Source organism: Cryptomeria japonica, chromosome 1, assembly GCF_030272615.1.
Source record: "Cryptomeria japonica chromosome 1, Sugi_1.0, whole genome shotgun sequence".
NCBI classification, from domain to species: Eukaryota; Viridiplantae; Streptophyta; class Pinopsida; order Cupressales; family Cupressaceae; genus Cryptomeria; species Cryptomeria japonica.
In genome coordinates, this window is record NC_081405.1 from 633953729 (window position 1) to 634242086 (window position 288358).

Sequence of the window (288358 nt, forward strand, 5' to 3'; positions counted from 1 at the left end):
TTTCTTATTTATTTATTTTTCAATTACAACAATAATATCATGAAATTTATTAGGTAGGCCCTTGAAAACATATTTTACAATCTTATAATCATATTTCTTCACCACTTGATCTAATCTGATTAACCACTTTAATAATTTGATTCCAAAATTGATCTACAAAATTTCAATCTTTCATTTGTAAATTTTTTAAATTTTTTTTGAAGCACCGCAATTTGGTTACTTTCATACTAGTGGTTCCTTAAGTAGGCTATTTTAAAAAATTTACATTCTTCCTTCAACCTAATTATCGTTACAACTTAAAAAAGTTGACTCATCCACGATTTCTTAAATTATATATATATAAAACTAATCTTTAAATTTTCTAACCTTGTTTTTTACCAAATGCCAAACATCTTGAAAATGAAACAATATCTTCATTTTAATTGCCCAACACCCATAATTATTACTTATACCATGCCTATATTTTCAACAAATTAGATTGGCATATCTTCAACATATGCAACATTTTCTTTTGGCTGTGATCTTTTACTATTTGCAAACAGAGGCCCCAACACATCAAATGTTGTCTATTTTACTTTCAGCAGCTTCAATTTCATTCTTTTTATGATTTCTACAACCTCTTCTCTTTTACTTTTCAGCAAACTCTTATCTTCTCCAAATCATTTCTTCTCTGATGTACAGATCATCAATAATTTTCTGTGAACTGCATGGTATTTTGATGAAAAGATGGTTGAAACACGACAAAGAAATTCAATTCATGAAACTCTTTTATGAGATGGTGCAACATGGTCAAAATTTTAATCATATAACTTGCTTTTCATAATTACATCTCTTATTACCTCAATAAAAACTTGTCATTAAGAGTGAGATCCATTTGATCCTAGCCGTTGGCTACCTAGTACAAGAGCTTATTTTGAGCTTGATTGGCATCTCATGAATAATTATAATGCAAAAGATAAAAGTGAACATAGTGGGAAGGACTGTGAAATAGTTTATCTTGAAGATGTACTTCTAGATAAATCCACTATTCTTGATATAAGCATAAGCATCATTTTTTATAGTGTAAATTTTGTTAGTTGACTTCTGCATCTTGTACCAAGATCTTTCATCATTATTATTATGATTAGAGACTTTGTTGTAGTCACATGGATGAGAATAAACAATGACATCTAGTGGCCATATCAGAAGATTTGAAAAAAGATAAAATATCTTAGAAGTCAATATCAACTAATACATTCAAATTGTGACATAATGTATGGACAGTCAGATGACTGTCAAATTTGAATAAAAATTTAAAATTTGATTATGAAGTCAATTTTATTAATGTTTGAAAAATATTTATTATAAAAAATTAAATATTTTGCATTTATTTGAAAGGTTTTGGATATAATATTTTAATGTTGTATTAAATCAAAAGGTAAAGGAAAAAATGGTTACATAAAAAAGATAGCTAAATTTTTTTCTACTTATTTAAAAGTCCTATCATTATAAAGGATTCTTCCTTTTTGGCATTTTGCACATTATATAAATTTGTCAAATTAAATTAAATAAACGTACACAAAGGAAACAACCACTTCGTAATATAATCTACAACACAAATAATTGGACTCACCATCAATTTGGACTAGTATTTAATCAGGTAGACATGGAGAACATCCTTTAATTTGCAACCAAACATGCCACACAAAAGTCACAAGGTCACTAACTCAACCACAAGGACTAGGTTTAGTGAGAAAGTCAAGTGAGTCCATGTCATTCTTCACATCTATCTATTGGTCAAACACTTCTATATTCTACACACTCGAAGTGGAGCATCAAATCCAACAATCGAGATCAAAGTTGAAGAAACATATAATGATCAATGAGAAGATGCAATTTAACAAGTCACATATACATCCTACAATTGCATTATTATCATAATCAACTCAATATAACCTTTAATCCAATCACATAAACATTTAAACAAGGCAAGAGTTAACACATAGGTGGACATTACGTTGCAGCTATTGATCCATTAACTATAGATGAAAGGTCTGACTTTTTTGTGTTTGATTAGTATTGTGTAGCTAACAGATCTAAGCTCTAAGTTTTTATCAGAGGATCAACTTTTTTACGTTTGCTTGAGATTATGTAGCTAGTAGATCTAGGTTCTAAATCTTTATCAAAGGATCAACTTTTTTGTGTTTGCTTGAGATTGTGTAGCTAATAGATCTAGGCTCGAAATCTTTATCAGCTAGCATTGTTAAACACAATTGCAGTATCCCTTTCACATATTTGATCTCTACATTCCACGTGCACATGTTTGATTTCTTATTGTGTTCACTTCGAAAAATACCTCGATTTGAGATCAAAAAAGATATAAATTTCTTGTCATCCTTTCCGTGAATATCCAACTGTCAAAAATAATTGTAGATTTGAAGTCTTTTGATTTAACTCCTTAGTTGTAACTGTCTTAGAATCTATTTTTCGCTGTTTTCTAAAAACTTGGGCCTAATAGCTTTTTGAATGGGAATTGTTTGACTTATCACTTGTCCATTATGAGTAGGATTTAGAATTTGCATGGCTTGTTTGACTAATCACTTATCCATTATGTGAGAAGTTGAACTTCCCTCTCCCGATACCTACAGTAAGATTCAGAATTTGCATGTTCCACAACATTTTTGTTAATAGTTCAATTATTTTATTTTTGCTCCTCTAAATTTCCATTATGGATCTTGAAAAAGATATGTCCTTTCATCTTTTGTAATTCTCACTCATTATGCTCATATGCCATTTTCGGCTTCCATTGTTTTTTGAGTTGTCCCTCACTGACATGCAGTATTTTTAAGAACACATTTCACAGACTAATAAGATCATAATTCTGATACTACTGAAATGAGCCTTAAATTGAAGACACACAACATAATAGACCCAGAGCTACTCTAACTATATATTTTCTTTTTTCTAGTCACATGCATACGAACAAATCTAATAGACTCATTGGGCTTGTTTAAGATACAAACCTGATCCTTATGTTGTTTTTGAGTGCAGTGCAGGCTGCATATCTAGAATTTGATGATTAATTACGTCTTCAAGATGTCCAGATTTGTGCTTGTAGGTTGTCCTCTCCAGCACCTTTCAGCGTCCTCTTCCTGGGAGGAATAGTGAATGTTTATTCTCAATTTTCAGAAGTGTTTCTTTTCTCCTTGCAGCGCTTTCTATACTTCCTCAACCTCTATGATCCACAACCATGGGCAATTCATCCCTTAAATAGCAGCAATTAACTGATATGTTCATCCCTCAACTGAAGAGCTTAAGTGACCAGAACCGAAGGACACACTTATTCCACTGACAGACTCAGCTACCTTATTCCAACTGAAAGACACAACGAGCTACAGCGCTGCTTATCTTAATTCAGCTACTCCTATGCTGTCAGAACACCCAGGAAATGGCTATCCAATGTATAAGTTATGGTGTGTGAGGATAATTTATGTACAGCGCTGCTTATCTTAATTCAGCTACTCCTATGCTGTCAGAACACCCAGGAAATGGCTATCCAATGTATAAGTTATGGTGTGTGAGGATAATTTATGTATTGGTACATCTTAGGAGTTGCATAGCCATCTCTGAACACCCACACCTTATTCCATCATTCCACTTTCCTAACTGAAAGTGCTTACAGTCCTGTCTAACTGCTGAAAGTAACCAAGCTGAAAGTAACTAAGCTGAAAATACTCGGTGCAACAAATTAGAAAGGGGACATTACATTCAACTTTTTAATTTGTTACGAACAATAAATTGTTACTGGAAATTCATTCATGTAGAAGAAAAATCATGGACAGAATGGAAATACAGTTCTGAGGAAGCCAATTTGAAGAGTTTGGATCCCAGTTTATAGGGGACTTGTTTAATAAAATACATGACTTATAAAGCTCTTTGCAGTCAGATTATGTAGCCTACATGATATGAGAGATTTTCATTCGACATAAAGTAAAAGTTCAGCAGCTAAGATTTACAATGGATTATGAACCTCAGCGTGATGAACAAGGCCCACAGAGACCCCGATACAATCCTTTTTTTAAACTCTGTTATCAGAATCAGTAAAAACAAGATTCATAATACTCACAAAACCTAAAATAGATTTCCATGATTCCAATTAAATTAACATCATTCTACAAAAATGTATCTACATCCTTTGTAAAAGCAATAACCAAACTCCCATTCTCCATCAGCAAAGCAGGGATAATCAAATTTAATACAAGGCCAAATGCCCATTGTCAACATACAGGCCAATTGGATGCTTAATCAAAAGTTCTCCACGTATTATAAACACCCTACCATAGTAACATAGTATAGAAATTCAGATATACATATTCTTTCTTCCACATTCTTATAATTTTCAATGTATATCTTATTTGCCTCTTCTAGTCATTTCAGTGAATAATCTATTATGTTATTAACTGGTATACTATTTTGATATATTATATTTATCACCATTTGATTGTCTTTTGGAGCCATTCTATTTAACCATTTTTTCCCCTCTTGCCCTGCAGTTTGATTTTTGTCCTTGCATCACCTCTTCTTTAAGGTTGATTCTACAATCCAACCCATCACTCTCCTATTCCTAATAATGGATCACTGAATTGATCCAAAATACCGATTTAAAGACATACACAATCAAAACTAAAATGTTAAATGCCCATTATCATTATACAGCACAAACAGTTAATAGTATCTTACAAAACCTAAAAACCTGTGAAATGTGAATTGTACCCAAGATTCTAAATTCATTAATGCCATTGATCCCAAGCATGGTAGATCTGCTATTATGAATGCCCTCACTTTATAAATACAATAGCAAATTTGACATTGTCTGCAGAGTGGGAGACAAATAAAACTTGAGAAAAAATCTCACCGAAGAACTCCATGGCTACAATTAAACAGTGTTAGGCCCTTGCAGTGCTCTTAATTTTATTCAAATATACACAAAGTATACATCATCACAAGAATGTAAACCACAACATTTTTTCTCTGTCACAATAAATTAAATTGAATCAGAGAGCCATGGGTGTCCCATAAAGAAATGGTCTACCAGTTGGGGCAAGTGCTGCCTCATATTTGCCATTGCAGTCATGCAGGCAATTCTCTGCATGGTGAAATGCTTTCTTAAAGACACCAAAGCCAAACAGCAGTCCAATCAGAATCACAATAAGAACAAGCAAGATACACACCTTGCAGAGAGAACCACAACACATATTTGCAGAGTATAAGTCTTTTCTTTCAACCCCTGTTCTGTATTCTTCACAAAACACAACCCTGATCAGAAAACCACGACTCCTCTGGCCTTTAAAAACTAGATTTCTGCTTGTGGGTGTCGCTCATTCCTCTGTCATAACGGTCAGATTGGACAAATATGCATCCAAGATGCTGATACACCTTGAAAAATCCGAAATTCAATCTGGAGGGACTGTTGTACAATTGGTAGGCATAAAAAGTAGTATATATAAATATCAGGGAACATTTTAGGCTATAATGGAGGTGCCTTTTCATGCGGCAAAAACAAAAGTTGGAGTTAATCTCCCTTGTAATTCGGCTTGCAACGGCTAAATTCGCTGGCTTACTTGTATAACGACTCCCCTACATAAAAGGAGGAAAATTTTAGATTTATTGGTTTAGGTGTAAAGCTTGGCGACTGTGGGGTTGATGTTCATGTCATTACGGGAATCATTTGGCACTCTCTTTTTGAATGGTATTTAGGGGAAAGGACCCAGTAGTCGTGCACCCTAACTTCGCGCTTCTCAAAATCCTACTTGGAAATTTCAAATCACTCCGATTTTTTTACAACAACTTACTTGGCAAGTCCCTTGTTAATAACTAAGGTTTCAGGGCCACGTCATCAAATATGATGCCACATCAGCATGCTTTTTGTCAAGGTGTCCAAAACAGCCCCCCAAAAAAGTGAGACCAATAGGCATGCAAAAGAGACCCCAATAGTTGTGCAGCTGACATGGCATCACCTGATTGGTTACTTTTTACAATATTAGTACATTTCTTAACAACTATTGGTACATTTCCTAACAACTGTTGGTACATTTCCTAACAAAAATTGATATTTTTTGTTTCAAACAATAGGTTTTATTTGTTCAATTTTTGGAACAAAAGGTATCAACAACCCTCACAACAATTGGTACATGCTCAACTACTGGGTCCTTTCCCCTAGGATTTTTTTAATAAATTTTTAATTGGAAAGTGTCATTTGTATATTTAATTATATAAATAACGTATAATGATAGTGTTATAGAGACATCAAGGTAGGTCATGACTGTGAACATAGACAAAATTAAAATACAGTTAATATATATATAAATAAATAAGCTATCCCCATTAACGATAACATTTATCTTTAAAAAAATAAAAATAAAAAATAAATAAAATTATTAAATAATTTATAATTAATTGTGAATGTAAATAATATAGGATATGAGGATCTTTCTTGGGCAATAGATCGAATGGGGGTTATAAATAGCATGATCTGGATTGATGAACATAGTACAATTAGCTTGAAGTTTGCATTCTGATGACACATTTTGCAACTGGGTGTCTTTGTTACCCAGAGATATTGTATGAGCAATGTGAAAGATTGTTTAAGTGTAGGATGAAAGGGATCAAGAATTCCATTAAAATGATTATCAAGGCAAGCTTTAGTGGAGAAAATCATATTCATTATAACCAAATATACAATGTGTTCTTCACTCCCATTGTGCAAACTATGGGCTTGCAAGAGAAAGGATTCAACGTTGGTAATGATTTGGTGGTAGATCATAAGTGGCCAGTGGTGGCAAGTGAAATATTCAAAAGTGATGTGGATGTTCTCACCGGTGCACTGGCTGCATATTTTGGACTTGGTGCTCGAGAGGAGGAGGTAGTGAAATTTGTATGGGATGCATTTAGAACCGGTGTTAAGAACAAAGATTTCTCTGGAATCAATCGTGTCATGAGTGAACACCCGTCTGTGTTCCCTAGAAGCAGTGCTAGTAGAATCCTTGATCTAGGTCTGAGAATGGCCTTATTTTGTAATCATTTTCCATAAGATGGAGTTGCTCAACATCATGCTTGAGTGACACTGGGGTGTGATTTCCTTAAAAAAAAAGGTGACAAACTAGGAGCCCATTCACGGTGTGGAGTGGATGCACGATTTTATCAATATAGTTTGTGAAGAACAAGAGGTTGACTAGTAAAAGAAAATAATATATATGATACTTTCTAAATATCTTCTAGTTATATGTGTTTTGATATAAGCCTTAGGGACTTATACAAAATCCAGAATATTTGGAACTAGGCTAGTATTTTATAGGGCAACACTAATTGGTATTTTGTAAAAAATGAGACCATCCATGTAATTTTGTTTTGATCAATATAATGTTGGCAACACTAGTTGACATTTTGTAAAAGATAGGACCATCGATGTAATTTTGTTTTGATCAATATAATATTAACAACACCATGTTGTAGCTTGCCCATAAAAAAAAATCTTTGACAAAACTAAAAGAATTTTTAAATAGTATCGAAAAAAAAAGACTTTACATAAATTTGGCTCTTCAAGATATTATAAAAAATGAATTTTTGAGCTTGCAATTAAATTCCACTTCCGCAGTCTGACAAATATCAAAGAGAAAATAATGATATTTGTTGGAGCGATTAAGGTGTTTCACCTAGTAAGTTCTTCACATAGGTCCTAATTACACATGTTACTTAAGTTTTGTTGGAAATCCAAGTTTGTAAGGTTGTCATTGATGTCAAACTTGGTTGTCTAGATGAAGTCTTGTCTGGATATGATCTTGTATTGTTTCAGGTTTCTTTGTTCAATATTTTGGTGTCAGTTGTAGCAAGCTTAATATGCAGAAAAGTGCTCTTAATGTATGTAGGAAACAATATTTAATGTTCCATTGGTTGAAGGATTTGCATTCCTTCGAGTGGTAAGGATTATGTATTATGGATGTTGCATCAATTGGTCTTTTGGTTCGTGGATTGCATAAGTTAGTTGTTATTGTTCTCTAACAGTAAGGGTGTCTATCAAACTTGTCCAAAAGGTGCTTGGTGGCCTCGAGATATGTTGAATTGTATGTTGCGATTTAGTGGACATGGTTATGTGGCTTGTGCAATATTTTTCAGTATGATTCTCTAGTGGTGTTTCTGTTTTGCAAGTGAGTTATGTTGATTTATGCTTTGTATATTTAGTTGTGTTATAGTTCAATGTGTCCAGTTGGATTATCTTGTTTGGATCATGCTTTTTGGTTTGAATATGCATTGGAGGATGAATTAGAATGTTGTAATGGGTCTCATCATGGTCTGTGGAGATCCACATGAGATAATTTGTATTGGAAGATGTCTTTTGGCCAACTAATTGCTAAATTTTATTATTGATCTACATGTTACATTTGGTAGCATCTTTGGAGGTTGTGTTGGCATATGTGGATCGATGGATTTGACTTGGAAGGATGTATTATGATGTCTTTGGGTCCCCTCTTTCTCTTGGAGTGGACCACTTTGAGTATTTTTGGTCCAGGTGGCTTATTTTGTGCAATAATATTTATTTCAGTTGTAGTCGACCCTCAATTAGGTTTTTGATGATCTATCTTATATTTAAGGAGTATAGATGTATGAGTTGAGGTGTGTGGTGTATGGGATAGAGTGTGGATTGATGAGAAGCGAATGTGAATGATATGCAAGCAAAATTGAGATTGTAGATGTGCAGAAGTCAATTTGTGAAGAGTTTTGAAGGTGATACTTACTGTTAGATTGTGCGTTGAGACAGTGGTGGTTTTCAAAGATGTTTGTCATGATGTTGGTCACTTGATACAAATATTCAAGGAAAATTTCATGACAAGGAGGTCCTTCTAATATTAGTTATGCTATTTCCTTTGTTGTTGATTGATAGTGTATCCTTTGACAACACCTTGTATCTTGCCCTAAAGCAGTGTGCCTCAATTGTGCAAATCCATGTATCTTTCCCTATGATAGTGTGTCTTAGTCTTGCAGGTCCATCAGGTGCAATTTGTTTACTTGGTAGTAAGCCTAAAATATTATAATCATATTATTCATATTGTGAGTTTGATTCTCACTGTGGTTTTTCCCTGTTTGGATTTTCCACATAAATTTGGTGTTCATGTGTTGATGGTTGATTTTTTCTCAGTAGTATTTTAGAATGGTTAAATGTTGTTTATAATTGATCTATTTTGAAGATGCGGACCAATTCACCCCCTATTTGTCCATGCTTATATATATATATATATATATATATATATATATATATATATATATATATATATATATATATATATATATATATATATATATATATATATATATATATATATATATAGTGGTTTGGGAGTTAGCTTGTATGTGTTGTGGACATTGCACTTCTATCTTTTCAGGTCCCTGGTGTCACGATAGATGTTTTTGGTAAGTGCAGTATGTTGGCGATTTGGTTGCTTGTCAAGGTTGGTTTGAAAAATGCTTTGTGTTTCTTTGCATTGTTGTTTATGCTCGTGTGTCTTTATGGATGTTCTTATATTGTTTATGTAGTGTCTCAATTCAAATTTTAAATGATGAAATCTATCAAAAGTATGTTTGATAATGTTCTATCCCATGACAATGTTTTTTGGCCTTTTAGGTATAAAGAACCTTGTATTCATTTGGTTGCACCAACTTGTTTTGGCATGACATTGTGAAAAAAAGTGTATGGAAATTTTGTTGGATGTTCAATGAACATTTGTATGTGATTTGCATGACAATGGTTGATCTTTTTGGTACTGTATATTGTCTAGAGTTGGTTCTTAGGGTGATTTGTGGTTGTCGGACAATCATGGCATATTATCTTGATTGCACTATGCATTTGGGGGTCTACACCATCATTGGAGGTTGTGATTAGTTGTCTTTGGGCCTTTCTATGCCTTGATGTGAGCCGCATTGTGTAAATTCATCTAAAAGTTATGTTTTTGGGTTGACTGGTAAAGTGCTACACATTTCGTCTACACATTACCCTATTTTTGACTTAGGAAGATATGTGCTAGTATGTCTGATGTCTGGGGCTGCATAGAAAGATGCCATAATTTATTTTAGGTCCACTCAATCTTCTGGTTTAGACCACTTTCATTGCAAATATGTCTTTACACTGACTTGTTGAGGTCATTTCTTGTATCCTGTACTGGTCGACCTAATTTGATGTTTTCTTTGCTTGTAGAGGATACATATAGAAGACCAAATCAACTGCAAGTGTGTGGAATTATGAGATGGGATGCATGATGTAGTAAATGTGTGTGGTGGAAGGTTTTGGAGCTAAATTGGTTTTTGGTTGCTTGAAGTAGAGATTTAAGAGAAACAATATTCTAAGCAGATTGTTGGAGGCTGTGATTTGAGGGCTTATTCATTGTAATTCATTTTATCATGTACCTTGATCTAAAATAGTGAATCTCTTTAACATGTCCTGATATCTTTCTCTACAGTAGTGAATCTTTGCAACAAGTCATTTCGGGAGTAGTGTGCTTCCTTAGGCAATGAGCCTTAAAAGAAAAATTATGATCTTGTTCATATATTGTGAGATTTCTCACCATATTTTTTCCCTTGATAGGATTTTCCACATAAATCTGGTGTTCTCTTGTTATTTGGTGGTCATTGTCTTACCTTTCATTAATGTTGATATGATCAAGGGTTTTGAATTTGAATTGTGTTGAAGGGTTTAAATTTTGAGGATATTGATTCACCCTCCACCCTCTTAGTATCTAGGTGTGTTTAACAATTGGTATTAGAGCCAAATTCATCAGAAGTAGCTTGACCACTTGAGGAAGGTTCAAGATGACATAAGATGAATCTCATGATCTTTTATGGAACAATCTACACTTTTTGGAAAGTAAGAATGGAAGTATATTTGACCTCTTTAGGGTTCGGAGTTTGGAACTCTATCAAGGATGGTTATATTGCTTTTTCTACTCCTTGAATAGATCTGATCGAGATTAGGTTATATGAAAACAATGGAAAAGCAAGAAATGTTTTCTTGAGTGGGTTAGTAGATTCACAACTTGTGAATTTGATGCACTATCATACTGCTAAGGATATTTGGGAAAAAACTTAAACAACATTTATGAATGAGATGATAATGTAAAGCAAATCAAGATGCAAAACTTCAAGTGCAAATTTGAGAATTTAAGGATGTTAGAGGATGAATATTTTGTATGCTCCGGGTGGATGAAGTGGTAAATGACATTAGAGGTATTGGTGGAGGATTAAAAGAATATGAGGTTGTGAAAAAAGTACTTAGATCTCTTTTTAAATATTATATTCATAAGGTATTTGTTATTAAAGAAAGTAAGGACTTGGATAAATATGCAATGGATCAACTATATTTTTCTCCCAATACCTTTGAGATGAGAGAGTTTGACAAAGATGCTCCAAAGAAGGAAGAAACATTCAAACTCAATAAGAAGGTAGAAGATGAAGTAACTGATTAGTATGATGGATTTGATGAAGTAGAAGCCAACTTTGTGAGAAGATTGAAGAAGGGCACTGGCAAGTACAAAGTTAAGTTACCTTTAAAATATTTTAATTGTGGAAGAGTTGGTCATTTTCCCTTTAAGTGTACCTTTAGAGAATTAGAAGGTATCAATTAAAGAGAGAAGTTCAAACGAAGTCTTTATTCCAAGGAGAGTAGTTGTTCTTCAATAGATGAGGACCATGATGATTCAAATGATGAAACCATCTTCATGGCCTTGAAAGTTGGTGACAAAAAAGGTGATATTGAAAAATGTAAGAAGTATGATACCTTGCAGGCTAACAAAGATGAGAAAAATTTAATGATAGTATGGACTATCTTCCATACAAAAGAAGAGGCAAATGCTTATGTGATTGACAGTGGATGTTATCATCACATAACTGGTGACATAGGGAAGTTCATTAGCCTTATTGAGTGGAATGGAGGATTAGTCAAGTTTGGTGATGAAGGCTCTGCACAAATTTGTGGAAAGAGTGCTACAACAATTAATGGAAAGAACAAGAAAGAGGATGTTCTTTATGTTAATGGGTCGAAACACAATCTTCTCAGTGTTAGTCAGATGTGCAACAAAGGATATAATATTACATTTCATGACAAAGATTGTGAGATTAGAAAGGGTAACTCTGGAAGACTGGTTGTAGAAGGAACTAAAACTGATGGCAATGTTTATCACCTAAAGGAGGCTAAGGAAAAATGTGTGTGATGGCACAAACCATTGAATATTGTCTATGGCACAAGAGGATGAGTCACATTAACTTTGACAACATGGTGAAGATTAGCTCTACATATGCAGTAAGAGGCATGCCGAGGATCCTCAAGCCTACAAACATTTTATGCAAAGGATGTCAAATGAGGAAGTAAACAAGGACAAGCTTCAAGAACAAATAGTACTATTCTACAAAACCTTTGGAGTTGATACATACTGACTTGTACAAACCTACAAGGACAAAGAGTCACAATGGTGAAAGGTATTATATGTTTCTTATTGATGATTATTCTAGAATGATTTGGGTTACATTTAAAACAAAAAAATTAGAATCTCTAGATATATTTAAAGCTTTCAAATTTGATGTTGAGGATGAAGTGGATGCTAAGATCTGATAGAGGAGGTGAATTCACTTCAAATGAGTTTGAAAAGTTTTGTGAAGATGATGGAATTAGGAGACATCTATTGGCTCCTAGAATCCCTCAGTAGAATGGGGTAGTAGAAAGAAAGAATAGAATAGTCCAAGAGATGATAAGAATAATGTTAAAGGAAGCTGATTTGCTAGATATGCATTGGAAAGAAGCAGTTCATATTGTTGTCTACATTCTTGATAGAGTGCAATTGAGGGTGAATGACTCTAAGACCCCTTATGAGCTATGGCATGGAAGTCTTGCTAGGTACTTCTAATTTTTTGGTAACAAATGTTACATCGAGAGAGATGAAGAAGACTTGGTAAAGTTTGAATCAAGATGTCATGAAGGGATCTTCCTTGGTTACTCAACTAGAAGTGAGGCTTATAGATGCTACAACAATAGACTAAAGAGGGTGGTTGAAATAACAAATGTTAAATTTGATGAAGATTTCAGTAAAATCACATAAGAATCTGATGATTGTAGATTAGAAGAACCTCCTTGCATAAAAGAAGAAGCATAGATAGAAGAAAAGGAACAAATATTAGAGAAGGGACCTAAAACTCCAATTAAGTATGTCCAAAAGAATCATTCAAAGGTCAGATTATTGGTGACAAGAATGAAAGTGTGTAGACTAGGAGAAGGCTTGCAAAAGAAAGTGAGCAAGTGAATTTTTGTCTCTTATCAAATATAGATCCCGAGACCTTTGTTGGTGCCGTTAAGGATGGTTGCAAGCAATGTAAGAAGAGCTTAATCAGATCAAGAGGATAATCAGACACGATTATGAGTCCCTAGACTTGTAGATAAGAATGTCATAGAAACAAAGTGAGTGTTCTGAAACAAACTAAATAAAGAAGGAGAAGTGACAAGAAACAAAACAAGGTTAGTTTGCAAAGGCTATTCATAAGTGGAAGGAATTAATCTTGAAGAAGATTTTTTCTCTAGCGGCTAAGATGGAGGCAATCAAAATGTTTCTTGCTTTTGTTGCTTACAATAACTTCAAGGTTTATCAAATGGATCATGTCAAATCAACTTTCTTGAATGGTGATTTAAACGAAGAAGTCTACATTGAGTAGCCTAATGGGTTTCAATTATTAGAGGGTTTGGACATGGTTTGTAGACTCAAAAAGGCTTTATTAGGTCTCAAGAAAGCTCATAGGGCTTGGCATGCAAGTTTGGACAAGTACTTACTTCAACAAGGTTTCAAGAAAGGTATTGGAGATACCAATCTTTATATTAAAGTTGAAGGAAGAAAATTTCTTGATAGTTGTATATGTTGAAGACATCATCTTTGGTTGAGATGATAGTGTGTGTAAGAAGCTTGCCAAAGAGATGCGAAAATAATTTGAGATGGTTATGATTGGTGAGTAATATTTCTTCCTTGGACTTAAAATTGCTCAGCTAAATGATGGTATCTTTATTTCTCGAGCTAATTATATCAAATAGATGTTGAAGAAGATTGTCATGGAGGATTCCAAAATAGTGAGCACTCCCATGGGTATTTTTTGTCATTTGAGCAAGGATGACAAGTCACCTTAGACTAATAAAATTATTTATAGATCTATGATTGGAGGACCATATTATTTTACTACTTATAGACCCAATATTATGCATGCAATATGTTTGCTTTCAAGATATTAATCCAACCCTAAACAAAATCATAAAAGGATATCAAAATGATATTTAGATATTTTAAAGGCACTCTGGATTATGGTCTATGGTATAGAAGGAATGATGACTTATGTTTGAATGCATATAGTGATTTTGATTGGGCTAGTTGTGTGGATGATAGGAGAAGTACCAGTGGTAGTGCACTTTTCCTAGGAAATAGATTGGTCCTTGGTTTAGTAACAAGCGGGACCCAATGTCCTTATCAATAGCAGAAGCTGAGTATATTGTAGCAGTGTCTTGTTGCACCCAAGTATTATGGATGAAGTAAACATTGAAGGATATCAAGGTAGTACATGATGAACCTATACTTATCTTTGTGATAATACAAATGCTAAAAATGTTTCAAAGAATCCGATGATGCATTCAAGGACCAAGCATATTTCTATCCAATATCACTTTCTGAGAGATAAGTTTGTAGAGCAAGAAGTCAAATTGGAATATGTTCACACAAAAGATCAGATTGCAAATATTCTTACAAAGGCACTTTCAAAGGATACATTTGGGTATCTCAAGCAGAAGCTAGGGGTTATCATCCCTCCTCTTTCTAACTAGATGCATAAGATGACACATCTATCTAGGGGGGGAAATTCAAGGTATATCCTTTTATCCTAGATTGATGTAGGCTACATCTCAGGGGTAGTAAGCAGTTGATTGGTTGTTGTTGACTGGGGGAGCATGCATGATAGTTTTGGAAGAGAGTGTTGATAGGTAACAAAGACCATCACCCTTTGTATTTGATGTCAAAGAGGAAGAGAGTGCAAATGATTGCCATATCAGTTGGGAGAGAGTGTATATGAGTCTTGAGGAGAGAGTACAAATGGTTGTTCTATTAGATGAGTGTTGCCATCAACGACAAAGAGGGCGACTGTTGAAGATTGTTGTGTTGTAATTGACGTCTCATGAGGTGTTGTCATTGATGTCAACCCTCAATATTGTGTTGTCGTTGTTGTCTCATGTGTAGTTGTGTGTTGAGATGTTGTCAAGATATGACGAAGTTCATGGTTGGATGCCAACCCTCAGTTTGGTGTCGATGTCTATACTGAGTATGTTGTTGTGTCATGATGCTTATGATAATGATGATGTGTTATGTAGAAGAATAGTGATGGTCTTGAATTTCATGATTGATGATATAATATTAAGGTGAGGATTAGAAGTATTAAGATGAGGATTAGAAGTATTGAGATGAGGATTAGAAGTATTCGGATAAGGATTAGAAGCATTAAGATAAGTATTAGAAGTATTAAGATGAGGATTAGAAGCACTATGATGAAGTGGATTTGATGTTGATAATTGTGTGCATGGTATAAGTTGTTGTCACTCTTGAGTGAGCAAATAGTGGCACACGAACATTTTGGTCTATGCAAGGTGGTGATGTGTGTGAAAATGTAGGAAAGTATGTTTTAAAAACTATCTAGGAGAGTGCTTCGCATTCCTTTGCACTTATAGATATGGTCTTGCGGTTTGGAAGCTATGTTGTGGATGTTGAAATCCTATCTTTTCAAGTCCTTGGTGTTCTAATAGATGTTTTTTGTAAATGCAGTATGTTGGTAGATTGGTTATCAATACTGGTTTGAAAAATGCTCCATGCTCTCCGCATTGTTGTTTCTTCTCTAGTGGCTTGGTGGACATGCTTATATTGTTTGTGTTGTGTCTCAATTTAGTTTTCAAATGATGAAACGTACTACAAGTGTGTTTGACAATGTTCTATCTCCTGATTGTGTTTTCTGGCCTTCTAGGTATAAAAAACTTTGTATCTCTTTGGTTGTGCCAACTTGTTTTGGCATGGAAGTGTGAAATAAGCGCATGGAAATGTTGTTCAATATCAAGGAACATCTCTATGTGGCTTGCATGACGATGGCTGATCTTTTTAGTGTTGCATATTTCCTAGAGTTGGTTCCTATGGTGAATTGTGGTTGTTCGACAATTAGGGCCTATTCTCTTGCTTGCACTATGCATTTGGGGGTCTGCACCAACATTGGAGGTTGTGATGAGTTGTATTTGGGCCCTACTATGTCTTGATGTGAGCTGTATTGTGTAAATTCATTTGAAAATTGTGTTTTTGGGCTGACTCCTAAAGTGCAACACGTTTCGTCTACATGTTACCTTGTTTATGGCTTAGGAGGATATGCACCAATATTTCTAATGTTTTGGGCTACATAGAAAGATGTAATATAAGTTTTTTTAAGGTTCATCAATCTCTTGGTTTGGACCACTTTCACCTCAAATATGTCTTGAGGCCGTCTTGTTGAGGTCATTGCTTGTATCTTGTTCTAGCCAACCTAATTTGATGTTTTCTTTATATTGATCAAAATATTGTTTCTAGATCAAAATATATTGATTCTCTCTCTCTCTCTCTCTCTCTCTATATATATATATATATATATATGATGCTCTGCAAAAAGGATTAGAAAATCTGTTTGATGGCAACACACACAAGAGCACAAGAAACAAACGTTAGTGTTAGCAACAAAAGATTATCCTAAACAAGCATATCAAGAGAGATATTAAGCATGAAATAGAAAGCATATAAACATAGAATAAAATAGCTAATCAAGATGCTCATAGTTGCTCCTCCCTTGTTCCTCTCCTCTCCAAGTCCCAAATGAGTGTAGCTCTCAGCAGCTTTTTGCACTATGGATGCTTATGGAGGATTGAGATTTAATATTAAGCTTCAAATATGAAATGAAAAGCTAAATACTATGCTATTGATGCTAAAATGATTGATTTTACCAAAAAGACAAGATTTTAGTTATGCTATGCTAAATGCTCTCTAAAAATGTCTATAGCCTAAATGCATACAAGTTTTCAGGATCTGGATTATGAAGGAATGGGCTCTATTTATAGGAAAAATGGAGCAATGGATGGCCAGGATTGAAAGGTTTAATCAAGGGTCAAGCTTGAAAGTTGGGGATCCATGTGCACAATTTGCACCAATGAAATGGTGACAAGTGTCAACATAAGATTGGGTTGAGAGAAGAGGTTGGAGGCGTTAAATGCCTGAGGAGACCTCATGGTTATCTAGAAGGTAAGGGTCAAGCCTAAATTAGGATTACCCACTGGATTAGGAGTTAATGCAAGGATAAACCTTTGTGCAAATGATTAAGAGATAATCATGGTCAAAGCATTAAAGGCTTGATGAGACCCTTGGGTTGGGTAGAGGTTGAGTCAAAACAAATGTTTTAACCATGTAGGAGGGTTTGGGTTAACCATTAATGGTTTTTGAAGACTTTGTGGATTAAGTGGTTGAAGGTTGGAAGCTTTCAAAGGTTATCCAAGACTTTGAGACATTTAGTGGTTGAAGGTTGGAAGCCTTTAATGGTTATCAAAGACTTTTAGGCTTTGAGAAGTGACTCCATTTTGCTTAGGAATGTGACAATAATTAGGGGATGGATTAGGCTAATTAGGAAGAGGTTAGAAGAATCTAGAAGGGGATTAGATTTTGCAAGTGGATTTGGTGGGTGAGGGAAAATAGGATTTTATTTAAAATAAAAATTCATTTATTTCAATAAATGTGTGCAAGTTGTATTTGGATAAATATTCAAATAAATATTAATTTATTTAAATGAGAAAAAGGAAGATAAAGCATTAAAATGCTTGAAGACTTTGAGGGGAACCATTAAAGGCTTGAAGACTTTAAGGAAAACCATTAAAGTCTTAAGAAGACTATAGAAGGAAGCCATCAAGTTTGAATACTTTAAGGGAAACCATTAAAGGTTTCAAGTGGGTGAGGATAAATAGGATTTTAAATAAATAATTTATTTAAAATAGTTGTGCAACTTGCTTTTGTAGGAAAATACAAGTGGGTGGAGGATAAAGGTGATTTTAAATAAATAATTTATTTAAAATAATTGTGCAACTTGCTTTTGTAGGAAAATACAAGTGGGTGGAGGATAAAGGTGATTTAAATAAATGATTTATTTATTTAAATGTGAGAGGTGGGATTTTGGGGGATTTAAATAAATATTAATTTATTTAAATGTGAGAGGTGGGATTTTGGGGGATTTAAATAAATATTAATTTATTTAAATGTGAGAGAAGATTTAATTAAACAAATATGATTTATTTATTTAATTAATGGTATGAATTTGGTTAAGTGAATTAAATCAAATAAATTGAATAATTTATTTAATTAATAGGAGAAGAGGGTTAAGATGAATTAATTAAATATTAATTTAATTAATTATTAATTGATGGTTAAATAATCAAATAAATACTAAGTATTCATTTAATTAAGTGGACAGATTTATGTGACTACAATATATATAAGAGAGAGAGAGAGAGAGAGAGAGAGAGAGAGAGAGAGAGAGAGAGAGAGAGAGAGAGATCAAATCAATTGTAAGTGTATGGGATTATGAGATGTGAATCATGATGCAAAAAATGTGTTTGGTGAAAGATTTTGGAGTTGAATTACTTAATAATTGCTTGACGTAGTGAGTCAGGACTAGCAACATTCTAAGGAGATTGATGGAGGCTGTGAGCCAAAGGATTATTCATTGTAATTCAACTTATCATGTACGCTTCTTTGAGATAGCGAAATCTCTTTAGCAAGTCCTTGTATCTTGCTTTGAGGTATTGAATCTTTGCAACAAGTCATTCTAGGAGCTGTGTCTTCGTTAGGAAGTGAGCCTTAGAACAAAATTGTAATCTTGTTCGTATATTGTAAGATTTATCACCATGTTTTTTCTCTTGTTAGGGTTTCCACATAAATCTTGTGTTCTCTTGTGCATTGGTGTTCATTGCCTCATATTTCATTGCTACTGATTTGATTAAGGGTTTTGAATTTGAATTGTATTAAAATGGTTTAAGTTTTGAGGATATTGATTCACCCCCCTCTCAGTATCTAGGTGTGTTTGACATATATTGGTTATCTATGATGGGCTAAATAAGGCCAAAATACATAAGCATGGATAAATTAAATTAAAAAACACACTCAAAATGGGGTGCCAACAATATTTATGACAAGTAAAAGGAATATTCTATTTTTAGCTTGTGAACTCATCTTAGGATTTAGGTGTTGATTTTCTAACTAGATATTTAAATACCACCTTTTGGGGTGGTTTTAGCTCATGGTTTTGTAAATACCATTTGATGGTTTCATGTACTTAAATCCAAACCTCTAGTAGGTGATACTCTTGTAAGGGCTTTCTCTACAAGTGTATTGTAATTATGTTTAGATTACTAAATAATAAATTTATCTACCTTAGAGTGTGGGTTTTTATTTTCCTAAGAGGACTTTCCCCATGTAAGACTATGTTGAATGATTTTGAACTTAAATATTTTATATGTGTGTCCCTTTCTTTGATTGTAAAGATCTAAATTTTGCACTATACTCTCCTTTGGGATTAGTTTAGGAAGCATTTTTTGTTACCTTTCTTCATTCCATTCGGTATTAGATCTTGATCAACTTAGATTCTAGGTGTTGGATAGATGGTTTTATTATACTAATATTCAACTGAGTTGGATCTTGCACATAAGGATTTGTTCTTATTATAGGAAGAGATGATAAGCACATTCATAATAGAAATGGAGTTCTTAGACACAAAATTTGAGCTTTGGAAACTTAATATGGAGGATATGTTCATGAATATAGGTGTATGTGTTGCAATATCAAAATCAAAACCTATAGCTAAATCACAAGAATACTATTTGAAAAATGGACATAAAATTTAAGAGTCTTATTATACTCTATTTGGGGGATTCAATATTACTAAATATACACTAAGAGACCACCATAATACTTATTTGGAAGAAATTAAGATAGTTGAATCAAGCTAAATCTCTAACTTTTTTTTTTAATGAGAAAGAAGTTGTACACCTTAGGATGGATGATAGTGGCTCTATGGTTGAACACCTAAATGTATCTAACATGGTCATTACCCAATTGCATTCTAGTGGATTAAATATAGGGGGATCATTGGATGACTTTATTGCGTACTTTGCCTAATTCATGGGACCACCTTACTATAGCTATTGGGAGCAATACCAGCAAGTTAAAAAATATATGAGGTGGTAGCATTATTCTTTAGAAGAGATGCAAATAAAATATTCTAAATTATCCAAGTAGGCCCAAAATAATTAATGTAGATAAAAAGAAAAAGGTGAGAATAATGACAAGAAGCAAGACAAGTCTAGATCCAAATCACATGAGAGATCTAAATCTCCTCATATGTTCAAGGGAAAATGTTGGAACCATGTCCAATAATTCCATTACATAAATAGACTAAAGGAGGAGAAGAAAAATATTAAAAAAGAGATTTAGATGACAAGTTTGAGAAGCCCTCCGAGGATGATGGTGATTCATTTATCATAGCCTTGGCTACACATGCATTAAAAGGTGTGTGGTTGATTGACTTTGTTGTAATGTAAAAAATTGCACATCCTTACAAATTCACACCATATTTTGCACTTACTTTGGATTCCATCCCCTTACTGTGTTTTTATGTTCATTTTAGTCTTTGCTTTAGCCTATTTCCCCATGGTTCTAAGGACTTGCCTATTGCAATCTTTCTTTTGTCAAACTAATATTATAGTTGCCTAAACCTGATTTTTTTATTGTGTTTTATCTTTCCCAGATCTTAAACTATTAGATGTTGTTACTATGTGTGGATGTTTACATGACACACTCATCAAATCGAGGATAATCAATTTATGCAATTTCACAAATAGATTTTACATGACATGAAGAACATTATTATGTACAATTTATAAAACCTATATCATCTCATTAATTATTATATTCATTACTATTAATTTATCAACTCAACTAAATTTACTCAAGATTAATTTGTATGCATTGATTACATTTATTTAATTAGCTTAATTTATAAATTTAAGTGATATTTCTTTTCAATATTATATAAAAATAGAGTACTCAATGTGCTCCATGACCACTCTCATTAATAATATGTGTGAGAAAAACAATGTACACAATAAGTGTTTATAATAATTGTACTAATAATTTTTTCCCCCAAAAATAGATAATCTACAAAAAAGAGAGTTATATAATTATACAAATATTTTTCCTTTGTAACCAACCATATTGTTTTAGTATATCATTCATTTTTCTTAGAGTAAATGCCTTTCAATATTTTTTTTCAACATACATTAAAGGTTAATGGGGTTTATTTTATTAATAAAGCTTGCACCACATGTTAATTTAATTTCAAATTTACTTGAGACCTCATAATTAATTATAAATTGATCTTTATATCTTTTATATACAAACCTATTTATTTTACCTATTTTTTTATCAAATAATTTATTATAAAATATAAACTTAATTAAAAACATATACCACTTTTACATCATTATAAAACATCTATTCAAAGACCACTTCTAAATATAAAGGGCCAAAATTTTAATAGGGGAAACATTTTAGGTCAACCTTATTGGTAAAAGTTTGATGGCTACTCATAAGGTAATTCTACCACATGATAAGTAAGAGAGATAGATATGTAATGGAGCCAAATTTTGGAATATGGATGATTGACATAAAGGAAGATCGATAAAAAATAGCAATGATAGCTACAAATAGATAGTAAAATATGCATAAAAATGGGAAAACAACATACATACAAGATCTTGTAATCACCAAAGTTTATAATGAAAGATATATGTTTTGATTTAATAGATTTATAAATAATTATATATTGAAGTATTTGCTACTACTAGTGTTATGTAACAATGTGAATAAAGAAATGCTTCATGAACTTCTGGAAATAGTTAATAACAAGACTATGTGCATACTATCATGGAGTACTAATCATTTCATGCAATGCCTTTATCCTCTCATGCATCTCAACAAGTGGTGAGCTAGTGCTATTTTGATGTGACATCTCTATTATTAGGAGGTTATCAATTTATGTAGGAGTAGGGTGGTGATCATAATTATTACATACATCCAATAACAAGTACATAATCTCATATCAAACAACACATTATAATGCCTCACAACTTGAACTAGGGTGATGTGGGAATGAGCACAAAAACTCATATCAAATAATATATTACATGCACTAAATCCCTATATCATTGAAAGGTGGACACACACTCTCAATTCGTTGCACCATTAAGATGCATGTATGATATTTAATATCAAACAATATATTACAAATGCAATTTCTCACATCACTAAAAAGGTGCATGTCTAAAAAGGTGCATGTCTAAAAATAGATACTAAACAACACACTATAAGTGGCTAACATAGAATATTATATCCAACAAGACACTACAAACACTAGTTTTCTACACCACTAAAAAGTTGGATATTAAGTTCAATTCAAACATCATATTATAACATGTGAATATGAAAATACAATAGAATAACAACTTACCATTCAATTTTTTTAATATTGAATCAAAATAATCTCCAAAGAATTTTGATAAATACAAAAAGCCCACATTATAAACTGAGTTGGGTCACTTTCAAGAAGCCCCTTGTAACATGTTATAGATTGCACAAAAAGCTCAATCTAACCAATGCACCATGGCCCCACATATGCTTTTCTTGTAAGAAAATAGCAGTTGTTATTACTTATATATGATCATAGGAGAGTGGGCTTATACCCATAGCATGGGAAGCCATTGAAATAATTATACCCACTATCTCGTCACAATCGACGCTTGAAGAAGCAACACGTAGCATCCGTACCCATCGACGGCTGAAATTTCTTTATTTGTCCGCCCGTTAGCCAAATCCTCTGTTTGCACAGTAGCTTACAGAGACTCGAAACTTTTTTCTACAACTCATTTAGCCGTTTGCACCTCCCTTCCGCAGGATCGAACCCCGGTCGTTCGCCCCTAAAAAATAAAACAAAAAAACCCTAGGGCTTTTCTTAACGGCCATGGCTAACGAAGCTAATGGAAAGGTAAACACCATGAAAAAGAAAGAAGAGGCACATAATTATATAAAATTGTGCAACGATCTGTTTGTTTTTCACTTTTGGGCATACGAATTTTACTGATATTTGACCTATTTGTTGTTTTATGTTTGGCAGAAAGAGATGTTGGTGTTTACAGAGCTGCTGGATTCTGTGATAATTGACGTGGCTTCCGAGTGCCACAGAGCGGCGCGGCTGGGGCTCGATCCGAGGCTGAACGTTGATGAGGAGGAGGAGATTAGGGTTTCCATGGAGGCCAGGGCCATGGCTGAAGACCCAGACAATGGTGGTAAATACACTGTCGATTTGTTTGGACAGAGCCATCCTGCTGTGGCCAGTGATATTTTTAATTGTATGAACTGTGGGAGGTCGGTTGTGGCTGGTAGATTTGCTCCTCACCTGGAAAAATGCACGGGGAAGGTAAGAATCCTCACGAACCAGTTTTGTTGCTTTTAGACTCTTTTTTCTTTTTCGTTTTGGTCATTTTAATGTTTGTCGTGTGTTTTACTGTACTCTTTTCCTTTTCGTTGTTTGGAGCCTTAGGTAGTGTTCAAGGTTTGTTCTACGTAGACTTAGTGCTTTGGCATTATTTGTACTTTGTGCTTTTGGCACATATATTTATGAAGTGGGTAACTAGTAGGATATATTATGATTTAATGTTAATTGGGCCAACACCTTTCTACTAGATATTTTCTAGTGTGGGGCCGGTAAATTTGACGGCTGCACCGGCGTGGATATTTTTTTGGAATTGTGGAATAGTTTAGAACTCTTTGTGGCTTCAAATTAAAAATAACTTTTATATATTTTAAAATAATTATCTTTCCCTCGAGTTGGTTATACCTTAAAAAAATAAATGCAACATAAAAAATTTCATATCATTCTCGTTACACTCAACTCACCTGAGTTTCACTGCAAAGTCATTTAGGAAGTCTATATTGATGAAGAAGCAAATAAGTTCACTTTTAAATTAGACAGTCACCTATCCATCAACCGTTATTTCTGTATTTTAAAATTATCTTTCATTCTCATTTGAGTCATATGAATTTAACTGCAAATCTCATATGAAAGGCTAAATAGATAAATAAGGAAGGTGGAATAATATCCGCAGTCCATGATATCAGCATGCATTGTTTCTAAATTTGATTGTGTGAATTATTTTCCTCTTTATTTTGTATCAAACTCCATAATCCATCAGCATGAAACAGAAAGTAAGAGAAGAGAACTCCAGAAACAATGTGTGCTAAGAAAAATGGAATTCACTAGATGGCAGGTTGAGAAAGAAGATCTATAAATTTTAAAATATCAAACAGTGACTGTTTGACCCAACCTTTGGCTGAGAGAAAATATCGATCATATTTAGGTCTATATGTAACTGCATGATGGGTAAATTATAATAATGAAAGTTAATGAGGATGGAAGAAAATTTATTTAAAAAATCTCAAAATAGTGAAAGTAGTCGTCAAATTTAAATGTTGGGGCCAAGTTGAAATGACATATGTACATATTTGGAAACTAGGCTATATTTACTTTTTGATGGTGCAAAGTTTACTATAAGGAGCTGTATAAGGCATTGATGGGCTCTGCTTTATGGTTGTTTTTAATTTGTATCGTCCTATTCTTGGATATATTATTTAATTCATATGTCTTGTAAGTCATGTGCTACCTTATTGTTTGCTTGGTAATGTCAACTTAGGTCTCTGTAATGGACAATGCCATACAACCGTATGTGTTCCAAGTTATAAGACCACCTCAGTGACTTCAACTTGGGTCAGTGTTATGGAGATATTATTATAATATTATATATACATATTCGAAAAATGTGGGCTGCCTTAATTGAATGTGTGGTGATTTCAACTTGGGGAGCATTCTTTTTCATGAATGCACCATTACACCACAATCCTTTGGACACCTCAGCAGTTAAAAATAGATTTAATTTGTACGCGTTATATTAGATTTATACGGGTTTGAACTCATTTATAATGAAATAATAAGTATTGACTTCTTTTAAGCGTATTATTATTTTATTATCGTCCATTTATGTAGTGGATGATCCCCACCTCTGATAGAGGGATGCAGGTTCCCTATAACTTTTACAAATGAGATTATCACATTCCAACGTTTCTTTGAATTTGGGGTTGTGGGAATGGCAATTTTTTTAAAAGACAATAATGAAATTTTATAAAATAAATACAGTAATAATGTGCTGAGTTTGCAATGGAAGTCCATGGATTTGACGATTCATCTTTTAATCATAATATGATTTTTCATTTCATCAATAACGTCACAAACCTAGATATCTAGATAGAACATTTTTATTGAGTGCAATCCATCTTGACGCTGCTGTAATGGTGAAATTTACATATGATGCCAATTCCCATTTATTTTTGAGCTCATTTTCACATAATGTCTTAATACAATTACATAGTGACAAGTGGCACACTCGATTGGTTCCTTCCTTGATCCTTTATCCATCCCCATTTGCACATACTTCTATATATTCAGCTTTATTCCATCCCTAATCATTGTGCATTCCCACATAGTTGTCAGAATTAGACATTTATTCAACCTATCATTGAACCAGTATCCATACATTCATTTGCTATCTTGAGATCCATGTCCTCATGTACCAGATCAGTCCCGTGGTGTGCAAGTTTGATCTTTAGCTGTAAGGGATTGATCCCCAAATTTCAATAATTCAAATATAAAATTGCCGATTCTTGCCCTTTTCCACTACCCATTGGTATTTGTGCAATTATTCATTATGGCTTGTTATTTAAAGGCATTCATTTGTGTAAGGAACTCCAAGGATAAATCATCATAACGACATTTTGATTTGAAGCCTAAAAGGAACACATCTACATTGGAATCAGAACACATCCGCATCTAGGACACCTTCATGTTTGAGAGTGCTGTCTTCTATATTTTCTTAAGGTTGTAAAGCCAGTCTATCAAGCAGGTTGATTGAAGAGAACTCGAGTTTTCAATCCAGCAGCTTTACTAAGGCATTTTTAAATACCTCCGGTCCTTATGCTCCATTAGATAATGACTTCGAGAGGCGTTATACAATTGTATATGGGTGTGAAGAATAAAACTTCCCAGGAGTTAAATTGACATCCATTTAACTGTTTTAGAATTTGTCTCATTAAAACAAATTCATTGCCAGTAAATAGCAGGGACGTGTATTTTCTTTGAAACTACATAATCATAAATGCCGCTGCCTTTGCAGAGGGAGGCCCCAAGTTTTTTGTAATGGAAATAAATATTTTCATAAAGTTTAAAATGAAAAAAATGGATATGAAAATAATAAAACTAATTTTAATGCTCGGAGTTAAAATATTGCCTTTACTCTTTTACCTATAAAATTTGTTATTTTCTAGACTTCATCTAGCATTTCTTTCATTTTATTTTTTATGAATTTTTTTCTTTTTATTTATTTATTTTTTAATTTTGATATTTATTGGTCATTTTCATTTAAACAAATAAAGTGATGAGTTTTTATTTAACAAACTTTATTTATAATAATAAATGAAATTATAAAATATAAAAAAATGAATTAAGCTTTGTTTGTAAGGCAGTATAAGAATATTTTCAAAAAGAATAAAAAATTGAAAATGACACAGCTTTGATAATTTTTTAAAAATAGATTAAAATATACTAGCATATATATCTTTAATAAATCCATAGAAGTTGCTTATTCCACTTATATGGATTGTAAAATTGATTTAAAAAGTAGCCACTTCGAGAGGATATCTTTTAGTGTATTTTATAGAGACTTTTTAAAGATATATATGCTAGTAGAGATCACGGTGAAAGAGGTTACAAAATTCTGTGGATTGCCAGATTAGATCCACGCCTTAGAGATTAGTTCATACTGTGCAGGATTGATCCCAAGTCACTTGGGGTCAACCCATAGAAGATTTTGGGTATGTTATGTAATGTCCCCTTCCTAACCAGTTGAGTTGGTGGACCGTTAGCCTATTCAGTTTGGTTCTCGTAGGCTAATGTGTTGGGGTTAAGGAACTTAGGAGGCAGTTTGTCCAACAATTTGGTAGTATTTGATGTTTTGTTGAGCTTCCACTGTTGTTATGCCCTTTTATGGGTTGAGTTTGGATTAGTCTTCCAATACTTACTATGTTTAGTAAGTCAATTTGGACCATAGAATGAGCTAGTTGGTAGGGTTTCTATCTTTAGTATTGTCTGTGGATTCAGTGTTGATGATTATCTCAGTGTTTTATATAGTCTATAGGTTTTAAATAAAATAACAATAAGTTTTAATTAATAAAGTTAAATTAAAGATTAAATTTTATCGTTATTTTAATTTATTTAATGAAGGGTCTATAGAGGCAAGTTATAAAATAAAAGGTGATTTATTTTGATAGATGGGCCTTTTTTTCGATCGGTAATAGATATTATTTATTATTAATGTAAAATATGAAGGTACAGATATAGAGTTTTTGGACTTCCCACCTTCAACAACTATCAAATCCCAACAAATCCACATTGTCTACACTGCTACTACCAGCCCTCACAAAAACTTTACAAAAGCCACATTGTCTACACTGCTACTACCAGCCCTCACGAAAACTTTACAAAATCCACATTGTCTACACTGCTACTATCAGCCCTCACAAAAACTTTACAAAATTAATAGTACTAGCCTGTAATGTCCCACCCCAGGAGGAACACTAGGAATTGCCACTGAACAACCTGCTTGTTTGTTTAGATTAAAAATACTATGTTTTTCTTTTAAGGTGTTCTTTCAAAGCTAGACGGAAGTGCAGAAGTGTGTATTCTGTTTGGGTTTGGGTTTTGTAATGTGAAACCGAGCATATATTGCATATAACTCAAACTGATAGTAAAACATGGATTTGTAATCTTGAAAGAGTAATTTTCAGATTTACTTCAGTTTAGGAATATTACAAAATTCCCCAAGGGATTACAAAAAGGTATGATAAATAATGCTACTAATCCTATAAGCATACCTGATAAGGTTGACCTTCGTAGGAATGAAGTATGAAGGAGTTATAAAATATTTGCAAGTCTGATTTGTAGTGGCAGCCAAGCTGGTTCCTCAGAAAATGAATTAAAATGTTCCAACTTCTTCAAAACTGATATGAAAACTGTCCCAATCTGCTGGTGATGACTTGTATTTGCATACCCAACATTTATGATGCAGATTAGTGTTCTTCCTTGGCTCCAAACATCCTCAAGGAGGGTCGGCCACACAGGTAGACACCTCTCTCAGCAGTAGCAACAAAACTATCAAAATACTAGCTCCAAATTCCTCTTCTAACTGCTGTAATGTATTGATGAAAGGCTGTTTTTTAGCTTACCAAAACTATATAAAGGAAGGAGAATAGTGATATCTGTCCACTCTAAGCAACCTAAGAGGGGTTGGCCTAGCATAAAGGCAGGCCACTCAGAATTTATGTTAAAACTGTTCCAAACCCCTTCCAAAAACTGATACAAATGCCTTCAAACTGCTTGAAATGGATTTTCATACAAATTCCAATCTGAAAATGCATCAAAAGTCTCTTGTTCACTTCCAACTAGCCAGATAGGGGGTGGCTAACAAGCAAGCTCCTCTTTCAGATTTCAATCAGCAAATACCTCTTCCAAAACTGGTTTCTTTGTAGCCCAACTGAGATCCCTGAAGTAGGATCTCCTTGCACTCTCTTGGTTGGTCTCTCACAGCTGCAAGTGTGTTTACTTATGGAGGTTTTCGTCTCCAATAAGCAGCTCAAACCCTAAGGTTTAGACAAGCTCCTCTAAGGAGACAAGAACAAGATAAAAAACCACATAACACAATGCTTTCTTCACCTCCAAGACTCTTTTATCCTTCCTCAATGCTACGCCCTAATTAGGGCTTCAACAGGAGCACCCACTTATGGCTTTAGGTTGAGTTTAATTAACTCATTATATCACTTCATTTGGTCTTAATGAAACCTTGTTAAAATAATTCATTTTTGCCTTTTAAGACCCCTTTAATATCTCCAATGACTTTGTTATAAAGTCAATTTCATCACTTAATAATTATGGCTTTTTTTCAAGTCATTTTATTATCATAGAAATACCAATACTGTCGATTGATTCCATCCATGTTTACTCTAAAGTGCCCTTTGAAATAGGAGAAAATCACCAGTCCATTGTCCTCTGCCTGTCCTTGTTAGTATACGAGGACTTCGTTAAGAGACTGATCTTGATCTGTTGACTCTGGCTAAGAAGGGGACATTCAATGGCCTAAAACTAAACCCTATACACCTGAATCGTTCATTTTCCACTATAGAGTATACAAAAAACTTACAGATTATATGCACTGTCAATTCAAGACAAAATTTATACAAAATCTTACAACTTACATTGAAATTCATTTTTTCTTCTTTGGTTTGAGAGGACCATTCACCTAGTAGTCTTCCCGAATAAAATTCAACTGTATTTTACCTATGTTACCCCGAGTTTTCGGGACGGGGACGACAGGACAAGTTTTGTAGACAGCAAATTTTTTTACCAATTTTGGGGATGGTGGGGGGATGACAAAGTGGGCAGCTATATAAAATATAGGGAAAATTTAAAATGTATAGGGAAATTTAAATGTTCATATGAAAATCAGATAAAGTATGTATATATACATTATATTCATATGAAAACATGGATAAAGCAGGTATATGTAAATCATAGAACCTTAACATACCACATTTGTGTTCAAAATTTATTGTCAATACTCAACATGCATTCATAATCCAGAATTCATTGTCAATACTCAATATGCATTCATAATTGAAAATTCATTGTCAATATGCTAGCACTTGTTTGCATGTAGTTCATTGTTTCTTTCTGGTTGGAAGATATTTTGATAGTCTTCGATTACAATTATGACCTACAACTGCTTCTTCATGCACTACAAAGTTTTGGGTGTTTGTGAAATTCATTACAAAGCTGTTTTTCATTTTTCTGAGTGCTTTTGGCTATGATTCAGATCTGTTTACTTTTCATATCAGTGAAAAGTCCAATATTGCAGACCTGCAACCACTTTTTTACGCACTACCGAGTTCTAAGTGTTTGTGAAATTTATTAACAGGCTGCTGAAATTTATTTCTAAGTGCTTTTGGAAGTTATTTAGACATGTTTACCCATCATATTAGTGAAAATCCAGTTTTGCAGACCTATAATAAAATTAAAAAAGGCATTTTTTTAGCATTTGAGTCTTTTTTTTAAAAATGTGCTGGGAAAAAGGGGGACGGCTGGCTGTCCCCGGGACGGGTAGGGGATGCCACGGACGTCCCCAACCATATTGGGGACGAGGGGCGCCGTCCCCAAGTTTCCGAGACGTTTCCCACAGATTTTGCAATTTTGGGGATGGCGGGGGGATCCCCGAAACATCCCCGGTACGGAAACGGGGGATTTTAGCTTGAGGACACATCCCGGGTAATGCAGTTTTTTACCCTTCCTTGCCGCCACTGCCCCAACCGCATTCCACTCTATCTCCCTCTCTTGCAGGAAATCCTTCGAGGCATCCCAACCAATTTGGGCCTCAGCTCATTGTCCATCCTTGTCACTTGTTGCACTCCATCGGATGTAAGGGCATAATGGTGGTTTGAGCTCTTCGACTTGAAGCCTCTCCATTACGAGCCACAATTTCCTCTCCTGGTTGTGCCATTGCCAAGAAGGCGTTCATGCCATATGTTCTCTCATCCCTCACACACTCGTGCATGAGCCTATGGACGTCTTCCTTATTCCTAAGCTCTAAACCCCAAGCCATAACCATGGACACGATGTCAATATTGATGTCGATGTGGTAGTGATGCTCGATCTTCATGAATTTCTCTCTGAGCAAAATGTCCATAATTTGCATGAACATGGGGTCTTTGAATTTAAAAGCACTCCTCATCCTCTTCTCTGACACCTTGCCAAGGAAAGCCAGCTATTGTTTTGGAGTGATCAAGGTGAAATTGGTCTCCATACTTTACTAAACCGCTCCACCTGTCTCTCTCTCTTGTCGTGCTTCTCGAAATATCACCTTGCGAAGAGAATGAAATGACATGTTATAAATAACAACCTCCTCTGAGCATATCACATTAATGGCCCTTCACTTGCCATTATGAGTTCAGTGGGTGGCGGCATACAACCAATCTCAAAACTTGAGTTGTAAATCTCGATAATCCTCCCATATCTCGTCTACCTGCCCCTTAATTAATGAGTTTGCCAACTTGAACATGGTGTTTGCCACCGTGTTCCCACCCCTCATGTGTGGGAAATTTGAAAATCTTAAAAAGAAAGTAAATAATTTCTGATAATTTTAATATGTGTTAAACTTCCAAGCTATAGCCTCCCCTTTGATAATTGCATTGATAATTATCAGAGAATCTCCCTCTAGATGATGTTTTGAAATGGATAATTTTTTTCGTCATTTTGACGGCCAATAATGCAACTTGTGCTTCAGCCTCATTGCTCAATCCTTCCGCTAGCTTCTTGGCTCCCATTGCAATGATACTGCTAGTTTAATCCTATGCTACATATCTTGTCCCCGACAGGCCCGGGTTACCCTTCGATGCCCCATCGAAGTTTACATTGACCCATCCTTCTGTTGGTTTGATCCATTCAAGTTTCAACATATTTGTTCTCCTTTACTTCCAGATTAACCCAGATAGGCCCATTAACGGGGGGCGAATAGATGGGCCTTTATTATTTAATGCTACATTGGAAGATTAAAAAGGAATTGATTTTTATTAAATAAAAGGCAAAAGTGAAAGGGGCCGAATTTGCTTGAGAGCTATAAAGGGAATTTCGTGAAGCTCATTTGGCATCCTAAGTTTGATATTGATATTGCTATTTCTTCTGGAGGAGATTTGCTTCTCTTTGGTTTGTGAGGACAAAAACCCATGCAGACAACATTCACCATATTATTGAAAGATATAATCTGGAGAATTTATTGGTGTTTTCATTTAGGAAACACATTGGAGCTTCATGGTGAATCAGTTAATGCATTAAATCAGTTCATAGCTGCAGATTTTGGAGAGGATATTATCAATTGTAGATTGCAGATTTTGGAGAGGATATTATCAATTGCAGATTGTGATTGAGGAAGAAATTTAGAGCTAATATTTCTTGTTTTTGCTGGCCATACCACTCCATAAGCTGGCTGTACACCTCCATAAGCTAGCTGTACACCTCCATAAGCTAGCTGTACACTTCCTTGCCGGGTGTTTAGGGTTTTGAAGAGCTGTGTTTTTTCTATTTGTGGGTGTTTTGGGTCTGCAACTCCTTTCCTATCCTCAAAGTGGCTTTTGGGGTAGATAGTGAAGGTTGGCGTTCAAGTTTCCTAGTGCCAGTTTGCCAATTTCAATGCCAGTTCAGTCTATTTCTTTGCTGCATTTTCTGGGTATGTTGGAAATAGATATGTTATGAATATTTTGGAACTGTGTTGCCCTTATTTTTGTGGAAAATTGTATTTCCAGATCATAAATAAAATCTGGAACTTTCAGCTTTGTAATTTCTGTGTATTGTCTATTTTCTGAATCAAAAAATTGTTGCAATTTTTTCAGTTTATCTGCACTATATTTTTCATTTGAAAACATTGCAAAAACAATCAAAACACATTCCAAAAAACAAAATATCAAAGCACAAATAGGGCTGCATATTACATGTTACAGTACTGAGACAACAAGCACATCAAAGACATTAATGTTTGGACCTTGACAAATCAGTTAAGCACTGCAGTGGCATATTTCTTCATCATTGTTTTAAAAGTTAAATACCCTAATCTTCTCACATTTAATTTTCCGGAAAATAGCATTTTAATTATCAATTTCCAGCTGAATATTTAAATCTAGTTTAATTTGTACTTTGTTGGTATGCATCCGTTTGATTAGTCGAATTTTATGTAAAAGGGATTTTATTCCCTTACAATGATCTGAGCTATTTTTTAGCCCTGATTTATCTTTTCATTTTGTGTGGTTGTTTACTATGTGTGGTTGTCTATTATATGTGGTTGTTCTCCCTTCTAAATAGTTTATATTATGCTTCGGTGAGTATTCTTTTCCAAAGATGGATTGATATGTTTAGTAGTAGAAAGTGTTGTGCATGCTTTCAATTGTTTATGAAGTTGAAAGTTGAATTTCTATCAAGGGCTCTTTGCTTGTTTGAATTTAGAGCTTTCACCTTATGGCTTGCTTGTTTCAATGCGTTGAAAATTATTTTAAATAGTAATGTCCTTCTGGTTTGAAAATTTATTAGATGGTAGATCCCATTGTGTAGATCAAAATGCTCTTAGATTTGGCCTCCCCTAAGATGTTTTTGAGTAGCTTTGGAAAATGTGTAAAATGTAACATTTTTTGTTTAGTCTTAAATTTATTATTTTACTGGGAGATGGATATAAATATGCACTTCATTATTTCCCTTTGCATGAGATCATAGTTTGGTTTTCATATGAACTTTTGGCAGCATTTGAGTTTTGTGATCAAAATATTTGTATTTTACCACAGGCAACAATTCTGTCAGGAGTTAGATTTTGTAATTCTAGCTGCTCTTCTCTTCTGGTGTTGATCCTAACTACTATTATTTTAGCATACACACTCTATTGCTCAAATTTTATCCTGGCAATTTTGTGGGAACTGCAAGCTTGCTGTCAATTTCTACCAATTTTACTACTTGAAAGCAGTTTTTCCAACACATATACCTTAATCCTCAATTTAAAATTTAAATGGCCATTAGAAAGTGGAAGATCTAATTACTGCAAAAATCTCTTGGGCATCATGAGAAAGATAAGAGGCTATGGATATCAAGGAGAAACAAAAGTTCTTGTATAGAGTGAAAGAGGTTTGAAGACTTCTTGGGATTACATTTAAAGATGATCTCTATCACATTTGAGGCAAGAAAGACATCAGAGAAGCTTGGGAATAAACTGACAAGTCTTTCCACAAGCCAACAGTTATGGCACTGTTCCAATCAATTATGAGATAAACAAAATAAGCTATGCTGGTTTTGATCATTAAAGTCAACGAGCTGAAGGTCGATCGAGTAAGCTGGATTAGAGTTTGTCAAATTCGATAATGAATACACTTATCTCATTCTAGAGGTTTTGCCTTCTGAGTATGATATTTTTAGCCCCAATTTCCTTTCTATTTACAACACTACTCTTAATGAAACAGATAAATGTGCACTTGAAACTTTTGGAAATATACTTTGACTTTGAGTAATAATTTGTTAGCCCCATTTTCAAATAAGTAAAAATTTCAAAATTTTCATGTCAAACTCTTCAAGATAATAACTTTCATGGCCAAATATTGTCTCACTTGAAAGTTATGTGTTGTTCTCTATTTTCAAATCAACGGATCTATGAAGAAAATTCACAATCTCCAAGGAAACCAACTATAATGGTTCAAAAGCATTGATAAAATGAATTCTGTAACCTTCTCATATTGGTTGAAGACTAAGGGTTGATGACTTCACTTGTAAACTTTCTCTCACTTTTGCTAATGTTGAATTAATGACCACATTTTATTAGCAAAAAATAAATGATTATATGTGTTCAAAACGAGAAGGCTACTGATGGTGAGAAAAATGCCAATGATAAAGGCCAATGGAGAAATGAAAATAATGTCTTGTCGGCACTTTCGAAGTCATTCAAAACTCACCAACTAATCTTCATTTCACCAATTGCATTGACAAAAAAAGGTTGAATCGTTGGCCAAAAGTATTCTCAACGGTGCAAGAATTGGTTATTTTGTCCATCAACAATTTGGAAAAGTGACCTAAGTTACCGATTTGCCGATGAATATTTTAAACCATTTCAAGCCAATACAAATTGGTGTTTTGCACAAGACTCATAACTTATTGAAATGGCAAATGCTATCTCCATTTTATATCTCTATCGACCATTTTTGCTAATTTGGCCAAGTTAACAAAGAAGCTGTTGCACTTGGGTTTTTCATCTCAAAGGATCCGAATGTTGGCAACTTGAGGCACTTTTTCAAATTACTCCTCCATCCATTCTTATCGGCAGCATGTTCGAGTTTTACTTTCTTATCGGCAAGTTGTGGCGTTTTCATAAATCACCGATGAAGTGAAGATGCACTTTGGTTCATTATTCATTCAAACTTTGGCAAGTTGGCCAACTTTCACAAGTTACTGACAAAGGAGTTTCTTGTTTGTTTTCGAATGGTTAAAGCGGAGTTAGTTATGATAACTACTTCAAGATAACTACTTCATCGAATGCAATGATGGTAGAATTCACTAGAATTCACAAAACACAAGTAATTAGCAGAAGCAAAATCAAATTCCAAAAAACCTTTGTGAATATCCTCCCTACCGACACGAAACAGAGCTTTCATACAGGTTATGATTATGCATGCAAAATGTACAAGCGACAAGAGGTGTGAAGACAAGATTTGCAACGTTAGCCGCCACCCTCTCTGCGAGTGCAAAAATGGAAGCTTCGAACGATACACAATGTGAGAGCACAAACAAGGCACGGTGAACTGTTTGACAAATGTCTCAAATCGATGTCATCTCATGACATGCGATGATTGCAAGATATACAAAGAGGAAACTTCTAAGCTACTGCAGTTGTAGGTGTAAAGTCACATTCCACAAACTCAGCCAACAATGATTGCACGACATGCTCAAAATCGAGAAGTTGAAATGGCCTTAGGAACCTGCAAGCAAATGCAACATGTGAACAAAGAATGGAAACATTGACAAGTTCCATTAATTGCATGATCAAACGTCTCAAGAAGATGTCGTTTCCAGGAATGAAATAAAACGACTGCAGACCGAGCACAAAATGGAGCTGTTGAAGATGCTTTAGAAACTTCGAAGCAATGCAAATACCAAGTGTAAAGCTTTATTATGCAATCACGTTGTCATCTTCCTTGCCCGCAAGTTAGAATGGGTGCTCTTGAATAGGTTATGAACATGCATCAAAGCAATGGATAAAAAAAACCAGTCTTTTGACAAAAATGAGTTAAAGAAGGTCATCATACAAAATGCGATGATTGCAAGGTATGAACATTCGAAAGTTTGAAGCAAATGCAATTGGCTGGTGTATAGCTGAATTCCACATCCTTTCCCCGCATCCTCTATACCTATGTCGACATTGCAACTTCAGAATAAAGGCATAGATAGGTCTACAAGATGCAGAATCATCGACTCATGTTCTAAAAAAAAGGTGGATTAAAGAGTCACTTGGAAGAACACAATGGGAGAGAAGGTTTTGATTTCAAATCTCGATACCAAATGATTAAAGTTCATCAATGCATCGGTTCCAAAGGTGTGGATATTCTTGTATGTAGCGACACTCCGCAATACAAGCAAAGAATTGATGATGAGATCATTACAAAGACCAAAGATGCACATGAAGATGGATAAGCACCTCGCTCCATTCCTAACTTGAAAGTTTCAAGATGTTCTTTTGAAGAAGTGGCTATGTTACTCATGTAACTATAAGTATGCAAATCATTAGTAACCGGACGCTATAAATGCACTCTTATGTTGTTATTTTCTGATTTCTCGTATGTTGAATCGGTGATCCCTTTATGTAATCATGCAAATCATTAGTAACCAATGCAATTGATTAAGCATATCATTTCTTGGCATCTTGAATTGTATGTGTTAGTACAACTTATTTCTTTGTATGTTGAGGTTTGTTGTCCTTCTTTCATCATCAGAGCATGTCTAAAATTTTATCCCCTTTGTAATCGTTATCTATTGTGAAATCTCAATTGGAATTCGTATGTTTATTGTTGGATTTTTTTTGTTCTTTATATTTCTTTAGTTCTATGTTGTCTCCTTTATGTACTTTTAGGTTAAAAGTACACAAAAATCTCAAATACCCCCATCATATGAGGGAGCTGCCCCTCTCAAACGCAGAGGAAGATTGTGGCTTCACCATAATCTCTCCAACTGTTGGAACGGTTGTCACTTCTCTTCGGGCGAACAGGGTCAATTTCGAAGGAGAATTCACAGTGACAAATCTGTTTACCAACATAATTAGATTGATAAAAGCTTGGTTGTTGTGTGACTTGTGTCCTTGCAAATGCAGTCAAGGGAAAAGTTTTCATTGTGGCAATGGGGACTGGCAAAAAATTCTAGTCTAACAATTTTAAAAAGATCAACTCCAATAGAAGCATAAGAGGACTTACTTGTTGTAAGTTTGATCATGGTGTGATGCACTCTTTCAAGAGAAGGTATCACTTCTGTAAGAAAAATGTATGCTGCCCATTTGGGTTGTGAAAATCAGATTCACTGGTAAAAATATCTTAGTTCATATTAATTGGTAACGATTACAATTTATAGAAATACAAAACACTGTAGAAATTAATGATATTACCTACCTCTATCTACCTAATACTGTAGATACATTAATGAAATCTAACAACCTAAGTTGACCATTAACAATATAAGAAATTATTATTCTAACACCCTCCCTTAATGGTCAATCTATCAAAAACACCAAGTTGCCCCTTGAATTTTACAAACTTATCCGGGCTCAGAGACTTGGTGAGAATATCTGCAGTCTGATCCGTCTTCTATCAGCTTGTGGATGTAGTGACAATGAAGTTCAACGTGCTTGGTACATTCATGGAAGATGGGATTTTTGGCTAGTTTGAGCATCCCTTGATTATCAATATACAAGGGAAGAAGGACCTGTCTGTGGCATCTGCATGTCAGAGAGCATCCTTCGGAGCCAAACTGCCTCACATGTGGCCTTGACTGTTCCCCAGTATTCGGCTTCAATCGAAGAAAGAGCCATGACCTGTTGCTTCTTGCTGCTCCAAGTGACGTGGTGCAGGAGCACCTAACACAAAGGCACAAAAGGAGTCTATAAGAGGATAAAAATCAATTCATAAGTATATTCAATTACATTTTCATTTGCAATGTCATTTTGAGTCAATATGAATCAATATGTAAGGCTAAAAGAGCCCATTGTAATGAGTTGTCCAAGTTGTCCTAATAAGGTCTTGAATTAGTCATTTGGTAAAATTTGTATAAAATAACCTTTGAGGGGTAAAATGGTGACAAAAATACATTATTATTCCATCCTAATATGTTTTGAAGGTTCTTTTGAAGGTTTAAAGTCATTTGAGTCAAAAGTTGTAAAAGTTGTAAAAGTTGTAAAATGCAACTTTTCAAAAGTTGTAAAAAGACCAAAATGGGAAGTTGTATGGTCATAAGAGAAAGTTGGGTAGTTGTAACTTCCATGTGAAGATGAAAAGGCTATAAAACCTCTGTAATGGTCGTTCATAAGAGTATGTAAAAAATTGGAGAAGGAATTGAAAAGCATTGGAAACATTTTGGTATCATATTTTCATTGTTTTCAATCTCTTGTTTTGTGGTCTTGAAAGTTTTTCCTCTTGTTTCCAGGCCTGGTACGGCCATGTATAGCCTGGAAACAAGTGTATTTGTATAATGATAGTGTAGTATATTGAATAATATTTCCATTGCTATTGGTTTGAATTGATTTCATTCAGTTTTGAGAAAGTTATGAGTGTTTTGGTGAAAACCGTTTGGAACTACCCAAAACCCTAATTCACAGCTACCAGTTTTGGAAAAATCATCATAACTTTGGATTTAACCATTGGATCTTTCTATAACTTGAAGAAAAGTTTTATAGCTACCATTTCTAGAACCTGATTGGAGCGATTGATCTGGTGATTAATATTTTAAGAGTTATTAATGATTGTTCATGACTGTAATTTCATGACCAGAATAGAGTAAATTTCATAGTTTGGGAAAATTATTGGTTTTCATTTGCAAGAAATGAATAGATGAAGGGTTTAAATGATTCAGGTTTAATGCATAATATATAGATCTACAATCATAATGGATTGATATCTATGGAGAAGATTTGATAATGGTTATTTGATTGATGATTTTGTTGGGAAATATATGACACTGCCTCTAACATGTTGGAAGATTTGTGTTGATAATTGAACTTCACGGATGATTTGAGGTTCTTGGTTGGATTTTCATGACTCTGCATCATGACGACACCAGTACCCAAACTGAATACGTACACAAAAGTGGATTTTTTGTCGTCCACCGATCCTGCCCAATCTGAGTCAGTATAACCAATCAGCTTTGGATCGTTGCACCTGGTATACAGAATGCCATAGTTTGAAGTGCCTTTCACATATCGTAACACTCGCTTCCCTGCAATCCAATGATCAACTTTTGGAGCTGTCATGAAGCGAGAGATGTAGCTGACAGCGAAACTGATGTCAGGTCTAGTGGCAGTGAGATAGATGAGGCTGCCTTCTAGTCTGAATTTTGTTTCTTCTACTGCAGGTTTACAATCCTGCATTCGAAACTTATCCAACAAACTGCGGGCATACTTGGACTGTGAAATAAAGATACAGTCATCAGTCTGCCGCACATCGACACCTAAGCAATAATGGAGAAGCCCCAAACCTGTCATGTCAAAAGCTTGGCACAAGTCCTGTTTGATTGCGGCAATCAAATGTGCTGAATTTCCAGTAATGATCAAGTCATCCACATAGACAACAAGAAAAGGATCTCATCATCGGAAAGTTTGATGTACAAATTAGTGTCAGAGGGACTGCATTGAAAACCATGTTCAACCAAATACTGATCAATCTTGAAGTACCAAGCCCGAGGGGCTTGCTTCAGGCCATAGAGGGCTTTTACCAATCTGCAAACCTGATGTTCCTTACCAGGAACCTTGAAGCCAGGAGGTTGAGTCATATAAACTTCTTCCTGCAAGTCACCATTGAGGAATGCACTCTTAACATCCATCTGATGAAGTTTCCATCCAAACTGAGCTGCAATGGCGAGAAGAAGACGAATTGTACTCATCTTGGCAGTAGGAGCAAAAGTCTCCTCGTAGTCAATGCCCTCCCACTGCGTAAAACCCCAAGCAACCAATCTGACCTTTTACTTATCCAAAGCACCATCTGCATAATACTTGACTTTGTAAATCCATTTACAGCTGATAGGTTTCTTCGCAGGAGGCAAATCAGAAAGAACCCAAGTGTGATTCTTCAGAAGACTATGGTATTCGGTCTCCATAGCCTTTTCCCACTCAGGAATGCCTTTAGCCTCGGAATATGTCTGGGGCTCATGGATGCTGTGAATGTTGGCCATAAGTGCAAAGTTGATTGTATTTCGTTGCTTTCTCTTTCTGAAAGCGGATCTGCCCTCAATAAGCTCATCATCATGAAGATCTTCAATAGTCTTGGCCCACCACTTAGGCCTGAGGGTAGAAGTACCAACATCTAGCATTAGAGGAACAACATCCCCTGGAGTTTCTCGAACAAAGTCATCTGGATGTGAATCCTGTGGAAAATCAAGTGGTGCTGGATCAGTAGATTCCTCATCTTCAGAGTCAGAATGCTCTGAAGCCCTCCCATCGTGGGAACCAAGAGGAAGACGAACACCAACATCAAGAGTCTGCATAGATTGAGTCGCAGGACTAGGAGTAGTAGAAGGCATAAATGGACCAGTAGTCTCATCAACCACAACATCACGACTGAAAATGAGACGATTTGTCTCTACATCAATCAACCTGTGGGCCTTGTGGTTGTCGCTGTAACCAGTAAACATAAGTGTTTGGCTCTTTGAATCCAGCTTAGCATGCTTAGCGTCTGAAATCCATACATGAGCCGTAGAACCGAAAACTTTCAAATGGCCCACTTTAGGCTTGCGTCCTGACCAGGCTTCTTCAAGAGTCATCTTCTTGACGACATGTGTAGGTGACCGATTTAGAAGGTAGACTGCAGTGTAAACTGCTTCAGCCTAGTATTTCTTAGGAACATTTTGATGCTCTATCATAGAACGAGCCATTTCAATAATGGTGCGATTCCTACCTTCAACGACACCATTCTGCTGAGGGGTTTATGGTGTGGTGAGTTGGTGCTTAATGCCATGTGTAGCACAAAATGTAGATAAGTCATTGGAACAAAACTCCCCCCCATTATTTGACCTTAGAGTGACAATTTGACAACCGGATTCTTTCTCAACTAAGGCCTTAAATTGCTAAAATGTACTGAACACATATGATTTATTTTTCAGAAAATACACCCACATTTTACGACTGAAATCGTCAACAAATAACAAGAAGTACCTGCAACCAGTAATAGATGGAGTGTTCATTGGCCCACATACATCAGTGTGAACCAATTGAAGGACCTTGGAGGCTCGCCAAGAATCACCATCCAAGAATGGTGTCCAATGTTGCTTCCCAGCTTGACAGGCTCCACAAACTCCATGATTTTGGGGTTAGATCTCAGGTAGACTAGTAACCAAACCCTCCCGATATAACTGGGAGAGATAGTGCACATTTAAGTGCCCATAACGCTGATGCCAAAGTGTTTTGATGGATGTACTCCTAGCAACCAAAGCATGCTCTTAAGAATCATCAGAATCAGCAAGTCTATACAAACCATGATCTTCAAGTCCCATAGCGATTATAGTACGAGTCTCCCTATCATCGATGCTACAGATGGATGAACTGAAGACAACATCTAATTGAGGAGAATGCCTCATGATCTGACTGACGGAGAGGAGATTATGTTCCATGCTTGGAACATAGTAGACATCAAGAAAATTAAATTTCTACCTCCTGAGTGAATCTGGACAGTGCCCTTACCAACAACTGTGTACTCTTCTCCTCCTCCGAAGATTACTAAATCTGAGAATGGTTCAAATTTCGTGAACCAATCCCGACGATGAGTAAAATGTCGCGAAAACCCTGAATCAATATACCAAGCAGAAGAGTGTATTGGATCTGTTGTTCTCTTGGCCATAAAAGCATAGAAAGCAGATCCTCTTTGCTTAGAGTGTTTGATGACATTTGCTTTTTGTTGAGATCCTCCCTGCTTCTTTAGTTCATAAGCCAATCGAATTCGACACTCGACCTTCATGTGACCAACAGAGTGTTCGGCGACATTTGCTTTTTGTTGAGATCCTCCTTGCTTCTTTTGTTTAGAAGCCAATCGAATTCGACACTCGGCCTTCATGTGAACAAACTTATGACAATAACTGCAGTGAACGTTCTTTTTCTTCTTGTTGTCCTAAGAAGAATCAGAGCCTTTCGGGTGAGAAGATTGAGCCTTCCCTTTGTTCTTAGCAGAAGATTTGGCGGAGAACGCTTGCTCGGTGGAGGGAGAACTGGTATTGCTTCCAAACTGCTGTCGCCACCGATCTTGCTATAAAAGCTTGTTACAAAGATCGAAAAACTTCAAATCGACATCAATGGAAGTGATATTGAGTGTTTCGATGAAATGCTCATACGAGTGTGGGAGACTCTTCAAAGTAATGACCACCATATCTTCTTCCTCCATTTTTCGACCAATAGCTTCCAGCTGGTTGCGAATATTCTTGATCTTTGTCAAATGCTCCTGAAGAGATGTTTTCTCATCCATCATGATCGAAAAGAGCATGTTCTTCAGAAAGAATGCTCGGCTCTTGTCAGAGGTTTAATGGAGACTTTTCAAATGATCCCATATCTCCTTCACTGTTTTGCCAGACGGTACCTGAGGTAGCTGCTCATCGGTGACAGAGAGTTTGATGAGCATGACTACTTCGCGGTTGTGCTCATCCCATTTGTCCTGATCTTTTCCGATAGTAGTTGGACGTTGGGATGTGCCCAAAACAACTGCATCAAGACATCGGTACTCAAAAACTGTTAACATACACTGCTTCCAGGGGTTGTAGTTGTGGCCATTGAATTTCTGGCTGCTTTTGAGCATTATATTTGTCAAAGATGCCATCACGTACCTCGAGGTCAAAATGGTTAAGGCATGATTTCCAAGGCACGAAAACCAGCAGATGAAAACAGAGGGTTTTTTAGAAATTCTGCAAGTCAGATTCGAAGGTAGAAATTGAAACCCTAGCACGGTTTTCGAGGAAATTAGTTTTCAGAAGACCCAGAAAAATCTGCCGAAGACCTAGAAAAGCTCTTGATAAACCCACAAGGAATTTGTAATCAGAATAATTTTTCGATTGAATGGTCAAATTTGTGGGTTCAAAAATCAAGGCACGGAAAACGATGCACCCAAAAAATTTGAAAGCAACCCAGATCAGATCTCGAAAAACCCACAACGATTTTGCAACCGGGAAAATTTTTCGCCTTGAAACAAAGGGTCAAAACCCTAGGTGAAAAAAAATCTGCAAACCCCAAAAAAATTTGATGGTGACCCAGTTGAGGTTTCGAAAAACCCACCAAGAATCCACAATCAGAATAAAATTTCGACTTGAACTGAAGGGTCAAAACCCTAGTCGAATGTGCAGAAACCCTAGGCGAACAAAAATCTGCAGACCCAGAAAAATCTGATGGTGACCCAGATGAAATTTCGAAAAACCTAGAAAAACGCAGGTGACAGATTTTGAATTTTTTTTTTTTCAAAACCCTAGCCGCACAAAAAACCTGTTTCGCGCAACAAAAAAAACCCATAAAAAAATCCGGCCTCTTCAGGATACCCAGAAAATCAGATGCGAAAAACACAAACCCTTCGCACAGAAAATCCCATCAAAAAATCACGGGGTTTGAAGAGCTGATGCTGGAAAAAAACCTTCGTTTTTTCCTCGAGAAAAAAAAACCACGAATTTGCAGAGAAGGGTTTCGTTTTTTCATGAGAAAGACTCGTGAAAATCAGAAAATAAAAACCCTCTAATTTTCCTTAGAAAAAAATTCGCGATTTTTAGGGCAGAAAAAAATGATCTTCTAAAGCTTTAAAAATTCCTTTCGAAATTTTAGAAGACCAAATTTTTAGTCTCCAGGCTCTGATACCATGTGAAAATCAGATTCACTGGTAAAAATATCTTAGTTCATATTAACTGGTAAAGATTACAATTAGTAGAAATACAAAACACTATAGAAATTAATGATATTATCTACCTCTATCTATCTAATACTGTAGATATATAAATGAAATCTAACAACCTAAGTTGACCATTAACAATATAAGAAATTATTATTCTAACATGGGTTTGGGTATGGGTTCAGAGTTCGGGTATTGCAGTTTGCCAATTTAATTTTTCACTTGGTTTTAGTACATCTCGGTATGGTTGTACTTCACATAAATATATAACCATAATTACTCAGTATATACAAAGTTAAATACAGAACACATCTGATAATTGATAACTTATGTAAGCTCTTTATTTCTTTGGCTGTTGTCATAATCTTTGGGCATAAATTCAGCAATGGCAAGATGAATATTCAATAAATAGAGAGAGATTATACTGGCAAACTTTGCAGCTCCAAACTTGAATATATGTAACACTATAACTTCCCAAATCATCCATTGAACTATATAAAAATCATAATAATTCACGGGCTTGGAAACAAGTACTGCCCTGTTTAGGTTAATTAAGGAGCAGGCGGGCCAAGTCAAGGGAATTGGGTTGTTCGTTATTTCTATAGAGGTTCACAATTGCTGAATGTGGGTATGATATGCCCAAATACAACTTGGGACTGCAGGTCCTGATGTACCTGGGCTGTATCCAGATATGGACCCTAGGACCTGTAATTGATATGGACCTCACACTAGTCTAGGGTACATGCAGATACCTGTAGCACAGATAAAAATAGAATATTGATACGACCAATCAGCCTAATGCATTCTTTGCCACATTTGTTGCTTTGGCCGCTCAATATTCTACAGGAATAAGTGGATTGTTGATGGCATATTTCATTGCATGACTTGTGAGCAGTGTTTCTCTGAGTTTCTGGGATGTGGGTATGTGGGGAGCAGGGGATTTGGTTTTGGGAACAACAATTTTTTTTTCCCAAAATTTGGGTACAGCAGTGCAATGGGCTATTAAAATAACTTAAACAAATGAAAAGCAGCAAAAATTCAAAAAATTAAAGTAAAACTGTAAAACACATTGTGCTAAATTTGCAATGACAGTCCTTACCCTTGATATTTTTAGGGTTTTTTTGGCATTATTTTGCTTAAAAATCATCTTTTTAATTAATATCCACCAAATGGAGTGAGCTGCCTAGTCATGAAAAAAAGGAATGTCTCCTCCAAGTCTTGAAGGCCTTGGGATGTCTAGGATGTCACCTGTACCCCGCAGGATGCATCCTAGTGGAATACTGCTCATGAGTACTTGTGAAGGTCTTGATAGACATGAAGTTGATGAAAAAGGTGTGATCGAAAATAATCTGTTGGAAGGTATCAATTACGATAGAACATTTTCATTTGCTGCTAATCTTTGTACCTTTTGGATTTTCTTTTTGCTGCTAGGTTTAGGTGGGAATTACATTATATGAATTTTGATAAATTAGGTTTTTCCATGATATTTTAAATGAAAACCTCTTTATGCAACAACTAGCTGGTTTTTTAAAACTTGGGAACAAACACTTTGCCTGCTTATTTCAAAGAAATCATTAAATTCTTTCAAGCAAGCCCCAAGGGCTTAATATATGAATAGCTATTAAATCAGCATATTTGATATTATTTATAGTCCATGTTACCAGTTTGCTCAAAAAAATCTCCAGATCTGATTCACGGTTTAGTCTACTGTGGCTGCAGGCAGGGCACATGATTTTGGGCCTAGATTCATCAGAGTACATCTTATTATTATTATTTCTTTGTCATCACATTTTGTGAAAGACTATAGAAAATATCCCTGCACCTTGCCAGTGCAAACACCATTTCTCCATTATGACAGGACACTCATACAAACTGTGCTGTTATGGGTAGGAAGCAGTGAACATTGTGGTAGGAAGGCCATCATTCCCTGGCTTTTCTCCTCCTGCTTACACTATCGAATGATGGCCAACGAGTATGTGTAAAAATGATGGCTTTTATGCTGCTCCATCACATTTACAGCTTGTCTATATACAGTTAGTGATTAAGTATCACCTCTTGCATTTTTCTGTAAATAGTAATCATTAGTGGCTTCATGGTAATAGAAGCAACAAATGCTTTACTTTTTAGCAGCTTCAAGTGTCTGCTGTATTCATTATATTAATTCAAATGCGTTAAATGTTAATTATTTACAATGCTGCACATTTAAGAATTAATTATTTATTTAGCTTTTAAGTTTTAATTTACATTTATTAACATTTTTAAAATTAACATACATTTAGCCTTTAAATTTATGTTTTGCTATATATATGTCCGTAGCATGTGGTTTTATTAAGATAAGAATATCCGTCTTTGCTTTCGAGGTTACATCTATATTTTTGGGATTATCTGAAGTTAAATATGTACAAGCTTATTAAATTTGTATGCTAATTCACATTAGTATATATATATATGTGTATGTCACATTCTGAACTTAAACTCTTGTCTTTAGGCTGCAAATGTTTTTTTTTGTATGGACACAAAAAAATAACCCAACACCCCAAAAAAGTTGCCATATCAACATACCCGAACCCAAATCAGTATTTTTTTATAACCTTTCTGACCCTAAGCTTCTATCCAACATAGTGGTGATCAGATATATTGATTTTGGACTTCCATGTTTATGGTCGTACTATGCTTTGGGCCAAGCAAAATGGTTGAATATGGATGATTGTAAAACAGATCCTACATATTTTAGTAAAGGGTTGACTCTGTTTGAATATACTTACACAATATTATCTATGTTGTCGATCCAGTCTCTGGATTCATACAGGTCCCAGACTTGCTCATCAGAAGGTGGCCAAAATATATTTTAACTGTTAAGGATGAACATTCTTAAGGCATTGATTATACTGTAAATATTGTCAGCTGTTTGATTGTATACATTCACACAGATTGGCAGTGGTATAGATAATAGGAAGTTATTGCCTTTGCCTTTTAATGAAGTAATCGCTTGTTAAATTAAGAAACAACCAACTACTGCCCTGTCGACTACTAAAATGTTGTTACTACTGGAATGAAGCAATTTAGATTTTATGGGTCTTAGACATAAAACCTACAATCCTAAAATATATATTAAGATTGTTATCCAATTGGTGAAGAATTTTGTTTTATGTTTTTATTCACTGACAAAAACATATTGAGGTCCATCGTAATTGAATTTGTCATTTAATTTCTGGTTGAATTAGTTCACTTGAAAATATTGCTGGATAAAGGACTAAGTTGTCAACATCTTTATGTAAATCATTATGAAAATCGTTTTTAAGTTTCAACTTCAAGAGAGTGTAGGATTTTAGGTGTCGCACTAGCTTTTCTTATGGGGGGTGTTTGTATCATAATACTTTCTCCCAATATATCAGTGTCTTAGTTTTCTACTTCTCTGCATGTGCAAGCTTATAGTTTTGTAAACTTTGTAGTATCTTCCACTCAAGCCTGTGTGTGCGCTTGTGTGACTTTCCCACTCACTTGTAATTGTATGTATCAATAGACTTATTTTGTAATTCTTGGGTCCTTCCCATTATGTTGACTGTGGGATGCAATTCCATTCTGTCCATTTTATTTCAAGGATAGGCTGTACCTATATCCTTTTTGTAAGTTATATATATAGATCTATTGCATCTAAAAAATTGTGCATGCTATATATGCAAGTTTCTTTCTAATATTGAGGTTACTTTCTCAAGTTAACTTTATGCGCAAAACACATACTCTTGAACATGCTAAAAAATTTAAATACTCCTAGTGTCCACCTTAATTTCAGTGTCAATGCTAATTTTCTTTCTTAATTTTTATTGCATGCACTTCATTTTGACATCATTTCCTATATATTTCTTGCTTTACAAGCATGTTAAGATGATGTCTGTTTTATTTTACAAGAAACCCCCCTGTGCATATTATGCTTGTGTATCTGTCCAACTGTGAACTTAATTGGAGCTTTTCTAGTCTGAAGAATCTCAAAATCCAGCAAAATTACTCCCTCAATTAGGTTTCCTAATTTCATTCATCTGTTTTCTTTCTTTCTCCATTTCCTGCTTGCAATATACTCTGTATATATCCCATTTGCTGAACGAATATTTGCATCCAAACATTCTTTGCTCCCACTCCTTTCATCTAGTACTAACTTTGGATGCTCAATGCATTGATAGAAAAAATTTCAGGTAAGGAGAATAAGGATAAATGATGCTTCCTGATGACATAATTATTCTTTTTGAATTGGAAAAAAAAGAACTATTAATATTCAAAAAGGTATACATATAAAGTTGATAATCCTCATGGTGAGACAACAAAAGCTGCATAGTACAAACACATCCAAAATTTGGAGAGCAGGTTTGATGTGCTACCTAATCTACTGCATACATCAAACCAAATTTAGATGATACCAATAAAGATCAATATTAGCCAAAGTGTCTTCTTCCTTGATGAGTAAATGCAATCCTTTTTTCGATCAATTGGTGAGGGTTCTAATAGGCCTTTGCTCGTACAACCACCAAAAACCAAGTACAAGCACATAATGATCATACTGGCCGAATTGGCAAAATACAAAAAGCTCAAAGGAAAATCCACATATGGGAATTGGAATCATAACAACTAACCCACATAACCAAAAAGTGCACATACAATGATCACTGCAAGCAAAGCAAGGGGGGCCTATATAAGCCCAAGAGACTCCCCAACTACCAACCCCTTGAACCAACCTGCCAGCATTCTCAGTTGAACTTTTTATTGCTACCCAAGACATCACTTCTTCTTTTGACCTTGCAGAATTACCCAAGTTACCCAGTTTTGGTCAAAATTTTATTTGGGGTTGGGTTCATTTCGGGTTTATCCATACAAAAATGAAAAATATATAAAAATCAGAAATATATACATATTTGCAGCAGTAATTAAGTTCAAAATACACCACCATATTTAGAGTCAAATATTATTCAAACTCAAATGTCATGATATCTATTAAAGTTAAAAAATAATAATGTCAATTGTCAACAATCAGCCATCATTGATCAAATATCATATAGGTCATCAAAAATATCATCATCATCATCATTCGTATTTGATGATGTTCGTAGTGGTAAATTAGAAGAACCACAAATAGTGGCATTGGCATTGGCACTAGCACTAGCACTAGCACTAGCACTTGCACTCTGATGCTCACTAGTTGGCTCATAGTGATCGTCAACATCAAGTGCAACAAAGTGGGCAGTGGAAGCATCCAAGTTAATATGCTGTGGCTCGATATCCCATTTCCTTGTGTCCCTTCTTTGTAGCCACTTTGTTTGTGTAAGGAACCACAAGTTTGGATCTTTTGTATGTCACATCTTAGTATTAGGGGGGTCAATGGCACTTTTTGGAGTTAAAAATGTCAAAACAAATTAAAACATTTGCTAATTTGCCAGCTGAGCTTGTGAGGGGGCAAAATTCTTCACGAGTTTGCTTGGGTTCTTCTAGGCCAAACCCATAGATTTTGGGCAAAACCTTGTTTGTACCCACAAGGGACTTAACTTGGACCTTGAACTAGGTTTGAACTGGATTGGGACTTGGGGCTTTCCCTAGGCAAACCGGTAACTTAGAAATTACCTCCTACACAATTCAACAAGGCTTGGAAATTGACACCATGAATTGTCTCCTCTTTGAGAAGCCCACTCCAAGGTTCCATCCACTAATGATGACAAGGTAAAAGCACTTGTCAACACCAAAGTTACTTGTGAGTTACTAGAATATGCCTTCAATTGTGGCATCTCACAATTTATTGCTAACAACTCTTTCCTCGACACTTTGATTGCATCCATGGAAGTCAGTTACACCAAACCATAGGGCTTTTTAGCATATTCCACACAACCTCCAACCTCAAAGTGGCCATTTGTAGGAGGGTAATGTAAAAAGACATATAAAACCCATTTCACAATTTTAGGATAAGATATTGATGCTTTCAACATTGCTAGAAAATCCACAAAATTGAAGCCCTTGAGTAAGCCATTCCCATGTCGCCATGACCTTGAAGACCAAGGACGTAAAATATCCCCTGTACTGAAATGGCTGAAAACAAGGAATATTTAACTGTCCAAACTGAGTGTTGTGCTGTTCTGAGATTTGCGTGTTATGCTGACAGAGTGTCTCAGAAATTTTCAGTCTGAAATGAAGGTTATTACACATGTATCTCTCATGATTCAACAACTACTAATGACAATTATTGATTGAATGTTTACTAGGGATGCATGGCTATCTTATGATATATCATATCAGATTAGGTCCACAAACATGAAGTTACAGCTAGCTGACATTATGACAAACAATTGACATACACCCTCAGAAAATCATGAATGTAGATGCAACCAAATACCCCTTCCTTTCTTATTTCATATGATGCTCAAGTTGAACATTACATTGGCAGCAAGATGATTAAACACACTGACCTTAAACAATGACTACTTTCAGGTTTTCTGAAGACTAGTGACAGCTATGGACTTATGCATTCATACTGAGATTACAACAAATTAACAAGTCCTAAAGAACCTGGAGTATAGCGCCTTGAAGAAGCAAGCAATATCACGGACTAGGGAGCCTCCAATGAGTCAATACGTCCTCCTTATCAAATCGCCCCTGCTGCTGCTAATGGAGGTCTGATATATTAGTGAATGGCAGCTGCTGGTCCTCAATCTCTATTCCAAACATGTTCACCCTTCCACCACAAGTGTAGCGCTGTCTCTATTAATGAGGTTTGATGCCAAATGGATGAGCTATGAGCCAAAAATCGAGGGTACAGGCTGACTGTAACGATTTTTACTTCAGACTGATATGGTGCTGATCCCTCCACAATACACCCTCAAATTGTCACAAGATGAATCGCCTAACCTCTCCAAGAATATTGCTGGCCTTAGAAGGAAGATTTGATGACTTCTTGATGAATTCTGATCCAAATTGTGGGTACCTATCAGTCTGATATGAATTGTCACAGATCTGAAATGGATGCCAAATTCTACTTATTTCTCCTTCAATCACCTCTCCAAAAGAATCGCCTTTTGCTTCCAAAAATAAGTATCCTTTCAAAGTGAATCTTCAATGCTCAAAAGAGGAGATATAGTCAAAATCGGGGGTATGTAGGGTAAAGTCGATTTTTGATTTCAGACCTGCAAATTGATCAATCTTCACTCAATTCCACCTCCAATCATCTACTAATGGAATCGCCTTCTTACTTCAATTAAAATCAATGCACAATGGGCACTCAATCTGAAAATCTGAGAATACCATGAATACCCATCCACCATGAAAATGTAGTAACTCAATTAAGCTCAATATGAAAGACTGATTTTTCTCCCACTCTCAACTGCAACCCCTCGGAAGGTCTTTCACTCCCTCAGTTATGCTATCTATGGGAGTTTTCGTTCCCAAAGACACTCTTCTGCAGAAACCTCCTGGTTCTACAAACCCAATCAATTCAATAATCAACTCCTGGCTGCCTTGAAGCTCAACTTGATCTCCCTTTATACTTTTTCACCCCAACATCTAGAAGCTTCTAGAAGTGACTTTATGATATATTTTTTAATTAGTCACTTTATTAAATTAATTAAATATAAAGTCATCTTTTATTTTTTAATTTATTTGATAACTTTATAAATAATTAACTTAATATTATTAATTAAAATAATTAATTAAGCTATCCATGAAAATTAATAGTAATTTGGACAACTTAACTAATTAAATTAATTAATCAATTCCTCTCAAAAAATGGGGACATTACAGGACACTCATAACTAAATTAAGAGTTACTACATTCAGGTATTGAAAGTAGGTGCACAACTTCCTATTAGAAACCTGAATCTTGAAAAAGGGATCTTAGTGTTTTGCTATTCAATGCCTATAAGCCATCCTTGATTGTGTGAAATAGACCAATGAAATGCCCACTTCAATCTTGATGATACTAGCAAATGAAAAGTTACACAAAAAAATAAGTCCAACACATAGCACCAAAAGAGAATACGGAGAGCTCTCATGGGAAGAATTCTGTATGCATGAGGAAAGACCAACTTGAGTATGTTGGAAATAAAACTCCATCCGCCTCTTCAATAATTATCTCTCATTATGAAAGGAGTCTCTATCTTAGATTGCTAAATTGCTGTTGAAGAACTAAAGCATATAAACCAAACTAACATGGAGTCTTAAAAAAGGGACCATAGGCCCATACCCCAAGAAAATACAACTTAAGGAGGCCTATGATCACACGACAATTGTCCAAATGAGTCTTTTCTGGTTGTGTGGACCCATGTCTCGATAGTTAGATTCTGTCTTCACTTTGTGCCAACCCATTTCTATGTTGTCCTCCTAGCTTCTAGGAGTAGGAGTGAAATTTAATATGCTAAATGGGTTTTATTTTTTGTCAGTACCATTTCATACAACATATCGGCATAAACTCTTGAACATACAATATGCCTGCAATGTTCCTATACCTTGGTTTGCCATTGTCTAATGTACTTCCTGTTGACTTAACACCCCCAAAGACCTAAACACCATTGGGACTTTGGCTGGCAACCAATGATAATCCAGAATATCAAGGCATTCTCATGTACAAAAAACAAGAATTAAATTAAAATTCATATACATGAATTCCATGAATTAGAAAGCTAGAGTTGAATAATTTGATATCACATTGTATATTAAGTATGGTGTTTTTAAATTCACTATTAAGATTGATTCACATGCTTTTATTTAATGATATCATAGTATTCTTAGATGACCATATCTGCTATATTTCAATAATCAAGTACATTTTATAATAAAATTGGGCATAGCAAATGAAATCAAAGTGACTACAATAAGGATGCCACTACAATGTATAAACATATAGAAGTGAAAGAAGCGGTGAACTGATTTATTCACCTGACAATGGGCTGTCACTTTATATTTAATTCAGACTGTTTTATCTTTATGTATCATTAATTACCAGGTAACGAATTTCTTGAGTCGTAGGATTTCTTCTTTCATAGTGATTGGCAATCGATTGGGAGTAGATGATGATGTGCAGTGAGCTAAGATGACCAGAGAACAGTACTTTTGTTACTTGAAATGATAAGTTTGTATAACTTTGTATTCATCATATTCAATTGTTGTATTTATTTTTCAAAAATTCAATGAATGCTAGTTTGCTTGGCACTCAATACTCTCAATTAGTTCTTGGGAATTGAATGAACATGTCTTGAATGGGCTCTGGGCATGATTCGAACCAGCAATAATCACTGTTCAAAAAATGATTGCTGAAAGTACATAAATGCAGTTTCAATGTAGTGAAACACATGAATGAACACATGCTATATTTCAAGTCTTTTTATCTCAATATTATATTTGTTCTTTGAATGTATGTTTGATTTACAGCTTTACTGAAGCCATGATCATTGAGGCCAATTTTACTTCCATGAAGGACACTATTTAGTACATTTATTTTAACACGGTTTAGGAATGCACTTTATTTATTTTTTATCCTAAGGTCTAAGTTGATTTTGGCTGATTGGTGGATATCCTCAAAATTTACATTTGAAGCAGTAATAACGCTATGCTTTATTAGAATTATATGTTATTTACAATGAAGCTATGAATGACTTGAAAATATGATCTTATAAGAGACGAACGAGCTATTCGACTAAATTTATACATGTTGATAGGATACTTCTAGCCTTCAAATGTTGTGTATCGAGCACTAGACTATTGCTTTTGCTGGACCATAATATCTGTATTTGTTTCCAGTTTTTAAACTAGTTAGCATTATATTCTTTTTCTTTACTCCTTGGGGAATTTTTTGATTTGTAGAAGTTGATTTTCCATATTACTTTTCAGACATTCTAATCATCACCTATAATAAATCATTTGAAAGTAATATAGACCTTTGCTTGAAGCTTCGAAGGTCTCTTGTAACTAGCACTTTAAAGCTTAAGAGGAAATACTTATTACTAATCTTAAGATCAACGTTGGGGTTTTGCAGCTTCGCTAAGAGAACTGGGTTTTATCTTTGAATTTTTTTTCAGGCTGGTTGCATCTTTCAAGCATTCCTGAAACAATTGAGAAACTAAATCAGTTGTATACCATAGATATTGTTGTTTAGAACTGCTCTCTAAATTTTGTTCCAGGAGTCATAGCACATGATTTGATGAGGCAAATGCCATTCATTCCCAAACTTTAAGGATCTATATTACATAAAATTGTTGCTGTTCTGATCATTTTCTATTGTGATAAAGTCTAATCATTACACAATTGCTACATGAAAAGGTCTCAGGAATCCCGGATTTGCATCTACAAGCCTTGGGAACTGTGGTGATGTATTTGTCCTAGATATGTTGTACAAAATTATGTTAAGAACTGGCCATTAAAAACCTTACTTATTTTTAACTGGTAAATTCCCTTTGGGATTTCGTTCAGCCTTAGACGCCATGACCAATGATTGTCTCTTCTGTCAAATTCACCCAGGACTTGCACCTGGTCTTGTCTGCAGGGGTATGCCACACACAGAATTGGATATGGTATTTTATTTGATTTTGATATTCAACATTTGTACATTTAAGCATTTAACATAAGATGGCTCCTCCCTATGAAAACTATGATGATATACCACTCAAGCTCATCCCATTTGAACATTCAAAATCTTTGCATCTAATTGTATGACTTGTGAAGTAGAACAGTAAGTTCTCAAACTGTAGCAATCATAACTCTTTTAGTAGCAATCTAGGTAAGATTTTGTTACTACATTTGAATGTATAGATTCAAGAAATAGTCGAGTCAATCTGGTCAGTAATTGCCAGTAATCTATCTCAGCAGTGCAACTTTTGCTTGTACAATTACCTCAGAATAAATATCTTCTCATTGTTTTATTAACGTTTTGTAAAGCAGATTTCTTCAATGCTTTCTTAATTCTTCTTGTTTCAAAATTTTTTGGTCGTTGACCATAAAATCTCAGGCTTCACAGTAAGTGTACTTTATTAGAAGGGATTTTTTTATTGAAATTTAATTTGGAGAAGATGGATTTCATGGTACATCTCTTTGCATATGGCTAGATTAATTGAAAAAGTTGAAGTCATTACTGGACAGTTTGGTACTGTTTTTCTCCAACATCATTGGAAAATATGTCTTATGGGTTAAAACAATGTCTGCACATGAGCTACAGGGTCGGAAGGCTCGCCTTAAAGTTACCAGAAGTAGTACCTCTTTGCAACAGAAGCGTGCCCGAACAAGTCCTGTTCCATTATACAATACAAACCTGAACTCAGGTGGAAGCTACAATTCAAACAGGACGCCAAATAGATCTTCAACCTCAAACAGAGGAGAATTTCAGAAAGCAGGAGCAGCTTTCAAATGATCTAGCCATCTAGGTATTCTTTCAGGTTTGGTTTTTATTGCGTTCCTACTTATATTGAATTTGGTTCTTTTACACAGCAATAGCTATTATGAAATTAACTTGAAATGAAGGTTTACCTTTACAAACTTGTCCCCTTGTTTGTGTTTTAAGTTTGCATCATATATTACTTCTTGATGGGAATAAAAGTGCATCCACCTTTTCTATGGGTTTTTTGGCTCCCAATGACTACTTTCATTTGTCTTAAATGGACAGGTTATTCAATCTCCATTCCAAACCAGCCGGTCTGTAAGCCCAACTTACTACTTACCATGGTGGTCATTTGGTGCTTTATTCATTCAGTGTTACCATGGGAGACACAAAGTGAACCATTGGTATGAAGACACTGCATAATACCAAATCTGATTGTCCACTGTCATCATTTTTTTCAGAATGGCAAACTGTTAAAGACATTGGATGCAGTTTATACCACAAGATAATTTTTTCCTGAATTGTGGACTGGGCCAGTCTCAAAATTCGGAAGGCAGTGGTTATGACTGATGATAACCTCTTTCATGAGATTGCCAAGATGAATATGCAAATCTTCGGTTTTCTCCCTAGAACTGCTTATAATCAGATATCTTCCAGATAATGGAAGATGCAAACTGCATGTGAACTCTGGGTTGAAGGGAACCCTTACAAATTCTTATTTCCTTAAAACAGTCGTGAAAGGAATCAAGATACCTCTTGAGCCCAAGGATCACTTATAACAGGTAGTTCTGGCTGCATTTCGGTTGGAACAAGCTGAGCTCAGCATTGTTACAATGATTGGCCGTTGCACAGAAAAGACACATCAAAACGCAGTGGCATATGGCAGCGGGCCTGGCACAAGGATAAACATTGACATTTTTTACTGATAATTTGTACCATAGGCCATTTAGCTGCATTATTCATCATTATTTCAATTCTTTCTCTTTTAATTGAGAAATGCCTAATTTTATTTGAAATATATTTCTTGCTTTTAATACCGTGTTAATGAGTGGAGAATGGTGGAGATAGGAGTGAACTTTTTTGGCTCATGCTTGGCAACTCGTCCCATTCCTTTGCTTTTTTGATTATATAATCTTGTGAGAAACCTGGATTACAAATCAATCTGCTGCCCAACGAACAACTTTGTTAATTTGTAGCAGGGTTGATCTGCTGCTAATGAGCGGGCTTTGATGCATCCATGGAGATTAACATAACAATTCTGAATAATTGGGCTTTACTTTGTAAGGTTTATGGGACAAAGATGGTTAGCTCAGGAGACTTTGGGCTAATTGTTATAAAGCCACATTTCTCATGGCAGCTTGCTTATTTGCCCTGATGAAAAGTAGTTGGGTAGAACGCCTAAGGAACTTGAACCTGGGTCACTGTCATGGCAATTGCTCTGGCCAACTCGGCAAAATTGTTCCGAATATGCAACTTGCTATAATATACTGTCTGGACCATGACCCACTCAACTCGGCGAAATTGTTCCTAATTTTAAGATGCAGAAATTGATATGAAACATGAAGGTGGTCATGATGAGACATTAATGTTCCAGTAATACATTCTAATGTTATCGATTAATAAGTCTGTTATCTTTAGTTTGTATGGTGGTGATCGCCATCATTTGTGAATGATGAGTACTGTGGACTGAAAATAATGCTTATTCTTATTAAAGAGCTATTTTTTCATGAGATGGATTTAAATTATACATTTGAAAAGGAAAATATGTAATAATACATTTGAAAAGGTAACGAAATAGAAATAAAAATGCTGAATTAGGCCTTTCGGGTCAAGTCAGACTGGAGATGTTTGGCTGGTAGTGTCCAATTCCTTGGAGGTTGCTTATTGGAGTCATGTGTAAGGCTTGGGGTGATTTTGATTGAGTACTTTTCCTCTTTTGGGGGCAGTTGAGTTGAATCTGATTGTGGAATGGAATAATCAAGGATCCCATTGTTTGTGGAGGTGCACCTGATAATGTGCATAATCATCTGTTGTTGAGATTACATAATGCCACGTTAGATAATCAATTCCTCTGACCTTAGATATGATCGATGGTTGTAGTTCAACTCAATTGCAACGAAGCAATTTTTTAAAAAATGAAATTGAAAATAGATAAACTTGACACGATAATATATGTAATACAAAAATATTAACATAAGAATTAATAATCTGTTCTTAAACAGATTTATTGGTGTGTGTTTGGGTATCATTTATTATTTTGATGCTTAGATATTTCTTTCTTTGTAGATGCTTTTGGCCTGCTTTTTAAGTTATTTTTTGTCATTAATTGTTTTTAGATTTTTTAACCTTCCCTTGTCTTCCCCCAAATCCTAGCATCCACCCCTGTATCTATTTAGTCTATTCAAGCTACAGCTGTCATGTCATTATGGATTGTGGAAATTACATGAATTTAACATAAAAATTGTTTTTACTTATAATGACGAAAAGGGATGGCGATGTAAAGGAAGCCAACCTTAATGAAGGACAAATGACTACTATTTGATTTTCGACTAAGGTCTAGAAAAAAAAATTAGAGGCATAGAATCTTGTTCTAGACAAAACATCTAGAAAAGAAAATTGAATCTTTTTTGGTAAGCATAGCTTTGCACACTTATTTGGAAAAGCTGTTAAGGTGCACATAATTTAGGTGTAGGCAATTGAATAAACAATCATTCAATGAGATTTCTTTAAATATTTTAATATTGCTCTTTAAGTTTAGCTTAGTTCTTAAGCAGGTCCTCTTAAAAGTTTTTTATAAATAAATACAAGATTTGAAATACAACTTGGAAGTTTCAGCTCATAGTATTAAAACCACCCAATTCAATTAAGACGGTCATAGTAGATGGTAAATTCTCACTATAAATGGTACTATGCCCATAATTATGCTCATAATTCAATTAAGACGGTCATAGTAGATGGTAAGTGCTTTTAGTGTTGAATGGTGAAGGCCAAATCATAATATGATCTTTTGAATACGTTAGGAGAACAATATGGATTTGTATAATTAGAGACGAAGGCATATGAGGAAGTGGTAGTCAAGATGGTGGAGGTAAACATCTCTTTCTTATTATCTATGAATCCACATTAATGTTAGTGAATAGTTTTATTGGGATTGAAGATGTAATGAGTATTGGTAGGTGTGAGTAACATAAAGGTCAAACAAAGAGTTCTAGGAATGGTATTCATTTTAAGCTAAATGATTTCATTTTCAAAGAGTCTCTCCTTACCTTCTTCACCTTTCACCATGGGTTGCAACTGTTTGGAATGCGGGCTAGTAATAATTTCAGCATCATACCTTGCATTTGAGGGAGAAAAAAGAAGCATTAAAATTTGAAGCTAATAAAGAAGGGCATCAAGCACTACATTATGTTCTCTTTCAGTCCAAATGATATTGAATGCATCAAAAAAATTAAATAGTATCCCAAATGGAATTCATATACATTCTGAGTCTTTTTTATTTTGTAGCATACATGCCTCCAACCTGAGACACCACAAGTTATGAATCATCATGTACTATAATGCAATTAATCTTATATTTTGAAGCCCTATTCAAACCAAGAAGCATTGTTGGTATATTCAAAGCTCAATCTAAAAGTGAACTTTAATCCTTATCCTCAGGGGACACTAATACAATTCTTGCTCCATTACCTTCTCTTGAACACGCACAATCAAAATTCATTAAAATAATTCATTCATCCATCTCAAAATCCATTAAAAAATCACTCATAGAATCTCATGGATCTACATGGGGTGGTTACAATAGTAATGTATTAATGACACTTTAGAGAGGTTAGATAGAGAAAATCACACTAATTGTCCTTCCAAAGAATAACGATTGGGTTTTAGGCTTAGGCCTACTCATGTGTTAGAAGAAAAACATGTTGCAAGGTGTGAGCCCTTGGTCTCCTTGTGCTATGTAGCACATGCTTAGATTTGCGACATGACTTAACCGCCTCTGGTGGATTCATTAAATATCGCGGTTGTATTAGAAATTAAAAGGTCGATCTTTTTTAGTGCAACAACAACCATGTTTCTAACAAGTGGTATCAGAGCCTAGGTCACAAGTTCAAACCCCTTGCTTGTGTTGGGGGGGATTATTGCAAGGTGTGAGCCCTTGGTCTCCTTGTGCTATGCAACACAGTGCTTGGGTTCACAACATGGCTTAACCACCTACCATGGATTCATTAATTCTCGTGGTTGTATCAGTGATGCAAGAGCATCCCCGGTTCATAGCAATCTTGCATCAACCAAAAACATTTTCTTTTCTGTTTGCAGTTTCAATTTTTCTTTCTATGTGTCCTGATTCTGGCACACCGGTTTCCTGTGGAGTTGGATTCTTCTTGAAGACTTGATCACCCTGCTTGCTTTCTAACCGCATCTCATTTGGATCACTTTCCGACAAGATATCGCTACCGGTTTTCCTTGACAAGTTTCTTGTTACCGGATTGTTCCGTTGTTTCTGGTTACCTGAGACCTATTCTGGTGATCTACCGGAACCCATTCCGATGCTTGCGGAGCCTTGGACGTTGATCTCGATGTTTCTTGACGTGTGGCTGACCTTCAACGTTTCATCCTTTGGGATTTTCCAGAGGCCGACCTCATTCATTTCAGCACGTTAGGGTTTTGATCCTTTTGGGCTGACCTGATCCTTTGGATCAATATATATATATATATATATATATATATATATATATATATATATATAAATATATATATATATATATATATATATATATATATATATTTGTAATCATGCCTTGCAATGTGATCAATCAGTCGATCAATTCAGAGAAAAGGGAGTATCAGATAGGTAGTGTTTAGAAGATAGATCGTTCGATTCAAGGTCCCTATGAGACGTTTTCTGCCAGGCCTATGTGCTGGTATGTTGTAACCCGGTTGTTGTCAGTTGGATGTATTTGACTTTCATGCAATAAAACAATTTGTTCTGCATTTGCCTCCATCATATCTACGTGTTTCTGTTGTGTTAACTCTTGCTGGCCGGTTTGGACTGATCTCTTTGAGGTCCCTCCTTGTCGGTGACTGCTTCAATCAGGCATTAAAAGGTCAATCTTTTGGTGCAACGACAACCATGTTTCTAACAAAACATTCATATATTGCAACCCCGAAGCACTCTCTACTCACCACTCATTAACATTTGGGCTTGTCGTTGGACGCATGCCCATCATGCAAGAAATCATGAAAAACCTTGAAGCACCAATGATTCCCTCCTCCATTGAGCCATGGGCTTCAGATAACAATTAGTTATCGAGTGTCTGCCTTAAATCATAGTGCATGCAAAAGGTGGAAGGAAGGTAGGTAGAATGTCAAAAGTCCAACCCTCATAACACTTATGTACTTTGAAAAGTCCTCATTGGTGGTTATAGCAGAACTTGGAACCAAGTTGGGAGTTTTGGTGGTTCCCGGAACCATCAGAAGCTCCAATGCTCTTTTGCACTCACCTTGGCTTCGTTTTCTTTATCTTACCCTTCCTCTACCATGTTTTCTTTGCTTTATCAATGCTCGAGTCGAAACTAGGAACTCATTAGAGGTTCCCATGGTTTTGAGAACCACGAGAAACTTAGACACTTTTTTCTTCATCTTTCTTTTACCTTCAACCTTCCTAAGTCGATAATCGGTGGCTCACCGAGAACCTAGAACCAATTAATGGTTTCAATAGTTCCTGGAACCACCAAAGTCTCTAAGCTCTCCATGCTTAGCTAATTTTTCCTTAACTTCATCAAACTAAAAATGTAAATGCCCATTAATCTCTTCTTCAAGATTAACTTTTAAAATTGTGTACACCTTGCCCACTTTGGCCCTATCAATGGTTTTGACCCGATCAAGAATTAAATTGACATATGCACACAGAACATGAACATGAACCCTTTGATGGTTCCAATGGTTTGTACAACTATTAGTACCAATGGAGATTCCTTGAACCGTCAAATCTTCAATCAGTCATAACTTGGTCATTTTGACTCCAATTTTCCCCAAATTTGATAGGGATATATATGTTTGACTAATCTAAAACATGAGAAAATTGGCAGCCCTCATATAGTGTTTTTTGGGATTTTTTGAGTTAAAGTATCTATGCTAAGTACATAGGAGTCGAATACACAACCAACAACACATTTCAACATGGTGACCCTTATGAAATTTCTTAGATCAGTTATTATCATAGAACACATAATTTATGGGTAGAACAATGCACAAATATACACTAAAAAGTGGTGCCAACACATGGATGGCCTAATAAATTAGTTGAGTGTGCTACTTCTCCAAGATAGACCTCAAGAGGAAATATCATCAAAATTATTGAAAATGTATGAACTATTGCATTAAAAAAAATGAAGGCTTGTATGAATGGATAGTGATGCCATTTAGGTTGATGAATACAACAAATATATTAATATGACTAATGAATTTCTTTTTGAAATTGTTTCTCAGCAAGTTTGGTGTTTTATACTCAACAAATTTTTAATGTTTAGCAAGACAAGAGAGGAGCATTGTGTGAATCTACAAGTGTTGGAACAGCTGACAAGAAAATACCTAAATATCAACATTAGGACATCTAGTTTCGTGAAGGAGCTAACCTACTTTGGCATCATGATATCTTAGGGTTGATTGCAAATAAATCATAACAAGGAATGCATGATTATTGAGTGGATGAACCAAGAAAGGTGATGATAGTTAAAATGGTGTGTTCCCATTGGTGATCTTTTATCACAAGTTCATTAGAAACTTTAATGACATTTGTGCATCTTTGAGGCATTACATGGAAAAAGGAAAGTTTTGAGTGTATAGTTGGTGTTGCCAAGAATTTCATGCTCCTACAAAAGAAGATGACTTCAAAGCTAGCAAACTGAAATCAATACTGTGTTTAGTCAAGAGGGTAGACCAATTTTATAATTTAGTGAGAAGTTGATTGAGGCTAGACATGCCTATTCTATTTATGACTAGGAATTCTGTGTCAAAGTGCATGTCTTACAAATGTACATACATTACTTCTTGGAGTTTGTGTTGTACCCAAAACTCCAGAAATTGAATTTAAGCAACCAAGAAAACCTAAATTAGAGGTACATGAGGTGGGTAGAAGCTCAACAGGGTTACTCTTTTGTGTTGAATAACAACATAGGGAAAACCCATAGAATTGTAGATGCGTTAAGTAGGAGGCATGCGTCATTATTTAAAATGATAGTTAAATTAGTCAACATGGAGATGATGACGGATTTTTATGGTGCATATATATAATATGCATGCATATAACCTTAAGCTAGAGATACATACTGTATGAGGATTACTTTGCAAAAGATGGATATCTATTCAGAAGGCAACAATTGTGCATCCCACAAATTTCAATGAGGGGCAATCTAAATAGAGAGTTGTACATAGAGGGAATTGAAGGGCACTTTAGCATTGAAAAGACATAGGTCATATTAGAGAAGAAATATAATATCACTAGGTGAGTTTACATAAAGATATTCGTAATTCATAAAAATGTGTAGTATTTGTTAAATAGTAAAGGGAATAGCTCACAAAACACTAGGCTATATAAGACATTGTATACATTAGATATACCATGATAGAAAGTATGCTGGACAAATTTTCTCGAATGGTGCACTTCATTCCTTGTTAAAAGCCAAATGACATATCTAGGGTAACATATTTGTTCTTTAAAGAGATAGTTTGCTTGTACACGATTTCATGCAACATCACATTAAATTGTAGAATGAATTCCTTATCCATTTATGGTGCACCCTATGGATGACATTGGGCGTGCAACTCAAATATAACTCTACATATCACCTATAAATATACTAGCAAATAAAGGTTGTCAATTTGAGTCTTGAAAATCTACTTCAATGTACAATGATGAAAGTGAAGTTTGCATACAACAAATCAAAAAGTAGCTCATTAAGGTAGACACCTTTTCATGTATGGGACATCCCTATGAGGTATCACTGGTATGTTAGGAGTGAAAGAAAAAGGAAGGTGTGCAAGTGCATAAATTAAGGAATTTGTGTAGTACATGAAAGAGATTCACGTCGAGTCAAGAAGCATATTAAGGAGAGTAGTGCAAGATACAATTTGCATGCATATGACCATCAAAGAAAGACGACTTACTTGAAGGGTGAGATAGTCACAATGCATCAAAAAACTAAGTTGTTCCCTAGAGAAATTTATAATAAGCTAAATCCCAAGAAGATCGATCCATGTCATATGTATAATTTTTTAAGAATAAATATGAGTTCAAGTCATGAAAGGTTTGATATTTCACCAATATTTGATTTATATTATTTGTGTTCCTACAAAAATCCTATAGGTGCATAGCTTGTAGAAGTGCATAATTGGAGAAGGCCTAGGGAATGAGTGTTAATAATGCCTTATTCATTGCAATCATAAAACAATCGAGGATGATTTGCGTGTTTTTGCATCTAAAGTAATTTGACTTGGGTTGTTGAATAAATTATTCACAGAGTGCTAATTGTGAGCACAAGGATCATATGTTTTACAAAGGGTGTTCGTGCATGCATATCATTGGGTTAGTACATTTGGACTAGACCCAAAAATATATCTTGTACTTATCATGTGTGAGCTTATCTTGTGATAGTTAACCACATTATGGATTAACTGCACATTCTTGTGATGTTGTGTTGGGCATCTTTTGGTGTCCCACACATCTTTTCTAGAGGCTAATTTGTTGAGTGTAAGATCTCTTTGCACCAAAACCCGTCATTATTTTTAATACAACATTGTCACATGTCCTCTCTTCATATCACACAACATATTATTTGTGTGTATTCTAATTTACAACCAATATTAGATGTTAGGAATATGGTCATTCTATCAAAATACTTTTTTTCAATAGCAATAATTATATCTTCCAATGTCGTGTCTATTTGTGAGTAAAATGATGTCAAGTTTGAATTTGTTAAGGAATAATTGAATGTTCTATGTTAGATGATACTTTATTGGTTAAGTTGCCTTCTTAGTAGACATTCATTTTTGTGATCTACTTTTATTTTAAGTGGAATGCACTATAATGTGGATTCTTGATCATTTGAAAAGGTTTGTTGTTGGTTCATAATTGGTTCTTAGTTGATAGGAAGACTCGGTTTTAGGAAGATATGAGAGAAAAAATTGATTGTTAAAGCAAAGAGTCTACAAATGTATCTTCAAGGTTGGGTAGCATAGTGTGACTAGGTTTCTCATATGGTGGCCTTTGAAATTCATTAACTTCCTTGTAATTATTTTTATTGTTTTCTCTTTCAATATCTAATGTCTTCCTTATTTTTCTTTTGTTGTGTGGTCTATGTGCATATTTGGTGGTTGTTCATTTGACTTGCACCATTCTATCAAAGGTGTTTCAAACAAGATTTTGAAAAAATTAAAGAAAAATGTATTATTCCTACACTTTTATGCATATGAAGATTAAAAACATGATATCTACCTTAAAGGATCAAAGACTTCCTCTTCATAACTGACGCAGGAACATCTTGCCTACCCATGACAAAATGGGAGCATCCAAAACAGGGTATGGACATCCATCAATTACTAAAAAACTTTTTTATCAGATTGTGGAAGCATAGACCATTGTCGTGTGTTTACAATTTTCCCTTAATCAAATCTAGGCGTTATTAAAAATTGTCATCCCTTGGTTAGCACTTCAAAAATGACATCCCTTGGTTAGCACTTCAAAAATGACATAGATGCTTTACCACAAATTGCTGGCAGTAGTTACATTAGCTGGTTGCACTATTTCAACTGTGAATATTGTGGAGGCTAATTAATATCTTGAAGAGGCCCAAAATAGGAGAGAGTAGGGTAACGACAAAGCAGGGAAGGGTTCAAATTCACATGAAACGACAAATTGGAGGGGGAAAAAAGATGGGAGGTAATGAATCCATGCAAAAAAAATCTTGGAATAATATATATATGGGAAGAGGCATCGATGGTTATGGTGGGAAAGGGGGGGAGGGGGAATTGGTCCAATACAAAAACATAACAGGCTTAGTGTGTGGGTCTGCAAGGTGTAAAGAATAAACCCAAATGAATATTGAAGGGTTGCAGTCAATATAGAAAGGGGGTTAGCAATGCTTATGGCTGCATCGTGAGTGACAGCGGATAAGAGGAGAATACCCTTGCATAAGGAAGAGGTGAATTAGCCAACGAGCATGAGATGAAGAGCTGGGTTGGTCAAGTTTGATAAGGAGAAATTCAAAAGAGAGACATAAACCTATATTTTAATAGGAAAGGAAGAAAAGTTAAAAAGAAAAGTCAAACAGAGTGTTGCTCATGGTGGGATTTGATCCTCTCACCAACTGGTTCTGAAAAAAAAAACTTTCACCATCACACCAATTGTCAAAGCTAAAACCTATTGAAACTGTCAAAATTTCACTGTCATACCTTTCCTTAACTTGTACCACCTGCAGATCCATGTAGATAAAAATGTGACAAGAGACATGGAAGGCTGGAAGAGGAGTAGAGAGGAGGCGTGGGAGGTCAAACCCTCCAGACTATACACCATGTCTCAGCAAACACCCCTTTTTATATTTCTTGTGGAGGGATTAACGCCTACCCAAAAAAATGATAAACTAGCAAACCAAAAATCTGAAAACAATTTCCTATTACAGGAGACAAGATGTGGAGGAGAGTAAAAGAGAAACAATCATATTTCTTGATGATCAAATAATTAGATCAAACCAATCAATAATTTCAGTAACAGTCAAATCTGAAATAAAACTAATAACAATACAATTACCAGTCGAATAGAAAAGAGTCAGGTGGTCAGAAAATAAGAGGAAACTTGGTTCTTTCATGTAGCTGATCGCTATCCTCTCAATTCCCCTAACTCCTAAATTGAGATCAATCTCAGCAAGAAAATAATAACAAAGCTCAAAAGAAATTGGATGATGAATTTGGATAGGGAGCTCTATATTTATAAACATTAAGACTAAGTCCCAAAATAAGGTATGGGAAAAGCTTAATTGGAATATATTTTTAGTAGATGAGTTCTCCAAATTGCATGATATTGTTTTTATGGAGGAGAATTGAGTTCAAAAATTACAATTTGGTTGCATGTGTTTATAATTTTAAATTTTAGAAAAACTCAACAAATGCACGTTTTCGTAATATTAAGTTCTAAAAATAAAACTAAATTTTAATTATCAAATGCATGATTAGAACTCACAAAATAATTCTTAAATTAAATTACAAATTTGTTAGCATGATTTTAAAGATTTAGTTTTAAAGAAAATAATCTGCTAATTTAATTATTTAGTTTTCATCATGCCTTGCATGTCATCTATATTTGTTTTTGCACAAAAATTTTCCATTATTTATTATCTTACTATTTACTCATGCATTCTATCTCGCATGTCGAAAATATAGTTAATAATCTTGATTACACACACACACATATATAAATATTTTATTAATTAATATTTTAATAAATTCCTTGAATTAATCCCTTATTTTTTTAAAATTAGTCCTCTAATTATTTACAAGATGTTATCTCTTTAGCTTTTATTTATTTTATGATTTAATTATCAAATAACATATATATTTTTTTTTAATTACTCACTTTTAAATAATTGTATTATAATTAATTTCTAGCTTGATTGTAAAATTAAATACTCGTATATTTAATAATTTATCTTTATTATTATTTCATTTTTATTTTAATATTTTATTTTATCATTTTATATTAAACTCCATAATTTAATTTCCTAATTGCTTGTCTAATTGGGTACTTTGCACAAGGTTCCAATACTTAGGTTGCTATTGGCGAGCTAGAAAAACCCCTCCTCGGTCATATGTCTGCCTTCGACGATTAACCTGCAACTTACTCCAACTCAACAAAAGGTCTTCAGATCACGATAACAAAATGCATTATTCATATTATCAGGTTTAAAATCTAATTAAAGCATTAATATCATTAATGATCATAATTGAAAATAATAATTCATCATCATTAAATAACGATATTATAAAATAACTGACCATCATTAATGTCATTAAACCACAAAATACCATCTAACATCATTAAAAAGCTAATCAAATAATTATGTGTAAAATGTCAACAATATAAGTATCTGGCATAGTAAAGTAAATCAAACTAGGGTCTAAGTCGGGTCGTGACATCCTTCCCCACTAGGAAGAGACATCATCTCGATGTCATAATACACATTTGAAAAATACATCTCTCTAGTAAGGTCACAATGTGCAACCAATAATCATCTATACACTAATGTTTTAAGAAAGATATGCAGAATAAATGTTATTAACAGAGAACGAGAATCATATATCACTCTTAAACTCATAACTATATCATCCTTCATCTAATTAGATTTCATTAATCAATTAATACTTATTTATAATTTAAAAAATTCATATTTTCTATCTATAGGAGGTTATGCCCAAACTGATTGAAAATATTATGTTAACTTTATAGGTTAGAAGATGATCACAAACCTTTCACATAGTGATCACAAAATGATAGTCTAAGACTATGATTGCCTACACATCAAAAATATTACTTAAGAGCTAATTATTAACAAGTTACAATCAAACTATGCCTTCATTTTGTTTAATGATTTCATCTTTTTGACTGCCTTAGGTGACCTAGGCATCCTGCCCATCTCATCACCATTAATTATGCGACCTAGGCATTACGCCCATCCCGTCACATTATGTGACCTATCCCGTCACATTCCATATTAAATTTCCAATATATCTCAAAGTTTATCATTTACACAAAACAAGGATGTCCACTTACTTTGTTCTATGCCATTTATGTAGGTGGTCATATTCTCAATATCCAACAAGCCAAGCTATATCACGATTCCTTACAAGGCTTAATTTCAATCCTCTTATTTCTAAAATTCTAGAATTTGAATAAATTCAATATGATAATTCAAGTGAATATATGTACTCACTTCATTACACAAGAAGTCATATGAGGGAAAACTCTACCATTTCTACATATAATCTCTCTTAATTGCAAAAAGTATAAGGTATAATACATAATATTAGTTATAATGTTTCTCATAACAAATTCAACAAATAGGTCATGATACACGACCTTAATTACTTTGACTCAAAGAGAATGTTTTCCTTTAGCTAATGTTCCAATACATGATCAACATATCGTAATTGAATACATCGGGCCAAAATATCTTATGAGAAGGAATTTATCTTTATTACTTATGTAAAGTAGGAACATCACAACCATAATTCACGAATATGAGAAATTGACTCTCCATATTGTCCTAAGGTAATAAATATCCCAAGGAGAAAAATAATTTAGCAATGAAATTTGTTAACCATTTAATCTTAGAAAGATACCTTATGTATCTTTTTAAATGCTTACTATTTTTTCTAATTTTAAAAATATTTCAATGAGGTACCTCACGTACCTAGTGAATAGAGCAATATTTAATAATTCAGTCTTCTAGTGCACAAGATTCATCTCAGATTTATTTCACCCTTTAGTCCAACTCTTATGCTTTATAGTTTACATTACTCCATATAAGATATTGATAAACAACCATTAAACATGAAGTATGGAAGGACATTCAAGTCCATTCAAGGGTGTCATCCCTTATTTTTCATGAAGAACGATGAGCATGGAAAATTGGAGAATCAAGTTAGTAAAAGAGTCGATGTGCGTGTTTTTTTTTGTTTGTGTCTATGTAGTGCTGGTAAATTTGATTCAGATCTGTGTCTATTAAGATGACTTTTGAGGTACGTGAACTGGCTTATTTTCCTTATGAATATTAGAGTATTTTTTTCTTCGATCTGCAACCCTTGGAACAATATTCTATCATGTCTCTGTCATTGTTTATAGAATTTCTATAAATCTATAGTGTGCACAACAAATTTCTTTGCCTCAGTGTATTGTGATAGGATCTGTGTAAGATCGAATGGATGGAAAATAGAGTAGCTGTAGTAAGAGGTCATTGTAGACCATATGATGCAACAGTTGTTTTGTAATTTTTCTAAATATAATTGTTTCTAGTTGTGTTGAAATTTGAGTTTTGTCTGGACAAAGAGCCTTCTTATTTTTGTCTATTTGTCTCAATGGAGAGAATTATGCTTGGAGAAGGGATGAGAGGGAAGCCATTCTGCATCAGTGGTATCAGAGCCAAAAGATTCTGAGTGTACAGGTAGATTCGCTAGAGAGAGGCGACTTGCACTAGGGTCGAGTTTGTGGGTGTTGAAAAAATGAATGCAAGAGAAGTCCCACGTGGTTGGGGCAGAGTTGGAGTTAGAGGCAGGGGAAGAGGTGGTAATTTTGTTCATGATGATGATTTTAGAGCCTTAAGAAGACAAGTCAAAACCTTACAAGAAGAGATTAGAAGAGGGTTTGCAAGAATAAGAGACCCAGTGAGTGATGATGAAGAAGAGATTTTGGAGAATCCCAACCAAACAACTGAACAAAGAGAAGTAGCGACAACAATTGCAAATGACCAATTTCTAATTGCATTATCAATGATAGGAAAAACACCCAAGATTGATGTTCCTACATTTAGTGGGAATTTAAATCCAGAAGAATTGGTAGATTGACTGAATGATATGGAAGAGTATTCTGAGTTTGAGGAAATAGGAGATCCTGGTAGAGCGAGGTTTGCTAAAACCAAGCTAAAAGGACATGCTTCAATTTGGTGGAGAGAAGTCCAATTAGAAAGAGGAAGAAAAGGAAAAGAAAGAATCACAAATTGGGACAAAATGGTGGATAAAATGAAGAGACAGTTCGTTCTTGCAGACTATGAATTAGATCTACTCAAGAAGATGCAAGGATTGAAACAAGGAGCTAAGACAGTAAAAGAGTATATAGAGGAGTTTCATAGAATCCTCATTAGAATTGGGCATGCTAAAGCAACTAAGGAGAAGGTAGCAAGGTATATTAATGGCTTGAGGGAAAGCATACAAGAAGAAATGACTTTGGTGAGAGTCCTTGCAATGGAAGATGCATACCAAATTGCCTTAAAGATTGAGGAGAAAATGTACAAAATATTTGAAAATAAACAAAGAGGAAGAGGCCGAGATGGAAAGAAAGAGGGAAGATTATATGGAGATTGGGATGAGGATTCAAACCACAAAAATTAGGAATTTGAAGAGCATGGCAATAGTAAAAATCAGAGGGAAGATGACTCCTACCCTCGTGAACAAAACTCAGAGGAAGAGGAAGCTACAAGATAACTTGTTACGAATGTGGAGAAGGACATAAAGCATACAAATGTCTAGAACATGGAGACACAAGAGGAAGAAATGAAGGCAAAGAGACAGTTGCAAATGTTAATGAGGATGTTGAATCATCACAATCAGAGGAAGTTGAAAGAGGTGAAGTCCTAGTGACAAGAAGGGCATTGGTGAGTGAAGACAATGCATGTGATCAAAGAAAGAACCTATTCAGGACAAGATGCAAGTGTTAAGAAAAGGTATGTAATGTTATCATAGATAGTGGGAGTACTGATAATCTCGAATCTGAAGAGATGGTGCAAAAATTGCAGCTTGAAAGAAGGCAACATCTGCATCCATATAGGATAGCTTGGCTACAAGATGACAAGAAGTTTTGGTTAGCAAACAAAGCTTGGTAAAGTTTAATATTGGAGCATATTATGATGAAATAATGTGTGATATTATGCCTATGAATGTATGTTATGTTTTGTTAGGGAGGCCTTGGCAATTTGATAGGAGAGCAGCGCATGATGGATATACCAATGTTTACTCATTGATGAAAGATGGAGTGAAACATAAGTTGAAGACATTGCATGGTGTGATGGAAAAGGTATGTAGCAATGCAAGAGTTTGTTTAGTAGATGATATAGATGGTATGTAGTGTGAACATGTTAGCTTTGCTAAATCTAACCGAGAAGAAGTTGAGAAGGGAGATTTGCTAAAGCATATTGAAGCGGTTGATAGAGAATGGGAAGAGTTGATTTCAGGTGGGACAAAGGTTGCAACCGAAGGTAAAGTAAAATCGGATTTTTATGTGTTCCTTGATGTGAATGAGTGTAAAGAGATAGAGGAAATAATTACAACAATAGATAACTTTGATGAAGTCAAATTTGAAAAGCATGATGAGAAGGTAAATGAAGAAGTTCCTGGTAAATCTTTGGTGGAGAAAGGTACAAATTTACTTGTTTTTATCTAACTTTAATGGAGCATATTTTTGGGAAGTAAAAATTGGAAATTTGAATTCCATGAATGATAGAAGAAGAGTGAGGATGAAAGGGGATAATGTTATGAAGATGTTGAAAGCAATTAATGGGATGATTCTGTTGGGCACAAAAGAGAGATGGATCCAATACAAGCACAAAGTCTACAAATGTTTCCAACTTTAATTCAAGAAACATTTTCATTTCTACCATGGGTATCTGATGCAAGAGCATCTTGCCTACCCATGCCAAAATGGGAGCATCCAAAATAGGGTATGGACATCCATCAATTAATAGAAATTTCTTTTGTTAGATCGTGGAAGCATAGACCATTGCCGTGTGTTTACTATTTTCCCTTAATCAAATTTGGGTGTTATTAAAAACTATCATCCCTTGGTTAGTGCTTAAAAAATGACATAGATGCTTTACCACAAATAGTTGATGACAGTTGCATTAGTTGGTTGCACTATTTCAACAATGAATGTTGTGGAGGCTAATTAATATCCTAAAGAGGCCCAAAATAGGAGAGAGTAGGGTAGCGACAAAGTAGGGAAGGGTTCAAATTCACATGAAACAATAGATTGGAGGGGGGAAAAGATGGGAAGTAATGAATCCATGCAAAACAAATTGTTGGAATGAAATATATATGGGAAAAGGCATCGATGGTTATGGTTTGGGGGGGGGGGGCGGGGGGGGGGGTGGGGGGAGTTGACATAACAGACTTAGTGTGTGGGTCTGCAAGGTGTAAAGAATAAGCCCAAATGAATATTGATGGTTGTAGACAAGATAGAAAGGGGGTTAGCAATGCATATGGTTGCATCGTGAGTGACAACGGATAAGAGGAGAATACCCCTGCATAAGGAAGGGGTGAATGAGCCAGCATGCATGAGATGAAGAGTTGCGTTGGTCAATTTGATGAGGAGAATTTCAAAAGAGAGGTTGTAAGATTGAATGGATGGGAAATAGAGTAGTTGTAGTAAGAGGCCATTGTAGGCCATATGATGTAATAGTTGTTTTGTAATTTTTTCCAACATAATTGTTTCTAGTTGTGTTGAAATTTGATTTCTATCTGGACAAAGAGCCTTCTTTTTTTTTTATTTGTCTCAATGCAGAGAGTTGTGTTTGGAGAAGGAATGAGAGGGAAGCCATCCTACATCAATAACCTAGGTATATATATGATTGAATTTATTTGTGGCACTCAATACATTATGAAAATGTGTTGTTCCATTTTACTAAGATCGAGAACCATTTTGCAAACATTAAGCTTGAAGACATTAGAAAATTGGTTCTTCCAAAGCATTGTCCATAACCAAACACTATATCTACCTTGAGGTCGCCAGAGTCCTAATGAAGGATGATAATTATTTCAAGAGGAATTAAGATAAGTAATTAAAGTAAAAAAATCCTCTTAACCTCAACAAGGATGAGGGATGGAATTTGAGCCATTTTTGACAACTACTTTTAAACTTTCTTCATCATAATTGTAACCTTGCATGTTTTTTTTTAAAACCTTCCTTAGTTTAGGTTCATACCTCTTAATATTTCTCTATGTCCCCTTCCCTATTTTTTCTCACCTCCTTCCTTTGGCCTATCTTCTTACCATCCTTATGTATTTTAGCCTTCATGCTCAACTTATCCAATCCATTGCCTTCTTTTCCTCTTCCTTCCATTAATTGGTTCCAGACATCTTTTAGTCTTATCATCTTATGCCTCTATATATTTACACCTTTTCTACATGTAATTTTTTTTATTCTGAAAAAAAATCTTCTTTTTTTATAATATCATTTTTTAAACACAACCTTGTTCTTTTATCTCTTTTTTAGATTCCCACAAATTCCCTTAATCTTTTATCATGCATTTTCTTTGATTGTTATGAATGGGCCTTCCCCCATATCCGCTTGTGTGTACTAAGTACTTATATATGAAATATAAAATATCTTATAATCTTATGTATTCATTCTAATGATAGAACAAGGAGAATGATCCTAAATGTTAACGGTGAAATTGCAAGCTCAAAGTTTTTTCCACAAGTTGTATACACCGATCTCATGAATTGTGAAAACCTTGGGTTGATTATATTCAATCAAATTAGAATATCATGTTCACAAGCCCCATTCCAAAATGATAACCTCATTCACAAGTCCAATTCCGTAATGACATGTGCTCTTGAATATAATTTATGAGCCCCATTATCGAACTCTAACCCTATATTATAAGCCCCATTGTTTGAAGCCCCAACCCATTCCCAAATATTCATTATGCATCAACATTACTCCAAAATAAACTATGCCTACAAATCGTCTTCCAAAACCTCAACCCTATTCGCAAATTTTCTTCACAAACCTTAATTCCTCATTCAATGACCCTATTCGGGATTGAACATCATTCACAAACTCCTTTAGATTTTGTTTTGTCTCAATTGTAACTTTTGTGCAACAAAGCTTAGTTTTGAATATAGATCAACCATTACTTTGGAAGAGTTGCATGAGATATAAAATAAAGTATGAATGTTCAAAAAATCATGACATTAATTAGCTAATATTAGAGTGTTAAACATACTATCATAACACACATATGTTTCTTGGATTAATTACAATAGGAAAAAACAATATGAAAATTTGAATTCACATAGCCTAACAAGTTAAAAACATGGAGATGAATTTTTTCCCTGCATGTGCCTAGGCAACCCATCTACATGACCACTACATAGAATCATCCAACTTATAATAATTTGAATAAAATTATACATCAAAAATCAAAGTAAATTTACCAGATTTCTTCAAAAACATGTGACATTTTGAAGAATATTGGGATTATTTACTAGGTTTAAAAAATGACTTTTCCATTACATCAAGGAAGGTAAATAAATTATTAAGGTGTTAATTTTTCTATGTTTGACTTTACTCGAAATTCCTAGATTGTAAGTTCATGATGATTTTCCTCAAGCAACTTTGGAGACAAAAAATAGTGAACCTTGAACATATGTTCCATTCAACTTGAGATCCTTAGACATGGAGTATTTATTCCTGCACATGAATGGATGACCCATTTATATGGTCATTTGATTGAATTATACAACTCATAATGATGTGCACATAGTTGTAATTTTAGAAACAAGGATAAAAGTTACAAAAGTTCTTGAGAGTCTACTTTCCAACATGTGAAAGTGGGTGGATAAATGCCATGGGTTCCTTCTATCTCTAACATCCCCAATATATTTTGTTCTCAATTTTTTCCCTTAAACAATATTGAAGATGAAAAATAACAAACTTTGAATTTGTAATGTGCAAATTGAGAACCCTATGGACTAATTATATTTTTATTTGTTTGGAAAATCCCTCTATACGACCCCTAGATAGAATCCTATAATTCATGTAGTTTCAATTGTAGAAAAATAACTAAACACTACCAAAATGCTCAAGTCACTTTGCATGTTGAACAACATTAGGATAAGAGCATTATAGGGTAAAACTAACTTAACCAAGACATTGACAAGGGAATCAAATGTTGCGGTACCATTTTTCCATCTCCAACACTCTCTAAACTTCTTAGATTATGAACTTGGGATACTTTCCCTTAAGCAACTTCGGAGACAACAAAATAGTGTACTTTGAATGCACATAGCACACAAAGTGAAATCTTCAAAGACAAAAAAAATATTACATGTGAATAGGGAAAGCCTTTATGCATTCTAATGAAAATCATTTGAATTGGAAATGCACATGCAAGATGTAATTTTATAAATGGGGATAAAAGTTGTCACTGTGATCAATAGTCACTTGGCTTGTTGACAAAAATCAAGATTAGAACATCATGGTGAAAATTCAACTTCATCAAGATGGATGCAATATAAACAATAGGGTAAATTTCATACTATCTTTAGCACCCCCTAAATCTTTCAAGCTATGGGATCACAATGCTTTCCCTTAAGTTACTTAAATGACAAAAAACAATGAACTTTGTATACACATATCATGCAACTCAAAGCCTTGTTGATGAACCATTTTTTGTAAATGTGTAAATAGAAAGACTCTTTACATGATCCCCAATTTAAATCATCCAACTTAGAATGACGTTGACACAATTTAAATTCTATAAATGTGGTTGCAACTACCACATGACTAAAACTCATAGCCTATTGAACAACATGGTGGATAAATAGTAGGGTTTCCTTCATTCTATATCCAAAACTTGCAAACCTCCTATACTACAATCTAATGGCATTTCCCTTAAACTTGGAGACGAGATAATTCAATGTTAAATGTGCATCACAAACATATTGAGAGCCATTGAGATCAAATATTTTTCTGGTACACATTGCATAGATAAAGCCTTTACATGACTATAGACAAAACTGTTCAACTTAGAATAAATTGTAATTAATTTAACTTCAAAAAAAGTGTTAAAAGTTACTAAAATGCTTAAAGAGTCACTTTGGCTAAAAAAAAATGCTGAGATTAGAGCATTGTAGGGAAAAACAAACTTCATCAACATCTTGCCATATGTAGATAAATATCGAGTCTCCATTTCATCTATTAGGAGATTAATAACATACTACATTTATTCATATTAGGGTTTAAAAAAAAACAATATAACCTTAAGTATTTATGGGTGAAGGGGTTATTTTAATTTATATGTCAAAATATATTGGATGTGGTGGCATGAGATGAATATTTTTATGGTCAAAGGTATATATAGTATTTTGTAGAGGAATGGAGAATAGAATTTATGATGAACTTGATTACCTTGGTTGTTTAGGATTTTTTTTGCAAAAATATATGAAAAATTGGTGATATTATATGGACACAGTGCTTCAAAATGCTTGCACATCTAAAGCATGCTCGAGTCCACTCACACAAAAAAGTGTGACATGTTAATCTAATGGCGTCTTAATGACAAATTTTGTGTAGTACAACCATCCTTTTCACCTTAAAAAAAGGGCAAGGAAAGGAGACCCATAATGCAATTGATTTGAATGAAGTCAATCCTTATTCAACTTGAAATAATGAAGATTTAGAACCCATGCTTTTTTTAGAGATAATTGGTTTTAAGAGGGAGGCAACATCATGGGAAATGAATATAGAAACACAAGGACAAACATTCATTCATGTACAAAAGTATGATATGTATTGTGCTCCTATTTTTCAAATTCAATTTATATATAATTAATTTTTTAAATTCAATTTATATATTATTTAATTTTTTTAAATTCAATTATATATATTTTAATTTATTTTACAACTTTTTACATAAAAAAATCTTTATCATTATTTTATAAACATACGTAACTTTACATACCTTCAAATTTTTAAGATTAAAAGATATTAGAACTATCAAAGATGAGAAAGAAATAATTATATACGAAAAAAAAAAAAGAAGAAGAAAGAGTTGTGTGCATAACAATCAACAAAAAATATCATGGAGACCATGGGTCTCGCTCTCGTGGTCCTATGCCTCAAAATACAAGGGATTTTGCTAATCATGGAGGTTGGCCTCAGTCTTCATGTCGACTCTCCCCTCTAGGGACCACTAGCCGGCCAAACAACAAGAAGTATCCCTGTGTGCCGCTTGCCATCTCTTTGGTTTGCACTCAACTTCCTAAGGAGAATGCAATAGATAATGCTCTTACTGGCTAGGAGTCAGTTGATGACTCTACCCCTCGTGACGTTTGGGGGAAACCTGAAGATAATGATTCGCTTCTGCCTAGCATAGCCACGACTGCTTAGTTAATGTTTTGCTGTTTCAGAACTCAACCCTTATGCTAGACTTGTAGATATTCTTTTTTACCAACTTTTTTTTAATATTGTACTATTTTCTTTAGAATTAATACAAAATCAAATAGGATATATTCATAAAAAAAAAACTGCGTAACCACCAACAAAAAACTTCATGGAGTTACTACAAATCTTTCATATAAAAATGGCACACGAACAGGGACAATGGAGTGAAATACATATAAAGTTTATTTACAAAACATATTTAAATATGAAAAAAATATAAACAACCACGGCATGAAATGAGATTCTCATTCAATGTTCCACATGAAATTTTTGAATGTGCATATGAACATGATGATGCTTGAACTAAAACCACAAATGATACTCTGCACCTTGTCATTTTGAAGTCGAAAGGTTATATTTTGTGGAGAATTTTCCCCATCATACAGCTACCAAATATGTCCATTGATTTGCAGAAATGCTCCTAGGCATCAATACAAATCATAGACCAGCAATGCTAGTTGGCTGAGCAATCCATTAAAAGTTCCCTGAAACCATTATTATGCTAGCAACCAACCATCTAGAATGTGATGTGGATCCTTTCCAAATTATAATTGCAATTTTATAATATAATTATAATGACCTATATAATATTTAGTATGATACAGTTATGGTTTTAACATAGTACTTAAAATGACCCTGCAGATTATTTTGATGATTTTTCTTTCACCATTTGAAAGTAATTAAACCTGATAAATAAAAGAAAAAAAAATTCACAGTAGCTCTGCATCAACTGACATAAGAGAGCTAGGTCTCCAAAACTGTTTTAAAAGAGAGATGTCTATAGAAATATGGTTGAGTAGCAGGTAGGAGATGCTCATTTCAAATAGAATTTACAAGAATAGATAAAGTAGACAACCTCTTTAATGGCTTCCTAGCTCTAGTGAGGAATATATCATTCATTAGAGAGGTATAAAGTGATTAAATCATATTAAACTCTCTTTCTTTGTTCTTGAATATGCATTGCTTTCTTTGAGTAAAATCCCAATTTTAACATTCTTCCTTGGAAATTTTAACCCAAGACACATTTGCATGTTCATGTTTTCAATTAGCATAATCTACTCTTTAATCTTACACACAAAAAAATGATAATTCAGGATAAAGTTCAATGTTTTTGAATCTTACACAGAAAAAAATGATAATTCAGGATAAAGTTCAATGTTTTTGAGAACATGGAAACCAATATCATGGAGATGAAACAAAATAATCGTAAAAACTGTATAAGCAATTAATAATATTTATAATATGAAGAAATTCGTATTATGTATTGTTTAATTCATTACACGTTTTTCATGTGCTGTCAAAAGCAGACTTCATTTTCGACTTAACATCATCAGATTTTGGACACAATCGATTTTGTATCATGTCAAGAAACTTTGACTGTAAATTTTTATTAACCTCGATCAAGTTTTTGATCATGCTCGTAGCCTGCATGCGGTTCTCTACACTAGATTCAACCTTCATCTGTATTGCTTCTGGAGACCACTCTTGCTGAAAATTCAGTATTACATTAAATACCAGCAGGATTATCTTTATATCATAATTATCAAACACAAGATGTTCTACAGGAGCTACAGGAAAGGAAGTCTACCATATAACTTAAAGAAGATAATAAAGCATGGTTTACAGTCACAATTTAACGATTGAAAAGTAATGAATCAATTATCCATCTAAAGCCAAAATGAAAAGATGATCCAATAGATTCAATGCAAGGTATTCTGAAAATTAATGAATCAGTTCTCCATCCAAAGACATTTATTGAAAAAGAACTCCAATAGGTTCAACGCATAGTCTTCAGTGGTTCGCTACGTTCCCATCAAAATGTACTTGTCCTAATTTATGCAAAGCAGAAGAGACCCTAAATTGATGATTGAAAGAAGAATGAAAGAAATTTCTATTTTTGTACGTATGAAGACCATTGTTATCGGCAAGGCATTAGCTAAAATACTACAGTATTTAACAATGATAATTTTGAGTATTGTGAACAAAGGAAACTTGTCCTGATTGTATACATCTCATTTCAAATAATTAGGATTCATGATAAAATTTCGGAAGCAAATAAAGTGTGGAAAACAATCTTAATAAATATAAATAGTTATGTGGAGTGATATGTTTGATTGAAGTATTTGCTTTCAGTTTTTTGTGGCTTTCTCTTGATTTGCTGAGAAAACAGATCCAAAATGAAATATAATGGGACAAAACATCTAAGAGAACATGAGATCAGAGTCGCATGCAAAGGATATGGTATCAGATGTGGATATAGTATTAAATACACATATAGCAATTTTTAAAGATTCCCCAATATTAATATGATTAGATGTGGCAATTATTAACAATGTATATATATTCAATTATTTTTCATAAATCTAAGGGTATAGAACAAAACATAAAAAATATTTATTAGTCCATGTCATATGAAGGGATACTTTTGGATTCGCTTTTGCATTAATCAGTCTCAGAATTTATGCAAATAAAAAATCTACAAAGTTGATCTCAAGTTAATGCTTTTTTTATTTGTTTAAAAAAAAAGAAAAAAGGAAAAGCCACAGCCAATCAAATGTCATCTAGTAAAAAATTAAATCATTTTCTAATGTTTGTATGCATGCATATTGCACGCAACTTGTTTGGAGGCCAACTCATGAAATTAATGTTTTTGTTTCAGTTTTCCTGCATATTGTATGTGTCATAATTTGCATTTCACTTGTAGACATGAATGGAAAATGTGGAGGCATACAAGAGGCTCCTATAGCACACAAAGGACTAAGATTGCAAGTAGAAGATGCTTTGTATTCAAGCTTTGTGATTGTTCCAAGAGTTATTTGTGTTTAATTTTTATTTGAGCATGTGTTCTGCAGATCTATGTGAGGTTTTTCTATGTCTTGTTGTGACCTAATCACACATCACCCCATCTCAGATGGGGATCCCCTACCTTTTTAGGCCCTCTTGTTCTTTTGTTTTGGTTTTGGGGGGTCTTTTGGTGGTAGTCTTGTTAGTCTCTCCGCTTTGCGAGTGTTCGGGGGTCAAATTGATTAAGTCTGCTCTTCGTTTGAGTGAATTTGGTGAAGTCTAGGGCCTGTTTTGTCAATTTTAGAGTTTCTTCTTTTAGTCCTAGATTTTAGGGGTTTCTGTTAGGGTTTTGAAAAACTGAACATATAACTGGAATCAAGACCCTTCAAGGAACCTCCCAATAAAATTTGAGCCAAAACGGAGCAACTTTCAATTTTTAGAAAGTTCCTATTTTTTGGGGATTTTACTAAGTCTCGGAATGTCTTCATTTTGCCAAAAATCAAACTTACTGTTTTTAGTAAGTTTCTATTTATAGTTAAGTCATCCTGCGTCCTGTTTTGGGGCTCTAACACTGACGTTTTCAAAGTTTCTATTTTTGGAAGTTTATTTTTTATAGGACCATTCAAGCAAGATGATGAAGATCAAGCATTCACGACTACTTCTAATTCCGGAATGTCGGAAATCAGATAGAGGAACTCAGCTAAGTGTTGGAAATCCATTCCTGAAAAGAAAAGCTCAAAAAATTCACCTAAGTCTGGAAGAAGCAAGATTGAAATTCCCTCACCCCAAGGAATTCACACCCAATTGCCAAATAGGGCGCTAAATTGGAGGTGTCATCGAGGATTCAAAAATCACAAAACTCCATGACATATGAAGAAATGCGCCCAGTTCTCAAATAGGGCGCCAAATGGAGGTTGCCAGGGAGAAATGGAAAACATTGAAAAATCCTTCTCTTAGTGATTTTGGTGCCCTAGTCTTGGATAGGGCGCCAAAGTGGATGATGCATGGAAAATGACGAGAAGCTCAAAATTCCTTGACCAATGCAAAATGCCGCCCTAGGAAGATGTAGGGCACTAAACTTCAATGGTCTTGGAAAATGGTGCAAGGCATGAATTTCCCTTCTCAAGACTAAAATGTACCCATGTCCTTGTCAAAACACTAGAAGGAGGTCAATGTGGAAAGCGTGAGGAATGATGAGTTCCATGGCCAAGTCAAAATGGCGCCTAAGGATGATGAAGGGCGCCAAATCCAAGGGATGATGGAAAATCCAAACGAAGTATGAATTTCTCCACACATGGAAAAGTCCGCCCTACTCCTCAGGAGGGCGCCAAAATGGTATGCTCAAGGAAAATGGACAAAACAATGAATTCCTTCCTCAGGTGAAAATTCCGCCCTAAGGCATGGAAGGGCACCAAAGTGGAGTGGTTAGGGAAGAATTGAAAAGGTATCAATTCCTCCACCTGTGCAAAAATCCGCCCACAAGTGAGTTAAGGTGCCAAAATGAAGTATGCAAGGAGAACTTTAAAAATTGAGAATTCCATGACCTTAGTAAAAATCCACCCAAGGTCATAGGGCGCCAAATCCAAGGGATGATGGATAATTCAAACAAAGGATGAACTACTCATTCAGTGTGAAATTCTGCCCATGTACATGAAAGCGCGCCAAAATGCCTAGGCTTTGGAAAATGTGTAAAGGATGAAATGATGAATTCCACCATGCAAAATGAATTCCATGCTTTAGCTTGAAAACTTGAAAAATTGTCTAAGGCATGAAAATCCAAGAGGTCGAGGAATGAAAAGCAGAAATCCCCTCAGGAAATTTCCATTTTTAGACACCGAATCTTATTAGAATCTGAAATTTTTTATAGATTTGGATTCATGAGAGATTTCTCTCTCTAATGGACTCAGGTCCTAAATTTTAGGAAGATCCCTAAAAAATAGAAGATGTTGGAGAAGAATGGAAAATTCCTTCCGGAGCAAGAAAAGTCAAGCCAAGATGATAAATCACGTGAATCTCGAAGAATATTCCAATTTCCCTCCAAAATTTGAAAAAAATTGGAAATTAATGAGTTGGCAAAAGAATATTCTAAGTATGACGCATGATTTAGTGCATCAAGTTCTAAATTCGAAATCAATTACAAGGGAAGTTCCATTTGCATGGCACAATGATTGGGAAAGTATGACACATAATAAATTCCATTGCCAAATTACTGCCTCCCAACTTAGCAACACAATTTGAAGAATTCTATATAAGCATGGAGATGCATTTCATTTCTCACGTGCAGGATTTAAGAAAGAAGAATTGGAGAAGTGAAGAAAGGTCATACTTAGTGGATTTTTCATCATTTTCAAGGTGCTTTTCAGGATGCCGGAATCAAACAAGGCGGCTATCATCACCAAGCAAGCAATGATCAAGGCAGAGATGAAGGGCTTCCTTCCTATTTCCTAGATGAATTCCAGGTAGAAGGAAATCAGCGATACAAATTTGGGCACATCCAACCTGGCTGCCTTCAAGATTAGAATGTTCGGAACAACAGGATATAATCCATCACCAATGGTTGTTAGTTTGTCAAGAGTGGAATTGTTGTGGTAGTTGATTTTCCTCCTGCTATTGAGTGTCCAGATTTGATTCTGGAATGTGCAAAGCATTACAATCCAGAGCGGAAGACAATTTCAATGTTAGATGGCAGGCTGTTGGCGATGTTGACTCTGGAGTCAATTGGTGAAGCTTTCAGAATTCTTTCACACCATTCCATGACATACATGACTATTAGCGAAGATTAAGAAGTGTATGATGCGGGTCTTGCTAGGTGTGCTAACATGATCAACAAACAGTGGTTGCTGAAGCCTAGGCCACATATTTCCAAAATGCCAAAGACTCTCACTATCTTTGAATTCAAACAAGAATATGTGGACCTGATAAAGATGCTGAGAAGGATAATGGGATGTTCACATACTGTAAATTTTGAAACATGGATGTTCTTCTACATTGGTGAGATCATGAATGCAAACGGGCTAGTCGATTGGGCCAAATTGATTAGCCATTACTTGCACGAACAACTAAGGAACTTGAAAGAAAGAAAGTCTCAATCCTTCTTCATGAGCTCCTACGTAATTTATATGCTTGCACGAAGGTGAGGATTTGATGGTCTACCAACAAGTGGAATCATGGTTTGCGGACCAGCACAGCTGCAAGCTGGCGAACGACACCTTCACTATGTACTTGACGTGACTTATGCAAAAACAATTGCATGTAAGGGTGTCGCCACAAGTAAGGGCCCTGGTTCAAAAGTATGGAGCCACGTTCTTACAGTTTCCAAAATTCACCTACATCAGGATGCAAGGATTCTCATTCTAGTCATACAAATTGCCAAGGTATCCATCCGACAAATTCATACTGCTGGAACTCATGAGGCAGTTAACAACCTATGATCAACTACAAAAGAAGAAGAAGAAGCAGTCTATTGAATGCCCAGTTGTCCTAGGTGATTTCATGGAAGTGTGCCCAGGTTTGGAAGCAGCTTAGAGTGCAGCGGAGGACTTAGCATTCTATTTCCTGCCATTTTATACATCCGGAGCTCGTTATGATCCTTACCGCCAAATGAGAAAGGTTGCTGGTATGAAATTCATACACAAATTTCACTTAGAAGATTATTGGGCAAGTGGTGAGGATGACCTTGAAGTCCGGAGGAAAATGTATTCCAAATTGCCCCTTGACACCATCAGGATAAGTGAAATCTACCAGGTGCTGGATCAAGTGAGAGAATTCGGACCTAACGCAACTTGAATTTGAGAAAGTGAAAGATCAGCCCATTCGGTTGCCAGACTGTTCAGAGCCCGAAATTGATGATTTGAATATCCTGGATAGACCAGTGCTAAAATTCACTAAACATTGGGTTGATCGGCAAATAAGGAAGTTGACGGAAGGAAATGTTCATTTGACATATCAGTTGATGGGAAGTCTAGATTCCCACAGTGAAACAACTGAAGGATCTTTGCAGGCCTAGGCAAAAGGAGAAGTCTGGCTTGATAAAGGAAAAAGTGCTCCAAAGAGGCCAAGGACGGCAAGGAAGAAAGATGTCTAGCAGGAAGTTCATCATGAAGCCCACTATGAAATCCATCAAGAAGTTCATCAAGAAGTTCAACAAGAAATGCAATAGGAAGAACCCCTGCAAAAGAGAGCAAGGGTAGAAAGGGTGTAGTCACCGGCAAGTTCTTCCAGTGCATAGGAGGTAGAGATGTTCGCACAGGAAAATCCAGCGGATCCACCTCCATGAAATACTCCAGCACCAGATATACTCAGCATTAGTGCTTCACACAGACCCAATCAACCAAAAGGACAAAGACAAGAAAGTCGTCCACACCAGGAAGAGACTTGTCAGGATAGTTTCGTAGAAGCCATCCTTAGCGAAATGGAGGAAGAATCGCAGGAGCAAGAGCACATGGAAATCCATAGTCACTCCATTCCCGCTCTTGATTGGCTGATAGAGAGACTGAGGAGAGAGCCGGAAAAAGAAATTGATCCAACTCGAGAATTAGAAGAGTTGTTGAAGAGGATGGATCAGCCAGCAGAAAAGAAGGCTCCCCGTAAATTTTCCAAGATCGTGAGGGATGAATCTGGATCCCGGACCTTGCACATAGCTGAGCCTGCAGTGGATAAGGACAGGAATGAAATTAGGCAAGAAGATTATGTTATCAGACAGGTTGATCTTGGTCCTGCTTCCACGGGACAAGTAATTGGAGACTTTGAAGGATCTTCCTTAGCCATGAAGGAAAAGATGTTGAAGACAAAGACAAAATGTAAAAGGCTGAGGGAAGAAAATAGAGCTTTATGCAAGTACATTAGAAGTCTTAAATGGCCACTCAGGGAAGCAAGTCCCTCATTCATTCCTCCTCCTTCCCTCCCTGAGAAAGTCGTTGACGACACAAAGGTAATTAGAGCAATGGCACAAAATTCCAAAGAATGGGTAGAGGATGTCTACACTGAAGCAGGAAAATTCATCGAGGACTTGGCTCAGCTTCATTCAAAGTTCGTAGCCCTTTTGAACAAATTGGAGGTAGCGGAAGGATTGTGGGAAGATGTTCACATATATCAGGACTTATCCATTCTGTGGCTCAGGGCTCTAACGAAGATTCTGAGGCAAACACTAATTGATGGGAAAGTAATTCAGGAGAACGAGGTATATGACTTTCCCCGGTGGTTCTGCGCTATTTGTTCAATAAAGAACACCTTTGATAAATTCAGCATGGAGTCTTTAACTTTGAAGGACTCAATCAAAAAGGTGCAGGAAGAAATTATTAATGCAATTGAAGCACTGTTCACAAAGAAGCTCAATGGGAATGGAGTAACAGTGAACTCCCTGATATCTTAGTTTCACGAGTTCTTCTTCGTAGGTTCGTTCACTAAGGAACATTTTGCAAATGTTTCTTCATTTTCCAGTACAATGAAGAGGACACAGGAAATCATGATGGAATGGGAAAGCTTCTTCTCCAAGAGCGAGGAGGAAATTACCTTGATGGAGTTTGATATTGAAAATGTGCCAAGTATCTCCATCGGAGAGCTGGAAGCCGTCATCAGTAAATTCATTGCATATGCAATTAATGAACGAGACAATGGTCGTCCATTCTTGGATGAGAATCTTTTGATTGAGTAGTGGTGGCACATTTACAGCTAGAATATTTTTGACTTAGTAGCGGCCCGGTCAATGCATGTTGAATGCATGAGGAATCTTTTTGCATGCAGCCGTCTTATTAATGGTTTTATGGCAGATTCTCTATGCATGTAGCCGTCGCATGGGGAATGATGGGCATTTATTTCTTGCATGGGAATATTTGTTGTATTTTGGGCAAGTTTGATGTAATGGGGTGCATTTAATGCACAAATGGACGCCATTTTTGGGCTTATTGAATTAATTGTATATGGGCATGATAGGTATTAATTGTTGATTCCCACCTTGTTGCATCTTGAGTGGAGAATCTTTTGGAGAAACCCTAATTAGGGTTTTGCAATGCCTGAGGCCTATATAAAGGGGTGACCCCCCTCATTTGTAAAGGAAGAGAGATTGTTGCTAAGAGTTTTTGAAGCAAACACTTAATACATTGTTCCATTGTTGGTGTGTTCTTGTGTTGTTTTGGAGCTCGCATGGTCTCACTCTCTTCATAGATTAGATTTTCTTTCATGATGTTAGATGAACTGGATTTGATAGGATTACTTGTTGTGAAGTCCGTGCTCATACTTTTGGTGTGCAACTGATTGTTGCATACTGTGCAAAGTTAGCCTGAGCCTTTGTTATATGTGTATGTTTAACTTCAATCATCAGTGGAGATTGTTCGATTTGATGGTTTCTATTGGTGATTTGAAAATCCTTAACATGCCCTTTGAAGATTGCACCACCTTCGCGTAGTTGTGTTATGTTGGCGAAGTGAAGCATGGTTGGATTTTGCATAAGTTATCCCGTCTCCTTGTTTGTAGGATTAGATTAGTCTTAGCCTAGTTTTCTAAACCCTTTTCCTCTTTTACTTTTCTGCATATTCTTAAATCCAAAAATCCAAAAAAGAAATAGAGCTTTCAATGCAAATCATTCGCATAAGAATCCTTGAACTTGCATAAATTTGTTATCCTCTTCAAGTGAATGTGTAAGGCCCCTTGGGTTAACAACAAATCCATAACTAACTGAGTCACGTCCACAAGCATAAGGAACCTTGGAGTTATCCGTTTGAACTTTCTTGCAATTGTAGCATACGGTATAACTTTGATCAAGAGAGAATAGAGTGACCGTTGGTAAACTTTATTCTGTGTTCGGCGTAGTCCTAAAAAACATGTCAACATGTCTATTTATGGTTGCATTTTTCTATTTGTGCAAGGGATGTGGTGGTCTAGAGTGAAAATTTTGTTTTTCTTATGGTGAAGTGGTTGTAGCTGATTCTGTAATGTCCCCACTTCTCTAGTTGCTATCCAGATGCATAAATTCACTTGTCACCCATCTCCATAGGTGAAGTTCAGTGTTTGGAGATGATTGGTTAGCCAAAGGGGACCAATACTTAATCAAATTTTGCCTTGGTGAGCCATTTATAATATAACTTTATAATATAGTGTTATAAAGTTACCTTTTCTAAATTTAGAAAAAGTTAATAAAAGTGACTTTATAAGTTACTTCATTTTGGGAATAAGTAACTTTATATTAAAAGTTACATTGCACTTTTTCCTAGGAGGTTTAATAACTTAAAAGGTGGTTAATTTTACATGAAGAGAGCCCCCCTCAAGATGGCGCCACTTTATGGGAGAGAAAGATTCCAAGGAATCTTCAAAAGGTGCTTCTAGAAAGTTCAATTTGGGTTTGGAGAGATAAAAGACTTTGTACGTTCATTTTGGGCATTATTGAGTTGTTTATTTTTTGAGAGAATATTATTATTTGCAGGTCTGCAACGAGTTTGGTAGAGTTTTGGAGAGTATTTAGAGATGGAAACCTCCAATTTTTGGTGTTAGGACGAAATCCCTTTCACCTTTCTACATACATATTTGATTGGAATGCTCATATTTGGCCATGGAGGGCAGAATTCAGAGGTTTTTTGACAGTTATAGCAGGTTTATAATCTGAAATACAGATCTAGGCGGTTATTTGGTCATTTTCATTAGAGTTTGTGCACATTTTATGCCAGCCGTACCTTCCCTAGCTGGGCAGTACCATTTCAGCTCTCCTGGGGTTTTCAATAAAATAATTGTAGGGGTTTGAGTCAGCAAATTGCATTGTTCTTCATTGTTAGCATCAAGGAATAATATATTGGAGATCATTTTGGAGGAATAAGGTCAATTGAGATCAGCAAATGCAATAATACAGGGAAATACTACATTTCTAGAGGGTTGTACTTGGCAAGAAATAAGAATTCCATTTGGGTTTGCTTAGAACTTCCCAAATTGTTTTTGGTAATTATATACTAGGAGAATAAAATACCTTGGAGCAACTTGTAGCACCTGGAGGCTTCTGTATTGCTTTGTGCACCACCTCCAGCATCAAATAAGCTCATTCAGGCAGGGCGTTGGACCTCTGGTAGCCAAATTTGGCTCTAGTTGTCTTAAATAATCATTTTCTTGAATTTTGTAATTGCTGCAATAAAATCAAGGTTCTAATTTTCTATTTTCAGAATTAGTTTAGTTTCCTTTTTATATTGTCTCTACTGTGCAACTTTCAAAAAAGTTAATAACATGCAAGTTATCCTAAAATCTCTTCAATAACCAAAATAATTATACGCTGGCCAAAGAATTGAATCAAACAAACAAATCAGCTGTCAAAATCAGTGGTTGGCATCTTTCAGATTCCGAGAGCAATATTTTGGGGTTTTGCACAAATAAGGATTTGAAGGTTTACTACCATTTTATATAATTGTTATTTTCAAGTCGTTGCACATACCTTTTTCTAGGCATGTATTTTTTATGGATCTCTATTCTCTTCACTTTCAATGTTAAGGACTAAAAAAATTAAAGAATTTTCCTAGGAATTGAGTTTAGGGTTCAATGGGTGTTAAGTAATAATGAGGTTGGGATTCTATCGCTATCCCCATAGGGTGCTTGTAACAAGTTCTGCTAAAAATATCACTCATCCCTTGACATAACTTGCAATATTCATCCAAAAACAAATCACTATCACCAACTTGACATGAGCTGCTCTTTGGAAGCCTTAGTAATTTTACGACATTCCATATCAATGTTGTGACAAAAATAATTCTGAGTTTGTTTGTTTTTGGATGGTTGTCTCTTCTCTTAGCTTTTGGCACTAAAGATTGTAGGAAAATTAGAAAGTTTTTCCAAGGGTTGAGCACTAGGGTTGGGTGTTAAGCAGTAGTGTGGGCAAGATTCCTTTGATTTTGTAAATTTTATGATTATTCTATTTATAATTGTGATTTTCTTTTTGTTTTGTACAGGGGTGGTGGTTGGTCTGAAGTTTAAATTTTGTTTTCCTTATGGTGTAGTGGTCGTGTTTGGTCGGGTTGACAAGTTTGGGGCTTTGCAAAATGATGGTCTGAAGGTTTACTATACAATTGTTCTTTCCATGTTTTTTGTTATAGGTTTGTTACAGCTATGGGATACTCAAATGTTATGCAAGTTACATTTGTTCAAGCACTGGATCAGCTTATAGATGGTTTTCATCCAAAGATAGGGAAGCTGGCCCAAAGGGTATTAATCAAGCCACGAAGGATAGAATATCACACCGGTGTATTTGCAGAAAAATGTAATTTTACCTGTAATAATCTTTCCCGTTTGATTAAGTAAAGCCTAGCATAGTAGTATCAACTTTAAGAAGCTAGAAATTGAAATCAGTACAAGTTTCTTTGTCTTTGAAGATGTTGGTGGACCTGTATGTCATAGATAGCACCAACGAAGAATGTGATACCTGTGACCATAGAGCTTATTAATGCAAAAACAAAGTAGCCCAAGGATACCTTGGAGGTAAGCTACATGGTCAAAATAATTTTTGCTTCAAAATTTACCTTCACTTGATTGACGAATACTCTTTGATATCTTGCAAATTATTCTCTATTTTTATACTCACGTGAAATTTCTGGAAGCATCTTTTGTGATGAATGTTGCTTCTGTTAAAAGACTCTGATTTTTTATGTACTAGGATATAGGAAAGTTGTTTTAATGATATGAGTACTACTTTGTATCTACCCACCTAAAGATTTAAGGATGAATAGGGTTTTTATTTCCATCTTCAAGGAAAATAGCCCGATGCATTGATCATGGTTTTATACAATTTTTAAAGTTTCTTAACAACATGATTACATCCTGACATGTATGCTACCCTAGAGCTTCTTCCACATTCATACAAACATTGCTGTTTTGGGTGGTATTACTTCCCTCATATGTATATGCAATCCTTTATTATTACAAACTGAACCTTTCCCATGGGCGTTGATAGATGACACATTTAGTCAGATATGGCGTTCTTTCCTAACTTTGCTAATTTGCAAATGTGACAGTCTTTTCTCTTATTTCTTTGCTTGATAATTTCCATCTTTGAACTTTATACTGAAATTAAGCAATCCTTGCTGTGTTTTGAACCGTTTTGTTGAGCTTGTGCATTTAAAAGTGTTGCTTCCTTTTGCTTCTCTTTCTGCATACATTCCCTGAATTTTTTAAGTAAATACTCCTTCAGCACTAATTTGTCTTGACTCTTCATGGCATATAGATTCCTATTTTTCTTACTTTGACATATTGTAATGTCCCTTGTAGAGCTTACATTGCTAGTTTCTCGTCTTGTTTCACTTTATCCTACTGTTGTATCTTACGAGACTCCTCATTGCATGCATTTGCAAGGGATATGTTCCCGCATTGACAAATACGATTACATGAGTTAGCTTGAATCATCAAGGAATATTTCACTTTTTTGCATGGATCATTGTAAAGGTCTTTGTCAAATGTATGGCTAGCATAGATTTTCCATTAAAATTCTTTTCTACAAATATGGATGACAATGTTAGTACTTTCAAGTTGAAGTGATCCAAGTATTCTTTAATGTATGCTACGGGTAGATGCAGCACTGATTGCTACAGGATGTGCATCATTTACGGAAGGAGCAGGCCTCGACAATGTAAATGTTCTTATTATGAGGTGAAGCTCTGCTTTTCTTTTTCTGAACACAACTTTGTACAGAAAAATGCAAAGTAGAAAATATATTTGTCAATGGCATTAACCATACAATATTTCTGGATGTTTCTTTCCAACAAGAAACATGACATGATCCTTTTTATTTCTTTATTTCAGATTAACATAGCTAGTTAACAAGGTTTTATTCCAGTTGATGAGTGCATGCAAGTTGTTGATGCAAATGGAGGCAAGGTCTGTATTTTTCTGTTATCTTCATTTTTAGAGTAATATAATCCATTTAGAAGTTCATTTTGTGCTCCATTCAATATTGCAAGCACATATAGTGGAATTATTCAGTCATGCATGTATTTTTCTCAGTTTGTTTATCATTAAGGTCCCAGCATTGTTTTTTGTACAGTTTCCCATCTGATTTATTATGAGATTGGTTTTGGTTCTAAATTGCTCAGGTTCCTCATCTGTATTGCATTGGAGATGAAAATGGAAAAAGATGCTTTCTAATGCTATGAACGCACAAGGGATCTCAGTTAAGTAATTAACTGTTTGTTTAACATTGGTTTATTTCCTTCTTGTCTTGCAATCTCGGACTAAAGTGTGATTCACTCTTGAAAATGTTTTGTTTATATCAAATTTGGTTTCTAATTTGTCCTGATGGAGAATTTTATGTTGCAATCATTGGGCAGATTTCTGGGAGGGGTAATGTTCTTACTTTATAAGCATTCCAACAGCTTGCTTTGCCCATCCAGAGATCAGCATGGTTGACTAGACAGAGGTATAACCTGTGTTATAGTTCTTTGTGATTATGTATTTTGTAGAAATTATTTAGTTGCATCTTTTGTTCAACTTAGAGAAATGCAACAATGAGATAAATTGCTATAAAGATTAAAACATTGCAGTCATATTGACCATTGCCAGCTTAGTGTATTTTGCTTGAGTTTGAGTTCAATAAGCGAAATATTCTTAAAGAAGTCTATCAATGAAAGTTTTTGTAAAAATATATCATGCACAGAAACGTACACATTTCGTACAGAAGAGATTTTTAAAATCCTAATTTTTAGGATCTCTGTAATGTTCCCCTGCCAATATACGACAATATGGAGAGTGTGCGGGTGTGACCGTACGGTAAAGGTGAGGGCGTACGGTGGAGGTGACCTGTCAGTGTGCTACATATGGTGAGGGGGTGGAACCATACGGTGCGAATGAGAGTGTACGGTGGGGATGTAGGAGATGGTGTATGGTGGGGTGTACGGTGGAGGAATGACGTACGGTGGAGGTATGGCGTACGATGGTGTATGGTGGGGTGTACAGTGGAGGAATGACGTACGGTGGAGGTATGGCATACGATGGGGTTGGTGAGATGTACAGTGGAGTGTGAGGTGTACGGTGGTATAACTGTACGATGTGCTCTAGTGAATGTGCGGTGAAGGGTTGATCTTCCGTAAGCAATAAATTCTGAATATTAGGAATTCCTTGTGCATGTATCGGATTAACAGATATGCAACTGGAGTGATAAACAATGATGAGATTCAAGATTTGCCAGATCCGGAATGAGTACAAAATAAACAGAATAGGGTGAGGGGTGAATCTCACCGAAACTGCAAATACCAAATAGGGAGGGTCTTTCACCTCCGAAATGGCGGATACCAAAACTCCAACAGGAATTCGCAAAGGAGAGAAAAAAAATACCAAAATTTGCATACCTACAACAATGACTAACACGGTCATATATATGGGCTCCGGGAAACTTCCCGAAGGGTTACAAACGGGCCGACACGACCAACAAAAACTTGCCTAATCTAATTAAATAAAAGGGCCCAAAAGATTTGTTATTAAATTTAGGGCCTTACAATAAAGTAATTAGATTTATTATTTAATTATATCAGTGACATCACAGTCCTCCCAGGCCAAAAATTGCTTGCCCTCAAGCAATTGCAGACTTGGATGCCCCAAAATTTGCTCGCCTTCCCAGGTGGCATCCTCGATGGGTAGATTCTTCCAACGTACAAGGAACTCCTTGACTGTGCGTGTTCTCAACCTCTTTTCTCTGACATCGATGATCTCCGCCGGCTCCAGAATTAGTTTCCCTTCTTCGTCAATGGGTGGCAGATCCTTGGACACTGTGACGCGCTGCCCGATGGCCTTCTTCAGACATGACACGTGGAAAACATTGTGAATCCGACTCCCCTCAGGAAGCTCCAACTCGTAGGCAACTTCACCCACTCTCCGAACCACCTTGTAGGGTCCATAGAAACACGGCTTCAGCTTCTCCTTACCACTTGTCTTCAAGGAGGATTGTCTGTGCGGTTGAAGTCGAAGGTAAACCAGATCACCAACCTCAAAATTCCGCTCAATCCGGTGTCGGTCAGCATACATCTTTTGCTGGTTTTGAGCCCTCTGCAAGTTGTCTTTGAGAGATGTCAGGATGTCTAAACTCTCCTGAAGCCAATCTTTGGCCATCGGTGCATGACTGTCTCCCAATGCCAGGTCAACAAACGAAGAAGGTTCATAACCATACAGTGCTTTGAAAGGTGGCATGCCTATCGACATGTGATAAGTGGTGTTGTAACAGTGTTCACCCAAATGTAACCAGCGAACCCAAGCCTTCTGTTGAGTTGAGACATAGTTCCTGAGATAACCCTCCAGCCATTTGTTCACAATCTCGGTTTGTCCGTCTGTCTGCGGATGGTAGCTCGTGCTGGGCGACAACTCGATTCCTGCCAACCGAAATAACTCCATCCAGAAGGTACTCAGAAAACGGCTATCTTTGTCACTGACTATGTTTCGCGGTAAACCATGTAGGCAGAACACCTCACGAAAGAACAACTCGACTACTTGAACTGCTTGATATCCTGTGGGGATGGCAAAAAAATGTGCATATTTGGTCAATCGACCAACTATGACAAAAATGCAATCCTTTCCTTGCACTCTGGGGAGTCCAGTAATGAAATCTATCGAGATGCTATCCCATTTCTGGTCGGGAATTGGCAGTGGTTGCAGCAATCCGACCGGTAGGTTATGCTCAGATTTGTTTTGCTAACAGGTGGAGCATTCCCGCACATACTGCAGGACGTCGTTCTTAAGCCCCTTCCAAGAAAACCTTTCACGGATCTGTTTGCTTGGTGTAATAGAGTGTACTGTTTCATGCTTCATGACTTGCAACCATCCAATGAGCGTTTGTTTCATATGCTTTAAAAATATTTGTATGCCTTGAATGAATGCTCATATATTTGTATGTATGCTTCATGTCCTATGTGATTTATGCGTATTCATATTAGTGTTTCATACCTTATGTGTATTCATATGTATGATTATAACATAAGTATTTTCATGTGTATGACTCTGACCATGAGTATATTCATGCATATTCTCTATGGCCTATGTGATACTTTATGTTTATGTATTGCCTAAAGTGTATACTCCATACTTTATGTACTACATGTGTTTCACATGTATGTTGCATGCCTTAATTACATTCACTTATATTACACATATGCTTCACACCTTGTGTATATTCATGTGTATACTTTATGCTTTACGTAGATGCCTCTTACCTTATATACTCTGGATTCACGCCTTATGTGTATATATAGGTATGACTCATGTCTTATGTATTCATGTGTATTACATGTATTTAGGGTTTCATGCCTCATGACCTTACATGTATTGTGTGTATACTTTAGGTATATTAGGAGATGACTCGGTTTGAGAAAAAATGTCAATTGCTTGAGGACAAGCAATTTCGGGAAGGGCGGACTATCATGTCCCCTCCTTGATCGATATATATATATATCCTAAATGAGGCAATAATTATTATTATTAATATAATAATTATCGACAAATAATTATTTGAAAATTTGTTAAATGTTATAATTTAATATTTATTAAAATTTATCATTAATAATATTCTCAACATCTATTAATTAAAGTTCATATATAAATATATATAAACACATATATATGGATATGAGCACATGCATATATCCACATACAAAATAGAGAGGCAGCGATAAGTAATTAAAGAATCGCTAAATAAGAATTTACCGGTAGTGAATTTGCTAGCAATGAATTTGCTAATAAAGTATCACTAATGAATACCGATTGGATCATTGGCAAATGAACACGATTCACTAATTGTTTACAAGTTAAAGGAGGGTGCGCTTGCTAAAAGACAGGAGACGTGACCCCTCCCAAACAACCGTTCCATCCAAGGATGGGGATATATTAAGACCCGCCCTCATTCGTCAAAAAAGGGGGACACGAGGAAAAAAGGGGAAGGGAAATAAGGCAATGAGGATATATGGAATGGATAAGAAATGATTGTATATAGTTTGTGCCACCGATCAGATCATATCAGAACTGTTATAGGCAGTAACATCCTTGTTCCGGGTGGTATGCATGGGGATGACTTAATACGTATGGTTAATATGTAAAGTCCGATAATGTTTCAGGCAGAATTTAATACTAATATTAATATTGACTGCAATATGTATGACAAATCATTCTCAATTTTCATATGCAGTGGCAGACCAGATCTGACGCATGTCAGATCTGTCTGCCCTCATAGTCATTATGTATAGTATAGTAGGCAAAGGGGTATTAATAACTTATATAATAGGTAATATATAAATATTTGATAATATAATTTAATTTATTAATTTATTTAAATTCAAATCAGAAAATAATAATAAAATTATATATGATATTGATATCAGCAAGATATATATGTGTGTGTGTATACTTGACATTTTATCAATAAGCTTATGTTTATATATTTACAAAAGCATAAATTATAAAATGGATGGTTTTCAATAATTTATATAATAGAATTGAATATGATATAAGAAGGGAATCATATGAAGACAACGGAATACATCAGATAATTTACACCCTGCAAAACAGGTAAGTGGTTGATTTACATGCCACAAGGATATATATGTGTGTGGACGTGTGTGCCACACACACATATATATTTATGATGGTTCTGTCGTATGAATAGTATACCAATCTCTTTGACAGAGTTATAGTAGGATAATGATATTATCTCATGTGTATGTAGCAAAGGATATAAGAATGTATGTAGAGTATATGTATATAGGATCAATAATAGAAATTAAGGAATATGTAAATGTGGGCATAAATTATGGAATGGAAAATAGTAATGAATTGTAAGGTGGTAATATAAGATGATTATATGATGGAGGCTATAGGGAGGAAATTCCCTTAGCCTAATGGAGGGATTATGATAATCCCTGGAGGGCAGTATATACTGAATATTTATATGCATATATATGGCTTGGTTGACTAAGTTCATCCAAGAAGAGACGGATCTGGCCGGTCCCCTCTGAGGACTTGGATGATGGTATACATCATCCAAGGCAAGGAATTGACATATGGTCTTCCTTGGATGGCTTGGGTTTAAGAAATAACATCCAAGACACGAATCGAATTAACCTTTGATTTATTGGATGGCCTGGGTGTAAGAGGTTACATCCAAGACAGGAATCGAATTAATCTTCGGTTTCTTGGATGGCTTGGGTGTAAGAGGTTACATCCAAGACAGGAATCGAATTAACCTTTGATTTCTTGGATAGCTTGGGTGTAAGAAATTACATCCAAGACAGGAATCGAATTCACCTTCGATTTCCTGGATGGCTTGGAACCAAGATGGGTTCCAAGAAGGCGAGCTTCATAGCCGCCTAAGGACATATCTCCGTATGGCATTCTTATCCTTTTTATTAGATAAGAATTGTGATTAGTGTTAATTAATTATTTAAGGTTAAATTGCAAGTTAGATTAGTTATATATGTATATTTGTTGTATTTCTAACAATCTGTTTTGCAGAACAGTGATCCCTAACTAGTAGGGACAATACACGTGACCCAAGTACAGGACCTCGGTCATTCCAAATTCACATTTGGACCTTTTGGCATACAGTGATTGTGATTCCATAACCCCCAATACTTCATTCAAATGCCCCACGTGTTCCTCCCAGGTCTTGTTGTAGATGAGTATGTCATCAAAGAATACCAATAGGAACTTACGCAGTTGCTTGTTGAAGATGTGGTTCATGCAGGACTGAAAAGTGGCCGGAGCATTGGTTAATCCAAACGGCATGACCAAGAACTCAGTGTCCGTAATGGCAACGAAAGGCTGTCTTTTCCACATCTTGCTCCCTCATACGGATCTGATGGTAGCCGGAGCGGAGATCAATCTTGGAGAAATAGATTGCACCATGTAGTTCGTCCAGTAGCTCATCGATCCTGGGAATGGGGTACCTATTCTTGATAGTCTTCTTGTTTAGTGCACGATAGTCGACACACATTCTGAGAGTTTTGTCCTTCTTCACCAATACCACTGAGGATGCAAAGGAGCTAGAACTGGGCCGGATCCATCCTTTATCGAGGAGTTCCTGGATCGTTTTCTCTATCTCATCTTTGAACTTCTTCGGGTGGCGATAGGGTGTGGTGATAATGGGTTTTGCTCCTTCCTCCAACTCGATGGTGTGCTCAAACCCTCGGTGTGGGAGTATACCAGGTGGAATATCAGCGAAGACCAAACTATGCTCATCCAGAACCAACTGAAGTCCCTCATCCTGGTAGTAAGTCGGTTGCTCTTTCACAGGTTTTGTTGAGATCAAGCAATGTGCTGCCCAGACTACTTCATCATGTCTAAAGATGGCTTCCATCCTTTTGGTAGAAATCTCCCTCGGGCCACCATTCGACATTCCCCTAAGAACCACCTTCCTACCATCCACCTCGAATGAGAACCCCATCCTTTTGAAGCTCTGCGTGTACTGGTCGAGGGTCTCCATCCATTGAATGCCCAATATGACATCCGTGTCATCTAGATCTACAACAAAGAAATCGTCGGTCACCATGTAATTTCCCATGGTGATGCTCAGTTGCAGAACCAGGTGAGTGCATGATAGGAGATTGCCTCCTGCCACCTTGACATCGAACCCTTCATGCTCCTTTGTACACAAACCCCTTTGTGTGACAAGTGATGAGTTTATGAAGTTGAGCAAGGCCCCACTGTCGAGCACAACAAGAACTCGTTGCCCTTGGAGTGCACCACGTACTCTAGATACACTACACCTTGGGGCACCTGCCAGTGTGGCAATGATGCCACCCCTCCCTACCAATGTGGAGATTCTCTCCGCCAGACTGGTTTCTTCGGCAGATTCTTCCCTTGGGATTTCGCTTTCCTCATGCTCCTCTTCTCCATCGGACATCACTTCAATATAGTGAATCTTTCCTTTGACCAAACATCGATCTCCTGGTTCCCTGCAGGTGAAACAAAGCTTCTTCCTTCTGAGTTCCTGTCTTGTGGCTTCATCGAGCAATGACCCCTTCGAAAAGGGTTTATTATCCTTCTCCCTCGGAATGAAAGGTGGTTTGGTATCTGCAAAATTTCTGGAAGAGGAAGATGTTGCCATGTTACGGGCCTTTTTTATTGCCTCCGTGAGCGTGCTGGGGTTGAACCCTTTCACCCAACCTTTTAGTGGTTCCATCAATCCATCCATGAACAAGACCACCAATCTCCGCTCTGAGATGTCAGTTACCAACACGGATAGTCTCTAGAATTCTGTGATATAACTGTCCACAGATCCCGACTGCTTTAGTTGCGCCAACTCTTTGAAATTGAGTTTTGGATCCTTCCCGTCAAATCGATCTATGAGCTTCTCTGTGAATTCGACATAGGAGGTTGTCTGGTCATGGCCAAGAGTGACCATTCCATGATGCCACCATTCATGCGCGACTCCTTCCAGGTGGAGTGCTGCAAACTTGATAGCTTCATCTTCAAGCATCGGGTTGAGTTCGAAGTAAGTATCTGCTTTTTGAACCCAGGTTCATGCCGAGGTCACTCCGGCCCCATTAAAGGATGACAGGTTGATCTTGCCAACCTTCCGCTTGATGTCATGGTTATAGTGTCCATAATGGCCCCGACTTCTGCCGCCCGAGTATTTCATTCGGAGCTCCACATAATCCGTGAAGGATATGTCCCGCTCGAGATTTGCATCCCTCCAATCTTGGTTCAATTGTGCTTGCATCTCCTGAAAGGTGGGCTCTCCTTCCCCACGTGGCGCTTCTGATTTTTGAGGAAAAGTCGGCATCAGTGGCCGTGAATGTGAGCTTTGGACGTTCGACCTTCCCGTGACCGAATCATTGCCCTATCCATTTTGTTCTCCTCTGGTTAGGGTGTCGTTGAGTTGAGCTTGGCTTTTGGTTAGCTCCCTTAATAGTGCCATGACTTCTCTTGCAGGATCCTGTGGTTCCCCCATTTGATCGGCCGAATGGTACCTCCTTCTGGTGTACACTTGCATCCACTACACAACAAGCTGGCAAGATCACAAGCTCTGATACCACTGTAATGTTCCCCTGCCAATATACGGCAATATGGAGAGTGTGCGGGTGTGACCGTACGGTGAAGGTGATGGTGTACGGTGGAGGTGACCTATGAGTGTGCTACATACGGTGAGGGGGTGGAACCATACGGTGCAAATGAGAGTGTACGATGGGGATGTAGGAGATGGTGTAGGTGGTGAGAGGTGTACGGTGGTAAGGTACGGTGGGTGTACAGTGGAGAAATGACGTACAGTGGAGGTATGGTGTACGGTGGAGGAATAGCGTATGGTGGAGGTATGGCGTACGATGGGGTTGGTGAGATGAACGGTGGAGTGTGAGGTGTACGGTGGTATAACCGTATGGTGTGCTCCAGTGAATGTGCGGTGAAGGGTTGATCTTCCGTAAGCAATAAATTCTGAATATTAGGAATTCCTTGTGCATGTATCGGATTAACAGATATGCAACTGGAGTGATAAACAATGATGAGATTCAAGATTTGCCAGATCCGGAATGAGTACAAATAAATAGAATAGGGTGAGGGGTGAATCTCACCGAAACTGCAAATACCAAATAGGGAGGGTCTTTCACCTCCGAAATGGCGGATACCAGAACTCCAACAGGAATTCGCACAAGAGAGAAAAAAAATACCAAAATTCGCAGACCTACAACAATGACTAACACGGCCATATATATGGGCTCCGGGAAACTTCTCGAAGGGTTGCAAACGAGTCGACACGACCAACCAAAACTTGCCTAATCTAATTAAATAAAAGGGCCCGAAAGATTTGTTATTAAATTTGGGGCCTTACAATAAAGTAATTAGATTTATTATTTAATTATATCGGGGACATCACAGTCTGCTCAAGCACCATGAATTTTAATTTGAGCAAGGAGGAGGAGCAAGGGCTAAGGGCTATATTCACATCTAAGTTGTATAATTGCAATTGACTATATAGATAATTCCAAGCTCGCTTCTCTCCTTAGGAAAGAAAGAAAATGTGCAATAATAAGGAATCAAAATTTGACAATATAAGACTAAACCTTATTCCCAGAAAACCTAATGATCTTGAAATATTAGTATGAATGATTTGAGTTCCTACCTTAATAACTTATATTAATATCCTTGATCTTGAAATATTAGTGTCGAGAATTTCTTTGATGAGAATATATAACTCGGCATTGAGTACCTTCCCAAAGTTAACACTAATGACATCAAGCGATACCAAACTGAGATATTGAAAGTTGGGAGTCCAATCCTTGTGCATATCAAACTTCTTGATATGTTAACATGGAAGGAGAGAGGGAAATTTTCCATCATTATGCCTTCAATATTTTTATTTTTTATAATTGGGCATTTTATTATTAAAAGTTTGAGTCTACCAAGTTAATTCAGCTATACTCTCTCAGAGTTTCAATATAACCTGTCATGTCATTCACTGAAGTGACCAACATTTTCAGCTCCTCATATGCTTTTGCTGACATTTGTTAACTGATTAACTTTTACCCTTAACAACTTTTACTTGCGAAAAATCAAATTAGCCTCTTTCCTAGGTTATTGAAGTTGGTGAATGGAGCATTGTATCATAGGTCATTCTGTTCTTTTTTTTGGCCCTTTGGATTCCACCTAGACTGGTAGATTGTTAATTGACTGATACACATGTTGATTCAGTTGACAAAAAGTTCAGTAAATATTTAATGTTGTAATAGTTAACATGACTTGCTGACATGGCCTCCTTTGTGCCTTTGGGCACCCTTCGAGCAATCTAGGTATGGATCATTAGAAGAGTCATAAAATTTCAGGATTGCTAAACATTTCTGTTATTAAAAATTTTGAAGTACAGAAATCATGATAACATAATTTTAGGAATAAACTAGTAATAGAATCTGTACAAAGGAGGCATTTTCAAGCTACAAACTTTGTAGACAATTATAATGGTTTTATATTACTTTGTTACTAATCACACATTGAGATAATCTTGTTGGGTTAGATAAACATTATGATGCTAAGCAGTGTATTTTATGTATAGTTGGACTACTCGCCAAGTATTCGGCGAGTTTTTAAAAACTCGCAAGTAGTTTGGCCTAGCGAGTAAAACTCGCCGAGTTTTTGGCAAAAACTCACTCGGCGAATCCGTGAAAAAAACTTGCCTGCCTGTGCACATAAACAGAAAACGGCAAAAAGTGTTTTATTTTATCATTTTATGTTTGGTATTATCCTGAGAAGGGGGAAAATACACTCCAACACGCTTGCAAACTGATTTCCATCAATTCTTGCCAATTCCAAGCGGATTTAAGGCAGTTTTTTAAGAAAAATCAGATTCCCAGGTAGGTTTTCTGATTTTTTTTCTATGTTTTTCTAAAACATTTTATTTAGTTTTTGTTGCATCTAGATGAATAGAAAATCATTCCTAAGTAGTCAAAAATGATTTTGAGTCATTGGAACAAGATTTAACACTATTTTTGACAAGTTTTGTTGAATTTTTCACTATTTTTTTTAAGAATCTCTAGTTTTTCAAAAAAAATCAAATCCTAATAGTTTTTATTTTATTTTTTAAACTTTGAATGATGTCTAAAATTATTTACACTAATTTAGATAGTTTGCTAAATTATTTAACTAAAATATTAACTTTGTCTTTTCACTTTGTATGTGTAGGTTAACAGTTAACCATTAATTCAATATGGCAAATTCAGGATATGATTGACCACTAGAACCATGCCCATCTGGATATATAGGTGCTCGTCCTAAAGGTGATAGAGATAGGACTTGGAAGTATGCCTATGAAGGATTGGACCCTTGGTCGGTGATTTGCATTAAATTTGAAAAAGTATTTCATGGAGGCATAAACTGAAATATCCCAGACCAATTTTTTCAATTTTTCAATTACAAAAAGTAATGCAACACACATGTTAGGGTTAGCACTTAAACCAAAACGATGCGGAATACAACTCTAACCAAGAATGTGCACCAGGATCCCGGGTTGGGCAAGGCGTGAGCATATGGTCAGAGGGTCTTAAAGCATTCTGAAAGTGACTCTAACCAAGAATGTGCCCAAAATGGACTAACATATGGTCAAAGGATCTTAGTGCATGCTGAAAGCAACTCTAACCAAGAATGTGCCCAAGATGGACTACCATATGGTCAGAGGATCTTTACAATTACAACTGCTGAAAGAAAAACTCGACACCAAGCATGTGCTTTCAAACCCAAGGTGGGAATGGAGCTACCATATGGCGGAGATGCTAAGAACTTAGAAATGGAATTAAATGTAAATAACAAGCGTGAAATGAAAATGAGAAGAAATGCTGCCAGTACTACTGTTCAGCTTACAATTTGATAGTGAATGCTTGCCAAGATCATAAGATTAAGACTATACAATGTTGCAACAATATAGAAGACTCTCCCGGGCTTAACAAAAATGATAAGTCCAAGAAATTCTTCTCAAGGATCAATCTTAATATTCTGATTTATGACAGACCTACACTTGAAATGCTTAATCAGCAACACCATGGAATCACTAAAATGCTCATTACTCTCTCAATACGAGTTCGAATGACCCAAAACCAAAAGCAATGGCTTCCTATGAAGGAGGCGACCAAACCAATACCAAGAAATCAGACATTAACCCAACAGATTATTTAACACAATCCCCAAGGCAATTCCCTGTAGTGATGCCAGGCAAGAATGGCGATTCTTCTCTATAAAATAAAACACTTCATATTAGAATCTGCAAATTTGCACAAAGGAGCGCCCAGCCAAAACAAGAGGAAATATGCAATACCCAGAATGAATATGTTTTTGTTTTGAAATATATGAGTGAAACTACAAATCTGCCCTACTAACCGCGACTCCCGAAAATGAAATGAAATGCAAATAACTGAACTTCTAGCATAACTCAAGCTACAATGCAATCCTCACTACAAACTCTCACAACTACACTAAATCACCACTAGTTGCTATCTTTCAAGCAAGAAGCAATGCCAAGGCTAGGAGGCATTCATTCCTTGAAGCAACCCCAATACCATTCCGGCAAAGTAACATTATAATAGACATAAGATGCCCAAATGAAGGGAAGAGGCCTCCATTTATAAGCTTAACAAGGAATCTCAAGAGGCTTCTAGAAAGTGTGCCCTAATTTCACATTTGAATTTTCCTCCAAGAGATGGCGCCACTTTTAAAAGCTTTAATTAACCTTTATTTTAATTCACTTGTCTTCATAAAGTTGGCACCCCTTTTCATAAGCAAGATTTTAGACCTTAGGAAATATTAAATCCCTTCCATGATGCGTCCATCCTTGAAGACCACCTTTTAAAACAACTTGAAGTGATGAAGCTAGGCCAAGGGGTCAACTTTAAAATATAATATTAAAACATAACATTATTTAAATGAAATGAACTTATCTCTCCAAAAACATCCCAAGGCCAAAAGTGACTGAACCAATTGAACCAACTGAAGAAGAGAACCAACTGAGCCGAAATAATCAGGACCATTGCCAGAAATAGAATTTACTAAAAATAGTAGATTCCAAAAGTGCTCGGAATGCAAAGCCGGACATACCACTGCAAAGCCCTCTGAAAACCCAGAAAGAATCCGCGATCCAAACTCTAATTCACGAGCAACAACAACCTCCAAAACTAGAAACCCTAATTTCACCCATTGAGTAGCCTACGGGTCTCCGAAATAGGCCATCGATCAACTGAAACATCATGCCTGAGAAAGGGACATTACAGTCCGCCCTCCCCAAGATTGCTTGTCTTTAAGCAATTGCAAGTTTGGATGCTGCAAAATCTCCTCATTCTCCCAAGTTGCATCCTCCAAGGGCAAATTCTTCCACCTCACCAAGTATTCCTTGATTGTTCTTCTTCTCAAAGAACGCTCTCTAGAATCAATAATCTCTTCCGGAATCAAAATCAACTGCCCTTCTTCGTCCAAAGGTGGTAATTGTGAAGAAGCAATAACATTATGTCCAAGTGCCTTCTTGAGGCGAGACACGTGGAAGACATTGTGCACTTTACTACTCGAAGGTAGCTCCAACTCATAAGCTACTGCTCCATCCTTTCTGATGACTTGGAATGGCCCATAGAAACGAGGCTTGAGCTTCTCAGCTCCACTCTTCTTGAGAGTAGACTGTCTGTATGGCTGTAGTCGAAGATAAACCATATCTCCAACCTCAAAAGAGCGCTCAATGCGCCGTTAATCAACGTACATCTTCTGCTGATTCTGAGCAATCTGCAAGTTGTTCTTCAAGGATTTCAAGACGTCTTGACTTTGCTGCAACAAATCCTTGGCTTGAGGGGCTTTGCTATCACCAAACACCAAATCAGCAAAGCTAGGAGCCTCATAACCATAGAAAGCCATGAAGGGAGACATCATTATTGACATGTGAAAGGAAGAATTGTAACAGTACTCGCCTATGTGGAGCCATTTCACCCAGGCTCTTTGCTGCTCCGAAACATAGTTTCTTAGATAGCCTTCCAACCACTTGTTCACTATCTCTATTTGTCCATCGGTTTGGGGGTGATAACTAGTGCTTGGAGTAAGCACCGTACCACTCATCCTGAAGACTTCTTGCCAAAAGGTGCTTAGGAACTTGCTGTCCCTATCACTCACAATGTTTTTCGGCAACCCATGCAATCTAAACACCTCATGAAAAAACAAATCTGCAACTTGAGCTGCTGAAAAAGAGCTCGTGATGGCAAAGAAGTGAGCAAACTTTGTCAATCTGTCCACTACAACATAGATACAATCTTTGCCTTGGGCCTTTGGCAACCCAGTGATGAAGTCCATTGATATGTTTTCCCAGTTTTGGTTGGGAATGGGAAGAGGTTGCAGCCGACCAGCAAGTAGAGTGTGCTCATTCTTGTTCATCTGACAAGTAGGACATTCGTGGATGTAGCGTTGAACTTCCCCTTTCAGCCCTTTCCAAGCAAATCTTTCCCGAATCTGCCTATATGTTTTGAAGAAACCCTGATGACCAGCAAGTGGAATGTCATGGAATGTCATCAAAATCTTCTTTCTGAGCTTAGAATCAGCCACCACAAAGATTCTACCCTTGTAGTGTATCAGCCCGTCAACCACCTTGTACCTTTCATCATGAAAAGTACCTTCAATGATGCTGATTGCCAACTGATTTTTGGCATAATCAGCGAGCAACATGTCCTTCCAATCAGCAGTAAGCTCACACAATGAACTCAGATGAGGTCTCCTAGATAGAGCATCAGCCACAATATTGTTTTTCCCTTTGACATACTCAATGTCAAAATCGTAAGCTTGAAGCTTACTCACCCACTTTTGTTGTCTCTCGTTCAAATTCTTCTGATGCATGAAGTGCTTGAGACTATTGTGATCAGTCTTGACCATGAATTTGCTCCCCACCAAATAATGTCTGAACTTAGCTAATGCATGCATGATTGCAAGCATTTCCTTGTCATAGATGGAGTAGGTCCTTTCAACACCTCTTAATTTTCTGCTCTCAAACACAATGGGATGCTTGTCTTGCATCAAAACAGACCCAACACCTTCTCCAGATGCATCACACTGTAGCTCGAAGGGCTTGGAGAAATCTGGAATTGCCAAAATTGGACAAGAGCTCATGATCTTCTTAAACTTATCAAAAGTAGTTTGAGCCTTTTCTGTCCAACAAAAAGCTCCCTTTTTTGTGAGGTCAGTAAGAGGAGCAGCATTTTGTGAATAGCCCTTCACAAATCTTCTATAAAAACCACAAAGACCCAAGAACCCTTTCAAATGAGTCAAATTCTTTGGGGGTGGCCAATCAACTATTGCCTTGATCTTTTCGGGATCAACCTTCACTCCATCAGCACTGATTATGTGACCAAGGTAAAGTAGCTCCTTCATTCCAAATTCACATTTGGATTCTTTGGCAAATAGACTTTCTGATTCAAGGATGATAAGCACTTCCTCTACGTGCTTGAGGTGTTCTTCCCATGTCCTGCTGTAGATCAGAATGTCATCAAAAAAGATTAACACGAAGTTCCTCAACTGCTTCTAAAAGACTCTGTTCATACAAGACTGGAAGGTAGCAGGAGCATTAGTCAACCCAAATGGCATGACTAAAAACTCGAAGTGACCATAGTGACATCTAAATGCTATCTTCTCAACATCAGACCCTCTCATCCGAATTTGGTAGTAGCCCGACCTCAAATCAATCTTTGAGAAGAACTTGGCTCCATGTAGCTCATCTATGAGCTCATCTATCCTTGGAATGGGGTATCGATTTTTGATGGTGCTTTGATTCAAAGCACGATAATCCACACACATGCGAATGGTACCATCCTTCTTCTTCACAAGAACAACTGCTGAAGCGAAACGACTCTTACTTGGACGAATGAAGCCCATCTCCAAGAGTTCCTTAATGTTTTTCTCAATCTCATCCTTTTGCTTCTTAGGGTACCGATATGGAGTTGTGATAACTGGTTTAGCCCCTTCCTTGAGCTCTATGACATGCTCTGAGCCTCGTTTGGGAGGTGGCCCAGGAGGTAAATCAGCAAACACTTTACTCTTCCTGGTGAGTAAGGACTGGATATCAGGAGGGTAGTCCCTCTTTGTTTCAACCGGACTAGCTGGGAGAATCATACATTCCACAGCCCACTCAGCTTGATCGTGCCGAATCAACTTTGCCATTCGCTTGAATGACACGATCCGAGGTCCACCATTAGACATTCCTCTTAACACCACCTTCTTCCCATCGCATTGAAACTTGAGCTCCATGGTTTGCAGATTTAGGGAGATCTCTCCAAGTGAACGCAGCCATTGAATGCCTAGGACAGCATCCGTATCTCCAATGTTGACTACATAGAAGTCATCCTTGACTTCGTAGTTGCCTAATTGCATAGACATATATGGGATCTTCTTAGTGCAAGAAATGTGAAACCCATCAGCAACCATAACCTTGAAGCCTTCAAAATATTATGTTTGCAGCCCTTTCTTTGCCACCACCACTTCATCAATGAAGTTATGCGTTGCTCCAGTATCAATCAAAGCAACTATTCGCTGCCCCTTAATCATCCCTCGAACCTTGAAGGATTCATTTTTTTGAAAGCTCGAAAGTTGAGCGAAGGTACCCCCACTTCCTTTTTCACCTTTAGATTCTTCGGGAACTCTTTCCACTTCGTTGTCATCACAATCTGATTGCCGGTCTAAAGAATCAGAATCGCTTTCTCCAGCTGAATAGTATTCAATTTGATGAATTTTGACTCCCTTTGGGCAAATATGATCTTGGGACCATTTTTCTCTACACCGGAAACATAATCCCTTTCTTCGGAGTTCGTTAAGTGTCTCTGGATCCAGCCTTGTGACATGAGTGTTATGCTGTTTGAACTCCTTATGGTGAGGTCCCTTTCCTTTATCCTTTTTGTGAAATAATGGCTTGGATTGAATTTTTGCCTTAGGAGCAGCCCACTCCATATTTCTTGCTTTTTTCATTGCCTCTTGTAAGGAGGGTGGATCGAAACCTTTAATCCAACCCTTGAGTGGTTCCATAAGCCCTTCACTGAATAGGATCACCAACCGCCTCTCGGTGATTCCCGTGACCATTACTGAAAGCCTCTGAAATTCAGCTATGTAAGCATCGACTGTGCCATGTTGTCTAAGTTGTGCCAATTCTCTGAAATGCACTTTTGGATCCTTTTTCTCGAATCTCTCTGTGAGCCTATTGGTGAAATCATCATAGGTAGTGATCGACCGATGCCCCAAGGTGACTAGACCATGGTACCACCATTCGTGTGCTACCCATCTAAATGAAGCGTAGCAAACTTGATTGCCTCCTCTTCTGTCATGGGTCTAAGAGCTAGATAGTTGTCTAACTTCTGTATCCAAGCTCTAGCTGAACTACTGTCACTCCCGTCAAAATGTGGAAGCATAACCTTGTTGATTGCTTGATGCAAATCCCTCTGTACTGTTGCTTCCCTATGTTCATGATGTCTCCCACGTCCTTTATTCTTCCTTTTATGGTCCACGAAATCATTGTAGGACATGTCTAACTTGATTTCATCAGGAAGAGACTCATACTCAGCACGATCAAGTCTCAACTGTTCCACAAATGATGCATTCTCTCCCAGATCAGGTTGAGGGTTCACTGGTGCCAAGAAGGTGGGTTTAAAAGGCCTGGAAGAAATGTTTGTTCTATTTGAGGTATGCGGAGCAGCATGTTCACTATGCTAGTTGGAGCTGCTGTGTTCTCCGGTGTGCCCTTGATTGTTCTGTGAATTAGAACTCTGACCCATTTTCCCCATCATGAGAGATACCATATCCAATAAGGCATCCATCTTCCTCTCAAACCTCCTTCCCGGACTTGGTGTTCTTTCCCTTCCTTTGCCACTTTCATCCTGACTGCTTGTAAACCTCTCAGTACCACCCACTGGCCTCTCACTGTCCCCCATTTCTGTTTCCGGAGAAGAATCCCAATGAGCCCTCAAAACCTCTGATGCTGTCTGACTTTCAGGAACCTGATACCACTGAAACTGAAACTGACTTGCAGCCCTCTTATCTTCCCTTGCTAAGTATCTTCTTTCTCTGTCACTCATAGAAGGTTTGTTTCACAGGATGGCGGGATGTGAAACTCTGATACCACTGAAATATCCCAGACCAATTTTTTCAATTTTTCAATTACAAAAAGTAATGCAACACACATACGTTAGGGTTAGCACTTAAACCAAAACGATGCGGAATACAACTCTAACCAAGAATGTACACCAGGATCCCGAGTTGGGCAAGGCGTGAGCATATGGTCAGAGGGTCTTAAAGCATTCTGAAAGTGACTCTAACCAAGAATGTGCCCAAAATGGACTAACATATGGTCAGAGGCTCTTAGTGCATGCTGAAAGCAACTCTAACCAAGAATGTGCCCAAGATGGACTACCATATGGTCAGAGGATCTTTACAATTACAACTGCTGAAAGGAAAACTTGACACCAAGCATGTGCTTTCAAACCCAAGGTGGGAATGGAGCTACCATATGGCGGAGATGCTAAGAACTTAGAAATGGAATTAAATGTAAATAACAAGCGTGAAATGAAAATGAGAAGAAATGCTGCCAGTACTACTGTTCAGCTTACAATTTGATAGTGAATGCTTGCCAAGATCCTAAGATTAAGACTATACAATGCTGCAACAATATAGAAAACTCTCCCGGGCTTAACAAAAATGATAAGTCCAAGAAATTCTTCTCAAGGATCAATCTTAATATTCTGATTTATGACAAACCTGCACTTGAAATGCTTAATCAGCAACACCATGGAATCACTAAAATGCTCATTACTCTCTCAATACGAGTCCAAATGACCCAAAACCAAAAGCAATGGCTTCCTATGAAGGAGGCGACCAAACCAATACCAAGAAATCAGACATTAACCCAACAGATTATTTAACACGAACCCCAAGGCAATTCCCAGCAGTGATGCCAGGCAAGAATGGCGATTCTTCTCTATAAAATAAAACACTTCATATTAGAATCTGCAAATTTGCACAAAGGAGCGCCCAGCCAAAACAAGAGGAAATATGCAATACCCAGAATGAATATGTTTTTGTTTTGAAATATATGAGTGAAACTACAAATCTGCCCTACTAACCGCAACTCCCGAAAATGAAATGAAATGCAAATAACTGAACTTCCAACATAACTCAAGCTACAATGCAATCCTCACTACAAACTCTCACAACTACACTAAATCACCACTAGTTGCTATCTTTCAAGCAAGAAGCAATGCCAAGGCTAGGAGGCATTCATTCCTCGAAGCAACCCCAATACCATTCCGGCAAAGTAACATTATAATAGACATAAGATGCCCAAATGAAGGGAAGGGGCCTCCATTTATAAGCTTAACAAGGAATCTCAAGAGGCTTCTAGAAAGTGTGCCCTAATTTCACATTTGAATTTTCCTCCAAGAGATGGCGCCACTTTTAAAAGCTTTAATTAACCTTTATTTTAATTCACTTCTCTTCATAAAGTTGGCACCCCTTTTCATAAGCAAGATTTTAGACCTTAGGAAATATTAAATCCCTTCCATGATGCGTCCATCCTTGAAGACCACCTTTTAAAACAACTTGAAGTGATGAAGCTAGGCCAAGGGGTCAACTTTAAAATATAACATTAAAACATAACATTATTTAAATGAAATAAACTTATCTCTCCAAAAACATCCCAAGGCCAAAAGTGACGAAGCCAACTGAACCAACTGAAGAAGAGAACCAACTGTGCCGAAATAATCAGGACCACTGCCAGAAATAGAATTTACTAAAAATAGTAAATTCCAAAAGTGCTCGAAATGCAAAGCCGGACATACCACTACGAAGCCATCTGAAAACCCAGAAAAAATCCATGATCCAAACTCTAATTCACGAGCAACAACAACCTCCAAAACTAGAAACCCTAATTTCACCCATTGAGTAGCCTACGGGTCTCTGAAATAGGCCATCGGTCAACTGAAACATCATGCCTGAGAAGAGGACATTACATAAACGACCTCAAATACCACCTTGCAGGCATCGAGAAGCATGATACTAGGGTACGTCCTGGGGCCACCAAAGAAATAAAAAAGAGACATTAATGCCATACTTTCAGTTGGGGAAGAGAAAAAATTGCAAAGGGAGAGGGCCAAACTAGCCATGAGAGCATCCATAGCTGAATCTCAAGGTGCTTCAGTTGACATTGAAGAAGAAGAAGAAGAAGAAGCACTTCAGGGCATAGTGGGATCTCATCGTGGTCCACGTATCCGCAAACCTAGCACCACCTCTGCCACCACTTCTGCTTCTTCTAGTAGAGTACCTGCTGCATCACCATCAAGGACACAGTCTATAGGTATTTATTTTGTGCCCATGAACACACCTGGAGCACAACCATCATTAAAGGCCACTGGATGGAATAGGGAGGCACATGAGAAAGCAGACATTGCACGTGCTGATTATTGGTACTTCAACAACATGCCATTCAATGTGGTAGACAATCCTTATTGGCTAAATTTGGTTACCGCAATGATAGTTTCAAGAAAAGGGTACAAGGTCCCTTCTCACAAGGATTTGGGTGGGAGGTTAGTAAATAGTCCACTTGATTACATTTTTAATTGTTTTTCTTGTTTATTAAATCAAAATTGTGTACTAAGACCTAATTTCACTTTGTTCTTGTAGGTTGTTCCCAAATGTAGTTGATAGGGCAAAAGAAGTGGAAGACCAAAGAAAAGAATGGAGAAAATATGGCTACACCATTCTTTTTGATTAGTGGACAGATGGCAAAAATTGCACCATTATTAATTTTTTGGTTGCTTGCAAGGACAATGTGGTGTTCTTGAAATCAGTCGATGCCTCCAATAAGGTGAAAAATGCATAAACATTGGCTGGAATGTTGGAGCACATTGTCATGGATGTGGGAGTAGAGAATGTGGTGCAAATAATCACAAATAATGCAACGACATATGTGGCAGTACATAGAATCCTCCAAGATAGGTACCCCACTCTTTTTTGGACACCTTGTGCAGCATATGTCCTTGACCTTCATTTGGAAAACACAGGAAAACTTGATTGGGTGACTCTAGTTGTGGAAGATGCAAGGAGGATCACAAAATATATTTACAATCAGTCTTGGGTTCTACATTTGATGAGAGAGCACACTCAAGGGAGAGATTTGGTGAGATCCGGTGTCACAATGTTTGCAACGATTTTCTTAACGTTGCAAAGCATTCTTGGTGCATTGACTTCTTTGAAACAAATGTTTGTGAGTCAAGCATGGCTATACTCACCTTATTCAAAGAAGCCTGAAGGAGAGGGTGTCGCATGTGTAGTCTTCGATAACCATTTCGCACAAAAGGCTACAGAGATTGTGAAGGTAACTTTCAAACTTGAATTTTTAATTATTCTTGATTCAAGTCTCTCATTATTAATTTGTAACTTCATTAATTAACCTTTTTATAATTTGTATTTTTCAATTGTAAGTGTCTGAGCCCTTGGTTAGAAATCTGCACTTGATAGATGGGGATCAAACCCCAATGGGATATATTTATGAGACCATGGATAGGGCCAAGGAGTCTATCAAAAATTACTACAAGGGGGATAGACTCAAATTTGATCCCATCTGAGAAATTATTGATAAGAAGTGGAACAATCAGCTCCACCAACCCATTCATGCAGCAGGATACTTCCTCAACCCCCATTTTAAGTTCGGGGATTCTTACTCAGATCCTAATGGAGAGGTCATGGAGGGCCTCACTACATGCATTCAGAAGATGATACCTAAGGTTGAGGTGAGAGACCTCGTTGTGGCCGAACTCCAAAATTATGAGGAAGCAAGGGGTAAGCTATTCTCTTCAGAGCTGTCAAGGAGAGGAAGAACCACTTAAACCCTAGGTATGACATTTGCCATTTAGATTTTGGGGTCTAGAGTAATTGATAAATATGTCTTCGCTTTTCTCTTTGCTTTCTAACTTTTCAATATTTTATTTTGAAGATGCTTGGTGGCAAAGTTGGGGTGAAATACCCCAAATCTCAAAAAATTTGCCCTCAAAATCTTATGTCAGCCTTGTAGTTCATCCAATTGTGAGCGGAATTGGAGCTTGTTTGAGGCCATCCACACAAAGAAGAGGAGCAAGTTAGCTCAAAAACACCTCAATGACCTTGTCTTTGTGCAATATAATCTTCGATCGCGCATAAGGAAGGTAGAGGAAGCAGCAGCTGGTCCAATTGATTTGGATGATATAGATCCTTACAGTGATTGGACATCACAGGAGCAACCTCCATTGTTTACAAAGGATGACGTCAATGATTTGGAGAGGCAGGCTATGGAGGAGGGGCGTGGATTTGGTTTCACACTGAATGATATTGAGGAGGATGAGGAGGATGAGGAGTCATTTCTAGTGCCAAGAGAAGCTAGAGGCAGAGCTACATCCACGATGGAGGATGAGCCACAACCTGAGTCAGACATATCAAGCGAGGAGGCATAGTCATGCGTCGTGCAGACTTCTAGGACTAGACCCTCTAGTTCTACCTCTCCCTTAGTTTATTTCTAGAGATGGGAAGAGAAAGATGTAATTGTAATGATGTATTTACTTTTAGTTGTACAAAAACTATTTACAATTTTGCTTCCAGCCATCAACATTCCTCATGAAGATGTGATTTTGTACCCGCTTTGCGTTTAAATGTATCTAGACTCAGCTTGTTTCTTTTGTGTTCTCATTTATTGGCTCATTGGATACATCTTTTCATTGAATTTTGCAAAAAAAATGCATTTCTAATTAAATTTAAGCAATTTTTTAAGTTCCCGAGTGTTTTGCCGAGTATCGGCCGAGTTTTTTGCCGAGTATTGGCCGATTTTTTCTTGAGTTTTCTTTTTCAGGCCTTGGTGAGTTTTCGGTTTTGGCGAGTAGTTCAACTATGATTTTATGTTCTCTCAATTTTGATATTCTACATTTACCTAATACAAAATTAATAGAACATTTGGAGAACAACAATTAATTTGATCTCCCTCTAGTAGGGTCCCCAAGACCCCAATCAACACATAAATGTTATGATGGATGAGATTGTGAAAATGACCAGGGAATTTAGTGTTCGAAAATGGCCAATGCTGGCATTCCTTGACACACATCTTTGAAATTAGTCGAAGTCTCCTTATCCTCCTCATTGCATCATAGGAACTGGTGAATAAAATCTTGTTCTAGGTATTGCTTTAGCTTTTTAGTATAAATGTTGCATAACATTTTTTCTTGGTGGAAAAAAGGTTTTACTACTATTTGATTTGTTTTCTACTAGTCTTTGCACATTGTCATTGGTTAGAAATCTCTACTTTGGGTAATTTGCATATTGTAAATAGATTTTTGTATGAGTTCTGTGAATTTAATATCATATGACAATATTTGAGGTATTGTTTCAAGCATCTTGGGTGATCACTAATGATAACAAAATGGATCTTTTCATGTTCTTTAGACTCTTAAATTCTTAATGCATTATTATCCTTGTTATGTGTTTAAAGCTTTATGTATTATATTTTTGGCTAATCCTTCAAGATGCAATGGATCTATTTCTTTAGCAATCATGGATACATAGTTATTATTTTAGTAAGTAAATTTGCATTTTTATTTTATGCTTGACAGCCCTTAAATGGTTGGAGAATGATGCAGATGTTGTCATAAGGCGCAACGATAGCATAAATGTCCTTATTGGTTGCATTCAAAAAGATGGCTCCAATGCATTTGTTGAATGGGTGAGAGCCAATAATATTCATGTGGTGGGTTTCTAAATACTCTTGTTCAATTCTTGCACTGAATTCCTACTCTAGCTATTATAATCTTTATGGTGTGGAAAGTTCATTTCGTTTTCTAGTTCTAGGATTCATTTCACCTCATGCAAAATAGGCCGACAATGCAAGTTTATGAACAAGAGATCTTGAGTGTTTTTTAATGAGTTTGTTTCATAATCATAGTAATCTATGAGAAATAGCTGGATTGAATTTAAATAAGCATAGATTAAATTTAATATAATCCAAAATGCTGCAAGAAGAAGCTGAATATACTTTAGTGATATCCTAATGGTAATGAAGGATAGTCCAAGTGTTTTTTAGAATTCTTTTGATGAAATGCATATTTCAAAAGAAATTCAGAAATCTCATCTCTTCTTCCTTCCTTTGCTTGATTCTTATTTTATACACCTTTTAAACTTTCATCACATGTTTTCCCTTTTGTTATTATCGTAATGCAAGTGGCATTTGATAGTGTAGGTATTGGTTGCAGGAAAATGTGTGCTAGACTTTGTATCAACAATTCTATTAGCAAGAAAACATGGTTTCATTTCCCATTTGGAAGAAGCTGTGGTATACTCTCAAGGATGTGCAACTTACGATCTTCCTGTAAGACTGCAGAAAAAAATAGATGCTGTATTCCTCGTCCACAAGTACCACTATCTTTTGTATGCACACCATATTGTAAGACTAGACGGTTTACTGGCAATCACCTTTGCAAATCATTCAGCCTGTTTTGGCATGAACAAGCTGGCATTATTGACAATTTTGGTCTAAGTCAAACTTAGATATTTTGCCAGTGGCTTTCATTGCAAACATGTAGTTTGTCAAAGAGGTGTTGATAGGTTGGCTATGCCACCTGCATGTCATTTTATGCAATCCATTGAAGACGTGTAAATTAGGCTGGCTCTACCACTAGCATATTTTGGTCGGCTTGCCACCATATCAATTTGTAATTGCATTCATTTAAATTAGCTATGTGGATGGAGGCATTGTATATACTCACCTTTCCCACTTTGAGATCTAGGTGATCAGAAGTGTTGAAGAACTTGCATTCACATCTTTATATTGCAAACATAAAAATAAAAATAAAAAGTAGGGTGGGTTGTTACAAAACTGGATACAACATGAGAGTGTGGTGTGCTACCCGAACATGTAGCTCAAATATAACCCCATATGGATATGTCTGGATATGGTATGCATATAGCATCCAGAAGTATCATATCTGTATTTGGTATCCAATATGCGGATACATATACCCAAACAGCTTAGGGGAAGTATCAGTAACTTTCCATAAGATGCATAAATAGTAATATTTGAGAGGCAAACCAATGAAATAGCATCCAATTGGTAAATGACAGAACATATGCTTCTATGACTCGAAAGTCGAAACTCAATTTTAAGTACATTTGACTTAAGCAACCAGAAGTTAGAAAGCTCTATACTATTTGGATAAATTCAAAACAAAATAACTAAGAAAGATTCTTCATTTCCTGCTTTTGAAATTTTGTTAGTATTTTGTGTAGTAGGTAAAAAACAAATAATAAATGGTATTAAGTTGTTTATGAACACAAACTACTAATTTATGTGTAAGATATCTTTTAGGTATGACTTATGTCAGATCAAAAAGAAGTTAAAATAAAGATGAATCACATAAGAAGTTGATTTATTTAATTGCCAATTGATTTAGGAGACATTTATTTCAATGGTAAAAAGAGGCACATAAGATAGACCTCGAGATCTAGGATTTGTTGCTTCATTGAAGCTGCACTATATGATCTACTTTGAGCAAGTTCTTCCTCCAATGAACAGTATGAAGGTATGATTGCTACTGTTTCTTCCAATCTGGTTCTTGGCTTTGAGGACTTTTCTAAAGAAGAAACTGGTATACCAGGCAAACATCCTTTGCTGCTGTTTTTCTGACAACCCTTTGCATGAAACAAGATTTGTGGAATTACCAAGATATTTGTTATTTGTCCTGCATTAGTAAATAGAAAATATTGAGAAATTAGTTTTACTTTTCTTTAAACAAGAAATCATGCAATTTGGAAGTTGCTTTCAAGAGTGAAACTATAAAAGGAAAGAAATAAATTTTACTGAAGTAGCAACACACAAAGGCATTGATAGCTAGTTTTAGTGTCATAAAGTAACCCACTTCATAAATTTTCCATTGACACAAAATAAAGTCACTTTATAAATTTTCAACTTTTAATTAATTACATATAAATAATCCCGAGAAGCTCAGCACTATTTAAAATTTAATTAATTAATTATTCTCAAATAAAGTTCAAAATTAGCCTATGGAAATTAAAGAGGTTAAAAGGGACACTTCTAGAAACACGGTGGAAGAGTATATTATAGTTGGACGGATTTGCCTCCAGAAGATGCCACTTGGGAAGGGGAGTAGATTCTTGAGCATCTAAATCTACAATTGCTCGAGGATAGACAATTTCAGGGAAGGAGGGTTGTAACATCCCCTTCTTCGACCTAGGTGAGAGGACCCTTTAGCCTATTTCATTCCCTCAAGCTAATTCAAGGGCTTCAAAGAATAATTTAACTAAATAAATTAAGTTGTCTTAAATTCTTATTTTATAGGAAATTTTGGTTTAATAAATTACTTTTATTAAAAGTGACCATTTAAGTTTATAATGACTTTTCAAGAACCTAAAAGTGAATTAAAAATTAAAAAGGCCACTTTATGAGAAATAAAGTAAAAACTAAAAAAGTTTATTGAAAGTTCGAAGGGGATATTAAAAGGAGTCACAACAGGAAATTTAATATCTTTTGGTCATTTTCATTTCCTATTGTTAAATTTAGGCATTCACTCCAACTATACTCTAGGATGAAAACCCTAAGGGAAAACGGTTTTGGAGAAGGGATTTCTTCATAGCAAATCACAGTAAATTCAACCATTCATCATTGTGCAGAAAGGGGATGATTCAAAACTGGTGCAATCACCGGTAAGGAAGGACCTCAAAGAGATCAGTCCAAACCGGTCAGCAAGAGTAAACACAACGGAAACACAAGGATATGATGGAGGCGATGGAGAACAGCTTGAATTATAACATGAAATCTGAATACAACCAACCGGTAACAACCGGATTACAGAAAACCGGCTCACAGGCCTACTAGAACATACATAAAAGGTCACAACCGGAACCTTAAATCCTTAGATCTATCTTCTACGCTCAGTCTTAACTACTTTGATCCTCTTGATGATCTCTAATGCTTAATTACAATGATATATATATATATATATATATATATATATACGATCCAAGAGGATGTGGTCGGCCCAAAGGGGATCAAAACCCGAAGAACAAGACCTAACATGAAAAACCAACCTCTGCTAAGAGATTCCTCTGAAAAATCCAAAGGATGAAGTGTAGATTGCGGGAAAAGGTCGGCCACATGCCAAAGAACATCAGAATCAACGCCCAAGGCTCCGCAAGCTTTGGAAGGGGTTCCAGTAGATCGCCAAAATAGGTCCAGGCAACCGGTAACAAAGAACTGTCAATCGGTAACAGGAAAATGTCATGGAAATTGGTAGCGATATCTTGCCAGAAAATGATCCAAATGCGATGCGGTCTGGAAATAAGAAAGATGATCAAGTCTTCAAGTAGAATCCAACTCCACGGGATCCGGCGAGCCAAAACCGGTACACACAGAAAGAAATGTTGAAACTGCAAACAAAAAGCAAAACAGAAAAGAAATATTTTTGGTTGATGCAAGATTGTCATGAATCGAGGATGCTCCTGCATCAGACATTTGGGGTTGTTGAAAAGTGAGTCTCTCACTTTGCTGGGGTCAAAGGAAAACCAAGGCGGTCTACCTCTGCCTGAGAAATCCAAGATGAATCTTCAACTAGTCTGCCTTTCCACTTCACAAGATATTCCTTATACTGACTGCTCCGGGTACTACGCCCAATCCTACTGCCCAAAATGTCTTGAATCTGATCTGGTTCCTTCTAGGGCAACTGTTTCTCCAAGTCTGCAATATTGTCTTCACTGAATTCTAGTTCATGATACTCATGAAGATCTGCAATATTGAATATACGTGATATGTTCAAGTCATCCGGTAGCTCCACTTCATATGCATTTCCAGAACTGAATTTCCGCAAGATCTTACAGGGTCCAAACTTCTTCATCTGCAACTTGTTATAGGTTCCAACTGGGAATCTCTCCTTTCTCAGATACACCATCACTTCATCACCAACTTCAAATTCCTTGTCTCTTGACTCTTCTTCTCATCTGCCTTCTCCTTATACTTGTTCATATCTTCCAAATGCTGCTTAACCTGAATATGTAATGTTGCCATGTGGTTTGCAAAGTCTTTTGCTTCTGAACTTCTCCTGTCATCACTGTTGATATCCCTTAATTCTCATATACCTCTGGGATGCACTCCGGTAACTATCTCAAAAGGTGTTTTTCCGGTGCTCCTATTCATTGAATTGTTGTAGGCAAACTCTGCTTGTGCAAGAATCAAATCCCAACTTCCGGTTTTATCTCCAACTAAACATCTCAGTAGATTTCCCAAACTCCGGTTTACTACCTTTGTCTATCCATCAGTTTGCAGGTGAAAAGTAGAACTGAATTCCAAATCTGTCTTCATCTTCTTCCAAAGTGTTCTCCAAAAGTAACCAACAAACTTAGTGTCTGTCTGAAACTATGCTCTTAGGTAATCCATGCAATCTCACTACTTCCTTGAAAAATAGGTCTACTACATGCACTGCATCTGATGTCTTCCTACAAGGTATGAAATGAGCCATCTACCCACCACCACAAATATAGAATCATTCCCTCTCTGTGTTTTAGGCAATCCATGCTTATATCCTCCCAAGGTCTTACCGGTACTGTCAAAGGTTTATACAATCCCACATTCTGACTACTCCCTTTTGCAACTTGACAAATTCTACAACTCTACACAAATTTCTTAACATCCTTATGAATTTGGGGCCAAAAGTATTGCTCACTCACCAAGGCTATTGTTTTGTCAACACCAAAGTGTCCGACCAATTCTCCACCATGTTTCTCCTCAATCAGATTCTCCCTCAGAGAACTCTTAGGTATGCACAACTGAACTCCTCTGAATAACATCACATCCTGAATGAAATAATCCAACCACTTACTCCTACCTGCAATAACCGGTTCTTTACATGCTTTCCAAGGTTCTCCAAAATCTGGGTCATCCTCATACAAGGTCTTCAACTCTTCAAATCCTAACACTGTCACTCTCATCTCTGTCAGCAAATTCCTTCTCCTACACAATGCATCAACAACTTTGTTAGATTTACCACTTCTATGCTTCAACACAAAGGTGTAACTCTGCAAAAATTCTACCCATCTCATATGTCTCTGATTCAACTTACTCTGATTGTTCAAATACTGCAAGGCTTGATGATCTGTATAGAACACAAACTCCTTAGGCAACAAGTAATGTCTCCACTTCTTCAAGGCTTGAACTATGGCATAGAATTCTTGATCATACACTGAATATCTTCTCCTAGCATCATTCAACTTCTCACTAAAATAAGCTACTGCTCTCCCTTCTTGACTCAAGACTGCTCCAATTGCTGTTCCACTTGAATCACAATCCACTTGAAATACTTTATTGAAATCCGGTAAAGCCAACACGGGCTGCTCAGTTACTTTCTGCTTCAATAACTCAAAAAAATTTGTTTGCTTCGGTGATCCACTTGAATTCCTTCTTATCTCCTCTCATGGTTTCAGTCATAGGGTTACAAACTATACTAAAATTTCTGATGAACTTCCAGTAAAAACTAGCCAATCCGTGAAATGACCTTACCTCTCCAATGCTTTCCAGTGTAGGCCACTCAACAATTGCTTTCACTTTCTCAGGGTCCATCTTCAATCCATCATCGAATATCACAAATCCCAAATAGACTAACTCTTCCTTCATGAAAGTACACTTCTTAAGGTTTATCAACAACTTCTCTTCATTCAACCTCTACAAAACTTGTCTCATATGCAACAAATGTTCCTCTTTTGTCTTACTGAAAATCAGAATATCATCCAAGTACACAATAATAAAATTACCCAAGAATTTCTTCAATACCTCAGTCATCAACCTCATGAAAGTACTCGGTGCATTAGTTAACCCAAAAGGCATCACCAACCATTCATACAGTCCTTCATTTGTCTTGAATGTTGTCTTCCACTCATCTCCTTTTTTGATCCTAATTTGATGGTATCCACTCTTCAAATCTATCTTTGTAAAGTATCTGGCTCCACACAAACAGTCCATTATGTCATCCATCCTAGGCAAAAGGAAACCGGTATTTCACTGTGATCTTGTTTATTGCTCTTCAATCGGTACACATACTCCATTCTCCATTCTTCTTAGATGTTAACACTGCTGGTACTGCACAAGCGCTCAAACTTTCTTTGATCAAACCTTTCTTCAACAGCTCCTGCACTTGTCTATTTAGCTCTTCATTCTCTACCAGTGTCAACCAATGTGCATCTTTGTTAGGCAAACTAGCTCCGGGAATCAAATCCATGCAATGACTAATACTTCTTACCAGTCGCAATCCATCAAGCACATTATCTGAAATGATGTCTTCATATTCTGTCAGCAAATCTTTTATCTCTTCTGGTTGTTCTTCTTCCGGTTCCGGTCTCTCAGTCTTCTTAGGAACCAAGGTGTTGACGTGGCTAAAGTCGCGGAACTACGACTCCATCCGACCAACGCAGAATAGAATGTACTCGCTAAGTATCCTATCCTCTCTTGAGATAAGGAAATCCATAATGTTGTTTTTAATTGATCAATGGGGATGACCTCAAGGTTTCGATTGTTAGCTCTTGACTGCGGGATAACTCAGTGATCGATGTGTTTTGCTGGGAGCACAAGGGGTCTTACGTTTTGCAACCAAGTGGTCTGCTGCGATTCTCAGATTGCGAAATAAAAAGCAAAGAGGAAGGGTTCAGGAAGCCTAAGGACAAGGATGATAACAGTTGATGTAGCGGGTAGACAGATTTCAACAAACCAATTCTTGTTTTGCCAGAGACACCCTCACAACTAGATAAGAACAGTGCAAGCTCCAAGGGATGAAGGATTTTCAGACCGGAGATACTCGTTTTAGGCACCCAATTTTGGCGCAGCCTAAGACGAACACCTACAATTGAACTAAGCACAGTTTGGGTTCAGACTAACCATGCATGGTGACCTACAATTAGCAGACCCCCAATGGTATGAACCAAAAATGCATCAAATACCCCTCTACACTTCACCATTAAAATCCCTGCACTCTAAAATTAACCAGCTGAAAGAAACGATGCAAATAGACTAAAACAAAGACAACAAACACCATATTTCAATGTTCATATATTTGTTCCAGCTGCCATTACAACAATTTCTGTAGCATCTCTATGATATGCCTAAAATCTAACCTATTCTAACTCTAAAATCTAACTACAAAATTCTAACCCTTTACAAAAGAAAGGCCTCTGCCTTTTATAGATTGACAATTTGAACCGGTGGCCAGGATGGACTGCATCCAAGGGTCCTGATTTATTCCACAAAATAAGCCTGCCCATACCCACTTAATTCTTAGTTATCTACCCAACCACCTTCTCAACTACCTATAATTGTTTGGCTTCAATTTGGGCCTATCCGGTAGTTGAACATAACTGACCCGTATCCCCTCTATTTTAAAATATCTTGAGTGGGACCCACAGGCAGCTCTTTACAATAAAACAGTTTCAGTTTTCAAAAACTGAACTTCTAGAATTAAATCCAGTTGCGTATTTCTCGAGAATGCATAGACTTGCAGCATTCGGAGTGTTCTTTGGTCTTTGGTCTCGGTGGTGGACTTTAGCTTGTTGCTCAATGGTTCAGCAACATGCTTCCCAATGCTTGGTTCCGATCTCGTACTCTGGATCTTCTTCTCCAGCTTTAATCGCGATCAAGGCTCCTTGATGTTTCAAGCTTTCTCTTGGTTCTTTCAAACGGTGCCTTCGACCTGCGAACAATCAATCTCACTTTAATAAATCAATTTGAAAAATTAATTAAATTAATTTGACAAATATTAAGTTTTCTAACGTCCGACTCGTGAAGCTCTTTGTGAGATGTATCTTTTAAATGTCTCTCCTCAAACATGAAATCCAATCCTTAGATGAAATTCAGGCATGAGAGGTGAATTGCGAGATGTTATGTTCAAGCCATTTTAAGAAGCATATCCAATTTCGAACACTTCACCTAAAATGTGAGATTTTGGCTTTCCATTTTAATTTCGAGCGAAATTTGGCCATTTAAGAGGTTTGATAGATTTACCTTTTCACCCTTTGGATGCCCTGCTTTGATTTTCGGATTGCTCGGATGAAATGGGAGATGATCTTTTAAGTTATGTTTTCCTGACTTCGACCCTTGGAGTTGGAATGAGAGATGTTTCTAAGTTTATAAAGTGTCTTTGCCTTCACTTTCAGCCGACTTTGACAATTCACAAGCTTTCTTTTTTTAAAACTCCTTAGCGGAATTCAACGATTTAGACAGAGATGCGTGACTTGGACTTTCCTTTTCCTCTCGGCTTATAAGTTTATTTTCGCAATTTTAGCCTTTCTTGGCAATTTCGGCCTAAATGCCAATTTTGCAAGCTTTAATGTTTTCGGGCCTTATAAGGCTTTTTCTTTTGAGTTTTAGCGACTTTGAACTTTGAAGCCCTTTTCGGCCTCTAAGTCAATTTTGAGAGCCTTGTCTTACATTTCAGCTTTAGAAGCCGATTTGAAAGTCTTAAGTTGTATTGCGGCCTCTGAGGTTAAAATGCGAACTTGGGCATTTTATTGGTTTGCGAGATAGGGTTTACATCTTATTCGGGCTACCTAGCCATATTTCGCGATTTTGTTTCTTTTGGTTTAGAAACATCTTTGACGAGTTTTGGGAGCTTTTTAATGTTTTTCGGCCTTAAACCTTATTTTGCGCGATTTTGAGCTTTTGCTTATCTTTGGCGTACATGACGATTTTGTCAGTTTTGGTGAATTTCGGCTCTTTAAGCTGATTTGTCCCTTTTTCGGCTTATGAGACCATTTTGTACTATTTTAACTTAGTCTTCTCTCCTCACTTTTCGGCCTATTGAGCCTTTTTGCACGATTAACTATTTTCGGTCTTTTGGGCCTTTTCGCAAGTTTGAAAAGTCTCTTATTATTTTCGGCAAATTCGATAAGTTTGTGAGCTTTGGGAATTTTTGGCTTAGAAAGGAAATTCGCGAGCTTTAAGAGTCTTCTATTATTTTCGGCATGGGGATATTGGGCGATTTGCTAACTTTGTTTCAAATTTCGGCCATGCCTACTGGAAATGCACGACTTTTGCCCTAGCTCTCCATTTTCGGCTTCAAAAAGGATTTTGAGAGGTTGTAGTGATTCTATCATTCTCGGCCTAGAAGACGTATTTGCGCGATTTGACTTCGCATTAGCGTTTTCCTTGTGCATTTTCGGCTTGTTGGACCAAAATGAGAGTTTAAGTGGTTTTTGGCCTGAATGGCCAAGATGCACGACTTCTCCTTTTAACGCTTTAAGACTCCAAATTTCGGGCTCTGAGAGGGTTTCGTGATTTTACCTTTGCTTCTGCAACCTTACTTGGACTTTCTCTCAATCATCGAGCAGACTCAAACCAAAAACGAGGGTCCCTATCCAGGACGGGGATGGGTGTGCAATCCGCACAACACAAGGCAAAACACACATTCTCATGTCTCATTCCATCCAGGAACTTCCTTCCAACCACCAAACAGATCCTAGCGTTCGTACAGACTTCACTCTTTAAAGGCTCCTCCAAAGGTAACAAGGTTTGCTTCATTCCATTTCCCACAAAGGTGTATATGTTCTTCCTCCCATCATGTATTGCCTGTCTATCAAACTGCCAAGGTCTACCCAACAAAAGATGACAGATATCCATAGGCATAATATCACACAAAACTTCATCATGATAATTCCCAATTTTCAATTTCACCAAACATTGCTCACTTACCAACAACTTATGTTCATCCTGAATCCATGCTATCTGATAAGGCTTAAGGGTGTTTCAATCTTTCCAAATTCAACTTATTCACCATCTCTTCAGAAACAAGATCATCCAAACTACCACTATCTATAACAAATTTACAAAACTTACTGGATACCTTACATCTAGTCTTGAACAAATTCCTCCTCTGCAAGGGCTCTTCATCTTCTCCGATATGACACAAAACTCTCCTCATCATCAACAATTCTCCATCTTCCATTTTGTTAGCTGATCCAGTGGGGCTTTCTTCCACCACTACTGCTCTTCCGGTATTCCCTGTCTTCTTGCATTCAAAGGCACGATGTCCTTCTCCTCCACACTTATAGAAAGTTCCTCTAAATGCCCTCTTGTCCTGTCTTCCAAAATTCTCATTCCGGTAGCCATCCGGTTCTCTCCTCCAGTAGAAATTTCTATCATCTTTCCGATATGAATTTCCTTCTTTGTTCACTTCTTTGTCCTTGTTCTGATCTATACAGGTTCCTCTACCTCCAGTATATCCTCTTCCTCCTTGAAATCTACCTCCGGTAAACCTTCCACCTCTACCTCTCTGTCTCTGCTCATGTCTTTTGTTCAACTTTTCTTCAGCCTTTAGGGCATACTAATAAACCTCTTCAACACTCTAATTTGATCAAACTGAGTTCATCTTGTATAGACATCCATAATCCATTCAAATATCTTGCAACTTGTTCGACTTCATCATCAACATGTCCGGATCTGATATTCAGCTTGTAAAATGCTTCGGTGTACTCCTTCACACTAGATTCCTTCTGTCTCAAGTTCTACAACTTCCGGAACAAATCCACTTGATAATTCGCCGGCATAAACTTTGATTTCAATTTAGCAACCATTTGATCCCATGTCTTAATCTTCTCTTTACCTCTTCTTTGTCTATCAACTTGCAAGTGTTCCCACCAAAGAGATGCATGACGTTTCAACCGGGTACAAGTATATTTCACCTTCCTTTAGTCTGCAATGTTTTCAAAATCAAAATACTTCTCCATCTCCGAGATCCAATCCATCAATTCATCGGAATCCAGTGTTCCACGGGCGTTGGGGATGGGGGGACCAAGGGCTTAAATTAGGGGACGGCGACAGGGGGGGTGGCGGGGTGGTGGTGCTCATATATATACATATAGTACTTGAAAAACTAGTTTTGAAAAGATGTATAACAGTATAACAGTATAAGAATTAGATTTCAAATGAAACTATAGGAAATACCAAGATTACTTAGATTAGTAATACTAATTGCTAAATGCTAAATAAAATTTGACAAATGAAATTGTCAAATTGGAGATTTCTCATTTCTATCATATGAATATCGAAAAAGAAAAACGAAAATACGAATATCTGATGCCATTGCAAAGTCTATAATAATAAAGATGATTACATGATTCATCATTACAATGAGTAGCCAAATACAAATACGTGTAGCAATAGCATTACAAAAGAGACTAGAGTCAAAGACAAAATGACAAAACTCAAAATGTAGCTAATGGAGGCCTCTAATCATCTGCGAACTCCTCTCACTGGAACTGTTGGACTCTTGAAGATCAAGGTCCCTCAAGCTCACACCAACTAGCCCTGCATTTGAAGTGGTAGGATCATCCTCATTAATCTGTGAAGGCTCCTCTGGCTCTACATCCCATCGTGCCGCTGGAATATCCTTGTACAGAAGTGTCTTGCGGTCCATGAGACGCAAAGCACTATGTACAGCCACAAGCTTCTCTGCTCTCTTAGAGGTAAGTTTGTTCCTCTTAAGAGAGTGGATGAAGCTATATGTAGACCAATTCCTCTCAGCAGTTGAAGAACTGGAAACCTAGGATAGCAAACGGATGGCTAGAGTGGTGATCAAAGATTTCGGGCCATGACAATTCGACCACAAAAGTGGGTCCTCATGTGCCATAGTGTCTATATCCATCCTTGCCGCATCTGAATAACATCTAAGAGTGGCAAATCTTCCCCACTCAGTGCGCATTGTGCCGACATCTCTGGAATCAAACATCTTTTCTATGCACCTAAAGAAACCCGCCTTCACCTAATCATCCTGAATCGGTGTTAGTCTACCCGGTCTAGCCTTGTACCACTTAGGATTCAAGGCAAAGGCAGCCATATGCAAAGGAGTGTTCAACTTGTCCCATCTATGCTAAATGATAGGCCAGATTTGCTCATTGTAGAATGCTAAAGAGGGGTTCTTCACTCGCACAGCAGCCCTCATCTGGTCAAGCATAGAGTCAATGCACTCATACACCTCTCCAAGGTTAGGTGCATCCCCATCCCCATATTTGATCACCTGGAATACTGGAGAAATGATGGAGACAATGTATTTCGCATCAGTCCAAACACATCACTCTTCACTATCTCCTTCACCCTTCTCCCCTGCTTTGTCTTGGCCTCAGCCCACCTATTCCACTGATTAGTCATAACCATGAGTTGCAATGCCTCTTGCAACTCAATCATTCTCTCCAATAGAATGAAATAGGATGCATATCTAGTCTCAACTGGTTTCAAGAACTCCTTCTTCGCGAAGGTCCTGAAGAGTGCATGTGAAGTGTGGTGGTTGCAGATAAACATCTGCACATCTCTTGCATCGGTGACCACTCCTCTAATCCAGTCTATCTTCCCCATGTCCTTGAGTGCATTGTTCATGGCATGCACACAACATGGGGTCCACCAAATGTGTCTATAGGCTGCCTCAATGAGTCTCCCTGCTGCTCTACACACATGGGCTGCATTTGTCACTACTTGGACCACATTTTGTGGCCCAACCTCCTCGATAGCCTCCCTGAGGACCTGAAACTGGAAATCAGCATCTTTACGATGCCCTGTACAATCAACTGCTCTAAGGAAGTATGGGCCCTCTGCACATGTGACCATGATGTTGATGAGTGGACGATGGCTAATGTCCGTCCACCCATCCATAACTATGCTGCACCCCGATGCCACCAGACATGCCTTCATCTTCTCCATCAAAATATTGATCTTGGAATAGCATTTATCCAAGATCGAGGTCCTCATTTTTCGTCTCCCCTAGTGGCACATAAGATGGCCCTCCCTTGGCCACCATAGCCATCATCTCCCTATAATAAGGAGACTGTGTAACATGAAATGGAATGCCATTGGCAAAGAAGAACTTGCCAATGGATTCATCTATCTCATCTCTTAGCTGCACATTAAACATATCAGTAATGGGGTTGCTCTGTGGTGTCTGCAACCTACGTTTCCCAGCCCTATCGGCAGTAGAAGTGGAAGTGGATGGAGATCCAAACATCATTCCTCCTGTCTGCAAAGCATGAGAAGTATGTGGCACATTCTGGTTGCCCTGGAGTGCTGCCCTAGCAGACAAAGTAGTAGGCATTGAAATATTTGTGTCATCTGGAACCCCCCAAAGCCTGTTAAACTCAATTTTGTACTGTATATTTTTAGCTTCCTCCAAAAACTTACAATGTTTCATGCCTTTTCCTCTCCAAAACAGAAAGTGTGAATTCACCCTACTAATGCTACCGTGTCACAAATATTGCACTTCCACTTCCTTGTTCCCCCACTTGAATGTGATGTGCCTTGTACTGATATTCGTGAAGCAAACTGTTTTAGAGGAGACTTAGGATCAAAATGACCCCTAGCATATGGTGCCAACAACTCTAAAGGGCAACCTGTACTAGCTGGTGCACTCGCCATAGAACTAGATTGGGCTCCAGGATCAGCCCCATGGTCACCCCCCTCATTTTCAGGTTCATATTCTGAATCATTCTCACTATGAGAATGGATTTGCATGTCATCTTCACTCATGCCTTGGGAGCTCATTGTGAAATTGACACTGCATTTCACAAAATAAAAATAAAGATAAAATCAGCCTAGTTTAACAATATATTTTTAAATTTTTTTCGTATTCATCTCAAAATGAGATTTGATGTTGAATCTTGAGGGCAAAATGATGAATGATTCATTCATCATTTTGCCCTCAAGATTCAACATCAAATCTCATTTTGAGTCTTGAGATGAATAGGGAAAAAAAATCCAAAAATGACATAGAACAATGAAAATCAGAAAATAAAACAAAAAAAAAACAAGAAAAAGTTGAAAAACCCTACCTTGTGCTTGAAAAATCTCTCCAAAATGTAGAAGAATCTTCTTCTTCCTCTTCTTCTTGCTTCTTCTAGCTCCTATCACACTTGCAATCACTTTTCTCACCCCTTCAATCAGTCTTCTTCAAGTTTTTCCTCCTCTTCAACTTGCTGGAAAAAAAATCAGTTTTCCAAAATGAGAGTGAAATCTAAAAGAAATATGCTTTTGTGTTGTTTTGGGGGGTAGGGTGGGACCCACGTCCAATTAGGGTGACCCCTTAACCCCCCAAAAAGTCACATGTTTTTAAAAATGTTTTTTTTTGTTTTCTTTGACGTGGGAACGCGGGAGACGTCTAGGCGTCTCCCCGTCCCTCAAGAGACGTCTGGGCGTCTCTCAAGATACGAGGAGATGCCCAGACGTCTCCCAAGGAGACGCCCAAACGTCTCCCAGGAGACGTCTCCACGTCTCCGTGGGAGACGCAGAGACGTGTTGACGTGTCTAAAATCGCAGAACTTGCGACTTCATCCGGCCAACGCAAAATAGAATGTACTCGCTGAGTATCCTATCCTCTCTTGAGATAAGGAAATCCCTAATGCTGTTTCTTTGATCAATGGGGACGACCTCAAGGTTTTGATTGTCAGGTCTTGACGGCGGGATTGCTCAGTGGTTTGATGTGTTTTGCTAGAAACACAAAGGGTACTTACGGTGATATGGATAATTGTTGGATGAGTTCCCTAAAACTTTAACAGTCTCATTATCGATTGGTTTCAGTTGCATGATACTATTTCAGCAGAACTGTGGATTCTTCTTGGTAAAAAAGGGAAAAAAGAGGGATAGGAAAAGAGAGGTACAGAAAGTCTAAATTATTTAACTAAGATAGCATATTAAGAAAACAGACAGACACCTCCAAATAACTAGATTAAACACTATCAGCCATTTAAGCACAATATTTGTATGAATCTAGTGCGATCTTCAAGGGAAAATTGAGTTTTCATGCTATTAAACACAACATCGGAACTTTAACATTCATTCAATGAGTATTCAATAACCGAACTAAGCATGTGAAAGGGTTCAGATTAACCATGCAGAAGGAATGACAATCAATCAGTCCCTAATGGTATGAACAGCGAGGATTCTATCACATGTTTATCTAGAAAATGCTATGGAAATGAAAGAAACATAACTGAATAATTCAAATTAGTGAAGAAGGAGACCATGCACTCGCAATGAAATTGGAACAGTCATAATTTTGCATTAATATCCTGTGTAAATTTCGCCAGAGCTTCAGCAACAATCCATGAACTTCTTACAAAATGAGGGAAAACCGGTCCCTTTAAATAGGCTTCCAAAAATAGATGAATGGCCAAGATCTAATCTAAACAAGTGGCCCAGATTCATCCTTACAAAAGGTTACCATACCCATAAATGGAGGGCAAATATCAGCAACTACCCCAAAGGGAGCAATAACTACCTAAAAAGGTAATTAAAACAAAGCTATCCAAAATAATTTAAAAAAGTGCACATACACAAAGATTTAAGTTTACAGTTGACTTGGAAGTCAAATATGACCCTTTGGCCAAAAAGTGCGCTTTCAAAATTTAAAAGAAAAAAGCACTTTAGGAAAGCACTTTCTCTTTTCCAGCTCTAGATTCCTCTGTGATGAACTCGACCTCGTCGTGCAAATACTCTCCCCAGATATCCTGATCAGCTGCACGTTCTACCTGGATGTAGTCCTGAAATCTCAGGCATAACTTGAATAATTCGGTCATCGGCGGCATAGGTGGATTGAACATCTTGTAATGGATACCTTGTAGGAGGCTATCCAAATTCTCCAGCTCCTCCCTCCAGTATGACTTGTGATTTTGAAAATATGATATGTCTGCTTGAAGCCTAGAAGCAAAATCTAGTTCCTCTACAGACTAAGCGACGCTGGGATTGAGCCGGTCCTCCCACTGCGGTTGCACCTCACTATCTTCCATACTATTTTTCCAACCGGGAACCATGGATTTGAGGATCCTTGGACCAAGATCCTTCACATTTGATAAAGTGTCATCGCACTTATCATGCATTTTATTGATATTATCCCTCATGTCGTCCTTCATGCTGAGGGTCCAATACCAGTCTTTGAAGGTATTGACACCATAAGGATTTAGGATAGTATCAGCAGCCGAGATCTGAGAGCAGGTCCAAAATAGAGCCCTAATGAGGGGCAATGTCTTGGCCATCGCCTCATGAGTGTTATAGCATTCTTTCTTCAGCTTACACACTTTGATAATAATGGCTTCCCTATGGAGGGCCATTTCGCGCAGATCCTTGAAGATTTGCTCCCCTCTTTCTTTAATGCCTCGCATCCATTTCTTGACGGCCTTTGCAGTATCCCGTACTCCTTCAAATTCTATCATGGTCCTCTGTGCCAATGTTATCGGGGGAATGTGGGATTCGGAAGCATTATGTGATGGTCTCAGGAGTTGATCAATGTACCCCTCGGCCTGTTCAGCACGAGCTCGATACATGTTCTTTTCAGTTGTTATTTCTTCAAGTTGCCTGAGCATGCTCTATACTGAATCCTTGAATTCCTCCCTTTCCTGCCCCTTAGTGGCTCGTCCGATTGAGACAGTCATGATGCTATAATCAGCCAGTGTAATTTGATCTACTGGCTTGTCTACAGGCGGGGTGGCAATATAAAGGGTACGGTTTCTTTGCTCATCCTTGGTTATCCTGGAATACGCCTTGGGCGTTTTCTTCCCCTTGGCCTTGGCTTGGTCTATACGTGAGAAGATGTCCTCCAAGTCGATGGGTGGCTTGGTGGCGGCCTTGCGCTGAGCTCAAGCAATTAACCATTCTTGAGGTACAGTTTGGGCTGATGCTATGGTTAAATTGGCACTTTGTTCTTTGATGTTTTCAACCGGCTCATCGCATATTTGCAGCTGTTCCATTACAAGAGGAGTAGAGGAAGTGTCAAGTTCCTTGCTCACAGTCGAATTCTCTCCCACTTCACTGAACAATTGCCTAGTATTTTCATGTGATGGTTGTTCTTCAGTCTTTTCAAGCTCGCGGGTATCATCTGTCCTTTGCTCTCCTTCAACAGTGGAGTCATCCTTGGTAGTATTATGGAGCAGCAATTCATGGCGGCTTTGTTGGGTGGGTTCATGCAATTCAATCCCCTGAGTGGATGGAATCTCTCCTTCCTCAACTTGGTTATCAGGTTCGGCTGATTCAATGGCTCTTAGCTCGGCATCCAGCATGTCGATTGCAGGAGGGCCATCAGCTCCAAATGCATCAATATCACTCTAGGAAGGCGGAGCAAGTATATAATCTAGTTCAACTACATCATCCGACGAATTGCGGTCCTTTGATGATGAAGTGACCTCTGGCCTCCTAATGGGGATCTTTTCCCTTCTTGTTCTTTTGGATGTCCGAGTTCCTCTGGTGGCCTTAGCCTTCTTCCTTTTCTCAGGCTTTTTGATCTCTTCCTTAGGTGCACTGGAAGTTCCCTCATCTTTGGAGGACTGAGAATCAAGGTTACCCATCAAGTGGTAGGTGAATTGGACTCCCTCATGTATCAGTCGCTTAATTTGTTGGTGCAACCACTGGTCAATATATCTTCCTGGGGCTGCCATAACCGCCTCGAAATTAGTGATTGGATCTTGCGACCAATCGATGCCTAGCAAAAGATGTCTTACCGCCTCAAATTCTCGGACTTGCAGGCAATTTCCTGAATCTGTTAGTTGATCTGGTACCCAGCGGTATTCATAGAGTAGCATTTGTTGCACACTCAGCCTCGAATATTCACGCCTTCGGACCTCATAGTCATCAGAGCAGTTCTTCCAGTAATCTTCAACTGATTCTTTGCTCTGTATCGCCTGCCATAGGCCCTCTTTGCCAGATTGTCGTGATCAAAGCATTTCCTTGGAAAATGCTCTTGTAGGTCGTAGGAGGCTAGTTCTGCAAAGGATTCCTCTGCCTGGGATGGGTTCTTTAGATGGACATCCTGATTACCTATAACCATAGGGAATGCGAATCCAGACTACTTCCTGTCTCTGAGTAAGCTGCTCGTCGGACGTGACTGCCTTGCAACTTCCAGGAGAACTATCTTGTCGGTTGGGTATCGCAGAAGTGGGAAAGGAGCACCCTCAAAGCTAGCTATCCGAATGTAGGAGAACCTTGGGAACTAGATGAACCAGGCACCATATCTCTGTACTAGAATAGTAGCTTGCTCTGAGAGCCTTATGTGTAGTCCTCCCTGCATCAGCCTGACCAGGCGCATTGTGAAGGCGTTATTAACGCGCTCATACTGACCAACTGCATAGGCAGGGTTGTTCTTTTCCCTTTGAGCTATGTCCTGATAGTGTAGTTGTGGATAACAATCGTATACCTTCACCTGATCAGGCCCATTCCCGATTTCACCCTTCATGATTAAACCTAGCAGTGGCTGGTTCCTAGCGAACATGTAGACTAAATAGGATGTCATAGTGAAGTACTTCTTCGCTTCAAGTTCGATCAGTTGGGTGTGGATGTTGTCGCTTATAATCTGGGCCCAGTCAAACTTGGATTTCCCAGCGAAGACCTGTTCTGTTAAGTAGAACATCCATTCTTCAAAGTAATTGGATTGGGGAAATCCCATAATCCTGCTGAGCAATGTGACCATGTCCCCATGCTCGTTGTGAAAGTCACTTCTAGGGGTCTTTTTCCCAATCCTGACGCGTGGAGGTCTTCTCTCCTTGTACCACTCTTCATTTATCAGTGTTCTGCATCTGGCGGGGTTCATATCATACGCCCCCTGCGCTTCATCTATCTTCGTGGTTATGGGGTTGTTCGGGAAGGGAATGTCAAATGCGTCGCCAATGGCTTCAAGAGTGAAGTTAGCGAGGACCATGTCCTCGAGGAGCACCAATCTGGAGCTTGGTTGGTAATGTCGGGCAGCCTCTACTACTAGCTCATAGTTTTGCACTGCCAGGGGAAATCCTGCTGCTTGGGCAATGCCACTTTCCATCATCCGCCTAGGCCTGCCATAGGCATTAGGGGAGAAAACTCGGTTTCTGAAATCTTGACTCCCTCAGTCCTCCTCTCTGATACTGATACTTCATCTTTTCAACTCTGCAAAGGATATTTGATTTGGATGCTCGTGATGTCTCGGCTGCAGCAGGTGTTTTTGATGATTCTACCGCCGATTTAGGCATTTATCCTGCACAGTCGGACACGGATTACGAGGCGATACAAAGGAAGTAAAGTGGGTTAGATAAAGGATATGCCAACATACAAGGATCAACTTGAAAACCGAATTTAAAGGACAACATGACACCTTAGCTAAAAGGCATAATTGATTTAAACATGAATAGTTATGAAACTTTTGATTGCGAATTTATACTTAGGCATTTTAGGATCAATTTCCAAAATGGACGATGCTTTAAAATTTTCCTAAGTCTGAAAATGCGTTTCCGGTTAATTCCTAGGAACAGACTCAGATTTCAATTGCATTGCCTTGACGTCTTATATACGGGGAAGAGATGCGTTTTACGATTTAATCGTTTTAATTTATTCCGCATACGCATCTATATGATTTTGCAAATATTTTGAATGATTTCAAGAGAGGCAAAGCACACTTACCTGGCGAAAATGAATGGCGTAAATTCGCGCAACCTGCCCTGCAAGAATGAATTCCTTTGGATTTGAAAAATGATACTTCTTACGCCTTACGTTCTGAAAAGATAAGTTCACGACTTGGAAATTGGAACGGGAGAGTTCTTGGTGATTTTGCCTCCTACGTGATTTTACCAATAAATTACTTAACCTTCCACACTTCTTTGAAATTGTTATGGGCTTAAGGTATTTGTAAAGGGTCTGGAGAGCCCTTTAGAAACCGCAACTTTCTCCTATACGAACTTCGGTGTTTTATTGCTCTCTACAAGGTATGAAAACCTCTGACTTTCAACACTTAAGAAGAATCATAGTATTACCTTAAATGGCAAATCTCGGAAAATAAGACATCTTTGCAAGTTTGTAGCCTTCTAAAAATTGCGGTTTCAACCCTACACGAAGTTTCAACAATGGAGAATGGAGTTCGTGAAAAACACTCACTGCGCGATATACCTCATAGCGCGACCCTTGGCAAATGGGATTTCCCTTTTGTCCTCTTCAGAATTTGGCAAAAATGACATTTACCTCCTAAATCACGATTTTCCTTCGGTAGGCGAATTTCGGCTATTCAGCACCTTTTGCAAACTATAAGCTTCGTGTGATCTCTGGAGAGTCTTCCGAATTTAACTTAGCAATTTTCTGTATGGTGTGATTTACCCTTGAACTTCGGAGTTTGGAGTCTCTTTGAAAACTTCGGCGATTTGGTTGCCCTTCCAACTTCGGCGATTGGAGGTCTTTTGCAAGCTTCTAAATTTTCGGACTTTTCCCTTAGAATTAAAACTTTGGGATTTGGATGGAGTTTGCAAACTTCGGCACTTTAGAGTGCTTTGCAAACTTTCATTCTATTTTACTTATCGCTTGGCATGCGATTTTCAGCATTTTCATGTACTTTTTAAAATTTTAACCTTTACGCACTTCACCTCCAAAGTGCGAACTTCAGCGATTTGAAGCCTTTTTCAAACTTTTACTTTCATCGCATATCCTCCACATCACGATTTTCAGCATTTCAAGTGTGTTTGCAAAATTTTAACTTTTTCTGCGTTTTCACTAAAAAGTGCGAATTTCGGGGTTTAATGGCATTTTGCCAACTTTCAACTTTTACATTCCGACTCAAAAGTGCGAACTTCGGCACTTAATGGCATTTTGCCAACTTTAACTTTTACATTCTGACTCAAAAGTGCAAACTTCGGCACTTAATGGCATTTTGCCAACTTTCAACTTTTACATTTTGACTCAAAAGTGCGAACTTCGGCACTTAATGGCATTTTGTCAACTTCAACTTTTACATTCTGACTCAAAAGTGCGAACTTCGGGGTTTAATGGCATTTTGCCAACTTTCAACTTTTACATTCGGACTCAAAAGTGCGAACTTCAGCACTTAATGGCATTTTGCCAACTTAGGCAATTGGAGCCATTTTGAAAACTTAGGCGATTTTTGGGCCTTGGAGGTAGTTTGAAAGTTTTAACTCTTTGCATTTTGTCCTATATCCTTGACGAAAATCGACACCTTGGGTCTTCATGTGACCTTCAGACGCTTTATCTATTACTTGGAGGGATTTCGCCAGCTTCTACCATCCTACGCCTATCTCAGGCGATCTTCAGGATTAAACTATCTCTTGGAATTTTCATGCCCGAAGGCTTAACTTACCTCACGGCTTCACAAGCTCTTCCATTCATAACATCATCATCTCATGGACTGATTACGGGCTCGCTCAAAAGGATGCGAGACACTCTATGCGAAACTCAACAGGGCAAAGACGGAAAGGCCCAAAAAAGGAAAGGGGACCCTGTCAGTGACAGGGAGCGTGTGCAACGCACAACAAGACGTCTCGACGTCCCAGCGGCGTTTGGGTGGCGGTGGCGGGACGGTGGGGGACGTCACGTCCCCGTCACCTCGTCCCCGAGACGTTTCTTACGAGGGGACGTGCCCAAAAAGGGGGGGACACATCCCCGTGGAACACTATCGGAATCCAACTTTCCATCATATTCCGGTGGGGTAAAATGTGGTTTAGTATTAGCCCTACTCAAAACCCTCAAGAACCTTTCTTCATCCGAATCAATCATCGATGGGTTTACTTGTTCTGTCGGGGCTTCTTCTCCTTCATCTTCACTTACATCTTCAATATGTCGGCCTCTTCTTTGTGTAGTCCCCACGACTTCCAACCGGGCTGCTATACCTCACAACATCTTCATCACAGCAGGGTCTGCATTCCCACGCACTCCACCATTCCTAGTTCCTCTTCGTGCCATCTTTCGCCAGTCCTCTGCAGCTGCAGGTCGGATCCTTAGTCCACCACCCCACAACAAATTCTTAGGACAACCGGAACGAAAACTCACTCTGATCACTTGGTGCAGTCATCGATAAGGAGGGATCTCAAAGAGATCACTCCAAACTGGTCAGCAAGAGTAAACACAACGGAAACACAAGGATATGGAGGCTATGCAGATCAGCTTGAATTATAACATGAAATCTGAATACAACCAATCGGTAACAACCGAATTACAAAAAACCGGCTCACAGGCCTGCTAGAACATACATAATAGGTCACAACCGGGACCTTAAATCCTTAGATCTATCTTCTACACTCAGTCTTAACTACTTTGATCCTCCTGATGATCTTTAATGCTTAATTGCAATGATATATATACGATCCAAGAGGATCTGGTCGGCCCAAAGGGGATCAAAACCCGAAGAACAAGACCTAACGTGAAAAACCAACAAGGTCGACCTCCGCCAAGAGACCTTCAGAAAATCCAAAGGATGAAGTGTAGATTGCAGGAAAAGGTCGGCCACACAATATAAGGAGATGAATTCTAAGTTTATTGGGCTATAACAGCAACTATGATAAAATATTCTTTTAAGGAGTTTCCAGCAAGCACCTTCCTCTCTGATTGGGAGCTTAGAAATTGCTATCATTTGTAGCTTTGTAATTTTTAATATAGTATGAATATACTTTTCCTGTTGGAAATCTGGATTTCATGACGATGATGATATTTTGTCTATGCTGAATGAACTTACACAAAGAAACAATATATGATTTAATTTTCAGAGTACTGCGTGTGTTTTATTTTCATTTTAGCAGTTTTTATCAAAAAATTATATGTTTAAAAAAAAAAATTTAAATTGCAAACAAACCAGCCAGCCTATTACACCGGAAACATGTAACAGTATTGATAACTTCATTTTCTTAAATTCCACCAAATTTCTATGAAATGAACAACTAAAACTCACTCATAATATCTCATTGCACAAATCCAATGGAAAGGCTGACCCTTTGATTGCAAAAGACCAAAATGCTGATGGTATGGCAGCTAGTAGCAAGATCATGGATTACTTATAATATTTGTGAACAGCAGCAGGAAATACTTATTTTCTCCAATTTGGTGCTCCAAAAATCACAAAATGATGACAATTAAAGTTGGTCAACAGTAGCGAAACATGCTAATGACTTCTACAAACCCTTGTTAATGTGGCTCTCAGCAATTAAATTATTGCTGATTTAAAAAATCAACAATAACAATGATTTTCTTGCAAGCATAATTCAATCCAATTGTCCACAAGCTAAAATCTTCAATTATTTACTGTAGCAACATTATAGCGACACTGTAGCAAGCTAAAAATGACTTCAATTCTTCGAGCAAAAATGTGACCCTCGAGTGGAACACCTTTTATGGATAACAGGGTTTTTGACCTCAAGAAATCAAGAGGTTTTTATCCTCCAAGACCTTAAAATGCCAAGGGTTTTTACATTCTATCCCTGGATGGAAAGATGAACACAAAGCTTAATTTCCAAAAAGCATTTGAAAATGCAAATGATAAGTGATGATTCATCTATCTCCATCAAAAGTTGCAGACATGGGAGTCATGTCAATCATGGAAAAAGGGAAAGGAAGTAAGAATTTCTTAAGTTGCACAAATTTCTTAGCAAAACTATTGCATATGATAGTTTACATGCACTTTGAGCACTCTAGCCAGATACATTTGGAAATTTGCACAACTTTAGTGAATGACGAAACATATTATAAATATCAACAAATAAAAAAAGTTCAATATATTTTTGATAATATATATTAAAATAAATACTATATTTTATATGTTATAATTCATTATTAATTAAATGTTCCACCATCTCCAATTTTAGCTCCTTTGTCCCTTAGTTCTGAAAACCCATCCCTTGTCCCCTATTTTGAAACTATGTGCAACCATGGTAATTTATCATCCCTCCCTTGAATGAAAATTGGAATTATTGGATTGCATTTAATAAATCACACAGGTCAAAGGGTAAGAAATTAAGTATGTTTTCTTTGGTATCCATACCCTTTTTGCACATTGAGTCATTAAGGCATAGAATTGAACTAAAATCCACACATTGGATGGTCAAAGAAAAGAAAGAAGAAATTATATTAATCTCTATAGATGATCAAAAGTAGGTCAATGGGACTAGAGGTTATGACAATTAACAATAGAAATTTCTAGGAAGAGAGAACTCTAACAAAATACATGAGCCCCAAAAGTACAAAATACAATATAAAGCATTGCGACACTAACAAAAAGCATTGAAGGTTGAACATGAGCCCCAAAAGCATGTTCCTATCTATATGTGAAATGGAGGAGTTGTTTGATTCATCATCAACTATTCTAAAAGATAATGTTCTCAAGGAAGTATCTAAGGATAGAAGGCCATCTTGAGATACCCTAGGAGTTATCAGTGCACATCCTCTAGAAACGCCCCTAATGTCCAAGGCTAGTGTAACTCCCAAAGTAGAAAGAAGCTTGCAACACAAGTATGCCCCAATGATGTTGAGGGCAGCACATTGGTTGTACATCCATGTCATTGGAATGGGGTCAAGTCATGCAAAGGGGAATGGATAAAGCCATGATGCCAAGGGAGAGTAGGTTGGGGAATCTAAGTAATATGAGCAGTAATGATGTGTTGCAAAATTTTTACCTAACGGATCTACTAACTTTAATATGTTAGTGTCAGTATCCAAAGGACATTATGTGTTGCTTGTTGCCTAGGCGGGATGGAAAAAAGAGGTGATAAACATTGGGACTCTAGAGCCACTAGACTCCCCACCTTGTGGGGATCTATGTCAGAGGATGATGGCCTCATGAAGAAAAAGAACTAGGCGCCAGTGATCCGAAAATTTTATGATAATTATATATCTTTTCTTGGTCACAAATAAAGTTCTTTGAAATCACAAGACAAAGATCAAACAGTTAGACTTCTGGCCACAGATGCATACGCTACAGCTATATTTTCTATGAGATCATCAAGTAATAATATCATTCGACAGCTTTATTTTCCTCTATACTCTATATCCATCTAAATAAATAAAAAATGAAAAAAAGAAAACATTGTGTGCACTGTGTAGCGAGTCATTTCCCAATTTAAAAGGTTATTGAAAAGTTAGAACAATATCTAGCAATAGTTGCTGACATGAATAATATCTAGCAGCCAAAAAATACCTTTCCTATGGTTGAATATCCGAATAACGTGGCCAGTAACTACATCCCATATGCGTGCAGTGCAATCTTCTGCAGCAGATACCAGCCACAATTGATTTGTTGTGAAGGCTAGAGCTGTAATAGATCCCCTGTTAAAGAGCACAGAGATTCCGAGTTTAGTAAATTTACCTACAGCATTCTCTATTATTCTGTCTATATCAAGTATAAAAATGGAACAAATAGGTGCACCAGCTAGCAAGCATCGAGCAAATACTTCTGACATATCATTTCCATCATATGTATGGACATCAAACACCACTAGTTCTCCCATGAAACACAATTTTCAAAATATGGTTGTTACCTATGGCCAATTAACATGGATGACTGATTCTCTGTAGCAACATCACTAGTACCCTGCAATCCAATGTCAAGTTCATTGACAAATATCGTTCCATCCACAGATCCAGCAAATAGTAATCTGTCTCCAGGATCTAGTGTAATAGCTTTTATCTCCCCTGGAAATGTAAATGTTTGCTGCAACGTGCCATTGCCAAGTCTCCACACCTAAGATGTACCATACAGAAGCTATTATTATAAATTGCAGCCTACAACTATATGCTAAAGAGCACCCATGATAAGCTTAAGAACGAAGAATCCAAAAACAGCAATTTAAAAACATAAAACAGCAGTTCTAAAACCCTAAAAACAACTGATAAAATTCTGAAAAATATTTTAGTTTTAATTCTGTAAATAAAAATTTGAAAATATTAAATTTAAAAGAATAAAAACAACATTTAAAAATCCTAAAAAATCAGTTCTAAAACATTGTTTAATAATTTATAAACCCTTGTAAGAACTTTCATGTATTTTTATCAATTGATTATTGAAGAATGAAATATTGATATTTCTATTGCAATTCTGAAAGAACATTCAAAAAATTGAAACAACACTCAAACAAGGATTTGAGTGTGAACTTGTTAAGTCTTAACTTAAACTTTAAGGCTTGATAAATGATTGAAAAAGACAATTGAATTCTCCATCTTCCTCTTTCTATTGCTCAATTCAAATGGAAAAATATTGAGGCTTGAAGATGATTTGAATTGACGATACACTGAGTTATCTAAAGTTTCTTTCGGAGTGTGAGCTATTGGTCTATAGACTTAAATTGATCATCCAATTGTTTCTTTGCTATTTGCAACTGGTTGATATGGATATTCAGTTGTACCAAGTCTCTACTTCTGGAAGCAAGTTAGAGACTTAGATGTTCTCAAGGAAGGCTTGTGTGTCCTATATCGGGAAAGTAATGTGGACCAGCCAAAGACTAACAAACTCCCTCAACTGCCTAAATTTCCTCCATGTTTTGTCATGCTGATCCTGGACCCGTTGATGTCGATCATGAAGGTCCTCAATCTTTACCCATTTTGCTTTGTCCAAATCTTTCTTTACATCATACTGTTGGGGAATTTTGTTAATTTTGCACCTCCAATTGCTCCATCTGTACTTTGATAGGCTTTAGCAGATTCGACCATTGTAGGTAGTATTGATACAACTGGTTTATTTCCAACTCTGTCTTCTTGGTGGTTGCTAGCTGAGCTCCCAAGGTTGTCTGAGTGGTTGCACACCAACATCTTGCTTCATCCTCCTTAGTCTTCTCAAATTCTTTTTGCACCTCTTGTTTCAGGTTATCTCTTTGTAGGCCTAGATCCTGGAAGAGTTCATCTATGAGTAGCCTTAGGTGTACTGGGGCAGTTGAGATGGGTCCCCCTTTGCATGTGGATACTTGTCCTAAACCTCCTTAATAATATCTTCTACTTTGTCCATTGTTTGCACATGTTCTTTGAGAACATCCTCTTGGGTTGACTACTGTAGAATATCCCCCAGCTGAAATTTTTGGAGAAGAGTGATATTGCCAATGTCCACTTCGTTGTCGACCACCAAGATCTAGAGTATTTGGGTGGAGGCTTTTGATTGTTGCTACATCTAGGCCAGGAAATTCCGGATTTGTGCCATGGAGGAGGTATCAGTTGATGAGGCAATAGAGGTAGAGGCCTCATTGTCGGTCTAGGGAGGGGGTGAGGTGACTGTGGCCTTCAGTTTTATGTCTTCTCCTCTTCACGAAGTTGGTTGTAGGCCTTAGTGGTGGCCTTGGTGATCTCCATCTAAACCTAATGAATCACCTCCAGTTTATCCAACATGAGCTTATCAATCCATTGCTTTGAACGGATTTTTATACTCTACTCCTCCTTAAACCTTTGCAACTGTGGGGCTGTGAGGTCCAAGGCAATAGTCTGGATGGCAATCTCCTTTAGATTCTTCTCCTCTTGCTATGCCTTTGCTCTTTGGTCTCTTAAGGCGGCTGCTAGGGGGCATGGTAGATTCTGGATGAAGACCTCCAGGGTATACTTCTGAGATACCAAATAGTGGGTCAGAGGCCGTTCTCTTGTATGCTTATTTAAGAGAGGCACATTTTTCTGATTTAATTAGGTTTTTACAAAGGTTTGGGTGACGAATAGGATCTAATATAGCTGGTCCTCGTCAAGGAGGGGAATTTGTGGGGCCGGTGGCTCAAGTCCAAGGAGTTCTTCCTCCAAAGTACAGCTTTTGATGCTTCTTTCTCTTGTTGCTTTGTTTTCACTGATGTAGTTTGGAGCTTTCTTTTTATTGGCCAGCTTCCTCCGGCTTTAGTAGGTGTTGTTTGTGGGAGTGGGGTCTGTAGCCAACTAGATCTCCTCTTCGGTGTTGATCCGATCTTTGGTTCTACTTGCTCCTCCTTAGGATATTTCCCCTTCTTCTCCACTTTAGCTATTGTTTTCTCCTTTGCTAGGAAGTCAAACAACTCCTTCACAATTTGAATCCTTGGTGCCTTTGGATCCTTTGGTAGTTGTAGGAGGCTTTGTGCATATGAACCGACCTCTGCACTTGAAACTTCACATGGCAATGATGGAATCCGAGATGTCTAGGGCTCAAGAGCATTCGTGATAATGAAATCCTTATCCACTTGGAAGACAATGTTGTCTATGTATTTTTGTACAATACAGTTGGAGACCTAGGATTGGTCTTGCATCTTCTTTTGAAACCCCTTAAAGTATCCTCTAAAGACTTGGATGTAGGTGTTAGGGTCTAGGAACCTACGGGCATAGTCCAGAATCTATGCTGCCACTGGTTTGTCTTCTGTTCACTTCCGTTTGGCATATTGTGGAAGCTCCTTCATAAAGTAAAATGCCAGGCATATGAGAAGAGTGCTATACCAAAATGGGTAGCTGGTTTGTTTAGTCCAGGCAGCGTTCACCAATAGTTTGTCTTCAAGACCTTGCACAAATCGAAGTCTTTCCCTTCTATCACCATCTTGTAGGCTGTGTGGCTACTGTCATGGTAGAGCCCTCCCAATTTGTCAAGTATACCTTATATGAGATTACTTTTGTTGCATAAAGGATGCCTTTGTTTGTGATGTTGCTAATTGCGAGGCTTTAGCCATCAAAAGTTGCCCAAGTGAGCTTTTCGACTTTTGTGTTCTTCATGCCCTTCTTTGGTGGGATGGCTGCTTTTGTCGGTAGTTTGGTGACAACCTAAATGACTTCCTTTGTGATCCAGTAAGGTTGGTCTAAGTATAGGAATTTGTCATGCAATCTTCTAAGCACCAACCAGACCAGCTCTTTCTCTTTGGTGAAGTCTAGAAAGTCTTTGAACACATCTAGCTTCTTCTCACCTATCCAGGTATGCTTTGCCTTGTACTTGTTGGTGCCTTTCTTTAGTAGTTTTTGTCTCAGCTCCTTTATGGTTGGTTTCCTCCAAAGGTGAGTGTATATACTATATACCTCCTAATGTCTTCTATATAGATTACATCAGCTAGCACTCTTGAAAAAGCTCCTGGGTTAGTTTGCATTGCTTTGTTGGGATATTTGGAGTAGTTGGGTCGTGGCTTGGTAGCAGCACAAATCAACACAGTGGTGGCCATGGTGGTAATTTGTAGATAGGGATGTGTTTTCTTAGGGTTTGTAAAGAAGGCACTTTGAGTTGTTAGCACAAGAGTGAAATGAGCTTGAGAGCACGATGTGAGCTGAAAAAGACAAGTAAGATGTTTAAATGGTAGTAGGGTCATTTTATAGGTTTGCCTTTAGCGGTCGCATTAACTTTTGTAACCATTGCATGCTATTTCCTGTTATATTTTGCCTATTAACTACTACGGCTAGCTTTTTTCAATTGTTAGCCTCTACGTTTTCTAGTTGTTTATTGTACAAAATGTTACACTATGTTACATTACGTTATAATTTATAAATGGTGTGCATTATGTTAGCATACGCTTTTGATGAAATTCTCTAATGTCGTGTCAGATCTATTTAGGGTTTTGTGTGTTAGACTATCGGTTTTCATTTGACTACTATGGACCCTATTTTGTCCTTGATTGTGTATTTGGGCATATGTTTTGTAGGTCACCTAGAATTACTAAGGTTTGATTGTTGTTATTTGGTTATGTTGGTTGAAAATTTTGTACACCTGGGGGATGTGCAAAATTGTGGTTTCAGCCACAGTGTGTGAGTATGATACTCTCCTAATTTAAGGAAGGCTCCCCCTATCTGCAAACTAAACTAATCTAATATGGATGGGACAGCAGTCTTTCTTCTTCTTTCAAGAAAAACTATACTCTTTTCTCTTCATAGAAAAGTAATAGCAATTGAAAATAAATAACAGCAAATACAGAAATGAGACTTTTTTGTAGGATTTTTGGAACATAAAGGGAAGCAAAGTTTTCATGAAGGCACAAAGACCTCCGTCACTTCCCTAGGACGGGAAAACAGAAACGAAAGCACAAAGTCTTCAACACTTCTATTGTCCTATCAACCTTTGTAGATGATTTTCTGTTAACTAAGCACAATATGTAGCAGCTCAAAGTCTAACTACATGATGTGCTTCACCTTACATGCACAAGTCTTAAAAATAGAAGCAGCACAAAGTCTACAAGCTATCTTCTCACTTTAGCTTTCCACACTAGTTTCAGATATGATAAGTAGCTCAAAGCCTACAAGACCAAATCTAAAAACCAAACATATAATTCTAAATACAATTAGCAGCTCAAAGTCTGCAAGATTGAATTTAAATCTCCCTTGAACAATAAAACAAAAATCACAATCAACTCCAGAAAATGTCGTCACATAACAACTTGAATTGGCACAAAGTCTCAACACAACTTGCCTCTTTTATTGAAAGCAATTTGATTTACATCTAAGCTCAAAGTCTTAGAGTGCACATACAAACTGGCAAAATTTTGTTGCATTGCCAAAAGATAAAAATTACAATAGATCCCCTCAAGTATTTATAGGAGAGGAGCCTTGAGAAAAAGGTGGGAGGATCCTATCTAACTTGAGAAATTCTCTCAACCACCAAGACTTATTCAACAACTAACTATGACTTATTCCAACTACAGTCTTAATTGAACTCAACTTGTAGTTGCTTTACATGTAATTACAAAAGTGCAAGTGATGAGTTAACTTGCAATTAGAAAGTTATTTTTACATGTAACTTGTCAAAACAAAATTACAAATGCATAATTAAAACTATTCTATGTGTCCAAAGACACGACTCTAACTACATCATCCTTTGTCTGTGATGATCTTCATGCCGCTTCAGGATGCTAGAACTTGAAGTATTCTGGATCAATGAAGACATCTTGAACCAGAATGAGAATTTGCATCCTTAATGATCTTTGTGTCCTTGGCCAACGAACTTCAACCTTATCTTCTTGCTTAGGGTAGTATTGTCTTTTCCGGAGGGAAAGGGTTGCCTTCGTATTTTCATGTCATGACCATCTTTGTCTTGAAAGCATTCTATGCTCTCAACCATGAATTGTTGTTGTATCTCTTCTTTGTATCATCCTCCAATCTTGAAATCTGCTTGCAAAATAAGGCCCATGCCTTAATCCATTGATTTGGTGGATCGTGTGTGCAAACCGATCTGACAAGGGAAGGGATAAACTGATGCAAAAATGGGCTCATAGGTGAATTTCGGGTTTTGGAAGCTACATTACACGTGTGGGGGAAAAAAGAGCATTAACTTGCAATTGTGGAGAACAAACATGCAACTTCATATGTGTAATGGGTAACTACAAGTTTGCACTTGTAATTGGACCTTTAAAACTCATTTTCAAGTGTTTTTTGAGTGCATTTTGGACCAATTTCGGGTTTTGGATGGTTGACTGCAAGTGAAGACTTCAAATGGGATAAATGAATGAAGGTGTGAAATGAGTGGATGAAATTGTGGGAATGGTATGTACGGATGATGGCAATGAATATGAGTGAAAATGAAAAGATTTTGGGAAGATCATCTTTATGAAAATGGGAAGAACTTTCAACTTGTAATCAAGTTTTAAAACCCCGATTTTGAAAGGATGAGCATTTTTCCAACTTTGAAACTTGGAATTTCACCAAAAGATGGTTAAAATTTCCAATCAAAGGGGAAGATCGGTTATTTTCATCTTACTTACGATCGGGTTTTTAAATCCTGAATGCAAGCAAAGAGGGAAAATGGGGAAAGACAATGCAATTCACAAATTGCTTTGCAAACTTGGAACAAAGGGGAAAATCTCTCACAAAACCGATTTTAGGCAAGAACTAACAAAACTAACATATATACAAATTGATCAAGGAAACCAAAACAAACAAAAAACAAGAAAAGAAAACAAGAAAGGAAAAGAAAATACCTTGATCAATCAAAACGTCCTTCAAGAAGCAAGAAGCAATCCTTGAAAGAGAAGATTGAAACTCTTAAATAGACATCAAACCACACTTCAATCCCTAGGCACGTTTTTGCCAAAACAGCATATGTATCAAAACGCCCATAGATAGCATGAAGAACCGGTCAAGAAAGACATCCAACCTCCACGCCTAAGCAAGACAAGAAAAAACGACTTAGATGAGGAAAATCGTGGGATTTTTCAAACACGTTTTTGTTGTTAAAACCAAAGTTCCTAGACTCGGACTCGGCTCGGACTCGGCAAGGTCGACTCGACTCGTGACTCGGCAATGACTCGGCAAAATAAAAAAAACCTTGAAATTAAGAGATTTTTAACAATTTAATACTTGTTTCATGCACCCATTATTGAATAAAGCTCAATTATAATGTGTGCTAGCTTGTGATGCCATGAAAGGCATGTTGGTAGAGTATCTACTTGTTTGGGGCTTCTGTTTAGTATTTTCTTTGGCCAAATTGAAATTTTGGGAGCACCAACATCAGACATCAAGAACATCTTCACTTGGAAATTGTAGGGATTGCATGTGTATGGTAGCATTAAATAGTGTGCTTGTTGAACTTAGGTTTTACCTTGGGACTATAGTTGACCTTGGTCTCTCTTGGACCTCTTAGTTTTTAGGCTATATATATGTTGGATGGAAGGGGGAATTGTGAGGCCAAAAGGGTTTGAAAATATGCTCCTCAGAGACATGTCCCTTGCCAAAAATAACCTTGTGCCCCATGGGGGGATTTTTTGGGATGTGGGGACAGCTAGGAAATGTCCCCAACTCACCCCCTTTTTTCAAAATTTTAAGAAACATCCTTGTTGTGAGGTACTCACACATCGCCCCATTGCAAATGAAGACCCCCACTTTTTGCTTTCCAGGGTTAGCTCTTTTAGTTTTGTTGTTGGTTGTTTTAGTGTCTTAGCCTTTGCATTGAAGGGATTGAGTTTCTCAAAGGTCATCAAATCCGGTGGATCTCCTCAAGGTGGAGTGAAGGAGGTTAGGTCAGTTGAGTGATTAGGGGTTATTTAGATCATTCCTAGGGTTTTTGTGTACTATTTGGTCACGCTTCAAGTTGCTAAATCAAACCTTGGTTGAATGTATAGTGTCCTCCTAGGTCGCGTCCCTTACATCAAGGTCAGAGTGAACTTGCCTTAAAAGTCTGGAATGTCATCCTGATCCTGAAATGGCCTGAAATTTGACTAAGTTTGGAAATTTGAAGGATCCTCCAAAAACTAGATTTTGCATTGTAACTCATGGAGGTTCAAAACCACTCTCAAACATCCTGACAATATATATGGAATATAACTTAAAGTATAAGAAAGAGAAAAGACATAAGGAAATGTCACTTATACTTAAATGTTATATTCCATATATGAATCCTGGCGGAGAGACTAACTTGTCAAACAAGTCAAAACATTGACCTGTCGTGGCCGAGTCTTGGAGCTTGGACTCGGCGAGTTTTGCCATAACTCGCCTGACTCGCGTCGTGGCCGAGTCTTGGAGCTTGGACTCGGCGAGTTTTGGTCAAAACTCGCCGAGTCCGAGTCCCGAGTCAGCAAAACTCGCCGAGCTTGGCTCGACTCGCCAACTCAGCGAACTCGCCTGACTCGCAGCGAGTTTGGGAACTCTAGTTAAAACACCATAAAACCAGCGATAATGCCTTCCAAATGGCGTGAAGAGAATTGGAAAATGCATGAAAATAGCAAGGAATCCAAAACGCCTTCCTCCTAAGATTTCTCCACAAAAATCGGTGGAAATTGTCAGCAAAATCCTTCAACAATGCTGGTCGGGTTCTTGGGAAAGAACAACAAGTTTAAAAATGCATGCAATAAGGAAAATCGGGTTTCTTAAACCTTTTTACATGTTTAAAATGTTCACTTTTCCCCTCATAAGGCAAAATTGGGTTTGTGAGAGCAAACAACAAGTTTAAAATACTTGTAATAGGGAAATAAAACTCCCTCTACAAGTTTTTAAACAAAAGACTAGTAAAGGGAAAATAAAATTCCTTTTACAAGTCATAAAAACAACTTAAAAATAAAACTTGTAATAGGGAAATAAAATCCCTATTACAACTTAAAGTGACTTTATAAAACTTGTAATGGAGGAGAAAAACCCCTACCATAACTTAAAATCACTTAAGTGGAACTTTTTAAATGAATTACAAGTTTATTTAAACTTTATAATTTAAAGTTCACCTGTAATGTGTCTAAAAAGTTCCTACGATGACTTAAAAGCCAAAAAGCAACAAGGGGGAAATAAAAAGTAAGTTACAAGTTCTATTTTCATAAAGTGCACTTGTAATTAACTAAAAATTTCCCTACAACACTAAAACAAAGGGAAAATTAAAACTTGTAACTTAAGGAAAATTTTCCACCTGCAGTCAGGGGAAAAAAACCCGAAATTGAAGGAAAAACATAGCAAACGAACCCAGAATGCGATGAATTTTGAAACGTGGATCGAGGATGGATTGAGGATTAAGCCAGTCCAAGGGCGAAGCAAAATTATGCCTCGAGAAGCATGCCTTAAAGTAAAATTTTCATTTTTTGATAAATTTTTTAAGTAATGGTCCATTTTTTAAAACAAAAATGAGGACAACAGGTTAATGTGCAGATTGTTCTCTTCTGTAGTTTGAATGTGATACCCTTCCAGTTCCTTCTGTTAGTAGGGCTTGGTTGTTTTCCCCCGAGGGGTTTGTGTGTTCAACAGTGCATAATAGTACAGAAATGTAGGAAATATGACAATATACAGCAATGCAAGTAAACAGAAGAACTCAGATGTATGTATTCATTAATGCCAAATGCCAGTACATTCAAACATAACTTTCTTCGACAATATCTACACCCTGAAATAGGAAACCAAGTACAAATATATAGATGTCGGTGTTGGTTGTCCGGTGCCAATTGCCAACAACCGTCACGTAACTACCAACCCTTAACACACACAACGTTCTAATTACAATATGACATAATTACCTATTGATGTGTCTAAAATCGCTGAACTTGCGACTTCATCCGGCGAACGCAGAATAGAATGATCTCGCCGAGTATCTTATCCTCTCTTGAGATAAGGAAATCCGTAATGCTGTTTCTTTGATCAATGGGGACGACCTCAAGGTTTTGATTGTCAAGTCTTGACTGCGGGATTACTCAGTGATTGATGTGATTTGCTGGGAGCACAAAGTGACTTACGATTTGCAACAAGCTAGTCTGCTGCGATTCTCAGACTACGAAATAAAATCAACAGGGAAGGGATAGGAGATCTAAAACTAACAACACGGGTATGCGGGTAGATGGATTCAACATAACCAATTCCTGCTTGGCCAGAATAGCTCACAACCTTGCAGGAACGGTGCAATCTTCAAGGGGACTTGGAAGATTTTCAGACTGCAAACGCAAGACTAAGCACCCAATTCTGGCGCAGCTCAGACGGACACTTGCAATTGAACTAAGCACAATCGAAGGCTCAGATTAACCATACAAAAGGATACACAATCAATATATCCTCAATGGTATGAGCCTGAATCTATCAAATACCTGCACACCCAAAACAGAAAGATCTATATAAAATGCTGAAAGAAACCATGCAAACAGGATGAAAACAAGACAATAAACACCAAATCAATGTCTATATATTGATTTCAGCTGCCTATTACAACAATTTTTGCAGCATCCCTATGCTACTGCTTAGATCTAACCTATTCTAACTTCTAAAATCTAACTCTCTCACCAGAGTCTAACTATCTAACGAAAGCTCTAACCCTTTACAAAAGAAAGGCTTCTGCCTTTTATAAATTTTACAATACGAACCAAAGGCTAGGATTAACTACATCCAAGGGTCCTGATCTGCCTTCCAGAACATGGCAGCTTTAACCTATGCCCAATCAATTCTCAGTCATCCATTCAACCACAATCTCAACTACCTGCCACTATTTGGCTTTAATTCGGTCAATCTGGCAGTTGGACATAACTGTCCACAAAAATATCTTGCACGGGACCCATAGGTAGTTTTAAAACAGTTTCAGTTTAAAACTGAATTCCTGGAATTAAATCCAGCTATGCACTTTTCCTGAGAACGCATGATTGTTGTATTTAGAGTGTTCTTCAGTCTTTGGTTTCGGTGGTGGACTTTAGCTTGTTGCCCGGGTGCCACAGTTCCCAATGCTCGGTTGCTCTCGCATTCCTGCATGTGTTCCTGCATCCTCTTCTTCAGCGTTTAGTGCCTGGCGCCTGGTTCCTTCCGATGACGTCCTGCGACCTGCGAACAATCAATCTCACTTTAATAAATTAATTAATTTAATTAATCAAACATTAAATTTCTAAATGTCTGGCTTAGTCTCAGTGAAGCTCTTTGTGAGATGTATCTTTTTAAATGTTTTCACTTTTTCCTCTGCGAATTTATGACTTTAGGCAAGTTGAGAGATTTGTTTTGAGGCTACTTCTTTTGAATTCATTAGGGTTTTAGGATTAAATTGCGCGACATAGGGTTTTGATTTTCGGTCCAAAGAAGTGTTTGCATGATTTTATATCTTTCACTGCATTTTCGGCTTATGAGGTTATTTTGCAAACTTTAAAACTTTCGCCCTCTGCCAACCTCGGGGTTATAGAGTCTTTTGAAAACTTAAAACTTTCACCCTTTGCAAAATTCGGCAGGCTGTGAACTTTATGCAAACATAGAACATCGCGATTTCGCCTCAGTCACCGAACTTCAGCGATTTTAGCTCCTTTTCAAACTTTAAACTTAGCAATTTACGCCTTATTGGCGAATTTCGGCGGATTGAAAGTGATTGCAAGGTTTATAACTTTCGCAATTTTCCAGGGATGTCGAACTTCGGCGTTTCGGCATGGTTTGAAAGCTTTGGACACTTCGCACTTTAAGAGCCCTTCTAAAAGAAATCGCGATTTCCTCTTTACCGAACTTCGGCGATTTGACATGGTTTGAAAGCTCTGGACACTTCGCACTTTAAGAGCCCTTTTAAAAGAAATCGCGATTTCCTCTTTACCGAACTTAGGCGATTTGACATGGTTTGAAAGCTCTGGACACTTCGCACTTTAAGAGCCCTTTTAAAAGAAATCGTGATTTCCTCTTTACCGAACTTAGGCGATTTGACATGGTTTGAAAGCTTTACGAAAATAGAAAACTCCGCGCTTTCACGCTACATGCGAATTTTGGGAATTTTAGGTGGTTTGCAAACTTCGACATTTTCGAGGGGTTTTTCAAACTTTGGAACTTTTCGCATTTTCCCCTCATTGTGAGAACTTCGGCGTTTGGAGGCATTTTGCCAACTTTGGCATTTTAAGAGCTTCTGCAAGTTTTTTAAAAAATCGCGATTTTCCCTTGCATCTTGAATTTCGGCTATTTGGGATGCTCTGAAAACTTCGGCACTTTTCAGTGTTTTGCAAAACTTTATTTATTTTTTAATTTTTTGTGCCTCTACCTCACATTTTCAGCATTTTCAATTTTCGGCCTTTAAGGCAATTTTGCAAAATTGAAAGTTAAAACGCTTTACCTGTCATCTTCCTCCTACGCGATTTTCGGCAATTGGGCCACTTTTGCAATTTTTGGGTGGATTGGGGATCTCGCGAGTTGAGGAAAGCCTTGAATGATTTTCAGGCAAATGGCATATTTGCTAATTTTCAACTTCTGGAGTTTCATGAACTTGAAGACTATGGACGATTTGATTTTGGCCATAGCAAACTCAGGTGATTTGGATTTGAGGTATGAAAGGTGTTTGCAGAAGCATCTGCGGGAGACAAAATTTAGGGGGGTCCCCTGTCAACTGATGGGGTGTGTGTGCGAGCACAACATTACCCAACAACATCATCACCCCCAAAAAAGAAGGTCGTCTCCTGACGACATACAACAAAATGGGAAATGACGCTAAGACCAAACATGAAAATCAAAGCTGAGGGGGTACAAAGGGCGTCCCTGATGAATAAGGGGTCAGTGGTGGTGGTGTTGCCAACTGCTCCCTCAGCTAGTGAACCTGTTGTGTCCTATGCTTGAGATCTCGCTCAACTACCAATTGCCTCTCCTTGGATCGTTTCACCATAAAAACTGCTTCCATTAGCTCCTTCTGTTTCCCATCCAACACATCTAAAGTAGATTTGAGACGGGTCTCAAGGGGTGCCCGTTCTGCTACCTCGTGTGCACGCCCCGCCGTCTCTTGGGCCAATTATGCCTTGGCACAAGCCAACTCCTCCTCTAGGCTTGTCGCTCGGGCTCTCTGCTTTGCCAGTTCCATCTCCATCGTATGCAGGCGAGTGGCTAGCTCCTCCCGAGCTGTGATGGCCGCCATCCACTCTGTCTCTGCTGCCGAGGCACCATGCTGGGTACGTCTGAGCTGGTAGTACTCATCCCGAAAAGCTTTCTCTACCCGTTGTAGAAGCAAGTGTACTCCACCAACCTTAGCCGTCTTGTCACGCCTCAAATCTACCAACATCTCGGAAGTTTCCACTGCAGGCCAACCCCTGGCCTCAAAACATCTCCCAAACTCCTCAGCACACCCACCAGTGGCAAAGGCGAGGAGTCCCTCAACGGTAGACTACCCGACGGTCCACTCCCGAATAGAGACTGCCAATCTCCGTGCGCTAGCCTCAACCTCTGCTGCCATCCTCCACGCACTGGCTCCCATCTCTGCCAAAAATACCTCTATGCCCTCCGGCTGGCTCTTTGTAGTGGCCTGCTCCTGTTGCTGCACCTCCGCCATCTCTTCCTCAAACCCAATGGTGTCCTGCAAGAAATCCATCGCCAACTCCTATTGTCCGGCCTCCTAATGAGAACTACCCTCATCGAGGTCCACTATCTCCGGAAAAGGACGTGGCTGGGGTGAGGCAGGCGAGGGTCCTAGTGGTGTCATGGGAGGCATCTCATAGCGACCCAACCACGCATCCATGGTGGTATCATCATCTCCGGTCACCGTACCCTCTGCTATCGAGACATTCGTATGTATTGGTTCCTTCCGTACGGTAGACCCAATGGGAGGAGGTTCGCTGGGAACCAATGACACTGCTTGAACATCATCCGCTGGAACTATTGTGGCAACTTTAAAGGGTGTAGGCAATGAAGGTCGGGGTCTCAACTGCCCAAATCCTGGGATGGGTACGACTGGTGTGGCTCCCACCATCACCCCCGAAGTTTGGAGAGGTTTCAGTCCTCCATCCTGAGTCAATACTACGAGTGCATACACTAGTCAGCCTACTCCCGCAGGTCGCACTCCACCCGTCGGTAATCCACGGATTCCTCTTGTCACGTGCCCAAAAGACACTGCATGGCCACTACTCTCCTCCGTACTCGAGGCTTTCTCTACTTCCTTCCTGCTAGCAAGGTGGAATGTGTCATGACTATGGCTGCTCCGAGAAGAAGTGTCCTCGGAATCGTCCCCTTCCTCTGCACTAATATCCGCCTCTTCTGCAGCCTCTTCGTCTACGTCCTCGTCAACTGTCTCCGTCTCTTGTTCTGTGTCTACTTGTGGTGGTCTTCCTTGCTTCTTGCTAGAATGGGCTTCCCCGCTACCTGCCATGGTATCTAGGTGGGTCCAATAAAAAATGAATGGCTATGAAGAGTCCCTTGTCTCCCGAGGTTTCCAGACATGCTTCTCCGGCGACAACTATGTGCATACGGCGTCGAGGAACAACCCTATGGCGTGAAACGGCATGTAAAAAGCCTTGTGTCGCAAGATCAAGAATTTGTGGATTCTGTCGGACAAAACTGTTGCCCAGTTGTATATCGTCCCGTTCCTCAGGCCATTCATAAGAATCATGGGTACCGCCATGTCGGATGCCCTGCTGGCTCTTGTAAGTCTGCTTTTCATAACATCCAACAAACACTGCCAATCTCTTGGAACGATGTAGGACTTCTTCAGTCCTCTGCCCTTGGGTGCCTTGATCGCAGCCCATTCCTGGTCTGAGAGATCACTTCAGCAAAATTAACCGCAGCAGTTGTTCTTTCCTTTCTGGCGACATCTTCGTAGCATTCTTGTCTATTTTCTTTCCCTCGTCTGGGATGCCAAATACCCTAGCAAAGTCGTTGGGTGCAAAGGAGACGGTCACGGTGCTCTGCTGGTAAGAGAAAGTTGATGCCCTGGTCGCGCTGTCATATGTAGCCACCATCATTCGCAGACATGATTCGAAATCCCTAATGGCGAAGATGGGCATTTGAATTGCCCAATGCACCCGTGCTTTCCTGACAGATTCTTTTATTACATAATCATCTGGGGTTTCCAGCCACCAGGTCCTGCATACATTTCCACTCAATCCTTTGAATGTAATAGTGTCAGGTGTGATTTTCTCTAGCATTGCCTTCTTCTTGGCTTTTCCTGTATCCGCTGACCCTGCAATTTTCACTCCAAACTGCAACACTCGTTCCCCTTGTCCTTGGCTGCCATTTTCCTTGATTGTGACGGTTGGTCTAACTGCTGCAACCGTTTTCTCCAGTCCAGCTTTCCTAATCTTGATTTCCCTAAATCCATTTGAATGATTTAACTGCTTGCGCCAATACCTTAATGAACTTTTGAAATTCTGTTATGCTCTACCTTGTACGGCTCTTCTCCTTTTATGCTATGCCTTGTACGACACTTGTACGGTCTCCCAATTCCTTGGATTACTTGTACGATCTTCTTGTCTTCAACTGCCGCCGATGTACTGACTGTATAGATTCAGTTCGTACGGAATTTGTACAAAACATCAATGCTCGACCGTACAAATTTCATGTACGACGCATGTCTATGTTCTTCGGCCGTACAGATTGTATTTGATGTTGGTGTACGGTCCTCCGTTTTCCTTCACCATACAACCTCCTTTGATCACGTGGCCGTACGGTTGTTTCTCCCCTCGGCCATACGGATTTCTTGTTTGCTGTCGTACGGATTCTATCTTATGTTGTCGTACGGTCCACTCTCTCCCTCTTCAGTCGTTCGATGTCCTTCCTTAGCGTCCGTACGGGTCAAGTTGTTGTCATCCTCGTTGTCACTATTGGTCGTAAGGATTTTTTGGCATGGCCATACGGATGCGCCCTCCCCCTTCCGTACGGATTTCGTTCTCCTTCCAGCTAGTGACCGTACGGTTTTGTTCTATGTCTTTATTTTGTTTGTTTCCGCCGTACGGCCTCCTTGTGCTCTTTTTACCCTCCGCCGTACGACCTTTTCACCGTACAGTATGTTTAAAATTTTATTTTTTTTATTTTATTTTATTTTTAACTTTTCTAATTTTTTTCCAAATTTTTAATTTTTTCAATTTTTTTTTTCCATTTTTTTTATTTTTTCAATTTTTTTTCCAGCTAAAAAAAATCAATAATTACCTTTTCAATTTGTCCGGTTAGGCCCCGCCTATAGGCATATTGGATCATTCTGCTGCTATCTGTGGTGGTAAATCTTCAACTTCGACCCGAATACCGTCTCCTTTATCGGTTGGTCACCCAATGTTGACAACTTAATTGCTCCATTCGCAGCTACTTCGCGGATTTTAGATGGCCCCAACCATCGGACTTTAAATTTCCCAGGCTTAATCTCACTTCGCCCATTATACTTCAACACCCACTGCCCTGGACGAAATTCCATGCGCCGGATGTGCTTGTCATGCCAAAATTTTCGTCTTTGTTGGGCGGCTTCAGTGGCCCATTGAGCCATCATTCTGTGTTCATCCAACTTGCCTAACACATACAGTCGTTCCTGCAGGCTCTCCATATCTCCTAGGCGATTCTCGATCGCTATCCTTAAGCTCGGAACCATGAATTCTGCCGGCACAATGGTCTCCTGGCCGTACATTAGCTAAAAGGGTGTCTGGCCTGTGGTGACTTTGTAGGTGGTCCTGTATGCCCATAGTACGGATGGCAACTTCTCTTCCCAATTTTTCTGTTCAACTTTGTAGGAGTTATAGATCACCGACACCAATATTTTATTGATAGCCTCAGCCTGCCTATTGGCCCTCAGGAGTACAGGCTTGACAAGGAATGAAAAATCTTGAATTCCATCGTGAGCAGCTTGACCACATGATTCACAAAGTGCCCACCGCGATCACTTGTCAGTTGGATTGGGATGTCGTACCTTGTAATAATCTGTTCATAAATGAACTTGGTTGTACTCAAAGCTGAGTTATCCGGCAGTGCTCGCACCTCAACCCACTTGGTAAGGTGTTTCGTCACCACCACAATGTAACGACATCTTTGTGTTATGCTGACCTTCAAAGGTCCAATGAAATCCAGACCCCAGCGTTCAAACAACTCCTGGGCATGGGATGGATTGAGGGGCATAAAGTCCCGCTTTAATGGTTTTCCTGCCCTCTGGCACGTATCACAACCCACCACCCATTCCCGTGCATCATTATACAAGGTGGGCCACCATAGTCCACCCAGCAATACCTTGCACGCAGTGGTGTCTGGACCCATGTGGCCTCCTACGGGCCCTTCGTGTGCTTCCCGGAGCATTCCCGAAATGTCTTCTTCCATCACACACCTTCTGAGGACTTGGCCAGGTCCCATTTTATACAACAGCCCATTAATTAGCTGAAATGTCCTGCTTCTCAAGACCGGCTTCCTTCTCACTCGGTAACATTCTGGCTGGGAACCGAGAGGTAGACAAGTATTCCCCAATGTTCGCATACCACGGTCGTAGTGTCGCAATTTGGAACAAATGTGCATCAGGAAAATCATCATCGACTCCCTCCAGCGACTCTCCCAACCTAATCCGGGACAACTGATCAGCGATCACATGGCTCTTGCCTGGCCGTACAATTATTGTGAAAGTGAATTCTTGAAGGAGCAGTAGCCACCTGCTTATTTTGCCTTGGATAATGGGTTTATTTACCAAGTACATCAACGCCTGGTGATCCACATAGAAAGTGAAAGGTGTCGCCAGCAAGTAGTGCCGAAATTTTTGTATGGCATAGACCATTCTGAGGGCTTCCCTCTTGGTGGTACTGTAATTCTTCTCGGCTTTCGACATCAACCGACTGGCAAAATAGATGGGATGATCCAACCCATGTCCCCCTTCCTGTGCCAGCGTAGCCCCAATGGCATAGTTTGAGGCATCCACGTGTACGTGGAATTCTCGGTCCCAATTTGGATAGGCCAGAATGGGTACGGCCACCAGTCTCCTCTTGAGTTCCTCGAATGCACCCCGTGCCGATCCCCACATGTACGGTTCGCCCTTTCTTGTCAATTTGTCCAGTGGGAATGAAAGTTGGGCAAATTTCTTGATGAACTTCCGGTAGTATCCTATATGTCCCAAGAAGGACTCAACTCCCGTCACATCAATGGGCGACTCCATCTCCACAATTACCCGTACCTTATCTAGGTCAGTTTTCAATCCAGCTTTACAAACAATATGGCCCAGCAACTTTCCTTGCGGTACCATAAATCTGCATTTCTTTGGATTCAAGGCCTGCCTGGCCCTCCGGCATCTCTCCATGCACTCTCTCAACACCACCAAGTGAGTGTCTTCGCTACTAAAAATCAACCAATCATCCAAAAAGGCCTTAAAATTTCCCACAGACATCTTATCGAAGATGTGAAGGACTATCCTCTGAAATGTTGCTAGAGAATTACACAACCCGAACGACATCCGGTTGTACGCATAGACTTCGTCCTCCACCACAAAGGTGGTCTTCAACTTGTCCTCCTCAGCTATCGAAATCTAATTGTATTCGGAAAAAGCCGTCCAGAAATGAGTACATTTCATGGCCAGCCACCTCCTCCAGGATGTTGTCTGTGAAAGGTATAGGGAGCGGATCCTTGATGGTGACTGCGTTGAGGCACCGAAAATCCACGCAGATGCAGATCTGGTTGGCCTCCTTCAGTGAGATCATAATCGGCGAGACCCACTCACTTGTCTCCACCCGAAATATGATGACGGCCTCGAGCATCCGTTCAATCTCTTCGTTCACCTTGGCCGCATAGTTCTTATTCATTCGGTACAGCCTCTTCTGTACTAGCTGGGATCCCGGGACCAATGGTATCCGATGGACGCACAATTTTGGCAGGACCCCTTTCAGATCCTTGTAGGACCAAGTGAACACGTCCTTGTATTCCATGAAGATTTTGAATGTTGCGGCCTTCGGCACCGAGCTCCAATCGTCTCCTACCCAGATATTTCGAGGGGTGGTAGTGTCTCCTAAGTTCGTCTCCTTCACGGTGGGGTCTTCGTACCTCATTGGTCTATCCTTTGAAAACTCGTACGTCGGAACATCATTTACTTTGGCGTCTCCCTCCTTATACTCCTTGTATTTTGGCCGGAACTCATCTTTCTCGCCTGGCTCTTCTTCAATTTGTAGCACGTGACACGCAGGGTGGAATACTTCATAATCTTCCATTTGCTAGTGGAAGAGTCCATTCAATGAGCAGATGTCATCTTCCGAGCAGCCATCGAGTTCAAGCACTCCATTGTTTGGTTCCATCTCGTCTTTGCCTTCATAGGAATCCCACTCCCATCTGTTTGAGTCCTTTGAATCAGAGTCGGATGATGCAAGCTCCTCGCCGACGACCTAGGTCCTCAGATTAACGTACTTCCGCCCCCCTTTCTCCATGGAAAGGGTGTTCTTCCAATTGTGGTTCACTTTTGCTATGACCAGCCACCCTCTCCCTAAGATGGCGTCATAGCCCTTCTTTTTAAGTGGGATTACCACAAAATCCAGTAGGAAGGGTTGTGTGCCAATGGTCACGGGCTGGGCCATCAGGGTGTCGAGTGGCTTGATACCGTGCCGGTCTACTCCCACCAAATTGAATGTGGGTGGCCATAGTGTTGGCTTCCCGAGCTTCTTCCATGTATCCTCCGATAGCACATTCACCCCAGAACCTCCATCCACGATGTTGTCCTTGAGGATAGCCCCGAGGATTCCCATTTCCACTATCGCGGGATGCCGACCACTATTTAAGGCCAAAAACATTGGATCAGCCGAGGGGCTGACCGAGACTTCCGTCTGGGTCGCACCTGAAGGTGCGTGTGCGGCGCTTTGTATGGTACTAAAAATGGCGGTCCTCAGTTGTGGCATTGTATCCAGAAGGTCCTTCACCCTTATCGGCACCTCCATCTGCAAGACTTGCCCAATTATGTTCTTTTCTGCTTCAATACGGGATGATGTACTCACCACCTCTGCATTTTTCCGTCGTTTTGTCGTCATTTCCCGCTCAATGTTAGCCTTTGCCTCCCGTAATCTATCCTTCTCCGTATAGGGGTCGGGATTAGTGGCCTTCTTGGTCTGAGCACGAGTGATTGCCAGTACTTCTTTATCACCAATCTTCTCAATATTGAGAAGATTAACCCCTGGCTCGAGGCAATTAGTGTCGTCATGGTCTCCAGGACCACACCATCTGCACAGGTTCTACGGTGTTTCCTCTTTCTGGCAATCCCGCGCAAAGTGTCCCCATTGGTTGAAGGCCTGACACTGAATCATCGGCTGTCCTTTGGCATCATACTGCATTCGACTCCAGTTATTGGTATTATTATTGTTGCCTCTTCCTCCCCTTTGGTTACCTTTGTAACCGCCAGATGATGTCGCGGTGTTGGCTTGAGGCTGCGATGTGCCTATTGTAGCAGAGGGTGACGACTGCTCCTGGGTGAAGAGCACCTGATTTCCCCGTGTCTTCATGTTGTAGGGACATTCTTTGGTTGAGTGTCCCAACACTTGGCAAATGTCGCAGAAGGCGTTTTTAGGACAGGAGCTTTTTGTATGACCTTCCTCCTTACATTCCGTGCACCGCACTTCCTCGTTTTTGTTGGTGCTTCCCTTCATACTTTTGAATTCCTTCATCATCCGATGCATATCCTTCTGAAGGGCTTGCGCTTTCTTGCTCGACCCCTCATCGCTGCTACTTTCGTCGGAGTCCTCTCCAGAGGAATTGTCTTTCTTCTTCCTGGATGTCTTTCCTTCACTTTTCAAGTCCATTGCTTGGTTATAAGCGTCTTCGTAGGAGGGTGGTACAATTTTCATTTTTCTTCTAAGTGACGACTTCAAACCCTCCACAAACCACCTTTTCTTCAATCCATCCTCGACCGGTTGTCCATTTTTCCCAACAATTCCTTCAGGCGTTGACTATATGCTCGGATGGTCTCACTTTTCCCTTGCTTCATACTCAAGATTTCTGCCACAATTTCATTATCGTCTCTAAGAAGTTTCGAAGCCTCTGTGTAATTCATCCCAACTTGTCAGCTAAGTTTTATTAGCATTTGAGTACCAATCGATGGCTACTCCTCGTAGGGTGGCGGGAAATTGCACCACCCATTCTGACCTATCGGCCACGCCATTGGCCGACCAGATTGTTTCACATGTACGGCAATGTCGTACCGGGTCTTCTTTCCCATCTCCGTTGAACTTAGGCAATTTTTGCCGATTTGCCATCACGTTCCTTGGCGGCGGCCCAATCTGCCCTCCGGAACTCGTACTTGACCCTCCAGAAACTCCTCCTCCAAACACTGGTCCTCCCGAAGGTACTCCACCAAGATTTGGTCCGTTGGGTCCCACCAAGTTCCTCTGACTACTAAGGTGTGATGAGCCTGAACCAAACAAATTGCTTCTACTACCGTGACCTTGTGTCCTCCCGACACCTTAAGTCGCACCGGTATCTCTCTGTTCTCGGTCTCTCTCTCCTCTTCCCTTCTGGTCTCGGCACCTCTATATGGCCTGTCCGGCTCTACCATACTCCCATCACCAATCTCTTCCAATGTCAGGGAAAGGTCCCCCAACCGCTTCATGGTGGTTTCTATTAATACGGAAACTTGGCCCTCAGCACTCAAGCCCTCATTGCCAGTTGTGCTTTCTTCAGCAAGTTTCTTCAGTCGCCGTCGACGTTCTGCTTGTTGTTCTAGCCTCAGTGTCCTCACGGCTGCCTCATGCGCGTATTCTTCCTCCTTTGGCACACGGTTTCTATCCTTATTTAGCATCACGGGCATCAATTCCTTCTTTCTGTGGGGTTGAAGGTTCGTCGACGGCTTTCATCACGTTCCTCCTCTCATCGACTCCTTTCTTCAAATTGCTGCAAAATTTGTTGTCGACGGGTCTCGCGGTAGGTTTCTTCCCAGCGAGTTTGGACAGCAAGGAATGTTTGTGCCAATGTAATGTCCTCTTCCTTGTGATGTTGCATTCAGTGGTCCATTGGCCTATCCTGGAGACCCATAGGCTATGTGGAAAGGTGAATTAAGGGTTCCCATGTTCCTTGGAGTTTCGACCAGACTTGTCAGGGGTGGAATGTGAACTTACTGTTTTTAGTAAGTCAGGGTTTGGCTGTCAGGATGGTACAAAGTTGCTAAGCTCGCCAAGCTCTTTCTCTGGTTGCGAAGATAACGATTTTTGGAGCATTATTTCATGACTTACTATTTTTAGTAAGTGGCAGTTTGGGGCATTCTATTTTTGGCAGTCCTGGATTTGGTCCTGTCCCAGCACAATTCAGTGATCCTCATTGCTCAGCCTCATCTGGATTTCGTTAATAATCAGTACTGGAACTATAAGCAATTTAATTAAATATTATTCCTTATCCTAAGGTTATTATTTAATTATTTTATTACTTATTGATGCTATGGGAAATTGTGCAAAATATGATATTTTTCCTAAGTCATGCCTGGGCGATTTATTTGGAGATTAAAAGGAGACTTCATTTCTTTATATTTAAAAAAAAGTTTATAATGCCAAAAATCGTGGCCCCTCTCCTTGGCGTGATTTTGACTTAGGAAAGTGGGCGCCACTTTGGGTCCACCATGAAATGAAATGCAATTGGAATGAGGCGAAATTGGGAGGCAGTTTCATTTGAATTTCAGATTGGAAAAGCTATATAAACAGAGGTTGGGCTCCTCATTTGGGTATCTAGAGAAAATATATCGTTATGCTGTCGGAATGACTCCAGACATTCTTCGAGGGTGAATACCTCCTAGATCCTTCCTTCCAGTTTCGAGTGTGAGACATCACTCCTAGCTGTGGTGCGTAGTTGTGATCTTTTTGGTGATTTTTGGGTGTGTTGGGTGAAGATTTGTGTGCTGCTGGTCTTCTGGTGTTGTTGGTGTGTGCCAGCTGAAAGTGTATTTTGCTCGTAGCTGCCTGTGTTGAATGCATCATTCTGGGTGAGGGCTCGTTAGAAGCATACCAGAGAGACGATAAGTCTCCTATATTGGTGTGGCATTTGGAGAACTCTCCAATTTTTAGTTGCAAATCGAACTATTCAGAAAAAACGCCATTTCCATAATTGCATTGGGATGCGTGCATTGCTGTTGGTGCTCTTCAGTTGCAGTTTCGAGGTATTGTTTTGTTTGCTTATGTCATACGCTTCATTTGCTGCTGATTTGGCATGATTCTATGGGGTTTTGAGTGAGTTACAAGCAATTTAGTGGGTTTCGGGATGGCTGGTTCTGCGTTTTCCTTGTATTTGATTTCAGAACAGCAAGTAGTATTATTGGTTAGAATGTGTTAGTGAATTCATAAGATATGTACTTCACTCTATCTCCTTTCACATTTCTATAATTGTAAGAATTGCTTCAGTAGTACTGACCAATTCATTCTATGTTTTATTTCCCGCTGAACAAGTGGAAAAGGATGGCTTAGCCGCCTGTATGTTTGTAATTCAGTTTTGTCCTCCCACTGAGCAAGTGGTTGAGTGATATTGTCCTCCCGCAGAGATATGTGGTTGAGTAATAGTTTCATTTAAAATTCCTCCCGCTGCATAAGTGGTAGAGTGATTTGGTTCTATTATGCTTTGTTGCCTTGGCCGGTTTACCGTCAAGTTTGTGTTCTTCATCCTGCTCAAAAGTTGAAGGGGCTGGCTTGCTGCCCAGTTTTGTAATTGCATTGTAATTTCTAGCGGATTAGAAAGCTAACAAACCCCTTGTCACCGTATGCTCTCACCTTCTCACATTGGGCTCTTGGTGATCAGAAAGTGGAAGGGTTACCTTTCAGTGGCATTGGAATTATATTTCCTAACTTTAACAGGTGCATTGTAATGTTGTTGTGCTTGAAATCCAAAAAAAAAATAAGAGGGAATTTTACAGTGGTATCAGAGCTGGTTTTTCTTGTCAACCTGTGAAGTCAGGGTAAACAGAGTTCTCCATGAGTGACAGAGACGCCCGCTACTACAACAGAGAACAAAGACGCCAGCAATACCAAATTCCTGCAGTGCCTCTTGAAGAGACTTTTTCAGAAGTCTTGAGAAACAGAGATAAGGAAGTTGATTCAGTGGACTCAGCAGATTCAATGGGGGAAAGACTTTTTGGACAGAGTGAAACAGCTATGGCTGTAGAGAAAATAGAGAAGAAATTTGACACTATGATGGACATGATGTCCCAGATGATAGCCACCTTTATGCAGAGTGTTGGAGGAGGGCATAATCAAGATCCAAATCAGAATATGAGTGGTAATAATGGCAGTACTTCCAACAACTCCGGTGGTAATGGAAATGGCAGCAACAATGGCAGCCATGGTAATGGAATGCCTGTTGGATCGGTGAATAGGCCATTGCAACCTAGTTTCCCTCCAAGGGAAACACTACCTCCTGAAGTGGAAGTTCCTGTAGCTGAGGAGATTCGGGCCAGCTTTGTGGACCATGCAGCATTTCCCCAAGAGATTCGAAATGCTATGTCTCTTGACCAATACATGAATCAAAAGAAGAGAAGGGAAGGGAGATATGATAATTGTTACTCCACTCCCAAGGATTTTCAACAGGCCCTTGGGAAGGCCACTCTAGCACACTTCGATGGAAGCAGTGTGAGCACGGCTAGAGCTTGGGTGCAGAAGTTTTACAACTACTTGTCCTTGAGACCCATGCCCGAAGAAGAGGCCATCAAGTTCGCCACCTTGCACCTAGATGGAGCTGCTCATGAATGGTGGTACCATGGGTTGATCACTCTTGGTCACAACTTGATCCATACCTATGCTAAATTCACCAACAAGTTGATAGAAAGATTTGATACCAAGGATCCGGAGGTGAAGTTTAGAGAGCTAGCACAACTCAAACAACAGGGTTCTGTGGACACCTTCATAACTGAATTTCAGAATCTTTCAGTTATGGTTAGTAGTACCTCGGAGAAAAGACTGGTGGTCCTGTTCACTGAAAGACTTGAAGAACCATTGAGAGGTTGGGTAAAAGCCTTTGACCTGCCCACCTTGGCTGATGCAATCAAGAAGGCTAGAAGCATGGAATTGGCTGCCCCTAAGTCTAAATTTCAGTCAAAGCCTTTCCCATTTCGTAAAAGACAAGAAGAAATTTTTTAATCAACCTTAGAAGGTCCCTCCCCGGATGGATGATGAGCTCCGTCAAGAACTTCAAAGGAAGAATTTGTGTTACTCATGCAAGGAACCTTTGGTTCCGGGTCATAGATGCCATGGAAAGGGTAATGCTCGGCAAATGGAAGCATATTCAGCTGATGGATCAGATTCTGAAAATCCAGAACAGCAGCTTGTTTCGGAGGAAAGTGAGCATGAAGAGGCCTGAAAGTGATCAAGATGATAAGGGTATAGTTGCCCAGCTCTCTAGCTTCCACAAGAATGAATTATTCAGAGTTCGAGGAGAATTGGCACCGACTTGTTGCTCTAATTGATACAGGAGCAACTCACAACTTCATTGATACTAGGATTGTTGCCAAGAGAGGTCTTGTCACTAATGATATTGAAGACTTCAAGGTCATGGTGGCTGATGGATCAACAATTTGTTGTAAACGGATGGTGTCGAACATGTCAATGAAGCTTGGTAATTATGAAGTCAAGGATGACTTCTATGTCGTCAATATTGGAGGGACCGATGATGTGGTCCTAGGCATTCAGTGGCTGCGATCTCTTGGTGAGATCACTCTTAGCTTGCAAACCATGGAGTTAAAGTTCATGACTGAAGGGAAGAAGGTGGTTTTGCGAGGAATGTCTAATGGGGGTCCTCGGATTGTATCCTTGAAGAGGATGGAAAGGCTGATCCGTCATAACCAAGTAGAGTGGGCAGCAGAATGTGTGTTAATGCCATCAAACCCATTAGAAGACAAGGGCAGCTACACTACGGATATTCTAACTCTAATCATAGACAAGAGCAAGGTCTTTGGAAATCCGCCACTTAGAAGATATCTTGAGCATATGGTCATGCCATCCCACTCATTTGAAGAAAGGAGAAGCTATCCTGAAGACATTCAGGCTTTGATTTCAAAGAGGAGCACGGTGTTTGAGACTCCACCCCCAAGTAGGCCGCCTGAGCGCGGTACTGAACACATCATTGAGTTGGAAGAGGGTACTAAGCCTATCATGATTACTCCTTACCATTACCCAAAGAAGCAGAAGGATGAGATTGAGAAAGCCATTAAGGAGCTCCTAGACATGGGTTACATTAGGCCAAGCAAGAGCCCCTTTGCTTCGACTATTGTATTGGTGAAGAAGGCTGGGACCAAGCGTATGTGCGTGGATTACCGAGCCTTAAATCAGAAAACCATCAAGAATTGGTACCCCATTCCGAGGATTGATGAGCTGCATGGTGTCGTGTACTTCTCCAAGATAGATCTCAGATCGGGCCACCATCAAATCAAAATGAGAGCTTCTGATGTGGAGAAGACTGCTTTCAGATGCCACTTTGGGCATTTCGAATTTCTAGTCATGCCTTTTGGTTTGACTAATGCTCCAACCACATTTCAGTCCTGCATGAACAAAATCTTTCAGAAGCAGTTCAAGAAGTTTGTGCTCATATTCTTCGATGACATTCTCATCTTTAGTAAGTCTTGGAAGGAGCACTTACAACACTTAGATGAAATTCTTAGCATTCTGGAGTCTGAATCATTGTTTGCCAAAGAATCTAAGTGTGAGTTTGGAATGAGGGAGTTGCTCTACTTGGGGCACATCATCAATGCAAAGGGTGTGAAGGTGGATCCTGAAAAGATTAGAGCTATCCTTGATTTGCCACCACTTGAGAACATAACTCATTTGAAAGGATTCTTGGGTCTATGCGGTTTTTACAGAAGGTTTGTGAAGGGTTATTCTCAGTTGGCTGCCCCCCTCACAGATCTCACTAAGAAAGGAGCCTTTGAGTGGTCTGCAAAGGCACAAACAGTGTTTGATCAGTTTAAGGAAATCATGAGCTCATGCCCGGTTTTGGCCTTACCAGATTTCACCAAGCCTTTTGAACTGCAATGTGATGCGTCAGGGGAAGGTGTTGGTGCAGTTCTTATGCAAGACAAGCACCCCATTGTCTTTGAAAGTAGAAAGTTGAGAGGGCATGAAAGGCTATATTCAATCTATGACAAGGAGATGCTTGCCATAATGCACGCCCTTGCGAAATTCAGGCAATACCTGGTGGGAAGTAGGTTCATTGTTAAGACTGATCATAAGAGTCTTAAGCATTTCATGCACCAGAAAGATTTGAATGAAAGGTAGCAGAAGTGGGTTAGTAAGCTTCAGGCTTATGACTTCGACATTGAGTGTGTGAAAGGGAAGAACAACATAGTGGCAGATACCCTTTCATGGAGACCCCATCTAAGCTCTATATATGAGCTTACTGCTGATTGGAGGGACCTATCACTTGCTGATTATGCCAAAAATCAATTTGCAACCAGCATTGTTGAAGGCACTTTTCATGATGAAAAGTACAGTTTGGTTGATGGATTGATTTTGTATAAGGGAAGGATCCTTCTTCTACCTAAATCGAAGTTGAAGGAGAAGGTCTTGTAGACTTTTCACGACATTCCCCTTGTTGAACACCAAGGTTTTTTCAAGACTTACAAGCAAATTCGAGAGAGATTCTCTTGGAAAGGGTTGAAGAGAGATGTCTTGAAGTACGTTAGGGAATGCCATACTTGTCAGAAGAATAAAGATGAACACATAGCACCCGCTGGTTTATTGCAACCATTGCCAATTCCCAGTCAAAAATGGGAAAGTGTCTCTATGGATTTCATCACTGGGTTGCCAATGGCTAGTGGGAAGGATTGTATCTATGTGGAGGTGAATAGATTGACAAAATTTGCTCATTTTTTTGCCATCACGGGCATCAATTCCTTCTTTTCGTGGGGTTGAAGGTTCGTTGACGGCTTTCATCATGTTCCTCCTCTCGTCGACTCCTTTCTTTAAATTGCTGCAAAATTTGTTGTCGACGGGTCTCACGGTAGGATTCTTCCCGACGAGTTTGGAGAGCAAGGAATGTCTGTGCCAATGTAATGTCCTCTTCCTTGTGATGTTGCATTCAGTGGTCCATTGGCCTATCTTGGAGACCCGTGGGCTATGTGGAAAGGTGAATTAAGGGTTCCCATGTTCCTTGGAGTTCCGACCAGACTTGTCAGGGGTGGAATGTGAACTTACTGTTTTTAGTAAGTTAGGGTTTGGCTGTCAGGATGGTACAGAGTTGCTAAGCTCGCCAAGCTCTTTCTCTGGTTGCGAAGATAACGATTTTTGGAGCATTATTTCATGACTTACTATTTTTAGTAAGTGGCAGTTTGGGGAATTCTATTTTTGGCAGTCCTGGATTTGGTCCTGTCCCAGCACAATTCAGTGATCCTCATTGCTCAGCCTTATCTGGATTTCGTTAATAATCAGTACTGGAACTATAAGCAATTTAATTAAATATTATTCCTTATCCTAAGGTTATTATTTAATTATTTTATTACTTATTGATGCTATGGGAAATTGTGCAAAATATGATATTTTTCCTAAGTCATGCCTGGGCGATTTATTTGGAGATTAAAAGGAGACTTCATTTCTTTATATTTAAAAAAAAAGTTTATAATGCCAAAAATCGTGGCCCCTCTCCTTGGCGTGATTTTGACTTAGGAAAGTGGGCGCCACTTTGGGTCCACCATGAAATGAAATGCAATTGGAATGAGGTGAAATTGGGAGGCAGTTTCATTTGAATTTCAGATTGGAAAAGCTATATAAACAGAGGTTGGGCTCCTCATTTGGGTATCTAGAGAAAATATATCGTTATGCTGTCGGAATGACTCCAGACATTCTTCGAGGGTGAATACCTCCTGGATCCTTCCTTCCAGTTTCGAGTGTGAGACATCACTCCTAGCTGTGGTGCGTAGTTGTGATCTTTTTGGTGATTTTTGGGTGTGTTGGGTGAAGATTTGTGTGCTGCTGGTCTTCTGGTGTTGTTGGTGTGTGCCAGCTGAAAGTGTATTTTGCTCGTAGCTACCTGTGTTGAATGCATCATTCTGGGTGAGGGCTCGTTAGAAGCATACCAGAGAGACAATAAGTCTCCTATATTGGCGTGGCATTTGGAGAACTCTCCAATTTTTAGTTGCAAATCGAACTATTCAGAAAAAACGCCATTTCCAGAATTGCATTGGGATGCGTGCATTGCTGTTGGTGCTCTTCAGTTGCAGTTTCGAGGTATTGTTTTGTTTGCTTATGTCATACGCTTCATTTGCTGCTGATTTGGCATGATTCTATGGGGTTTTGAGTGAGTTACAAGCAATTTAGTGGGTTTCGGGATGGCTGGTTCTGCGTTTTCCTTGTATTTGATTTCAGAACAGCAAGTAGTATTATTGGTTAGAATGTGTTAGTGAATTCATAAGATATGTACTTCACTCTATCTCCTTTCACATTTCTATCATTGTAAGAATTGCTTCAGTAGTACTGACCAATTCATTCTATGTTGTATTTCCTACTGAACAAGTGGAAGAGGATGGCTTAGCCGCCTGTATGTTTGTAATTCAGTTTTGTCCTCCCAATGAGCAAGCGGTGAGTGATATTGTCCTCCCGCTGAGATATGCGGTTGAGTGATAGTTTCATTTAAAATTCCTCCCGCTGCATAAGCGGTAGAGTGATTTGGTTCTATTATGCTTTGTTGCCTTGGCTGGTTTACCGCCAAGTTTGTGTTCTTCATCCCGCTGAAAAGTGGAAGGGGCTGGCTTGCCGCCCAGTTTTGTAATTGCATTGTAATTTCCAGTGGATTAGAAAGCTAACGAACCCCTTGTCACTATATATGCTCTCACCTTCCCACATTGGGCTTTTGGTGATCAGAAAGTGGAAGGGTTACCTTTCAGTGGCATTGGAATTATATTTACTAACTTTAACGGGTGCATTGTAATGTTGTTGTGCTTGAAATCCAAAAAAAAAAAAAGAGGGAATTTTACAGCCAACAAGCTAGGCAAGTTGTTCATCAACCGATTTACAGCCGGACTTACGCCAAGGGCACTCCACACTGCGTTCTCAAGGACATCCTCGGTCGTGGTCTCCCTCTGTACGTAAGTTTCAATGGATGCCTATAGGATGCAAATGAAATCTCTTGTCAGTGCTCCCTCTCCTTCGAACAACTCCGTTGGCTCTTCCTCGAGATTGCTGCTGGTCCCCTCGCTCACTAGTTGCCCCATTATCATTGTACCATGTAGTATGTTCCCGTCATTCCAAGTTCAATTTGGCAACGGCACCAGATGTTTTCCCCCGAGGGGTGTGTGTGTTTAACAGTACAGAAATGTAGGAAATATGACAGTATACAGCAATGCAAGTAAACAGAAGAACTTAGATGTATGTATTCATTAATGCCAAATGCCAATACATTCAAACATAAATTTCTTCAACAATATCTACACCCTGAAATAGGAAACCAAGTACATATATATAGGTGTCGGTGTAGGTTGTCCGGTGCCAACTGCTGACAACCGTCACGTAACCACCGACCCTTAACACACATAACGTTCTAATTACAATATGACATATTTACCCGACAACATTAGTTTGATTTGAATTGAAAATGCTCTCCGAAATCCATATACCCTCCAACATGTTACTTCAAGCTCACTTTGAATCCAAACTTCTAGTAGTTCATCACTTTCTATATTGTAGTTGTCACTTTCAAGCTCCAATTCTTCTTCATTGATCAAGTTTTCTTCTTCTTGTTCATTTGGAAGCCTAGAAATAGTATATGGATTCTTAATATCTTCCCCTACTTGTTCTTGTGCAATTTCTTCAATGTAGCTTGTATCATCAGGATTGCCCAATGGAATTCTTACTATCTTGGTATCATCAACAAATGATATCTCATCCTTCCAGGAGTCAACAATTCCATTTGAATTCACAAACCACCTTAAACCTAGTAGAGCATGGAATGTATTAAAGGGCTCCTTCATTTGCACTACTTCAAAGTCAACACATTGCTTGATCCCCTAGATATTTACTTCTAGATTTTTCCAAGTGCCTAGGGTGTCCATTCTAGAACCGTTGGCCAAGCTTATATTCATGGGTGTCTTAACTAATTTTGGCTTTCCTAGCTTCTCCCATGTTGCAGATGATATATGTTTAGATATGCTTCTAGGTCTACAATGACATAATTAACCTTATGATCATTCAACTGCACATTAATTAGTAAGGGACCATTCTTCCATCTCCCGTCTTTTGATAGCTAATTGATATGCTTCTATTTGTTCCAATATTTTCCCCATTGCATTAATTTTAGTAACAGATCTTTCTCTGTGGCCATTGTATCTAAATCCTCTAATGTTTTGACTTCCTGCTTGTTGTGGCCTTTTCACACATTGCCCCATTGCTAACGGGGACCCCCTCTTTGCCAGCTTCCTGCGTCGTTAGGTTAGGGTTTTGGCTGCTTAGTGGGCAATTTTGCGTTTCCCGTGCCCGAGTCTTGGAGTTTTGATCATGCCTAGTGCCGTCTAGGGTTTTTGAAGTGTTAGGATCAAGTTGCAAAAGATGATATTTTTAATGATCCTAAGTTTTGCTAAGTGTAGACCCATTTGAACGTTAACGTGTTTTTAAACACGCGCATCAATGATTTTAAAGTGCTAAGATATTCACAGACCTTTTGGAGTTGTTTTCTCGCTCCTAAGGTGATATTTAAATTGGTTTCGCACTTTATTCCAACATTTTCCTGGCGTTTCGCTCATATTTTTGGAAAATTAGTATAAGTCCAGTCAAATTTAAAGTCGCTGAGTGATTTTGAGTGGTTAAAATGATAAAATCCTAAGGGAAATCCATATTCCAAGGGTTAAAGGGTCAAAATCCATGCTAGAGGTGATTTTCCCCTCACATTCCAGACTACCCAACCCATTCCCCCACTCAAAATCCATACTACACATGGGTTTCCCCTGGAATCCATACTGGCCACTAATTTCCCCCACTGTTTATCCACACTTGGAGCGATTTTCCCCTGGAGATGCTAAAATTTGGCTAAGTGTCAGGATTTATCCAGACTACCATCGATTTTCCCCTGGGAGTGCGAATTGGAGTACAAGGATAATTCCATGCCTGGGTCGTTTTTCCACCAGGATTTTTGTGACAACTAAGTTAGGATTTTTGTCCGGATTTTTATCCTGACAGGGATCGATTTTCCCCTGAGCATTTTTTTTTGTAAGGATTTTTGTCCGGATTTTTATCCAAACAGGGATCGATTTTCCACTGGGAACACTATGAAGAGTTTTTGAGTCCAGATTTTTGTCCAGACTGAGGTCGATTTTCCAGCAGGGAGGTATTTTTTCAAGTTAAGTGATTTTTTGAGTGTGGATTTTTGTCCAAACACACATCGAATTTCCCCTGGGGGGTGATTTTTGCAAAATGAGTGCATTTTTGTCTGGATTTTTGTCCAAACTCATATCGATTTTCCCCTGGAGGGTGATTTATGTGCATTTTGATGATTTTGAGCATGGATTTTTATCCAAGCATGGGTCGAATTTCCCCCATGGGGCAAATTTTGACACTAAGCGATTTTTGAAGGGATTTTTTAATCCCAACCTATAGCGATTTTCCCCTGGAGGCTTTATTTTGGATTTAAATTGGAATATTTTAAATTAAAAGCCCCATTTTGATTGCTTTTAAATAATTATTAAATGATTATTTAAAATTTAAAAGCAAATTTAATAACTTGCAATAATTATTAAATGTTTGAATCTTCTAGAAGCAAGTTAGGGTTTCACCAAGCAAGTATTTATACAAGTATTTTTCTATCCCACATTGCTTGTGTGGTGAAAGTTGGAGGTGAAAGCAAGTATATGAGAGGAACTTCAGCATTATTTTATTATTATTTCTGCCAGGTGTCTCCATGAGAGCGAATTTTTTCAAGTTGGGCGAATTTTTTTAGCAAGGCGTTTTTGTGAAGTGTGGGATTGAGGATTTATTTTCCTCCATTTTTTCCAACTTGCTAATTTATTCCTCTTGGCTGCCATTAAAGACCAGTTTCAGATTTTCGATTTTGCTAAGTTTGGCGATTTTTTCCAAATTTAGCATTTTTTGGTGAAAGTTGGCGAATTTGTGTTTGGAGAACTTGGGCGATTTTTCCTCCACCATTGTTGCTTTTTGTTCAGACCTTCATTATTGCAGATTGCTGCCATTGACAACAATTTTCAGAATTTTGAAAATTTCGATTTTTTGCTAAGGCAGGCAAATTTTTGTGTTTGGGGTTTTCAATCCCAACTTGGGCGATTTTTCCAGATTATTGCCATCCTCCATTATTGCAAATCGGAGCTATCAATTGACATCAAATTTTCAGGTTTCCATTTTAGCGCTAGACTAGGGAAAATTTCGATTTTGCTTGGAGGCCACATTTTGGTGGATTTTTCATGCATGTTTGTTGGCTGTCATCATTTCCAGCCTGCTGATTCGCTTCAGATCTGAGGTTTGTTTCAGATTTTGACCTCCATTAATGGCTGCCATTAATTTTCAGACTTAAGTTTTTATTGCCCAGTCAATTCTAACTTGAATATTTAGCATTCGGAGACATTTTATGGAGTTTTTTGTGCACTTTTTAGACCATTTTATCGCTGTTGCAGGTCTGAAACTCCACTATTAGGCGGTTGTCCTCAGAAATTTTCATTTCCAGCCACCTAACCAATTTTGGCGAATTTGCTTGGGGCTGTTTCCTAAGCCATTTTTCATCATTTTCAAGGATCTAAACCACTTTGCAAGGTGCTGGTAAGTCTGAAGTGTCCGATTTTCAGACTTGTCCTCAGAAAACTAAATCTTACCAGCCATACTTACATTCCAGAAAATGATTGTTTTCATCAATAAAACTGATTTTTATTGATTTTATGCACATTTTGAAGATTACAACATGTTTTGAAAGTCTGAATTTTCAGGTTGTCTTCAGAATTTTGACCTCCATTGTTGACTGCGGAAGGTGTCTTTAGACATTCATTGTGTGAAAACACAACCTTTGACACCTTTCCTAAGTCATCATCAATCCGGTATACTCCTTTGCATTCTTTGCTTGCATATTTTCTAAGCGTAAGGAGGTATAAATGAATTTTATGGAAGGCTTCCATGCCTTAGTGTTGTCACACATTGAACGTAATTGCTAAAATTTACCAAGTGTATGGATTATTTTCCTGACTCCATGCTCTAAACTAGCTAAATCTCTAGAAAGTCAGGAATTTTATTACAAGTATTTATTTTATCCTAAGACTAACTTCCAGCTTCGTACAAGTGCGATGTCAAAAGTCAGGATACAAGGAAAGGAAAGAGCTGCTGAAGACGTTGGAAACTGGATTTTATCCAGAGTTCAAGATTTCATCCAGATGGAGGGAGATCACTGATACCAACATGCATTTCCTGGACTTCGACCAGATGCAGCGTCGGATGTTCGGATCCAAAGATCAGGTTCCTTCTCCAGCATATGCGAATATTATGAAGAGTGGCATTTTCCATGCCGCTGGGTTTCCACAATCCATACAATGCAGTGATTTGATCCTGGAATGTGCACGATGTTACGATCCACTCACAAGAATGATCAAGAGTCCGAAGGGTGTTGTCATCGCCTACCTTGCTGAGGATGCCATTGCTGAGGTATTCGGAATTCCACGCAGTACAGACATGAAGGATGTGACCAAGGAAGATTATGCAGACAGATACACGAAGAAGATGGGTGTATGCAAGAGTTTAATTAATAAAGAGTGGATGATTGAACCTAGGAATCATCATTCCAAGGCTCCCAAGACACTTATGTGCGTAGATTTTAAGGAGGAATATAGTGATTTGATATTCCTACTCAACAGAGTGATGGGAATGCCGCAGGGAGCAATATTTCATGGATGGATGTTCTACTTCATCCAGGATTGTCTTAAAGGAACACTAGTGAATTGGTCTAAGATCATAAGTGACAATCTCGATTTTCAGTTGAGGAATGTAGAGCGGTCCAAGTCATTCGCCATGACTTCTTACCTGGTGTACCTACTTGCACGATTTGTTTCATACAGAGGATTAATATGCAAAGGTGAAGTCGGGAATGGGCAAGGACAGTTTAAGAGTTATGAATGCTACCCCCAGTTGAGTATGCACAGAATTGAAGACTATAAAAGAGTGAATGATGCATTCACTATGTACATCACACGGATGCTGCAAGGCGGAATCCACAGAAGGTTGTCCAAGGAGGCAACAGAGTTAATAGAGAAATATGGATCGTGGTATATACAGTTTCCCACTTTCACATACCTCAGGATTCATGGGTTTCAATCTGAACCCTACAGACTTCCTAGGTATCCTACTGACAGAATGATATTGTTGGAAGTGGTAAGACAGCTTATAGAGTTCGATGTTATCTAGAGAGAGAAGCACAGGACAGGAATGACATTCCCTATTTCAGTTGGGAAGACGTCAGAGGTCTGCCAATCCGCCATAGCTGCCAGCACTGCAGGTGAGGAGATTGCATTCTACAGATTTGCTACCTACAAGAAAAGAGAAAGATTCGATCCAGACAAGAAGGTCGGAAGGATCAGAGGAGAGAAGTTCACTCACAAGGTTGACATAGAGGATTATTGGGCTAACTTAATGGACGAACAAGCAGTAAAGAGAAGAATGTGGTCCAGAATGTCAGTGGATTTCATGAGGAAGTGTGGACTTTTCCTCATCCCTGATCAGGTATTAGATGATAGAGATCATACACACCCGCATTATGAGAATGAAATGAAGAAGGCAATCCTATTGCCAAATTGGTCAGAGTCAAAAGAGACTGATCTGAATGTATTGATGAGAGAAGTCTTGAATTTCTCCCGCACATGGGTAGATATGCAGATGAACAGATTAGTTGACATGGGTGTTCCCTTCACTTATGAAAGGATGAAGACGGAAGAGTCTACTTCCGAGGATGATCAGAGGACTGTCAGTGATGTCAAGATTCATGCAGACGAAGAGAGTCAAGCTCCCAAGAGAAGGAAGAACATGCCTGGAGAAGTCAAGGCTAGAGGGAAGAAGATTGAGGATGTGAAGAAGAAACAGAAAACTATCATTCCTCCACTTATCATTCCTTCACCCCCTCCCAGTAACTCATCAATCGAAGTGATTGAAGTAACAGAACAGAATAAGGAGACTCAATAGTGTTCCAACACAGTGATACTACCAGAGAATACTCAGGAATTTCATGCCACAGCAACATCTGCACCTCCTGATGAGAATGATGACCAACCGGGATCCCCTACTGTCCTTTTGGAAGTTAGTTTGGGAAATGATGTATATGATTGGACCAAGAATAATCCTGATGATAATGATGAAGTTATCTCGGCATTGAAGGACCTTGATCGAGAAATATGTCTTGATGATGGTATGGAGATGACCGCTATTCCTGAATGGTTGAGGAAGAGTATGGAAAAAAGTAAACAAATGATAGAAGTACAGCCTATTGAGGATATTGATGACTACCTAGCTAGGAGTGCTAAGAAGAAGGAGCCCAAGAGAGCGGAGATTTTGTCGCACATAGCTAGAGATGAGACAGGAATGCGGATTGCGCAAATTGCTATTCCTAGAGCCGGCGTGACAGTGGACACTGCTACTCCTATGGATTTCCAAATCACTTCAGTTGCCCTTGGTCGTCCATCCGCAGGGCAGGAATTTCAGGAGATTGGTGACAACCTCCAAGCAATCAATGCAAAGTTAGACACAGCGATTGCGGAGAATGAAAGGTACAAAGAAGAAAATATTAGACTCAGAGAGTATATTGCAGGGACAAGGCGTGGAGATCCCACCCTTATTTCCCCTATTGCAGTTGACCATGGAATACATTCACACTGCGGGGTAGCGAGAGGTACACACTCAGAGGTGGAAAAGTGGATTGAAAGCACAAGGAAGCAGGCAGATGATTTCCTTACTCAGTTTGTCCAAGCATATGATAAGACAACAACGCTTGTATTCAAAATCCAGTATTTGGAGGGAGTTTGGGAAGAATTCCGGCCTATCCAAGAGAAGACTATTCCACGCCTCCTGGCATTGAAGAAGGTTCCTAATTCCACCTTGGTCAGCGAGAAAATTGTGCACAGTGGAGACATATATGATTTCCATGGCTGGTATTGTGCACTAGCTTTGAAGAAATCAGCTTATGAGAACGCCCAATCGAGTTGTATGGAGATGGAAGGATTAATTCAGGACATTCAAATGAAGATCCTTGCCTCGATTGAGGAATTATTGGGTGTTGATGTTAGTGATGCTAGTGGTTTACACTTAGCCGAATTAAGAGACAAGATAAAATTTATGTATTTTTGCCAGTTGGACTCTTTGCAGAAGAGTCAGATAGATGACTTGGTCTCTTTGTTGATTCATGTTCATAATTCGCAGAAGCTCATGCCTGAATGGGAGAACACTTCGAATGCTTGCTCGGATTCATTGGATGTGATTGATTTACAGCAAGATACCTTGCCTAGCATTTCCATGGAGGAGTTAGATTCAGTATTGGCTAGATTCTTGGAGTATGCTAGGAGAGAGAGAGATGCAGGGAGGAATCTTCTAGAAGATTCCCTATATGATGACTAGGTATCTTTCTATTGGGCCATATGTTGGTGGCGCCATTTTTGATGTAACCCTAATTAGGGCAATTCTAGGGTTTTGTTGGCATGATCTCGGCCGTTGATCTTAGATCAATCTGGGCCATCCATTTTGTAAGAGACTCTATATATGCCCCTTTGTCTCTCATTTGTAAGAGAGAGTTTTTGTAGAATTGTTGGTATATGCTACAGCTATTTGAATCCTAATCATTGTTCAATTGTTGGTGATTTTGCTCTTCAAGTGTTGTATTTGCATTCATGGTTCTCAATTCCTCCAAGTTAGATTAGAATTTAGATTAGAATTTATTTTCATGTATGTTGGATTGAATGGAAGATTTGTTGAGTATATTTGTGTGGAATCCTTAATCCATACCACTAGCCTCTTTCTGCTGGTAAGTGCGCCTTGTGTGGTCAACTGGAGTTTGAGTAAGCATAACTTCAACTATTATGCGTCCGTTGACAAGCATCAACTTGGATGGTGTCTTCGTTTGATGGTAATAGTCTGAAAATCATTAAATATACCTTAGATGATTGCACTAAGCTTGTGTCAATACCTGATTGTGAGACCTTGCCTGGTTTGATTCCACTAAATCCATTCATCATTTCCTACATTCTTAGGATTAGAATAGATTTCCTGAACCCTATTCTTTTTCCCCTTTTTTAGTAAGAAGTAAATCCAGAGCCGTATTGATAAATCTTAAGTTGTCAGCACACCTATTTCGCATCATTCATGATAATCCAAACATTTGCGTAAGTCCCCAAAGTGAAACACAGCAATTCACATCAACCACTGAACTTACGCACTCGTCAAGACCTGACATGTAGAAACCTTGGAATCACATTAGTTGATCTCATCCTTAGCATCTGAGGTGATTTTGTTCAAGAGAGGGTAAATTACCTTGGTACTTTATTCTGAAATGTTTTGTGCATAAAAAACACATCAACACTGCTCTATGAAACAACCTACTTCCTCCTGCATTTGCTACATTATTAACTGTTTGGATTGTTCCACTATCTTTTCATGCTTCTTTTTCTCCAGTTGAAACAATGTCGGTTCTTCTTCTTCTTCTTCATCTTCCAAACTATGATCCTCTTCAAGTCTTTCCACCAATGACTTCTTATTCTTCCTGATATTTGTGCCCTATTTGGTCACCACATTTGCTTTCTTCTTTCCTACATTCTTCTTTTTCTTTTGTCATTAACTCTTCTCCAAAGTTGTCCTCTTGTGAGGTATCTAAGGTCCACACGTCCATCCTATGGCATCCTCTTACTCCTTGTGCTATTTTCCAAATTACCATGGCTACTCTTCGCAGCTCATCACTCCAAAATGGTTGATCATTGTTTTGATTACTATAGAAATTCCTAGCCTTTTCACATGCAAACATTGTATGGTCTTCCTCGCCACAAAATGTGCATTTCTACCCCTTTTCAGCCTAACATTTTGATGCAGTGTCCAATTTTACCAAAATTAAAACATGTAGCATTGTTCCTTCTTCTATTGCCTCGGCCTCCTCTATAATTTGAAGTTTAGCTGTCATCCGAATAACCCTAGTTATTCTACATGGCACATTCGTTCTGATTATCCTGCCAAGGTGGGATCCAGTAGCCTGCTTCATCGAGCTCTTCCTTATTATAGTTGTGTTTTGAGCAACATTGATTGCCTCCATTTTGGATTGGAGGTCTGATCTTGGATAATTCCCGATCAAATGTAAATCCCTCTTGACAAATAGCACAATACATAGAGTTTGGTTTCATTGTCCTTGATGTTGCCAGTGTTTTCTCTGCTCTATCCTTTGGGCAGTCGTTCTGGATATGTCCTTCCCGGTTGCAGTATGTGCACCATATCCTTTCTGAATGTCTAGGCTCTGCTGCCCTTATTTCCTGTTGTATTACAAGCCTTTGTAGTTTGTATGTTTTCCTGCAAATCTTCTAAAATTTCTGCATTTTGATCTTTCTTCGGTATCCTCTAGGGTTGGATCTCTATTAGGTAGGCCATAGTAATCAAATCTGCATGTTTCTGAATTCCCTTCCATCCAATCTGGCTCTGATGTCTTTGTTTAGTCCAAAGATGAACCATTCAATCTTTTGCTTCAATGTCAATGGTTCTTCTAGTTTCCTACATACCTCCTTAAACTTCCAGTCATATTCTTTTATAGTAGCGTTGCCTTGTGTTAGATTCCTCATCTTGGTTACGCTCTTGGTAGGGACTGTTGATGTCCCAAAGTTTTCCCATGTGGTTACATGGTTAGGGTAATGCTTGACATACCATTCTAACTCATCCTTCCTCAAGGACCCTACAAAGTCCAATAGTCTTTCTTTATCCACAAATTTTCCTATCTTCTCCCATAATGATTCCAAGATAAAGCAATGTTCTGCTGCTTTAGTGGTATCAGTGCCAAACACCAGAATCATAATAGCTTGATGCTGGAGCATCCCGGCAAGGAGTTTCTAGCTAAAATTGTACATGGTTTTACTTTGAAGTTTTGACTTTTCTTTTTGGTTTGTTTCAGTTTTGTGTTAGCATTAGACAAGGCCCATGAACCGCTTAAACGCCTCAGAGAAATGTGGTATTATGTTTTACAATGATTGCAGGTTATGCACAAAATGTATTTGTTGATAAGGCTTTCGAAACCTTTATGCATAAACAAGGGCAGCGTAAAACCAAATTCCCACCAATGTCTTTCTTTCTCAAGTCAAAATCTGAGCTTTGGACAGAGTGCAATAGTCCTTACTTTGGCAGATATGTATGCAAAATGTGGAAGCACAGACGTGGCATGTGAATTGTTTGATTGAATGCCTCTTGGAAATGTATCTAAGACAGAATATGTATTTGTTGAAAAAGACTTTAGAAAACTAATCGACTTCCTTAGAATATGAAATGCACACCCAACGAATATGAAAAGGCATTGATGGGAATCCAATGGGTAGGAGAAAGTTAACGGACTTGGAAAACGAAGAATCATATACAGAAAAAGGTATGCAGTTGATGCAGAGAGACAAGGGGGTGTTGCGATTTGGTGATTGCAGAAAGAGTGCACCCGAGTAAAGTGACCCAAGAGGAGAGTGTGTGTGTGGCTGTGTAGTATTGAAAGAAAAGGATGTGTTTGGTGACATTGGAACAGAGCATATGGTGTGAAGGAAAATATATGGAGACTGTGTGAAGGCCATTGTTTGTATTAATTTTATTACAATGTTGTTTTGTTTAAGACTTCAATAAATTTATTTCATTTGTAATACAATCTTATTCTGAATGTGAACTTAAGCTAAGAGCAGAGAGAATTTACTCGTGAAAGTTTGTTTAGAATTTTGGTAACAAGAGGTAATTTCTTTCTACCATCATAGCTATACCCATTGCTTGTGAGTTTGTTCCGGAATTATGTGCTATTTTGTATATGGTTACAGGTTTGTTTGTCGGTTTCTATGTTATTGGTTTCTTTTCCTTCTTGCTGTTATTCTGGGGCTTATATTCTTTGCCCTTATCTCTTGCTAATTTTATGTTCAAATAGTCTTCCCCAAGTATCTCACTCCAAGGGATGTCTTGTTTGGTGTTTTCTTTTTCTTGCTCTTCGTCCTCTTCTCTCTACTCTGTGTTTCAGTGGTGATCTCTCTAGTCTCTATCACTATTCTCCTACTTTTAAAACTGACGGGGGATCAGTAAGGCCCTACCATTCACTATATAGTTTTGATATGTCATAATAGAATTCCAAAGAAGCACAATGATTATGGCTAAAGAAAATCTGAAAAAGCCTTCGTCTTGAAAAAGTAAAGCATTTTGTCTTGGCCTAGTTTCAATTCATTTAAAAACTAGGTTGACGGGTTCCTTGCCTGGACCCCCCGGGTCTTGGTTTGATTCCCCCAAGGTCTTCGTTCGGTTCCCTGCAGATTCGGATCCTAGGTCAATTCTTCTTGGATCCAGACAAGGTCCTGTTTAAGCCCTCTGGGTTCTTCTCTGCCAAACCTAGAAGAACCCGGGCAAAATTTTGCCCACTGTGGCAGAACTTGAGAAGAATTTGACGGAAAAATTAATTTTCTTTTACTCTTTTAAATTGGTTTTTAATGCAAAAAGGCATATTCGACCCCCGAACTTTAATTTGATGACTTAAAACACTAAAACGGTAAAAGCTACTTCATTTTTGCACAATATAATGAAAAACATAACTTCTTTGCTCCATTGTTGAACTTTGTTCTTTTGCTTGCAATTTCTCAAGGAAGCTGAAGATTGATTGTTGCTTGTTCCTAGCTGGTTCTTGTGCTACTCCTATGCGGTTGCAAGTGTAGATTTGTTCTCGAAGACATTGAAGAAGAAGATTTCAACAAAAGAGGTAGGTTTTTTGTTCTTTTCGGTTTTTTTTTAAGTTTTCCTTGCATTTTTTTTACAAATTGAAATGAACTCTCTAGTTTTGTTTTATTTTTTCATTTTGGTTTGTAGAATGGCAAGTGCTTCTAGTGCTAGGAATGAACCCCATTTTAAAATGGACCCAAACTCTCCCCTTTGGAAATATGTGGAAATGGTAGAACAACTTCCAGGTGGAGGAGGTTTTCTTTGGATTTGCTCTCATTGCAAAGAACCATACAAGAGCTCATACAGTTGAGTGAAAGCACATTTGTGCTTTATCCCTTAAAAAGGCATCATATTTTGTGTAGGAAATCCAAAAGGTAAAGGGCTTCTTGCAGAGACACAAGTATTGGCATATGTAGAAAAGCAAAGAAAAGCAGACGAAGCAATTGGCAAAGAATCTTCTCATCCTTTGGTAAACAGTAAGAGTAAGAGTAAGAGTAAGAAAGGATCGATGGCCTCTCCATCATATCTCAATCTTGAGCATACAGAGGGCCATCCATTCTTGTCTATACCTCAACAACAACCTATTCCGTCACATAAGAGAGCAAAGGGTCCATTGGAAACATCATTTCACAATGAGAGTAGAGAGATTGTTGAGCAAGACATAGCTAGATACATCTATGCTAATGGATTGGCATTTAATGTTGTTTGCTCACCTTATTGGCAAAAAATGGTGAGATCGATTAATGAGGCTTCGAAGGGGTTCAAGGACCCAAGTCATGAGAAGGTGCATACTTCCTTATTGGAGAAAGAGGTGAAAATTGTAGACTCCTTGAAGCCCATCAAGGAATCATGGATTGAAATAGGGGTGTCCATCGTATATGATGGATGGAAAGATGCAAGAAATTGCCCATTGATCAACATTGTTGCAGTGTCCCCTAAACGGGCAATGTTTTTGAGACTAGTGGATTGTGAAGGGTAGGTGAAGGACGGTCCATTCATTGCTAATATTCTTTTCCAAGCCATTGAGGAAGTTGGCCCTCAGAATGTTGTTCAAGTGGTACCAGACAATGCCAAAAATTGTAAAGCAGCTAGCTTATTGGTTGAGGAATGGTATATGTTAATGATGATAGCTTCGGTCAGATAAATATAATCATGGATGATAATTACATCATTAGAATGATTTATGATTTTGTTATATATATGTATACCAATATACATAACAATAATAATTGAGTTTATTATTATTATTACATATATTAATATACATACATAAATAATCATGTTATGAATAAGCATCAATTCAATTGAATGATCAAACGGCTGATCATACATCGATCATCATTACTATTGCTCTTCCAGGTATAAATCTATGTTTATCGATCTGCATTGAATATCGTGCGTGATCTAAACCTAGTCGATATTGTGTATCGACTACTTTCATTGATCTTGACTATAATCGATAATGTGTATCGATTTACTACAATCGATAATGTGTATCAATTAATGATTCATCATTCTAACATACTGATTGTGAATCGGTTTTGTTAATGAATTGTAAACTACCGATTAGAATCGGTTTTGTTAATGAATTGTAAACTACTGATTAGAATCGGTTTTGTTAATAAATTATAAACTACCAATTATGAATCGGTATGATGTTTGCAATAATTAATGAATGGACATATCGGTGGAGAGACATGTCTCCACACGTGTGGAGACATGTCTATCCATCGATATATCTCCTCACCCATATATATATAAACCACGATAGATCGGTGAAAGGTTGTACAACAATCCATTAGTACATGTCTTTGGAGATCGATCCATTCTCAACACTCAACTTACTGTGTGCATATACTATATTCTCTTTATACTTGCAGCAACCTGCAAGATTTGTAGGTTAGTAAGAGCATCATTTGTGAGAAAATAAAATTAAAAGATACCTCTATTTCTATCTACTAAGAAATCTAATCTACATTAACATGGTATCAAAGCAAGGTCAAGGAAGATCCGATTAGATTTGAGATAGTAGATTATCTAGACTGTCATTTTGCTCTTAATTAAAAATCACATTCCTTTCTTCATAATGGCAAGCGGAGTCAGATCCGAAGATCGTCTTGAAGGAGCGTCTAACTTTGTATCATGGAAGTTTAGGATCATGCTTACCTTGAAGGAGAATGAACCAGATTCATTTATAAAGGGAAACATACCTGAACCAAACGATGATGTTGAGAAAATTTAATGGAACAAGAACAATGGAAAAGCTATGAAAGTGATCGTGGATGCAGTTAGAGACAATATAGTTCCAATTATTTCAAAGTATGACACAACATACCACATGTTCAAATCACTTCAAGACATGTATGAAATAAACAATACCAGCAGAGCTCTCACGTTGAATAGACAACTCCATCATGTGAAGATGAATAAGGGAGAAACTATTACATCATATTTTATGAGGATCACTGAATTAAGGGACCAACTTTCTACAATTGGTCATCTAATTGACAACAAGGAGTTAACGTTGATGGCTCTAAATGAACTCCCAACATCATGGGAATCATTGATTCAAGGAATAAGTGCACGTTCAAAGCTCCCCAAGTTCAATCAATTGAAGACGGATTGCATTCAAGAAGAATCCAGATTGATCAACAAGGGGATTGACCAAAATACCACCAATGAAGATATTCATGTGTCGAACTCTCACTCTCACAAGAAAGGGAAGAAGAGGAACTTCAAAAGGAAGAAGGACAAGGGCACCAATAGAAAAGGCTCTTCCAAGAAGAGGAGGGACATATCCCAAGTGCAGTGTTTCAGATGTGATAAGTATGGACATTATGCCATGAAGTGTCCGGATAGGCCAAAACAACAAGCCTCCATTGTTGACGTTGAAAAAGCTAGAGTGGAGAATGAACCCGAGAAGTTTGTCTTCTATTCAGCCTTATCAAGCCAAGTCTCAACCAGCCTCAACACCTGGGTGATTGATAGTGGAGCCTCGCGTCATATCACCGGATTCAGAGAACACCTAGACACTATGGCGGAGAATTCTGATAAGGAAGTACCATTGGGACGATTCTAACTACCCAGTCAAAGGGATTGGAACCTGTACCATAAATCTGAAATCAGGCATATCTCTTCAGCTCACAGGAGTATTATTTGTGCCAGGGATAAAGAGAAATCTAGTCTCCATTTCTGCACTTGAAAACAAAGGGTATAGGATAACCTTTATGGAAGGCAAAGCTCTAGCATGGCCAACAAACTCCACAATCAAGAAGGCTCATACTATAGGAGTTAGACATGGATGCCTTTACAAACTATGCACTACTCCTACTCAAGCCTGTTGACGTGTTTTTTATGACCGCGTCTAACACAGAATAAAGTCACCAACGGTCACCTTATCCTCTCTTAATCAAGATTAGTCCGTATGCTAGGATTACTTAAAGTTCAAACGGAGAATTCCCAAGGTTCCTTCAGTGCGTGGATGTGACTCAGTTGTTTGATGGGTTTGCTGATAACCCAAGGGGCCTTACGTATGTTGAAGAAACTTATACAAGCTCAAGGATCTTTTGTACGGATGATTTGCAATAAAAGCTCTTGTTTTGGATCTTTGGACTTTGAAATGTGCAGAAAGTAAATAGGAATAGGGCAGAGAAAGACTAAACTAAAAGTAATCTAAACCTATGAACAAAGAGACGGGATAACTTGCGCAAAATCCAACCACGCTTCGCTTTGCCAGCAACGCACAACTACACGAAGGCGGTGCAATCTTTAGGGGGTGTGTTTAAGGATTTTCAAATCATCAAGAGAAACCATCAAATCGAACAACTTCTCCTGATAATCGAAGTTAAACTTACATATAAAACGGAGGCTCAGGCTAACTTCGCACGGTATGCAACTGATTAACTTCGCACGGTATGCAACAATCAGTTGCATACCAAAAGTATGAGCACGAATTTTGCAACAAGCAATCCTATCAAATCCAGTTCATCTAACAGCATGAAAGCAAATCTAATCTATGAAGAGAATGAGACCATGCGAGCTCCAAAACAACACAAGAACACACCAACAATTGAACAATGTATTAAGTGTTTGCTTCAAAAACTCTTAGCAACAATCTCTGACGATAGTCTCTCCTAATTACAAATGAGGGGGTCACCCCCTTATATAGGCCTCAAGCCATGATTACATGCAAAAACCTAATTAGGGTTTGCCCTAAAGATTCCCCACTCAAGGTGCAACAAGGTGGGAATCTGCATTTAATAACCCATTACGCCCATTTACAATAAATTTAAAAGAGCCTAAAATAGTGCCCACTAGCACATTAAATGTGCCCCACAATGATGATCATGCCCAGAATATAACTGATGTCGTCATAAATGCCTATCACTCTCCAAGCGACGGCGACATGCAAGAAGAATCCGTCATAAAACCATAATGAGAGGACAACATGCAAGAAGATTCTCTATCCTGTGGTGGCATGCGTTGACCGGTCCCACGCCTAGTCAATGTTCCTTCAGCCATAAATACGCCATCACTATTCAATCAAAAGACTTTCATCCAAAAATGGACGATCATTATCTCGTTCATTAATGGCGTATGCAATGAACCTACCGACGACGGCCTCTAGTTCTTCGATGGAGACACTTGGCACATTCTCGATGTTGAATTCCATCAAGGCAATCTCCTCTTCGCTTCTGGAAAAGAAACTTTCCCAATCTGCCATGGCTTCCTATGTCTTCTTCATCATACCAGAGAATGAAGAAACATTTGCAAAGTATTCCTTAGGAAACGAACCGACGAAGAAGAAATCATGCAACTGGGATTTCAAGGAGTTCACCGTTATTCCTCCGTCGCTGAGTTTCCTTGAAAATAAAGCTTCCATGGCACTGAGGATTTCTTCCTGTATCCCTCTGATAGACTCCTTCAAGGTGACAGAATCAATGCTGAATTTATCAAGGGTGTTCTTTCCTGAACAGATGGCGTAGAACCATCGGGGAAAGTCATAGGCTTCATTCTCTTGGATCACTTTCCCGTCCACCAGTGTTTGCCTTGGAGTCTTCGTCAGAGCCCTAAGTCGGGAAATGGTTAAGTCTTGGTAGACATCAACATCTTCCCATAGTCCCTCCGCCATTTCCAATCTACTCAAGAGGGCCACGAACCTCAAATGGAGCTGAGCTAGATCTTCTACAAATTTTCCTGCCTCAGCATAAACATCTTCTACCCATTCCCGGGAATTCTGTGCCAGTGCTCTAATAAGTTTTGCATCATCGACTACTTCCTTGGGAAGGAAGGGAGGAGGAGTGGATGAAGGACTCGCTTCCCAGAGGGGTTTTTTGAAACTCCTGACGTATTTGCATAGAAATCTGTTTTCCTCCCTCAGCTGCTTACATTTTGCCTTTGACTTCAGCAATTTCTCCTTCATGGCAAAGGAGGAATTGTCGAAATCTCCCATTACTTGACCGATGGAAGCATGGCCAAGGTCCACCTGTCTGATGACATAATCTTCCTATCTAATCTCACTCCTATCCTTATCCACTGTAGGTTCAGCAATGTGCAAGGTCCAGGCTCCAAATTCTTCCCTGACTACCTTGGAAAACTTCCGGGGGGCCTTTCTTTCCGGTGGTTGATCCATCCGCTTCAATAATTCTTCTAATTCTTGAGCAGGATTGGTCCCTCCTTCTGCTTCATTTCCCAATCTACCTACCAACCAATCTGGTGCGGGGATGGAATGGCTGTAATCTTCTGCATGCTCCCGTTCTTGAGATTCCTCTTCCATTTCACCAAGGATAGTCTCTACGAAACTATCCTGGCGAACTTCTTCCTGGTGCGAGGAATTTTCTTGCCTCTGACTTCTTGGCTGATGACGGCCCTGCGAAGCATTGATGCTGAGTATATCAGGTGCTGGAACGTTCCCTGGAAATGGGCTAGCGGGATGTGGGAACATCTCCACCTCTCGTACGCTCGAGGAGCTAACTGGTGAATGCTCCCTTCCTGTCCTTGTTCTCTTTTGTGGAGGTTCCTCTTGCTGGGTTTCCTGTTGATCCTCGTGCGGGATTTCCTGTTGGATATCCTTCATCTTTGTTACCCTTGGCCTCTTTGGGGCATTTTTTCCTTTGTCCATCCGGGCCTCTCTTCCTGCCTGACCCTGTGAAGAGCCTTCAGTTGCCTCACTGTGGGCATCCAAATTTCCCATCAACTGGTATGTCAAATGGACATGGTTTTCCACCAACTTTCTTGTCTGCCGGTCAATCCAGTGCTTAATGAATTTTAGCACTGGTCTAGCTAAAATGTTCAAATCATCTACCTCAGGCTCCGACCAATCTAGCAATAGGATAGGTTGATCCTTTATCCTCTCGAATTCGGGTTGCATCAAATCTAAGTCTTCCTTCACCTGGTCTGGTACCTGATGAATCTCACTTATTCTGATGGTGTCGAGGGGCAATCTGGAGTGCATTCTTCTCCGGACCTCAAGGTCATCTTCGACACTTGCCCAGTAATCCTCCAAGTGAAATCTGTGTATGAATTTGACACCGGCAACCTTCCTAATCTGGCTGTAAGGATCATATTGGGCCCTGGATGTGTAAAATGGTAGGCGATAGAATGCCAATTCGCCTGCTGCACTTTCAGTGGCCTCCAAGCCTGGGCATATCTCCATGAAATCCCCCAAGACAATTGGAAATTCAATAGATTGCTTCTTCTTCTTCTTCTTCTGCAGCTGGTCATAGGCAGTCAACTGCCTCATGAGCTCGAGCAATATAAGCTTGTTTGATGGATATCTGCGCAATTTGTAAGACTGGAAGGAGAAGCCCTGCGTCCTGATGTAGGTGAACTTGGGGAACTGCAGGAACGCAGCGCCATACTTCTGGACCAAGGCACTTGCTTGTGGAGACAACCTCATGTGTAACTTATTTTGCATAAGTCGTGTCAAGTACATGGTGAAGGTGTCATTCGCCAACCTGTAAGAGCTAACATTGGAGAGATGTAGCTGAGGATAACACTCATGCACTTTTAACTGAGCTGGTCCGCAGCCCATGATTCCTCTTGCTGGCAGCCCGTCGAATCCTCCCCTTCGTGCAAGCATATAGAATAGGTAGGAGCTCATAAAAAAGGACTGAGACCTTTTCTCTTTCAGGTTCTTCAATTGTTCATGCAAGTAGTGACTGATCGATCTAGCCCAGTCGATCAATGTATTTGAATTCATGATCTTGCCTATGTAGAAGAACATCCAAGGCTCGAAGTTCACCGAGTGTGGGCATCCCATTACTCTGCTCAGCATCTTTATCATGTCCACATATTCCTGCTTGAACTCGAAGATTGTGAGAGTTTTGGGCATCTTGGAAGCGTGCACTCTAGGCTTCAGCAACCACTGCTTGTTGATCAAATCAGCACACCTGGCAGGGCCTGCTTCATATACTACTTGAGCTCCACTGCTGGTCCTGTACATCATGGAATAATGTGAAGGGATTCCGAAGGCTTCACCAATTGACTCTGGAGTCAATGTTGCCAGTAACTTGCCATCTGGCGTTGAGATGGTTTTCCGCTCCAGATTGTAACGTGTTGCACATTCCAAGACCAGATCTGGGCATTGAATAGCGGGAGGAAAGCCAGCTGCTGCAACTATTCCACTTCTCACAATTTTGACAGCTATCGAGGATGGATTGTGCCCTGTTGTTCCGAACATTCGTATCTTGAATGCAGCCCAGTTGAACGTGCCAAGGTTAGTATCGCTGATTTCTTCCCATCTTGAATTCAACCGAGAATGGGGAAGAAAACCCTTCATCTCCGCTTTGATCAACGTCTGCCTGGAGATAGTAGCTGCCTTGCTAGGTCCTGCCATCTTGGGAGTACTTCAAAATGATGAAAATAGAGACTAAGTATGAATATTCTTCACTGCACTTCTTCTTTCTTGAATCTTGCACGTGAGAAATGAAATACCATTCTCAACTTATATAGAATTCATACGAGGCATTAATTAGTAACTGCGTTCATGACGCGTCATACTTTCCTCAATCACTATGCCATGCAGAGGCAGTTTCCCATGCGTGTGAGTTCAAATTTAGAATTTTCCCTAAATGCTCCAAGATTCTTCTTTGCCAACTCGTTGATTTCATTATTTCCAATTTTGAAGGATCTTTCCCAGGATTTGCTCGAGTCTACTCCAACTTGTCATCTCCTGCTTTCGAAGGAATTTTCATGTCTTTTTCAACATCCCTATTTTTTAGGGATCTTCCTAAAATTTAGGAGTCAGGCTCATTGGATGGAGAATTTCATCCCGATTCTAAATCTATAAAAATTTCCATATTTGGTCGGGATTTGATGTCTAAAAATAGCATATTCGAAAATTCGCCCGAGGGGAAATTTGCTTTTTTCTTTACTCTTCCCTGGCTTCTTGGATTCCATGCCTTAGGCGAAATTTTCAATTTTCCAGACTTGGGCGCATTTTAGCCTTGTCCATGGATACATGGAATTTTTCTCTTGTGAATGCATTTTTTATTTTGGTGCCCCAGCCCAGACTTGGGCACATTTTAGACATGTCCGTGGATACATGGAATTTTGCACTTGTGAATGGCTTTATCAATTCAGTGCCCCAGCCCAGACCTGGGCGCATTTTCAACATATCCATGGACACATGGATTTTTCCTCCTGTGAATGCATTCTTCAATTCAGCGCCCCAGCCCAGACTTTGGCGCATTTTGGCCATGTCCATGGACACATGGATTTTTCCTCCTATGAATGCATTCTTCAATTCAGCGCCCCAGCCCAGACTTGGGCACATTTTGGCCATGTCCATGGACTGGTGGATTTTCCTGCTTGTGAATGCCTTCATCAATTCAGCGCCCCAGCCCAGACTTGGGCACATTTTCAACATATCCATGGACACATGAAATTTCCCTTCTGTGAATGGCTTCATCAATTCAGCACCCCAGCCCAGACTTGGGCGCATTTTGGCCATGTCCATGGACTGGTGGATTTTCCTACTTGTGAATGCCTTCAGACTTGGAATATTTTGACCTCCTGTGCTTTTGGAGTGTTTTCCTGAGCTTTCCATTTTAGGCATGGATTTCCAGCACTTGACCCATTTTTGGCTATCTTTGTCTGCTATCTGACTTTCCGGAATTAGAAATGCCTATTAATGCCTGATCCTTGTTGCCTTGGCTGACTGACCCTGCCTGTAATAACTTTCCAAAAATAGAAACTTTCCAAGTGTCAGCATTAGATCCCCGAACAGGGTGCAATAATGACTTACTATAAATAGAAACTTACTAAAAATAGAAATTACTAAAAATTGTAAGTTTGATTTTTGGCAAAATGGCAACATTCCGGGACTCGAAAAAATCCCTAAAAAATAGGGACTTTCTAAATATAGAAAGTTGTTCCGTTTGGGCTCAAATTTTGCTGGGAGGTCCCCTGAAGGGTCCTGACTCCAGTCGTATGCTTAGTTTTCCCGAAACCCTAACAGGAACCCCTAAAATCTAGGACAAAAGGCAAAACCCTAGAAAAAGGACGAAACAGGCCTTAGACTTCACAAAACTCACTCGACAGAGAAGCAGACTAACACTAACTGACCCCCGAACACCCGCAACGCGGAGAGATTGAAGAGACTGCTACCAACACACACAAAAACCAAGACCAAACGACCGAAAGGGCCTAAAAGCTAGGGGGGTCCCTATCTGGGATGGGGTGATGTGTGATTAGGTCACAACAAAGCCCTAATTCATGAGACTTCAAATTCAAACAAGATTTGGCACAAAAGATTAGGGCATCTCCATTTTCGTGCTCTACCCTCCATAGAGAAAATGGTGATTGGTTTGCCTAAGCTAAATCAAAATCATGAAGGAACATGCAAGGGTTGTGCCCTAGGAAAGAATACAAAAGGAACTTTCCACAATAGTGATAGCAAATCTAAAAATGTATTAGAACTAATTCATTCTGATTTATATGGACCAAAATTCCGTGACTCGCCATGACTCGCCAAAACTCGGCGAATCATGGGCCGAGTGACCCTTAGCGAGTCCTGGGTGGCTCGGACCCAGACTCGGCAAGTTTTGGCCGAGTCATGGCGAGTCACGTGACTCGACTCGGACCCGGCGAGTCTCGAGTCCATGACTCGGCCGGCGGAAAATACCGAGAAAGTAAAATAAAATCATGTTAAACAATGGTTTTATTTGCTTTTTTTTCATTTATATTTGATTCTAAGTTGTAAAAGGCATCTCATTTCATTCTATTGAAAAAATAGGAGAAGAGTGAGTTGTGAGGAAAAAGAAGACAGCATAGTAGGGCAACCAGCAAGGAGGAGTAAAATTTCTTCAACAAATCACATTGGGGCAGTATAATACTTGCATTTGGTGCATCAAAAGCTTCTTAGAGAGGATTGGAAAGAGGTTGCATTTCATTTCAACCTTCTTATTAAAGGTAAGATTTATTTATTTTTGGTTTTTTTGGTGTTTTATAAGCAAAATTTTTATTTTTTTTTTTAAACATTTGTAATATGTATTCATTTCTTTCAAAGAAATCAGCAAACCCTACCATGTAGATTGTTTTTTGTTTTCTTAAAGCTTAAAGAAATCAGCAAACCCTAGCAATGTACTTTTTTTTTTCCATGTTTGAAAAAAAAATGTACATTGTAGGGTTTGCTGATTTTTTTATGTTTTGAAATGAAAAAAACAATTTACATGGTAAGTTTGCTAATTTCTTTGAAAAAAATGAATACAAATTCTATTACATTGATTTTTGTATCAAAATCAAAACATTGCTATTATATTTTTTTTTTTGTATTAATTTATAATTTAACAATGGACAAATATTCATTTTTTTTGTAATTGTGTCTTATTCCAGCAACCTTCAACTTTTGAAAACAATGTCTAGTTCCACTCCTCGTAGAGCAATCCCGGGTGGAAAAGATCCAGCTTGGAAATTGTCATAACCCCACATTTTTGCAATTATAAAAGATAACATTTATACTTTTTATCATGTAATCAGAAATGACTCCTTGTCTTATATTAATGTAATAATCATGTGTTAACTCCTGATTTAATTTTACCATAAAAAGATGTTGACTAAATATATAATTAGAGATGAGTACTAAATGTAACTATAAAAAAAAAAAAAAAATAAATTAAAAAAATACAATTTAATACATTGTTCATTAAATATACAATTATTATTATTTAATTATTGATGCATAAATCTTAAATATAAATATACAATATAAAAACTTAATACATTATAAACATTATTAAAAGGAACCCTTAACACGCTAATATTAAAAGGAACCCTTAATGTAATAAGCGCTAAACTTAAGGAGTTCTCGGGGTATTTCACCGACAGACACACCCTATGGTGATGCGGTGCGTTTAAACATTAAGGCGCTGAAAGGGGAGATCGGGTGGAACGGTGACCGAACAGTCACCACACTTCTCCGCAGCAGTCACGACTGGTCCGCCTCAACCCCCCCCCCCCGCGGGTATTTAAGTAAACTCGTGGCAAGGAAGTGAGGAAAAAGGAGGGAGCACGGAAGAAGATAAGGAAAGGAGAACGCTAAGAATCGAAGGAACCAGGTAAGTCACTCCACCGTTATTATAAATATTGCAACAAGTTTTGTTTATTAATTAATAGATTTACATGCTCCAGCGTAGATGTCCATTAAACAAATGTATACAGTTTCATTAATTCAGTATATAGTATATGAATGGTATACAAATGTTAGAGGCTAATGTAATAAAGATCAAAGTATATATATATATATATATATATATATATATATGTGTGTGTGTGTGTGTGTGTGTGTGAATAAATTCTCATGAATGAACAAGTAATAAATAAGTTAATAAATAAATTGATTAATAAACTACAACTCCTATTTAAGGAATAAACAACGTTATGAAATTAAGGACTAATAGGTATGTTATGAGTTACTACCAAGATTATGAATAAAGCAATTGCATATCCAAACCTAGTGAGGTAGTAAAGGAATTAGGCAACAGGGATAGCAAGAACTAGGCCTCTGTCAGGTAGGCCACCCACTGCAGTTGACAAAAGGGCTTCTGGCAGTAGGGCCAAGGGGGAGTGTACTGCCCTTGGGCCTGATAAGCGCTACGGGCATCCTAAGGTAGCTTATCCTCTTGATCCCACTAGGAATTAAATATGGAATTGACTTATTGATAACAAATGAACTCAAATGAATTTTGACTAATTACGTCCTAGATGAATTAATCAATCATTAAAATTCATTGTTTACGTGTTTTCTTAGATTTGCGAAGTTGGGCCATTACAATTGGTATCAGAGCCTGATTCTGCCATCCTGTTAAGGGTTGTTAATGCAAACTTATCAAAGGAGAACCAGAGGAGGTAGTAACCACATGGGTGAACCATTGGAAAATGAACTTAGAACATTCATGGAAAACAATGATAGAAAAACCCAAGCTCTAATAGAGCAAAATGAAAAAACAAGTCAGGCTTTGCTTCAAGCCTTACAAGATATGAATACCACCATGAACACTCTTAGAAATCATTCCAATGGCAAAGAAGAAAACTCTAATCATTCTGAAAAAACTCATAACACATCTTCCAGCTCCAGGATACAAAAACCCAATTTCCTACCTAGAGAGGGAAATAATAGGGAAGAAACGAATAACTCCTCCATGAATAACACAGAAGAAATGGCCATGGCCTATGCTAGATTAGGGCCAGAAGTAAGAGAGGTTGTATCTTTTAGGGAGTTTTGTGAAGCAAAGAAAAATGAGACCCCTAGGAGAAAACCATTCAGCAGGAATCTAAAACACAAAGTAAATAAACTATCAATACCTAACTTTGATGGCTCCAGAAAAATATCAGCTCAAGCATGGATACAAAAACTAAATACATATTTAAATCTCAGCCCCATGACAGAAGATGATGCAGTCCAATTTGCCATTTTACACCTAGAAGGTTTAGCCCATGAGTGGTGGTATCATGGCACCCTCACACAAGGTCATGATGGTATAACAACATATGACGAGTTCACTCAGAAACTCATTAAGAGATTTGAGAGGAAACACCCACAAAAAGATTTCAAAGAATTAACCCTCTTAAGACAAAGGGGAACAGTGGAAGAATACATCACTGAATTTCAAAAAAAATTTGTAAGGGTCTCAGGAGTGGATGAGGACAGGCTCACCTATCTTTTTGTGGAGGGACTCAAAGACTCCATTAAAGGATTGATGAGAGCATTAAAACCCCCTACCCTAGACGATGCCATAGATAAAGCTTTGGGCCTAGAAGACACTTCAACTTGGGAGAAACCCTCCAAAACATTCACTAAAAATACACATACTAAAGAATGGCCTAGGAAGGGAAACACCTTTAAAGAAAGGGAAGAGCTTAAGAGAAAGAACGTATGTTACCATTGTCATGAGAAATGGGAACATGGTCACAGTTGTAAAGAGGGAAATGAAAGAGATATGCTTAAGAAAAAAAATCTCTGTTTTAAGTGCAAAGAAAAGTGGCAACCGGGTCACATATGTGGGAGGAAGAGCCAAGCCCATAACTTGGAAGCCTTATCTAGTGATGAAGAAGAAGAATTCAATGAACCCCCAAGCAAAAGAGAAAAAATTACCGAAGAGGTGCAAGTATCATTAGCAGCAATTTCCGTAGCCTCAAAACACCATCCCTTTAGAATCAAAAGTGCGATCAAAGGGCAGAGAGTAATTGCACTACTGGATAGCGGGGCTACCCACAACTTTATTGATAAAAGCTTAGTTAAGAGATTGAAGCTGACAACACAAGAGTTTAAGGGTTTCCAAGTAGCACTTGCCGATGGATCCACTTCCTCATGTAACCAAAAAATCCTTCAATTAAGCATAACATTAGGGAAATACCCTACCAAAGAAGATTTCTATGTGGTCGAGTTAGGGGATTCAGATGTAATCCTAGGAATTCCTTGGATACATTCCTTGGGAAGATTCTATCTCGATCACCCCAAATTGGAACTATGTTTCACTCAAAATGGACAGGAAGTGTTAATCAAAGGGTTGCATGATGGCACAACCAGAATGGTAACCTCCAAAAGAATGGAAAGGATTTTTAGACGTAGTCAAGGAGAGTGGGCTGCCCAATGCATGATACTAGACCAAAATTCAAACCAAGGGGAAGCCATTCATGTTGATATTAAACCCATTATTAGAAAACATAAAAGGGTGTTTGAAGACATCCCAAAAGGACTGCCACCCAAGAGAGGGTTTGAACACACTATTGAACTTGAAGAAGGTGCAAAACCAGTGATCTCCACCCCTTATCGCCACCCAAGGGGCTATAAGGAAGAAATTGAGAAAGCTATCAAAGAGCTTCTAGAAATGGGGCACATTCAACCTAGCTCCAGTCCTTTCGCCTCCTCCGTTGTACTGGTAAAAAAGAAGGATGGAACCATGTGGATGTGCATTGATTATAGAGCACTCAATAAGAAGACTATAAAAAACCGATACCCCATCCCTAGGGTGGACGAACTTATAGATGAATTACATGGGGCAGTATACTTTTCAAAAATAGATTTGAGATCGGGATACCATCAAATAAGATTGAGGAAGGAAGATGTTCCCAAAACAGCTTTCCGATGCCACTATGGCCACTTTGAGTTTTTGGTCCTTCCATTTGGCCTTACAAATGCCCCTGCCACCTTCCAGTCATGCATGAACCACATCTTCAGGGGACAGTTGAGGAAGTTCCTGTTAGTATTTTTTGATGATATATTGATTTACAGCAAAACTTGGGAAGCACACTTGAGGCACATAGATGAAATATTGGGCCTACTTGAACAACATTCTCTTTTTGCCAAAATGTCAAAATGTGAGTTTGGGATGGAAGAAATTTTGTATCTTGGTCATAAGATCAGTACCCATGGGGTTAAGGTGGATGAAGAAAAAATTGAAGCCATCAGAAATTGGCCAAAGCCCAGAACCCTCACTCATCTCAGAGGTTTCCTAGGTTTATGCAGTTACTATAGAAGATTTGTTAAGGGATTTTCAAAGCTAACTTCCCCCTTAACAAATTTAACTAAGAAGGGAGCATTCTTATGGTCAGAAGAAGCCCAATCCGCATTTGAAAAACTTAAAGAGGTAATGAGCTCTTGCCCGGTCTTAGCAATTCCGGACTTTTCAGCACCTTTTGAGCTTTATTGTGATGCCTCAGGAGAAGGCATTGGAGCTGTCTTAATGCAAAAGAAACATCCCATAGCCTTTGAAAGCAGGAAACTTAGAGACACAGAAAGAACCTATTTAGTTTATGATAAAGAAATGCTAGCTATTATGCATGCATTAGAGAAGTTCAGACAATACCTGATCTGTGGGAAGTTTATAGTTAAAACTGATCATAACAACTTGAAGTTCTTTCTCAATCAAAAAGATTTGAATGATAGACAACAGAAATGGGTGAGTAAACTTCAGGCATATAATTTCGACATAGAATATATGAAAGGGAAATATAATGTTGTGGCAGATGCTCTCTCAAGGAAACCTTACTTGGGGTCTTTATCAATCCTATCTATAGATTGGAAAGCAGCTCTAGGTACCGAATATGCCAAAGACCAATTCTCTAGCAGCATTCTAGATGGGAAGAAAACAGATGAAAATTACCGGGTAATTGATGACCTTATCCTCTACAAAAATAGAATCTATGTTCCATCAGGGTCTAATATGAAAGAAGACATTATAAGGACTTATCATGACCTTCCTTTAGCTGGTCATCAAGGGTATTATAAAACCTACAAGCAGATCAGAGAAAGATTTTCATGGAAGGGGTTGAAGGAAGATGTACTGAAGCACACCCAAGAATTTATGGTGTGTCAAAGAAATAAAGAAGAACACACCTTCCCTTCAGGATTACTCCAACCACTACCCATCCCAAATCAAAAGTGGGAGAGTATATCCATGGACTTCATAACAGGACTCCCAAAGGTACAGAATAAAGATTGCATTTTTGTAGTAGTAGACAGATTAACAAAATATGCACATTTTATGGCCATTCCTTCAAGTTTCGGAGCATCACATGTAGCCGACATCTTCTTTAAGGAAATCTTTAAGTTACACGGTTTACCCAAGAATATTGTAAGTGACAGAGATAGACGATTTCTTAGCATATTTTGGCAAGAACTATTCAAACTAGCAGGGACAGAGTTAACACCAAGTACCAGTTATCATCCACAGACCGATGGGCAAACGGAAATCGTAAACAAATGGATAGAAGGTTATCTAAGGAATTATGTTTCAGGTCAGCAGAATGCTTGGGTAAAATGGCTGCATCTTGGAGAGTATTGTTACAACACAACCCATCATATGTCAATTCGAATGAGTCCCTTTAAAGCTCTCTACGGGTATGAAGCAACATCATTTGGGGATCTCATCCGATCAGAAAGTCATGTACCAGGTGCAAAAGATTTCCTCCAACAGAACACAGATATCATGAATGCCCTTAAAGATAATCTTCACCAAGCACAGAACCAACAGAAACTTTATGCAGACAAAAAAAGGATTGAAAGATCTTTTGAAGTAGGAGACTTGGTATTTTTGAGACTCCAACCTTATAAGCAGTCATCCATTAAAATCAGTGGAGCTGAGAAATTGAAACCACGATTCTATGGTCCTTATAAAATTTTAAGAAGGATAGGTGAAGTGGCCTATGAATTGGAGCTACCAGATCACAGTAAAATACACAATGTATTTCATGTATCCCGACTAAAAAGGGTTTTGGGTTTACACATTTCCCCTTGTACTGAGCTACCCCCACTTGATAATGAAGGGAAGTTGATGTTGGAGCCTGAGCTCATCCTTGACAAGCGAGAAAGGAAATTAAGGAGAAGGACCATAACAGAGTATTTAGTCCAATGGAAGAACCTTCCCAGGGAAGATGCCACATGGGAGGGAGATGAGACCATTAATTGTCTTAATCCCAGATTGCTTGAGGACAAGCAAATTTGAGTGGGGAGGGCTGTCATAACCCCACATTTTTGCAATTATAAAAGATAACATTTATACTTTTTATCATGTAATCAGAAATGACTCGTCTTATATTAATGTAATAATCATGTGTTAACTCCTGATTTAATTTTACCATAAAAAGATGTTGACTAAATATATAATTAGAGATGAGTACTAAATGTAACTATAAAAAAAAAAAATAAATAAATAAAAAAAATACAATTTAATACATTGTTCATTAAATATACAATTATTATTATTTAATTATTGATGCATAAATCTTAAATATAAATATACAATATAAAAACTTAATACATTATAAACATTATTAAAAGGCACCCTTAACACGCTAATATTAAAAGGAACCCTTAATGTAATAAGCGCTAAACTTAAGGAGTTCTCGGGGTATTTCACCGACAGACACACCCTATGGTGATGCGGTGCGTCTAAACATTAAGGCGCTGAAAGGGGAGATCGGGTGGAACGGTGACCGAACAGTCACCACACTTCTCCGCAGCAGTCACGACTGGTCCGCCTCAACCCCCCCCCCCCAGCGGGTATTTAAGTAAACTCGTGGCAAGGAAGTGAGGAAAAAGGAGGGAGCACGGAAGAAGATAAGGAAAGGAGAATGCTAAGAATCGAAGGAACCAGGTAAGTCACTCCACCGTTATTATAAATATTGCAACAAGTTTTGTTTATTAATTAATAGATTTACATGCTCTAGCGTAGATGTCCATTAAACAAATGTATTCAGTTTCATTAATTCAGTATATAGTATATGAATGGTATACAAATGTTAGAGGCTAATGTAATAAAGATCAAAGTGTATATATATATATATATATGTATATGTATATGTATATGTATATATATATATACATATATATATATATATGTATATGTATATGTATATGTATATGTATATATATATGTATATCTATATCTATATATATATATATATATATATATATATATATATGTATATGTGTATATATATATATATATATATGGTTGTGAAATGTGAATAAATTCTCATGAATGAACAAGTAATAAATAAGTTAATAAATAAATTGATTAATAAACTACAACTCCTATTTAAGGAATAAACAATGTTATGAAATTAAGGACTAATAGGTATGTTATGAGTTACTACCAAGATTATGAATAAAGCAATTGCATATCCAAACCTAGTGAGGTAGTAAAGGAATTAGGCAACAGGGATAGCAGGAACTAGGCCTCTGTCAGGTAGGCCACCCACTGCAGTTGACAAAAGGGCTTCTGGCAGTAGGGCCAAGGGGGAGTGTACCGCCCTTGGGCCTGATAAGCGCTACGGGCATCCTAAGGTAGCTTATCCTCTTGATCCCACTAGGAATTAAATATGGAATTGACTTATTGATAACAAATGAACTCAAATGAATTTTGACTAATTACATCCTAGATGAATTAATCAATCATTAAAATTCATTGTTTACGTGTTTTCTTAGATTTGCGAAGTTGGGACATTACAGAAATATACAGAACCTTTTCCCGGGCAAAAAAGAGGAGAGGCAAAAAGTAAATTTTGCAAAACAATCTTTCATGGAGGCATAAATAGATTGAAATACCACCTTGTTGGCATATGTGGCCATGATGCAGAGCCTTGCACATTAGCACTTCCTGAGGCTATTCGTGAGTGCCAAGTGCTATAAGACACATTTGAGACTTAAAAAGAAATAAAGAAGAGGCAAAGGGAAGAGTTGGCTCAGGCTAGCATTGGTTGTGTTGGAGAGGCCTCTTCCATGCTCCATATTGTCCTAGTGGGAGTGCTAGTGCTAGTGCTTTTGTTGTCGGTAGTGCCAGTGCTAGTGGGAGTTTCAGTGCAACCATTGATCCTAGAGTTTTTAAATCTAGGATGGATTCACATTTTGAGCCACGCACTACTCCTGGTGCCCAACCTTCACTTGAGAGCATGGGTTGGAACAAAGAGGTACACAATAAGGCTAAAGGTGCAATTGGAAGATTTTGGTTTTATTGCAATATTCCATTCTTCGCAGCCAGGTAATTCCTTTTAGTTTTTATTTGATTGTTTTAAGTTTTTAAGTTGTTAATATTTTTAGTTTGTTTTGTCTAATATTTATAATTTTATACATATCTTATTTAATTTATTTGTGATAAGTCTCCTTATTGGCAGAGCATGGTTGATGCCATCGCTATTTGTGGGGCGGGTTTCAAAGCCCCTTCTGATTTCGAGTTAAGTGGCCCAATTTTGACAGAATCACTGGCTGATGTAAAAGCCACATTAGAGGATCAGTGAAAGATATGGAAGAAGAAGGGTTGCACCATCATGACCGATGGTTGGACTGATAGGAGAAATCGAACGCTCCTAAATTTTCTTGTTTCTTCTGCAGGTGATTGAATAACTTGAATTTTATTTAATGATTCATATTTTATTTTTGATTTGAGATTTATTGAATGATCATTGATCACTAATTTTGCTTTGTTTTCAAATTTCAGGTGGCACCATGTTCATGAAGTCTATTGATGCTTCCACACATTCTAAAAATGCCACTTACCTATGTGAGGTTATAGAGGAGGTCATATATGAAGTGGGTGAGGAGAATGTAGTACAAGTGGTGACCAATAATGTAGCAAATTATGTTGTTGCAGGTAAACTTTTGATGGAGAGGCACCCATCTATATTTTGATCTCCATGTGCCGCCCATTGCATTGACCTCATGTTAGAGGGCACTGGTAAGATTGCATGGATCAGAACATGTGTAGAGAAGGCAAAAAATATTTGCAAATTTGTATACAATCATGCATGGGTCCTTAACTTAATGAGGCAATACACGGGGCAGAAGGAGTTGGCTCATCCTGGAATCACCAGATTTGCTACTAACTTCATCACACTGCAATCATTGATTCAGAGTAAGGCAGCTTTGAGACATATGTTTGTTGGTGAGGAGTGGACTTCCTCATCCTATGCTACGAGTGTTGCAGGAGTTGATGTCGCAGATTACATTTTTTTATGAGCCAGGCTTTTGGACCCCTTGTGCTAAGATTGTGTGAGGGTAAAATTTTTAAGCATTCTACATTATGTTTTAAGTTTTAACTTATATTTTTATTCGTATTTTTCTTTTATTTGCTTATTTTCATTCACAATTTCACACTTACATTAACTGATATTAGATACTGTTTCACAATATTTGCAGTTCATTGAGCCCTTGGTAGTTCTCCTACGTGTTGTTGACGGGGAGAAGCCCGCAATGGGCTACATATACGAGGGCATGGATAGGGCCAAGGAGGGCATCCGATCTGCCTATGAAGGCCCAACTTCACAAGCCCCTTCATGCAACTGCTTATTACCTAAATCTAGCATTCCATTTCCACCCTGATTTCAAGGTGGATGAGAAGGTTCTTAGTGGGCTCTACTCAGTGATAGAGCGAATGTCGCCTAGTCATAGCAATAGTATAATCCAAGAGCTAGAGGCCTTTTCTAATGCAAAAGGGGAGGTCTTCTCTCGTCAGCTTTGCAAAGAAAATAGGACAAAAATGCAGACAGGTAAATGTATATTTTAAGAAATTAAGAGCATAATTTTAATTATATGTTATTCAATTTGTTATTAATTATTAAATGAGGATGATTTTTTTTTTCTTTTTTCTCATCTCAGATAGGTGGTGGCAGATGTTTGGTCCTAAAACACCAAATCTTCAACGAGTAGCCATTCGTATTTTGAGCCAGCCATGCAGTGCTTCCGGTTGTGAGCGCAATTGGAGTATGTTTGAGCACATACACTCCAAGAGGCACAATAGACTGTCTATGGAGAGGTTGAATGATCTAGTCTTTGTTCATTACAACCTCCGTCTTAGACAGAAACAGGTTATGGACCATGACAGCACCCCGATCACACTAGAGGAGGTTGATCCAAAATTTGAGTGGATCAGTGAGGCTACAAATCCTATCTTTGGTGATGAGGACTTAGATTGGATCGACCAGGTAGATAGAGAGGTTGAGGTTGTAGCCATGGCAGAGGAGGAGGTTAGAGCGCAAGTAGAGCCAAAGCCAAAGCCAGAGCCAGACATAGCTGATGTTGGTGAGGGTAGAATGGAGGCACAGGCAGAGAGTATGGCTGCTGATGCATCCAGAACCTACCTTAGGAATAGACGCCTTCGTAGGAAGGACCCAGGCTCCTTTAAGCAATAGACTTGTAGTTGTTTTACTTTTGATATATGTGTGGAACTGGAACATTTGAATTTTGATGTCATGGATTTCATATTCCATGAGTTTTGTAATATTTTTACATTTGACACTATTTATATATCTATAATTATTGGTTGCTATTTCCTTCAACTACAATTTGCGTTTATACTAATGTGATCGATGTATACTTGTGTATGTGATCAAATTAACTTCTATTCGATGATATTATTGTGTATTTAAGGTTTGTTTAATATAGGGTGCATGAAAAAAGTTTTAAATCCTTAAAAATTGCTAAATTTCTTGGGTTTTTCACTTTGCCGAGTCCTGGCCGATCTGAGTCCCGAGTCCTGGCCGATCTGAGTCACCCTTGCCGAGTTCGCCCCGAGTCCAAGTCCCGTTTCTTTGATGTGGACCCATGTCTGTAACCTCTACAGGAGGATTCTTGTACTAGGTAATATTTGTAGATGACTTCTCTAGGAAAACTTGGATATATTTTTTTAAATGTAAAGAGTCTGAAGAAATCCTTATGAGGTTCAAGGAATTCAAAGCTCTCGTAGAAAAAATATCAGGGAAGAAAATCAAAACATTAAGGACAGACAATGGGAGGGAATATACTTCAGACATTTTTAAGGAGTTTTGTGTAAATGCTGAGACTAGGAGGGAGTTTACTGTACCTCATAATCCCCAACAAAATGGGGTGGCAGAAAGAAAGAATAGGACTATAGTAGAAGCTGCTAGAGCTATGATGTATGATCAAAACATAGAAACTTCATTTTGGGCTGAAGCCTCTAGGACAGTTGTCTACATCCAAAATAGATGTCCTCATTCACTTCTAGACAACAAAACACTTGAAGAAACATTCACTGGCATCAAACCTGATATAAGTCATCTAAGAATCTTTGGTTGTCCTGTCTACTTACATGTACCTAAAGAAAAGAGGTCTAAGTTAGAACCCTCAGGAAGGAAAGGAGTATTTGTAGGCTATAGTGAAACATCTAAAGCCTATAGGATATACATAACTGGTCAAAGATTAATTGAACTTAGCAGAGATGTCATTTTTTAGGAAGACATTGCTTTCAGGAGATCCAAAAGCTCTCTTGAGATAGAAGATCAAGATCCTCCTAACAATATGGAAGAGGATCATGCTCCAGAGATTCAGAGTGAGACTCCTAAAGATATTGATAGTGAAGGTCAAATTGCTCCCTTAAATGAACTCAGTAATGTAAACTAAAAGAGGCCACTTTGGGCTAGGAAGATGATTCAAGAAGCCAAGAATTATATAGCACCAAAGGGAACCTTCAGGGAAAGCAAGAGACCTCATAGATTCTCTAGTTATGTTGCCTTGATGAGTGAGATCATAAATTCAGAACCATCCTGTGTTAAAGAAGCTCTCAATCATCAAGTGTGGAAAGATGCTATGTCAAAAGAGTATCGGTCCATTATAAAAAAAGATGTCTGGGACATCGTACCAAGGCCTAAAGAAAAATCCGTTGTATCACCAAAATGGCTCTTCAAGATCAAACATGTTGTAGATGGTAGCATTGAAAAACATAAAGCCCGGTTTGTTGCCAAAGGTTTCTCTCAGAAACAGGGAATTGATTATGAAGAGACTTTTGCCCCTATTGCCCGATACACTTCAGTCATAGTCGTAATTGCTATTGCAGCATCAAAGGGATGGAAGATCCATCAAATGGATGTGAAAACTGCAATCGTGAATGGCACGATTGAGGAGGAAGTCTATCTAGAGCAACCTGAAGGATTTGTTATACATAAGGTTGAACCACATGTTTGCAGATTGAAGAAGGCTTTGTATGGACTCAAACAGGCCCCTAGAGCCTGGTATGAAAGGATTGATCACTACCTCTTGGGGTTAGGGTTTTCCAAGAATGATACAGATCCAAACCTCTACTTTAAGGTAATTGATGGTGATATGTTAATTCTTATTTTATATGTTGATGACCTGTTAATCACAGGAGAAGATCACCTAATTACCCAGTGTAAAAAGGACTTAGCTTCAGAATTTGACATGAAGGATTTGGGTATCCTACATTACTTCCTTGGATTAGAAGTTTGGCAGCAACCAGATGGCATCACTCTAAATCAGGGAAAGTATACTATTGACATTTTGAAGAGGTTTGAAATGATGGAGTGCAAACCCATGTCTACACCTATGGAAACAAATTTGCACAAATTGAAGGAAGCAGCAATAGACTCAGAATTTGTACATCCCACTCTCTACAGACAAATAATTGGATCCTTGATGTATTTGGTCAACACTAGACCTAATATTTGTTATGCAGTCAATGCACTTAACCAGTTTATGTGTGAACCAAAGGAGATACATCTTGTTGCAGCAAAACACATTCTGAGATACCTTCGAGGCTCAATTGGATATGGTCTTAGATACAAACATGTAGACCTAGATCTACATGGATACACTGACTCAGATTGGGTTGGAAGTGTGGTTGATAGGAAGAGCACATCAAGATGTTGCTTCAATTTAGGATCAGCAATGATCTCATGGATCGGTAGAAAACAATCCTTAGTTGCACAGAGCTCTATAGAAGCTGAGTACATTGTAGCCTCCATGGGAGCAAGAGAAGCAGTGTGGCTTAGGAAATTGTTTGTAGGACTGTTTGGTCAGCCCTTGAATCCTACTACCATCCATTGTGACAACCAGAGTTGCATCAAGCTTTCAGTGAATCCAGTGTTTCATGATAGATCAAAACACATTGAGATTCCTTATCACTATGTTAGAAACATGGTAGAAAGGAATGTGATACAGTTGGAGTATATTAGTACAAGTGATCAAACAGAGGACATCCTCACCAAGCCACTCTCCAAGATAAAGGTTGAACACTTTCAAGATAAACTTGGTATGGTTGAAAATGTAAATTAAATTTGAGATTGAATCTCTAATTATTTTATTTGTACTAATATTTAAAGATGTTTAATGTGTAAACTCTTTTATTGTCATGTGTGTGACTCCATGACTTCATGGGCCTCTGTGGACATTGTTGAAAGCTGACGACTTTTCAATAATGAACACTTGTATCTGATTGATATTGTGAGGTGACAACTTTACAATGATCAATTTCACTATCATGATGGATATCATGTGACTTGATATCTATGGGCATATCATGATAGTTAATATCTCTTAGACATTATGGTAGATATCATGAGACTTGATGTCATTAATAAACCATAATAACTCTGCAAGAGATCATCATGGTGGATATTATGAATCTTAATATCCGTGGATATGCGATGATCTGATATCCATTATGGCAGGCATCATGAGACGTGATGCCAAGTGCACATACCATAAAAATGGATATTTGTGAGATATGGTGAATATCATGTGACTTGATATTCTTGGTTATACCATATCTCCTAATATCACGATAACGTATCTTTCTTCCTTCACAATTAATGGATCTATTGTGTTATACTCTTGGATAGATTTTATCCTCCCTAGCTAAGAGGTAGTGTTAATGATGATAGCTTCGGTCAAATAAATATAATCATGGATGATAATTACATCATTAGAATGATTTATGATTTTGTTATATATATGTATACCATTATACATAATAATAATAATTTAGTTTATTATTATTATTACATATATTAATATACATACTGTGATAACCCTACTACCCGATGTAAACCTTATAATGATGTAATAAATTAAAAGACAATTATTAAAATGATGTAATATATTAATATATTATGGAATTAAAATGATGTAAGACAATTATCAAAATGATGGAATTAAATTATTAAATAATATTAATATATTATTTACAAGGAATAAATTATTATATTTTAAGATGGGGAAGTACATTAATATATTTAAATATATTAGAGAGGGGAATAAGTATTATATTTTAAGTTGGGAAAATACTTAGATATATTTAAGTATATTAAGATAGGCAATGTGTTTACGAGAAGGTCACGTGGACCCCCCCCCCCCCCCCCCGCGCGGGAAGTGGTGGGACGGAAGCCGCAGCATAGGCTGCGACTACTATCACACCCCTTCCCTCGGAAGGGAAGTGGTGTGACGATAGCCGCAGCCTAGGCTACGACCCGTCACACTCCTTCCCACGGAAGGGACCTCGTGGAGGGTCACGACTATCCCCCTCCACGGGTATAAAACCCATACAACCACAGGACCAAGGGGTAGCGAAGAGGATAAGAAGTCTGCTACGTGGTTAGAAAGGAAGGTCAGAAAGCTACGACAGTAGGTTACGCACAGGTTAGTCTTGTATGAATATTTGATTATACATGTTAATAAATATATATAATGAACATGATATTACATATGTCGATGAATATAAATAATGAATACTTTAATACGTATATTAATGAATATAGTAATGAACAGTCTAATACATATGTTAATGAATATAGTAATGAACAGTTTAATACATATGTTAATGAATGATTTTCAGATGTTAATGAATATGTATAGACATAGTTAATAAATACATATCAATGAATAGTTAGGAATATAAGTTAATAAATGTGAATATTTGATAATGGACATTTTTTGAATATATGTTATGGAATACATGTCAAGTTAGGGATATGTAAATGTGAATGGAAAGTAGTAATCAATTATGAAAATGTAATATAAATGTGATTATATGATGGAGGCTATAGGGAGGAAACTCCCTTAGCCTAATGGAGGGATTATGATAATCCCTGGTAGGCAGTATATACTGACTATCTATATGCATATATATGGCTTGGTTGACTAAGTTCATCCAAGAAGAGACGGATCTGGTCGGTCCCCTCTGGTAGACTTGGATGATGAGATGCATCATCCAAGGCAAGGAATTGACATATGGTCATTCCTTGGATGGCTTGGGTGTAAGGAATTACACCCAAGACAGGAATCGAATTAACCTTTGATTTCCTGGATGGCTTGGGTGTAAGAAATTACATCCAAGACAGGAATCGAATTAACCTTCGATTTCCTGGATGGCTTGGGTTTAAGAAATTACATCCAAGACAGGAATTGAATTAACCCTCGATCTCTTGGATGGCTTGGAACCAAGATGGGTTCCAAGAAGACGAGTTTCACAGCCACCTAAGGACATGTCCCAGTACTGCACTTGTATCCTTTTTATTAAATAAGAATTGAGATTAGCATTAATTAAGTAATTTAAGTTTTATTGCAAATTAGATTAGCTATATATTTATATTTTTTGTATTTCTAACAATCTGTTTTGCAGGACAGTGGTCTCTAACTAGTAGGGACATTACACATACATAAATAATCATGTTATGAATAAGCATCAATTCGATTGAATGATCAAATGGCTGATCATACATAGATCATCATTACTATTGTTCTTCCAGGTATAAATATGTGTTTATCGATCTGAATTGAATATCGTGCATGATCTAAACCCAGTCGATATTGTGTATCAACTACTTTCATTGATCTTGACTATAATTGATAATGTGTATCTATTTACTATAATCGATAATGTGTATCGATTCACAATAATCGATAATGTGTATCGATTAATGATTCATCATTTCTAACATACCGATTGTGAATTGGTTTTGTTAATGAATTGTAAACTACCGATTAGAATCGGTTTTGTTAATGAATTATAAACTACCGATTATGAATCGATATGATGTTTGCAATAATTAATGAATGGACATATCGGTGGAGAGACATGTCTCCACACGTGTGGAGACATGTCTATCCATCGATATGTCTCCTCACCCATTTATATATAATCCACGATAAATCAGTGAAAGGTTGTACAGCAATCCATTAGTACATGCCTTTGAAGATCGATCCATTCTCAACACTCAGCAATATTAACATACTTGGCGAATCAACTTACTGTGTGCATATACTATTTTATCTTTATACTTGCAGCAACCTGCAAGATTTGTAGGTTAGTAAGAGCATCATTTGTGAGACAATAAAATTAAAAGATGACTCTATTTCTATCTACTAAGAAATCTAATCTACATTAACAGTATAAAGACATCTTTTGGACACCTTGTTCAGTCCACTCACTCAACCTAATGTTGCAAAAAATTGGCAAACAAGTTGATTGGATCAAAGAGATGTATGTTGAGCTTGAGAAGATCCAAATGTTTATCACTAACCACCATATGTCACAAGTCACAAGGCAAATTTAGACAATTCTCGAGATTGGAGCTGTTGAAGGTAAGTTAATTTTAAATTTAGTTAAATAATAAAATGTTTAGTAAACCTTTTAATTTTAATTTTTTCTTATTTAGATTTTGAAATAGGTTGCTGAGACCCATTTTGCTTCCAACACACTTGTGATGAGACGAGTTTTGAAGGTTTGTGCGCCACTAGCTAGTATGTAATCAGCCCTAATTCAAGCATATGGAAGCAATCTAGCACTACAAGGGCATCAAACATTAGGAGAATGATTCTAGATGACTCTTGGTGGGATCGTGCTGAGTACCTCCTAAAGTTCACTGAGCCTATATTGAGCATGATTCGTTACACTGACATGGATAGGCCTTGTTTGGGTGAGGTATATGATGGCATCGACACAATGATTGAGAGGATTAAAGCCGTCATAAATGCAAAAGAGAGATCCAGAATTAATTATTTTCAAACAAATAAAACAAGTCATTGTGGAGAGATGGAACAAAATGACCACTCCATTGCATCTCCTTGCCTTTGCATTGAGCCTGAAGTATTATAATCAGTAAATCCTTCAAGAGAGTGACACAAGAGTTGTCCCTTTTAGAGATCCCGAAGTTGCTCAAGGGTACAAGGCAGCCAATCGTAGACTCTTTGCCCAAGACCTATGGCCCAAGGTGAGGACTGAATTCATGATTTTTTCAAGCACAAATGATTTTGGTCTTGAAGCTCTTTGGGACAAGAATAAAGTTCCTGCTCAAAGTTGGTGGTACTTCCATGGAGAAGTATACCAAAACCTACAACCTCTCGCCATCAAAGTTTTATCGCAAGTTCGTTCTTAAACTCTTAGTTATTAAAAAACATCTTCTTTCTTGTTTTTAATTTATCTCTTAACTCTGATTTCAAAATCTTGATAGGTTGCTAGTTCATCTTCATCCAAGAGGAATTAGAGCACATACTCCTTCATTCACTCAATAAAGCGCAATAGACTACACTCCAAAAAGGAGGAGGACTTGGTCTTTGTACATTCAAACTTGTGGCTCATCACACACAAAGAAAATGCCTACAAAGAAGGGGAGACAAAGCAGTGAGATATTGATCCAGAGAATGCCAAGTTGGATGAGTCAATTGCCTGCCTTGATGCACTTTGAGTTGATGACATTGATGACCATGAGCTACCTAGTGATCATGAGATTGGCTATGCTAGTATTGCTCCCAATGCTATTCCTAGTGCCAGTGCTAGTGCCACTCCCAGTGGCACTATTTGTTGTTCTTCTAATCTACCACAGCATATTGATATGGAGGATGATGATGATATTTTTGATGACCCATATGATATTTGATTAGTGATGGCTCATTGTTGTAGCTTGGCGTTATTATTTTTGAACTAAAACATTAATATGGTGGTGTATTTACTGTTTTGCTATGTTATTTGAACTAGAACTTTAATATATGATGGTGTATTTTGCTATGTTATTCGACTATTAGCATAATGGTGTATTTTGAACTTAACTACTGCTGCATATATGTATATATTTGTTTTTGTTTATATGTTTTTGTACTAACAAACGTAGAACCCCAAAAAAACTTTTGCCGAACCTGTAAACACGAACCTCAGCCCAAACCGGAACCGCCAACATAGTTTAAAAAGTGGATCCTAAGACCTTTTGGTTTGGCCTACTTTCAGTCCATTAAAAAACCAAACAATATTACTATATGTTTTGCACACTCATTTTTCTTCTCTTTTTTTCTAATTTACATATTCTGTGTCCCTGATTAATTTTTCGCTTTCAGTAGAAACTAAGTACTCATTTGATTCAGGGAGTGCACCTTGCATGTACAATCCAAAGAACAGGAAATAGCAACTGAGCTAGATCCCCCAGAGCTTATTGCAAGATCAGTTATTGAGCTTTTGTGTTCAAACCAGGAATGTAAACAAACTGAGGACATATCTTCTTGCGAATTCTCTACCATATCCAGCAAACTGCAAGCACATTGTCGAAACAACACATAAGCTATATGATTTATCAGCTAATAATGATCATGTCTAGACTCTTTGTAGATTTATGTCAATATTATTGAAGATATTTGAAAGTGAATGCAACTTTAAATAAGATAAAGTACCCAATTACAAGCCAAACATTGATTACACCATCAACTGCACCAGAGATCAGCAAAGAGTTGTCATCTGAAAATGCCAAACAACTGACAGATTTATGATGAGCTGGCAACTGTTTACATAACTTCCCATTTGCCACCTGTGAAATTCAACATGTTATGGCAGGTATCAGATTGACCACACAAGATCAAGACAAAACAGGACACGTAACTAGATAAAACCCACTGTGTAACCCATTGATTACACAATATAAATGTCCACATTATAGTATCATTGACTCAACCAAAATCCAAGCTACAGAAACTTAAAAGTGAGCCATAATAGAAACATTGAAAACATTAACATCAACAGCTTAGAAATCCATGATACAAAATACTTCATAGAATCATGGAATTATTGTCATCATCAGATGTAATGTATCATTATTTAAGTACATGAACAATGTGACTCATTAAAAATTATAAGAGAAATACTCAAAAAATGTAAAATAAATGCACAGGTGGAAAACACATCACATATGCTAGTCAGTAGCACAATGTTAAATCCATGTCTAATATAATCCCATATGTCTTATTAGTAATCATCTATTAATGCCATGCTGACAAAAAGTATCATGTTTAACTATTTTTTGTGGCTACATCTACCCCATCTAAGACTTATTGGCATCCTAAACAAGGGTCAAGAACCTAAGGGAAGGTGAGTAGTAGAATCAATAACAGGGGAAGACTTGGTCAAAGTAAGAAACATTACCTACGATAGCAATCTTATAATCAATGGAACAACTTCTCTAGAATAAACTAATGTTACACTTCTTCATTAAATTTTATAGCAGAAGGATTGTGGTTGTGCTTTGGGTTGCCCATGACAATCATCCAAAATGCCACAAGTATTTGGACAAAAAAACCCTATTAAACCTGCAAATGCTAGGAACTCCATCAATTGATGTCTTTTCAACTATCCAAAAACACTTCTTGATGTTAAATTGACATCAACCCCAAGAAAAAATATTTATCATGTAACACTTTTTCAAAATTTTCTAAAAATAACTTGAAATTGCCTTAATCTTGAAGAGATGACATCACCCCTAACGTCACTCATTTACTCATGTCATCAAAATTGCTCATAGCGAAGTCAACCCTCTCAAATCAAACTTCCTAACTTCTTATATTTTGGTATCTCTTCGATAAGAACATTGAACTTGATTTTTCTAATTGTATAAGTTTGTAAAACCAAGAAATATAACTTAAAGCACAAGCTATAGACAAGAACTTTCCAACTTGAGTGCAACAATCTCAAAATCCTCTTAAAGGAAAATATATTGGCCACAAGGAGTGATCACTACAAAACACATGACTTTGATCTATAATGAAAATGATATAGACATTCAATGCCTTAGCACAAATTACCTCCCATATGAATAATTTCCCAGAAGGCGTTCCACCAACAATATAAGATCCATCACTTGTGCATGCAAGCGGACCTATGGCCTCTATGGGATAGCTTCTATGCAAAACTTGGGCCTGCATTTAAATGGAACAAAGAGAAATGAAATTTTGAAGGATGTAAAATCCTAAAGTTTATTGTTTTTATAACCTAAAAAATAGAGTATGGATTGCTAGTCAAATATGATTTTCTATTGCATCTAAAATTTATCTCTCGTGTTCTTATGAAAAAAAGGAGATTCATGAATTTGAAACCTTTGCCTTGCATACTTTTAAACTGTTTCTTATTTATGAAAAAATTTGACATCATGGTAGACTTCATTCCCTATTTTAAAATAAGCAAAGGTTGTCATGATCATCAAACAGAATAAACACATCATCTAAGAATTAACAAAGAATGTGTAGTGTCAATAATGGAATGAACCTCAACATATATACTATTGTCATTTGACTTGTTATTCTCTACATGCCTCTGAACTCACCCTTCAAAAATTTTGTTTTAGATATCACATAAAAAATTAAGTGGGCCTGAAATAATTATTGCAAAGTAGGGATCAAAGAAACATATAAGAAAATAATATGAAGATAAACCAAACAAGACATTTCAGAGTGAAATAATCAACCTGCGTAGCATTTGAATAAGAAGAAGACAAATTAAATAAAAGAAATTATCATTCATTGTTAGTAGATGATCCACCATAGTCAATAAGACCAAGGAAAGATCCAAGAATAATTTCAAAAATTACCGTATCTCCAAAACATATTGTTATTACAAAGTAATAGAAAAGATCAAATAAAATAGATGTTAAGTGAAAATTATATTTCTGCATCCCCCGTTAATGGGGATGGAGGTGTTAAGACACTCAAAGCCAAAAACCATTTAAAATGGACATCACCACAAGAAGGATGGTATAAATTAAACTTCAACGGGGCAGCAAGAAGCAACCCGGGTACTTCTAGTGTTGGGTGTATTATTAGAGATTGGAAGGGTTTACCAAGAGGAGAGTTGGTGAAAGGGATGGATAATGAAGCTGAATTTCAAGCTTTAATATTAGGTCTGAGCCTGGTGATCAAAATGACGATTTCTAAGCTTGAAATTGAAGGGGATTCATCACTGGTTGTTAATGCTATACGATTTGATCGGCTACATTGTTGGAGGTTGGAGGCAATGTTAAGATTAGCAAAAGAATTATTAAACTATTTTCAAGAAACAAAAATCAAACATGTGTATAGGGAGGCCAATAAAGAGGCTGACCATAATTTGTCCAACAAAGCTATTGATGGAGCAATTTTTTATCAAATTTATAAAATAGATTAAGCAAATGCTCAACTGTACATGACGACAAAAGCAATTGCCCCTAGGACTCCTCTGATGTGAATTAAATTGATTAGGCAAGGGAGGACAGAACAATGATTACACATCGATGTTGGCATCCCTTGCAAGATATCAAGAGGATTTAAGTGAATATTATACGGACATCCAAGTGACTAATCATCGACTATGTAGCCTGGTCACACATTTAATAGGGTGTATCAAGCGGAGAGAATTGTTCCTCCCATATTGTATCATTTCTAGTTCCCGCAGGAATCATTAATGTAATATAGTGGGATTCTTTTCGAAATCATTGAGCGAAGGGGATGAGGCGTACAAGGTAGGTTGGCACAGGACGAATGCAATAGTAATCGACCTGTTAAATTTTTTATTTTGTGGCTTTCTCTCTAGATTGCTAAAGTTGCAAAGAGATGGCAATGTGGGCTTCCATTATTTAGATGATGGATAAACCTATGTGCCTCTCCTGTAAACAAAGACATATGTCCTTCTTGGGCAAGATTAAGGACAAGAGGCTAAAGAACATTTTCAAACCAAATCAAGAGATATTGTTGCATGCCATCAAAGGAGTCATGGATGAGCCGTTTTTGAAAATGGACCATTGCCACCAAGTTTACATATATATCTCCTCAATGTTCTTGGCAACGCTAGTGGATATGGGCAAACCATTGACATGTTAAAAGTCTATGCAAGCAACTCATGAGGAAACAACTTCTAGGGGAGTTAGACAATGTGTTGGAGATGGTCAAAGAGGGTGGTGGTATCCAGTTGCCTCAAGACTTTTATATCATCAAAATCCGTGGAAAGCCAATGGAGAAATACCCACTCATCTTCACCATTATGCACTCAGCTTTGCCATGCCATAGGCCAAATGCGGGTATGTGTGCACTCTTTTTGAAATGGTCTCTGGGAGTTGCACTGATGAAGGGGCTCGAGGGGCTGCAGGATCTCGTGAAGAATGGCTACAAGTATGAAAGCAATGGAAGTAGTGGCGAGAATGGTGGCCTGGGGTAATTTCAATATCTTCTTTTGTGGTAATTTTGTTCTCTTTCTCCATTGTACTATTTGGAGGGTGGTGTGAAAAAATCCTATAAATCTTTTGGATGGCTTTGATGTTGTCATGGGCAGCCTAGTTTCTTAAGGCTCTTTGAGCCATTAGTTTAGGATGTTTCTCTTTTGGCAATTAATGGTCTAGTTTTGGGTTTATTGGCTCGATTTGGTCCACCAATAGCCAATAGGTTAGGATGTCTGGATCTTTCCTACACCCATTTTGTGATGGAAATAGGGCAGACAACTAAGAGGGGGGGGGGAGGGGGGGGTTGAATCGATTGTCACAAATACTCACACTACTTAAACTTATTCTCAGATATGATAATTAAACATGAAAGCATATATCAGCAACACACATAACACCAAGATTTTTGATGTGGAAAACCCGGTCAAGGGAAAAACCACGATGGGAACACACCCACAATATGAGTATACTCTGTTATAAGTGTAGAAATATTACAATGAGGAATGCACATGCATTTAGGTACACTGCCTAGAGCTCATTGCTCAAAAACAAAAAGGGCTACAACCCAGGGAAGCCTCACTGCCTTACAAACAGATTCAGATCACATCCGGAAGCCATGAACTGAGAGATAGCATCTCCTTAATGAATGGTTCAGTCCCTTTGAAACACAAAATAACTTTCTCTTCTTCTTCACACTTCTCTGCCTCCAAAACATTAATACATACATACTCATCCACTCACTCATACCCATAATTACAAAGATATTACATTTATTTATACATGACATCAACCTTGGAGAAATAAACAAGGTTGGCTCAACACTCATAAAACAATTACGATGATATAGTTGTTGATCAGATACAAATTATCACATGCGGACCAAAGCAATGTCGGCTAAAACATAGCATGGACCCAAATCATCACCTTGAACACGAAACAACACCAAGAATTATACCTTGATCATCCGCAACACGCTACAAGCATCCTGTCGGCCAAAAATATGAACACTAACACATCGGAGAAAAACATCAATTACGAGATCAACGATCAATGCGGACTGCCAAAACAAAAAGGCACACAATCCAAAAACATCCACAAGCATCATGAATTACCACTGTAACATATGCACCAACACAAATTACTAGAATCACCAGCATCATCATACCGAACTTCAAGAACACTAACAACAATGACTGTCAACCAGTGTTCCACGGGCGTTGGGGACGGGGGGACGAGGGGGACGCATTTCCGGGACGGGGGGACCAAGGGCCTAAATTTGGGGACGGCGGGGGGGACGGCGGGGGGGGGGGGGTGGCGGGGTGGTGGTGCTCATATATATACATATAGTACTTGAAAAACTAGTTTTGAAAAGATGTATAACAGTATAACAGTATAAGAATTAGATTTCAAATGAAACTATAGGAAATACCAAGATTACTTAGATTAGTAATACTAATTGCTAAATGCTAAATAAAATTTGACAAATGAAATTGTCAAATTGGAGATTTCTCATTTCTATCATATGAATATCGAAAAAGGAAAACGAAAATACAAATATCTAATGCCATTGCAAAGTCTATAATAATAAAGATGATTACATAATTCATCATTACAATGAGTAGCCAAATACAAATACGTGTAGCAATAGCATTACAAAAGAGACTAGAGTCAAAGACAAAATGACAAAACTCAAAATGTAGCTAATGGAGGCCTCTAATCATCTGCGAACTCCTCCTCACTGGAACTGCTGGACTCTTGAAGATCAAGGTCCCTCAAGCTCACACCAACTAGCCCTGTATCTTAAGTGGTAGGATCATCCTCATCAATCTGTGAAGGCTCCTCTGGCTCTACATCCCATCGTGTCGCTGGACTCTCCTTGTACACGAGTGTCTTGCGGTCTATGAGACGCAAAGCACTGTGTACAGCCACAAGCTTCTCTGCTCTCTTAGAGGTAAGTCTGTTCCTCTTAAGAGAGTGGATGAAGCTATATGTAGACCAGTTCCTCTCAGCAGCTGAAGAACTGGAAACCTGGGATAGCAGACGGATGGCTAGAGTGGTGGTCAAAGATTTCGGGCCATGACAAGTCCACCACAAAAGTGGGTCCTCCTGTGCCATAGTGTCTATATCCATCTTTGCTGCATCTAAATAACCTCTAAGAGTGGCAAATCTTCCCCACTCAGTGCGCATTGTGTCGGCATCTCTGGAATCAAACATCTTCTCTATGCACCTAAAGAAACCCGCCTTCACCTCATCATCCCCAATCGGTGTCATTCTACCCGGTCTAGCCTTGTACCACTTAGGATTCAAGGCAAAGGCAGCCATATGCAAAGGAGTGTTCAACTTGTCCCATCTACTCTGAATGATAGGCCGGATTTGCTCATTGTAGAATGCTAGAGAGGGGTCCTTCACTCGCACAACAGCCCTCATCTGGTCAAGCATAGAGTCAATGCACTCATACACCTCTCCAAGGTTAGGTGCATCCCCATCCCCATATCTGATCACCTGGAATACTGGAGAAATGATGGAGACAATGTATTTCGCATCATTCCAAAACACATCACTCTTCACTATCTCCTTCACCCTTCTCCCCTGCTCTGTCTTGGCCTCAGCCCACCTATTCCACTCATTAGTCATAACCATGAGTTGCAATGCCTCTTGCAACTCAATCATTCTCTCCAAGAGAATGAAATAGGATGCATATCTAGTCTCAACTGGTTTCAAGAACTCCTTCTTCGTGAAGGTCCTGAAGAGTGCATGTGAAGTGTGGTGGTTGCAGATAAACATCTGCACATCTCTCGCATCGGTGACCACTCCTCTAATCCAATCAATCTTCCCCATGTCCTTGAGTGCATTGTTCATGGCATGCACACAACATGGGGTCCACCAAATGTGTCTATAGGCTGCCTCAACGAGTCTCCCTGCTGCTCTACACACATAGGCTGCATCTGTCACTACTTGGACCACATTTTGTGGCCCAACCTCCTCAATAGCCTCCCTGAGGACCTGAAACTGGAAATCAGCATCTTTACGATGCCCTGTACAATCAACTGCTCTAAGGAAGTATGGGCCCTCTGCACATGTGACCATGACGTTGATGAGTGGACGATGGCTAATGTTCGTCCACCCATCCATAACTATGCTGCACCCCGATGCCGCCCAACATGCCTTCATCTTCTCCATCAAAATATTGATCTTGGAATAGCTTTTATCCAAGATCGAGGTCCTCATTTTCGTCTCCCCTGGTGGCACATAAGATGGTCCTCCCTTGGCCACCATATCCATCATCTTCCTATAATAAGGAGACCGTGTAACATGAAATGGAATGCCATTGGCAAAGAAGAAATTGCCAATGGATTCATCTATCTCATCTCTCAGCTGCACATTAAACATATCAGCAATGGGGTTGCTCTGTGGTGTATGCAACCTACGTTTCCCAGCCCTGGCAGCAGTAGAAGTGGAAGTAGATGGAGATCCAAACATCATTCCTCCCACCTGCGAAGCATGAGAAGTATGTGGCACTGGCACATTCTGGTTGTCGTGAAGTGATGCCCTAGCAGACAAAGTAGTAGGCATTGAAATATTTGTGTCACCCGGAACCCCCCAAAGCCTGTTAAACTCAATTTTGTACTGTATATTTTTGGGTTCCTCCAAAAACTTACAATGTTTCACGCCTTTTCCTCTCCAAAACAGAAAGTGTGCATTCACCCTGCTAATGCTACCGAACCATTCTCTGTCACAAATATTGCACTTCCACTTCCTTGTTCCCCCACTTGAATGTGATGCAGTGCCTTGTACTGATATTTGTGAAGCAAACTGTTTTAGAGGAGACTTAGGATCAAAATGACCCCTAGCATATGGTGCCAACAACTCTGAAGGGCAACCTGTACTAGCTAGTGCACTTGCCATAGAACTAGATTGGGCTCTAGGATCAGCCCCATGGTCACTCCCCTCATTTTCAGGTTCATATTCTAAATCATTCTCACTATGAGAATGGATTTCCATGTCATCTTCACTCGTGCCTTGGGAGCTCATTGTGAAATTGACACTGCATTTCACAAAATAAAAATAAATAAAAAATCAGCCTTGTTTAACAATATATTTTTAAATTTTTTTCCTATTCATCTCAAAATGAGATTTGATGTTGAATCTTGAGGGCAAAATGATGCCCTCAAGATTCAACATCAAATCTCATTTTGAGTCTTGAGATGAATAGGGAAAAAAAAACCAAAAATGACATAGAACAATGAAAATCAGAAAGTAAAACAAAAAAAAAAACAAGAAGTTGAAAACCCTACCTTGTGCTTGAAAAATCTCTCCAAAATGTAGAAGAATCTTCTTCTTCCTCTTCTTCTTGCTTCTTCTAGCTCCTATCACGCTTGCAGTCACTTTTCTCACCCCTTCAATCAATCTTCTTCAATGAGAGTGAAATCCAAAATGAGAGTGAAATCCAAAATAAACATGCTTTTGTGTTGTTTTGGGGGGTAGGGTGGGGCCCACGTCCAATTAGGGTTACCCCTTAACCCCCCCCAAAAGGCACATGTTTTAAAAAAACTTTTAAAAGTGTCTTTTTTCGCGTGGGAACGCGGGAGATGCCTGGGCGTCTCCCCGTCCCTCGAGAGACGCCTGGACGTCTCTTGAGGGACGGGGAGACGCCCAGGCGTCTCCCACGGAGACGCCCAGACGTCTCCACGTCTCCCTGGGAGACACGGAGACGCGGGGACGTCTCCACGTCCCGACGGCGTTTGGGTGGTGGTGGCGGGACGGCGAGGGACGTCGCGTCCCCGTCCCCCCGTCCCCGAGACGTCTCTGACGGGGGGACGCGCCCAAAAAGGGGGGGGACGCGTCCCCATGGAACACTGCTGTCAACCTTGAAAAATAACTTGCGGAGCTCCAAACCACAAACCACTTGAATTGAGGATACACATCAACATCCCAAACATATCTCCAAATACATAGATCAAGATATTACAATGTGGAGCAATGCAGATCAAAATAATGAGACTTTGTCACCACTGAACAACTGGAAAACCAGCCACACCTCAAATACCCATAACTCAATCAAATCGTCATGCGGACCACTAAAACCTGAATTGAATCAACTACAGACAATCCTCTACAAACTCTATAATCTGCAAACTCTCACTGAACTTCAGTGCATCAAAGTCTCAAACAGAGAAATATGTTGACATCGGTGACAATACATCTCTCAAATATCTCTCAAGCACATATTTGCAGCACACTTCCAACAATCTCCAACATTTTGCCGGTTATCGGTAGCAGATACTGTAATGTTCCCAATTTTAATAAAGTGACTTTTTGGGAAACTTCCCGAAGCTAATTTATAAGCCCGAGTTTGGCATAGTTGTAGGTATGGTGAATTTGATGTTTTCTTTGTATTTGCGAATTCCAGTTGGAGTTTCGTTTTGTTACAGTTTTGGAGGTGCAAGACCCTCCCTATTCTGTAATCGCAGTTTCGATGGTTAGCAACCACCCTAGTCTGTCGTTGGAGATATCATTTCTGATATTTCACTTTGTACTTCATTGTCGGATCTATCTCTACTGTGTGGAATATAATTACAAATATCTGGTTCTTGGCCATTCAATGTTGTTGGTGTATACTCTGTGTTGATGATTCATTCCTGTATTGTGCTTCCGGAGATTTGTCGTGCGCAGTACGTGGTACGGTACATATTGCAAAGTAGTAACCGTACGGAGGTGAAGTAGACTTCATCGCACGGGTGAGGCATTGTCACCGTACGGGTAAAGTAGTGTCCCTGTCGCCGTACGAGTGGAGTGCAGCCACTGTACGGGCCTGTGTAGTCACTGTACGAAGTGTTTCCGTGCGAGCAGCGCAATTGGGGTTTGACGTACGGGATGAGAGTCTTCAGGGGAGGTTCCATACGACGGGGGTGTCATCGGGAGGGTGTCGTACGGCTGGGGGTGTCGTCGCGTACATTACAGTGGTATCAGAGTCAAAATCCTACTAGCTTGTGGAATGCTTGGGATGACTACAAAAATGGAAGAAAGGGATAATGAAATCGCTGCCAATAATATCACCTAGTGGTATAACAAATATCAAAAGAGGAAGAATCTTCTGACATTTTAAGAATACCTAACTCTGATAGGAAAAAGTATACCTTTGCATGAGGAGGTTATCAGAATCTTTAATGAATACTCAAGTGAACCTGAGGAGATCAAGCCTACCGAATCCTTTGATAGGTACTATGTAAGGAAAGAGGAGTTGGATCTTGAATTAGGAACTCAATCAGAATCAAAGAAATATGAAGACAAGTTCACATGTTCACCCCAACGACAGGAGGATATGGACAAGCCAGAGACAACAATTGTCCCTTCAAGTGGAGAACACTTAAACTTTCATGATAACTGGAAGGATGAAGATGTTTGTATGAATTTTGTCAAGCCAACAATGGTTGATTTTGGCATAGTTGTAGGTATGGTGAATTTGATGTTTTCTTTGTATTTGCGAATTCTAGTTGGAGTTCCGTTTTGTTGTAGTTTCGTAGGTGCAAGACCCTCCCTATTTTGTAATCGTAGTTTCGGTGGTTAGCAGCCACCCTAGTCTGTCGTTGGAGATATCATTTTTGATATTTCACTCTGTACTTCATTATCGGATCTATCTCTATCGTGTGGAATATAATTACAAATATCTGGTTCTTTGCCATTCAATGTTGTTGGTGTATAATCTCTGTTGATGATTCTTTCCTGTATCGTGCCTCCGGAGATTTGTCGTGCGCAGTACGTGGTACAATACTTATTGCGGAGTAGTAACCGTACGGAGGTGAAGTAGACTTCATCATACGGGTGAGGCATCGTCACCGTACGGGTAAAGTAGTGTCCATGTTGCTGTACGGGTGGAGTGTAGCCACCGTACGGGCCTGTGTAGTCACCGTACGAATTGTTTCCATACGAGCAACACAATTGGGGTTTGACATTCAGGGTGAGTCTTCAGGGGAGGTTCTGTACGGCTGGGGTGCCGTCGGGAGGGTGTCGTACAACTGGGGGTGCCGTCGGGTACATTACAGATACTATAAATCATGTAATTTTTTTGATATTATAATACAAAGGGAGCAGTCTCGAAGCTTGCAATTTACCTATTAAAAAAAAAGAACTTTCGGCATGAACGACAAAACATGGTAGAAGACCTAGAAATTATCAAACAACTAAAACAAGTGATCGAATAATTAAAATTAAAAAATACGATTTCAATATTGAGATAAAACCTAACATATATATTATGGTTATTCAATTTTGTGGTTATTCTCTATATCAACACCATACAAGATAAACCTACTACATCTTTAAACTCACCCTTGCAAATCTTTAGTTTTGGATATCATGCAAAAACTAAAGTAGGCATGAAAAAATCATTGCAAAGTAGAAAGCAAAGAAATAAATAAGAGTCCCGTTAATGGGTTAGAAATCTCTAAGAATAATTGAAGAGGGAAAAATGGAAAGCCCTTTGCAAGGTCGGAAGCTTGAGTTTAATGGACCTTCTCATGGTAATCCTAGACCACTGGATATTTGATATGTGTATAAGAGGTATCAACTACTTTTGTGATTGGAGGATCTCACAATTTGGGAATGAAATTAAATAATTAAGGTAAATGGGAGGCACCCTTAGTTGACATCACCTTGGCTTATCCAAAAAGTTTCCTTATATCATAGTGGAGGGAAACTCCTTGATAGTTATCAATAATTTGAAGAAAGCACAATGCACTAATTAGAATATTTGCAATATTTTGAAATAAGCTTTAATATAGAACAATAGATTTGATTTTGTAGCAATGGTATATTGCTATAGGGGACAAAATATAGCAACAAATTTGCAAAGGGATTGATATTCAAAAGAATCCATTGGTATTCATGAAATGTCCGATTGGGATAGTCTTGCTAGACTTATCGATGATGAGAGGTCATCATATCGTAATTATTTGTTGGTGCCTTCACTAACCATGGATTGGCTATTATTCCTTTTCAAAGCCTCATTCGTGATGTACTAGGATGTCATGCCTTGTGGATTTGTTCAAATGTTTTGGAGGCATGTGGAGGTTCCTCCTCCATTCATTAAGTTGGCAGTCTTGATTTTGGTTCTTGTTGATTACTACTTGATTAAAATTGTTCATCTTTTGGTAATGTCAAGACTTTTGGTGGTCACTTCACACATGGGAAGTGATAAATTGGACTAGCTTTTGTCCCTAATTTCATGCTTCTCCCGTGCAATTCTCCTTATGTTCTAGCTAGAGGAATGAATATGGATGTTCAAATTGTTCTTGTTATTTATTAAAGATGTTGTCTCCATTGGTCTAGTTTCTTCTCCTTTGAGTTTCTTCTAGGTTGTTAAATTGGTTTTGGTTTTCCCACTATGGCTCACAAAGGGGCTAGCTCTCCTAGAGATTCCCTACATCATGAAGATATTTTTGGATGATGGAATAAAAATAATTTTCAATTATGCTAGCCCTACATTGTTAAATGCACTTAAGAGCATTTTGGATTTTGGGTGTACCAATAATGTACATAATCCTAGGTGTAGTACGATAATGTTTTATATTTTATATTTCCTTCTATACAAACTAAAAGTCGGATAGTCATCTAGAAGATGAACTAAACTTCACTTACGTATTGTTAAATATGTATAGTGTATCTCATTTTGATTAATGGATGAATAGTTATGAGCTTTTCGATGAACATTGCCCCATCCATTTCATTTGTCAATATTTTCCTTGCACTACATTCTTGGGCCTAACGTTGGTATCAAAGTAGGAAGTAGGTTATCCTCCATTCTTGTAATAAAATATTTTTCAAGTCCTCTATTCAGTTTTTAAACTATGAATTTCCCTATCATTCATAACCTTATTGTTTGTTATACAAACACCCACATGTCTTTCATAGTCCTAGTAGCTGTTTTTTATTAGTGATGGTTCTAATAATTCAAGGTTTGCCCTATCTTTTTTACTTCCAACTACCAAAATTCAAACAATTTAATATTTCTTTTTTAAATGAGCAGTAGATTTTATTCACATCGTCATTTGCAGACATTAGGCTTTGTGTGAAGATTTTGAGCAAAAGCATTGAATCTACAACCAATGTGAAATCTTCCACATGTCCCAAAATTTTGTGCCATCAAACCTCCATGATCAAAATAGTGGTGAAAAGAATTTCGATGGTGAACATTGCATAAGAGATGAACATTCCGATTATCTATTATCTTTTTGTAATGACAAAAATTGCATACCCTTGCAATTTTGCATTATGTTTTGAGCTCATTTTGGTGTTGATCTCTCCTAATGTGTTTTTAGGTTCATTTCAGCATTTACATTAACATTTTCCTTCCATGGTGCCAAAGTTTAGCTTCCCCTAGTTAATTTTCCTAAGGTTGATGCCATAGATGTCATGTTTGTGTCATTTTCTATTGTTTTGGCCTTTGATGAGTTAGAATTGTCTAAACACTAGCAACGCACAAACATCACACAACATGCTATAGTCCCATGACAATTCATCATTCGTTGGCCAATTTCAAGCATTTCTTTCCTTGCCACCTTCAACCTACAAGTAATTGCTCTAGTACAAACCAAATGGCTACTAGCTCCCTCTTCTCCCTACATTCTATCCTATAGTGAATCTATTTCATTCTTATTCTCTCTGGCAATTTTTACACTCTTTTGGCATTGAACTCCATTGGGACCAACTTATTGAGCATTCTATCAACATTATGAAGCATATGTGAAGTTCAAGCATTCTATTGAACTCTTGAGGATATTTAGTAGCATTCTACAATAGCATTTAAACCTCCATTGTTCTCTACACACTTTGGGAGGTGATTTGTATTGTGATAATGCTCTAGCTTTCCTTTTTCTCTTGATTTCACTATTGTAGAACCCCAATTGCTATTGTCTTTGGTGCATATAATTGCATTTCATACTCTACAACATTCTTTTTTTCATTTTAACACATTGAATTTATGATTTTCTCTAGAGGTTGGAAAAACATAATAGGGATTTGACCATTTTTGGCAAGCTCCAAAACAATCCCAAAAACATTTTCTTTTGTCTCTTACAACTACAAATTTCTTGTCATTTCACCATTTTCATTTGAATATATTGGTTAAATCTTTATGAATAATTTTTAGTTCCATTTCTATGTAGGTTGGGCACATTTTCCAAAAAGGATTTGAATTTTGGTCATGTTTTGTCATATAGACTATAGCATGCTGCAAAAACATCCACACTACACATTGCCATCACTCACAAAGACCTCTAGATTTTGTCTCTAGGTTCTTGTTTGCTTTGTATTTACAGTTCTTTTCACCAATTTATTCTATAATTTTAATTATGCAAATCAGCAGTAAATTCGAGTTTCCTTGGTGTTTTAATTTGGTAGGCAAACCCTGATTTCTTCATAGGTAAAACACATAAGGATGATTGCAATGTCTCCACTTTGAAATAAATTTAATAACAAATAATAATAATATAATTAAAATACAAAGGAATAAAGAACTAGTATACCTATATTTAAAAAATATATGTAAAATATGCCGAGAGATATCTTATAATAGAAGAGAATCGTCCGTAAAATAAATGTTCTTCTAAAATACTAAACACCAAGAACACAAATCCATTAAAGTTCTGCATGCAAAAATCTGTGAATCTAGCTGGAGACAAGTGGCGAGGGGTTCTATTTTATTTGGAGTAATAAAATAACACCTCCACAAAAGCTGAAACATGGCATATTTCATGCATTTACTTGTCATTTGCATGTCAAATTGTTTCAAAAATGAATTTTTGTTTACGGACATTTTGATGCCATTGTAGATGCCTCTCGGCATAATAAAAAATTAAATTAAAATATAATTAAAGTTTAATTAAGTTAATGAATGGTCAAAAGACATAAAATGAAAAGTTGTGACTCCCTCAAACATGAGATATAAAAGGGAGAAGAGAACCTCATTTGAGGGGGATAATTTTAGGAAGGAGAAGAGCAGATCTGATTTAAATAAGAAGTGCATATCTGATTGTGAAAGGTTGTGTCCCTTTCAAAGGGCAGAAATAATGAAGAGTTGCACCCTTTCAAAGGGTGCTAATGAAGAAAGGGTGTGTTTCTTGCCAAAGGGCATACATGATGAAGAGGTGTGACATCTCCCTTACATTGAGAGATATAAAGGAAAGGAATCAAAGCATCCAGGGAGGGAAGGATCCATCAGACCGGATCAGATCTGTTATTAAGTTACAGGAAGTAACATCTTTGTTCTTGGTGGAATGCATAGGGGATGTCATTAATCTCCATCAGCGATTGAAGAAAGGAAACTTTGGGAAATACTTCCAGTTCATAAGACAGCTTGTTTCAGTTTGTCATCACGTGGATTATGACAAACATGATACTTGCAGCAGTGAAACAAATACGAACTAAGTAGCGGTCAAGATTATGAACACCGATCATTATGCACAGCAGTCAACACACCAAGTGCGATCAAGAGCAAGCCCAATACATTGGGGAGATAATACAATGAATAAACATAGCAGCAAAAGCAATTAATTGTCATTTTTTATGGAGCAATCTCAAGATTACATTAACAGTGATTCATAAAATATTCAAACAAAAGTTAATAAGTTAATTGTGAAAACAGCAATTCCATGTGAAGATTATTATGTCCGAACAACAATTAATATCAATCAGCATAGCAGCATATTAAAAGGCTTTCCTATTATGTGCAATATCATCACATGGAAGGAAATTATCATTGGTAGTGATGACCGTGTGATCTGTTAAGATGCACTTAAAGAATAAGAATAAGATTAATTTGTGTTGACCAAAAGAATCAGTTCAGACAATTAAAGGTGCAATTAGGAGGAAGATAATAAATATAATTTGATGTGGAAAGACATGTCTCATCTAAGAGATATCCACTCTAAAGGGCACGTCTCTAAGAAATAGAAGATATATGAAGGGAAGCGAATTGATAAAGAAGCTAGGGATGAAGGGTGTATTGAGTGTATGTTGTGGAATGAATAAGATAATATATATAAAATATATACACCTGAAGACTAATCTATAAGAAGATCATGTGCACACTTATGATAGAATTGGTGTGAACTGTATTCATTACATGTACATAGCAGATTTAATGAGGAATCAATAATGGATTTTGGACCCTCTTATTTATTTGTGTCCTTGATTAGATCTAATCATTAGAGCATATTTTGGCCTAGTGTCAAGACCGGTTGAATAGAGAACAAATTATATACAGCAAACACAATACCCTTGGAATTACTATAATTCACAAGATCAATCAGAGCCAAATCAGACGTAACAATTACTTTAATGCTATAAGCGATAATTGAGGAGATCAATGCATGAAACAGCAAATCTACATCATCGTTATAAGTGATTGGGAAGAAAGCATATAGCATATTAACGTCGATATATCAAAAAGGCCTACAAACAGTTGAGAGATAAGACAAACAGATCAAGTTCATCTTTGCATACATTTAAGTGCTAAATCAGAGAAAGCTATCAAGATAAGTCCTACCATACGAACTATTCTTTTTTTTTAATATTAGAGATAGTTCACTAAAATACATCATATATGATATAACTGTCCTGTCTGACCAATACATCACTGACTACAACTATCCAATTGAGTATTCTATGAAGCACATATAATCAAAAAATAACTACAACCAGCCATAGCTACGTAAGTATATGAACAAACTTGTAGAGCAACGGGAGTTCAAAACATAACAGCATGATAGTACAGGACATCAATCCCATGGCCCAATAATATTATTACTGACACCTGCCTGATCACAGTCATAAGCACCTAGAGGAGGTTCAATTTTAGGATCTGCTATAACATCCCACCTAGGGATTTCCTTGTCCTGCACAACATCATTTACAGCTTCAATGTCTTTCTTTTCAATGCCCTTCTCTTTAAGTACTTGCTTCAAAAGTTCCATGTGATGTCCCCGATATAATTAAATAATAAATCTAATTACTTTATTGTAAGGCCCCAAATTTAATAACAAATCTTTCGGGCCCTTTTATTGCAGATATTAGTACAGGTGATCAGATTGCAGATATTCTTACCAAGCCTCTCTCCAGGATCAAGATTGAACACTTCAGAGATAAACTTGGTATGGTTGAAAATGTTATGTAATTTTGAGATAGAGTCTCATTTATTCTGATATACTAATATATTTAAGATGTTTAATGTGTAAACTCTTTTATTTGTCATGTGTGTGACTCCATGGCTTCATGGGCCCTCCTGTGAACATTATTGAAGGGTGATGACTTTTCAATAATGAACACTTGTTTCAAATTGATATTGTAAGGTGAGGATTTTACAATTATCAATTTATCTATCTTGATGGATATCATGTGACTTGATATATGTGGACATGTCATGATAGTATATATCTCTAAGACATTATGGTAGATATCAGTTGGTTGGTATCATTAAATAAACCATAATTATGATAGAGATCTTCATGGTGAATATTATGGACATAATATTCGTGGACATGCCATGAATCATTATATCAGTATGGTAGGCATCATGTGACTTGATGCCAGTGCACATACCTTACTTGATAACTATGAGTTATGGTGAGTATCATGAGACTTGATATTCATTGTTGAACCATATCTCTGGATATCACTATGGTGTGATATCTCTTCCCTTCACAATCAATGGATGAATTGTGATTTTTTCTCTAACATGAAATGTGTCCTCCCTAGTTAAGAGGGAGTGTTAATTCTTGTAATGTCGGTCGTACCATTTCCGATACATGAATTAATTATATGTTAACATAGTAGTATATACGTTAACAATAAACTATAAATAAATATCGAATTAGGGTGTTTGCCACCGGTCACACCCCTTCTTGTCATCGGGATGAGATCAAACGATTTATCATAAATCGCGATCAGTCAAGCAAATAATTTGTTTTGTTAATGTGCGGTGATATTAGGAGTGGTACGTAGGAAGAGATGTGTCTTCCCACGTGGGAAGACATATCTCTTCTCTATGTACCCTCTCATTCACTTAGATATATAACATGCATCCAACGGGGAGGAGGACAATATCGAAATTAATAAGTGTTGTGCTTCCTTCATTCGCACTAGTGCAGTTCGAAGTAAATTCCAGACTATACCTTTCATCTGTTCTAGCCTCTTGATCACAGAAATTAATTAAACTTAACAATATGATGGTCCTGCTCTAATTGTTTTTGCTAGATCCTCATAATAAGGAGAGCAAGCCACATAGAATGGAATGCCATTAGCAAAGAACAATTTGCCATTGGCATAATCTACCTCATCTCTAATTTGCACATTGAATAACTTTGCCACCGTGTTTATAGCATCACTAGTGGTCATTCTATGTTTCCCCTTACACTTTGTTATGACTGCCCCTAAACTAGATGGAAACATAGAAAAAGAAGGAACTAAAAATCACAAATCTAGGATAGTCCTAGTACTAATAGTAGGAACCCTCAACAGCAAACCAGTAGGTACAAGACTTTGATCATTTGACATAACCCCATAATTTATTTATTTCAATTATTTTTTCAAGTGACAGTCCCTTACATACTCCTACATCTTTCTTTTTTCAAGTGACAATCCCTTACATACTCCTACATCTTTGTCTATGACATAAAGACGGTGTGCATTAACTCTTGTTATTTTCCCTTGAAGTTCAAGTTGACAAAAATGATGTCTCTATAGCCCAATGCCCCTTGTTGCCCCTGGTTTTGCTTTCAATCTAGTTGCAAATATTTTTAAAGGTTACTTCTTATCAAAGGGACCCTTGAAAAATTCCTCTAATAATTTGGAAGGGCAACCAAAATGTGCACTACCGATAGAACTAGTTGCCACCAAGCCCCACCATCACCTCCTCTACATCTATACTCAAGGTCTCTAATTAAACCTCATAGGCTCTTTCAGATCCTCATCATCAATCATGCTGTGAGAAGTGCAACTCATAGTGACATTGCAAGAAATGAAATTTATGATCACTATATGTGTCATAATTTCATCAAATAATAAATTACGCACAGGCTCAAGACACTCTGTTTCTTTATGTTTTCCTTACTTCAAGTTGCATTAAGCACAAAAGTAGAGGATACACAAAAATATGAATCCTTGTTCTTCAACCTTCATCAAAAAAGAACTCTAATTTTGCTTTTCTTACTTCAAGTCACAAAAAGCACAAAAGTGGAGCATACACAAAAGACAAAACCTAATTTGAATTGTAAATTTTAATTTTAATCAAATATTTATGCAAATTTGCAACAACAAAAAAATACAAATAATCTAAAAAATAAATTTAAACACCAAAATATTGTTATAAAATTAGACAATTCAAAATTTGTTCGTTTGTAAAACGAAAATTTAAATTGCAACAATGTAAACCTCTAGGACCTAAATTATTTAGCTAAAAAGACTAAATTGAAAACAAACAAACAAAAACTATCATGAAAAACCAAAGCTTACCTTAAGGCTTGAAGAATGTGTTGATTCAACAATTGATTGATGAAGTCTTCACACTTCCTCTTACTCTCACTATTCCTAATGCCCTTGCTTGCAATGTTTCTCACTCTTGTAGGCTTATAACTTTCTATTTAAACTAAAGAGTGATTTGGAATGAAACGGAGGTGCCTATTTATAAGTCTTTGTTGTGGTTGCCTAGAGTTTGTGTGGTGCCCATAGACCATTAGGGTTAGGGTTTATGGCACGAAGATCCAAAAACTTTTTTTTTTTTTTTAAATTGATTTTTTCAATTTTCTACTACGAGAGACAATTGTGAGTCCCAAGTGTGATCGAGAAACACCTAGGAGTCCCATAAGTATCTCAAGGATGTCCAAGAAACATCCCCTAACTGAAGGAGACGTCTCAAAAATGTCTCCAAGTGTGTGTCAACGGTGGTGGAATAGCAAGGTAGTGGTGAGAAGGCGAGGGGACATTTTGCCCAAGTCCTTGTGTCTTTGAAACATCTCATCTCAAAAATGAATGGATTTTAGGTGGGGAGACGCATCCCCATGAAACAATGTTGTAATTCCTATGGCAACAAGTTTGGGAAACAACACATTTCAAACAAATGCAAACAAAACATATAGATAGATAGATTGATACATAGGTAGATATAGATATAGATATCTTAACTCCTTTAAATCCAAAAGATTTAGAAACAAAACAACAAATGGATTTGTTTGTAGAAGAAGAAACCAAAAAAACTTACCTCCTATCCAAGAATCTACCTCCACAATCTTTTCAGCAACAAATGGTCACTTGCAAATATGTTTGAATAGCAATTCAGCCACTTCAAGGAACCTTCAATATAACACTCCTCGACTTTATTTATGCAATGAAAAGCATCAATGGAAGTCCAAGTGTATTTGGTTTGTATCTTTTGTTTTCAAATGAGGTAAAATAAATTTGTTTTTGTGATTCATGATCCTTAGTGGCCAATTTTAGGGTTAGGGTTCGTTTTTTAAGTTGAATAGTTAACTTAGGAGGTCAAAAAGGAAAAAAGAAAAAACAAATGATCTTTCTTCTCAAGTTTAAAATGGGTACTACTAAGCACACCCTCACACAAGGAACCTAAACAAAGGTATAGATCGAGAGAATACAAGATCCAAATTCAGGCTAAGGGTGAACAAATAACATAGATCTTAGATTACATAATTCATCCATCTTTTACAATTACATTTTAGAAGCTTGAATTGTTCCTTCAATCCATCTATGGACTTTCCATGGAACCATATATGAGCTCTTCTTGTGGTTAAAACGGCTAGGTAGATGTTCCTTGCACTAATAGTAAGTAGATATACTATTAAGTATTAACTATGTCCAATCTATCCATCCACATTATAGATAATTTCATGAGTGTTAGTCAAACCCTCCTCAAACATGTTGGTTGGGTAAAATGTCATACTCATCTTGCAAGGATGTGAGAGCTCACAAATGCGTGCCCACAAAAAGTCTAAATGCGTCAATCTTTATAAGAATAGTCAACAAGCAAGGCAACAAGTAATCTTGCAATGTATCCCAATTTATTGGAAAGAAAAAAATTATATTAATGTCCACAAATAACAAAGGTACTTATTAATTTTTCATAAGTAAATTATTTCAATCCAAGTACTAGTTGAGTAACACATAAAACTCAACCTCTATGAAGTCATCAACAACATAAGAATGTAGTTAAAAACTTAAAAACACTAAATCATCAAGGGTATTTCAATTAATTTACTTTTTATATTTTCTACACCAAAGAAATTGCAACTAGGAATTGCTGAGCTCCAATTAATACACAATAATAAAGCATGTCACTCTATACCTTGTTCAATGCCCAAATAAAAATTGCACCACCCCTATATGAGCCGGGCTTTTGAATCTGTGCAGCCACTAAAAATTGGTGTCCCAAGCATATTAGACCATGACGAGGAGAAGCACAAGTAGGACGATGAAACAATTCTTCCCCGGTGGAAATATCCCATATTGTTATGCCTGTGTTCAGATTGTTATCTGAACACACCACTAGAGCTTCCTTTTGAGAAGCCAGATTGTCCCATCTACATTACCAAAGAAATACTTCTTCCTTAAACAATTTTCTGCAGCAACAAAGAATACGATGCATAAGACTTGTAATCATTCATAAAGAGGTACTTCCTTTAGAGTAGAGAAAGTAATCTTTTATGAATATATCCTATATGTAATACACTATTTTCTTCTAAATTTAGTGATAGTCTGTTGTAACTGAAATTGAATTCTGAAAATCAACCAACCTCCTTGATTGTGCACTTTTCTCACATTTTATCATTGACACAAATATTATTAAAATTTTGTAGAATCATGTATAACTCACCAAAGGAGAATTTAACAGTTTGCCACTTAACTAATAATCATAAGTAAAACAATCATGCATAAGGATACCTAAAGATTGCCAAAAACACCTAAGTAGAAAATGATTTTGTACAAGGATACAACCCTTTCAAAAACATAAAATGCCACTTAACTTTTTGGGTGTTGTTCACTGTCGACACCTGCGTTTGTAGAATTGAGGTTTTTTTCATGAGGTTTTCTTTGCGTGTGCCTGCAAATCACGGTGTTTAAAACCCGCAATTCCTTTTGGTTTCCTGTTCGACGTTTGGTGGGTTAAAAGTCACGAGCAAAGGTTCTTCACGTTTTTTTTTCTACCAATCTGTTTTAATCTCCTACCCCCTAAGTTTTGTCTGTGACCTGCAAGCAAATCACGCAGGCTTCTCTAGTCCATGTTTTTCGACTTTTTACAGTGTCGTTTTCTCTCTTTCTACTGCAGAAGATTTGGGAGTCGTTCCTTGTTCTAGTGTCGCGACCTTAGATTCGTGCCCCTCTACAACTTGCAAACTTTATTCAACTCGTGCACGTCTTTCTCAAAGCCTGTGCGATCTCTCTACAAATCGTGGCCGCTAGTTGTTTGTTTTCCGGGATTAGGGTTTTCGTTTTCTTCAGCTCATCTCCATCTCATGATGGCTATGCAGTGTTTTTTTTTTATGCGATTTTCTCAGAAACTCACGTCTGGATTCTGCACTCGAAAATTTTTTTTTTTTGGCCAGATCTAGTATTTTGATGCGAGAAAGGTTTCCTGGGTGTCGCTTGATTTTTTACAACATTGTGGTCATGGGTTTTTTTGTTTTTTTTTCCTCAAAAATTATATCTGGGTTTTTTTTTTTTTTCCTCAAAAATTATATCGGGTTTTTATAATTTTTTTCCTCAAAAATTATATCTAGGTTTTTATAATTTTCCCCTCAAAAATTATATCTAGGTTTTTATCGAAACAAAGGTAACATCGAAGAAATCTATCGATGTTTCATTGATAAGATGATTTATCAAGAAGACTTAGGCCTCAGTGAGCTGCAAAAGGGACTAATCGAAAGAGCTATTTTCATCGATAGAGGATATGTCGAAGTTTCATCGATGAAGCAAGGTTGTCGAAGAAACAAGGTATTGGTGGGACATGAAAAGAATTCACCGAAGGAGATAGTTCTATCGAAACAATGAGATCGAAGAAACCGGGGAGAGTTCCTTCGATAGGATTTTTCGAGAGAAGAATAGTGTCGAAGAGATACTAAAGTTATTGACCGACATTAATAGTTCCATCGAAGGCCAAAAGGTCGATAAAACATAAGAGTTTTTTCATCGAAAACATGTCATCGATAAAAACAAAAGGTCGAAGGAAGCTATTATTCTTTCACTGACATAAGGAGTTTCATCGATGCCAATGCAAAAGTTGGATAATGAGGAACCATTATCGATAAACTTAAAGATCGATAAGATGGTTGGGTTTCCTATCGAAAAATAGGGTTTCGATGAACCGAAGGAGGGTCACATCGCCACAGACACGTAAGGCAAAGCTTTCGATAAAAATAAGGAGATCGGTGAAACCACAAAGCTCATTAACGATAACGTTGGTTTCATCGAAACAAAGGTAACATCGATGAAACAAAGGTATGACCGATGATGACAGTTTCATCGAAAGACGGAAGGTCAATAAAACATAAGAGATTTTCATCGATAACATGCCATCGATAAAAACAAAAGGTCGAAGGAAGATATTCTTCTTTCATCGAAGGAGCTATTTTCATCGATAGAGGATATGTCGAAAGAACCAAAGGAGGTTTCATTGATGAAGCAATGGTTGTCGAAGAAACTAAGGTATTTGTGGGACATGAAAAGAATTCACCGAAAGAGATAGTTCTAATGAGATCGAAGAAACTAGGGAGAGTTCCATCGATAGGATTTTTCGAGAGAAGAATAGTGTCGAAGAGATACTAAAGTTATTGACCGACAGTGATAGGTCCATCAGAAGACAAAAGGTCAATAAAACATGAGAGATTTTCATCGAAAACATGCCATCGATAAAAACAAAAGGTCGAAGGACGATATTATTCTTTCACCAACATAAGGAATTTTATCGATGCCTACGCAAAAGCTGGTTAATGAGGAGCCATTATCGATAAACTTAAAGATCGATAAGACGGTTGGGATTCCTATCGAAAAACAGGGTTTCGATGAACCGAAGGAGGGTTACATCGCCACGGGTACGTAAGGCAAAGCTTTCGATAAAAATAAGGAGATCGGTGAAACCACAAAGCTCATTTACGATAACGTTGGTTTCATCGAAACAAAGGTAACATCGATGAAACAAAGATATGGCCGACGGTGACAGTTTCATCGAAAGATAAAAGATCGATAAAACATAAGGGATTTTCATCGATGACATGCCATCGATAAAAACAAAAGGTCGAAGGAAGATATTCTTCTTTCACCAACATAAGGATTTCATCGGTGCCAAAGCAAAAACTGAATAATGAGGAACCATTATCGATAAACTAAGAGATCGAAAAGGCGGTTGTGAAACGCTGGTAACATCGATGAAACATGACATTTCGAAGGGAGATAAAGTGATGCCATCGAAGTGTATGACTCTAAGAAATTATGAAAATGAGAAAAGGCATAAATACCTTAAGATAAATGAAGAGATGGATAAGTCCCAGATAATCCATGAAGGATCCTGGGTTGGAAGAGTGTGGGGTATATACATATGTATCCATATGTATACATATATATATGTATATATATATATATATGTATATGTATACATATATATATACATATACATATATATATGTATACATATACATATACATATATATATGTATATACATACATATACATACATATATATATGTATATACATACATATATATGTATGTATATGTATGTATATGTATACATATATATATGTATGTATATGTATGTATATATATACATATACATACATATGTATATATATATATATATATATATATATGTATATGTATACATATGTATATGTATACATATATATACATATACATACATATGTATATGTATATATATATATACATACATATATATACATATATATGCCAATGAGAGGTTGTAATATGAGGATGGATGACTGAACCATGGTGAGGGTTTTATAATGAAATAACCCTGAGAAGTATATACAAAAATATTAGACGAGGGGCCTCTCCTTGGGCTGAAGGGTGGATGACTAAATGGGTGTGAAGGAGAGAACTAAAAATATATGATTGAATTTGAGTTTTAATGATTATATCCGACAATGGGTCAAGCCTAATTGCCTAAGTCAAAGTCTGGGAGCCCAGATATATGGGCATATTTAAACTGAATGTTTGTCTGAGTATCTATACGAAAATACAGGGGCATGAAGAGGAGAAAATAAGGGGGTTAAAACAGAGAAACAATAGGGGATGAAAGGACAAACATGCTAACGATAACTTAGGACACGAAAACCAAAGAGGGGATTGCCTTAAGGTGGCACCGACAAGAGATTGATGCCATCGGCTCCCAAGTTGGCCAACTCATCCGCTCTTTTATTGCCCTCCCTATAAATATGATTGACTGTGAACCTATCAAAATCTCTGTATAAGTCAAGAGCTTTTGACAGCAAAGTATTTAGTCTCCAATTAGGCATACTACCTTTCCTAAGAGCATTGACAATTATAGCCGAGTCTCCTTCAATTTCCAAGTTCTTAACTCCTAGTTTCCTACATAAATGCAGACCCTCCACCAGGGCCATAAGTTTCGCCCAGTTGTAGGTGTTGATGCCAACCGGAGAGGCAAGGGTTGCAAGTTCCTTTCCTTCCCAATTATGAACAACACATCCTATCCCTGCTTGCCCTAGATTGCCACGGGAAGCCCCATCAAAGTTTAGCTTCATCCAGCCTAAGCCTGGGGGTTGCCATCTGCATGCAACCCTTGAATGAAGACTTGCAATAGGTCCCTCTCCTACAAAAGGAGGAAAGGATAAGCCTTCCCACCGTTTTTCATCTTTTCATCCCAATAAGTGATAGAGGCATTCTTCAATGTGCCTGATGACAGTCGGTTGTTCATGAGCTCAGTGATAGCTGATTCTATCCTGTTAATGATGCTGGGAACCTCTAGTTTTTCATTCTTAAAGAGACGTCTATTTCTCTCCTTCCATAGTTCCCACATAATGGAAGAAGGAAGAGTTGTCCATAGACCTTCAAAGAGACAGCCACGCCTGAGGAAAGGCCATGCCTTGAGCATTCCAAAGATGGTGTGGGGGAAGGTCGCAGACCAATCAAGTTTGTTGGTGAACCAGATCCAACATTTGTGAGCAAAGGGGCAGTTAAGGAGGATATGATTGGTGTCTTCCTCGTCTGCCTCGCAGAGAGGACATCTACTAGGGCCCTCATACCCCATTCTTCTCAATCTGTCCACAGTTAGGAGCTTGTTCTGAACCACAAGCCATGAGAAGATACCTGCCTTAGGCAGACAGTACTTATCCCAACAAAGTTTCAAAGGAAGCTCATTCATAGGTCTTAAAAATGATTTGGAAATGAGAGAGTACCCATCCTTGGAGTTGTATTCTCCTCTGAGGGAGCCATCCCAGATGAGCTTGTCCTAATTTGAAAAGTCCTATCGATGAAACCTTCCCCAGTTTCTTCGATCTCATTGATTAAGTAGAACTATCTCCTCGGTTAAATCTTTACATGTCTTACTAAAATCGCAGTTTCTTCGACAACCTGGCTTCACCAATGTAGAATAGTGCTTCCGATTAGTCCCCTTTTTAAGCTCATCGAGGCCTGACTTTTCTCGATAAATCATTTTCTATTTACATTTCTGTGTTAAGGTTTTAGATTGACAACTCCAATGGTTGTGGACTAATCCTTGTATGGAAGACAAATTTTTATTATCTGAAATAGAAAATTAAATGTTACTAACAAGCTTGGCAAGTGTTTTGAAATCTAACCTTGCAGAAGGAGCGAGACCATCTTTAACAAGTGAGAGGATGACAGCTGTGCTAAATAAAATAACATGCAACCAATGGTCATACTCAGGGCACAAGGCGAACAATGATAATTGTTTATGGTAATTAGGGCTTGTAAGGGAAAGAAAATATCTTCCCAGATGTTCACCCTCAACCCGAGGTGCTACTGTATTGTTCAAAATTTGTTCATATATGTAATAACTGTAGAAACTTTATGGACTATGGTCCCGGGCAAGGCCAAAGGTTTTCTCGCCTACACTCTTTCCTATCGGCGCTCACACGAGTGGAGTAATGTAAGCTTTAAATTATGATTAATAAAATTCTTGGCTTTGGCCTCTTACCGATCAAAAAAAAAAAAATCTAGGTTTTTATAATTTTCCCCTCAAAACTTATATCTAGGTTTTCATAATTTTTCCCTCAAAAATTATATCTAGGTTTAATAATTTTTTCCTAAAAAAAATTATTTATTTGATTTTATAATTTTTTCCTAAAAAATTATTTGTTCTATTTTATAATTTTTTCTTTAAATAAAATTATTTGTTCGGTTTTATAATTTTTTCCTCAAAAATTATTCGGGTTTGGCGATTTTTTCCACAATATTTTGGTTTCAATTTGAGCAACTGATCTCCATGAATCTGGATAGAGGGACAACTTTGTTACCCAACATCAGGGATTGTGGTTATCTTGGTCATATCCAAAAGATTTGTAGATTCAAGGAGGGTCTCAACTAGAGTTATAGGACTCTGCAAGACTAGCCTGGACTCTGCAATTCCACAGGCTGGTTGACTTTGCAGAGTCCAGACCACACTAGACTCAAACTCAACCGAGTCTGTCAGGTCTACTCAGACTCTGCAAGTCTGGTAGACTCGACAAATTCGCCAAGTGCCAAGCCTAAGACTCTATCGCGCCCAACAAAACTCATAAAGCAAAAAAAAATTAAAAAGTAGATAAGAATACTTTATTACACAAAAATGCAATTGATATATTGTGGTTAGATTCCAAGACTTCATACAAGAACTAAAAACAAAACAAGAGTTTCTTTCTCTTGCGGGAGGATATTATTTGGGGAAAAACAGTATTTATGATGTGAAGCCTGTAAATACCATAAACTATTTACAACCCCTTAAAAATACATTTGTAGAAATGGGCTAGCTATAAATGTTATAATAAAAGATAAGTGCTTTCTATCACTCTTCACTTACTTGAGTGTTTGTAGATTTGCCTAAATGAGTTTTTGACCATTTTCAACATAAAAGTTGCGTTTTAAAAAATCTAATTCTAGAGAATGGGAGGATTCTGAAGCAATTTCCAATGCCAATTCTAGGTTCCCAATGCTATTTCTAACCCTTCCAATACGTATCTTTCCCAACACCCCATTTGTTAATATTTCCATTGAAGATTACCCCAATGTTTTCCCCACTTCTTGAAGTTAGCCATATCTGCTTCCAGTAAATGAGTTTCTTAAGTTTCATCTTGCCCATTTCTTTTATTTGGTGGGACCAAGTGTGAAGCCAATTTGGAATTTTCAACATGTTTTGAACTTTTGATGCCATGGATTTCATATTCCATGAATTTTGTAGACATTTGACACTTTATATTTCTAATGTGTTATTTAGTTTAACTTATTTCCTTCCGGTCAAGCCTAAAATTTGCATTTATACTTATGTGATCAATGAAAACTTGTGTATGTGTTCAAAGTAGCTTCTATTTGATGAGATTATTGTGTCTTTAAGGTTTATTTATTAAAGGTTGCATGAAACAGGTTTTAAATCCTTAAAAATCTTTGAGTTTCTTGGGTTTTTCAATTTGCCAAGTCCAAGCGAAATCTGAGTCCTGTAACTATGGTCTCAACAGCAAACTCAATGTTGCAGAGCATTCTGTGGAGAAGGGGGCAGCCTTCTTTGCATTCATGACCAAAAGACCTATGTAGATTTTGTCATGTCTTCTATCAAGTAGTTAGTATGATGACCATTAAGGGAGGGTATTAAAATATTGTAATACTGCCCCTAAAAGTTAGGAAGAAAATGTATTCCAGACTGCCCCTTGACACCTTCAGGATAAGTGAAATTTTCCAAGTGCCGAATCAAGTGAAAGAGGATTTAGACTTGACGCAACCTGAATTTGAGAAAGTGAAAGATCAGCCCGTTCAGCTGCCAGACTGGTCGGAGCTCGAAATTGATGATTTGAATAGCTTGGCTAGACCTGTGTTGAAATTCACTCAACACTGGGTTGATTGGCAGATAAGGAAGTTGAAGGAAGGAAATGTTCACTTGACCTATCAGTTGATGGGAAGTCTAGATTCCCACAATGAAACAACTGAAGGATCTTCGTAGGCCCAGGAAGAAGGAGAAGTCCGACTTGATAAAGGGAAAAGTGCTCCAAAGAGGCCAAGGATGGCAAGGAAGAAGGATGTTCAACCGGAAGCCTAGCAAGAAATCCATCAAGAAGTTCATTAGGAAGTTCAACAAGAAATGCAATAGGAAGAACCTCTACCAAAGAGAGCAAGGGTAGAAAGGGTGCAGTCACCGGCAAGTTCTTCCAGTGTACGGGAGGTAGAGATGTTCACGCAGGAAAATCCAGCAGATCCACCTCCAAGCAATACTCCAACACCGGATATACTTAGCATCAGTGCTTCACACAGACCCAATCAGCCAAGAAGTCAGAGACAAGAAAGTCCTCCGCACGAGGAAGAAACTCGTCAAGATAGTTTCATAGAAGCCATCCTTGGCGAAATGGAGGAAGAATCATAGGAGCAAGAACAGATGGAAATCCATAGTCACTCCATTCCCGCTCCTGATTGGCTGATGGATAGAATAAGAAGGGAGTCGGAAAATAAAATTGATCTAGCCTGGGAATTAGAAGAGTTGTTGAAAAGAATGGATCAGCCGGCAGAAAAGAAGGCCCCCTGGAAATTTTCAAAGGTTGTGAGGGGTGAATCTGGATCCTGAACCTTGCACATAGCTGAGCCTACAGTAGATAAGGGTAGGAATGAAATTAGGCAGTAAGATTATGTTATTAGAAAGGTTGATCTTGGTCATGCTTCCACAAGACAAGTAATTGAAGACTTTGAAGGATCTTATGTAACCTTCAATGAAAAGATGCAGAAGATGAAGGCAAAATGTAAGAGGCTAAGAGAAGAAAATAGAGCCTTATGTGAATACATTAGAAGTCTTAAGCAGTCGCTCAAGGAAGCAAGTCCCTCATTCATTCCTCCTCCTTCCCTCCCTAAGGAAGTTGTTAATGACATGGAGGTAAGAAGAGAAATGGCACAAAGTTCCAGGGAATGGATAGAAGATGTCTACAATGCAGCAGGAAAATTCATTGAAGACTTGGCTCAACTTCATTCTAGGTTCCTAACCCTTCTGAATAGATTGGAGGTAGTAGAAGGATTGTGGGAAGATGTTCACATATATCAAGACTTAACCATTTCGCAACTCAAGGCTCTAATGAAGGCTCTGAAGCAAACACTAGTTGATGCTAAAGTAATTCAGGAGAATGAGGTTTAGGATTTCCCCCGGTGGTTCTACGTAGTTTGCTCAGGAAAGAATACCTTTGACGAATTTAGTATGGAGTCTTTAACTTTGAAAGACTCAATCAGAAGGGTGCATAAAGAAGTCATCAATGTAATTGAAGCACTATTCACAAAGAAGCTCAATGAAGATGGAGTAACAGTGAACTCCCTGAAATCCCAGTTGCACGAGTTCTTCTTCGTAGGTCCATTCACTAAGGAACATTTTGCAAATGTTCCTTCATTTTCCAGTATGACGAAGAAGACATAGGAAATCATGATGGAGTGGGAAAGCTTATTTTCCAAGAGCGAGGAGGAAATTACCTTGATGGAGTTTGATATTGAAAGTGTGCCAAGTGTCTCTATCGGGGAGCTGGAAGTCGTCATCAGCAAATTCATTGTGTATGCAATTAATGAACGAGATAATGGTCGTCCATTCTTGGACGAGAATCTTTTGACTAAGTAGTGGCGGCACATTTACTGCTGGAATATTTTTTACTAAGTGGCGGCCCGATCAATGCATGTTGAATGCATGAAGAATCTTTTTGCATGCCGTCTTATTAATGGTTTTACGACAGATTCTTTTGCATGCAGTCATCGCATGAGGAATGATGGGCATTTATTTTTTGCATGGGAATATTTGTTGTATTTTGGGCAAGTTTTATGTAATGGGGTGCATTTAATGCACAAATGGATGCCATTTTTGGGCTTATTTGAATTAATTGTATATGGGCTTAATGGGTATTAAATGTTGATTCCCACCTTGTTTCATCTTGAGTGGAGAATCTTTTAGGGAAAACCCTAATTAGGGTTTGCATGTATCCAAGGCCAGAAGTCTATATAATGGGGTGACCCCCCTCATTTGTAAGAGGGGGAGAGATTGTTGTCAGAGATTGTTGCTAAGAGTTTTTGGAGCAAACACTTAATACATTGTTCAATTGTTGGTGTGTTCTTGTGTTGTTTTGAAGCTCGCATGGTCTCACTCTCTTCACATAGATTAGATTTGTTTTCATGTTGTTTGAATCTTAGATGAATTGGATTTGATAGGGTTGATTGTTACGAAGTCCATGCTCATACTTTTGGTGTGTAGCTGATTGTTGCATACTGTGCAAAGTTATCCTGAGCCTCCGTTATATGTGTATGTTTAACTTCAATTATCAATGGAGATTGTTCGATTTGATGGTTTCTATTGGTGATTTGAAAATCCTTAACACACCCTCTAAAGATTGCACCACCTTCGTGTAGATGTGTTATGTTGGCGAAGCAAAGCGTGGTTGGATTTCGCATAAGTGATCACGTTTCCATATTCGTATGATTAGATTAGTTCTAGCCTAGTTTTCTAAACCCTTCACTCACTTTCTGCATATTTTAAATCCAAAATCCCAAAAAATAGAGCTTTCATTACAAATCATTCGCATAGAAATCCTTGAACCCACAAGTTTGTTTAGATCTTCTGTGAGCATACGTAAGGCCCCTTGGGTTAACAACAAACCCATCAACTAACTGAGTCACGTCCATGCACAAAAGGAACCTTGAGATTAGCCATTTGATCTTTCTTTGCAATCTTAGCATACAATATGATTTTAAACAAGAGAGAGTGAAGTGACCATTGGAAACTTTATTCTGTGTTCGGTGTAGTCCTAAAAAACACATCAACATGTCCCATCACCACCATCCACCCCGAGTGAGAGAAACGACAACTGTTTGGGGAGAGAGGACAACTCACCCCCCATATTGACATGACAAAAGTAAATTACCCTGCTGCCAACTTGGCCAGGTCATCTGCCAGCATATTTCCCTCACAATATACATGCAAAATTTTAAACTCGTCGAACTCACCAATCAGCTCCCATATAGGGTTAAGCCATTTTTTGAGCTTCCAATTGGTAGTCTCATTTTGTCAAATAATGTTTATTGTGATAAGGGAGTTGCCTTCCAAGTGTAGGCAATTAGCTTTCAACTCTAAGTGTAATGCCCCCACTTTAAAATATAATTTAATAATGAATAATATTAATAAAATTAAAATATAAAAGAATATAATAAATACAATTAAAATTTGATTAAAGTTAATGAATGGTCAAAAGGTATGAAATGATAAGTTGTGACTCCCCCAAATATGAGGTATAAAAGGGAGAGGAGAACTCATTTGAAGGGGGGATAATTTGAGAATCAGAAGTGTGGATATGATTTAAATAAGAAGTGCAGATCTGATTGTGAAAGGTTGTGTCCCTTTCAAAGGGCAGAAATAATGAAGAGTTGCACTCTTTCAAAGGGTGTTAATGGTGAAAGGGTGTGTCTCTTGCCAAAGGGCATACATGATGAAGAGGTGTGACCTCTCCCTCACATTGAGAGATATAAAGGAAAGGAATCAAAAACATCTATTGACATCACCATGGATTAGATCAGATTAGAACTATTATTAAGTTACAAACTTACAGGCAGTAACGTCCTTGTTCTTGTTGGTCTGCATGGAGATGTGCTTAATATGTATGCTTAATATATTAAGTCTGATAATGTTCTTATGCATAATTTAATAGTAATATTAATATAGAATGCAATATGTATGACAATCATACTTAATTTCATATACATTCATAGTACAACAAGATATTGACATATTTACAGTCCCAAGCTCTTAACCAGTTCTAGTTCCTTTTTTCCTGAGGAGTGGTGCGATGTTGTTAGGCAGAGACAAAGTAAAACCATCTCATGATAGATGAGCCTCAAGGGTGAAAGAACTCATGATCCTAAAATCTAGGCGACGAGCCCTGAGGGTGAATGGACTGAGGTTCTGGTAATCTAGGCTGCATTAGGAAGATGGTATCATCGCACCCTAGCCAAGCAAGTCTCCCATCCAGGATTAGAAATTAGAAGGGGATTAAGATTAGGCCTGAATAAGGACAATGCCTTACTGTACCATGAGCAACCCTAGTCATTAATTCGTAATTACTATAACATGGTAGGTAGAAATGATGTTTCCCTTTGGGAATTGACAACATATAAATAGGGGACATTACACTAAGCCACATTTTAATCTAAGAGGACTGCATTGAATTTGGCAATGTTATTTGTTGCTACGCCAAAAAAAATTGATTTCTTACTGAGAACAACACCATTATGATCTCTCACCACATAGCCTCCGCCACTCATGCCCGGTTTGGCTTATGATGCCCCATCAAAGTTGACCATCACCTAGCCAAATTCTAGTTCCTTCCAAACGACTCCATCCAGTGGAATGCAAAGAAGATTAGCCTCTCAAGCCCCATTAATGGGGGAGTTCGTATGTAAGTATTGCATGAGTCGGCATTTAAATAATGACATTGAATAGATCCTTTAGCTGACAATAACACTGCCAACAGTTTTTGCATGCCATGTTGACCTTCTCTAGGTTTTGGCTTTTACCCATGCGATGCGCATAATTTACAATCTTTTTACCTCAGAAACATACGCCTATGTTGTTATTTTATTCCATGTTAATACTCTCCTTCAAACTTGTTACCTTAGAAGTCATATTATTATGTAAGATTAAGGGATTATGTATTCTAGAAGGTTAAATATAAGATAAAGGTGATTAAAAGATGGTTGTTAAACATTAAACTTACAAGATGTATGCGCTCTGGCTATGTTCTTGTATTGAACATAGAGACTGGTGATAAAATGTAACAGAAAGGTTTGGTTGGTAATAAAATCTATAAAAAAATAGCAATAATAATAACTGGCTTGCATTCTTTCTCTCTCCTCACTCAGGAGTAGAAGTTGGGCTCATGGAGATCCTCTTGACAAGTTCCTTGCATAGTCATATTATCAAATTTAATCAAATTTGTAAGCTTCTTCTCAAGCACCACATTCATTTAACACGTAACATAGCTACATCAAACCATAATAGAATGCATAATGGAATATGGGTTTTAGCAGATATAAATTTGTGGCTACTATGGTAGACAAGCATGTGAACAATGAAAATATAGACAAAAGGTATGGCTGGGTTATGGAGTCGTGATCTTCCTATAGCATCTATATTAAATCCCAAACTAATACAATCTCATCATAAAGGAAACCAATCCTGTATTATCATTACATAAACCACTAAACAAATATCCACATACCTGTGAGTTCTTCTTTGACTCTACTTCTCTCTCACCGTCACTCCTCTTTCTTTTCCATTTCTTTCGATGGAACTCTCATTGTTTCAACTTTAACTTATATTCCCTCACAATTACTATATTTTCTTTTGTGTAACATCCCAGCTCGCCTTGCTATTTGGGTTTTCAACTTGCCTTCCTATGTCTATCCCGACTCCCCTACTTTCCTTTTCTAGTCGCAGCATTTCGTTTTTTCCTGACATTTTCCACTTATCTCTTCTTTATGGCATTTAAACTTCCTGGTTTATGGCCTTATTCTCTCCTTCCTCCTTGCTGACAAATTGTTTTCAAAAAGGGAGAATGATGCCCTTATGGCACCACATTACTCCATGATAAAAAAAAATTATGTTAAGCACGGTCACTTCATCAGTTACAATAGAGTTCAGACACCTGTACTACCGACAGATTCCTCCTCCTCAGTAAATTCGTTAGGTTTATAACATGGTCACCTTTGAATGTTGTATTTTCCTATTATTACTCCTTATATATTTGACCACTTTAAACAACAAATTTATTTATTTATTTATCTATATGTAAAATGTTATTGTCAAACATACATAAAATCTAATAAATATGTTATTTTCATGATCAAGATGGTGGATAAAAATAATCTAGAAGTTAAAAGTATAAATCAATCTATGGTTCAAAGGTAAGATTCTTTCAAATCTATTTGACAACCATCAAACAAGAGGCAATGGTCAAGTTTGTGCCAATTTTAGAATAGATAAAAGTAGAGATGAAGATAGGGAGGAAGAGGAAGAGGGAGAGAAATAGATAAGAGGGATAGATAGAGATAGAGGGAGAGCTTAAAATAGAGATAAAGAGATAGACAAAGAAGAAGAGGAAGAGGGGGAGAGAAAGATAGAGAGAAAGAGATAAAGAGATGCATAACATATAGGGAGAGATAGAGAAGAAGAGATAGATAGAGACAGAGGGAGAGGGAGAAATGGAGATATATGTGGCACTATGATAGAGAGATAGAGATAAGGAATAGAGTGAGAGAGAGGGGGGGGGGGGGGGGAGGGAGCTCAAAGAATGAGAGGAAAAGTTATTATAAAATATAATATATTTTATTTTATTTTTATATTCAACAATGCTTTGAGATTTGAACTTAAGACCTCCCATGTAGGAGGTTTGCACCTAACTGCTATAGTGTGAGTTCATTGCATATAATATATAATTATAATATGTTTTTTAAAATGGATTGACATTATATAAATTATAGGATATAATAACAATACAAGTTATATTATATAAAAATTATTTGGGTTCATAGAATCCTTAATAAAAACGTTAATATCCTAACATCCACTTAATTTGTTTGTGTTTGAATCAACCAAAGAAAGAAACTTAACCACTTATGAACATAAAAACATATTTTGTACATAAGGGTGGATGAGTAGCCAAGTTGGTGTGAAGGCGAGTCATGAGGCGTAATGTTAGGCTAATGATCTCGGTGCTACGCATCAACTCCGGTTCGATTCTCACTAGTGTTACCATAAACCCTTTTAACCCGTTAATGGGTCTTTGGGGGTTGCTCCTCTGTCAAATATAGGGGAGGTCATATGGGAACCACCTAGTAAAGAGTGGATAAAGGTCAATTTCGATGGTGCTTCTAGAGGAAATCCGGGAATCTCAGGTGTTGGGGTAGTGGCGAGGGATGATAACGGATCCATCCTCTTCAAAGGAGCACAACGCTTGCAGGATGGTACGAATAATGAAGCAAAGACTCAGGCAACACTTCTGGCAACTGAGTTGGCTTTAAATATGAAAGTCCAATGGCTGCATTTGGAAGGAGACTCTCAGGTAGTCATTAACACAATTGCTAAAGGCAACACTCCATGCTGGAAATTAAACCACTGGGTATCTATAATTCGAGAGAAACTCAAATCATTTGTGGAATTTCGTGTCTCCCATGTCAGGCGAGGAGAAAATGCAGTGACAAATTTTCTCTCTAATATTGGTTGTGATATGGATAGTTATATGGCCAAGTGGTGGAAAGGAGATGGAAGACCGTGGAGGTGGTCTTAAATGCAGTCTTAGGAATTCGCAGCCTACAATATGTAAGCAAAGGAAATTTTTGGCAAGTACACCATGCAAGTTGACACTTGCTCTTTGAAAGTGGTGGTTATCCTTGGCAGGTCGCACGTTTTAGAGAGGGTGGCGAATGGTAGCAAATCTTCTGTGCAATCTCATGGCTTTTATGCCACCACTCCTGCATTTATTACTCACCCCAAACGATGGCAAAGGAATTTATTTCCTTTTGGTTTGCGAGCTAGGGGTTGTGTGTTTTTTAATTGATGCAATATTTTATGGCTTTAATGACATTGTCATTGCAGAAGCTGGAGCGATTTCATTCTGTAGGTGACCATGGAAGCAAACTTCACCCTGCATACAGATAAGAAGTTGGTTCCTTTCCTGGGAAAAGTGACGGAGAAGAGGATGTAGGGACTCTTCCGTTACAAGGTGGAGAAGCTATGGAGTGCGGCTCGCCTCATGCTTGTAGAAGAGGTGGTGTATATCCATTATCGCTACTAGACAAATATGGAGGTGTACTCCTTGATTCTGGCATGGGCATGCGAGTTTGAGCCGGAGGTGGAGAAAATCAGACTCACATTGACCAAACTGATTGATGGGGAGTACTTGATCAACCTCGACTCACTTTTGGAGTGGTTTGTGCCCCAAGTAGGCATTCACATCAAGGAGGGAGACGACCGGGAGGAGGTGTTGCTTTTTGTCTGTGGGTCGGAGGATGACATAAAGGAACAATGTCGTGATCGTGCTCGCATTGGATGGGAAGCTATGAAGCTATATGTAAAACTAATTAGGGTGGATGAAGTCTTGAAGGCTTTAAATGTGGTTGCACAGATGGAGGTTGGAAGGGAGCTAAGAGAAAGGTTTGAGGAAGGTCGGGTTGTTCCGTTGCTGGTGAGCTTGGAAGGTGACCCCAACTTCGAATGTTTGGATTGCATCCCAAAGCTGAAACGTGAAGCGGCAAGGGGTAAAGCTCCGGTTGACAAGGAGGATGGGGAGAGGGAGAACCAGAGTGAGTGGCCATATGGCCATTGTTTTTTATATGCTTTACTAAATCACTGTTAATAGTAGCTTCAAAACTATTTTTTCGTAATATTTGGTTGGCAGGAGAAGCACCGGACTGGTTCATTTTTTGGCTTGCATAGGTTGTATGGTTTTAGAATAGGTTGTATGGTTGTGGGTAGTATGGGGGTTGTTGTTTACAACATGTAAATGATTTATGGGAGATGGTATCTATGTATGTTTTTAATTTTTGCATTAATATAATACAAAAACTATTACCGATAAATTAAAAAAACATATTTTGTACATGTTATTTCATTTTTAGAATAATAATATACTTCTATTTATAGCTATATATTATATTTTATTTATAATAAAAAATAATTAATTTTAATATATTATAATATAATTAATATAAATATTTTGTAAATAATACAAATTAAATTATATATAATATAATTATGTTTATTATTATAAATATAAATAATAATAAAATAAATTATAATATATAATTAATTAAATAATCTTATCACGCCAAAGGTGTATTATACTGACATATGGATCTAAAAATGTTTGTGGATGAAAAAAACTACAAACATTTAATTTGACATGTTTGTGACACTTAAATGCATATAAATAAATTATTAGTATTTTATTTAATTCTATTAATCTTCATCTCAATAGCTAACTAACACTCACTTTTAGTCTACTCATCAATTATTCCTGCATACAACCACTCATCCATACAATTAGTTAACTCTTAAATTCAGCCTTCCAAAAAAAATTGACATTATTTTTAATATCTAACATAAAAACATATAATTATTACATGGAAGTATTATACTCATATATGAATGCCAAAATGTTCGTCAATAAAAACTAGAAGCATTTAATTTGACTAAAGCAAAAAAATATTTTATTATTTTTCTAATTTTATTTTTTTATTTTATCCCATGCATTCAATTAACTATTTTTTTATTATTTAATGCTAATTATATCTTCACTTCAACAATTTGTCTATCTCGATCATGTAATAATATTTTTGATTACATAAAATCCATTTTTTTCAAGGATAAGGATAAGAAGGAATATAAAATAAAAATCTAATAATAATAATTTGATAATATAAAAAATTATAATATATTTTTAAAAAAAATCAGTTAATGGGTCTCTTTTCTTGCTTTTGACTAGAGCTACGAATATTAACATCTCCTTCGATATGTCTTTTGGATTGATCTTATTCTTGATTCACCCTTATCTCTCCATTCTTCTCCTTATCCCTCTTGTTTGCTCGTGCCACCCTTATCTCTCCATTTCTCCTTATCCCTCCAATGCATTGAGCACGACCCCTTATCACCCTGTTAACACCTTAAATCTCTCCACCAATCGCGACCCCTTATCACTCCATTTGCGCCCTTATATCTTCATTCATGTTGCACGACCCCCTTCATTTACTCCATTGTCCAATGTAACCTGGGCGAGGTTGACTCAAACCGAAACATGACGCCTATCTTGGACTAGCCTCACGGTCAGCGACTATGCCTGTATGCTCCTTGCGTGGGGATTCTAGCCTATCTGCCTGAGTATTGTGACCACCAACCACCATTGAGTTGGAATTCATATGACATCAACACCATTCGATTAGTAACTCGAGAATTGCACCAACGTCAAACCTGCAAGAAGTGTGAGTCGAACCATAGACCTCCACATTTCGAGGTTCGTGACATTACCGTCATGCTGTGAGGTGAGCCCCAATAATATATTAAAACTTAATGATATAATCATCTTAATAATAATAATTTAATATTAATTACAATATCATCACTTAATAGTAATTTAATATAAATTGAAGAGAGGACGAAACAGATGGCACGCGAGTGTGGGGTTTGCAGGGGTTGAGCTAGGGCATCCAAGCCCTAGTTCGTGTTCGTTCCTTTCTATTAGTGCGCAAGGGGGTGGGCTGTGATCAGTGTTGTAGGGAGGGGCACTGCTTCTACTTTCTCGTTTGTTGTAGGTGGTGGCTCAAGGGTGTTGGGGGTGATTGATTCCTGGTTTCGCTTTGCTTTGTTGTTGTGTTTTGTGGTGTCGACAGGGTAGGGAGGGCTTGCATTTGGGAGCCTATCTTGGTGGAGTTTGGGAAGAGAGTGGGGTGGGTGTTTTCAGGGAGTGGGTTTTCCTTTCCCATATCCACTTGGAGTGTGGGTTTTTTGTCGTGCATGATGGTTGGTTCGTGAGTCATGGCTTTAGAGGCATCTCCTAGCTTGGATTTTTCAGCAACTTTAGGTTCAAAATCGTCGAATCATGGTGTTAAGACTTTTGATAATAGTCTCTTTGCTTCTGACTCGAGGGTTGTTGGTGCTGGTGTACCCAATAGATCTCGAATTTTGAAGATTAATGGTTGTCTGGAGAGATGTAAAGAGAGGCCAAAATTGATAATTCTGCTTGAGATGATTGTCAAGGATGTTGAATATTTTTCAAAGCATTCACTTTACTGCAAATTTTTGGGGATGAGGGTTTCTCTGCAGTTTCTGGAGAATTGGGCTCAGAGGACTTGGGCACTCGAAGGGGAAATGGATATTATGTTGTTGGCAAACAATTACTTCATGGTTACTTTTAATTGCATGGATGATCGCAATAGGGTCTTTGAGGGCGGCCCATATTTTTATAACCAGGTGGGGTTGTTCATCAAACCTTGGCATGCGGGATTTAACCCTTTGGAGGAGCTCTTGAATCGTGTCCTGGTGTGGGTTCGATTACCTCGATCTCTGATGGAATGTTATCGGGAGGACGTGTTGCGAATGTTGGCTTCATTGTTTGGGAAGTCTGTTGGATCTTCAACGCAAACCTTGGGGAGAAAGGTAATAATTTTTGCTCGTATCTGTGTTGAAATTGATCTTAGTAAGCCTTTTCCATATGCTATAGATATGTGTGCGGGCTCTAGATATGTGTGTGGGATCTTACTCTTGGGTCCAGCAACTTGATTATGAGAATTTACCCTTTTGGTGTCGTCTGTGTCATGAGTATGGTCATTTGCAGTGCAAGTGCCCTAAGTCTAAACTGGTGGAACATGAGCCTCAATAGCCCCCCCCCGTAACCTGGATGAGGCTGATAAAGTGAAAGATTCCATGTTTGGTGAGGTTGTGGGTGTTGATGGTTTCGTCCCAGTTAAGACAAGGAATAGGAACCAGGGTCAAAAGACAACTTTGTAGAAGAGATAGGAGGAGGATACCTTTAACAGGTTCAAAGCATTGGATGATCTTAGCCAATAGGAGGTGAATCCGGGGATGCTTCTTTTGGATCAAAGTGCAGTGGGGTTGGTACCTGATAGTGTGATTTTGGATACTTCCCAGGCTCAATAGGAGGTTGGGAGTCAACACATGGATACGGATCAGCAGGTAGTGGCTCAGGAGGGACCCATCTCTAGTGCTAAAGCGAAGATGGTTGTTGGGGACGTTTCTCCTGTAGTATAGAAATTGGACTCTATTGGGGTTAAAAGTAATAATATTTCTCTGCATCCGAGTCTTCTTCAGAAGGACATAAAAAAGGAACTGTGGAGAAGATATCGAAGGTTGGAAGAAAGAAGGACTTAGATAAGATCAAATTGATGGGGGAGAATTTGGTTGAGTCGGGGTCAGTAAAGACTTTGGATTCTCATTTCTCCAATCCCCTGAAATGATTGTGCTATCATGGAATGTTAGGGGCTTGAACAGTGGCCCTAGACAAAAAGTTGATTGGGAATTGATAAGGAGTCATTCACCAGATGTCATTTTCTTACATGAAACTAAATTATTTGTGGAAAGTATGTTTGGTCTAGTGCCTAAGCTGTGGGGGAGAGGCAAATGTTAGTGTGTTGGAGCATATGGCTCCTCTGGAGGTGTGGCTTATCTTTGGAACCCCTTGAGGATTCGTCCTATATGGTGGGTTTCTTCCAGATCATCTTTATCCGGGATTGCTTCTTGTCTGGACACTGGGGAATATATCTTGCTTACTAATATATATGCCTCCTCTAATCTTCAGGGTAAGCAAAAATTTTGGTCTCGTATTACATTTATGCGTGGGTTATTTCCTTTCCATCCATGGATTAAGGCGGGTGATTTCAATGCTATCTTAGAGTTGTGTGAGAAGGGTGGTGTTAAGCGGTTGGAGCCTTCTTCCATCCTTCTTCGAGAAAGTGTATCAACCTTGAATCTTGTTGACATCAAGCCCGGTAATGGTTTATTCACTTGGAACAATAGGAGGATATGGGAGTATTGGATTGCGGAGAGGCTGGATCGCTTTCTGGTTTCTAATTTTTGGGCTGGTGGGGGGTGGTCACATGCTCTGAGATTTTAGATTGGAGAGGTTCGGACCACTGGCCCATTAAATTAGTGTCTTCTTCTGCTCGGGTCGCTCGCACTCCTTCATTCAAGTTCTAGCTTATGTGGTTGTGAGACTCTTCTTTGCAGGATTATATTGCGGAGTGGTGGAAGAAAGGGAGGCCAACCTATGACACTGCTATGTACACTTTTTCCAAGAAGGTACAATTTGTTAAGTTTCAACTTAAATGGTGGAATCGTCAGTGCTTTGGTAATTTTTTTCATGCTAAGGCACCTGCTCAATTAAAGTTGAATGGCATTACTTGAGAAATAAGAGAGCATGGAATGTCATAAGCCTTTCTTAGGGAGGAAGACAAGGCAGTTAAGGTTTTAGAGGAGTGGGAGATTAGGGAGGAAATATACTAGAAATAGAGAGCTCAGATTGATTGGTTGCAAGCTGAGGATAAGAATACTGTGTTCTTCTTCAGTTAAATGAAAGCAAGAAGACATGGTAATTCCATCCCTATTCTTGTTAATGATAGAGGTATGCAGTGTTTATCCTTGCAGGAGATTTCTAGGGAGTCTATGTAGTATTTCTATGCCCTTTTTAGTGAGGATTCTCAAGGGGAATCTAAAGAGGAAACTTAGGTTATTGCATGTATTCCTTCTCTAGTTACTAGGGAGATGAATGATAGGTTGCGTCCTAAAGACATATCCAATTTCTATTCATGATCGCCTTTTTAATTATATGTTAAGTGCACCTCATAACATAGACTCGATTTATCTATAAATTGTACCCTTCAAATTGATGTCCTTTTCTTTTTATATTGAGCCCACCTCTTCATTATGGTAACTACTCCCTTTTGTTATAATTTATGTCTTCTTCATAACCCAACGATAACAATCATAATCATCGTCCCTGTTCTTATATTCTCTCTTATTAATGTTTAGTGGTTATACGGTATCAACTTTCTGAACTAATCATTTTTGTATTAGTTATCAATATTATTTGTTGTCTTCTATGAAATCAGTATATTATATACGTTAAGCTAACTAAGTTCATATCATTGTTCTTTCCTTGTTCACATTGACTAGATTGCTGCCTTAGCTAAACACTATCGTGCCTTCTTAATGGTAACATCATAGTCGTTGCCTATATCATTGATGTCTCATATAATTAAAACGAAGGAGCATCCACCTATATGAAGGCTTTAGAAACTAATTTGCAGCTCCAAACCCTATTCTTACATATCCCTTCTTGTCGGTAGGCTACGTTGGACACTCTATGTTGTCAGGTGTATAGAACTTCTTATTCATATTTCACCTTCCCTTATGCCACGTAACAAACACGTTATCTTGTCACAAATCACATGCTTTACCAAATGATTTGTGGTTCATGATATAGTTTATTTTGATCCATTAGGAGTCTTCTTAGAATCGCAGTATATACGTGATGTCTAAATAGGTTGTTACCCAATACCTTCATTAGACTATTCTCCTTGATTGTTGTTTTAGATTTAGTGATTCTTATTAGTCATTGTCCACTCTTTTGCATTTTAATTGTATTATTCATATATTATTATTTTTAATTGAATATATAAATTATATGTTTATCACATAATATTAATTTATTTCTATTTGAATATTTCAAGATATTTCTAGTAATAAACATTAATAAATAATAATAATTGATATATATATATATATATATATATATATATATATATATATATATATATATATGACAATCAAGGAGGGGACATGACAGAGGGTGCCTAATGAATGGCCAGTTGATCGTATGGAGGAAGACTACGTTGAGCTTCATGGCATTTTGGCTAGTAGACACTGTAGTTCCATCAAGGATAGGGATAGACTTGCTTGGTCCCCGAATCATAAGGGTGTTTTTACTGTTGCCAGAGGGTACCAGGAATTATTGCCCTATAGATTGGAGGGGATGGAATTTCACTAGTGGAAATATGTCTTTGAATAGATGTCTGACTTGGGACAATATTCACAAGCGTGGGTTCCATGGTCCCTCCATCTATGTTTTGTGTGGTAATGGGGAGGAGGATTCTTCACACTTGTTCTTCAGATGTCCCTTCTTGATGCAAATTTGGCATTACTGATGGGGGGTGTGGAAACATCCTTGTGTTCATGTGGATTCTCTGGTGGAGTTTTGGAGTAGTATGGGCAGGCCTCCTACTTTGTCCTCTTTTCTCCATATTGTTTGGCACATTGGGCCCATTTTCATACTTTGGCAGATCTAGCTAGAGAGGAATAGGAGGATCTTTCAAGAAGTCAAGCTAATAGTTCAACAAGTGTGGTACAGAATAATTGGAATGATCCAGGAGATGGTGGAAGCTAAATGTGAGGTGAATTTTTCTCTGGATAGAGGAGAGGCTAAAATTGTGAGTAGGTTGGGTTTGTAGGAGTTGTCTCATGTTTGTGCTTGTGTCGGGAGAGGTAGACATGCTATGAAGAAGGTTCAAAGGGTGGGAAGATGGTTGCCCCCTCAGGATGATTTTAGAACATGGTGATGATTGGAAAGTTGAGGGTTGCGGGTTTGATTTCATTAAGATATAAGGATATGGCCTGGTCATTCGGTAAGGTATCAATGACAGTATGTCCTTCATTTCCCCAGTCCATAGGTTCAGGAGGGATTAAGGATAAAGGGTCCTCATGTTGAATTATGTCAAAGATATTAGGGGTCACGATAGAGATGTCAGAGCTTTCAATATATTTCCATGTCTAGAATGGTACTCTCATCAGAATGACCTTGTATAAGAAGCTCCTAATCGTCCTCGATTAAGTCCATGTCAGTCGAATGTGATTCTAATTCAAGTAGGATAGTTCCTAATGTTTTCCCTGCATACATGTGAACTATATCAACTCCTTCAACTTCTTCTTCTCTTTCAATTTCAAGTTTCTCTTGTTTGTTTTTTCATGATAGCAAATATTATCCATTCCCTCGATCTTTCAGCTGCATTTGTTTTTCCATGTTTGACAAAATTGATGCAAATGATTGTTCCTTGGATTGTGTGCTTGAAGATGTTGCCTCTTTGTTATGTGAAACTATGACCTCTTCAGCTGATTTCAGATTACTACAACACTGCAATGGATTTGAGTCTGCTGATATTGTGATTTCTTGCCTATTGTATGAAAATTTTAAACACTGATGACATGTTGATGTAATAGATTTTATGTCCTGTATCCAGGGTCTTCCCAAGAGTATGTTATATGATAAGTCCAAGTTTAGAACTTGGAATGTTGTGTCTTTCTGCAAAGGTCCTACTCTGATGGGTAACATCACAATTCCATTAGAGGAATGTTCTTCTTCATCATATGCTTTGAATGTGATCTTTTTCAGGGGATCAATTGCATCTTCTAAATAACCTAGATCACAGACAAGACTCAAAGAGCAAATGTTTAAGCCATCTCCTCCATCTATTAGGACACGTTTAACGAGTGAACATTGGATCCTGATATGAAATAATCTTATGTGTAATTCCATGTAATCTAACAATGTCTCTAAAAAATTTTTGTGCTACTAAAGATGTTGTATATGAAGATATAAGAGGAGAAAAATGAGTGACCTTATTCAACCGATCAACGGTAACCTTAATGGCATCATGACGTCGCAAAGATTTAGGCAAGCCAACTATGAAATCCATAGAAATGATGTCCCATTTCCATTCTGGAACTGCATGGGACTGTAAATATCCTGTTGGATGCTGGTGCTCTGCCTTCACCCTTTGACACTCAAGGCAACAAGATACAAAGTCTGCTATGTCTCTCCTCATTCCTGCCCAATAGTAAAGCTACCTCAAATTTGCATGCATCTTCTTGACACCAGGATGTGTCGAGTAAGGTGCACGATGGGCTTCCACTAAAATTAACCTTCGAAGTCCATCAGAGGGTGGAACATAAATACATCCCATACACCTAAGAAGACCATCAATATCCATTGAATATCCAGTATATCTGCCTTCTAGCATTCTTCCTAAATCAATCTCTGATCGAACCTCTTGATACCAGTCATCTGACGGGAGTGCATTAAGTATCTTACTCTTCAAATCAACTTCAACTATTACTATTGATATCTCATGCCTCCTACTGCTCAAGGCATCCGCAACTATATTTTCTTTTCCTTGAATGTAATTTACTTCAAAATCATATTCACACAAAAATTCCATCCACCTGCACTGCCTGGCATTGAGATTGGGCTGAGTAAATATGTACTGAAGGCTGCAGTGATCTGTATGGAGTTCAAATTGGTGTCCTAACAAGAAATGTCTCCATCGGTTCAAGGCATGAACTACAACCGCTAACTCTAAATCATGAGTAGGATAGTTGAGTTCATGGTTTTTCAACTTCCTAGACTCATAAGCAATAACTCTACCTTCCTGCATTAATACTGCCCCTATGCCTTCCAAGGAAGCGTCTGTGCAGACCAGAAAATCTTCTGAGGGGTTAGGTATTGCCAAAATTGGAGCACTGGTTAGCTTCTCCTTTAAACATTGAAAAGCTTCTTCACATTTTTCAGTCCAAATAAACTTTTTCCCCTTCCTCTGTAAGGAAGTGATAGGATGAGCTATCTTGGAAAAACCCATAACAAAACGTCGATAATAGCCGGCTAGGCCCATGAAACTACAAAATTCTAAGACATTAGCAGGTGTTGGCCATTCTACTATGGCTTGAATCTTTGTTGGGTCCACAGATATTCCTTCCCCTGAGATAACATGACCAAGATACTTAACTTCAGTTTGAAAGAACTCACATTTCTCAACATTAGCATATAACTGATTCTCTCATAGGCATTGTAACACTTGGCATAGATGTTGTTCATGCTCTTCCACTATTTTTTATTACACCAGTATATCATCTAAGAAAACTATCAGAAACTTATCCAAGTAAGTTCTGAATACTCCATTCATAAGGCTCATAAATACTGAAGGAGCATTAGTTAGACCGAAAGGCACCACAGTGAATTCATAGTGGCCATATCGAGTATGGAAGGCTGTACGATAGATGTCGGCCTCGAGGATCCTTAGCTGGTGGTATCCTGACTTAAGGTCAATTTTGGAAAATACTTTTTCCCCTTTCATCTGATCAAACAAGTCATCAATATGGGGTAGTGGGTATCGATTCTTAATGGTAACTTTACTGAGTTGTCAATAATCAATACAAAGCCTGAGAGAACCATCCTTCTTCTTCACAAAAATCACTGGAGCACCCCATGGTGATACACTCAGCCTGATAAAACTCTTTTCCAATAGTTCCTCTAATTGTAACTTTAACTCACTTAGTTCTTGAGTAGTCATGCGATATGGAGCCTTGGAGATGGGTTCCGCTCCTGGTACCAAGTCTATATGAAAATCAATATCCCTTTTTGGAGGCATTCCTGGGATTTCCTTAGGAAATACATCAACAAACTCTTGAAGCAAGGGGTGATCAAGTGTTACTTCCTTACTTTCCTCTTCATCAAGATCATTAATTGATACTGCAAAAAGTTGACATCCCTTTCACATGCATCGCTTGAGTTGCATTGTAGATTTCATACGGAGAGATAAGGGTTGCTGAATACCTACTATCACTCTATGCTCACCAAAATCATCAATACAATATATGGTTTTCTTTCTGCACTCTATGTTGGATTCATGCTCCTCTAGCCAATCCATACCTAAAACAACCCCATAAGAGTCAAGAGGGATTACATGAAGGTCTACCTTTGTAGTGAAAGGTCCTAATCCCAATTCACATTCTTGGACACATAAATTTGTGGTCATTTTGGTCCCAGAGGCTAATTCTACCTGCCACTTAACTCCTTGCCCTTTTGCCACTAGCCCACACTTTTCTACTAAGGATGGAGATATGAAGGAATCAGTTGCTCCAGAATCAAATAAAATAGATATAGTTTTACCCTTTAACGAACCTGTGGTTTCAATAACTGTGCATTGGTGATCAGTTTGCTTTTTCTCTATTGTGGCAAATATTCTATGGGACCGACCTGTATTTCCTACTGTGGGTTCAGAGGCTGCCTGATTCTGGTTTGCGAGGGACTTGGTGAGTTGAGGATAATGTACTGCAATATGCCCATGCTACACGCAAGAATAACATGTGTTTCTCACAAAATTTCTTGTAGATGGTGCACTCGATTGCTGGTAACTCCCTTTAGTAACGTTCTGAGAATTCGGGATGGTTGAGGGGTATACTTTTGTTGGGTGCGAGAATTACCACGATTTTGTTGGTATTGAAATTTTCTACCACTATGATTGTAATTTTAGGAGTTTTTTCTTGTGTGAGAAATATCCTCCTTTGAGAGTTGATTGTTGATTCTTAGAGCCTGACGTCCCTTGATATTGGTTCCCCTTAGAGATAGCCCCAACACTATTACCTCGATTGTTGGAATGGCCTCCTAAACCCAAATTAACATTCCTCTCAACTAGAAAGGCTTTGGCTATTGCATCTTGAAGACTCTTTGGTTCAAAGACCGCTACATCCCCAGAAATATGGTCATTCAATCCCCTAATAAAATGTTGCACCAACATAGGTCCATCCTCCTTGTAACTTGAGAAGGGCTTAAGTTCATAGAACTTTCGCTCATAATCTTCAACCAACGTGTTGGTTTGCTTTAGGTGATGGAATTCTTCTGCTCTACCCTGTCTCCATTGATCTGACATGAATCTATCTTTAAAGCTTTCTAAAAATAATTCCCAAGAAATGGTGTCTATGCTGACCTGGAGTTTTTCTTCCTCCATTCGCCACCATGTTGAAGCAAACTTTCTTAAGTGCATAATGGCACATCTAGCTTTAACATTGCTACTAAAAGGGTGCATGGTGAAACATCTTTCAAGATCAAATATCCAAGTTTCTGCCGTAGATCCCCCCTCATTGCCAAAGAAAAGAGGTATCTTAGCCCTAAGTAAATCCCTCATGTGAGCAGTAGAATCACTATCTGGTCTTCTTGTCTCTCTCCTAGGGCTCCTATCTCTTTCCCTGTCATGATGTCGAGAGTTATTTTCTTCCTCATGGTTTGCTTTATTTTCAATTGTATCTAACCTCTGTAGGATCTCCCCCATCATACACCTCAATTAAACCCCTTCAGATTCATTATTCTGACTTTCATCTCTCTCTTTCCCATGGGTACCTTGGGATTGTTCTCCCTCATGGCCCCCTTGGAAACTCTCTTGCTGAGACCTAGAGGTAGAGTTTCGGTTTCCATCCCTAGCTGCTCTATGGGTAACGGGGGCCATCTGGGAGAGTAACACAACATAAATAAGGATATATATAGACGCAAAATATAATCTAACTAAGCATAATAGACCCTAGAGCTCCCAGTGTAGCAACCTAGGGCTCTGATACACGTTTAATGAGTGTTCTGTGAACGAGGACTTCAATTTGCAAGGAAGTGCTATGGGGATGTTGCAAGGAATCAATGCTTGGATATGAAGGAGATGAGCTTTGAATAGGATCCTTTGAAATAGGTTTGATGGTCATTATGGATATCCCTTGGGGAACTTCATCTTTGGATGTATTCTTTGGCGAGGATGCTATGGAAGGTTCTTGCAAGTTTTCAAGAGGTGTAGGAATAGATGCCTTTGGAGAGTCAATTTTCTTATGGAGGGATGAGCCATTGCTAGACATAGGTGCACAATTTTGATCTTTCTCAGCCAAATCCTTTAGGGATATCTTTAAGAGTTGCATAAAAGAACCACCTTTCTTTGGAGATGTATTTGAATCCTTGTGAGATTTTGACACAGTTGGATTTTAATTTTGGACTTGTTTGATTTCTCTGATATGTTGGTTTGTCATGTTTTCTTCTTGTGTTTTGCTTTGGTATGTCATGTTGATATGATCTTCAGCTATTTCTAATGTTTCGATTTTCATCTCTGTGTTTCTTCATTTCTGAGCTCTAGTTAGAATGGGCATATATGTGTGTTAGATATTGTGCTAGAATTCAATTGTCCAAAAAGTTGTTTTGATAAGTGATCAATTGTCAATGTAAATGTGATAGCGCGACATGACACGAAAATATTATTCAAGTGTTTAAAAGTTTGCAAGTTTTTCGATCTTCGGTTTTGGGAGTGCAATGATGATGATTTGATAAAGACGAAGTCCAATAGGAACAATATATCCTACGATGTGGGACAAGATTATTCTGACCAAGCGTTGTAGTTTTGTGATAAAGGATGATAGATCCTGATGAGAAACCATGTTTGAGTGATCAGTTTATCAAAGAGGTTAATGATGCACTTTGAGATGTTTAGATCTTGAACTTATTGAATGTGAGCACTTGAAAATATTGAGGTGTTTATGTTATAGAGTTTGATTTTGACAGATGATAACTTGACCAAGCAAACCAAGAAGACAATCCAAGCATAAAATGATAGATAATAGGTGCTTATGATCATTGCAAATTGACCGAGCAAATATGACAGATCTGAAAAAGATGCGCAAGAAGACAGTTCTGGACTAACAGACAGAATTTCGTACGATAGATTACACAGACCCGAACGACAATTTATGCAGCTCATACAACAAACTAGAAATATCGCACGACAAAAAATCCTCTGCTAAGATGACTCGTATGACACTTTTCACTAGACCAGACGATGAAAAATAATATAAAATTTTCTACCACACAGGCTCGTACAACAATTCCCACTGGACCATACGACAAAGTAGATACCTCGTACGATAGAGGACAGAACAAAGATAAAAATATTTGTTTGGCAGAACTTTGATTAGTGAAGTTTGATTTTTTGCTTATTTTTTCCAGTTTTGAATGTTTGATTTTTTGTTTAAGGGATGAATACACAACAAACACACGATATGATTAGTGACCTTCAAGCACATTACACTACCTAAGGAAGTTGGCTGAGAGAGAAAACCTTTGCTTGCAAGCTTAGGTACACACCCAATAGCTAATAAGAATATGACCGCTGAGTCTCACATAATGGATTCTCAACGCTGTATTTTCCGACTCCAAACGCTAATGGGGGCACGATATGGCAAGTGTCTTGAGAGAGTTACTATCTCTCTTACACAAAGATTATCATCCTTTCAGAGGTGAATCAGGTAGCTTCTAATTTAACCGGAACTAGCAAGGGATCCATTCGGCACGTCGGGGTATAATACTCAATTAAGAGGTCTCCCAGCCTTGAAAACCAAGGTTTGATATACCCGAAGGTACGAAGGAGAGCTATTCCCGAGCATTGCTATTGACTTTATTTTCATCAAATCATATTTATTTTATAGTGGGTTGGATTACTTGGCATTAGTCATTCCCACTTAGGTCGTTCCCCTCTCATGGGCCTTAATGGCTAGGAGTTATTAGCTCCTCGGGAGGGTAGGCCCACTAAAGAAATGCACTAATGAAAGCAAATGATGAGTCTAGCTTTCTGATTACCTAAGAAAGGTGAGAGCATACTCGCCTATCATCAAAACACATAAAACACGATTGTTCATTTCCATTAGCAAAATCAAGTGTGCCTAGAAAGATTTAAGAAAATACACAAAGTTTTGTTGAATTCTTTTAGGCAACCTGCACAATAGATACATTAGTAGTCATGATGTGTTTTGTTGAAATATGACCGCTGAGTCTCACGTAATGGATTCTCAATGCTGTATTTTCTGACTCCAAACGCTAATGGGGGCACGATATGGCAAGTGTCTTGAGAGAGTTACTATCTCTCTTACACAAAGATTATCATCCTTTCAGAGGTGAATCAGGTAGCTTCTAATTTAATCGGAACTAGCAAGGGATCCGTTCGGCACGTCGGGGTATAATACTCAATTAAGAGGTCTCCCAGCCTTGAAAACCAAGGTTTGATATACCCGAAGGTACGGAGGAGAGCTATTCCCGAGCATTGTTGTTGACTTTATTTTCATCAAATCATATTTATTTTATAGTGGGTTGGATTACTTGGCATTAGTCGTTCCCACTTAGGTCGTTCCCCTCTCACGGGCCTTAATGGCTAGGAGTTATTAGCTCCTCGGGAGGGTAGGCCCACTAAAGAAATGCACTAATGAAAGCAAATGATGAGTCTAGCTTTCTGATTACCTAAGAAAGGTGAGAGCATACTCGCCTATCATTAAAACACATAAAACACGATTGTTCATTTCCATTAGCAAAATCAAGTGTGCCTAGAAAGATTTAAGAAAATACACAAAGTTTTGTTGAATTCTTTTAGGCAACCTGCAAAATAGATACATTAGTAGTCATGATGTGTTTTGTTGAAATGAGTTTTTGACAAGCGTAATCTTCAACAATAGTCCTGCAAAAACTAGTTAGGCTGCCGAAAAACTCACAAACAGACCAGGGTTAGCATTAGTAATAATCGAATCAAAGTATGAAACCCCAAAAATGCAGTCTATTTTAAAAACACAGAAGCAGAATGTCATATGACACAATTTACCTGTTCGTACGAGAATCTTTCCGAGATCGTACGAATCAAGAATAGAGCTCGTACAACACTTTAGAAGCTCGTACGAGTAAGGATGGATTATCGTTTCAGTGCACAAAGGAGCTCATACAAGACCAAAAAGGAGCTCGTACGAAATTCTGATTCCAGCCCAGTCAGAAATGAAGGTTTGATGATGCTTGAGAGGCCAAAAATCAGATTTCGAGTGTCACGGTCGGTGCCAAAATGTCGTGCCTGTGAAGTGGGATACCTGTAGCTGCAACACAAACACTCAATAGATCATTACAAGCATGGTTAGCAAATTTAAAGCAAAGGAAGATAAAACCATGGCAAAGCGATCTATCGCCTCCTAAGAGATGCGAGTGTGGATTTGCTCTCAGATCTGGATAAGAAAATTCTAGTGACTTGACTACACCTAGATGGAGGATTTGAAATGATAATGATACAATTAAGCTAGAAAAGAGAATGCTTAAGCTACATGATTCAACAATTATGCTAGAAAATGATCAAATTAAGCTAGATCTAAGATGCAATTGCCTATAATAACAATGCTCAAATGATATGTTAAGAGATATTATGCCTATAGTAACAATTTCTAAAATGCAAATGAGATGGGATCCTTATTGCTCCAAAATGGGGGATATTTATAGGATTTCCAAGGCCAGGGGTGAGGTGGTAGGAATCAATGGTCAAGATTGAGTTTGAAGATATCAAAGGTGAAATTGGAGGAGGTTGGAAAAGAGGTTGGAGGAAAGGGGACATTTGTCATCTCTATGGTGACAAGTTTCAAGGGGCTTCCAAGAGAGGGGACATGTGGCCCAAGAATGCCATGTGTCTCAAGGGGAGAGTATCCACACCATAGGAGGTTAGGATAAGGAGGTTAGGATGTGCAAGCTAAGATAGGTTTAATTAAACCCAGGGTTAGATGGAATGGGTTAGGTTTAGAAGTGGTTAGGCTAGGTGGTTAGAAGTTAGGAGGCATGTGGGTAATTTGATTTTAAAAATTCAAATAATAGGAAAAGACTAATTAACTTTCAACAACTCATAAATTGATTTGTTTTAATTAATTAGAAGATTAGAAGAAATGAATTTAAATGGGGAGGGATTAATTAATCAAAGGAGACAATTGAAATGAACCTATTAAATAAATCCTTAGATTTATTAATAAGCAGATGAAAGGGAGAATTTAATCAAATTGCTAATGAATTCAATTAAATTGGTGAGGGGGATTAATTAAATAATTGCTTTTTAATTAACTATCTTCAAACCATTTTTAGGTGTATACAAATATAATAGATTTTAAGTAAAATAATGAACAAATATGATATCTTTCATCATACTCTACCTATATTTCTCTACAAATAGGTAATGCTAGTTTATATATAAATATGTATTGAATATCATTAAATTTCAAAATATTTATAAAGTTACAAATAAAAGGCAAAAAATTTAGAATTAATTTTTTTAATATAAAAAAAAATGCATAAAGAGTACACTGAGAAGAGGGTTAGTAGACTATCAATGTGAAAAGTTGAACTACAAACATAATAGCAATTGATAGAGCACAAAGTTTGCAACAATACAAAACTATACCTTGCAGCTTTACAACCATGAGACTGAGCTACATAAAAACTTTAAGTTTGCAACCAAAATGCAAAAATTACAAGCATCGCAACAACAATAACACCATAATAGCATTGAAACAGAAAGAACATAATAGTTGCAAGGGCATTTGCAATAAAGGCAAAATGAAACTATGACATTAAAACAATCATGAAAAGAAGACCTTGGGCCCTATACCATGACAACCTTCCTTGTACTAAATGGAAGCTTGACCTAAAGTTTTATTTTTTAAATTTGGAGATTAATTTTTAAATTCTTCTCAGCCTCAACCTATAGTTGAGAATAAGTGAAGTCGAACAATAAAAATTGTTTAAGTAAAGCCTTAGAAATGCAGGTTCCTGGTGAGCTCTGATTTACACATGTATCTCCATATATGAAACAAAATAACATGTCCAACTACATCAACAATAGTATTAGTATGTAACCCCACACCAAGAAGGGCTTCTTTCCAATTTAATATGTGTTAAAAAATAGCTGGCAAGTCATTGAAAATTAGGTTCCATAGTTTTTTAACAAATTGACATGCCCAAAAGATATGCCTTACATTTCCTTGTCTTTGACAAAATGGGCAATTAAATGGTTGGACCATCATACGTTTTAGTATGTCTGCAATAGGCAATTTACAATGTAAAATCTTCCAAGCAATTAATTTAATATCTAAATGGCCTTTTGATTTCCACATATGTGCAAATAGTTTTGACCAAAAAAATTCATTGAACCTACAATTCCATTTGGAATTTAATCTAGACTTTAAGGGCAAATTTGGAAGCAACTGCAAGTAAACCTTTTCTAAAGGAAAAAATAGAAAAGGATATGAAGACATCCATAACTAATTTTTTTAGAAGTTGCAATGGATAAGGATGCAAAAATTCATAGTCATCTCCAGTGTAACCAAAGACTACATATAAATTAGAAAAACTTTGTATTTATTGCTTAGATTGAATTGGTCTTTAATAGAATACCATGACAACCATCTCATAGTCTAAAAATCCAAAAGATATCAACATTATGGACTTTTTTTTTGAAGAGGACATAAGACTGTTTTGGAAAACATAAAGCAAGAAGTTGATTTTGATAAATAATCTCCTTATTCCTCCAAATAGATGAAGTGGAGAAACTAAATTTATTTTGGAGTGGGTTATCCCTCCATTTAAAAGATAATAGTTATGTTGCCAAGCTTGAACCAAATAGACAAGAGGGAAGGATAAGCCTTAATTAAGAAAATAGAGGCATGAAGGACTTTATCTAACCACCCCACATGCTATCATTTCCCCTTGATATTGGTAAGATTAATGTGATTTTGTATAAGAATCTTCCATGGTTCATCCCCATAGAAAACTCTAGAAATCCATTTGGTAGCCAAATAAAACCCTTGCATTCTTGGATCTATAAGCCCTAAACCACCTTTGTATTTAGGTTGGACACATTGAGTCCATGAAGTGGATATCAATCCTCTATTACCATCCCATTTAGCACATAGAAATTTATGAATAATTTTGATTAAATTCTCATACCCCTTTTTTGAGAGCATCCAACATGAAGAGTAGTAAACATGTGTTGCAAGAAAAACTGTATTGACGACCTATATTTTGCTAGCCAAAGATAGAAATTAATTTCCCGAAATGAAAATATTATTCTTGAGTCTATCAAGATACCAATTCCCACATATCTGAGAGAGACACCCTGATACCAAATGGTATACAAAGGTACCTCATAATTTCCCCATATTTAATTTGTTTTCATTCTTGGAGGATCCAATAAGGGATATGATCATTTTGAACCATCATAAATTATATTTTAGCATGGGCGAATTTAGATCCTGAAACAACGCAATACAACTCCAATATGTCCCTCATATTGAAAACTTTTTTTTTGAATTTTATAAAAATAACAGGCTATCATTAGCATAATGGGAATTAGTGAAAACCACATTATTAGGAGTAGATATTTTTGAGATTAGCTTCATATTATGAGCACTATGAAGTAAATACCCTAGAGCATCAACCATAAGGACATAAAGGTATGGGGCTAAGGGACTACCTTGCTAGATACATATTTGTAAAGGAAATAGATATGTCATCATATTATCAATAATAATCCAAGCATTAGCATCTTGATAGAGCATTTGAATATGAACTCGAAGTTTAAGACCGAAACCTAGCTATTAAAGCATTTTAAAGAATAAAATTCCAATGAATTTCATCATAAGCTTTATCAAAATTAAGCCTAATCAAAATGGAATTTTGTCCTATTTGTTGAGCCCATTCACAAGTTTCCTATGTTAACATAAGATTATTGAGAATAAAATATCAGCAATAATATATTTTTGTTTAGCTCTAACAATTTCTTGGACCATTGAGGCTTTTGCTACAATTTGATAGCAAGTGTTAAGAAAGGTTATAAGATGCCAATAAAAAATAGAGTCTTCTTGTTTTCCATTAGAAAGAAGTTTAATTATACCATCATTAATAATGGGTCCCAAGAATCCATTTTTAAAAGCCTCCAGGTATAAACAATTAAAAAATTCCTTAATGTGTTTCCACATAACTTGATATAATTTCATAGGAAGCTCATTGCTACTAGGACTTTTATAAGGGGCCATTGAGAAAAGATCCTTTTCTAGCTCATCCAATGACAAAATTCTATCAAGATAATGACTATAATCAATGTTTATTTTGTTAGGTATATAATTTTTAACCATGTATTCTCAAGGGTTTGTTAAATATCCCGCCATGGATCATCTTTAAAAATATTTTCATAGAATCATTTGAAAACATTGCATATATTAGAAGGGTTATTCTAAAAAGTATCAAATTCATCCTTATCCCACCAATTGTTTCCTTTTTATGCTTATAATCAAGATAATTAAAAAATTATTTAGTGAATTTGTTCCCTTATTTTATCCGATGAAGTCTAGATCTGATTTTAGCCCCTTGTCCTTTATAATTGTCAATTTTATGTAATTGAGCTTTTGTAGCAGCAATAGAAGTTTGAATTTTGATGTTGCAAGGATCTTCATTAAGGAGTTTTTTGGCTTGCCACAAGTTTTCTTTGAAGATATTTTTCCTTTCATTTATGTTGCCAGACCATTTTTTGGCCAAATGAATACAAGAAGCTAATGCATTAGGTAATGGTTGCACAACACCAGTCAATCAAATACTACCCTTCAATTGGGTTAGGAAAATAATTCCAATTCCCCTCAAGAGAAAAATAAACAAGTAGGATTTTTTTAATGAGAAACATTTAGTTTGAAGGGAAGAGATAGGTCAATGTCTGAAGTTTGAGAGGAACTTATGTTGGAGATTATAGGATAGTGAATAGGAAGAGAAGTAGAAAAGTTGACTTGAACACACAATCCCTCTAGATCTTGAACCAATGGTAAAATAGGGGATATGTAAAACCTATCCAACATGCTCAACTTTCTATCCTCTCCCATTCTAAAATTAGACTAGGTAAACTAGTTTTATGATTAACTAGTAAATTTGTCATGAATAGGGTCTACCACCCCAAAGAATTACGAAAAAATAACCAACTATCAAATTCTTCATGGTTGAGATTGAACTATTTAGACCAGCTAGGATAATGAGAGTATTAAACCATATTGAAATCCCCCTAAATCCAATCAGCATTGGGAAGGTTACTAGCCATCCAATTCCATAATAGTCTATAGGTTATTCTAGGGAATAATTTTTTTAGATTAAACTATAATAAATAGATGTATCTTGTAGAGTGTAGAAAGGGTTTACAAGTGCACATATTATGTAATAGTATGTATCCATTTCTATTTTCCAGGATTCAATAAAATTATAAAATGTTTTTATTTATTTGTTCTTGCCACATTTGTTGGTATGCATGAAGTTGTGGTTTGGTGTATGTGTGATAGCACCCAATGTATTACCAATGATTTATAATAATCATTTCTTTATGACACACGAGTCTTTGTAGTTTTTTTATGGATCATTTAGTTTATTTATTGCAATAAAATGTATTATTTGATTTGTATATGAATACATTTATTGTTTTTTTTACACTCTACGTGACTACACTTGTTTCCTCTTTGTTGTTTATGATATAGTTGTTCAACGGAGTAGACACTAGTCCTTATTGGTTTAAGATCAAAAAAAAAAATTACAACATCTTCATCTCATTAGTTGGACTAGATTATATTTTGCATGATGTTTATGGCTCATTATTATTAACAAAATGTATTTGTATATCAATGGAGACCATGAATATGCATTCCTACACCTTATCATTGTATAAGAGGTGATCAATGAAAACATCTTAAGGGATCATAATGAAGATGATATATGTAGGTCCATGTGCAAAGTCTTATCAACTACATAAATGTCATGATGTAGCTAGTTATGCTTAATTTAGTGCTAGTAATTGCAATGGTAAGGTGTATATTGTGTATACCTATTATTTATTATAGTAATGTCAAATATTATCTGATTTACAAACTTATTTAGGAGACCTTTGGTAATATCCTCTCGATTTTAAGATAATCCTAAAGTGGAGGATATATTAATTAACATTTAACCATCTTGAGTCTACTAGTTAGCCTGTATTTACCTTTTTGAAGGCAAACCCCTATTCTTGAAAGTGGAGAAAAACATTAAGATTTGGGAAAGCAATTTTTGGACTTATGAGGAATATTTGAGTAGGTATGCAAAATTTCATGTTGTGTTATTTCTACCTTAACACTCTCATGGAGGCCCAAATAGATCGGGCCTAGTCTTATGATGAGTGAGAAGCATTAAATCTAGACAATAACTTTATTTAAATAAATGCCACCTAACAAACACAAGACCAACATCACCAACAACACATATGGTTCCCATTCCCATTCCTACCACCTAGTTACTATTCTCACTATGTTGGTGGCCTAATTTGGGTTGGATGGGCTGTTAAAACTCACTCTATATCAATCTAATAGGTGTATCTCAATGGAGAAAGCATATTATCAATAAAGTCTTTTGATCTATTTTCTAATATTATCATCGTTTGATTGTATTTGTGTTTGTCTCAGTCCAACTATGGATTCTAATCGACCTATTGCTTTTAGGTATCTACACAAGTACCTTAATCACCTCCGAATACCACCTCATCCTACCAATCAAGATTACAGATTGGCCATCATCCACTTCTCACATAACTATAAACATGCATAGAAGCATGAGAGATAGAAGTGAGGTCCTAGAAAAGTAGTTAGAGAGTAAGGAGTGTAGCGATAGAGGACATATCACCTCCTCCCACATCAACCATCAAGACACGAACCCCCTCTCTTGATATTTCTTCATTTTACAAGGTAGATATTATTAGAGTTGTAGCACTTATAGATGTTGCTTTAACCCTACTATAACTATAGTGGTAAGTACCCACCCTCCTATAAGGGCCTCACTTCACCCCCACTCATATAGTGAAACTATTGACCCCAAAGATAGTCAAACTTAAGTTAATTCAATCACATCATTGAGTCTTATACGTAGACCCCTATAAGGGGTTTTTAATGGGAACCATTCCTTATTTGTGATACAATCCCATTATCTCCATCTAGTAGGAGTGTAAGGGGTGGGAGGGATGGAAGCCCAAGGTCACACTCTTCACCATAGGGACTTGAGACTTTGAACCCAAAGACCACATCCTTATATGGAATAAAATCAATCTACCCCATTTCTATAATAGTTATAGTAGGTTAATTGAATACAAAGAGAAAAAATACAACCTATAACACCAACTAGATAGAGCGAGTCTTCAACATGTAGAGAGAAATGTGCAACCCAACTTCCCTCTTTACTATACTCCCCAAACACTTTCTAGAACCTAGGTAATAATTTTCTACCCTCTTTCTTTATGGATAATAATATGTGATTCCTTATTGGGATGGGGGAAATGTATTTGAGCATTAATCCATGCTTCATGTCCCCTACCTTCCCCATATTCTTCATTTCATACACTTCATCCCATATGCTTCGACACATGAATAAGGTAATAGTTCTTCTACATAACCATCTACACTAACACTAAGGGAAAGGCAATCTACCTCTTCCCTAACCAACATTATCTCCACATAGCCAATCCTATCATATACAAGCACAATCCTACAAATGAGATGAACTATGTAATACCTTTCATGGCTTCTTTCTGCTTTTATGTTTGCTGGAATTATGCTTCACTCTATATAAGTGTAATATCCTATTAGGTGTGTATGATTGTGGACATACTCATTTTATTTATGATGGTGGACTATTCATGATGATTCTATTTTTCAGGACTTGACGATTATGTTGATGATTTATGCATATGAGGACATATTGATGATATTAGGGTCTATTGCTTATGATTTATTGACGACCTTGATATGAAGATGATGTATTATGATTATAATGGATCACAATGTATTAACGTGTGTTTCAGGTGATCTTATTAGAGATTTGATTATGATTTCTGAGATTCTTATGTATATATCATGATTAGGTGTATATGTATTGTTGTCCTCATTTTTGTTTTCTAAAATGATGGACCATTACATAAAATTTTTGTCAAAAAATGAAAATTTTACTCTATGGCATGCTTCTCGAGGTATAATTTTGCCTTATCCCTAGACTGGGCTAATCTTTAGTCCATCCTTAAGCCACGTTTCAAATTTCATTGCATTTTGGGTATGTTAGCTATGTTTTTCCTTCAATTTCGGGTTTTTTCTTCCTAACTGCAGGTGGGAAATTTTCCTTAAATTGCAAGTTTTAATGTTTTCCTTTGTTTTAGTCTTTGTAGGTAAACTTTTAGTTAATTACAAGTTCACTTTATGAAATTAGAACTTGTAACTTACTTTTTATTTCCCCCTTGTTGCTTTTTGTCTTTTAAGTCATTGTAGCAACTTTTTGGGCATATTACAAGTGAACTTTAAATTATAAAGTTAAAATAAAACTTGTAATTCTTTTTAAAAGTTCCATTTAAGTGATTTTAAGTTATGGTAGGGGTTTTTCTCCTCCATTCCAAGTTTTATAAAGTCTCTTTAAGTTGTAATAGGGATTTTATATCCCTATTACAAGTTTTATTTTTAAGTTGCTTTTGTGACTTGTAAAAGGAATTTTATTTTCCCTTTACTAGTCTTTTGTTGAGTTGTTTAAAACTTGTAATGAGAGTTTTATTTCCCTATTACAAGTATTTTAAACTTGTTGTTTGCTCTCACAAACCCGATTTTGACTTTATGCATGAAAAGTGAACATTTTTTAACTTACAAATGGGTTTTAGAAACCCGATTTCATATGTTCTTTGCAATTTTAAACTTGTTGTTCTTTCCCAAAAACCCAACCAGCAATATTGGAGGATTTTGTTGAAGATTTCCAACGATTTTTGTGGCGAGATTCAAGGAGGGAGAAGGCATTTTGGATTCCTTCCTATTTTCATGCATATTGGAACTCTTTTCACGCCATTTGGAAGACATTATTGTTGGTTTTGTGGCCTTCAAACAACAAACACGTGCTTGTAAATGCCACAATTTGCCTTTGAAATTTGCCACGAATCCATTCATTCCTAAGTCATTTTTTCTTCCTTAACCTAGGCATGGGGTTTGGATGGAGATTTGACCATTTATTATGCCATTTTGATAGACATTTTTGTTGCACATGGTATTTTGGAAAAACGTGGCTAGGGTTTGAATCTCCTCCTTTTATCTATTTAAGAGTTTTCCTCTCTTCTTTCAATAATTGTTTCTTGCTTCTTGGAGGACATTTTGATTGATCAAGGCTGTTCTTTTCCTTTCTTCTTTTTTCTCTTGTTCTTGTTTTCTTTTTTTGTTTTTGTTTCCTTGATTAATTTTTATATATGTTAGTTTTGTTTGTTCCTGCCTAAAATCGGTTTTGTGAGAGATTTTCCCCTTTGTTCCAAGTTTGCAAAGCAATTTGTGAATTGCATTGTCTTTCACCATTTTCCCTCTTTACTTGCATTCGGGATTTAAAAACCTGATTGCATGTAAGATGAAAATTGTTGATCTTCTCCTTTGGTTGGAAAATCTTAACCATCTTTGGGTGAAACTCCAAGTTTCTAAATTGGAAAATATTCATCCTTTCAAAATCGGGTTTTTAGAATCGAATTACATGTTGAAAGTTCTTCCCATTTTCATAAAGACGATCTTCCCAAAATATTTTCATTTTCACTCATATTCATTTCCATCATCCATACATACCATTCCCACCATTTCATCCACTCATTTCACACCTTCATTCATTTTTCCCATTTAAAGTCGTCACTTGCAGTTAGCCATGCAGAACCCGAAATTGGTCCAAAATACACTAAAAAAACACTTGAAAATGAGTTTTAAAGGTCCAATTACAAGTACAAACTTGTGTTTAACCATTACGCATATGAAGTTGCATGTTTGTTCCCCACAATTGCAAGTTAATGCTCTTATTTTTCCCACACATGTAATGCAACTTCCAAAAACCCAAAATTCACTTGTGAGCCCATTTTTGCATCAATTTATCCCTTCCCTTGTCAGTCTGGTTTGCACACACGACCTACCAAATCAATAGATTAAGGAATGGGCCTTATTTTGCAAGCAAATTTCAAGATTGAAGGATGATTAAAAGAAGAGATACAACAACAATTCATGGTTGAGAGCATAGAATGCTTTCAAGACAAAGATGGTCATGACATGGAAAGAGGAAGGCAACCATTTCCCTCTTGAAAAGCTAGTACTACCCCAAGAAAGAAGATAAGGATGCAAGTTCTCATTTCGGTTCAAAATGTATTTACCAATCTAGAATACTTCAAGTTCTAGCATCCTAAAGCGACATGAAGATCATCACAGACAAAGGATGATGCAGTTAGGGTCGGGTCTTTAGACACATGGAATAGTTTTAGTTATGCATTTATAATTTTGTTTTGACAAATTACATGTAAAAAATAACTTTGTAATTGCAAGTTAACTCATTACTTGCACTTTTTAATTACATGTAAAACAACTACAAGTTGTGTTCAATTAGGAGTGTAGTTGGAATAAGTCGTAGTTAGTTATTGAATAAGTCTCGGTGGTTGAGAGAATTTCTCAATTTAGTTGGGATCCTCCCACCTTTTTCTCATGACTCCTCTCCTATAAATACTTGAGGGGGTCTATTATAATTTTGGGGGATATTTTGGCAATGCAACAAAATTATGTCAGTTTGTATGTGCACTCTAAGACTTTGAGCTTAGATGTAAATCATATTGCTTTCAATAAAAGAGGCAAGTTATGTTGAGACTTTGTGCCAATTCAAGTTGTTATGTGACAACATTTTCTGGAGTTGATTGTGGTTTTTGTTCTATTGTTCAGGAGAGATTGAAATTCAATCTTGCAGACTTTGAACTACTAATTATATTTAGAGTTATATGTTTGGTTTTCAGATTTGATCTTGCAGACTTTGAGTTGCTTATCATATCTGAAACTAGTGTGGAAAGCTAAAGTGAGAAGATAGCTTGTAGACTTTGTGCTTCTTCTAGTTTTAAGACTTGTGCATGTAAGGTGAAGCACATCATGTAGTTAGACTTTGAGCTGCTACATATTGTGCTTAGTTAATAGAAAATCGTCTAAAAAGGTTGATAGGATAATAGATAGTTGAAGACTTTGAGCTTTCTTTTTGTTTTCCCGTCCCAGAGAAGTGACAGAGGTCTTTGTACCTTCATGGAAACTTAGCTTCCCTTTATGTTCCAAAAATCCTTAAAAAAAGTCTCATTTCTGTATTTGCTGTTATTTATTTCCAATTGCTATTACTTTTCTATGAAGAGAAAAAAGTATATTTTTTCTTGAAAGAAGAAGAAAGACTGTTGTCCCACCTATATTAGATTAGTTTAGTTTGTAGATAGGGGGAGCCTTCCCTAAATTGGGAGAGTTTTACTCACACACAGTGGTTGAAGCCATAATTTTGTATATTTCCCCAGGTGTACAATTTTTTTAACCAACATATATACATATGTTGTGCAGGTGTTTTGTGTTTTGATTAATTTGGAACAAGGCATCGACTCCACCTGGAAAGTCACAAGTCTAAACATGCCTATATAATCCCCAATGGTGGTTTATATGAAGATAGTATTAAGGCCCATATAACCTAACCCTGGTCATTGTCTTAAATTAGGGTTATTATCTTGGTCTTGAGTCTACCTTCTCGAGTTGCCTTGAAGGCAACATTCGTACACCCTATGTCAGTCATCTTTTGTTGTGCGATTTTTTGGGGATTTATTATGGTTTTAATATCTCTTACTATTGGGTTATATTTTGTTGTGATATTTTGTTGGCTTGATGATGATTGTAATGAATTCATCATATGTTGTCATTGATGAAACACATACACACACATGTTTATATTATCTACTGGTATAACTTCAAGTTGTTTATATTACAACCGATATGATATAAGCTATACTAAGAGGTTTATCTCTAAACCGGTATTTTGTGATAACCGGTATATGTATAGAAGACAACCAGTGGATACACATTAGTCGACATCAAGATGAAGATCAAGCGAAGATTCTATCAAGAGATTCAAGGATAATGGTTCATATATTTAATTCCAATTGGTATTGATTGTTCCAACCAATATTTGTTGATTTTGTGATGAGTTACCATAAATCGTGATGAGTTATCCCACCAAAAAAATTTTGGTGGTATTTTTGTGATGAGTTACGATCACTTGACTAGATACACTGCACCTAGGAAATTGTGTTATGATTTCTTTAGGCCGACATGAAATTTTAATGTCTATATATTGACATCTCAATGCATTATTTTATGATGAGTGAAAGTGATATGTTGTGTGCCAAAGAGAATAAGAAGTTAAGTTGCAGAGTATGCAGAAGAGCAGTGTTTATGCTTAAAAGGATCTGATCAAGCAACTATTGTGCTACTCAAATAGATCAAGCCAATCTTGTTGTTTTCTAACAATCACAGTAGAATTCAAATCCCCTAACCGAGTAAGCTCTAAAAGCTTCAATGTATAAATCCTCTGACAGGGTGATCCATTAGTTTGGGTTCATAAATCCTCCACTAAGGTTACTCCTAATAGGGTACTACTTTTAATAAGGTATAAGCTTCTAATCAAGCTTTGGGATTGCAGAGCACTTTGTAGACCCTAACTGGTCAATTATCTATTACTACAGATAGTTAACTTGTGAGTTCCATCTCATCATGGTTTTTACCTATTGGGGTTTTCCACGTACAAACACTTGTGTTATGGTGGATGTTTTACTTATTGTGGATGTTGTTATAATATTTTGGGTTACATGCATTGTGTTAATTTTTTTTGTTAAGTTCATCTACTATTAGTGTTTGAAGTAGTTTTATTTTTGGTGTCACTGATTCACCCCCTCTCTCAGTGCATTTCAAGTACATCATATTTTATATTACTAAAATTATTTGGCTTCCACCTTAATCTTATTATATTTTTGACTTTAGTGATATGATTGCATCTATGATTATTATTTATTTATTTGTGTTTATTTATATATGTGGGGAGCACTATATGTTGGCCATTTGGTAGAATTGATTATGTGTTGCATTGATGTTTTGTCATCGATGCCAACACTAGCTGTTTGGATGCTTTATCGACACCCTTTTGGTCCTGGTAGGTTGAGTGATTTCTAGTTAACTTGGATCCGACATGATCCGGTAGGCTCTGGTATAGTCTGGTGATGGAATTGGATTTTTCATGATACTCATGCTCATATTTGGTCAGTTGGTTTTGGTCTGGAGATTGGATGCTATCCTGCTTGCTTAGAAGATTGGTTTTCAGGTTCTGGTGAGGGTTTTACTATTAGAGATTTTGGTGGAGATATTTGATGAATTTCATAAGTGGTGTTGGTGCAACTTCTGGTGGATTTTCAAGATGTTGTTGTTGATCATGTTCGAGACTTGGCGGATGGAGATCATTGTTGTGGCGTGTGGACCTATACTTGGTCCCGATTGATCTAGGTTATGGACCAACTTTAATGTAACGTGTGGATAGGACCTATTAATGTATTTTCGGGATGTCTTATGTGTTGATATTATTTGTTTGGTCTAAGGCCGACATGGTTTGTATTTATGTAATCAGTTTATTGTCTAGTGGGCGACCTGATTGTTTATGGTCGAGGTTTTGTATATATAGATGTAAGATCTTATTGTAGATCATCATGGTTAATGTTAGAGGTCATGGTCAAGGAATGTAATGTGTGAATAATGTAATATCATTCAGGCAGAGGAGTCGGTCGATCATTGGAGATCAAATTGGGTTTATGTAAGAGGATTTAGTCCTCTGGTATTGAACTTAACCAAAACTGTACTCAGGCATAGGAGATGTTATCTTTTATAGTTCAACACTTCTTCGGATTGTAGTTTGGATTTATATGTAGTCAGTGAGGCTCCTTTTGTTATGAGCAGTGCGCTCTAAGTTGTTGGCCTTCCTGCAAGTGCAGGCCCCTCAATTGTAATTCACATATTTACTGCATAAGTATTATCTGACTGTGGGTAGGCTTCCCACCATGGTTTTTCCCTTTACCAGGTTTTCCACGTACAAATCTTGGTGTTATGTGGATGGTATTTATTCTATAATTATTGTCTATGCTTAATTGGTTTATCTGCTATTGCGGTATTAATGTTTTGGGTTTCGATATTAAAGTATTAAATTGGTAATGGTTTCGATAATCTGTGACAATTGATTCACCCCCCCCTCTCAGTTGTCTTCCGGTTATTTGAACTGTCTAACAATTGGTATTAGAGATTTGGTCCTCTCTACAAAAAGCTTAACCGCTTGAGGAAGATCCTATGGCGAGTTATAGTTCAAGTTCATCCAATTCTTCTAGAGCTATCTTTCAAAGGGATATTTTGAGGCTTGATGGAACAAATTATACAGTATGGAAGATTCAGATGGAGACTCATCTAAGATGTCTTGGCAAGGAGATTTGGGAGATCACACAGAATGGTGTCACACCCTATAATTCGAGATCAAGCAATCCTCCTCCGGCTAACCTGGACAAGGAGCTTGAGATTGATTGTAGAGCAAGAGAAACCCTCTTCTATGCACTACCTGATCAACAAATAATGGGATTAACCGACAAATCATCTAGAAAGGCTAAATGGGATAAGTTGGAGACTCTTAATGAAGGTAAACCTACAGTGAAAATTGCTAAACTTGATGGTTACCATGTGAGATATGAAAACCTAAAGATGGAAGAAGATGAAAGGATTACTGCATTCATGGAAAGGGTAAATGAGATTGTTATGGGAATTCAATGTTGTGGTGGAACTTTGAGCAAAGATGAAATTGTTTCTAAAGTCCTGAGAGCCCTACCACCGGCTTACAAAATGAAGGCTACTACTATTAATGAGTTGATAATAATGGCTAATATATCTGTCAACATAGATAATTTGGTTCGGAAACTATCTTATTTTGAACTTGAAGAATTTGGACCTTCTCGAGCTGTGAAGTTTGAACTTGCTTTTCATGCATCTACATCTACAACCGGTAAGCAAGACTGGAAAGCTTTGTATGCAAAGGAATTGGAAGATATGAAGAGAGAAGATGATGAGTTTGAGCAACTTGAAGCACTATTTGCTAGAAGAGTACCTAAAGGACTGGTAGGAAGTAAGTATGAAGGAAAAGCACCTTTTAAATGTTTTGCATGTAATAAGATTGGTCATTTTGCATCAAGATGTCTTGAAAGGAATTCAAGATTTGAAGAAAGAGTTAGAAGATCATTTAAGCCTAACCTTGGATATTAGAACAAGTATAAATGTAAGAAAAACATAGACAAATCATGCTACATAGCGGATGAGAAAGACATTACTGATTCTAATGATGAATTGACAGAAGATTCTGCTAGTAGATCCGACAATAGGAAGGAATGGGTGTTCCTGGCTATCAAGGAAGATGATCTGGCACTGGAAAAGAATGTACTTGAAGAGAAGGCACTTGCTACTAAAATTAAAGACAAGGATGAATGGGTAATTGACAGTGGTTGTTCACATCATATGACTGGAGATAAAGGGAAGTTTCTATCTTTGCAAGAATTTGATGGTGGTCTAGTTAGATTTGGAGATGACAAGGCATGTATGATCAAAGGAAAATGAACTATATCATTGGATGGTAAGAACAATACTGACAATGTTTATTATGTTGAAGGTTTGAGGCATAATCTTTTGAGTGTAGGACAATTGGTAGATAAGGGATTCCAATTACAGTTCAAGGATGGGAAATGCAAAATCATTACAGATCTGGCTTGGAGATTGCAACCGGTACACAGACAAAAGGCAATATATTTCATTTGAACTTCGGTGAGAAGATATATTTGATTACACAGATTGATGAGAGTTGGCTATGTCATGTGAATTTTGATTGCATTGTGAAGACCAATTCAACTAAGGCAGTTAGGGATATACCTAAGATTATGAAGCCCTATAATCTGATATTTTAAAGAATGTCAAATGTGTAAACAAGTCAGAACCTATTGTAGGAGTATACAAGATAAATCAAATGATGTTATTGATCTTATTCATATTGATTTATGTGGCCCTGCTAGAGTTAAAAATTTTCAAGGTGATAGATATTTCATGCTAATCATTGATGATTATTGTAGAATGGTGTGGGTTACTTTTCTGAGAGAAAAATCTCAAGAATTTGAAAAGTTTAAAATATTTAAGGCTAAAGTGGAAAATGAGACAGGATTGGAGATTAAGTGTTTGAGATGAGATCACGGTGGAGAATTCACATTGGGTGAGTTTAATAACTTTTGTAACAAGCATGGTATAAGAAGACAATTTTCTGCTCCTCGAACACCTCATCAGAATGGAGTTGTGGAAAGGAAGAACAAAACTATCGGAAAAACAAAACTATCTTGGATGCTGCTAGAACAATGATGATGGAAGATAGTCTACCTTATATCTACTGGAAAGAAGCAATGGGCACAACGGTTTATACATTCAACAGAGTACATATCAAAGGAGAAACCGGTAAGACACCTTATGAATTATGGTTTGGCAATACACCTACAATTAAGTATTTCAGAATCTTTGGTAGTAAATGTTATATCAAGAGAGATGATATCATTGGAAAAATTGATCCTAGATGTGATGAAGGCATATTTCTTGGTTATTCTAATGAAAGCAAAACATATAGATGTTATAACAAGAGATTGCAGAGAATTGTGGAGAGTGTTAATGTCAAAGTAGATGAGCTGAACAGAAGTCAAATCAGAGTTTATGAGAAGGAAACAATAGTGAAAATGATTATATCTGAACCGGTAGCACCTTTACTGGAACAGAGAGTTGAAACAGTTACTCTGCCAACATCAAAGAATTCTACAGTAACTGAAGAATAGGGAAGAGTAACAAAAAATCTGAAGACTCCTAGGTATGTGAGTTTGAATCATTCAGAAGATCAAATCATTGGGGATAAGAGCAATGGAGTGATGATAAGAAAAAGACTGGAAACTAATGAGATATGTTTAATTTCACAAGTTAAACCGGTATCAGTAATTGAGGCATGTAAAGATGAATATTGGTTGAAAGCTATGGAAGAAGAATTAGACCAGATTGAAAAAAATAACACATGGACCTTGGTTCCCCGGCCTAAAAATAAAAATTTTATTGGAAGTAAATTGGTTTTTAGGAATAAATTGAATGAGAATGGTCAAGTTATAAGTAATAAGGCTAGATTGGTTTGTAAAGGATATTCTCAGAAGGAAGGAATTGATTATGGATAAACTTTTGCACCTGTAGCTATGATTGAAGTTGTAAGATTATTTCTTGCCTATGCTGCTTATAAAAACTATAAAGTTTATCAGATGTATGTTAAATGTGCATTTTTTAATGGGGATCTTGATGAGGAAGTTTATATTGAGAAACCTAATGGTTTTTCACTATCAGATGATACAAATATGGTTTTCATGTTAAGGAAAGATTTATATGGATTGAAACAAGCTTGGTATGCAAGGTTGGATAAATATATTTTGAAGCTTGGTTTTACTAAGGGTAGTGTTGACAATAATTTATATTATAAGATCACTGATGATGATATATTGATTATTGGAATATTTGTTGATGACATTATTTTTGGAGGTGAAGATAAGTTATGCATAGAATTTTCTAAAAGTATGGAGAAAAAATTCAAGATGTCTATGATTGGTGAGATGAAATTTTTCTTAGGTTTGTAGATTACTCAGACTAACAAAGGTATTTTCATCTATCAAACTAAATATGCTAAGGAATTGTTGAAGAAATTTGGTATGGGAGATTCTAAACCAGTAAGTACTCATATGGTTACAAGCGAGAAACTAACAAGAAAAGATGTTTCTGCATTGGTAAATCCTACAAGATACAAATCTATAATTGGAGGTCTGCATTATTTGACTCAGACTAGGCTTGACATTATGAATGTTGTTTGTATTGTTTCAAGATTTCAAAGTTATCATAGAGAAAATCATGAGATGACGGTGAAAAGAATTTTTAGATACTTGCAAGGTACATCAAAATATGACTTGTGGTACCCTAAGGGTGATAATTTTACTTTATGTGCATATACATATGTTGATTGGGCTGGAGATGTTGATGACTGGAAAAGTACTTCCAGTGGAGCTTTCTTTCTTGGAAAGAAGTTGGTTTCAGGGATCAACAAGAAACAGTCATGTACTTCTTTATCTAATGTTGAAGCTAAGTATGTTGCTGCTATTACTAACTATACACAAGTTTTATGGATGAAGCAAATTTTGAAGGATATAAAGGTGGCTTGTGATGCACCGATAGTTATTCACTATGATAACTCTGCTGCTATTGATATATCAAAGTATTTGGTATTTAATTCTAAAACAAAGCACATATCTATCAAGTATAACTTTTTGAAGGAGAAGGTGGAAGCAAATGAAGTTAGATTGGTTTATGTGAACACTAAAGAGCACATTGAAGATATTTTCACTAAACCTTTGTCCAAGGAATCATTTAAGTACCTAAGAGACAAATTGGGAGTTTCTGCCCCTCCGATAGAGACTTGATTGATGCAGTTTGGCATCAATCCGACATGCACTATCAGAGATACTATTCATTCTGGCACTAATGTGGGATGCTACTGCTCAGGGGGAGTAGTTAGCTCTGTGATTCCGAGGCTTATGTTTTTGCTTTGATATTTCTGTCAGATTTATGGCATTGATGTCAAAGGGGGAGAGATATTGATATGAAAAAGGAAGAGAAATTCAAAGCTTTATAGAGATATTATTCACAGGGGGAGTTTGAGCTGTCTGTGGGAGATATTGTTGGTTGTCTTCAATTGGGGGAGACTTGTTTAGCATTTATTGGTACTTAGATGTTTTTCACATCTAGTGTTGCCATCAATGCCAAAGGGGGAGATTGTTTAACATTTGGTGGAATTGATTATGTGTTGCATTGATGTTTTGTCATTGATGCCAACACTAGCTGTTTAGATGCTTTACCGACACCCTTTTGGTCCCAGTAGGTTGAGTGATTTCTGATTAACTTGGATCCAACATGATTCGGTAGGCTCCGGTATAGTCTGGTGATGGAATTGGCTTGTTCATGATACTCATGCTCGTATTTGGTTAGTTGGTTTTGGTCTGGATATTGGATGCTATCATGCTTGCTTAGAATATTGGTTTTCTGGTTCCGACGAGGGTTTCACCGACAGAGTTTTTGGTGGAGATCTTTGATGAATTGCATAAGTGGTGTTGGTGCAACTTCTGGTGGAGTTTCAGGATGTTATTGTTAATCATGTTTGAGACTTGACAGATGGAGATAATTGTTGTGGCGTGTGGACCTATACTTGGTCCCGATTGATCTAGGTTATGGATCGACTTTAATGTAATGTGTGGATAGGACCTATTAATGTATTTCTGGGATGTCTTATGTGTTGATATTATTTGTTTGGTCTAAGGCCGACATGGTTTGTAATTATGTAATCGGTTTATTGTCTGGTGGCCGACCTGATTGTTTATGGTCGATGGTTTGTATATATAGATGTAAGATCTCATTGTAGATCATCATGGTTAATGTTAGAGGTCATGGTCAAGGAATGCAATGTGCGAATAATGTAATATCATTCAGAAAGAGGAGTGGGTCGATAATTGGAGATCAAATTGGGTTTATGTAAGAAGATTTAGTCCTTTGGTATTGAGCTTAACCAGAACTGTACTCAAGCATAAGAGATGCTATCTTTTGTAGTTCAACACTTCTCCGGATTGTAGTCTGAATTTATATGTAGTCAGTGAAGCTCCTTTTGTGATGAGCAGTGCGCTCTAGGTTATTGGCCTTCTTGCAAGTGTAGGCCCCTCAATTGTAATTCACATACTTACTACAAAAGTATTATCTGACAGTGGATAGGCTTCCCACCGTGGTTTTTCCCTTTACTAGGTTTTCCACATACAAATCTTGGTGTTATGTGAATGGTATTTATTCTGTAATTATTGTCTATGCTTAATTGGTTTATCTGCTATTGCGGTATTAATGTTTTGGGTTTCGATATTAAAGTATAAAATTGCTAATGGTTCAAGTAATCTGTGACAACCGATTCACCCCCCCCCTCTCAGTTGTCTTTCGGTTATTTGAACTGTCTAACACTATATTAATGCGTAAGTGTATTTATATGTGGTGGAGTAAGTAAATAAACATTAACATATGTATTGGAAGCTAATTGTATTTTAGTGATATAATTAATTGTGATTTATTAAATAATTTATTGCTTGTTTTGCTTTTTGGAGTTTTGGGGATTCTTTTGTTGTAATTTTTGGAAAGAGATTTATGAAGTGTTTGAAAGGAGGAGTGAAATCTTTTGCTTGGATTATGGAGGAGATTGTTCTTGGTATTAATGATTTATTGGCTTGGGGATTTAATTGGATTTGTTGTTGATTGGGAAGTTCTTTTGGCTGGAACTTTTGGTGTGCAAGTTTCTCCTTCTTCCTTGATCTTCAATTTGGAGGTAGGGTTCTCCATCTTCCTTGTTTCTTTGTATTTCTTAAATTTCTCTTATTTTGAAATGAAAATGTGAGGTTTTGATATTATTTGTATTAGTTTGGAATGTGCTTTCATTTCTGATCTAAAAATGTTTTTTTTTGTTTGGGAATGCACTTGTTATTAATAGTTAAATTGGGGTTTATTACACATTTTTCTTTCTTGATTTTTGTGTATGGGATTTGGGAATGATTTAATTGAATTTTTGGAAGGTAATCACGCACTTCTTAAATGGTGCTTTCTCTAATTTTTCCTCTCGAGTCATCCCATTGCCCAATTGGACATCTTAAGTCAACCCAAGAAACTACATAGTGTTGAACACACACCTGATACTAAGAGGTAGGGGGGGGGGGGGGGTGAATCAACATAAATAAAAAATTCGTATTGTAAACTTATGTTAACCAATTAATTCCAAATATGCAAATCACAAAGAGAACATCATAAATCACCCACACAAGAACACCAATATTTTATACATGGAAAACCCAATTTGGCAAAAACCACAGTGAGTGTTAACTCACAAGATAATCCACTATATAGAAATTATTACAAAAGGGAGCTCACTGCTCTGGACTTGCCAACCAAGGATAACTGCTTATGGTGAAAGATACAAAAAGGACTTGCAAACCTAAAGTTAACTGCACTTAGGGAAAGATACAAAATTACAAATTTCAAGAAAAGAACTGTATAAATAAAAGTATCCCCATATGCTAATTATAGTCACCGTTAAAGCACAATCTCTAAACTTATTGAGATACCGGACCAACATATCTTTCAAATTATTTCATCTACATCCACTATCACTTCTGCACTGCAATATCATATACCACAATGACACAAATCACATCAACATCCTTACATCAAATCGCACATACTTATTTATGAATCCAATTCGCTCGCATCTCACATATGTATCTCTCTATCTATATTCTTTTCAACAAATCATCATCATCATCATCATCATATATATATATATATATATATACATGTATATATAGATACATATGTATATACATGTATATATACATATATATATATATACATGTATATATACATGTATATATACATGTATATACATGTACATATACATACATGTACATATACATACATATACATACATGTACATATATACATGTATATATATGTACAAGTATATATATGTATATATATACATATACATGTATATATATACATATATATACCAAACTGGAACAAAAACATTCTCACCAAGTCAACCAAAAGATAGATTGCATCATGTACACATATTTTCGACTCAAGGTATATAACCATACCAAAAACGTGAAACATATACCATACCTAAACCAACATCCAACTAGCAACATTGAACCAAACGAATAGATCATACATACGAAATTATCAGACAAAGGAACATATCCCAACACATGCACTGAAAGAGTTTGGACCAAAAAGGCAACACCTGGACCATACAGATAAACCTTCCATCTATTCCCACAAGCTAATATCAACTAGAAAAACCGCTAACACCATCTGTCTATATCCAATTCACATAACAACAAATACGATTTAAGCATAACTACAGATACTTCAATGAAATACTTCAACACTGAATTCTGCACAACAAATTTTGAATCCCACATTACAGATGTTTGGACCATAACATATCTGGACCAAACTACTTGACATCAATGACAATAAAGCACAAATTTGTAACAAGCTCTCGAGTAAAAGTACAAAGTTGTGTCACACTTTATAAAGGAAATGGCCAATGTTGATTCATCTTTTTAAATTGAATCAATAGAAAGTGAAATATATGTTTTGAATTTTGAAATATATGTCATAATTTTATTAAAAATTAAAAAAATTGAATATAGTTTTGTATAAAGTAAACACTATAATTTAGTTGTTGATAAAATGCTAAAATTGAAGTTACAAAAGCCGCCACAGTTCATTTAATAAATTTTACCTTTTTTTCTTTAAATTTTTTTGTGTATATTGATAACTTGAAACTTTAGTGCATGGCTATAGTTTTTACTTTTTTTTATAAATATATATTTTTCAATAAATTTGAAAAGTTGCATGTACTAAAACATAACTCTTTCCATTTGCCACCACATTTTTTACTCATTATTTATCCAAATTAGAAAAGAATTATATCATCTCGACATAGATTCTTTTCTCTAGTGCATCATATTTTTTTTAGATTTTTAAAATAAATTTTAGTATTTTTTCTCATCAAGATAATCAATGTTATATTTAAGTGTTGATGACCTACTTTCAATAAAAATAAAATGTAAAATATAAAAAATAATTAACATATTAAAAGAGATATATTTTGGAATATTCACTTGTAGATCTATAGATGGGTATTTTTACATTTCAAGAAAGATATTATTTATAAGACTAGGAGTTGTTGAAACATCGAGTTTTTCAAATATTTTTTTGGTAATTAGACCCAAAGTGATATAAAATATACATTTAGTAGACACTTTCAATTGGAAGAGTTGTGGTCTAGATAAAACTTATCTATAATGAATCTATATAGACCATATGTTTGTTTAAAATTAATTTTTAGTTAGAAAAACTTAAATTCACTTTTGCTGATAAGTTGGCCTGAAATGTGACACAATATTGTAATTTTACCCTCAGACTCCTTTGTCATTGATGGAAAATGTAACCAAAACTATTTTCACATTAAGCCTTTGGAAATTCAACCAATAACAACTCCCCCTAATAATAACATTTTTGAAACGGATAGCAAAATATTTTTCAACATCTTTCTCCCCCTTTGACATCAAGGACAAAGACCAAAAACACAAAACACTAAAATCATTCAAAATCACTTGGCCAAATTCTTTGAATTGTTTCTTCAGCTTGATCACCAAAGCCTTCCAAGCATGAGTAGTAGCATCCAAAATCCTACCCTGACTCTCACAATCAATACATTTATTTATTGCATTATTGAAAGAATTTTTGTTTTTAGCAACCTTCTCAACACTTTATGCTTCAACCAATAATTTCAAATAAGAAGAGATTTTTAATTTCATGTCAGCTCTCAACTCTCTAAACATTCTTATAAACTCATCTCTTTGTCTCCTTCTTGGAGCTAACTAATTATGCAATTCTGAAGCCTTATCCCTTTCTTTGTCATAAATATATGTAGACACTTTATAATCTTTAGCTATTCCAACCAACTGAGACTCAATCCAATCAATTTCATCTTTGAACTTTTGTGTGGTAGTAGACCACCTCAAACATAATTTATACAACTTTTCAACCGCTTCAATATATTTTTTGAAATTCAATAAATTAAGAATTAGCATTTGACATGCCTTCCTATACATCCTTAACATTATTGATGCACATTGCTTCAATAAATCCTTCCTTAACATTATTGTCACCTTTATCCATTCTCTTTATGAGTATCTCAACAAGCTCCTCTGGAAGACAATCAACAACATTAGTAGTAACCAAGTTGTTTTGAACCAAATACTTTACAAATGCTTCCTCAATGACATCTTTCTCATAGGATATAATTGTGATATGAATTACCAATAGATTTCACACCAGTAGGCTTCTTGACCATTTTAAGCACCATGTCTATTGTAAGCTCATCATCATCAGTTTTCTCATCGTCTTCTTTCTGTACCACTTCAATTTCCTCATTCCGAGCAACTTTCTATTCTATCTTTATCTCTTCTTCCTCATAATCATTGACTATAGTCACCAATTCAATATCGTTCTTCTTAGGAACTCTTTTTCCTTTCTTCTGAACTTTTGAATAGTAGGCAGATACCTCTACAGATAGATTTCTAGATTTGTTCACTTTCTTCTCTGGCTCCAACACTCCGGAGCTTCCAAGAATCTCTTCCCTTGTTCTAAATCTCTTTGCATTTTGATCCTTTTGGTATCTTCAAAAAAAATCCTGCTAACCTCATGCATTCATCTTTTGAAACTTCATAAGGTAATGAAGTTACCCAATAAACTCTAGGAATCACAACTTCTAAAAAGAAATTATCTTTATCTACCATAAACACAATGATATTCTCATATCAATCTAAATCTTTAGGAGGAATCTGATTCCTTAAAACCAACACACTTCTAAGCTTCCCAAAGAAATTCTCACACATTTTAGAACTATCATCCAAACCCTTAAAGTAACTCTTAATCTGATATCCAATAGACATATCTCATCTCCATGCAATATTCTCAACACTAGGCAAAACATTCAAAAAATAGAAAACTAAACAGACAATTAGAGAACCATATTGAAATGGATACATATCACTCTTTTTCATCTTGATATTATCAAACAACTGTCACCTTAGAATCTCACACAAATCATATTTAACATTCCCCTTGACCATCCTGTAAGCCACATATACTTTGGTAGATGCACACAAATCTTCTCTATTTTTGTAATAAACTTTGTATGATATCCCCATTGTTGCATACCTGACATCTACATCTTTGATAGAATCAATTATCAAAGTTCTTCCATCTAATGTAACTCTGGTCAACCGATTCACTTCAATATTTTTCTATAGATTTCAACATCAACACTTCTCTGATCACACATAACACTATCACAACCTGATGTGCTTCCTTCAAAATCAAGTATGGTTTATCAAGCTAGATATATTCATCATGAATTTTGCTAAGAACAATTATGATAATTTCTTCATCTTCAAACATTGGAAAAAGTTTCAAGTATTTAAATCCTTGTGCCCTAGGTTACAAAATTCATTCTTCAACCTCTATGAACTATCATCCAAATTACTCTGCTTGAAAGTCCTAATTTTCCCATGATCATACACTTCTAAAGAAACATGAATATACTGACAAACATCCTCTTTATGAATAACGTGATCATCAATGCCAGAAAAAGATCCAATCGAATATATATCCGACAAAATGAAAGGTTTTAATTCATACTCAAGTCTAGGCTCATTGATGATACTTACGATTTTCGCAATTTTTGCCAAACCACTGCTCTGCAATACCTTTTCACACACTAGTACAACCTAAGTTGGCCTAGTGGTGGAGAAGTTGTGATCTTGAAAGAGAGGTCACAAGTTTAAATCCCACAAGGGGGTAGGGTATGTACACCTTATCGGCTTCGGCCCATTACCAATAAAAAAACAAACCTTTTCACACACTTGCACTTGAATTCTCTCCTTCACTTTCTAAACTGCTAATGCACAAATGATTGAAATCGACGAAATAAATACTTATGAATTAGGTTTTCAAAAATTTGATACACTATTTATCGAACCTCTAAAAATTACATCCAGACCATAATAT

General features: G+C 37.5%; 2 protein-coding genes and 1 long non-coding RNA gene across 8 annotated transcripts; 1 reads left to right on the plus strand and 2 right to left on the minus strand.

The window, feature by feature from the left end:
• Positions 1–4913: 4913 nt before the first annotated feature.
• LOC131856189 (uncharacterized) lies at positions 4914–5603 on the minus strand. Its single transcript, XR_009358320.1, has 2 exons — positions 5211–5603; positions 4914–5125 (listed from the first exon to the last, which is right to left on the minus strand). It is a non-coding gene; the product is annotated as an uncharacterized LOC131856189 (long non-coding RNA).
• Positions 5604–22729: 17126 nt separating this feature from the next.
• LOC131042470 (SAGA-associated factor 11) lies at positions 22730–56342 on the plus strand. Of its 4 annotated transcripts, none has more exons than XM_057975767.2 (4): positions 22754–23184; positions 23314–23616; positions 55150–55366; positions 55594–56342. In XM_057975767.2, exons 1-3 carry the CDS (start codon positions 23161–23163, stop codon positions 55339–55341), a joined length of 519 nt encoding a protein of 172 aa, XP_057831750.1. In that variant the 5' UTR covers positions 22754–23160; the 3' UTR covers positions 55342–55366; positions 55594–56342. The 4 variants fall into 4 exon arrangements, with proteins under 4 accessions (XP_057831751.1, XP_057831752.1, XP_057831750.1 ...); XM_057975766.2 differs by having other exon boundaries at positions 22756–23184; positions 55150–55354; XM_057975768.2 differs by lacking the exons at positions 55150–55366; positions 55594–56342 and adding an exon at positions 52945–55140 and having other exon boundaries at positions 22730–23184.
• A 22139-nt stretch (positions 56343–78481) lies between these two features.
• Positions 78482–232911, minus strand: LOC131042453 (protein ROOT INITIATION DEFECTIVE 3). Of its 3 annotated transcripts, XM_059220330.1 has the most exons (9): positions 232261–232911; positions 231582–231855; positions 211851–211964; positions 210450–210583; positions 210156–210309; positions 139775–139977; positions 139435–139562; positions 115988–116232; positions 78482–78778 (listed from the first exon to the last, which is right to left on the minus strand). In XM_059220330.1, the coding sequence occupies exons 5-9, from the start codon at positions 210297–210299 to the stop codon at positions 78578–78580; spliced, it is 921 nt and encodes a 306-aa protein (XP_059076313.1). In that variant the 5' UTR covers positions 210300–210309; positions 210450–210583; positions 211851–211964; positions 231582–231855; positions 232261–232911; the 3' UTR covers positions 78482–78577. The 3 variants fall into 3 exon arrangements, with proteins under 3 accessions (XP_059076313.1, XP_057831714.2, XP_059076316.1); XM_057975731.2 differs by having other exon boundaries at positions 231582–232911; XM_059220333.1 differs by lacking the exon at positions 211851–211964 and having other exon boundaries at positions 231582–232911.
• Positions 232912–288358: the final 55447 nt, after the last annotated feature.

Excerpts from the sequence above, each read along its gene's own strand:
- LOC131042470 (XM_057975767.2), top strand. The coding sequence starts at position 23,161 with ATGGCTAACGAAGCTAATGGAAAG. Across the intron at positions 23,185-23,313 it reads CTAACGAAGCTAATGGAAAG|AAAGAGATGTTGGTGTTTAC; the intron begins GTAAACACCATG and ends TATGTTTGGCAG. Across the intron at positions 23,617-55,149 it reads TGGAAAAATGCACGGGGAAG|GGTCGGAAGGCTCGCCTTAA; the intron begins GTAAGAATCCTC and ends CATGAGCTACAG.
- LOC131042453 (XM_059220330.1), bottom strand. The coding sequence starts at position 210,299 with ATGGTAGAGAATTCGCAAGAAGATATGTCCTCAGTTTGTTTACATTCC. Across the intron at positions 116,233-139,434 it reads GATATTCAACCATAGGAAAG|GACAAATAACAAATATCTTG; the intron begins GTATTTTTTGGC and ends TTACTAATGCAG. Across the intron at positions 78,779-115,987 it reads AACAAATCCTAGATCTCGAG|CAAGAGTGGTCTCCAGAAGC; the intron begins GTCTATCTTATG and ends CTGAATTTTCAG.